We start from the raw sequence: 276,820 nt of genomic DNA on the forward strand, positions 1-276,820 counted from the left end.
TCAAACAGCAAGGCATCTTTAATAATCAGAATAATTGAACTCAAGAAAAAGAAGAAAGAAAACCAGAAAACTATGGCCTCAGCCCCCTCCTACTGTTTCCTTGCGCTGAAATCAGTCATTCATGGTAGACAGATCATTTGCTTAAAACGAGCTCATGTCACACTTCCAGGTTTCTCCAATTGTCTTCAGAGTCAGGGCAGAAGTACTAACTTGACAGGAAGAGAAAAGCCAAACGTTGAGCCAGGACCTAAAATATAATTCCTCTCTAAAAAAGGAAAGAAGAGTTCCTGTCATGGCACAGCGGAAATGAATCCAGCTAGGAACCATGAGGCTACGGGTTAGATCCCTGGCCTTGCTCAGTGAATTAAGGATCTGGCGTGGCTGTGGCTGTGGTGTAGGCCAGCAGCTACAGCTCCAATTCATCACCTAGCCTGGGAACCTCCATATGCTGTGGATGTGGCCCTAAAAAAGCAAAATATAAATAAATAATAAATAAATAAATAAAACAGAAAAGAAAATAACAATTATGTAATACTGAGAATCCATAAGAACATTTTGTTAAAAACACAATATTAATTGTAAAAAGTGTAAAACTCTATTAATGCCCCCAAACAGAGACATAGATCCTCAAGTCTTTCCAGAGACATCTTCATGATCTAGAATAGGAAATAAGATTTGGAAGCAACTAGAGAGGTGTATTAAAAACTGATTTGTTTGTTTGTTTCCTTTTTGTTGTTTTTGGCCCGGGGCGGCAGGGGGCTGCACCTGCAGCATATAGAAGTTCCCAGGCTAGGTGTCAAGTCAGAGCTACAGCTTCTGGCCTACACCACAGCCACAGCAACACAGGGTCCAAGCCACATCTGTGACCTACACCACAGCTCAAGACAATGCCTGATCCTGGACCCACTGAGCAAGGCCAGGGACCGAACCCACATTCTCATGATTACTAGTCAGATTCGTTTCCACCGCCACAATGGGAAATCTTCAAAACCGATTTGTAAGTGGAGTTTAAGACTTCAGAAATTTGAAGGTTCTAAATTCAAATATGCCTCCATTATGGTCATGACACGGCATTCCAGAAAATGACAGAGTGGCAGACCTGCCACAGCAGAGTCACTGTGCTAGTGAGTGAAATTGAAAGAGCAACGGGCCATCCAAAGACATCAGGTGAGCAATGGCCTGAGAAACCTGAGTCAAGGGGTGGGGAGAGAAAGGGTTTCTTCGAATCGCTAGTACCAGAATTCTACAGTCACCAGAGCTTGAGGCCTTGCAGTCATCTTTTACTCTTTCCCTGGTTTCTTTGAGCTAATCACTCACTGATGTCTGCTTCGCTGTCCTTTCATTTATTCACAATTTTTTTTATTCCTTCTGAATAACAGATAGATATTGTCCCTCCCCCATAGAATATTCTTCCCTAGATTATTCCAGAGGCCTCCTAAACTAATCTCCTTTCCTCTGGCTTGTCTTACATCCCTGTCTCATCTTGCACACCACTCCCAGCATCAATGCTATAGGTGAGAGTAATACCAGTAAAAGTAACTATCAGCTTTCTATGTGCCAGGGACTGTGATGAGAATGTTACAAATGACAGGCCATCTAACTCTCAGAAAATAAAAGACAATAATACCTATGAGGAAGGTAGCATTTTTGCAAATTTTAGTTAAGAAAGTGAGGCAGAGAGGTTAAGTAACTTGTCCAAGGTCACACAGCCCCATGTGGCTGAACCATTAGTAACACCCTGGCATCCATCTGACTCCAGAGACTATAACTCTTCTGTTCCAATGACTCTTAAAAAAGGCTAATGTTCTTCTGTATAAAGTCCTTTCATGATCTCCAACATGTTGAGAATAGAACCTAATCTCTTTAGCAGGACACCCAAGGCTCTGATAACTTCTCAAACCTGAGGGCCCTTCACTCACCCTGTGATGCAGGTTCATCAAGCTACCAGCAGGTCTCTGAGGCCTGAGACCCTCTATTCTGATGCATCTTTGCTTCCTCTTCTACCTGCCCCCCAGTGACTTCCTTATGATTTTTCCAGGCAGGGTTCAAGTAGCACCATCTCTGCCATAATAGATTAGAGACCCCTACTCAGTGTGCCCTTAAAACGTGGCACACATGTTTCTGCTTGGTCTCCTATTAAATTCCACTTGGTTTCCTTCCTTCTTTGCTTTCTCCAGGAGAATAAAATTTCCTTCTCTGAATCTTCAATTCTTTGCACAACGTCCAGTATGTAAGTAGTAAAAAGACTCAATGAGTATTTGTTGGAAGTTAAGGAAGACAGGGAGGGAGAAAGAAAGAAAAGGGGAAGGATGGAGGGAAGTAGAGAAGGAGGGGAAAGAAAAGGAAAGGAAAGGATCCTTGGGTAAGATAAACACTTATGCAAGTACTCACAAAAGAGAGCAAAATCCTCTAGTATGAAAAGAGCATGGAGCACAAAGGATGGCAGCTTTCTGTCTATTGCCTCAGTCCCCTTCATTCCACTCATTGTTTCCTGAATGTTGGATTTTTTTGCCAACCTCCAAAACCGGTTTTCCTGCCTACAGCCGCTCTTCCTCCCATCCTTACGGCACACTGCCACACATTAATCTTCTTAAATCACTCTCCTGCACAATACCCTTCAACAGATATTCATTGCTTGGAAGATATGGCTTGGAATCCAAGACTAAGGAATTTGTAGTTGATCCAGTCTTTATTAGATGCACCCTTTCAACATCCTCCTTCCATTACCATCTTACACTCACCCTCCCACTCAGCCAAATAGGTTTACTGTTTCTCCAGTAGGTCTGGTCCATTCCTACCTCTGATCTTGACTCCTTGGCCATTCTTTTGCTTGGTATCCCCCACACCACCATCCCTATTCCCACCCCCGCCCCAACAGACTCCTATCTGCATTTTGAGGCCTAGGTAATAATCCCATACTGGAGTTCCCGTCATGGAGTAGCGGAAACGAATCCGACTAGGATCCGACTAGGATCCCTGGCCTCGCTCAGTGGGTTAAGTATGCAGTGCTGCCATGAGCTGTGGTGTAGGTCGAAGACAAGGCTTGGATCTGGCTTGCTGTGGCTGTGCCATAGGCTGGCAGCTATAGCTCTGATTAAAGCCCTAGCCTGCAAAATGCAGACTACATATCCAATTTCAAAAAACGTTGCCACCCACATACCTAAAACTATGGTTCTGTGAGCACACAGAAACAGTTACATTGCATGGAAAAACATCCTTTAAAAATCCCTTTTAAACTCCTCTGTTTCTCTGCAGAAATTCTCTCCATATGACTACTATTCTACCCATCATTTCTTCATCTTCAAATTCTCCACCTTTACTCTGCTCCCCATTTCTCCTGGTCCCTTCATTTGCATATTCCTTTCAGGAAATTTTCCATTTAAATTTCATATGAACTCACGAGTTCCCCTTGTCTCTCAGCAGTAATGAACCCAAATAGTACCCATGAGTATTCAGGCTGAATCCTGGGGCTCACTTGGCGGGTTAAGGATCCAGCAGTGCTGTGAGCTGTAGATCCTGCCTTGCTGTTGCTGTAGTGTATGCCGGCAGCTGCAGCTCCAATTGACTCCTAACCTGGGAACTTCTATATGTTGCACATGAGGCCCTCTAAAGCAAAAAAAAATTAAAAGTAAAACAAATTCCATATGAAGTCAGCAGCCCCAGTAGATCAATTAAGTATGTTTCAGTTTTATATTTTGTGTTGAGATTTGGTGTCAAAATATTCCAAAACACAAAAATGGGTTATAAAATTTTAAATGATAGGATAATATTACAGAACACTAGAATGCTTTTGTTCATAGCAATCACACCCTAGCCCCATGGACGGGTGGAAGTGTCTCTTTCCTGCTGTTGCCTTCAGTACAGAAGGGCCTCTAAAAAGTCTGGGAGTAGGTCTATATAACAGCTTCATTAGTAAAGAGATTTTGTGTGTGTGTGTGTGTGTGTGTGTGTGTGTGTACACGCACACCCACACTGCAATTTCTCTGTTAATGTGATAGGTTGGAACATAGACAGAAGTCTATCTTAGATAGGCATGTGGAAAAAAGGAAACAGAAAAAAAGAAGTGACACCTAAACTGAGACTTGAAGGAAGAATATGCTGCCCAAGTGAAAAAGGAAGTGAAAAATAGGAAGCGTCCAGATAGAGGGAAAGTGGGTTTAAAGACCCAGAGGCAACTGATGGATCCAGTGGGAGAAGTGATGTGTTCTTAGAACTGAAGGCCAACCTCACTTGATGTTTCCAGGAGTTCTTATCCAGGTACAAAGCAGACTCAACTCTGCTTAACCTCTCACATCAGACAAGAGAGGATTCAGGCTGAGAGATGAGCAGATGGCCAAGGGAGACTTGCTGGGGCTTAGGTTTTTACCTTTTGTTCCTCTGGCCTTTGACACAAAGCATAGCTGAGCAGGCATCCACATTCACAAACTCGTCCTGGCCCAGTTGCTTCTCAAACTTTAATGTGCTTGTGAACCACCTGGGGATTATGTAAAAATGTAAATTCTGATTTTGCAGATCTGGGTGAGGCCTGGGAGTCTGCATTGCAGAAGAGGTCCCTGCAGGGCATGCCCACGCTGCTGATTTGTACTATAGCTTGTGTAGCCGAATTTAGCGACAAAGCCCAGCTTGCTTTTCTGAGTGGAACACCAGCAGATGCTCAGCTGACAATCACTGGCCTTTGAAAATAATGTTTTGGTCTAATTTCTTAGAATTTTTATTCTGAAAGAGATTTTGAAGACCATTTATTCCAATTACTTCATTTTAGAATGAAGGAAAACAACTCAGAAATGAGAAGTGACATCCTTCAGGTCCCCGAGCTATTATTGAGGATAAAGACAGGAATACCCAGCCAGGAGGATCCTTCCTCTCCTCTATAAGAAGTGCAGTCAGGGAGTACCTGTTGTAGCTCAGTGGACTAAGAACCTGACATTGTCTCCATGAGGGTGCAGGTTTGATCCCTGGCCTCACGCCGTGGGTCAAGGATCTGGCATTACTGTGAACTGTGCTGTAGGCTGGCAGCTGCAGCTCCAATTCCACCTCTGTCCTGGGAACTTCCATATGCCACAGGTGTGGTCCTAAAAAGAAAAGAAGGAGGAGAAGAAAAAGAAGAAGAGGAATTAGAAGAAGAAGATTTAGAAGAAGTCATCCAGCCAAAATCAGATTCCATACAGTCTGTGGTTATCACAGTTGAGAGAAGAGGACTCGGGGAGTAGAAGATGAAAAAGACCAAGGATCAACTTGATGTGACCCTATCCAATATCCCAGAACAGGGCTATGTTAGATTCGGGGAGGACTCCAATCTCATTTTCAGTCTAGACCACTTATTTTGTGTTCTTCTAATTACAATCAATGCCCACGAATCATGTAAGCTAACCCACATGCTTCCTCTCCTACGATAAATCTCAGTAGTAATGTTGTTAGCATTCTTAATATTTTTAGTATTGACAAAATTCCAATGTTATCTTTAAAATCCCAACCCAAGGAGGAAAAAGAATATGACCATATGTTGAATCGGCATTCTCCAATTAAAACAGATTATAATAGGTTTATTTCTGTTAGTCATTAACAACAGTAACAAATTACTGGTTCTTACTTGTATATAGATGATTTTATATAAAAATGAAAAATTACTAAACTTCCCAGATTTAGAATTTTCCAATGTCTATGCCAAGTAATTGGGCAGAGATTCAAAAATTTCCTGTTCAGCTAGGCCATTTTCTTGTGTCGATAAATAAGTCATATATTTGGCATTCTTTATTTTGATATTGAACTATCTCTAAGTAACCCCATTTAAGCTTCCACTGTTCACATTAATGGTTACTGTCTAATAGCTCTCATGTTGTTTTTTTGTTGTTTTTGTTTTTGCTGTCTCATGGCATATGGAGTTCTTGGGCCTGGGATCAGATCTAAGCTGCTGTTGGACCTATGCTGTAGCTCTGCGGCAACGCCAGATCTTTAACACACTGTGCTGGGCCAGGGATCGAACCTGCGTCCTGGAGCTGCAGAGACACCACTGATCTCATTGCACCACAGCAGAAACTCCTGTTCTCACGTTTTTAAGCATTTCTCTTCATTTGTTCCTTGATTTAAAAGAACAATAAATCCTATTAACTTCACAAATTCCTAGTATTTAAACTCAAGGTTAAAGAAATATTTTGGTTGACCTGTGATAAACACCTCTAGTAAATTTTCAAAATAATGAGCATTTTAATACCTAAGTTCATAATAATGATGTTTAGCAATATTTATTTATTTATTTATTTATTTATTTATTTATTTATTTATCTTTTTTGTTGTTGTTGCTGTTGTTGTTGCTATTTCTTGGGCCGCTCCCGTGGCATATGGAGGTTCCCAGGCTAGGGGTTGAATCAGAGCTGTAGCCACCAGCCTACGCCAGAGCCACAGCAACTCAGGATCCAAGCCGCGTCTGCAACCTACACCACAGCTCACAGCAACGCTGGATCGTTAACCCACTGAGCAAGGGCAGGGACCGAACCCGCAACCTCATGGTTCCTAGTCAGATTCGTTAACCACTGCGCCACGGCAGGAACTCCCTGTTTAGCAATATTTATATTGCAAATCTCTTGCTAAAGCTTATGTTGTATATAGGGGTATATGGCACAGCAATTTACAGAGTTGTACTTGGTGTAATTGTTTTCTTTGAAAAACTGTCAATCATTTTGGAAATGTGACCGAATCTCTGAGGATTGCTATCCCTTGGAGAATCATCAAAGGAAATATGTTCAATATATAATAAAAGCCTACTAGAAGGTGGTTTGCACTTCCTCAGTTGAAGTTTAACAAGTCACATCTTGATTCCAGTGTACAGAGTGATATATATGCATTTGTTTCACATTAGAAAAAACAAACAAACTATAATCCACGCGATATGCTCATGTTCAGAAAGGAGTATTCATTACGGTATGGTTGACTGTATACATTTTTATATCTCCTCAGTTAAAAGAAATTTAAGAATATCAAACCTTAGAAGAATACATATGAATAGAGTCACAAATCCATTCTACAAACCTAGCCCCAGATGTATAGATGTGATAAACCTTGCTCTTACCACTTTTCAATTCAGCCTCCAACAGGGGGTCTGTCTCCAGCCTTTGGAGGTCATCTGCTAAAGCTCCATTGCCCAGTTAGTGTCTGATGCAATTGGAATTTTGTTCAATTCCCAAAACACTCATTTGCTAGTCTATTAGAAGTAATTGTGTGCAACACTCGTGCTTTAGAAGATTAAACCATATGTTACTAATGGACCAGTTGAAGGAAGCACACTCTAGTGACTGCTAGAAAACAGTAGCCTGTCTATGGACAATTATTTATTTCGCAGGTCCTCAGGGGTTACCTCCTTTGCTTCAGTGAGTCCACAAATATTTACTGAGCTACTCTCTTGTGCCAGGCACCAGGCTAGTGCTTGGAGATATAAAATTAAGTAAAACAAGTATAACCTGTCCTGTTTCAGGACATTATTATAGACTAAAAATGTGACCAGATCAATACTGTCAGTACAAAGGGATCTACAGATCTAAATAAGGTATAAATTTGTTTGGAAGTGATGTCTCCCTCTTTGACTTTCATGAGATTTTCTCTTCTTTTGTAATTTACTAGGTATCAAGCATGGCACTTGCTCTTGAAATATAGACATAAAAAGAGATACAGCCCATATCCCATATAGAATTTATAAACTAGTGGAGGAGACAGCATTATACAAATAGTTATAGAAATAATTAATCATCACTTGCTGGAGTTCCCGTCGTGGCGCAGTGGTTAACGAATCCGACTAGGAACCATGAGGTTGCGGTTCGGTCCCTGCCCTTGCTCAGTGGGTTAACGATCCGGTGTTGCCCTGAGCTGTGGTGTAGGTTGCAGACGCGGCTCGGATCCCACGTTGCTGTGGCTCTGGCATAGGCCGGTGGCTACAGCTCCGATTCAATCCCTAGCCTGGGAACCTCCATATGCCGCGGGAGCGGCCCAAGAAATAGTAACAACAACAACAACAACAACAACAAAAGATTAAAAAAAAAAAAATCATCACTTGCTAAGAACTATGAATGAGATGTATCAAGTGCTATAAGAAGACTAACGTACTCTATTATACATGAGTCTTTAGATAATATACTTGTTTCATCTTTGTGTCATCCACAGAGCTTGGGAAAAAATTAGATTGAAAAAGTCGACATTTAAATGAATATTTGTTGACAAATTGAGCCCTTTATTTGACAACTGGGTCAGAAAACATCACTCCTTAAAAATGAAAATATTAATCAAAATAGCTGGATGTGGTACTTATTATTGCTGTTCAAGAACATTTCTAGTTTTCCTGTTCCGGGCACATGGTAGAATTGTACTTTCCTATCCCATTTTGAAGATAAGCACAATGCTATGACTTGCTTTGACTTGTTTAGAACTGGCGTATATCACTTCCAAGTAGAAGCCTTTACGAGGAAGTGTGCAATTAACAGCACTTCTTTCCCTACCATGATGACAATGTTCCAGATGAAAGATGATCTATTACCCTGCATCCCTGGCTGAGCAAGATGCAGAGCAGAGTCTCCTACATATAAACCTAGTGGAGAAATACCTTGGTTGTTTCAGGCCTCAGAGGTTTTAAGGACTGTTTCACGTAGAGTTTAACCTAACCCTAACTGACTGATAAGGTAGACATCTGTGGAAAGTGGGAGGAGGTTTTGGGGGGAAGGTTGAGCAATGGGGAAACATCTATAAGAATATCAAATAAATTGCTGGTAAGATCAGAGTGATTCCCAAATCTCAGCAAGAAACTTAGGGTCCTCCTGAAAAAAAGCAAGTATCCCTTTGAAATAGATCCACGTAAATGTAAGATGTTGTCATGAGAAAATGTGTTACATAATTATCAGTCTGGGGATGCGACTGATAAGAAGAAAGAGGAGAAGAGGCAAAAAGAATATATCACTATGTCTTTACCGTATGTACCCTGCTTTTAGTTACCATTTATCATTACAGAATTGTGGTAAGAATGAGAAAGGCTCCCACTCTGGGACACTCTAGAGTCAAGTTCTCACCTGCTTCATAACACTCAATTTCCTTTTCCAAATTCTGTGTTCACGCCAGGCAATTTTCTCTGTTTGGGACTCCTGAATGGACCTTTCTAGTTCCACCAAGCATACTTGTTATTAGAAATGAATAAGTTTATGAATAAATTTGATAAATCATTCCCTGTGAATTTGATTAACTATAATATATTTTATAAATTTCATCCTTTGGGATAATTTGAGTTTTTAAAAGTTTCTAAATATGTATTATTGAGGACCAGGCCCTGCGTTAGCATGGATTCTCCAAAGGTACCGATGCTCCAGACACTCAGTCTGAAGTTGCTGTCAGCCTTAGGTGACACCACATTTGGTGATGGGAGACAGCATTGTCAGTGTCTTAACTAAAATAGCAGCTGTGGCTGGTCAGAGTCATATAGTTGGAGTTTTGAGAAATGAGAGAAACATTTACAATAATAACTTTGGTCTGAAAGTTAGACATGATATAGAAGTTCAACTGTTAAATGTGAAACTGTTAAAGTGACTGCTCCCTGCCCACTATCACAACACATGAGGCAGAATTTTTTTTCAGAATTTTTAAAAATAATTTTCCTGAACTGGACTATCCTTAAACATTTAATGTATTTATTTTTTTGCCATTTGTAAAATGCTGCATTTATGTGTATTTTGAAAATATGCCCCAAATCCCACTTTATTTTGGTTAAATACATTTTTAATTTTATGCAGAAGAAAAGAAGAATAGGGCAAGAATTTATGTAACAGAAATTTGATGCAATGATCTTCACCAGAAAAATTTTCATTCTCTTAATATTAAGCAGTGGGTTACAATAGTTATTCTTTTTTTTTTCTTTTTTTCTTTTTTAAGGCCACACCCATGGCATATGGAAGTTCCCAGGGCTAAGAGTCTACTTGGAGCTGCAGCTGCCAGCATACACTATAGCCACAGCAAAGTGGAATCTGAGCCACGTCTGCAACCTACATCATAGCTCATGGCAACACTAGATCCTTAACCCACTGAGCAAGGCCAGGGATCTAACCTGTGTCTTCATGAATACTAGTCAGATTAGTTACCACTGAGCCACAACGGGAACTCCTACAACAGTTACTCTTAAGTAATGACAAATGTCCCTCATATACTGGACAAATTTCAATGACCAAGAAAATCAGAGTCAATGATTTAGAAAATCTTAACTGGAAACAAAGAGATGTATTAAACTTAACAGGAAACAAAATGCATCAATAAAATAACAATAAAAAATAAATTTAGCAGAAATCGCTGTTGAAAACTTTGAATAACAAAACACTAAATTTATTAAAGATGAAAGGAGAAGTGGCAAATAACTGATCATTATTTTAAAATTGTTCCAGGAAGACATTACAGTCCATGGCTTATTTTCCTTTGTGCATAATATCATGTAGGAAACAATTTTTCAATTCATGCAATAATATTTATACTGCACTTTTCCATTTAAATGTGTTCATAAATATTAATCAATTCCCACAACAACACTGTGAGATAGCTAAGAATTATCCAGAGTTGACAGACTGAGAGCTTAAAATGATGTTTGGCTCTGATGCCAAGGACTGCTGAGGGAATTAATAACAGAGCTGACAACAAAGTCCAAAATCCTGGCTTCTGGCTGCTGCTAAGGCGAAGGAAGCTGTCAGAGAGCTTTATAGTCCTGTCCTCACTCCTGTTCTCCACAGTGACACAGAGGTCAAAGGGACCCGCTCTTACAGTACCCCTGTGTGATCAGCGAAGCTATCACAGATGTTTCTAGGCCAGTTCTTGATGTTTCACAGAGTTCAATATTTCACATCTCCCTAGAAAATATTAAGAAAAATTTGAATCCACAATTTAGAGACCTGTTGAAGATTCAAGAAGACCTCAATGAGTCCGAATGAGAAAAATCTACTTAGAGCTTAAGAAGGAATATCATTACAATCTGCAAAGCTAAAACAAGTCACACCCAGACCAACTTACCTGAATTTGGGTAGATGCGGTTTGTGCTGCTAGTGACCAACTCTCCCAGTTTATTGAGGACTGAGAATGTCTTGGTACAAAGACTTTCTGTGTTAATATACAATGGAGAAAATAAAGCCTGTTCAATAAATGGTTCTGGGAAAACTGAACAGCAACATGGAAAAGAATGAAATGAGAACACTCCCTAGCACCATACACAAAAATAAATTCAAAATGGAGTAAAGACTTAGATATAAGACCAGACACTATAAAATTCTTAGAGGAAAACATAGGCCAAACACTCTCTGACATAAACGACAGCAATGCCTTCTCAGATCCACCTCTTAGAGTAGTGACAGTAAAAACAAAAATAAACAAATGGGACTTAACTAAACTTAAAAGTTTATGCACAGCAAGGGAAACCCTAAATAAATCAAAATGACAACCCACAGAATGGGAGAAAATCTTTGCAAATGAATCAACTGACAAGGAATTAATCTCCAAAATTTATAAACACCTCCTATAGCTCAATACCAAAAAAAACAAACAAATCAAAAAATGGGCAGAAAATCTAAACAGACAATTCTCCAAAGAAGACATATGGATGGCCCCAAAACACATGAAAAGATGTTCAACATCACTCATCATTAGAGAAATGCAAATCAAAACCACTATGAGGTATCACCTTACACCAGCCAGAATGGCCATCATCAAAAAGTCTACAAACAGTAAGTACTGGAGAGGGTGTGGAGAGAAAGGAACCCTAGTACACTGTTGGTGGGATTGTAAATTGGTGCAACCCACTGTGGAAAACAGTATGGAAATTCCTCAGAAAACTAAAAATAGGACTACCATTTTGATCCAGCAATCCCACTCCTGGGCATCTATCCAGAGAAAACCATGACTTGCAAAGACACATGTACTCCAATTTCATTGCAGCACTATTTGCAATAGCCAAGACATGGAAACAGCCTCAATGTCCATCCACAGAAGAGTGGATCAAGAAGATGTGGTACATATACACAATGGAATATTACTCAGCCATTAAAAGGAACAAAATTACGGCATTTGCACAACGTGGGTGGACCTAGAAATTATTATGCTAAGTGAAGTCAGTTAGACCATGAGACCCCAACATCAAATGCTATCACTGACATGTGGAATCTGAAAAAAGGACACAATGAACTTCTTTGCAGAACAGATTCTGACTCACAGACTTTGAAAACTTATGGTTTCCAAAGGAGACAGTTTGGGGGGTGGAGGGATGCACTGGGGGTATGGGATGGAAATCCTATAAAATTGGATTGTGACAATCATTGTACAACCATAAATGTAATAAACTCATTGAGTAATAAAAAAAATAAAGGAAAAAAAAAAGACTTTCTGTGTTAAAACTGGGGAGGTCCCAGGCAAATTCATACAGTTGATGACCTTACTTCTGGGTAATGATATATGCTAGTGCTTCTTTGTTCATTTTGTCATGAAATGAATTTAAATAGTTGTCTTACTTCTGCAGGTAATCAGATACATATGAAGTAAAGAAGTTAAATTTGAGGAAAAATTTTAAAGTGTTATTTTAAAACATATCTTTTATTGAATTATGGTCTAATTTTCATAGATAGCAAAACTTCATATACAGTTTTCAACTTGCCATGGAGATGGAAACATCAGTATGCATAAAAATCCATACTAAAAATATATCCTAAGATTCTTTCCTTGGAATTCCCATTGTGGCTTAGCCCAACTAGTATCCATGAGGATGAGGCTTCAATCCCTGGCCTCTCAGTGAGTTAAGGATCTGGTGTTGCCATGAACTGTGGTGTAGGTCACAGATGTGGATTGGATCTGGCATTGCTGTAGCTGTGGTGTAGGCTCACAGCTGAAGCTCCAATCTGACCCCTAGCCTGGGAATTTCTACATGCTACAGGTTTGGCCTTAAAAAAAATAAAAAAATAAAAATAAATTTTAAAAATCTTGTGTACAACCACTATGGAGAACAGTATAGAAGTACCTTAGAAATCTATACATATAACTATCATATGACCCAGCAATCCCACTCTTGGGCATATATCCAGACAAAACTTTCCTTAAAAAAGACACATGCACCCACATGTTCACTCTAGCACTATTCACAATAGCCAAGACATGGAAACAACATAAATATCCATCTACAGATGATTGGATTAGGAAGATGTGGTGTATATATATATACAATGGAATACTACTCAGCTATGAAAAAGAACAAAATAATGCCATTTGCAGCAACATGGATGGAACTAGAGACCCTCATACTGAGTGAAGTAAGTGAGAAAGAGAAAGACAAATACCATATGATATCACTTATATCTGGAATCTAATATATGTCACAAATGAACATTTCCACTGAAAGAAAATCATTTACTTGGAGAATAGACTTGTGGTTGCCAAGGGAGGGGGAGGGAGTGGGATGGATTTGGAGCTTGGGGTTAACAGATGCAAACTATTGCCTTTGGAAGGGATTAGCAATGAGATCCTGCTGTGTAGCACTGGGGACTATGTCTAGTCACTTATGATGGAGCATGATAATGTGTGAAAATAGAATGTGTACATGTATGTGTAACTGAATCACCATGCTGCACAGTAGAAAAAAAATTGTATTGGGGAAATAACAATTAATAAAAAGTAAATTAAATATATAAATAAATAATCTTGCTATGCCCAGTTTCTCATCTGAAAAAAAAAAATGATAACTATCTACACCATACAGATCATTGTGAAGGCTACATGAATTAATAAATGTAAAACACTTACCACAATTTTGACAAAAAGTAAGACCTCAATAAATGATAGCCAACAATATTATTTATCTTCCTGTGATTATTTAAATCCAAGCTTTGGAAGTACAAAACTAATAAGGACTCTTTTTTCTCACCTCTCACCACTTTCGAGTTTGTAACTCGATCCTTGTAGTAGGTTCACAGTGCTGATTCAATATGATCTTTCTATAAATTATGGCCTCCTCTCATCTAATATTTGTAATTACCCCTTAACTTCTTTCCTAATTATCATATTTATTTGTACCTTCCCTTACTCATTGAACAAACATTTTGACTACTTCCTATATTCCAGAGACTGTGCCAGGTACTGGAGGAAGCCTGTGTGTCTTTCAGAAAAGACGGAAAATCTCCTTCACTCACAGGTCTTAACGGAAATAGTGCTGCCTTTGACCAGATTCCTTCATTTATTCTGACTCTACCAGATCAACTCATACTCTTACAGCAATTACAAGAAGCTGGACACTGACATGTCTTACAAAACAATGTACACTGGAGAATGAAAACTGTAGGAAATGGAATTTTGATCCAAGACTAGAGTGTCACATCTTTAGAATACCCTCCATATCTTCCAGCAGTTATGGACATGGTATCCCAGGATCTGTTAAACAGAGGTATTTAAACTTGTTAGAAAACATTATTGTTTATTCCCAAAATCAAAGACAACAAAACATTCCTAGAGGGATAGTCTTAGACACCTGCTTCTAATGATCCTTGACCAATCTGAGAAAATAAGTCTAACCCGCCTGGAGTTCAGTTATTGGACATGGGAGGAATCTAAAGAGTTAGATGGACACATGGACTCCTGATAACAAATGTTGGTTTTAGGATTTTTAAATGCCAGGCTTTGTGTCAGATATTTTAACCCTCACAACACCCCCCCAAAGTAAATACCTTATTTTGTTAAACTTCCAAAATTGTGATACCGAGCAAACATACAGAAAAGTGCACAAGACTTAAGAGTTAATACATTGTAAAATGAACACTCATGTAACCTCTACTCAGATGAGGGAATGGACTACTACCAGAACCCTGCCAGGACTTCTGCAGGACCCTTCCAGATCACAGTGCCATCCGAACACTTCCCTGATGTTTACGGAATTCAACTTCCTTCCATTTCTTTACAGTTTCATAACCTAATTAACCATTCCTAGAAGTGTCATAACCTAACTAACCATCCCTAAAAGTATCATTTAATTTTGTCTGTATGGGGGGGGGGGGGGGGGCAGGGAACAATACAGTAACAACTCTATTGTGCCTGGCCTCTTACACTTATGTCCTTAAGAAACATTCATTTTGTAACATACCTCAAAAGTCCATTCATTTCCATTGCTGCATGAAACTCTGTGTGGATATACCATAGCTGTGTATTGCAGTGTGATGGAACTTTTGGGTTGTTCCAGTTCAGAGCCATTTTGAACAATACCGTGAACCTATATGCATGTGTCCCCTGATAGACAGGTGTACTCATTTCTCTGTCTAGTAGTAAAGTTCCTGGGTTGTAAATTATGGGTATCTTCACCTTCAATAGACATTACCAAAGAGGTTGTACCAACCTGAATTCCTACCAGCAATTTATGAGTGAAATGTAGTACCTCACAGAGGTTTTCATGTTCATTTTTTTTCTGGTTTCCAATGATACTGGACACTTTTATTTATATTCCGTTTATAGGCTCTCATTTAAGAAATGTGTACTTAGGTCTTTTGTCCAATGAGGAAGGAATAAGGGTTCCTATAAACTAAGTAAACAAAGTGTTTACCTAAGGAGGGAGTGATCAACAGCGTCAAATGATACTTGTGGGTAAAATAAAACAAGGACTGAAGAGTGCCCATTGGATTTAGCAAACGGATATCACTGGTGAGGTTAGCCATAGTTTTGTTGGAGTGTTGGAGGGAAAAGTTCATCTTTGTGTACTTAAATTGAATGAGAGAGGAGGGATTGCAGAGGGAGGCAGACAGTTCATTTCAATCAATTTTCATTAAAGAGGAGCAGCAAGTTGGTGGCTGGAAAAAAGATAATTTTTGTTCTAAGATGAGAAAAATAAGAGCATATTTATATGATTTTGAAAAGGACTTACTAGAAATGAAAAAAAGTTACAGGAAAGGGGCGAAAGCACTGTTTTTGAGAGGATGAGATACAGTGCACAAGTAGAGGGCTGACCATACATACGAGTACAGATAATCTGTAGCAGTGAGTCTCAAACATTAGCATGCATCAGAATCAGAGGTTTTTTTACAATACTGATTACTGGGGCCTACCTTTGGACTTTTTGATTCAGTAACTCTGATCCAAGAATTTCTATTTCTAACAAGTTAGAATGTATAGCTTATAGTCTGGGGACCCCAATATAAGAACAACTGCCCAATAGGAACGGGAGTAAATATGGATGCTAGCTGGTAATGGGTATTTTTCAGAAAAACAGAAGCTTGGTCAATACTAGAATAAATAAGGATGGAGGTATCAGTTCGACAAGAAGAAAAATACAAAATAATCATCTAAGATAGCACTAGAGTGAATGCATCAAGGCAATAAAGTATGATTGCCCAATATCATCAAACACTTATTAAAATACACATATAATGGTTTTGTATATTTCCTTTAGACAGGATCAGCCAGGATACAGAGAACAAAAAAAGTTGAATTTAACCTGTGTATCTGTTAGTTATTGCTACATAACAAATAACTCCTCAACTCAGTGGCTTACAGCAGTATTGTTCAGGTAGTCTTGTTGATCTAGACATGGCTTGGCTGATTATGGCTAGGATCACACATGACCTGAAGTCAGCTCATAAGTCACCAGGGACTGACTGGTTTTGGTTGGGTCTTGCTCGCATGCCTTGTAGTTCCTGACCATAGGCTGGGATGGCTAGAGTGACTAAGCTGTCTCATCATCCAGCAGGGTATCCCAGCCTTTTTAAAATGGTAGTAGCAGTGTTCCCAAAGAGTATGGAATCCCTCAAGACTTTTTGTGACTCAGGCTCAGAACTGGAAAAATGTCTTCCACTGTGTGCTGTGGGCCAAAGCAAGTTACAAGGCTAAGACCAAAGTCATGGAGTAGAGAAGTGTACCTTGTTCTTTATGGGTGGGTTTTCAGAGTCATATTGCAAGGGATATAAATACAAGGAAAGAGGGAATTGTGGTTGTTTTTAAAATCTACCATGGCTAGGATTTTAATTTTTTTGGTAAGGGTTTAAAGAAGTGAAGAAAAGAATAGAGGAATTCAGGGTATATCAACTACATGATTTTAATGATCCTCTACAAATATTTGGCTGGACAAGAAGTGAGAAAACCATGGCAGTGAAGGACTGTGAAGAGGAGGTGGGAATCATTGCATTGTAGGTATCAGTGGACTCAAGGATTGTTGGAGTTGGACACTTGAAGACATGAGTTGGAAAAATAGAAGTAGGTAGTAAAAGAGTGGGATTCTTGCTTTTGAGATTATGGAGAAGGTGGGAGTGGGCAGCTGAAGTAGTGTGAGTGACAAGATCATTGTAGAAGAGAGATTAAAGGAATTGGGGAACCAGGGTATTGGAGTAATTAAAAATTAAGAGAGGAAGTTCCTGTCGTGGCTTAGGGGAAACGTATCTGACTAGCGTCCATGAGGATGAAAGTTCAATCCCTGGCCTTGCTTAGTGGGTTAAGGATCCGCTGTTGCTGTGAGTTATGGTGTAGGTCACAGACATGGCTCAGATCCCATGTTTCTGTGGCTATGGTGTAGTCCAGCGGCTATAGCTCTGATTCCACCCCTAGCCTGAGAACTTCCATATGCCACAGGTGTGGCCCTAAAAAGACAAAAAAAAAAAATTAAGAGAGAAGTACAGATGGAAATAATTACAATGAGCTACGAGCTAAAATCTTCAACGAATGGGAATTATAAAGGCAGAGACTGAGGTAGGTGGGTAAATCCCCATAAATGATGTTTAAATATTAAAGTAGATATGATAATTACAGGTCTGTAAGGACATTTATTCAACTTACAGCAGTTATCTCCAGGAAGATAAATTATAATTTGTTGAGCAATGGTGAAAGGGAATTTTCACTTTCATTTTATTTGCTTTTTTTTTGTTTACAATACACATGTATTATGCATAAATAACTAGTGAAGTAGAGCTTTAAAAAGAAGCAGAAGTGGCTAACTTCTCGTCACACAGATCTGGATTTGAATTCCATCTGTAAAATGTGCATGCTCTCACCTACTTCTATGTTGTGATGATTAAGTGAAATCATTACTTAACGTTCATAACACAATACGTGGCACATGGAAGAAATTCAATCACATGTGCCATTTCTTCACTCACTAGCAAGCCCCCCCCACAACATTCATTCATTCATTCATTGCGTGAGTGTGTATACACATGCACACCATGCGGGGGGGGGGGGGGGGGGGGCACAGAAGGGTGAGAGTATACCCAGAGACTCTATAGCACTTTTGAATTCTCCTTGGAGTACTGTTTTATTTGGGGGGTGAGGAGAAAGAAAGAGACACAGAGAAGAGAGAGAAAGGAAGGAAGGAAGAAAAATAAAGGGAGAAAGAAAGAAAGAAAAGGAAAGAAAGGGAGGAAGGAAGGAAATGCTGTTGTTTATATTGCTTACCTGGCTAATTTCCAAAAGAAACTAATAATAACAGATTATGCACATATTGGCACTTCTGCTGTAAGCCAAAACCAGAATGTATTCAGCCATTTTCATTAGGAACTATGTGCATGTCCAAAGGACATTTTTCAAATATAGCTTTAGCAACAAGAATAAATTATGGTTTGTAAAAAATAATACTTTCCAAGAGTCAACAGTCCTAATGAAGAGTTTAACAGGCAGCATCAAATGCAACATAGGCAGACTCTATTAACAGAAACTAGGAGTGTTCTATGAACTTCACAATAAAATACATAATCAAGGTTTCTAAAAAGAGTATTTTTCTCCGTGGTGTATTGTTCACAAGTATGACTGAGCAAGTTAATTCTTAGGTCCCCAAAATGTTGGCATAGGCTATTTTTACCCTGTGAGAATTTATACAGCCTGCACGAGAGCTCTTGGTGTGGACAGTGAAGTCTACTGAAGGTCAAATGAAAATTAGTGCCTGATATACTAGTATTTGACAGAACTAAAAATCAATGATTATCGGAACACTGCCTGAAATTGTGGCTCCAAGAAATTAAAATCTTTATTATAAATCTGTGAAATGTGAATCCTGATTTATTGATTACTAAACTTGGAATTAGTGTCAGTGAAATACAGTCCCTCCTGCCTCCAAGTAAAAGCTCCCTTGCTCCCACTCACAAGTGCACAATGGAAGAAGATGGAAATTCATTCATTCATTCAGTGGGCATTACATGCCAGGCTGTGTGCAATGGACTGACTTACAAAGGTGAACAAAACACAGTTCCCAGTATGAAATAACATAGAGAAGCCTGGCAAAAAAAAATGGTAATAATAAAAACAATCTGGAAGCCCAGATTGCTAGTAAAACATTATTTCTGCATGTGTCATGAGGGTATTCCTGGAAGAGTTTAACATTTGAATCAGGAGACTGAGTAAAGAAGCCCCCCTTCACCAGCTTAAGCAGGCATTTTCCAATTCATTGAGGGCCTGAATGGAAAAGAAAAGTGGAGGAAGGGCAAATTTTCTATTTCTGCCAAAGCTGTGACATCTGTCTCTCCTGCTCTCAGACATGAGTGCTCCTTGTTTTCGAGCTTTTGGACTCAGACTGACTTATCCCATTGACTTTGCTGGCTTTTCAGCTTGTATATGGCAGATCATGGAACTTCTCGGCCTCCTCCTACATCTATCTACCTATCTATCCATCCATCTATCTATCTACTTACCTACCTACCTAATCTATCTTATTGGTTTTATTTCTACAGAGAACCCTAATAAAGGAAGAAAGAATACTTTTTCTTTTTTTTCTTTCTTTTTTTTGGCTGTGTGTGCAGCAAAAAATTAACACTTTGACCAGAGTGACAGTATGAGTTCAAGAAACCATGCCAGACTAGCTTCTCCTTCTATTTCATGTACAGAGTTATATTGTTTTTATTGGATATGTTAACTCTCCTTGGGCGTAAACTCATCACATTGGTACTCATCCTATATGTGGAACTCTGCGCTAAACATACTGGGGAATCTATACCTCATAGAAGTGGGAGGATTTCCTATTACTCAAGTCCATTTCTAACCAGTGCTTCTAATATGAGGCAGAATTAACAAATGTGGTCAAAATCAATACAGCATTTCTTTATGCTAATGAAAATGGTAAAAGGGTTAAGCAGCAGCAACCACAGAATAACCAGAGGATTGCTCATTCTACTCCCCCCGCCCCACCCCGCCCCGCCCCCCGCCTCATCCTGACATGCTCAGGCATGCTGTTAAAGGACTGCAAGCTACTTGTGAGCAGGGACTGTGGTGATGAAGATGGGAACAGGTATGGCCTGGGTAGTGACCACCTATCCTGTGGAATCCCACCTTGGCTAATCAGATGTGTTTGTGAGTACTTCTTTCCACAAATCTCAATACAAGTTTTTGTGGGTAGGTATGTGTGAAGAAGAAAAAAGAAAGGAGGAGTTCCCTTCGTGGCGCAGTGGGTAACGAATCTGACTAGGAACCATGAGGTTGCGGATTCGGTCCCTGCCCTTGCTCAGTGGGTTAACGATCTGGCGTTGCCTCGAGCTGTGGTGTAGGTTGCAGATGCGGCTCGGACCCCGCCTTGCTGTGGCCCTGGTATAGGCTGGCAGCTACAGCTCCGATTAGACCCCTAGCCTGGGAAACTCCATATGCCGCAGGAGCGGCCCAAGAAATGGCAAAAAGACAAAAAAAAAAAGAAAGGAAGTTAAAAAGAAACTCAAAAACAAAGATGGGAGAGATAATACATGATTTTCTCTTTGCTTTCTAACAAGTCTTTTGACTACTAAACTGATTTTGCTTTAAGATCCAGAAACTTAAAAATCTAAGCAGTAGTCTTTTATTTTTGTTTCTAACAAGTCAATTTAAATAGAAATAATCTTAGAGAAAATTAATACATTGGAACACTATGTTAAAGATTCTTGTGATGGCAGATACTTCATGGTGCATCTCAAATTTTTTCAAATGGTATTTATAGCTCCATGCCTAAAGTAGGTTTCTTTAGATAGCATGTCCAGATCTAGCTTTTTTTTTTTTGGTCTTTTTATGCCACACCTATGGCATATGGAGGTTCCCAAGCTAGGGGTTGAATCGGAGCTGTAGTCACTGGCCTATGCCACAGCCAAAGCAATGCGGGATCTGAGCTGTGTCTGCGACCTACACCACAGCTCACAGCAAAGCCAGATCCTTAACCCACTGGGGGAGGCAGGGATCAAATTAGCGTCCTCAGAGATGCTAGTCAGATTCATTTCTTCTGAGCCATGAGGGAACTCCAGATCTTGCTTTTTGAATAAATCTGACAATCTCTGACTTTTAGTTCAAGACTTTAGATCATTTACATTTAATATAATTATTATATGCTTGTGTTTAGCTCTACAATATTGTTACTTGCTTTCTATTGCTCCCAACTTTTTGGCATTCTTTTTATTTTTCTTTTCTGTTTCTGCCTTCTTTTGCATTAATTGAACTTTTCAAGAATCCATTTTAGAGGAATGGAAGTTGGAGTGTTTAGCTAGAAGAGGAGTGGGGCAAGTTATGCAAAGGTATTAGTACTGCTTCTGAATACACAAAGAGATTTCTCACAGGATCATAACATGTTCCATTTCTTCACATTTTGCTTTGAGATAGAATGTTTAGTCTTATAGTAAGTATACACTATGTGGTAGGTATATCAATAATGTATTAATCCTTTTACTTTGACAATAAGAGAAAGTAGTGTTATATAATCAATGTCCAGGAGTTACCCTGTTACATGAAGGTTTTCTGGGATAGAAATCTTAGGATGGGGGTGTCTAGAATTGGATTAAATATGTCAACACATGTAAATCATTTATAAGACTCTTGATACTCATTTGCACATTGCCTTCCAAAAAAGTTGATGTAGGATATTTATGTTAAGAGGAATATATGAGAAAACTTCAGTAGAGAAGGTAGGATGTTAATACTCAGTTTTGAATGTCTTCTTTAAAATAATAAATAGATATCATTATCACAGAGAAAACTTTCAAATATCTGATTCTACATACAGGACAAAGTAAAGAATCAAACTATATTAAGTCATGAGATGTATAGTTATTCATTCAATGAAACTCTTTGTACATCATAGAAAATGCATAATTGAAGGGATAAAAGATCTAAGATGAAAATAGACAGGTGAGATGCATTCAGTCATTTAAGTCATAAAAGTAAACATGCTGCTCCAGAGGTTTGGAGACAAAGTTATGGATTCATACCTGAGCCATGAGGAACTCCACACTGATTGGATCACACTTTATTAGGGGTTTCTGAGATATGTTCATATTCAGATACCTCTGAAGACTCAAAAGTTTTACTCACTTAAGTACTTGAAAGGCACTCTGTATTTTATCTGCCAATGTTAGTCCTGGGGAAACAGGATGGAGAACATAAGAGTTAGTCCTTTGTGTGGGTCCCTGAGAAAGGGACGCTACACCCTGTCCCACTGCAAGGTCAAATCCCCTTTATAGGTAACAACAGAACCCTCCACATGAGCCTGAGGATCCAAAAGCAGAAGGAATTGAATCTTAGTTCTCATTTGAAATTCTGACAAAAGAAAGCTTTGCAGAGTGTCCAATGACAATACAGGGCAATCAATCAAAGAGGAACTATGGGTCACAACTAGACAGAAAGAGGATCTGAGGTAGACTTCCCCTCCCCCCACTGCCTTCCCCCACCGTAACACATACCTTCCTTTTCTGTGACTCTGAAGCAAAATGTCTCCTATGAAAGTTTCCAACTATTCAAGAGAGGTGCAGAGGTTGGCTGCGTGTGCAATAGTTTCATGGTTTGGGTCAAACTAAACCTTTTCCTGATGACACTGTAAGTAGAGGTGTTTCAGAGTTTATGTAGCAGGGATGGTTGCTGGCTATGTGGCCAATGTAGCCAGTGAGGCCAGAGGCAACCAAAGACCGACAGGGATGGTCTAGCGGAGGAAAAGCAGTGGTATGGATGCCATTAACCAAGGATTTGATGTCTCTGCTCAGACTTGACAACATGTTAGCCCTTCTGCAGTTTAGAACCTTCAGACCCCAAAAGGACAACCCAGTCAAAGGGAAGTATCAGGAAGTGACAGTCAATTAAAGAGAAACTGAGTTCACATTGGAATTGGCTGAGTTCACTTTGAGTTTATCACTATTTTAATTCCAGTTTAACTTGTGGCAAATCAAGATACTCCATAATATACTGTTAATGTTGATTACTTGATCCTAATCCAAAACTTAACATTTGTCCTAATTCAATTTCAATCCATTGCTACATCATTTGAGATCTTTTTGAAACACGATTCTGCCACTTAGTGTTTTGCTCATTCTCCAAGAGGAACTCATTTTACATTTTAAACTTTAGGTTTTTTATTCAGACACAACTTAATAAGAAGTTTCCTACCAAAGGATTTCATCCCATCGCATTCTCCTTTTCCATCTTCAAAAATAAATACACACCAGGTAGTTCCACTATGGCTCAGTGGGTAAGAACCCAACATAGTGTCCATGAGGATGTGGGTTTAATCACTGGCCTTGCTCAGTGGGTTAAAGATCCAGCATTGCCGTAAGCTGCAGTGTAGGTCACAGATGCAGCTTGGATTTGGTGTTGCTGTGGCTGTGGTATAGGTCTTAGCTGTAGCTCTGATTTAACCCCTAGCCCAGAAACCTCCATATGCCCCAGCTATAAAAAGAAAAAAATGAAAAAAAAAAAAAAACCCACACTAAAATCTCTAAGTGGACTTCTTTCCTTGTGGCAAGAGCAGAAATGAAGAGTAGAAAATAATGTATTTTTTAATTAAGAAATTTAAGGATTTTGGAGTTCCCGTCGTGGCGCAGTGGTGATCGAATCCGACTAGGAACCATGAGGTTGCGGGTTCGGTCCCTGCCCTCGCTCAGTGGGTTAACGATCCGGCGTTGCTGTGAGCTGTGGTGTAGGTTGCAGACGCGGCTCGGATCCCGTGTTGCTGTGGCTCTGGCATAGGCTGGTGGCTACAGCTCCAATTAGACCCCTAGCCTGGGAACCTCCGTATGCCGCAGAAGCGGCCCAAGAAATAGCAAAATAGACCAAAAAAAAAAAAAAAGAAATTTAAGGATTTTGAGATTAATTTAAAAAATGAAAAATATTTCTAGTGTAGAACTACTGCCATCTTAAGGCCGCAGCCCACTATTATAAATCAGCTTTGGATTCTATTTATCTAAACAGCTTATAGTGATTAATATTTAGGTATTTGTACATTTTATCATTTTTTTCAAATTACTAAATAATGTTTATTATTCCCACTTAAACAAATTATATGATCCAGAGAAGATGTGTAGATTGGCTTAGGTTATATAAATGGTGGAACATTATAATGTTTACTTTGGGGTATTTAGAAAAGCACGTTTGAAACTAATAAAAGATTAAATAATCAGGCCATCTCCCCCCCCAAATAAGTTTAGTAAATAACATTTATAATGTAGATGTTAAAATATAGCATTATAAATCCACAAAATATCACTTAGTGAGTTATTTTAGCATCTAAAACTTAAGCTAGTTAATCACAAAATTATTATTTAGGTAAATAGCAAAAGACAAATTAAATAAAAGGTATGATTAAGGTTAAAGTTCCTAAATTATACTACTATATTTATTAAAGTGTAGGTCAGATATAATGAAATTAAATTCTAGAAAATCAGCACTAAAAATCACAACTTCTTATTTCTGAGCATTTCAAAATTATAACTTCCTAATTCTAAGAAAAAAATTCCATACATAGAATACTAAAGAAACCCTAAAATTCCACAGTTTGATATTAACATTACACACACATAAAAGCACCATTTTAAAAACCAACAGGAGTTCCCATTGTGGCGCAGTGGTTAACGAATCTGATTAGGAACCATGAGGTTGCGGGTTCGGTCCATGGCCTTGCTCAGTGGGTTGACGATCCGGCGTTGCCGTGAACTGTGGTGTAGGTTGCAGACGCGGCTCGGATCACGCGTTGCTGTGGCTCTGGCGTAGGCCGGTGGCTACAGCTCCGATTAGACCCCTAGCCTGGGAACCTCCACATGCCGTGGAAGCAGCCCAGGGAAACAGCAAAAAGACAAAAAAAAAAAAAAAAAAAACCCAACAAATAGTGTAAACAAAAAACAAGCAAAGTTAATGTCATTTAAGGATCTTTCAAATGACACATATTATTTGCTACATTTGACACAGAGCAACATCTTCTAAAGTCAAATCCTCTTACTTTGTTAGTTTACTGAGGCTGCCTTGACAGAATCAATAGACTGAGTGGCTTAAGTAACCGGAAATTATTTTCTCACAGTTCTGGAGGCTGAAAGTCCAAGATCAAAGTGCAGGTAGGGATGCTTGCTGCTGAAACCTCTCCTCTTGGTTTGTAGGCTGAACCTTCTCCCTGTGTCCTCAGGTGGACTTTCCTCTGTGCATGGGTATCCCTTGTGTCTCCTCCTCCTCTTATAAAGACACCAGGCTTCTTATAAAGACATCAGCCATATTGAATTAGGGCCCCCACTCTCAAGATCTTATTTAACCATACTTACCTCCTAGAAGTCCCTATACCCAAATATAGTCGCATTGGGCTTAAGCCTTCAGCATATGGAAGGGGGACACTATGCAGTCCCTAACACTGCCATATTTAATATATCAAGCAAAAAAATAGAAATTAATTGAAATCTGAGTAGAACGTTGAGCTTTTAGTTGATAACAGAAGAGCTGTAGTATTTTACCACAGTTTATAAAAAAAAAATATGTACAGAAAAAAAGGAACTATTTTCATTTGAAAATAAACCTACGAAACAAAGTGAATATTTGTATTTAAGTTCAGGATTATGTAGGGAGTGGAGGAAAAAAGGGAAACCATCCCACATGTTCTTAGAGGATTTAGACTGAAATTTGAGTTATTGGCCAGGAGAGATAAGTGGTGCTCTAGGAGGAGTAAAATCTTTCAGGATGATGGGATTGGATTATTTTCTTTTTCTTTTTTTGCTTTTTTTTTTTTACTTTTTAGGGCTGCACCCATGGCATATGGAAGTTCCCAGGCTAGGAGATGAATCAGAGCTACAGCTACCAGCCTACACCACAGCCACAGCAATGTGGGATCCGAGCCACGTCTGTGAACTACTCCACAGCTCATGGCAATGCCGGATCCCTGACCCACTGAGCAAGACCAGGGATCGAACCTGCATCCTCATGGACACTAGTCAGATTCATTTCTGCTGCGCCACAATGCGAACTATGGGATTAGATTATTTTCTAAGTCCTCTTACAAAGTGTAAACATTGTAGACTCTCTAGAACAAGGGCATGAGGAATATAAGACATACAAAGGTTGCTATACATTATTGCTCAGCAAGTAGAGATGACTGTTGCTAAGCATGTCTAGGTCTAAGGGCCAATCCAGTCCCAGGGCATCTTAGGTTATGAAAAAACAACCCTTTTGTACTCTTCCTTCTAGCAATGAGTGCACTTGAATCTTTACATTACTAAGGGAAGTCCCTCAAGTGCCCAGTTCCATAATCAAACAAGATATCCTCCAAGAAGATCTATGGCTTTCGAGGTACAGTCTACTTGGAAGTTTGATCTTGGCAGGCATTCTGCTGCAGGGGCCAAAGAGGAAGGCTAAGGTCAATTCTATAGCTAACAGACTCTGGGTGAAAGGGAAACAGTCACAAGCTATGTAACAATCCAGCTTTTTCTTTTTTGATTTACAGATATTCAAGACATCGTTGTTGTTGAGCTCTTATCATGAATAGCTCAACCTTCTGGAGGATTCTTTCCTATTCCAGAGATTTGCTTGGGGCTTTTAAGAGTCAAAACGGAACAAGTTACCAATTGATTCAAATGGTTCCACTAGGTATAATAAGTGTCCTACCAGACAACTATTTCTTATACTAAATTATTTCTTTGGTATATTAGCTCATAAGGGTTACTATTTGCAAGGGTTAAAAGTAATTCTTAATTTTATTTTCATTATGTTATGACTTGATTTTTTTTCCACTGGGCAAATTATTCCTTTAAATTTAAAACCAAAGCAGTACAGAGATAATACATTTATATTATATCTCTTTTTAATGTCAAGATTTGTATTTTCCTGTGTAAATAATTTGTATATCCTCTTTTAAATGATTTTATTTATTTATGTATGTATGTATTTATTTATTTATTTTTATAGCCACACCTGTGGCATATGGAAGTTCCCAGGCTAGAGGTTGAATCTGAGCTGCAGCTGCAGGAGTACACCATAGCCACAGCAACACCAGATTTGAGGTGCATCTGTGACCTATGCAGCAGCTTGAGGCAACTCCAGATCCTTAACCCACTGAGCAAGGCCAGGGATGGAACTCACACCCTTGGGGACATGATGTCTGCCTGCTGAGCCAGGAGACTCCCTTAAATGATTTTAAAGATCTCAAAGTCTTAGTCCTTCATATCCAGGGATTCTCAGAATTAAATGCTCTGAGCATCCATTGTATGTAATGAATTAACTTTTCTCCTATACATCCAAAACGATACTGGCTATATACAGTCTTTGAGAGAATTGAGAACATTGTCACTCAAATCACTGTGTGTTCTATAAATTTTAAAACCTGTTTGCATAAAATTCTTTTATGGTATGTTCTATGAAGTTTCCAACGTCCTTTCATAGAAACATTCATTACAATTAAAAAAAATAGGATAATCAAATAACAACCAATATTGGTTTCCTTAATCATTGTCATTTTGCAAAATGGTCCTTCACGATTTCTAACTTTATTTTCTAACGTGCTCCAGGGGATGAAATGTTGAAAGCCCTCCCACTATTTACTATGGAATATAAGACTTTTATTTATTTATTTATTTGTCTTTTTTCCATTTCTAGGGCCGCTCCTTTGGCATATGGAGGTTCCCAGGCTAGAGGTCGAATCGGAGCTGTAGCCACCGGCCTACGCCAGAGCCACAGCAACACGGGATCCGAGCCACATGTGCGGCTTACACCACAGCTCACGGCAACGCCGGATCCTTAACCCACTGAGCAAGGCCATGGAACGAACCAGCAACCTCATTGTTCCTAGTCGGATTTGTAAACCACTGTGCCACGATGGAAACTCCTGGAATATTAGACTTTTAAAAATTTAATCCATAGTTAGAGATCTCGTGGGGAAAAAATCTTCCAAATTATAGGCTAATTGGGTCAGAGGGATATTAGTGGATAAAATTTTCTCCATAATCTTACATTATTTCGCATATAAGAATAAAAGGGTCAGGTGTAACTTGATAGTCCCTTGGTTTCCCAGGCGCCTGGAAAACGAAGGGGAGCCGGGGTTAATTTTGTGTCTAAGGCTACCTTCCAACAGGGTCTTAGTTGCGCCCCAAATCCTGCAGTAGTGGCACGGCTCCAGGTCACATCCTGCGTTCGGCCTTCACGGAGGGAGTGACGGTGGTAACGGTGCGGCAGGAGCCTGCATGTGGGTGCCAGCAGATCTCCCAGCTGCGAAGCTGCGGGCGGAGAGCCAGGCAGGCCAGCCGCGAGGGGCGGGCAGAAGCGTGGCCGGGGGCGGGGCTGGCGGGCGCGGGAAGAGCTAGAGGCCTCCGCGCCGCGTCCACGGGGCGGCCGCAGCCCCGCCCCGTCCCGCCCAGCCGCGTCGTGCCGGGCTGTCCCGCAGCGTCCTCTCTGCGCACTCCTCGCCGGGTACACGCGTGTAGGCGCCAGCCGGTGCACCCCGCGCACTATGGCTCAGCACTTCTCCCTGGCCGCCTGCGACGTGGTCGGCTTCGACCTGGACCACACTCTGTGTCGCTACAACCTGCCCGAGAGCGCCCGGGTGAGTGGCGCGGGCTGCCGGGGCGCACGGCGTGCAGCCTCCATGGCGGCTGGGGCTCGAGTTTCCTCCCGGCTTCCGCGGCGGCGACGGCGGCGAGCGTCGCCGGGGCCCTGCAGCCGCCGCGCCTTTGCGCAGGAGTCGGCCTCCCACCGCGAGGCGGGGAGGAAATGTGCATCCCCTCTGTCCCTGCTGATCCTGGGGGCGCCCGCTTATTTAGCTCAGCCCATAGCCAAGTTTGAGAGATGAGTAGGGAAGAAAAGGGGCGAAGGAGAGGGTTAAATCGTGCAAGGTCGGGCTGGGGAAGCGGTTCCTGGGGCAGAGGAAGGGCGGGATTAGGGGACCTGGGGGTGTCCTTTGCAGATCCCTGGCCTTGGAACTTCTCTGCTAATCATTCTGACCACCAGCAGAGCATCGATACAGCCACCTGGTTAGCAACATATATTTTCCTTGGCTGTATTTTTTTTCTTTTGCACATCCATGCGACCACCTGTCAGTTTTTAAACCCTGCAGTCTGGGAAGGATTGTGTGGTATATAGGAAGAAAGACTAACCGACAAGTTCTTAAGATCTTAGCTCTGATTTCGCCTTTTACCAGGAGAAGGAAATAAATATTGCTCACCTACTGCGTGCTCCATGTACCTCGAGTGAGTTCTGTCCCTGACAACAGCCTGGGTCCTCAGTGCACTTTAGGAGGAAGGGAGAAGTGGAGGATGTATGATTCTACACTTATGACCTTAAATGAATTGTTCTCCTTCTCCCATTCCTTTGGTTTCGCAAGGAAACTTACTGTGAAAAAATAACAGAAAAAAAAAATTTTAAGTCAAAGGTCTAAGTATCCAAGTCAAAAAAGCTGGTTATGGTAGTCAAAGGGAGGACTCTGCAGTCAAAGTGCCTTTCAGGCAAAGGCCTTCTGTTACTACTCCGTGACCTTGGGCTAGTTACTTAACTTGTGCCTATTAGTTTCCCCATCTGTAAAGTGGGGCTGATAGTTGGATTTACCCGGAAAGGTTGTTGCAAGGATTAAAAGGGAAAAGGGTAGAGTCCCCACTGTGGCACAGCGGTATCTTCCATCTCTAGAGTGCTGGGGTGCAAGTTCAACCCCTGGCCCTGGTGGCAAAATGGATTGAGGATCCGGTGTTGCCGCATGGGTTGCAGCTGCTGTGGCTTGGATCTAGTCCCTGGCCTGAGAACTCCATATTAGGTGGGGCAGCCAAAAGAGGAAGAAAGAAAAAAAAATAAAGGGTGAAGGATATATAAATGCTTAGAGCTGAGTGTGACACATACACGTGTTTGCTTTATAGTCACCACCCAAACCATTTCCAAGCTTCATCACTTATAGATAGAGCTCTTGACCATGGTACAGACACCGGCCAGGGCTGCTGCTCATTATGTGGGATCATTGCCCCAATTAGCAGTTCAAGTGCCCATCAAGGGTCAGAACAATGTTTGAATTACTCATGTTTGCTGTGCACAGATGCTGTTAAAAAAAAAAAAAAAAAAAGGTGTACTGTTCCTGCTACTGTGCTTTTCTTTCCCACTGTACAGGTGTTTCCTTAGTCATGTTGAGAGTTAAGGAGACTTCTTGATCATTTGGCTACCACTTCCTCTTTGTCTTTGATTCATATTTTCCTTCCCTTTGCCTCTCAAATCTTCTCCTGATTGTTTTCTTGCACACCCTCTCTAGTCACCTTCATTTGAAGGAAATATTGTTTTGTTTGTTTGTTTGTTTTGTTTTTTTGTCTTTTTGCCATTTCTGGGGCCGCTTCCGCGGCATATGGAGTTTCCCAGGCTAGGGGTTGAATCGGAGCTGTAAATGCCGGCCTACACCACAGCCACAGCAACACAAGATCCGAGCCACATCTGCAACCTACACCACAGTTCACGGCAACACCCGATCCTTAACCCACTGAGCAAGGCTAGGGATTGAACCCGCAACCTCATGGTTCCTAGTCAGATTCGTTAACCACTGAGCCATGACGGGAACTCCTTGAAGGAAATATTGTTAAAACCACTGCCATGTTAAAGCCAATTTTGTGCATGTGTGAGCATAAAATTTCAGGATACAAAATCCTCAAAAGACAATAATTCTTTACCACAAGATTCAAATGTAAGTGATGTTTAAAGGTTGAAAATAGTAACCTAGTGTGTTTTGGATCCTCTTCAGTTCCAAAATCTTATTACATACCGGTAGGGTGCTGAGCAACATAATAGAGCTGGGGATACAGAGAACACACAGGTATTCAGATGGCCTTGTCATGGGTAGAAATGCTGAAAAGTGAGTTTGGGTCCCCTGTGGTGAAAGCAGCTTTGCCTGGACCTTGCTGCAGGCTGTTTGTTACCTGTGCCTGGAGCCCTCCTCTTTTCAGCACACAAACTCATCATCTGGCAGGTCTCATCCTAAGCAGCCCAGCCCCTCACGTTTACCCTTCGGCCCCTATCCCACCTCCACTTTTCTCTTAATTGGGAGTACCACTCCCACACTGCATTAAACTGTCCTGTGCAATTGTTGAAATCTTTTCCTAGAGTCCAGAGCCATGATCCCTTGACAGAAGTACCTGAGGCTGTTATATTTAGTGTTCTGTGTGCCAGGCCAACCACTTGGCACATACAGAGTTCAGTCAATAATTGTGGAACGATCGAACAAATAGGGTGTTTGTTTTGTTTTGTTTTGCCTTTTTTTAGGCACACCCATGTCATATGGAAATTCCCGGCTGGTCCTATCGGAGCTACAGCTGCCAGCCTATACAAGAGCCACAGCAATGCAGGATCCTAGCCTCCTCTGTGACCTACACCACAGCTTATGGCAACGCCGATCCTTAACCCACTGAGTGAGGCCAGGGATCAAACCTGCAACCTCATGGTTCCTAGTAGGATTCATTTCCACTGCGCCATGACAGGAATTCCAAATAGGTATTTTAATAAATGAATATGGCACTTACAGCCACTATCCTAATAAGCATTCTGCTTATATAAACTGGTTTGATCCTACAGCAGCCCCGTGAGGTAGATGTTATTATCATCATTGAGAGATTAGGACACTGAGTCACAAAAATGGTAACTTGCTTATTGAGGGCCACCCAGAAAGGGAGTCTGGGGGGCAGGTTTCTGCTGCCCGCAGCCATGCTTTATGTGCCCTTCAGAGCCCAGAGGAGAGGCCTTGGAGTGAGTGATGCTTGAGCTGGATCCCAGCACAGGAGCGACAGATGGCAGGTGAGGAGGCAGAGAGGAGCATTTGGGGCAGAGGAAGTATGGCCAGGGCAAGGACGTAGAGGCGAGCAACAGTGCCTGGATCTGCAGGAGGTGGGGAGCTGCAGGGGAAGATACTGGAGACAGCATTGGCATTGGCTACATCATGGATAGCTGTGAGTGCCTCTCATGTCAGTCTCAAAGGCATCACCAGTGCTGTCCTGGGTTCACAGACTCCAAAGTGTCAGAAGCCAGGTCCTTAACCTATCTGTGTGGCTGGGAGAGTAAGGCCTGGGGCAGCCAGGAGATAGTGCACATGCCCTGTCCTCAGGCGCAGCCAGACTCCTGCCTACATGCCGAGGAGGAAAGAGGCTTGGTCTTGCCAGAACTAATTCTTCCAAGATTGGTTAGAAATCTAAGCTTGTGTGTGATGTCTCTCATTTCTCAATGCCTGCTCATTTTCTAACACAGCGGGATTGTAGGGTGGCCAGATTTAGCGAAGGAAAATACAGGACACCCAGTTTGATTTGAATTTCAAGTAACAAAAACATTTTTGGCATATGTGAGTTCCAACTATTGTATGGGATATGCTTGTATTAAAAAACTATCTGGGAGTTCCCGTCGTGGCGCAGTGGTTAACGAATCCGACTAGGAACCATGAGGTTGCGGGTTCGGTCCCTGCCCTTGCTCAGTGGGTTAACGATCCGGCGTTGCCGTGAGCTGTGGTGTAGGTTGCAGACTCGGCTCGGATCCCACGTTGCTGTGGCTCTGGCGTAGGCCGGTGGCTACAGCTCCAATTCAACCCCTAGCCTGGGAACCTCCATATGCCGCGGGAGCGGCCCAAGAAATAGCAACAACAACAAAAAGACAAAAAGACAAAAAAAAAAGCAAAAACTATCTGTTGTTTAGCTGAAAATCTGATTGCACTAGGTGTTTCCTATTCTATCTGGCAGTTCTAGGTGGGAACCAAATATAATTTGTGGGCTGCAGAGGACCCACAGGGCACCAATTTGCAGCCAATATGGAAAGTGCATGTTTATGAGTTGGGTGAGACTGTTGAGAGGGTAAGTGGCAGCTAAGGCCAGAAGAGGAAGGAGGCTGGTAGTAGAGGCCCTGTGCTATGAAGACTTCTGGGGTGACTCAGTATCATTTTAGGAAGAACTCCAAGAACCCAGGCCTTGGGACTAGAATAGGGCTTTCAAAGGCACAGACTTCCCACTTTTCTCAGCACCGCTGTTCTCTTATACATTTGAAACTGACAACACTTGTGATTTGAATCCAGCAAAACCCAGATTGGGACTTGAACCCAGCCTAAACCCAGATTGGGACTTGAACCCATGTGCCGGGACTTGAACCCAGCCTAAACCCAGATTGGGATTTGAACCTGTGTGCCGGGACTCGAACCAGCCAAAAGCTAGGTTGGGACTTGAACCCGTTTTTTAATTTAGAATTACTCACCCATTGTCTGGACATACTGACATTCAGGTTCTTTGTGCCTCAGCACAGAAGAAATTCAGTGAGAGACCAAGTGATAGGCAAGAAATAGACTTATTAAGATAAGACATTTGTGAGAGATGCAGGCAAGCAGGTGAGGAGGCTCTGCCCAGAGAATTAGATGGGGAGCAGGAAAAGACTGCCTCTTCCTTTCCAGTAGACAGCAGACTTACAACATTAGCTCCTCCTTTGTAACTGGTAAGAATATTTGACCCTATGAGGTCAAACTAGGACTGTCATGGTGCTTGTTCAAATTGCAGAAGAGCAGCAACATGTGCTAAAATATGTTGAATCATCTCAGGTTTCTGTATAATGAGGGTTTTCTACCTTGGAAGTTCATCTTTCCCTTAAACTCCTGCCCTTGGTCCTAAGGATCCTTATCTTGCTCAATTTGAATGCAGGCCATGTTTTATCTTTCACTTAATGACCTGAGGCATATCTCATACTTTTACTTGTGGTTTTATAGTTAAGCAATCCTGCTTCATTCTGATGGCTTTCTTGAGTGATTATTAACTTATAGTGGTCTCCCAAAGTTCCCTAGATTTCCTTCTCTATCTGTGGTCTCCTATTGAGACTTCTACAACTACCTGTGTAACTATCCTACTCCATTTCTATCACATTGACCCCAGTTGCTCCTGTTACATAACCAACTCCTCTGAGAGGTAAGGGGCGTAGCTGTGGACACCTTTGTTGGCAGCCCTACTGGCAAGAACTTCTTTCATCTTGGGAAGGAATGTGACTCACTGGAATCATGTGCCCTTATGTTAATCGGTATTGCCAAGGGGTGAGGAGTTCCAGTTGTCCAAGGTTCAATAAAGAGCCTTGACCAGAGGCAAGTCTAATGTTGTGCAGTAACCATTGATGGTTTGAAATTGGCCCTCGGAGTATTTACAGCATAGAAACAAGCAAGACGCTATAAGTCAGGCTCCCCCCCCCCTTTTTTTTCCCCAAAACCAGCACATGACTGATAATAATAGCAGTACTTAAATTCAATTTACTTGCATGCCTGACACCGCTCTAAGTGCCTGGGGATTTGTATTACACATGGGATTTACATCTGTTAATCCCAGGGCACTGGTTCCTTGCAGACAGGATGCAGTGTGTATTTTATTATTTTATTGTCTGTGGTACTTTGTACCTCAGGGTGACTCAAGACATTTTTGACTGGGTCTTTTTATGACTGAATGAAAATCCATATAACATATAAGTCAATAGTTTTCAGTCATCTCTGGGTTTCGGGAATCCTGTGGGGGCCCCACCCTGTCCTGTAGGCTTGGAATTTCTGGGTGGTTTTAAGAACCATGGTTCACCTGTGGTTCTGACTCACCACCAGGTTGAAAGCTTTTGACACGCAGTGTTGACTTAATGTGAGTCTGTTGACCTTTGTCAAGGGCACATTGACCTTTGTCAAGGGCACATTGCATTGTCTGGAGGCACAGTATCGTCATTTTCATTAGCTCTGTGACAGAGAACATGTTTGACATATTTTCCTTTTGACAAGGAGCCTTTGCTTCTCCACATTCATCTTGTGACACTTATAACCCCACCCCCAGCCTCAGCCATGTGCCCTCTGGACTTGGGTGGCCCTCTCCACTCTGGATTCATCCAGCTAACTGGCCCCATCTTGCAGGTGTCACTGTGAACATCACCTCTCCAGGGAGGCCTTCTCTCATTCCTCTTGCTGTTTCTATTCTCGCTTCCCAATTTGTGCCATTCCACGCTCCCAAAGCCTGGCATGAGTTAGCATCTCTAGAAGAAGGGACAGGCTGCTCCGTGTGTGCTCTTGGGACACTGGTCAGTCTCCGAACACCTGGCATTTGGTGGTTGTTGAGGATCAGAAGATCCACCAACAATCAGCAGAGCATTTATCTTTGGTTTGCTTCCAGAGGCTTCCTGTTTCCAGCTGCCCCAGCTTTTCCCATGGAGGAAAAGAAGATACTCCCTGTATCTGATGGAGGCTGCATGATTCCTCCTGTAGATCATCTGCCTGGTCCCCATGTGTATTTCTCTTTGAGACTCCCCTGGGTCAAATAACAAAACTAAAACAAGTCAGCAAGGACTTCAGTGTCCTTTATTCAGAAAAAAAAAACAAATACGAAAAAAACAGTCCTTGGATTGGGGGGAGTACAGTGGCCCCACATGCAGTGAGGCGCTCTTCTCCAGGGATTTTGGTGAAGATTGTGTTTGTAGAGTGTTAGAAGAGGCAGATGGAAACGGGGAATGATTGGCTAGGAGGGAGGTGATTTTCTGACAGGACAGTAGGTCCTATTTTCCAGGGTAAGGTTAAGTGAGCTAAAGCTGATGTGGGGAGTTGTGATTGGTGTATGTTAGGTTCCCTTGTTAGGGGCTTTCTATAAGTACACGATGACTTAGGTTTAGATTTGTGACAAGGGCTGGGCCGACAGGGCGGCCTCCCCTGTATATGAATTAACATCATCAGCTGAGATGGGGCCTTGCTAGCAAGAATGGGCGGAGGAGGGATGTAATGATAGAGTGGTCATTGTGTTTATCCTCTGGCAAAGAGTTTACAAAGATTTGTCAAGACTTAATGATCTCCAACCCATTAGACTTTGGCAGGAAGATTAATAATTGTCCTTGGTTGTATAATTCTAGACTGATGGTATAAAAAAGACTTAGCAGCTACCTAAGGCTCACAAAGGTAGACAGATTGCTTGTGAAAGTGTGTTAGTCTGCAGAGCTTCACAGTTACTGAGATTACAGATTCCCTCCCAGCTGTCTCGTGAATGATTCCATTAGGTATTCAAGTCTGTGAAGTTAAAAATGAATAGTGGTTTTTATATTTAATCTCTCTTTTTTCCTTCCCTTTTTTACAGCTCATTTATAACAGCTTTGCTCAGTTTCTGGTCAGGGAGAAAGGATATGACAAGGAATTGCTCACTGTGACTCCAGAGGACTGGGATTTCTGGTAAGCACTTTTTTTTTAAGGTCTGCATATTCCCCCTGATTTTTAATTGTCATGCATAAAATTTTAATGCTCCCTCTTCTATGGAAGCAGAAAGTGAAATGTGAAATTGCATCAAAGGACAAAATGCCTTCTGTATAAAACTTTCATGTTTGATGAGTTGAAGTCCTTTCTACTTGAAGCTTAGACTTGCTTAATTAAATATGAAAATAAAGCTAAGAGCATAAGTGACTAATTTGGGTGTTTTTCCATGGTTTAAGTCTGCCATTATTGAGTTTCAGAGGTTATAAAGAACTGTCTCTAAAATTGACATCTTTGGAGTTCCCATTGTGGCGCAGCAGAAATGAATCCAACTAGGAAACTATGAGCTTGCAGGTTTGATCCCTGGCCTCGCTCAGCGTTGCCGTGAGCTGTGGTGTAGGTCGCAGACGCAGCTCAGATCTGGCATTGCTGTGGCTGTGGCGTAGGCCAGCAGCTGTAGCTCCAGTTAGACCCTTAGCCTGCAAACCTCCATAGGCTGCTGGTACAGCCCTAAAAAGACAAATAAATAAATAAAATAAAATAAAATAAAATTGACATCTTTTATAAAAGATTTTCTTTTATTGCCTCTCAAATATAGAACTATAGGAAGAGAGGAGGAAAGCATATTTTTAGTAAGTGTAAGTTAGGACATTTGTTTTTCTGGAATTTGGATAAGATATTCCTATATCAGACGCTCTGCTCACTCATCCCCTGGCTTAGGAGTCTCAACTTGCCAAGACTTCCTTTGTCTTTCTTCCTTATTTAAATAAAAATAAACAACTGTCCTGTTAAACCACTTGAAAGTGTTCAGTTGAAAATTAATAGTAGTCCTAAAACATGAAAAATACATACAGAAATCATCTAAAAGCGATAGTGTTTCATTTATTATACATTCTCTCAATGTTTGGTTAGTCCTTTTTGATTTATCCATTTCAGGAAAGGAAGAAACAGAAACCTTTTACTATATGAAACCGATGACTCTGGATATTTTACTGTGGATCAAAGTAAATAATGCTTCTAAAATACCCCCCCCCCCTTTTTAATCCTCTTGGTCTTTGGTAGCTGTTACACCTTCTTGCTTTTATTATTCATAATAATGATTCTGTATCCACTTATCTCCCCAAATCCCATAAGTCTTTTACAATCAAGAACGTAAAACTTAGTGTTCACCTTTCTGTTAGCAGTTTTCAATAAGATGCCTAACCCAGAGGGCTAGTTCTTATAACCTGACCTAAACTGAGGCAGATTCTACAAAATACAGAAAAGATTCTGGCTAAGATCTTAACTTGTAGACTATGAATGCATGTGTATGTGTGTTTCATTTAATGGAAAACATTTGTACATTTTAACAGACATGCAATGATGTTCTTTTTTGTTTTCTGTGAGTTTTATTCCTTCTGAAAGTGCAAAGATTTTAGATACTTCATGTGTTGTCCTTGGTTTGCCCACCTGACAGTTTTCCTTATATACTTGGTTCTGCAGAAAATGTTTAATTTTAGAATTCTTGGATAGTCTCACTTGTTTGATTAACATATCATTCACCTGGGTGGGAGAATCCCTTTTAGCATTGTGACTTTTTGAAAATATAGGTTATTGTTTCTTGACTTCGGTAAATAGGTGAATCGATTGGCAATCAGACTTTTCTATTTCAGTTGCAAGGGCCTGGCATTGGATCTGGAAGATGGGAACTTCATTAAACTTGCAGATAATGGCACCGTGCTCAGGTAATAACTAGTCATGAAGTCAAAACGTTACCCTTTCCACTGTTCTGTTTCTTAACGTATGGGTTAAACAAGATTATTACTTGAGTCAGTCAGGTGTCAGATTATCTGGGTGCTGTGTCTTTGTTTAAATCATTTGAGCCATTTAAATATAAATCTGGGAGCATTCGATTGAAAGATCTAGTTCTTTAAGTTTCGCTCATTAGAAATATTTGCAGGAAACAGAGAAACCTGAGTGACTTGCTTTCTCTTGTTGATCACTCCTGCAGGAGATCTTGGGAATTATGTTGTGTTAACCTGGAATAAAATGTAAACTTTTTATTAAGGAAAGAGGAGAGACTGGATGTTGGGTAGAGGTTGGAGGTCTATGCAAACCTCTGTTTCTCCCTCCATTTATCCAAATTGGCCCCCATTCTATAGGACCCACGTTTTGTCTCACCTCCTTCCGAAAGTGTTTCTAAATTGCTCCAACCTTCATCAGTGTCTCCTCCCTCCTGCCCTTAGTGCTGACTGACTCCCTTTCCTGCCCTCCTTTCAGGGTGGGTCCAATGCTTTGAGTGTTAAGAGTAAGGCCAGCAATTGAGAAGCAGCTGGTAGCGCTGCTCTGAGTCTTACAGAGGGTACCACAGAGTGAGCATATATTTTTCATCCAATACTGACAGTACAGCCAAGTTAACATGGCAGCCTTGCAGTCATGGGGCTGTGCAATTTATTATTTATGCTGACAGGATTGGAGGTCAAGGTGAGGATGCTCAGCACAGGTTCTTTGGTATATACTGTCCCTTTGTCACATCATTCTTTTTGCAGAGTACAAACTCACACTCTCCTCCAGACAGGCCCCTAGCTAGGGCAGGTGTGGTTCTGCTTCTAATTGTTTTGTAATTCTTTTGCATGTTTTCACCTCAGGCAACTAGAGATAGTGTGTGTGTGTGTGTGTGTGTGTGTGTGTGTGTGTGTATTCATTTGTGTGTGTGTATATGTATACACAGACACACACAATGTGGCTTTGACCATGACCTTTAATGCTACTTTTCAGATTCTTACACACAGTGTACTTGGCTATCTTCAACCATGGTTAAAAGAATAGAAAGCTTTTTCATAGTTTGGCTTCTTTGTTTCAGTGTTGTCTTTGTCTGTCCCAAGCTTTGACCCTCTCCACTGGAGTTGTGGTTAACCTGCAGCTTCTCCAGAATTTACACGCTTATGTCCTTGAAGCCTGCTTTCAAACAATATAGTAGATTCTTTGTCTGATCATATTTCCCACTGCAGATTTCCCCAGCTTTCCATTCAGCTTTTTTAAAATGCTAACCTCTTTATAAAAAGGACCCATTTGTGAGTTTCCTCCATTTGTCCCTCTTATTTTGTTTCCTCTTCCTTCATTTTGCTTTGCTACCACAGTATAACACCAAGAGAAGAATAATGATATTCCCTAGCATTATAATTTCTCATAGTAAATGGCATAAAATACCAACTGTTTTTTCTACAGAGTAAGATTCTCTTAACCAGACCCAACTGATGCAAAAGCAGTATTTTGAGCACAAAAAATAATGAGTTTCTTGTCCTGCTGTTCCAAGTTTTGCCACATTCGTCTTGCTGTTTCCCATTGTGTTTTTAGCTGTGCTTTGCCCTTGATTGGCACGTTGCTCCCTGGTCTGTCTTTGCAGTCTCCTGTGCTCAGAGCCATGGCCCTGGGCTCCAGGCACCTCCAGCTCCTGCAGGACTGCAGCTCTTTCTCTTCTGCCACCAAACCAGCTTCCCACCCAGTCTGTGCAGTTGTTTTCTCATTGTTCCAGTTAGGCTAATCTTATCCACCTAGTTAATTGACAACTTCCTAGGCAAGAGTCGTGTGTCCTGTTTCTCCCAGAGAAGCTGTAGTTTATAGTTTGTGTTTATAGTTTATCCATCTGGAGCAACCACCACAGTGTTGACGTCAGTGGTGAGCTGCTCCTGATCACCTGCTGGTTGATGGGTGAAATGGACAGAAGAGCTAGAGCTGGCAAGAGAAGTGCCTTATTGAATTCTAAATGGAGAGGTTATCCAGTTGAAAACATTAAAAAAAACTTTAAAGGTTTTAGGGTGAATTGATAGGAGAGCTGGAGGAGGAGATATTCAAGCAAGCCACTATCGAGCAATGTGCTTTATCTCTCCACATCTAGGGCAAGCCATGGCACCAAGATGCTCACCCCAGAGGCACTGGAGGAGGAGTACGGCCAGAAGGAGTGGAAGCACTTCCTGTCGGACACTGGCACTGCCTGCCGCTCAGGTACCGTCCTGTGTGGGCAGTGCCGTCACTTTTTTCGGACCCTGAACTTGTGACATCAGCACATGAAGAAGACCGCCCCCCTCCCCCTGCCTGGCAGGATGCCCTCGGGGCAGCTGTGGTCTCCTAGGAATAGAGTGTATTTTTTCCCACGTGCCACAAATTTTTCTCTTTGCAATTGGTTCTGCTTTATTTAACGTTTTGTTGATTTTCCTTTGACTTACACTTGTTCTGGAGTAAAGAAGACTAGCACCTGGGAATAATACGTTCCTTATTCCATATTTTTATCAGTTTGTTACATGCTCAATCCTCATTTTTAAATCTCTGTCCCCATGTCTCCCCACGTTTATATTACTCATCTTTCTTCTTTTCTAGAATTTTTTACTACCAGTTCTAGTACCTTTGGACTTTGTCGATTTTTTTTTCTTTATTTCAAGAGATTTTTACACTTTTTTTTCCCACTCTCTCTAAAGGACATTACCATGAGTAAATATGCAAAGTTTTTCAAAAATTATTTATAGATAGTGATGTGCATAAATTAATAAAGGATAAAAACAGTATTATGAACAGACCATATTGAAAGTATCCCCCACTACAGTTTTGAAATGCACCTATTTTCCTTTAGAAAATGTAGTAACTGAAAAGTTGGAGCTATTCCTTATCACTGTTTCTTTTCTTTTCTTTTTTTTTTTTTTTTTAGGTCCGTACCCGAGCCATATAGAAGTTCCCCGGCTAGGGTCGTATTGGAGCTGTAGCCACTGACCTACACCACAACCACAGCAACACCAGATCATTAACCCACTGAGTGGGGCCAGGAATCAGACCTGTGTCCTCATGGACGCTAGTCAAATTCATTTCCACTGAGCCATGATGGGAACTCCATAGTCCTTGTTACTTTTGTGTTTTTGTTTGTTACATTTGCTATCTTTTGGGAGTCTTGTCCCCACACCCAGTGGCCTGTTTTATACCTTTAATTTGCATATTCAAAGCTTTTTGAAATTAAAATATCATTTTTTATTTGTATCCCTAAAATCTAAAGAGTACGATTTATATATATGGTAATAATACTCTTTTTTTGGTCTTTTTGTCTTTTTCTAGGGCCGCACCTGCGGCATATGGCGGTTCCTAAGATAGGGATCTAATCAAAGCTGTGGCTGCCAGCCTATGCCACAGCCACAGCAACGTGGGATCCGAAAAGCGTCTGTGACCTACACCACAGCTCACAGCCACGCCGGATCCCCAATCCACTGAGCAAGGCCAGGAATCAAAACTGCAACCTCATGGTTCCTAGTTGGGTTCGTTAACCACTGAGCCACGACAGGAACTCTAATAATACTCTTTTTTAAATTACTTATATCAATTGGGATGTTTCTGTTGCAAGAAATTGTCTCATTCCAACTGAGTTACACAAAAGGGGATTCTATTGTATCATAAAACTTGAAAGTCCAAAGAAAATTTTGTTCTCATTTTTTTAAAATAAATTTTGTTAGGCTATAGTTGACTTAGAAAGTTGTATTAGTTTTAGGTGTATAGCAAAGTGAATGAGTTAGACATATACATATATCCATTCCTCTTTAGATTCTTTTCCCACATAGGTTATTACAGTGTATTGAGTAGATTACCCTGTGTTAAACAGTATGTCGTTGTTACCTATTTCTTTTTTTTTTTTTTTTTGTCTTCTTTGGGCTGCACCCACGGCACATGGAAGTTCCCAGGCTAGGGGTAGAATTGGAGCTGTAGCTGCTGGCCTACACCACAGCTACAGCAATGTGGGATCTGAGCCACGTCTGAGACCTACACTGCAGCTCACCACAATGCCATATCCCCATTGAGCGAGGCCAGGGATCAAACCCACATCCTCATGGATATTGGTCAGGTTCGTTAACCACTGAATCACAACGGGAACTCCTGTTTCATATATATATTAGTGTGTGTGTGTCAATCCCAACTCCCTAATTTATCCCTCCTGCCCCACATTTCCCCTTTGGTAACCATGAATTTGGCTTCAAAATCTTTGGGTCTGTTTCTGTTTTGTAAGTTCTTTTGTATCTTTTTTTTTTTGTAATGAGACAAAAATGTCAAGAAATGAGTTACCTTGATAAAGTTAGTTGATTAGGAAAAACTGAGATTTCATCTCAGCCTTAGGTCTAGAATGCTTTCATACATCTCAACTCAGAATAGGTAGTGGAAGTTCAGTGCGTGGATTGCCTTTTCCTCAGGCAATAGGGAACTTCTGGTGTCTGTCTAGAGATAGGCAGTTTCAAGTCCAGATGACCCTTGAATAACATGGGTTTGAATTGCAAGTCCACTTCTATGTGGATTTTTTCCCAGAGTAAATACTACAGTGCTCACCATCCACATCTCTGGATGCAGAATGGGGGAGAAAGAGGGATTTGGGGCTACATGGAGGGTCGGAGCCCCTAACTCCCAGCATTGTTCACTGGTCAACTGTAAGCTCCTCCCTTCTTTCAGAAAAGCTAGACACACAGCCAGGTGTTTTATTTCATCATCCATTTAGAAATTGGGATTTTTTTTTTTTTTTTTTGTCTTTTTGCCATTTCTTGGGCCGCTCCCACGGCATATGGAGGTTCCCAGGCTAGGGGTCTAATCGGAGCTGTAGCTGCCAGCCTACTCCATAGCCACAACAACGTGGGACGAGCCGAGTCTGCAACCTACACCACAGCTCACAGCAACGCCAACGCCAGATCGTTAACCCACTGAGCAAGGGCAGGGATTGAACCCGCAACTTCATGGTTCCTAGTCGGATTCGTTAACCACTGCACCATGACGGGAACTCCGAGAAATTGGGGATCTTTTTAAAAAGTAATGTATTTCTGAGCTACGAAGAGCGTTTACCCAACATGACCTGCGTGTTTACTCACTGCATTGCCCGCTAGAAAAGCTGCCTATCGTTGTCAGTAGTTTCCCTCTGATAATTTACCCAGGAGTGCTCTGAGGATGGTCTTGGAGTTGATTTACTCCTAATTGGGCTGGTTAGGGATGTGTTTCCCATCCAGGTGTCCAGTGGTTGGGCCATGACACATAATAGAAGCATACCCTTTCTGCAAAATAAAGAAAGCTAATGCCTTTGGAAAATAACACTTAATTTTTTTTAATATAGAAGCATGAAAGAAGGAAGAAATTGCTTATGAGTCTAGTTAAACTTTGCTTACACTAAAAAAATAATAATAATAGTGTGAGCATATGATCGGGAAATTTAAATATTGTAGAAGGAAATAGCATGAAGAGTAATTATCTCCAACTCCTATCTCCCAAAATTCCTACTCCCCAAAACTTATTTTTTCAGGTTTACAAAAGAGATGGTACTTTTTCTGTACTTAGCTCTTTTTCATTTGTATCTTAAAGATCCTGTCACATTCACTCACACACACAGATGTACTTTCTATACATTCTCTTAAATGAAGGCATGCTCTGACGTTCTGTGTCTGCATCGTTTATTTCGTCAATGCCCTCACATCGGACATGTATGTTGTCTGGTGTTTGACTGTTACAAGCCTGCAGTGATGTTTTCATACATGTATATTTTGCCTTTTTGTCAATATATCCAAAGTGAATTCCTAGAAGTACAGTTACCCTGAGGCTGTGCAGCTTTAAAATATTGCCAAATGAGGCCTGGATTTTCAGGAACGCCAGTGGATTTTTTTACATGCTGCTTTCTTCTCCTGTGAGTGTGTTCATCCTCAGAGTTGAGTAGAGAGTTGTAAAGTAGAATTCCCCACCAGTGCACTTAGGGAATCTGAAGCATTGATGGATGCAAACATTTTAATGACAGTTTATTTGATAGTTGCTTTTCAGTTCGTTGCCCTGGCATGAGTATGGTTTTTTCTTACCAGCCTCTTTCCAGAGAGCAGGTCCTTTTGATTTGTTTTCTCCCCACACTGGTGGATGGGCAGAAACAGCTTGGTCCAGTGGAAAGCACAAGGGGCTTGGAGCCAGACAGCTTGGGATCATTGTGACCCTGTTACTTGCCAAATAAGGTAACAGTTTTTTGCTGGGTCAATTACTAAGCCACTCTTTGCATGTTTCCTCATTTTAAGTGGAGGTGATATCACTGCAGCAGAGGAGAGAACTTACACTAACACGAATTGTTCTCTTCCCCTCAGTCGTTCACATGCCTTTGTTTCCTCATCACTTAGAGTATGTGGTTTGCAGGGGTGGGGTGTTGGCAGTGAGTTTGGGGGAACGGTTTTTCTGTGCGTAAAGCTTAATGATTATAGGACTTGGTCTTGAATCAGAAGCTCATTCTTTTGAATGGAACTCACTAATCATCTCATTCGCAGTGAGCTGTCTACCCTGGAAGGAGGTGGAGGGTTGAAGCTTTCATGAGCACAGTCTCTGTTTTGGTGTTGGCAGAGGGACTGAGAGCAGCCTGGGCCTGTTGAACGTGTCAAGGCGGAACAAGCCCGGCTGCGTCCACAGAGTGGTCATTCAGCCCATGTTTGACAGTCGAATGACATCAGCCCCTTGCCTTGAGGTTGGAAGTCAGTGCGTCCTTCTCCTCAAACCCCTGAGTAATTTGAATAGACCCCCAACCAAGGCTCATAATCCAAATTTTGACTCATAAACTGAATTTCTTCTATTAATGCTCACAAAGGAAGGGTAGGGGGAGGGGAAAGCAAGGGGACAAGGATGACATACTTCCTGCTCCCACAGTGCCCAGGATAGCTTGCCGTCTGGTCCAGGCGGGTCACTCTGGTGTCACAAGCCAAGAGATTACATACAGAGCAGGTTAGTGAGCCTTGGAAGCTGTGCCCACTGTCCTGAGTCCCCAGAGAGCCCTGGACTATCGTGTGGTCTTCCAGCATAGAGGGTAGGCTGAAGTGTGTATGGGGCGGTTTCTCTCCTCCAAATTCCTGGTTCTTCACACTGACAGGACATCCTAACCTTTCTTTGGAATGAAAATAGTCTAAGATGCCCCCCAGCAGTTTCAGCTGTGAAGAGTAAAAAACAGAACACTATGCCAACCAAAATATTTTTAACTGACATGCAATCCTAGCCACCATTTTGTGAATTAATAGAGCTCCGAATTTATTTCTTACTACATTCTTCATAATTTGACATGAAGACATTGGAGGGCATTAAATAACATTAAAAGGGATAGATATCTGGCCCCTGCAGAGTTTTTTCCTAATTTATTTCTGATACTTCCTCATTCCAGTGTTAAATCTATGGGTTTAAGAGTCATTGACGTTGGGGAATTCCTGCTGTAGCTTAGCAGGTTAAGGACTTGACATCTCTGAGAGGATGTGGGTTCAGTCCCTGGCCTGGCTCAGTGGGTTAAGGATCTGGTGTTGCTGCAAGCTTCCATGTAGATTGCAGACATGGCTCAGATCTGGTGTTGCCATGGCTGTGGTGTAGGCCTGCAGCTGCAGCTCCAATTCGAACCCCTAGCCTGAGAACTTCCATATGCCTCAGGTGTGGCTGTAAAAAGAAAAGAAAAAATTCAGTGACATTGGTAATATAAATTGTGGCTTTCTCTTAATCCATTTTATTTGTAAGATATAATAGTCTAGTTTTTACATTTTAAAAAATAAATATTTTTAATAAAATGCTTAACTTATGGATATCATATTTTAACTTTCCTGTAGTACCCTTGTAGCTCAAACCTTTTAAAGACAGTGATCTACTGTAGTGGAACCATTCTGAATTGAAATAGAAGCCCCTTTCAGTAACTAAACCAAAATCTAGTGTCTCTTCAGCCAAGTTTCTGCATATGTCATATAAACGAGGCATTAATTTGTTTTCAGTTTAAATTTTTGTTCTTTTCAGGAAAATACTATTTTTATGATAACTACTTTGACCTGCCCGGAGCTCTTCTATGTGCCAGAGTGGTGGACTCCTTAACAAAGGTGAGTAGGGACTCATTTTTTAGAAACTGTGATATGGATTTAGCCATAAACCAGAGGACTTAATTATATATGTCTTTTGATTTGAGATTTTACTCAATCTCCTCTTTGTGGTTTCAGAGGTGACCAAGAAGGAAATACATAGAGAATTTTAGTCAAGATGTTTTTGGAAAATTAAAACGTGACCATTTTTTCCTCCATGGATAATAAACCTGTTTTCCAGTAGGGGGTGCAAAAGTCTGGGAAAAAGAAAATACCAGACTTGCATAGGGAAAAAATATTTTCTTGGTTTCATTAGCTGAATTTTAAAAAATAATGAAATTTGAGGAAATTCTCTGTGTCTTTTTAAGCATTCTAAACATAAGACCAAAAAAATGAAATGAAATTTGAAAACTCATCATTTGGGGCACAGTTTAATTTAATGCATGTAGACTTTTTTGTCCTGTATATCAGGATTAAACAGATCTCTGGTTTTATCAGTTTATGCTTAGAGCTTAAGACTATAACATAAAGTGGTTTTATGCCAGAATCACTTTCCTTTTGCATACATTGTCTTCGAAAAACACGATGATAATGTTTCTAATGGAACCTAGATAATGGTTTATTTTTGAGTCAGAATTATAGTCGTGTGTTTGTGAAACTTTCTGTTGAAAATAGTTCTGGTTTGTGGAAGTTGTTATTATGCAATAGAGTCACTTTCTCATTTTATAGTGACTGTAAACAGATGCACCAGTCTTTATAAATATTTTGAACTTTGTATAATTAGATATAAATATCTATGTGGTTGATCTTCGTTTAGATAGAAGGACACTGGTTAATGTTTTCAAGGAAGCACAGGGTTATAATGTTATATGTTTTCATGTGTACTGACTTTCTGGTTAAAAAAAAAAATTCTCAATAAAAAATGATTGGAATTTTGGATTAGCAGCCTCCTTCGTTTCTCCTGTAGAGACTTGCTGCTCTTTTATATTGAAATTCAGGTGAATGTGCACAGAATTCCAAAGTAACCAGCTTTTGAGGTTTTAAGGCTTTCGTCTCTTAGCCCCTTTGATGCCAAGGTACATGAGGTGACCTGGTAATCTCAGAAGCCATAACATTGTAGATTTGCTCATGCATTAAAAATATTCCATAATGGCTAGACTTAATGAGTAGACATTTTTGTTTTCTCTGAGTTATATGAGTTATATTAATATTCAGTCTCATATATCTATCTGTAGCAGTGATTTTCATGGAAGATTTCTCTTTCCAAAATCACATTTAGAAGAAAGAGAAATTTATTAATCTGTTACGTTTTCTAAAACATGAATCCCTATTTTAGAATACAGTAATATTATATTTGTTTACCAAGTGTTTTCCACTATGCTTAAAACCAGAATTGTTACATATGTGACGTTTGGATTTTTTTTTTTTTTTTCTTTAGCAAAACAGTGGTCAAAAACCATTTGATTTTTGGAAGGATATAGTTGCTGGTATACAACATAACTATAAAATGTCAGCTTTTAAGGGTGAGTAATGTGAAGAGAGACTTGAGATGTTTGTGAAATGCTGTGTCTAATGAACTACTTAAAAGTTAACCTATTTTTCTATGTTCCTTCATTAGGATTTAATTTAATCTTAAATATTGCTATATAAAGTTGATACTGGTTCTGTTTTAAGAGGTTCTTTTATTCATGTCTGTTTCATGGCCATAATTGCCAGTATTCTAAGATATGCTATCTTGTACATGCCTTCCTCGGGTCATTTTAGCGTGTAGGTTCCTTCAGAATGGGCTATTTCTTGGCCTGGGAGTGAGGGTTGGTGACACTTATAACCATTAGTGTAACAATTATAGGGACAGTGAGAATTCTATTCTTGTTGCCTAAACAGGACTGGCTCACCCAGAATGGAGCCAGAGATGTCACCGACCCAAGCCTGGGGTGCTACGGTTCCATCCACAGGCTTGCTGGGATTACTCAGAGAGATTGCATCTGAGGTATAGAGAGATAACTACTTTATAGTATGTTACCTGGGTGACTTGAACCAGACTGTCCTAATTTAACCAATGGACTAATGCTCCCAGCAGTGTTTTTCAGCTGAGAAAAATGTTGCCTTGTGATTGACATAAAAATTGCTAGCCTTCCTTTTAATGTAATATAAGGCATCAAAATAATCCTAAATATTATGACTAAAAACATGTCAAGGCAATAAATAATAACGGCAGAATATTTATTCCAACTACATATTTCTCTGCTGCCTGCCTCTTGCTTTCCCAGAAAAACATCACTATTTTTGGATGATTGTCTTACTTTTCCCTTCCCAGCCACTAACCCTTCACCCTGGCTTGTGGATCACCTGTGGTTCTGTTTGATGGCTTTTCACAGTCCACCCTGGCTGTGGCTGGATCTGTGGAAATGCCCATCCCCAGTAGAGGGGTGTAGCCATGACGCCTGTAAAGCTACCCACCACTGTATCATTTTACTTTTTATTAACTTCGTAAAATGAAAAGCCTCAAAAGAACAACTGAGAAGATCAAATGGCTGATGTCAAAGAAATTCAGCATAATAATCAATTGATGTCATTTTATTGCACTGTAAATAAGGGGTAGGTAAAACATTTTGTTGAGGCACAGCTACAGCAACATAAAAATACAGTACAGAGCATAAATAAATAGTATCTTTTCACTTCTAGTCAGGCTTTGAAACCCTTAACATTGATTACAACTTCACTGCAATGGGAGGCCCAAGGTACATATGCTCATGCTCTGTAAATCCACAAAATCATATTACTTGAGACTCAGTAAGGAATTTAAGTAAATTAATCACCCTTGTGTCTAGTAAATAAATAGGTCAGGCACCCATTCCAAGTAGTGAAGGGTATATTGAAGGCTTTTCTCCAATCACAGAAAAGTTTGAGAAAGTTCATGACTGAAGCACCTTGCCTTTCAGATTATTTTTAACATAATATTTTGGGGTTTTTTATGAGAGCTGTAGAAAGTCTTCTATGCACCTGTATCCTTGAATAGATGTTGATGAAGGGGGCCATTTTAAGCCTTTGAATAATGCACCATCAGAAAGATCTTAAGGTGTACAGTGTCTTTTAAATCTGAATATTCAAGTATTTGAGTCCCACAAAGAAACATGGTACTTCCTGAATGTTTCCTAGAAATTCTCCATTGAATTTTTAGAAACAGGCTCATTTTAAAAGGAAATACTGAATTTCCGAAATCAAATTTAGCATAATTTAGCATCATGTTTCAGGGTCTTTTGCAGTCATTTTATTTTTTTTCGCTGAGCAAGGCTTTCATGGTGACATTTTTAAATACTGAAGGAGTTCACAGAACACTTTAAAGAGACTCAGGACTGCTGACTAGAAACTCAAGAGGAACTTCACATACTTCACTGTGTCTGAAAGCTCAGGTCTGTATTTTGGAGAACTACAAGGAGTCAGCATTTTTTTCAACCTACCTCCTTATGCATTGTGTGGGGCGGGGTGGAGCTGGGGAACACCTTTTCATGCAGATTTATATTAGCTGGGCGGGAATGGGCTCACATTGGAGCCACTAGGAATCCTGAGAAAGAGGAGTGGACGTACTCAGAGGAGTACAGCCCGTTTGACCCGGCGTTGGGCAGTTGGAGCCATACCTGGTCGTTATCTGTGAGATCAAGGATGGCACTCCCTGAAGCCTGATCCAGGTAGCCTTTGACATATTCATCGTAGGTGTACATGACAGGGGTGCCATTTTTATACAGGCCCACCCAAGCATGGGTCCCCTTCACGTGTATGTGGTAGGAGAAGTAATAGATTCCTGGTATCCTGCAGGTAAAGATTCCAGTTTTTGGGTCATAGTGCTGTTGCCCGTTATATAAAATCTTATCAAAGGGGATGGGAGCACCTATAGCTGGGTAAGCTTTGGAGAGAATCACAGTGAAGGCAGACACAGGCATTCCTGTTACTCCCTGGTTGGCACTAACAAAAGCCCTCTGTCCTTCCTTTACAAAGCCTTCAGGTGGGACCGCTTGGCCTGGGGGGCCTGGGGGCCCTGGGGGCCCTGGGAGGCCAGGCTCTCCAGCGTGGCCTTTTGGTCCTGGAGGCCCTGGTGGCCCAGTGGGCCCATTGAGGCCCTTAGTTGCTATGCCAGCTGGACCAGGAGGACCTGGATTTCCTGGATCTCCTTTAGAGCCGGGGAATCCTGGAATGCCTGGTGGCCCAATGGGACCTCTGGTACCTGGTATTCCAGGGGCACCTCTTGGCCCAGCCTCACCATTGTGTCCAGGCACTCCCTTAGCTCCTGCTGGGCCCACAGGGCCTGGGAGACCAGGAGGTCCTCCAATTCCAGGGTCACCTTTTGGGCCAGGTAACCCTGGGTTACCCTTGGGACCATTGAGACCTGGTTCTCCTGGGTACCCTGGTTTTCCATCTAACCCGGAGGGGCCCCTTTCTCCCTTAGCCCCAGGGAATCCTGCAGGCCCAGCCAGCCCTGTCTCACCTTTAGGGCCTGGGACCCCGTTATTGCCTGGGATGCCTTTTGGTCCTTGGGGTCCCCTACTTCCAGGGGGTCCAGTCAGGCCTGGTTCCCCAGGATGACCTGCCGGGCCTTGTTCCCCTTTGGCACCTGGAGCCCCTGGAAGGCCTATAGGACCTCTTTGTCCCTTCAGGCCTGGCAAGCCTGGTTTCCCAAAGCCAGGAGCCCCTGGAGGGCCAGCCATTCCCGGAGCCCCGGGGTGACCTTTTGTCCCTGGAAGCCCTGGCTGGCCTGCGGCTCCAGGAGCTCCTGGCTTTCCAATGCCTTCTCGTCCTTGTTCCCCAGGAGGACCTTGGGGGCCTGGTGGACCAGCCGGTCCACTTTCTCCTGGAAAGCCCCGATCACCTTTGATGCCTGGCTGTCCGGGAAACCCATTTTCCCCTCTCTTTCCCACTCCAGGAGGGCCAGGTGGTCCCATGGGGCCCTGGGGGCCTGGAAGGCCCCTGTCACCTGTGCGGCCAGGAGCACCATATCCCGTTTCCCCTTTCTGTCCATTGATACCAGGGACTCCTGGTGCACCCTTTTCTCCAGGAAAGCCCCTGGGTCCTGGGGCTCCTGCAGGTCCCTGTTGTCCAGGTTTTCCTGTAACAGAAATTCCAGCTGGGCCGGGGATACCAGGCGGCCCTGGTGGGCCCCGTGGTCCTGGTAAACCAGCCGGTCCCATATCTCCTTTTGGTCCATATGGTCCTCTCTCCCCTGGTTTTCCTGGGGGTCCTGGCAAACCTGGCTTCCCAGTGGCTGATGGTCCTGGTGGTCCTGGCAGCCCTGGCTGTCCTTGGGGTCCAGGGCTTCCGAAGCCTGGTTTTCCTGGGGGTCCAGATGGACCTGGGTGCCCTCGTGGTCCAGCGGGTCCTGGTGGACCGGGAATACCTTGCTCTCCTCTTAGTGATATACCTAAAAGACATGCCCAATACACACATGGGGCAGTTAGTAATGTTAAGGAATCATAGAATCATTGCTTCTCAAAATGTAAATGAGGACAGGACATTGCAGTGTCAATCAGACCTTTCTGGCAGACTAGTCTTAACTGGTTTCAGATGATACATTTTATATTGTTTTTGAAAACACTGCTGGAGAAGATGGTTTCACAAGACCTTGGCAACCATAATACTTTCATTCCATCCTAATGATCCATGAAAATAAGCTGGGATTGAAGAATTCGTTTAGAATAAGAGTGCACTGGAGGTAAATTTATCACATTTATTTTAGGAAAATCATCTACCTAGAAAGCTCTGAAAGGGGGAAAAAAGTATTTGACAGAAAAAGAAGAAAAAGGCAAATGTGGAATAAATGGAAACAAGTTTAAAACTGTAGCAGTTTTCCCTCACTACCCAATGGGATAAAGGAGAAATGCAGTCTATTCTGATTTACATCTGCCATGACCCTGATGAATACAGTTTAAATTTAGTTTGATTTTTTTTTTTTTAAAACCTCAATACTCACTGTGAGCTCTTACATTCTCGGTTATTGACTTAAAATTGAAACAAGGAATTAGAGAGTTCCTTGAATTAAAGTTTTCATTGATTAATGGAAATTAGTATTGTTGATTTCATAGATCTGTGGGTTCATTTGAGCTAAAAACTTCTGATAAAATTTAAACTTAAAAAAAATTTGCTTTTTCAGTGCCTGTGATATGAAACGTGCTATTGAGGCACATGTACAGGAAAAGGCTGAACAGGTCCTATAAGAGCTTCATTTTGCTGCCATTAGACTATACCACTAGGTATTGGAGCCTGACAGTATTACCATGTCAAAGAAGCTTTACACAGCGGTCACAATAAGCATCTAGATGGTCTTTCTTTGATGGCTAACAAAGGAAGTAATGAAATTACTTATGTTTCCAAGTATCTACTTGTAGGATTTGTATTAAAATTCATTTTCTGTTTAATAAATTTTCAGAAATATAGTTAGAATGCCAGCATATAGTAGATTCTTGTGCTGTCGGAGAATGGTTCATAGTAATGGTAAATGTAATAGATGTCACCATAGTTGAATAGTTTGGTCGAAACCCTGAAAATGGCTTAGAGGTTTGACTTCTGAGCTACGTCTTTTTTGGTGCAAAAAGTATACATATGCTTAAACTCCATTGAACTAAATCTTTAAGGGCTTTAGAAAACTGGAGACTAAAATGGAATTCATATTAAATGAATAACTTGTACATTGCCTTTGAAGATGTATTTTTACAGGTATAATTCCTTTTAACTATTAGTTGTTGATACATTACTGTATTTTAAAAATTTTTTCACCTTAAGCATGTTAAGAAGTAGTCAGCCAACAGTAGTTGCTAATATATGCTCCTGATATTTGAAAAATACTTGATGACAAATAAATATAAAATATAGAGCAGAATCATTAAAGTAAATTTACTGAAATAGGAAAATCATTCCAGTCTGGGTAGCTTTATATTTTGTAGTAATTAGAAGTTATATTCATTTTTGCAGACAGTTGAATGTGTGTAGTTTTATTTATCCATACATTTTTTAGAAAATGACATCAGGAAAAAGACTATGAGAAAAATTAATTTATGGAAACTATTTCCATATATTAACACATAATCTTGTTGATTGGCTTTAGTGTACATATAAGTCTTGATGTATAAATGGATGTTGACATATTGCCAATAGAATAAACAAATAAGTATTTCTTAATGGTTTGCAACAAAATAGAACATTTTTAAAAATGCAAACTATATTAAATTGGGGTTTGCGTTAGAATCTTACTGTAAAGATCATGTCTGGATGAAACGTAATCATCTTGGTCTGATTGGTGTTTTAACTGTTAAAGTAAATAGAAGAAGCAAGTCTTAACTGAGAATGACTGCGCTGAGCATCATTTGAGACTAGAACTTGAAGACAGTGATCTTTATCACTTGGAATGTTACCCTAATGGGTCCTCCACCTCTCAGTCCTTGAAAGAATGTGACTTGTATTGTACCCCTGTTTGAAGCTTGATAGGTGGCACTATCCTCAAAGAATAACTGTTACCCAGTAGAACAGTTTCTTAAATGCCAGTGAAGTGGTTGATTGTGTCAGAATGTGGCAGCTACATATCTACCAGTTATGGAAAACTCTGTAGTTATCTTTTAACCTGGCTGAATACAGTAGGAATTCTTTGTATACTTGCTGTCAGCTCCGTGTTTCACTTCTATGTGTCATGGGGTTTGTCTTTCATTTGACTGCCAGTGGATAATAATGTCTTTGAATTTCCACTTTGTATTCTCAAGTAGACTAAACTGGATTTAACGGTTAAAATACAGCTGCTGCACTTTTCATTTGTTAAAAGGTACATATTTTCATTCTTTTTTTTTCTTCAAGAATAACCAAAATGATGCAGTACATTAAGGTGAAAAGACAAAAAAACATTTTAACCTTCTAAAAGTGGTACATTTTACTTTTAATTCTCAACTGTTTGTTACGATCTTGGTAAGCTATAGAAAGTCTGAGTTTGTGATCATAAAGAACATAACCCAGTGCTGTTTGTCATAGCATTTCAAGTTGCATTTGTTGCTTCAAGTAAAGTAGCAGGGTTTCATATCTTTTATTCTTTTTTCCTAACTTTTTTCTCTCTCATATTTTATTGTATTTTGAGGCATTCCAGAGTATCTGTTGAGCACTCATGCATTTATTTTTGATCACTAAGCTACCTTTCATGAAGCATTTTAAATTTCCTCTTCCTTCTTAAAAAGACCATCCTATAAATTTAATTTGCTAAAGATGGTAGTCTCCAAAAGCATAATTTTTATAGTTTATGGCAGATATTCTTAGCTTTACTTATAGAATAAAATATGTAAGCATAATGAAAAATACTATAAAAATTTGAGTCCTAAAGTCATTTCAGATTGTTCAGTGTAATTGTTCAGCGGTGTTACAGGCAGTTTGTGTTAGATGCTGTTAAATGGAATTAGTGAATATGAAATAGTTGCCTTCTTTCAGGATCTGTTAGTACTTTATATACATTATATCTGAATTCTTCATGGTAGCCAAGAAAGCTGAGCAGATGAAGAATAGATGCAAGAAAAAAATTAAACTTTATCTAAAGCCACACCACTAGCAGTGCTGTAGTAATAATAGGAGAGAAGTAATGGTAGTAGTATGAGAAGTAGAGGTAGTAGTAATAGCAACAGTAGTAGTAGTCATAGCTAACATGTAAGCACTTTATGTGTTTAAGCTTCAGAACAGCCCTTTGAAATAGGTGCTCCTTGTTTTACAAACAATGAGGAAACAAAAGCCCAGAGAGGATAAAGAACTTAATCAAGGTTGCATCACTAGTATGCAGCAGGTAAGTCTATGAACTTAACTACTACTAAAGGAAGCAAAACTGAATTAAAAATTATGAGAATTGCTACTCCCTTTGCCTGTTAAATTACTTCGAAGGGCTTCTCATTTGATAAGTAAGGCTCAATTTTGTATGTATTTGTAAGCTACAGAATAAGTTTAAAGGCAAATGTGCCTAAGCATTTGGATAAATAAACCTGCAACTCTTTTTTGTGTGCAATTGGCAGTTTTTAGTTAAAACATTTGAAACATGATTGATTTGACTGGCTTAATATTTCTAGAGTAAGGGGAGTTATTTGTGGAAAAGCCTCTTTTGGGAGGAAAAAAAAAAATCCTACATATAAAAATTCTTAATATTCTTCAAGCGTATCTTTCTGCTTTACTAAGTTGTGTAAAGGACATGAAAGTTCTTGAATAGACCTAACTTCTTCGATAAATCATTTTGCGCTAATTGAGGAGTTTGAAGATAATTTAACACCAAACAAAATTAAGGACATTTTGTTAAAGAGATCCTTAAGATGGTAGAAAGTAACAACACACTAGTTAATGGAACAGAATATATAGTTCAGTTTACCTTTACTCTTTATGGCATAAGGGATGAAGAACTGTGCCTTGGTGTTGGATGGTGGGCCTTTTATGCCTGTAGGTGTTTGGTATTGCTCAGTATAAAACACTCCATGAACCAAGTTCAAGGACAATAGCAGCAGCAAAAGGGCTGTTTGTGGCAGCATGTTTGCAGATGGATTCTGAAAAACAAAAGAATAATTTCATATAGCTACCTGTTTTATTTTTCTAATGTCACACAGATGATTTCTTTTTACATGGTTCATCTCCTTTTTTAAACCTTATTCTGTATATCCTGAATATATTCAATGAACTTTTAAAAACTAAAAAAATTTTATTAAAGTATAGTCAATATACAGTGTTGTGCCAATTTCTACTCTACAGCAATGGATATATACAATAAAATAGTGAGAATTATAATTTTGTTAATCACATGAACATATGTCTTAGTTATTTTTGGAAATGACATTTAGGTAATCAAGTAAAAATAAAGTGATTAAAATAAAAGAAACACACAAACTGTCATTGGATGTCTATATTAAATAATCACATCTTTGGTGTAGACAAATTACCAATAGATTCAATCAAATACACTGAAATTCAGGTTAGGACATGTTTTTCCACAAAGAATTTTATTAGGACTATTTTTTAATAGGCTGATACAAATTAACCTTCCAAGTGCATTTTAGTGGAAAGCTCTTTTTTGAGGTCACAAAAAAACCCCAAATAATTAACTAATTGAAGCTTGTTTCCAAATAACAATAACATGGAAGTCCACCAGTGAGCATAGACTTACCTGGATATTGGGAGCTCCTGGAGTTGGTGTCCTACCAGCTCACTGTGTCCTCCTCTGTGCCCAGGGGAGCAATGCAGAAGGTGGCTTCTCCAGAGCTGTCCTGCAGTATTTATACTGTTTGTCCCTTCCTGCACGAGGTTACCCTAAGTTTAGGCTCCTCCCCGGCAGAGGTTGAAAGCACTAATTATGGTGGAAAGTTCTATTGGGCAGGCATACAAGATCAGCTTGGCCTCTCTTTTTCCCTGTTTTCTTATTGAAAAATAAACTCTTTGTCTTACATATATATTAATAGTTTAGCCGGGCACCATCTTTTTCTGCGATTTTATTTTAGCAGTTATTACTCAAATGTTTCGGTTAGCTCACAATGGGAAGATTCTCCCCTCTTTATATTTTTAGAAAGCACATTCTTGTGCTTTTTGGTTGAAAATATTTGGTAGTATATAAAAATAGGAGAAAAAGGCTTTTGGGGGAGTGTGGATTTAAACCATCATCTAAACTCTTAAGTTGTTACATAAAGCCATCAATGTGCCTATTAATGTTTCTAAATTTTTATGAAAATAGTTTACCCCAATTCTTAGTTTGAGAGGAACACAATGGTGAAAATGTAGGTGTTTCTGTTCTGTGTTTCAGCATACGTTCTCAGACATTAATAAGGGAAGTTTTAAATATGTTAACATATAAGTATTTCAAATTTTCGTGCATTGAATATTAACATTTTTTCAGACAGAGGCAAGCTGTCCATAAGTTTGATAGTAGAGTTGGCAGTAGAATTACTCTGAAGGCTTTAAGTTAATTGTTCATTAATAATTAACACTATAAAATGAAATATTTGTTAATTGATAATTAATACTCTGCTGTGTTCAGTAAATGGCCTCAGATTTTATTGCTTAATTTTGGGTATTTAGTTTTGCTATGGAGAGTGTAAAAACGCTTATCTTTATAGTGTCATATAATGCCCATTTAAATAAGGTTGCAGTATTCATTTCAGAAGAAAAACAATCTTCAAACTTTACTTACAGCTTTTTAAAAATATTATTGTCTTGCCTTGCAGTTTCCTTTAGGAATCTTGAATCAGCCCAATTAGAAACTCTTTTTCTCCCCCCCCCCCAAGGATTAAAGTAAATGTTGTCACTGTCATTCTCAATGATTAGTATTCTCTTTAACAATATTAGGAGACTCTTAAAATCAGTTTGGAGGATCCTAAACAATCTGATAAAAACAAAAAGTTGAACGGGCGAACTTTGATTTTTATTTAATTTCATCGTTTTGGAGCTAAATCACATGAACTGTGCAAGTGAAGTAAGTGAGAAGGAAAAGTCTATCATAAGCATAGCTGCATCGTTTTTTAAAAATCTCTGCAGAATTAAAGTAGTATGGATTTGGGATTGATCAGTAATTGAAATAATTGAATGTTGGACCAGTGGATGAAATAAGGATTTGTTCTTTTTCTTTTCCCTTCCTCTTCCCCTGCTTATAATTGTCTGTATGTATTTTGAACTCAATCTTGTGTAACACCTTGTAGAAATGTAAATGGATAATTCATTTCACTGCCTCCCTTTCTCTCACTTTTAAAACTTTAAATGTTTTTAAAATGTATAATGTCCTATATGTCTTTATAATACCCACAGATACACGTGAAATATGGCTCTTATGTCAGTTCAGTTTAACAGGAGAACTGGAAAGTTTATATTTTTTAATCCTTCTTTCATCATTTGGACATTATCTGTGGAATATCTTCTGTAATTATACTATGTATACTTTACTATATCTGTAAGAGACTACATCGATAAGTGAGAGAGATGGCTGCTTTCCATCTGCTTATGGATTCTTTGGGGTTTGTTTGTTTATTTGTTCATTTGTTTGTACTTTGTCTTTTTAGGGCCACACCAGAGGCATATGGAAGTTCGCAGGCTAGGGATTGAATTGGAAGTGCAGCTGCCAGCCTTCACCACAGCCACAGCAACATGGGATCCAAGCTGTGTCTGCGACCTACATCATAGCTCACAGCAGTGCCGGATCCTTAACCTGCTGAGCCAGGCCAGGGATCAAACCTGCATCCTCATGGACACTAGTCGAGTTTGTTACCATTGAGCCACAACAGACACTCCTACTTTTCTTTGGAAAAGATCTGGAAAAAGTAGACAAGGTGATAATACAGATGCCCTTAAAGGCTGGCTGTAGAATTTGGTTTAAAAGGAGTTATTAGAAGTGCATATTCTAGTGTTTTTGTGTATATGTATATGGTTCCACACACATTTAATTGTTTGTAATCAAAACTGATACCCTGTTAGATATCATTCACTTCAGAATTGAAGATGAATTCTCAGCCCTTCATTCTGTGCACCTGTGTAAACGATGTGTTCATCTCTGGCCGCTCCAACTATTTCTGTAACTTTTCACCTTAACTTCTCTAGGTGTCTGTGTTTTCATCAACACAATGAAAAGGTTGGACTAGGCTTCTCAGCTCCTCCCAGCTTTAAAATTAGATTATTCTTTTGCTTGAGCTATTTTGTTGTTTCCCGTGGTGAGACAGTGGGCTTGGCTTCATCGAGCAATTATTAGAGACAAAATCCATACCAGGTGGTCATATGCCTTCTTTGGGGGATATGTAAATATATGTGGGTATTTGTCATTCTATATTCCCATTTAACTTTGGAAAATGTGGTGACTTTAATTGAATAAGCTTTAGACATTCAACCCTTTTTGCAAATAGTGTACTTATTTCAGCCCAAGGAATCTGACTACTATTTGCTTTGTTAGTCACATAGAAAGCTCTGTATAGTCCAAAACAGATTGTATAATCAGAATATTTGCTAGCCTCACCCCACCCAATTGTGTATTTAAAACTATTTTTATTCTGGGAGTTTACTTGTAGCTGTTAGAAGTGACCAGTCTGTGGCTTTATGATGAAAACCTATTCTACTTAAAAAACAGAAAGTCATGCTCTTTAAACTCAGAAACCTAAGTGATTTTTTAATTGGTTTTTGCACATCTAGCATTTAGCTGCTATTTAGCTCACTTAGTCAATTTCACTTCCCAGAGTCATTCATTAATTCACCAGATATTTCTTGAGTACTTCCTACATGTCAGGCATGGAGATCAAAACTGGAAGATTAACACACAGCCCCCACCTTTACGATGTTTAAAAGGTGATTCTGAACCCTCGTTCTACACTTCCGTTGTCCTGAGGGGACCTGACCCAGTTCCTTCAATATGAGGTTCATCAAGATAGTGGTGGTTCAGAGACTGTATTTTGATAAAGTTCCTCAGTTGATCACAATGGACTTTTAAGTTGGAATGTCTTAGTCTGATCTTACCAGCTTATTAATATTAGATACATAATTTTTGTTATTTTTGTTCATATGGTTTTTAATTTTACTATAGAAAATTTTCCTCTTATCCATAGAAGTAGAGAGCGTGGTTGCAGTAATGCATTTGTAACCATTACCCAACTTAAACTAATCTCAAGTCACTGTCATTCAATCTTTCTTCCATTTATCACCCCCAGTATTTTTAACAAATTCCATCCATATGTTGTACCAATTTACCTGTGAATATTTCAGTATATTTCTCCAGAAGATAAGGTGTTCTTTTTTCTTTAAAATGGTATTTTCATCATATGTAAAAAGTTAACTATTTCTTAATGTTAGCAAATGCTTTCGTTCATGTTCGGGTTTCCCTAGCTATCTTATGTGTTTGTAACTCCTACACACATATATAGAGATACATAAGCACATATGTAGTACACATATATACACATACATGCATATTTATACATTTTAATTGATGGTTTATTGTTTGTTGAACTTAGATTCATGAATCTCCCCTAACTGATATGTCCCTGTTAATGTGGGTTTTTTTTCTCCTTCATCTAAGTTATAGTTCTCTGTCTTTTCATTTTTATAGGTTTTTGGTGTGGTGACCTTTTTACAGATAATAGAGTTGTAGCCTCTCTTACTTCTGGTGTCTGCCCCCCTTGTGGCTGAAGTTGGTACAGGGAACTTGCTGTAGGCTTCCTGATGGGCAGTACTGATGCCTGCCCACTGGTAGGTGGAGCTGATTCCTATCCCTCTGGTGGGTGGGGCTTAGTCTCTGGATGGGATTAGAGGCAGCTGTGTGCCTGAGGGGGCTTTAGGCAGCCTGTTTGCTGATGGGTGAGGCTGTGATCCCACCTGGATTGTTGTTTGGCCTGGGGCTTCTCAGCTCTGATGGGTGGGGCCAGATTTTCCCCAAATGGCCACCTCCTGAGAAAGGCACGCTGACGAAGATTCCCAAGAGGTTTGCTTCCAATGTCCTTTCCCCACAACAAGCCACATTCACCCCTGTTTTCCTAGGAGGTTCTCCAAGAACTGCAGTCAGGTTTGACCCAGATTCCTATGGAGGCTTTGCTTTGCCCTGGGACCCAGTGCCCATGAAAGTCTCTGTGTGCCTTTTAAGAATAGGGTTTCCATTTCCCCCAGTCCCATGGAGCTCCTATGCACAAACCCTACTGGCTTTCAATGCCAGATGCTCCAGGGGCTCTTTCTCCCAGTGCCAGATCCCCACCCGCGGGAGTTTGATATGGGGCTCAGAACTCTCACTCAGTGTAGGTAAGTCTCTGTGAACCAGTTACTTTCCAGTCTGTGGGGCTTCTCACCCAGGAGGTATGGGGTTGCTTATATCTTGTAATCGCCCCTCCTATCTCTTGATGTGGCCTCCTCTTTTTCTTCTGGAGTAGGACATCTTTTTGAAAGTTTCCGGTCTATTTGGTTGAAGATTGCTCAGTATTTGGTTGTAAATTTTGTTGTTTTTAGGAGAGAAGTTGAGCTCCAGTCCTTCTATTCCGCCATCTAAATCCCATCTCTGGATTTTTTAATCCTTGTCTCGTTTTTTCCTTTGCAGTTTATTTGTTGAGAAACTGACTCATCTCTCCTGTACAATCTCCAACAATTTGGATTTCATTGTCATTTAGTGTGTTTCTCTCTACCCCATATTTCCTCTAAATTTGTAGTTAGATCTATAGGTTGATCTGATTCAGGTTTCACACACACATACTTTTTAAGCAAGAATAGTTTATAGACAGGGCATGCTGTATTTCAGTCAGGAGATCTTTCGTTGCTGGTTGTTTCTCTCTGTGATGTTACTAGGAATGATTATTACCAGACACCCTAATTTTCTCATTGCTTGTTAGCTAAAATACTTCTATTAAAAATATATTCCATCAACTAGTTATCTTGGAGTACAGTTCATATAGAAAAAGTAGGATAGATACCTTTACCAGTGTTTAAAACAATGAGCTCAGAGTTCCCATTGTGGCTCAGTGGGTTACTAACCCAACTAGGGCAGGTTTTATCCCTGGCCTCAATCCAGTGTGTGGGGGATCTGGTGTTGCCCTGAGCTGTGGTGTAAGTGGCAGACACAGCTCTCAGATCCCGCCTTGCTGTGGCTGTGGTGTAGACCAGTGGCTGCAGCTCCTATTCGACCCCTAGTCTGGGAATTTCCATATGCCCTGAAAAGCAATAAATAAATAATAAATAAATAAAATAAAATACAAAAATAAAACAATCTTGTTTACTAGCATCCTCTGGAGGTAGCACAGTGAGGTGTTTGAGTATTATTATAAACTCATGAATGTAAATGTATTTTGTGTGTTTCAGTCCATGGCAGTTGTTATTTTTTTTTTTTTTTGTCTTTTTGCCTTTCCCAGGGCCGCACCGCGGCATATGGAGGTTCCCAGGCTAGGAGTCTAATCAGACCTGTAGCCTCTGGCCTACGCCAGAGCCACAGCAACGTAGGATCCGAGCCGCATCTGCGATCTACACCACAGCTCACGGCAATGCCGGATCCTTAACCCACGGAGCAAGGCCAGGGATCGAACCCTTAACCTCATGGTTCCTAGTCAGATTCGTTAACCATTGAGCCACGACGGGAACTCTGGCAGTTGTTATTCTTATTGTTGCTTAGATTTTTTCCCCCCGTCTTTGGTCAGCAGACACCTTTCATGTTGGTTCCTGAATCCTTTTGATATGATCCCAGTAGTCTTTAATAGCTTATTCCTTATAGTATTTTATAGTTTCTCTGACCCAGATATGTAATCAGGAAGCCTTGATTCCTTTTCTGGGAAATAGAAGTTGGGAAACAGCAATCTGGGTGTCTGAGTCCTAGGGGTTTGCATTGTTCTTGGTTTGGTCATTGTTTCCAGGCTTTTTCAGTGTAGAGAGCTAGGGAATTCATTCATGAAGTGCTAATTAGATACAAAACATCGTAACTTCATACTACTGCATCTGCTTCACATTCAGGACCACAGTGTGTTTTCTTAATGACCTCCGACTTGTATCTCTAGCTCAGTCCTGTGCTAAAAATCCCATTCTCATGACAGCAATGTAGTTATTCATTTGCTTTATTCCATAACACACACAATTTCTCATAATGACAATACCTACATTCACACCATAATATTGAAAGACGTTTAGGATTATTTTTGCAGTTCTTTTGGTATTTCTACTAGAACTGTATAGTCAAATTGCTGTGCCTTTTAGTCCTTTGAAATGGCTCATTTCAATGTAATAGTGCTACCTGCTCAATGCCCAGAATGTTTCATTTTGCTCTCAACTTATAGAAATGTTCTTTTTATTTTGTTGTATTTATTTTATTTTTTTCTTTTTACAGCTGCACCTGTGGCATATGCACATTCCTGGGCTAGGGGTCATATTGGAGCCACAGCTGCAGGCCTACACCATAGCCACAGCAATGGCAACACTGGATTCCAGCAGCACCTGTGACCTATGCTGCAGCTTGTGGCAATGCCAGATCCTTAACCCACTGAGCAAGACCAGGGATCAAACTTATATCCTCATGGAGACAGCGCTGGGTCCTTAACCCACTGAGCTACAATGGGAACTCTAAGATGCATAAGTTTTTGATTCACATTAGTAATTTTATTTTATAGACCCAGAGCCTCAAGAGACATTAAAGGTTGTCTAGATCAGTCATTTCATTCTTCAGATGAAGAAACTAGTTCCTCTGTTATAAATGTCTCATTCCCAGATGTTTAATAAAGTTAAATTTCTGAAGTAAGGAGCTGTCAGTTAGAAAGCCTGTTGAGGGAAGATGTCACAGACTACTCATGGAGTCATCTCCTTACCAGAGCAGGATACTAACTTTCCTCTTCCTCTAATCTTTCAGTCTTTTAGCAGTGGAAATGAAGAAAGTGCCCAGAAGTTTAGTTGGGCACTTGGAGACCCACAGCTTCCACCACCACCTAGCTGTACTTCATTTCTCTTGAAAAGGTTTTAAAAGAACTTTCTTAGCTGTATTACAGAACCCAAGAGCTAAAAATGATCTATTTGTGTAAATAGTCTAATGTGGTTTAGTGGTTAGATACCTGCTGAGGGCTTGAGAGGAGAAATTCTTGCATAAAAACAGGTGTTGATGAAAACCCCTGAAACTTTAGGCCAGGTCAAGAAAACCTGAGAGTCATTTTAGAAAGTTTGAACAAGGGTTTTCTATTCTGTTTTCTGTTACACATAAACTGCCACCTAAAGAACTCACAGTTTTATGCTTAGTGACATCATTGTCTTTCCATAGTAACCTGCCGAGTTACTATGAGCCTTTTGGCTCCTTGACCTAAGATCTTTAAGGATCTTGGCCACCTATCAGGTTCTGGGCCATTCCGACACGTTCTTTATTTAAGTATTTACAAGTTCAGTTTTCACGTGCAGTAAGTATCTGCTAAGTTGGAAGGAGACATTAGAGAGTTAAAGTGTTAATTGGGCAAGTCACAGGGTGATACTTTTTATTTAAATCTACTTGCCCCCGCCCCCCACTTATTATCATATGTGGAACAACTCCACAATTGCTCCCTGTCTGGGGGGTTCAAAGTACCTAAGGTACAAAGTGCAGTTTCTGTGGGTGGTAACACAGACCGCCAAGAAACTTGCCTTCAAGGGTGATACTCGGGCAGCTATTTAGCTTACTCATGTTAACAATTAAAATACATCCCTGAGTTCTCATGGAAGTAATGCTTGGCCCTAGTCCACTTAGCCTTTGATCAAATAACTTTGTTACCTGGCCAACAGACCTCTTCCCCACCTGTGGACTGACGCTAAAGGACTGATCTTCGTGCCATCTCTTCTGACTCCTTTTGCTCGTCACAGGTCACCTGGTGTTCTTGCCCCTTAGTTTCCTCATTGGTAAAATCGCTGAAGTCTGTTTACTTGCTTTCCAATTTTAAAGGGAATTACCCTTTAAAGAAAATAAATAAAATCGAAAATAAAATAAAATAGTTCATAGTGTGGGTCCCCTCCCCATGACCTTTTTAGTGCTAAGCGTCCAGTTATCTTTCATCACATATGTCAGAATAAATCTTGCCACTTCTGGGGCTAATAAGGCTGAAAGGTAGACATGCTATGGTCCTACTCTGTTTTCTCTTATCTTTTTATTTGTTAGGAACCTCTGAAGGTGAAAGATAGGTAAAGTGGCAGAACAGTGGCTGGGGATGCTCATTAAGTATGAATGATGATGACCACACTGACACAAACAGCCCTGATGTTATACTTGAACCTCACTAGTGCCAGTCTTCTCAAATGTTTGTCAGACTTTGAGTGTCTCCTGTGTGCCAGTTGCTGGGTTAGATGCTGCTAACTGACTGCTGATGATTTTAGATTCACAGAAGAGACAGATAGCAAACACAGGCTCTCGCCACCTTTGCTCTGGCTTCTTTAGAATCCAGAACTTGCCGATTCTGGCACAAAACCATCTTTTAAATCATCAGGTGATGTCCTCTCATCACACTTTATACTCATTCCTGAATGTCACTCAAGAACCACAGGTTATTTATCACTGAAACTTTACTCTGCATAGATAGTACCTGGAACAAAGCATGGGCCTCATAAATATTTGCTGGATGAAGGAATGAAGAGCCTTGGGAGACCAGATTTCAATATTTATTGAGTGTTTTTGCCACACACTTGAGGGTACGGAGGCGTGGGTCCTTTTGCGCAGTGTTGGTTTGAATCTAGGTCTTTTCAGTCTGTGTCTTACCTTAAAATAACTCTGAATTCTTGTGGAAATCAACAACTGTTTCCCAAAGCCATTTTCACAAAAGAGGCCCACTGTAGCTCCTGTTCTTGTGACTGTGTGCCTTCAGCTGTGCTCTTGGCAATCAAATTAGAATTTCAGCGTTAGAGTTTCCAAAGTCAGTGTTTCTGAAGGTAGCTGTGGTCAGGGGTGTAGAGCTAAGGGCGTGAGTGCAGGAGAGGGGCTGAGTAGAGTGAGAAGCAAAGAGGACAAGAGCCCAGACTATTGGGCATTTAAAGGGCTTTCTTTTAAATGTTTCAGAAACCTGAACTGACAGTTCTAGAACAACAGATAACTTTGTAGACAAGCCTGTGCTTCATTTTCCAAATTTCTTCCCTTATCCATACATACCTCACTTGTTAATAGATCACTTTATGCAAATCTTCAATGTGTTAAACACATATGCCAGGAAATAAAAATGGGCTCATAGACTACTGGCCACCCAAACTACCTGTTAGCATCATCTCTTCTAAATGGAAATATGACCTCTAAAGGGAAAAATGTTACTATTTGGAAAGTGAGTACAGAAGAGATAGTTTAGAACATTAGAGTTTGTAAGATGAAAAACTTGAGAATCATATTATCACACACAAGAAAACAAATATTAGAGCTGCAAGAAACACTAACCTTACTAAGTACCAGAAACTGATATATAAATTTTGTTGGAAGCCACAGAGAACAGGCTTGTGGTTGCGAAGGGGAGGGGGGGATGGACTGGGAGTTTGGGGTCGATAGATGCGAACTATTAAACTCAGAATGGATAAGCAGTGAGGTCCTGCTTTACAGCACAGGGAACTCTATCCAGTCACTTGTGATAGACCATGATGGAAAACAGCATAAGAAAAAGAAGATATATCTGAGACTGGGTCACTTTACAGCAGAAATTGGCACAACATTGTATCATCTATACTTTAATTTTTAAAAAATTAGAGGCAGAAAGGGAAGAAAATTCAGTGTTTCTCTTTTAGGAAAAAAATTTTATCAGAAGCAGACATAAACCCATTTTATGACTCTGATTTTAGTCTTGTAGATAACAACATACACACACGTGCGTGCACACACCTGTATCTAGCTAAGGTATGTTTGGGCAGAATTAACGTCTTCCTGTTAAAACCATAGGTAATGTACCATTCCATTACTTAATAAACATATGACAGAATTCAGTAATATGGCTTATACTACCAAAACAATTTTTGCATAAATTATACTGAATATTTACTCTAGCCTCATTATTCTTTAATTCAGTTGAAAGATATTTTAGCCTGTGAGTCTGTGAATCAACATATTCATCCCTGGTCATGTTTTTACAAATACTTTTATTTACTGCACCTACAAATGTGTATGGAAAACCAGATTATCTTTTATATTTTTGAAATCTATTAGAAAATGTCCACCTGAATAGCTAATATATTTAAGCCTTTATCATGTGCTAGATAAGGTTCTAAGAACTTTGTATTATTAGCTCATTTATTCCTTGAAGCTGCCCAGTGAAGTAGGTGCTATTATTATCTCCATCTTTAGACATGAAGAATTGAGGGCCAGAGAGGTTAAGCATCCTAGCCAAGATCACACAGTAAGTGATGGTTAAAGTTACTGTTTTCTGTGGATATGGTTCTTGAGGATTTATTTACAGGGGACCCACCTTAATTCCGAGTACAACGCTAATTTGGGACTATGTTGGCTGTTCTTTGTTAAGAGTTTGTATGAAAGTACAATCGCACTATGCTCATTTTCCAGATCATCTTCTCAAACTGAAGGAAACTGTTTTCATTCTTTGAAATTGAAAGAGCCATGTTCTGTCAGTTCCAGAATGGGTGAATTTAGAATTTGCTATTTAAAAAAGAAGGTAATTGAGAAGTAAAAGTGCTCATGTTGATAATGTCTTTATCCTGAAGAAGTGTCAATATTCTTTTAGCCCATCATGATCTTTCATAATGGTTAAGGCAGGGTGGCATGGCTAAAAACTTCTCAGTGTTTTGGGAGATTTTTGAATTATTACTAATATTTTAATCCTGACAATGGATAAACTATAGTAGAAGCTGTGAGGGCTATTTGTTCTGAAAAAAAAAGAGATCCTTAATTGGGAAAATCTTAATGTGGGATTCTTAACCTCAGAGTTTGATGGTTTTCAAAAGAAAAGGCAGAGGCTTTTTATGAATTGGTTTATAATTTAAATTCTCTTGCTAATATGTCCTGGATGACCTTTGACCTACTTCAAATCCTATTATCTCTAGATTTAACATGCTTAAAATAACTCAACTCTGAGGTAATGATTTATCTAACCATTATCTTTCATTCACCCCTGCCCTTCAAATGGAAAAATCATTTTTTGAGTTTTCAAATATAACATAAAGAAGTTACCGTGTGAAACCTTAAGATACATTTTAAATTTAGTATTATCCTGTTTTGAACTGGAACTAGTATGATGATCAAAGAATCCTTTTTTCTCCAAATGTAAGTACAGTATTGTGTGTGTGATATATAAAGTTTTGTTCTAGTATACAGTTACATTGATGTAATACCACTTCTTAATTATGAATGCATAGTAGTTTCATTATTTGTGTTAAGTATTTAGATATGATTTCTTAATGGAGCCGATAGAGTGGCATTAGAATCTATGTTTGATTATGCCAAGAGCAGCACTAATTTACATATATTAATGGGATGCTTAGAATTTCATTTTGAATCTTCATATTTGTGTAGAATTTTATGTTTAACATGTGTTAAAAATGACAGGGGAGGGAGTTCCTGCCATGGCTCAGCGGTAACAAACCCAGTTTGTTACAGGATGCAGGTTCGATCCTTGGCCTTGCTCAATGGGTTAAGGATCTGGCATCTTTGTGAGCTGTGATGGAGGTTGTGGACTCAGCTCAGATCCCATGTGGCTATTGGCTGTGGCTATGGCGTAGGCTGGCAGCTACAGCTCCGATTCAACCCCTGGCCTGGGAACTTCCAAATGCCACCCTAAAAAACAAAAGAATGACAGGGGATTACCCAACTATGATGTTAAGTGAGTAAGAGCAGATATTGGGGTATTTTCCATTTTGCTTCCAGTCCTGCTTTTGGTTTGATTTCTCCATAAACCTTTATTTCTCTCACTTGCAAATTTAGTTTATAATTGCTTTTCATCTCTGCAACCATTAGGATCTGCAAATTGTAGCCAAGAAAAGTTTCTAAAGATTAATTTAGTAAAAGGCATGTTGATCATATATGGCAGATGGAATAGCACAGTTGAAAAAATAGATGTTTGCTTATACAACTTATAAAAACTATAAAAATACAGATATAATGAGAAAATAACTATTTGACAGATATTCTTGGAGAATTTATGTGGGAAACGTTAAGAGCTTTGTGGCCCATGGGAAACCACTGACCTGACCAAATGTGTTTTTTGGTGGGGCAAGGGGGTGCTCGCGGTTTACAAGTAACTATGGGTGATTAGCTTAAAACCTTAAAATTCTCTTATTTGGTACAAATGTTACTTAAACTTGTATAGATTTTGGGGTAATACACTTACTGTGTTTTGGATAATACCCTTTAAAAGATGACCTCACAATACTATGGAAAAATAATTGTATTCAAAAACTATTCTTAGACCTTATTTTACTTGCAGCACTGATACATCAAAATTCTTGTACGTTTACATGTATATTTTATGCTGCAATACAGCAATGTTAAACTGCTTTTAAAATGTACCTGCAGTGTTAATAAATTTATCAGAATGTTTAAAAACATTTCATATGACAGTAAAGACCTCTTCTGTCTTTTTAAATTTAACCTCATAGCACTTTAATCTAGGATCTGATTTTTCAGTTGAAAAGTACATTTGTAGGGCATTTCTAGGACGCATGGTTCTTTAGATAGTTCTTGTGTTGAAAGGAAAGCAAGAAATAGGAATTTAGCTTAGTTTTTGTTAAGAGCCATTATAAATATTAAGTCGTCTTCTTCAAGGTAAGGGCCATTTGTATAATAGAAGTTGTCTGTAAGGCCCTTGAGTTTCTGTTGGTCGTAAGAGCATCCTGTGGTTATCACTCTAATTAGCTCTGATCCAACTTTGTCTTCAGATTGGACTTGCATGTATTTGAGTATCTTCTGTGCGTCAGGTACTTTGTTTTTCTCATTTGACTCACAGAACCTCACATGACAGACATTGTCACTCTTCATGTGTAAGGAAATTGAAGGCCAGTCAGTTAAGGAATTGCACAGGTTCAATAAACCAGTAGGTGGCAGAGCAGAGTGTGGATGCCAGGTTCAAGTGCTCCATTAGCATTTTCCACCAGAGCATGTATTTTTATTTTTTTAAGCTTTTATTGAAGTATAGTTGATTTACAGCATAGTGGTAATTTTTGTCGTACAGCAAAGTGATTCAGCTATACATGAACACACATCCATTCTTTTTCAGGTTCTTTTTTCCTATATAGATTATTACAGAATATTGGGTAGAATTCCCTGTGCTATACAGCAGGTCTCCATACTCCTTTTTTTGTTTAATTTCCTCTGTTACTTAAATCAATCAACTTATGCTCAAGTTCTATCCCTTATAAACTGGCTGAAGTGTTCATGCAGCAGTTTTACATCATTTGACTGCTGTACTTTCTCAGGGCAGAAGAAACTCTGGACACATCGTGCCTATCTCCTTTTCTTCCTTTCATTCCTTTCCACAATTTTCAAGAACAGGGACCCTTTTTTAAATTTAAAATTGAGAAAACTTTTTTTTTTTTGTCTTTTTAAGGCCATACCCACGGCATATAGAAGTCCCCAGGCTAGGGGTCTGATCAGAGCTGCAGCTGCTGGACTACACCACAGCCGCAGCAACACCAGATCTCAGCTGCATCTGTGACCTACACTGCAACTCACAGCAAAGCTGGACTCTTAACCCACTGATCGAGGCCAGGGATTGAACCTGCATCCTCATGGATACTAGTCGAGTTCATTACCACTGAGGCACAGCAGGAACTCCTAAAATTGAGAAGACTAATGCATATATAGTATGTATAATCCTTCTATAAGAAAACCAGAGAATACTAACAGTGAACAGATAGGTATCTTCCATCCAGCCAAAGAAACCTTCATTACTGCTACTTTTGAAGGCAGTGTGCACACCTCCTGACTCAGTCCCTGGATTCCCCATGTAGATAATTCTGCTGAATTATGTGTCTATTATTCCTGTGTCTTCATAGAAAGTGTAGCCTCTCACATCCCACCCCTAAAACATATATACACATTCCCCAGTAACTTTTTTGGTTACATGTTTTTGGTTTTTTTTGTTTTGTTTTTTGTAATTCTGTTTAAAAGGAACTATACTCTCTGTGAGCCTCAGCAACCTGCTTTTCCGATGCAACATTATGTTTTTGAGATCTGTCCACATTATGTGTGTGGCCATCATTTGTTCATGTTCTGCTGCTTATATAGTTTTTTCTGGTGTGTCAGAAGCTACTCGTTCGTCTGCTGATAGATTATTTTTATTTGCTTGCTGATAGGTATTTAGCTTATTTTCGTTTGTTGCTTTAAATATTCTTTTACATGTTTCCTGACTACCCACCAAAGAATTTTTCTAGGGAGTACACCTAGGAGTAGAGTACTGAGTATACATATTTTCTGTCTTGCTGGATAAGACCAGATTGTTTGCTAAAGCCATTCTGTGTTTTACCAGCAGAGCATAAGAATTACATTCACGTGGTATCATCTAGATTTTGAGGTTTATCGATCAGTGGTTGTAAAATGCTGTCTCACTAAATTGTTATTTGCATGTTTCTGATTTTAATGAGTGTGAGCATATTTTCATATGTTTACTGTCCATTTGTGCTTATTCATCTCTCAAATGCCTATTTATATTTTTGGCCATATTTTTTTGAGTTGTCTTTTGTTGTTGTTGTTTTTAGCAATCCTTACATATTTTGAATATTGACTTAAATTAGTTCTGTGTTTTGCAAATATATGGCATCTGATGTGTTGTCTGGAGCTATCATCTAGCCAAGAAAGACTCTTATTTTTAAAAATAACTCATTGAGACTCAATAAGTTATTGTTAATCTTTCCCCAACTTTCCAGCAGGACTCTAAGCCATTGTATATTCAAAAAAAGACCTGGCACTTCCTTGAATGTTTCACTGAATTTTTCTTTTGATGACTTTTTTTCTGTAATAGAGATAGGTGATTAATCTTTTTATAGAATTTGTAATTCTAGGTTTACTTGCAAAGGCTCTACATAAATCATTAACAGAAGTTTTTATTTGACATTTGAATTTTTTGCAGCTCAGCTTAAAAAAATACTTGTTATCTTATTTTTATTTCATAGCTGATTTGAAATGCATGATATACATGGAATTGTTGCTGGATTATTCCCCTCATTACTTTGATGTATATACAACTTTGTGAGGGAGACTAAATGAATTACCATTCTAAAATATGAAACTAATGTTAGTATAGTTCACAGGTATTCCATTTTATTTTTTAGAATTTTGAGGACCAGTTTTAAATGGCAAGCGTACAACAAACTGTTTTATTAAACATCATTTTTGCTTTTGTTTTAACCTTAAAAAAAAAGTCATTGCCGGAGTTCCCGTCGTGGCTCAGTGGTTAACGAATCTGACTAGGAACCATGTATAATCTTAGGAAAAGGTAGTAGAGGTTACACTGAGCTGCAAAACAAATTTTAATAACAAAAGTCAAAACCACATAGAATCTAATTTGTCTACTAAAAAAGTATCTTCTGCTTAGTTTTAGGTTTCATATATCATCGATACCAGTTACACTCTTAAATTCATTTTTTTCTTACTTTTAAAACATATTAAATGAGCTTGTAACTTGTTTTTGATAGTTTTGTTGAAATCTGGTGTAATTCACACCAGACTTTGGGACACAATCTTTAGAGGAATCTGAAAATAGACATGTAACAGGAAAATTAGATGGAACCTCATGGTTCCTAGTCGGATTCGTTAACCACTGCGCCACGACGGGAACTCCCTGATTTTTTTTTTTTTTTTTTTAATAATGAGGCACTCCAGAGCTAATTTATTATTGGTATTGGTCATTCTGCATTTGGCTATTTGATTTCTATGAATTTATATAATTGGAGTCGTTTTTCTAACAGAAAATAGGAAAATGAACATTTATTCTTGTTATAACATTACGAGGTTCCATTCATATACACTGAGAGGCTAAATATATTCATTGAACTTGTCTTCTCTAGTTTTCCGTGTTACTTTAAATAAAAGTTCTATGTTTAGAACTCAAATATTTGGGTATTAATGTTGATTTCCACTAAGCTAGTGATAGACTCTTGTTAGAGTTTATTTGTAATTCATACCAGACTTTGTGACACAATCTTTAGAGGGAGTGGGTTTGATAGCAGGAAGTAAACCAACAGTGAGCCAGTGGCATTTGTTTCTGACACTTGAGCTAGCTCACCATATCCCAGCCACAAATATGCATGATAGACAATAAGAGTTCTGTTTGGCATGTGGTTCAGAATGAGACTTTTTAAACCAAGGGATCTTAGACTGACAGCATTGACTGTTGTCTGCACAACTCTGTTGAAAGTTATTGGATTTATTTTAAAATGTACTAGTTGCCAGCAGTGGGGACGTGATCTGAGCAGGGAAAAAGGATTCAGCTAGAGTATGATGTTGGCATATTCTCAGAGTGAATGAACAAACCAATCTTAAGTTTGATTCTTACATCAGATTGACACATGAGAAATGGAATGCCTTTTAAATCTAATATGTGAGCAAAATAATAAGGCATAAAAACTTCTAATGGGTTTGAAGCTTTATAATAGACTGAAGCTTCTTTAGGATCTTCCCCTTCCTCTGCAGAGTCTGTTAGGATGGAGGATACTGATAACTGCTTATCAGTTATAAATGTCTCCAAATGAATTTGTTTTGAAAGATGAGATATGAGGAAATGAGTCTGCAACCAAGTATTTGGATTATCTACGTAAGATCCAAGTTAAGTAACAAGTAACGCTCCATTGTGAAATTCTGAAGAAAATTAAACAATTATATTAAATTGATGATTAAAAAGGAATGCTGATTTTCAAAATGCAGAGTTTTCTCTGTTCTTTTATCATTTCTTAGTAAGGAGATTGGTTACATCATTCTTGAGGATAAATCCACAAGCTTTACATTCATTTAAGATATTAAAATGGATATTTTGTTATTTTATTGCAAGTTCTGTCATTGTCATCTTACTGTTTTCTCTTCATTTCTTACCCAATATTTACTTAGTTACCATGTTATGTGTTCTTTTAATATTTCAGAGCTTTCTCTTAGGTATTGCCAGAGATCTAAAAATCAAATTGTGTCTTCCATCCAATAAAATAGGGAGATGGTTTGTTTCATTTTTTCTCATTTTATATTTTAATTTTAATTTTCAGGTTTTGGCAGTTTATTCTGTTATTTCGAATGTGACTTCATTTTTGCCAGTGGTTGTTATATGTGGCTGAGTTGAAAATTCCGTTTGTAACTAATAGAGTTTTTGATATCTTCTCACCTTCTTTTAACGTTTATTCACCATTATTTAAGAGCAGAACACACTTGACCAGAATTTTGTGTTCGGTAATTATCTTTTTTTTTTTTTTTTTAGGGCCACCCCTGTGGCATATGGAAGTTTCCAGGCTAGAGGTCTAGGTAGAGCTGTAGCTGCTGGCCTACACCACAGCCACAGCAACTCAGGATCTGAGCCATGTCTGTGACCTGCACCGCAGCTCACAGCAATGCCGGGTGCTTAACCCACTGAGCAAGGCTCGGGATCAAATCTCCATGGATACTATCTGGGTTTGTCACTGCTGAGCCATGACCAGAACTCCAGTAAATATCTTAATTTAGTATGCAGTCTAGCTTTTCACAGGGCACTATACCAGGCAGAAGTCTTCCCTTACTTATTTCTGGAGAGCAGCACAGAAGAGAGAAGCCCTCCTCTGTGTCCTCCCTCTGCTTGGGTACTAGCCCCATGACACACAGCACAACGTGTTAATTACAGTTATAATTAGTGCTAATTAGAAAAAACTTGTACTTTGTGGTGGACAGAAGTTGAGGTGGATGTGGTTGGATAGAATTTGGGGCAGAGAGAGTCCCTGGGGTTTATGAGAAAGGAATGTAGACATCCTGAGATTCTAATCATTGTATGAATAAAAAAGAATCAAGCGAATAGTTATCCAGACTGTAGAAAAACATTGGCTATATACATTTTGATTATGTGTCATCATCCTGTGAGTCTGATAGCTTTTTAAATGGACTTGATTGTGGAGTTCCCGTTGTGGCGCAGTGGTTAACGAATCCGACTAGGAACCATGAGATTGAGGGTTCGGTCCCTGCCCTTGCTCAGTGGGTTAACAATCTGGCATTGCCTAGAGCTGTGGTGTAGGTCGCAGACGCAGCTCGGATCCTGCATTGCTGTGGCTCTGGCGTAGGCCGGTGGCTACAGCTCCGATTCAACCCCTAGCCTGGGAACCTCCATATGCCGCGGGAGTGGCCCAAAGAAATAGCAAAAAGACAAAATAAATAAATAAATAAATGGACTTGATTATGCTTTGACCTTTCAAGTTCAGATAAAAGGAGGAAGAGGAATTTCTTGGCAGCTGCATGGCATAAGTAAATTATTGGAGTTGCTTCGCTCAAGTTGGGGAAGAGAAATCCCTTTGGGTTAAAAAAGCCAGGAAAATTCCAAATGGCCACTTGGAAATTTTCTCCTTAAAGAAAGAAAGAATGTGCCAGGGAGGGGAAAGGTAAATGAATCAACAAGCAAGAATTAACGCTAGGAGGAATATTTATATTATTTGTGTCTTATGGTTTCCTGTAATTGTCATACGACATAGCATTTTTCTTAAGCTTCAATGTACTCTAAATTCTTCCTGATCTACATCATTTAATAGTAGTATTAAAACTGAATAAAAAGTCCAGAAATAGACCCAGAAGAACTGGGAAATTTTGTATATAATAAAAGTAGCAATTCACATCAATGGAAAATGGATTACTCCATAAATGGTGTTTGACCCTGGATGGTTATCTGAAAAAATTGTTATGCCCTATCTTATGCCTAACACCAAAAGAAATTCCACAGATATCAAGGGTCTGGTCATTAAAAATAAAATTAATGAAATTGCCAGTGGAAAATGTAAGACAATATGTATCTTTTTAATCCTGGAGTCAGAAAGCCTAAGTATGACCTCAAACCCAGAAACCGTAAAAGAAAAGATGAATGAATCTAACAATTAAAAACACATTCTACATATAAAGAAAAATATAAGCAAAATTAAAGACAAATGACAAACTGGGAAGAAAATTTCCAACTTGTGTAATGAACAAGGTGCTAATGGTCTCAAAATATAAAAGTTTCTTCAAAAGCATGTTTTTAAAAAACAACCTAGTTGAATAATAGACAAAGACTATAGAGTTAACAGAAAAGGAAGTGTAAATGACTTTAAACTTACATAAAAATATTCAATCTCATTCGTAATAAATTGAAAGTAAAAACTGCTGCAGAAAGTATAAATTGATATAGACTTAAACATTTTCAAATGCACATGACCTTTCCTCAAGAATTTCGTCTCTAAGAATTTATCCTATAGATAGAATTGCATGTGTGTAGAGTACATATAACACAGGGTTGCTCGTTAAACCATTGTTTGTAACAGCAAAAGAAGGAAACTGCCCAAACATTCATTAATAAAGATTAGGTACATTTTCATACATCTGAAATTAGGTAGTCATTAAAAAGTGGAACATTAAGTAGTCATTAAAAAGTTGGGGCCACCTTGTTATGCACTAATATGGAAGGACCTCCAGAATATATTAAGTGGAAAAAATGTACATGGAATAGAGTATATGGTAAATAGCCCATGTGTAAAACACACGTAATTATCACATATGTAACAGACTATTCTCACACTTTTTGTAAGATGGACAAGAAACTAGTAAGAATCGTTGCTTTTTAGGAGGAGAATTGGGTGGGGTGGAAGGGAGATGGACTTTTCATTGTATGACTATCTTTACCTTTTGAATGTTGTAACATGTACAAGTATAATCTGTTCCAAAATGTATCTTATAAAAAGACAAAAAGCAAAAACGGAATGTAGCATTTGTTTTCATTGAATTTACTATACATGCTAAGCAAAAATTGCCAGCTTTCCTGAGCATTTGAGTATGGTAGTAGATAAATATAATCCCAAAGTTTAAGGGTTTTTTTTGTTTGTTTTTTGGGGTTTGTTTTTTTTTTTTTTTGCTAATACTCCTGAATCTTACATTGACTTAGGACTATCATTTCTATTGTCCGTTGTCATTGTACTCTCAAGATATAGACATATTAATTAATAGAAGTATAAATAACAAGAATTTATTACATGTATTTTTTCCATGTATCAATTTTTTAAAGAAAAAATGGTTAAAAGTCAGATGGTTCATATAATAAACTCATTATTAACTAAAATTTGAGATTTTTTTTTCCTGTGAGAAAACTGAGCAAAATGATTAGCAAAATAATGTTTAATATTAACATACACTTAAATGTACTGACTTTTTAAGGTCATTTTTTCAGTGGTTACTGTTAGAAGTAATCATTTCTACAAGTAAATCATACTGAAAGCATAACAGAGAAAATAAGGATCTAACCAAAGAAATATTTTCAGTAAGTATGTTACAGGACACTGTTATGTAAGTTAAAACTTTTTCTAAGGAGCCAATCCTTTGTTTTTATCACTAGAACATACTGAAAATTTAAGTGATGGAAACTGACCATTCTTCTCAAAGTTTCCTAGATATTTGGATTTTTAGCCTATTTCATGAATTTCTTAAATTTTCTTTCTTTATTATAAGACAGGTACATAGTCCATGGATAAATACAGGTGGACAGCAGACCAACAAAGTTCTCAAAATATATTTTTCCTGGCAGGCCATTTTGGGGTAATTACACATTTGGGTCAGAGTTTGAAGGTGTAGATGATATTATTAGCAAATTCAACACAATTTAAATTACTCAGCGACTTCTAAAACATTAAATTAAGGACTGTTTCATAATTAATAGCATAAATAGCTGTTTCTGTCACTGTAAAATTTCAGAGCATTGTAAGTCATTTCTATATACTACTAACTTGCGCATCTTCCCACTATGTATGACAGGAAATTGAATAGACGGTGTGGTTCTTTACTGGACTTTGCATTTTTAGGATTATAATCTCCTAAATTATTTCCTTGCCAATATTAACAGAACACTGACCTATCCCAAGGCTACTCTAGTAGTATAAATAAGTTGAGTCTGACATGGAGCTCTCCAAACAGAGAACTATTTGAATAGTGAAGTGTATAGCACTGTTGCTTTTAACAAAGGTGAACCAAAGGACAGCTGTCAGAAAGGGGAGCTAGACTTGAAATTGGAGAGAGAAAGCTCTTCTCCAGAAGGGCCCCATTGCTTCGTACAATGACTGAATTAAAAAGGAAATAGTTAGACTTGATCTCCATGTACCAAGTCAGTCTGGAGATTGAGGTTGGGGTAGAACCTTTCAGTCTGCAGTCTCTCTGTCAAATAAGCAGTAAAAGTTATAGAATTGGAGAGCTTGAAGATGCTTAGCGATCCTTTTGATCAGTCTCCTTTCTTCAGTAATGAACTTGAAAAGGAATTTGATTTATATAAAGACCCAGGATTAGGACTCAGCTTTTTATCTAAAGTCTGGCATCCCGTCTCCCCCTCACAGTCAGGTAGGAGTGAATGTGTTGGTATGATAGTTCTACTTTATTTCCTAGCTCCCTTTGAGAATTGCCCCTGAACTACTGTTGAGGACCTGAAATAAGGCTGGTGGGCTATGAACAATGAAACAAAAAAGCATAGGAGGTAGATGATGTAGTCGTGTAGGTCCAAGGACTCTGGTCTTTGACAAAGGCTGTGAGAGGCCAAGACTTGGTTTTTTATAGAATATGTGTTTTTAAGAGGTTACTCTGGCTGCAGTATGCAGCACTTTGGGGAGTCACTGGTCACTGTGAGGTCATTAGGAAAGTGGTGTCTGGAACTAGAATGGTGTGGTGTGAATGGAGGGGAGAAGCTGGGTAAGAGTGGTGATTAAATAAATTTTTAGAGATTGGGGAATTCTTCTTGCGATATTTGATAAGCTTATTTTTATTTCATGTTACTTGCTATTGTAGCTCTCTGTTGTATATTCTTGCCCCTTAATATCTGTAGGAAACTGAAGCGTCTTGGAATATTATATACAGTAAACATCAAATGTGAGTGTGGAAATATCACTTAAAATTTTATGTAATGTAATAGTTTGCATCTACCAACCCCAAACTCCCAGTCCATCCCCCTTTCTCCCCTCTCCCTCCTGGCAACCACAAGTCTGCTCTCCATGTCCATGATCTGTTTCTGTTTTGTACATAGGATCATCTGTGCTACTTTTTAGATTCCACATAAAAGCGATATCGTATGGTATTTGTCTTTCTCTTTCTTTACTTCACTTAGAGAATCTCTAGTTGTACCCATGTTGCCGCAGATGGCATTATTTTGTTCTTTTTATAATTGAGTAGTATTTGGTGGAATATGATGGAAGATAGTATGAAAAAAAATGCGTATGTATGTGTGACTGGCTCGCTATGCTGTACAGCAGAAATTGACACAACACTATAAATCAGCTATACTCTAATAAAAAATAAAGACCCATGAGAAATTCAGGCTCAAAAGTTGTGTGTGGAGTTCCTGTTGTGGCTCAGCAAAAACAAATCTGACTAGTATCTAGGAGGATGCAGGTTCAATCCCTGGCCTAGCTCAGTGGGTTAAGGATCCGGCATTGCTGTGAGCTGTGGTGTAGGTCGCAGACATGCCTCGGATCCTGCATTGCTGTGGCTACATTGCTGTGGTGTAGGTCGCAGACATGGCTCGGATCCAGCAGCTACAGGTACAATTTGACCCCTAGCCTGGGAACCTCCATCTGTAGAGGGTATAACCGTAAAAAGAAAAAAATATATATATGTAGTGTATACAGAGTCCACATTTAAATTTTAAACAAATTTATTTAGGTACCATGATTGGCACTTAAATTTTATGAAGAAACAATTTCAGATTATAAGTGACTTTAGGATTTTTGGTAGGTAAGATGACATTTGACAACTTTTTATAGCATTTAGAAACATGATCTTTTATCAGTTGTGGATTTGCCTATCCTTCTGAATTTGGTGAGGGATTGGAATTTGCAGCTCCAAATTGCAATTTGTATCACTTGCTCATCCTTTTTTTTTTTTCCTTCCATATGGTCTCTGCCCTCAGTGCCTGTACCATCCCTCTTCTTGTCCCTTCTCCCAGCAAGGTTAAGATCTCTCACGACAGAATTTGTGTACCTGGGAATGAGTGAATCTGCCCTCTTAAATTCCATTCACACATGCAAACACACTTTTACCAGGAGTGTTTTTCTCAGCTAATTTTTCCTCAAACTAAATTGTCCAAGAAGGAAAATCATAAATATTTTCAACGTACATTGTTTTGGGCTTTGGCCCTCCAAAATTATCATATCATTAAAAGCCATTTGTGGAACAGACTTTTATTCCATTCATTCATTTGTTTATTCCCTTGAAATATTTTGAGCACTTGCATGCTGTTTGTTATTTAGGTTTGTTCATATAGGGCTATGAAATGTAACTAATTCATATGTGGTCTCTTGGTATACTTTTGGAATTCGCAACATTATCCAGAAAGCAATGCTTATAAATATTGAAAAATGTGACATTAGGTTGTTAAATTTAGGGTTGGGTGTATAGGTAGTATGTTATAAAACATTACTTTTTATTCCTACTTCCTATTTATAATAGGAATAAAACCTGTCCATTTTAGCTTTTTTTTTTTAAACTGAGGTATAGTTAATTTACAGTGTTGTACTAGCTTTAGTTTTACATCAAAGTGAATCAGTTACATATATACATAAATCTATTCTTTCTTCCCATATAGATTATGGTAGAATGTTGAGTAGACCTCCCTGTGCTATATAATAGGTCTCTGTTAGTTATCTCCTCTTTATATGGTACTGTCATGTGCCATCCTCATCCTCTCAATTTATCCCCTCCCCCCAGTTTTCCCTTTGGTAACCCTAGGTTTGACCTCAAAATCTTTGAGTCTGTTCCTATCCTACAAACAAGTTCTTTTGTATCCTTTTTAAGTTAGATTCCATATATATAAGGGATAGCATATGATGTTTATCTTTCTCTGCCTGGCTTACTTAATATGATAATCTCTAGGTCCATCCATGTTGCTGCAAATGGAATTATTTCATTCTTTTTTTATGGACAAATAATATTCCATTGTATACATATACCATATTTTCTTTATCCAGCCCTCTGTCAGTAGACATTTAGGTTGTTCCCATGTCTTGGCTATTGTAAATAGTGCTTCAGTGAATATTGGGATGCACGTATCTTTTTGAATTATGCTTTTCTCTGAATATACACCCAAGAATGGGATTCCTAGATCATATGGTAGTTCTATATTTAGTTTTTTTAAGGAATCCACATGTTGTCTTCCATAGTGGTTGCACCAGTTTACATTCCCACTAACAATGTAGGAGGGTCCCTTTTCTCCACATGCTCCCCAGCATTTATTTTTTTTATAGACTTTTTGATGATGGCCATTCAGACTGCTATGAGGTGATAACCTCATTGTAGCTTTTCTTTAATAAATACTCTTTTGGTTTGGCACAACAAATAAAACTTGAAATAATATATTTTTTAGAGCAGCAACAAAATACTTCACTGAATCCTATGAATAATAACAGCTCTTTTCTTGAGTATTGAAATATTCATAATCTGATCATTTTTGTCTCATCACATATTCTTTTGTTTCTGAAGCACCAAGGCGTTTATTTTGGCTTCTGAAGCTTTATAAGGACGTGTTATTTGGGGAGTAATTGATGCCAGCTTTATTGAAAACACTTATTTTATTAAGCTACTTCTTTGACTAAGTGCAGGATTATAGTGACCTAGTTGATTCTGCTTCAGCACTCCTTTCAAAGGAGAAGGAGAAATGGAAATTTTGGAGGAGATGGAGTTTATGAGGGGTGTGTTTCATAGTCTTTTTTAAAAGGAAGCACTGTCTTCATTTTCACTATACTTGCAATTCAGTTAACTTTTGAAATGCAAATATTACAAGTAGTTTGAAGATCCAGAATTTGAAATGGGCGCATATAATTGGTAAATAGAGGAACTGTTTGATTCTTTTCTATCTATTAACAATTAGAGTTTTATCCCCTTAAAGTTACACTCGGTAGTTGACTCTTCATCTTCTTTTACTACTTAACCTCCATCCTGTTCATCCTGCCCCCTGCATCTTCACCATAAGCTAGAGCCCTTTGCCTTTTGTCTCAAAAAATAAGAGAAAACATTAGATAAAACTTTTTCACCTCCTCTCTCCTCTACCTTTAATTTATTCTATTATGGTAATTATCCGTACTACCATATCAGAGAATGAGGTGCTTGGCTTTTTCTTTCCACAGCAGTCCAACTGCTGCATACTATGTTCATCCCTCTCTATCTCACCTGGGGCTTTTATTCTGCCATTTCTTCCTTGTCCTGTCTTCACTTTTTTTTTCTTTTTTTTTTTTTCTTTGTCTTCTTAGGGCTGCACCCTTGGCATATGGAAGTTCCCAGGCTAGGGGTCAAATAGAAACTGTAGCCACAGCAACACAGGATCTGAGCCTTGTCTGCGACCTACACCTCAGGTCACGGCAACACCAGATCCTTAACCCACTGGGCAAGGCCAGGAATCAAACCTACAACCTCATGGTTTCTAGTCAGATTTGTTTCTGCTGAGCCATGACGGAAATCCATTGCCATATTTTTATGTTAGCACATTAACATTTTCAGACTTTGAATGCTATGAAATTAAAAGAGAAACCTTCCTACTGCCTATAGTTCCTTCTCTTCCCCTTCCTTCTCTCCCTTCACAGCCATATTTCTTGGATAATTGTTCCATAATTTTCTCTTTCTTTCCTTTGACAACTCATACTATTCTTAGAACCTTTCCATTGTTCTTGATAAGGCCGCAGCTCCCACTTGCTGAGTCCAGTGATCTATTTTCAGTAGTCATATTACCATTCTAAACATCTAATTTTTTTTAAATCACTCTTTCTTGAAATCCTCTTCTGCCTTTCTTACTCCCTCTCTCCTCTGTTCCCCCATCAACTCTGATTTTCTTCTTTGTTTTATTCCTTTACTTCTTTCTTCTATCTTGCCCTTCCCATGAATTTTTGGGATTCTACAGATTCTGTGTTTAGTCCGCTTCTTTTATACTGGATGACCACTCTCATTGTCATAACGTCACCATTTTTTTTGCATGCTTATTTCTCCCTTTTCTGGTCTCTACCTAAAATCACTGGCCTCTTCTCCAGACTAATTTCCAACATCCTATTGGAAACTCATAAGATACAAGGAGTTAGGAATCAGGAAACTTTATAATCATCCTGATGAAAGATGTTGTGAAACAAAACTCAGGAGTCTCGGAGGAGGTACAGACGTGAGGTGTTTACAGAATATAGTAACAAGGTGGAATCTTTAGGCTCTTGTATCCCATAATTGGGATAGTGGGTGCGAAGGAATGACTTGGGAAGTTTTAGACTTGGTCACTTAAAATCTGTGGCTCCATTCATTCAGATTTGGAGTACGAGAAAATGAGCAGGATTTTCAAAGATGATAGTTGTATCTTTAAACATGTAGAGTTGGAAGTATGTTGGACTTGAGTTATTTGTTTGACCTGTGTGAATATGGAGTTCCACAGGTAGATCTGACACTTGGGGGGAGCCCATCTATCGGTGGACTTTGAAGACGTGAGGGGGACACAGCACAGAAGGTGAAGAGAAGGGCTAATGTCATAGCTTGTCGTAAACACCACTTGAATTCCCACCTCTTCCCCAGCTGCTTCTCCACATGTCAACATTGAAACCATAGCACATTACTTAACCTTTTCTTAAGGTGCTGTGTAATCTTTAATACACATTGATCAATGTCTGAATCCCCCCCCTCGCATCAACTGAATTCTCTTTTTTATTTATTTATTATTTATTTTTTTAATCTTTTGTCTTTTTAGGGCCACACACTTGGTATATGGAGGTTCCCAGGCTAGGGGTCTAATTGGAGCTACAGCTGCCAGCCTCTGCCACAGCCACAGCAACACAGGATCTGAGCCATGTCTGTGACCTACACCACAGCTCACTGCAACGCCAGATTCTTAACCCACTGAGCAAGGCCAGGGATCGAACCCGTAACCTCATGGTTCCTAGTCAGATTTGTTTCCGCTGCACCATGACGGGAACTCCTGAATTCTCTTTTTCAATCTTCAAAATTTAGCTCAAGTAGTACCTCCCCATAGAAACTATAGTGGGGATATAAAAGCATTTCTCTTTCTTTGCTCCCACAGATAGAGCCTTATGATAGCACTTACTACATTTTTCTATAACTTGCAAGTATAGCCCCATTCCCATTAGACTGTAACCTTGAAGCATGTCAGCAAGTTTAGGGCCAAACCTGCTTATTTGTCAAGGTACTATAATTTTTGGTAAAATTTTTAATAATTATATGACCATTAAAGTACAATAAAAACAAAAATTAATGCTTTACCATGTTAATATTTGAACATAACACTTAAAGTTCTATTAAAAAAAGTACTTCTGGGAGCTCCTGTTGTGGCTCTTTGGGTTAAGAACCAACACAGTATCCGAGAGCATGTGAGTTCAATCCCTGGCCTCGCTTAGTAGCATTTCTGTGGCTGTGGTGTAGGCTGGCAGCTGCAGCTCCAATTCAATCCCTAGCCTGAGAACCTCCATATGCCACAGGTGGGCTGCCATAAAAAGGAAAAAAAAGAAAAAACTAAACAAAGAAAGTGCCTCTGACTTCTTGATTACACTATGTGGCCTCACCAGAGGAAATAAACAGCAAACTTAAATAACCTATAATCTGCCTCCATACTGCTGGTCTTATTTTCATCTCATAATAAAATACAGAGGCATGATTGCTTTATACTTTACCACTAGATGGCTGAATTACATTGGGTTTAGAAAAAGAGTAAAGTCTTCCTTGAAGTAGCCTGATATGTAACATTAACGAAAATGTATCTGGTATATAAATATATATATGCACTTATACATATGCACACATACACACACACACATAAATAATTTAATCTTGAATAGTTGAACTAACTAGAATTGAGTTGTTTCTTAAAAACTTGTAAAATTTATTCTTTGTATGATTTTAGCTTTAATTTATGAAATAGGCTACATTTTGATAAGACATATAAAAGGCCAGTGTATTTTAAAATCATATTCTTGCACAGAATATCCACAAACATTGGCTCTCAAAGTTTCACACATACCTTGAGGGTGAATTTAACTCTGTTGGAGAAATAACACCTGTACTATCAGATGAATACATTCACTTTATATTTAAACACAGTGTTTTGTAGCATCTGTGTTCGACTACAGTTCAAAATAAAACAAAAAGATAGTACTCCATGTCTTCATTTAAATGTTAAGCTGTAAAACACTTTTTTTTTCATCCCAGGTTTTAAGTCTCTTTGAATCAAGTCTTGGTCATGAGCATCTTTCTTTTTGGTCAAGGTTTAGAAATATATTAACTCTGAACCACATGAAATTGCCATTTTTGTATGTCAGAACAGTAAACTGCCAGCAGTTTCATGTAGTTTAACCTAATAATTTCTTATTATTTTAGCAATTTTTATTTCTTACATTTCGTGCAGTGACCCGAACAGTTCCTATCATTTGAGGCTTAGCCTTGGTCAGCTAAAGGCTTGACCTTGACACATTACTGTCTTCACCTTCTCTCTGGGATTTTGTGGATGATAACATGCTCAGAAGTGCAGTTTGGCAAAGTAACCTTCCAGGGTGACAGTAGTTCTTACTTAAAGCCAAAAAGATTGTCCGAGGACTGTTGTAGTGTAAAGTTAGATGTACTACACTCAGGAAGTGCAGGCTGCATCTTTGAAATTAGGATGTACAATCTGTGTCTAACGGAATATTTCTGAGTTTAATTTGATAATGTGCTAGTTCAAGTGAATGAGCAAAAACATGTTAAAACGTGGGTCTCAAATCAACATTGATTTGCAATGTATTTTCTTCTGTGGAGTAGCATTAATGTAATACTCTAATGATTTTATTTTTGGTACCCAGTGGTAGTGTTAACGTTTAAAAATCTAGGAAGTTTTAAAATAATGGATGAATACATTTACCATTTTAACAAAACAGCAAACTATCTGAAGGGCTGTTTTTGGCTAACTAAAGTGACTGTCACTGAGACCTTGAAGCTCTTTCCACACCTGTATCCTAACACCGTCCATAGTAAGCCCATTCCCTCTCAGGACAGGCACGCTTCTGACTTGTTTTCTTCCCGGAACTCTGACAACAGAGTCACCCAAACACGTACTCCTTGCTACAGGTGAACTGACCAGTGTTTTGGAATTTTTATGTCAACCTTATTGCAAGTCTTCCAGCAAAAATGTTGATTAAAAAAATACACAGAACTTTGTATTTACTTTTTTAAAAAATGCTAGGACACTGAGGTAGTGTTATAACCATTTGAAAGTACCCTGTTCATGGTGTTTTACTTGGTAAACTTGCAGGTTAATTTAATTATGAAAGGGAGCCATCCTCCCTGAGAAGTATTTGGATGTTTTTGATGACGGAATTAAATAATTCCTTATTTGTTCTGTTCTAGTTCACCCATCAAACTGAAAAAGCAGTGTTTGAATGTTTATGCCTCAGGGTTAATAATTAAGAGATACCTCTTAGCAAAGGCATTTTATTACATTTCTGACTGACCTATAATGTCCTGTTACATGAGGAAAAGTAATGAATTGTTTTGAGAATAAAAATATAATATTTGTTAATGAGATAAAAATAGAAAATATCATTCAGGATTTTTTTTAAAACTTAGAGTCATATTGCTTTTTATCTGTTTTATAGTTACTCCCTGTGCAGATCTGAAATGAGGCGGTTATGATAGAATAGAGCCTCATGTGGATAGGGAGTATATAGATATTATATGGGGCCAGCTGAATGCAGTATGGCATTGAAATATTATTCTGTTTGGATTAGTTAAGGGTACAGATATTTAACATACAAACGATTAGTGTTATAGGAAACATACAGTCATGATGGTTATATATTATGTAGTTTCCTCACTTCTCTAAACTACTCTGTGCAGACTGGGACCATCTGAGAAAGATCACAATTTTTCTTAATAATGGATTCATTTAGCTCTTTATAGTAGTAGTTTCCACTTTACAGTTCTTGTCGCTTAGCAGCACAGACATCTCTTCTGGAAATGAGTGCCACTTGCTAGGTCACCTAAAAGACTATTGTAAATCAACCTTCGCCCAAGATCATATTTGGCTAATAATTAATCTAATACATTAAATCCAGCTTAAGAAGTTTGAATATGTCCTTTACAAAGCTTAAGTAAACAATTTAAAATGATTTCAAATCAATCAAAAATTACAGGAGTTCCTGTCATGGCTCAGTGGTAATGAACCCAACTTATATCCATAAAGATGCAGGTTCGCTCCCTGGCCTCATTCACTGGGTTAAGGATCTGGTGTTGCCGTAGCTGTAGTATAAGTTGCAGACGCAGCTCAGATCCCACATTGCTATGGCTGTGGTGTAAGCCAGCCTCAGCTCTGACTCAACCCCTAGCCTGGGACTTCTCCATGCCACAGGTGCAGCCTCAAAGACACCAAAAAAAAAAAAAACAATTTACAAACATATTTACCTGTCAGTATTCTACACATCGGTGAAACGAATGAGGCTTATGGATGAGGTTATCCATTTCAGCATTGGTCATAAAAGCAAAAGGTTGGAAGCAAGCATAGGTCCATCTAAAAGGGACTGCTTAAATAAGCTTAAATCTTTGTGGGTTTTTTTGGTTTTTGTTTGTTTGTTTGTTTTGTCTTTTTGCCTTTTCTAGGGCCACTCCCGCAGCATATGGAGGTTCCCAGGCTAGGGGTCTAATCGGAGCTGTAGCCGCTGGCCTACACCACAGCCACAGCAATGCAGGATCTGAGCCATGTCTGTGACCTAGACCACAGCTCACGCCAACACCGGATTCTTAATCCACTGAACAAGGCCACGGATCGAACCCACGTCCTCACAGATACTAGTCGGGTTCTTTAACCACTGACTGAGCCATGACGGGAGCTCCCAGTTTCTGACAAAATTATGTGAGCTCTAATTGGGGGTTTGGAAAGAAGTACCTTGTAGTCTCTGCTTTTTTAATTCCAAAGTATTAAAAATTAGCTTATTATACTATAGTCAGTTTATCATGGATATCATGATTATCATACTTGCTATAATACAGAGCAGAAAGGAACCTGTCATAAAGAAGATGTGGGTAAAGTAAAGGAGGTGAAGATTACTGTTTCCTAATTGGAGATGGATGAGGAGGCCATAAGGAAGCCGTTCTGGAGGACATGGTAATTTAAAGTTGCCTTGGGAGATGAATTTGATCAAGTAAAGATGGAAGTGGGGGGAATGGGGTGGGATGACAGAAAGTCTCATGACCCTTTCATTATATTTACTTTTGATATTTAGTATATCTTGTGTCAAAATTACATTTGAAAATGTTATCAAAGATTAACTATGGGTATAGAGTTCTTGCTGTGATGCAGTGGGATCTACAGCATCTCTGCAGTGCGGGAAGTAGGCTCAATCCCTGACTGCACAGTGGGTTAAAGATCTGGCATTGCCACAGTTGTGGCATACATTGCAACTGCAGCTCAGGTCTGATTCCTGGCCTGGGAACTCTGTATGCCACAGGGCAGCCAAAAATGGGAGGGAAAAAAAAATAACTATGGGTATGAATATAATAAAGCTTACGTGACAGTGGCTTTGTGCTTCTAGGCTCTCCTCACCTCACCCTTTTCCCATCACAACCCAGTCCCTTGTCCTCAGAGCCACAGTCTGTAGTCGCTCCTGGTCCATGGAGGAGCCCTTTACTCACTGGGAAGAAGGGTTGCTAGATCTTTTCCTCATTATACCGTGTTCCTTGTGCATTGTTCTGTTTTGTTTTCCCTTTGCCTAAATACACTCACTCTGTAACACCACTTGCCCTGTAACCAGATAGACAGGAAAGGGAGGAGATTAACCTTGGGCTGCAGTTACCTAGATTATCAGGGGTGGGGATGGGAGAAACAAAATGAACCTTCATTTATTTGTATCCCAGGTATTTTACCCCCTTCCCTTTGTCTCATGTTTTCTTGATTATTTTGGCCTAAGAATGAGGATCCCCCCCCCCCAGCCCTTGAATTAATTACAGTGCTCTAAGGTTCTGCAAAAACAACCAATTGTGTGGGACCATTTGGTCATCAGTGCAACTTGTGTAGGGGCACCTAGACAAATAACTTTCATGGGCATCCACACTGATTGCCATCTTTTGTCTGCTGCTATCTTGGAAGCCCAGACAGTGGAAATGAACTAGGGGGACAGATTCAAAGAATTAAAACTATGTTGAAAGGCTGTCTGCCAAAAACCAGTGTTGAAGTCTTAAATAGTTTTTCACATTTGAAAAAACATTGACATGGATTGTGGAAGAGATTTGACTCCAAAGGGAGATCAAGTGTATGTGAAATTGCAGCTTTTTTTTAAAGTTACTCTTTCTCCATAGACTACAACAAAAATACTGTATGGAACCGCAAGAGAGCTATCTCCTTAACTTTTCCATATGGGAACCTTTTTTGTTGTTGTTGTTAACAAAACAGTCAAACTGAATTAGAATGTTGAAGTAAAAATTGGTGGAGAGACACGAAAAGCCTTCTTAAAGTACAAAAGCAGAATGCCTAACAGATATTATAAGAACCTTGAGAAAAATGAAAACCTTGTATTCAATTAAATCTTTTTGGACTTCTTAGTCTTCCCACCTTCTCTTTGACACTTTCCCTTTTCAGAGAGAAAAAAACACATGTTGGCAGCTTGAGCTCAAAACAAGGCAGTTCCTCTGAACTCCCAAGAGCTCTAGTTTTGATTGCTGTGATAAGTGCAAATTGCCCTACTACAGTTTTTATTGCATAACAAACTCTGTAATTAACAATACTGACTGTCTCTCATAGTTGAGAGATGCTTACTTTTATAAAAGTGAGTACAAAAGATTACAAACGATCTGGAAGTACCTTCAAGTTGCCTCATTTGAAAATAACATGAAATTTCAAACACTAGCTTTCCTGTTAGTTCAGTGCATCTGCATAGATGCTTTCCCCCTGTTTAAATCGTCTCTTCTGACATCTCTTCAAATACAGAAAAAAAATAATGAATTTGTAAATGACTTGCTTTTTATTTAACCATTGCTTAGTGAAGAGAAAAAGTTACGAACCCCAATCTTATGAGACTCACAAAAAAAGTATTATATTTTCTGAAAATAAATTTTATTTTCTCTTCTGAGAAACTTTAGTCACAGTCAGTGTTCATAACCTGTTTTTCATTTAATCAGATTATTGGCCATATAAACCTATTATCGTATATTTGCATTTCTCCTACCTGTATTTGCTGAAAGGGTCCCTAAGTATTTGTTGTTGGCTGCTCATTAAAAGCCACTACTTTGTCATCCTGGTGTGGTCTTTACTTACACACAGTTCATAGATGCTGTCAACAGTGATTCCAGGAAGAGTAAAAACAGTCCACTACTTGCAGGTCCTTTTTGGGTTGTTTTGAACTTTATACTTTTTATACAAAGCTCTGCTCAACCATATACTGGCTACGGAATGATGGTCTGCCTTCTGATTCATTTCCAGGAGAGAATAAATTTCTGTTGTTTTTCAGCAGTTGGTGACTTTTTGAGATGCGGATGGGGATTGGAGAATTCCATTTATTTGATCCCTTGTGTTAATGCAAGAATGGAATGACATCTTGGCATGAACACTTGCATTGGGATGGCTCAAAAAACAAATCTTTCAGTATCTTAAATTGATAAATCTAAGGGATGTGTGCATTTTGGAAGGAAAATGATTTTATATGTACTTACTAACCAGCAACATCAGGGATTTATGCAGAAGACTAGCTTCTTATGCCATTCTTTTGGGATCAGCAATATTTTTTAAAATACACAGTTATATGTGACATTTTTTTTAGCTTTGTTGACTTTTATTGTCTTACTCCTTTTTAGAATTGACTCAGTTGTGTGTTTATTCTTATCAAAAGCCAGAGAAACATAACCTTCTTTTTCTATAAAGAAAAAAAGACAACTTACCAGATCACCAATCCTATCCTTTTTTTCTCACACTTTTTCCTCATTATTCAGATTTGACAATTTACATATATATGATATAATGTAATATATACGATTGATTGATCATTTTCCTGCCCATTCCTTTTTCTTTATTTCCCCCAAGTCAAAATGCACTGTGAATTATAGAAGGTCTTAACTCTTGGAGACTCTTTCTCACCATAATAACTGTCACATTTTCTTGACATCATACAAATAATTAATTTAGCAGTTTCCTGAGCCTCTGTTGTAGCTAGGGCTTCTATTTTCTTTATGCTTCCTGGAACACACACAACACTAGGGTGCTGATGAAGGCAAAACATTGTTAAAGGCAGGTCAGTAATATATTTGGAGAGTAGTTCAGTTATAATCTAAATCTATGAAAAACTTAGTCTGAATTTTCAGAGGAACTTTTTCATCTTATGTCTAGGTTTACTTTAAATATATATAAAAGATGAAAATGATTCCTCCAAGTCATCACAGTGGTTTCTATTTAAAGATAAAAGGGCTGTAGTTCTCAAGTATGACAGTTCTAGCCTAGAAATGAGAATAATTTTTTTTCTCATTCAGAATTGAGCTGGTACAGTATCTTGCCTTCCTCCTCTCTGTTTTGTTTTTGTTTTATTTTGTTTTGTTTTTTGGTCTTTCTAGGGCTGCACCCATGGCATATGAAAGTTCCCAAGCTAAGGGTCGAATCTGAGCTACAGTTGCTGACCTACACCACAGCAACAGCAATACCATATCTAAGCCACATTTGTGACCTACACCACAGCTCACAGCAACGCTGGATCCTTAACCCACTGAACGGGGCCAAGGATTGAACCCATGTCCTCATGGATACTAGTTGGGTTTGTTACCACTGAGCCACAAAGGGAACTCTTGCCTTCTTTGTCTTTCTGAATTTTATTATGTAGTTTATTCGGGACGCCTACTATGTGCAAAGTTGTGTCCTAGGCATGCTATCAGAATTATAAAGATAGTTAATGAATGTGTCCCTGCCCTCAAGAAAAGCACATCCAGAGTTCCCATTGTGGCTCAGTCAATTAAGGATTTGGCATTGCCACAAGCTGTGGCATAGGTCACAGATGCAGCCCAGATCCAGTGTTGCTGTGGCTGTGTTGTAGGCCTCAGCTGCAGCTCTGATTGGACTCCTAGCCTGGGATCGTCCATATGCCACAGGTGCAGCCATAAAAAAAAAAAGAGAGAGAGAGAGAATCAAATTACACTCAAGATTATTCAGAATATTGGGCTGCTTTAGAACCATCTTTTATAGGCTTTTATCATGGATGATTTGTATATATGTAATGAAATGCATCAGATGTAAAAATGATAAACTCTACTTGAAAAACATTTATAAAATTAGTTCAAATAAAACCTTTCTAAGGCAATGAAAATAAATAATTTTGGCACTGATTAATTGTACTGATTTCATTTGATAAAATTGACATATTTTATAAGCTGAGGAGTATAATTCTTTCCTCCTCCTTTTAGCTCTTGACCCTCACATCTGTTTCTGAATTGATTTGAATTGTTTATAAGCAATGTTTGTCTTCAGTATCTTGAAAGTAGAACTTTTTTTAAGAAAAGACTATACCTGCGACTATAGCCTTTAAGTTGTGATGAATAGATATGACTTATTTATTAAAGTATAGGTGATTTACAGTATTCTGCCAATTTCTGCTGTACAGCAAAGTGACATGCACACAAACACACATTCTTTTTTTATATTATTTTCTGTCAAGATCTATCCCAGGAGATTGTTTCCCTGTGCTGTAGAGTAGAATCTCATTGCTTATCCATTCTAAATGGGATAATTTGCAACTACTAACCCCAAACTCCCAGTCCATCCCACTCTCTCCCCATCCCCCATGGCAACCACAAGTCTGTTCTCTATGTCTGTGAGTCAATTTCTGATTCTTTAACTCAACTGAAATGTATTAAAAAAAATAAATTACTCTATGTATTTGGTGTTTGTCCTCTGAAAACGTTTTTATTTTTCCTTCTTTTTGAAGGATATTTTCTCTAGGAGTAGAAGTCTAGGTTAGTGGTTATTTTCTGGACTTTCTTCTAGTTTCTGTTGTTTATGTTGAATTGCTCTAATCTAGTTGTTCTTTAAAGGGTTGTCTGTTTTGCTTAGACTTAGACTACTACTATGAAATATTTCTGGCTTTGGTTTTTAACTTTTTATTGTGGTGTACCTTTGTATCATTTTCTTTTTCTTTATCCCTCTTGGGTCTTGCAGACTTTCTCAAATGTATGCTTAACACCATCGATTGATTTTTTTGAAAATTCTGAGCCATCATTTGTAGAAATATTGCTTCTGCCCTTTTTTCTTTTCTTATCTCTTTCTGAAGTTTCAGTTACATATATTTTAGATGTTTTTACTGATTTTTTTTTTGTTTCTTACCTACTTTTTAGTATTTTCTGTTACCTGTTTTCTTCTGACCTGTCTTGTTCTCTCTTCAGTTGTGTCTAATCTGCTTTTAAATTTATCCATTGAACTCTGAGTTTGGGTTATATTTGGTCATATTTCTCATATCTAGAATTCCATTTAGTTCCTTCTGTGTTTTCCAGTTCTCTGACAGAATCTTAATGTTTATCTTGTAGCTCCTTGAATTTATATGTCTAGTGGTTTTTTGTTTGTTTGTTTGTTTGTTTGTTTGTTTTTTGGCTGTTGGGGGGCGGGGTGCTGTGTCTGCTGACTCTAGAAGTTCCTGGGCCAGGGATCACACCTGTGCCACAGCAGCAACCCAAGCCACAGCAGTAACAACACTCCATATACCTAGTTTTGTTTTTTTTTAATGTCTGCCTTATCATACTGTCAGAGCTCCTATGGATCTGGTTCTGTAATCTGTTTTTCCCTCTTGGTTTTTTATTTCTGTTTCATGTTATATTGTCTCTTTGTGTATCTGATAACTTTTAATTGATACCAGCTTTTGTATTTTTTAAGAGTTAAAAAAAAATTTGAGGCCTAGGGTGATGATGTTAACTTTAGAGAGAACTTACTGTTGCCTCTGGAAGGCAGCAAGGGCACTAGCGATCCTAGAGCACCTTTAGTTCATTTTTCAAAGATTGAGATGATTTAAAGTTGTGCTTCAGGCCATTGGAAACTGTATTATGTCTGGTTCACACTTAGTCCACTGGTGTAGCCTATTGGGTCACCACGCAAATCGTGGAGTGCTGATTACCCTCCACTCTACCTTGATAGGCACTAGACTCAATTTTTTGTGTCCCACAAGCTTCTGGAGGCTTCTTAGGTTTTCTTTTACTTCTTTTGGAATTGGTGTTGCCATTGCCCCTAGTTTTGGAAAAGAGTTCCCAGATTTCAGGCTCCCGTCTTTGGTCTTCTTCATCTTGTCCTTTGACATCATTGTGGACTTTTTGACTCTCCAGTGCCTTTCACTATTTAGTTTTTAAACTGTGCACTATTTTTCTAGTTACCCTCTTGATTCCAATTGCAGTCCTCCATCAGCAGCAGCAGGAGACCAATTTTCTTTCTCAACATTTTAAAAAAGAAAACATGCTACAGTTTCCAATTTAAGGTTATTTATATTTACATGTAGCGGTTGCATATTAAATGTCCACTTTGGTAAGTATAGTAAGCAAAGTGATTACCCAGAATATCATGAAAGGCACCCTAAGTTCTATATAACAGAATATATAATAGGAGTATGCATATATATCTAAACAGGGCTTTGGGGGGTGGGGGTTGTCTTTTCACATTGCATGCTGCTGGAACCCACGCAGCATTGCGTGACCTCTGTAGCCATGGGGAAGCCAAAAGTATCTCTGTGTGCTAAGCTATATTGTTTCCATTGGGAAAGTTTTTTAAGTAGATAAAACTTCAGAAGTAAAGAGTTCTTTTAAGTTTTGTTACCTTTGAGATAGCCATTTGATGTCCTAGAGGTGATGTTGAATGGACAGTTGGGCAGATAGTCACAGCTCAGAATGAAAGATAAAAATGCATTGATTATATCAGCATGTAGATGGTATTTAACATCGTGAAAGGAAAACAACCCCGGGCTGAGCAAGGAACAGACAGTCCAACATTTAGAGTTCCTGAAGGCAAAAGAGGAGCTGAGAAGAAGGGCAGACAAGGTAAGGAGAATAGGAAAACAACAAAAATAGGGAAGAATGTATCCTGGAGCTAAGAGAAGAAGAATAATCGCCTGCTCAGCTGCTGGCTAATTTGGCCATTGAGCTAGCATTACAGAGGCTGAAGCTGACATTCTCCAGACCAAGTTCCTGTGTTCTTCAGCAGGAAGATTGCTTTGAAAGGAGAATGGAAATTGAGCAAGTGGATAGGACCATGTACACAACTCTTTACTGGTTTGCTGTGTAGTAGGAAAAGGGAGTCAGAGCTAGGGGAGGATGTGGAATCCAAGGAGATTCTCTCACTCTCCCATCCCATGATTGGGAGTGTGATCTGAATAAGAAGAAAATAGTGGTGTAGATATAGGTACTTTTTAAAATTGTTATTCAAAGAGAGGGTCCCAAGAACACAGGCTTAGGTTAAACTGAGATTGAAGTCCATCTTGTCACTTAATTTGTGTGCTTGGGGACAAATTACCTCATCATCATTATCTGATAGAAATAATTCCCATTCTTATGGTTGTTGTGAATATAAAATTAAATAACAATGTATTTAAAGTACCTAATCCCTACCTAGCAAATAATACACTGTAGCTATTAGTTCTGTTGTTATTACCTTTAAATTCTGAAAAGGGTCTATGTTCAGAAACAATTACATCATTCCTGTTCCTAAGAGTGTTGAAAATATAATATTAAATGAGAATTGTATGTAAAACATCTGACTCATAGTAAATGTTAAATCCACTTTAGACATTGAATTTTGATGTTATTGTTGTTATTGAAGTTATCTAGGATTCTGAAGAGATCTGAGTTCAGAAGCAATTTAGAACAATTTATGAATAGAGTGGTATTTCTTAGCAAGTGCTAAGCCTTGGGTGTTGCTGGACGTCACTCCCTCAAAATCCAGCCTTAGAAGCTGCTTGCTGTTTTCCATGGTACTTCATGGAATTGTGTATCATACTTCAGTTGATCAGCTTGGAAGTTCATCTTCCTACCCACTCCCCACATGTGTCCAATCTTCATTGTCTACCAGCGCCAAACTATCCTTCAGAATTCAGCTCCAGGGTCACCCCTTCCCTGAGTTTTTTCCCAACCCTTATCCTGTCCCACTTAATTGTTTGATTAACCCCCACCCTTTTTCTTCTATGACCTAATTTTACCCACTTCATACCTACCACTCTTCTTTGAATTTGTTGGTTCTCAGATCTCTCTCTCTCTTTGCTGCCCTACAAGATCCTTAAAAGCAGTGAACATTCATCTTTTTTCTTTGTGTGTCTAGCACAAAACTAGACCCATAGTAAGTGGTCAGTAAATGATTATTGAATAAGTTAGTAAGTGTGTGAATGAACTGTTGAAATAGAATTGTCACCACTGTGAGGTTTTACATATCTTCATGTTTTCATCATCTATTTGTTAATTACTTGCCAAGATTCTTATTTAACAAAGAATACAAGTCATTAAAATCAAACAAATATGTGTTTTTTTGATCTGACTTAGAAGAACATTTTGTGAAAGGGAATTACAAATAGACACTCTTCCAAAAGGCCATTTATGCTCTATCAGAAATTTGGAATATACTTTGAAAAACAAGTCATGCTGTGCAAGTGTAAGTGGTGGTGGAGAAGATGTTTATCGTAATAATAATGAGGTTTCAGACCTGTGCTTATAACATACTTGTTTGAATCATAATGTCACAGAACTCGAGAATTAGCTTCAGGTCAGGACCTGGAATGGGGCAGTGACAGTGACATGGAAGGGGGGCAAAGCAGGAAGACAGCTTATTCCACATTTGATTTGGCTGAATATTTCCCTTAGAGATCCTCTGTTCCCCTCTGCTTTTCTCTGCTAGTTTTATTCTGCTTCTGACTTTACTTTCCTCCCATGGTAGGAATAGTGAGGCTGGCTGTGCTGGGCAGTTGGGGTTCAGCGAGGAGTCTTGGGGTAACCACATATATGAGAATATAATTACTAAACCTCATGTTTTGATGTTGACGAGGTACTTCAAGAGTTGCCTTCATTTTTATTTTAAGTTTTTAATTGAAGTATGGTTGATTTACAGTGTTCTGTCAATTTCTGCTCTGCAGTAAAGTGATCCAGTTATACATATATATACATTCTTCTTCTCCTATTACCTTCCATCATGTTCTATCCCAAGTGATTGGATAGAGTCCCCTGTGCTGTACAGCAGGACCTCATTGCTCATCCATTCTAAATGGAATAGTGTACATCCACTAAACCCAAACTCCCAGTCCATCCCACTCCCTCCCCATCCCCCTTGGCAACCACAAATCGGTGCTCCATGTCCATGAGTCTGTTTCTGTTACCTTTAAATCCAGTTCCTACACACACAGAAGCCCAAGGATCAGTAAGCTCTCTGACTCACTTTGCTTAGCGGTGAGGATCTTGTTGATGGAGAGCAGCCAGATGAAGGCTGCAGTATCTAAAAGGAGAAGTTATTTGTGGAAAGATCTTGAAGAACAAAGAGAAATTGGTTCTTGCTCTAAGACTGTCACTTTCTTCCAAACTGTACAGGAATTTAAACAAATGTTGGATGTTAATTTTTGTCCATCTGTAAATCAAGATAATTGAACTTGTTGAACATTTCCTAACTTTTTGTGTATTTGTGAACTCTTTCCTAAGTAATATGATGCTAGGATTCCCCCAGAGACATTTTAAAAGTCATTTTGTCATATTTTCAAGGTCTAGGATATGATTTTAAGTTAAAAATTAAATCAGTACATGATGAAAGATTATATTGTAAAGTTCATTTTGGATAATAATCCTTGGCAATATTTGTATTATAAGAAAAAAATTGTTGGTTGAGAATTTTTAAAGTGCTTATTATGTTACTGGATGTGTTAAGGCATCAAAAACACTCCAAAACTGTTTTCATGTCTCGATGTTTAGAATTCCTGAATTTTGACCTTTAAGAAAATCTCTTTGTTCCTGTTCGGTTTCTAAATGGTGAGATAGAATGTTTCAGGATTCTGTTTGCAGGCCCTTTCCTACAGTTTCTCACTGTAGGTGTGGATAACCAATTGGGATAAAATCATCTTTATATTTATCTTTTAACATTTTGTACTGAAATACCAGAGACATTTGGAGTTATCTTTATTTGGTAGGAAACCTTTATGCAGAATGCGGAGTAGCTGATAGATAGATAACTCATCTGCAGATTATGTGGGTTCTTGGAAAATACCTACTCAGTGTTTATGATGCAACATAAAATTAGTTTTATTAACATTGAATAGGAGCTCTGTAATCAATAAGCATCGTAAGATTTATTGTGTTTTGATAAAGAGCAAGAATTTTACAGATGAAAGCACAGTAGGATTAGTGAAACAAGAGGATTTCCTTCCTCTCATCTGTGCTGTTTTTTATAACTTCTCTGTAGTTTCTGCCTCCATATTTTATTGATCATCAGTATCTATCAGATATGTCATGAGGAAAATTAATTTATCATACTGTATTATTCTAAAATGTTTTATTATGTTTAGTTTTTGCTTACTTTTTATCAACTAAAGTAATATGCAAGAGGTAGCTTTTTTTAAGGCAGATCCTTTTTTTCTGGTCGTTTTTATTTGTAATCTTTTGACATTAACAGAATCATTGTTTTATTTTACTTATTTCTTGGATATTTTCTTCAGGACTACATATTATAGGAAAATTATGCATATTAGAATCTCCTTAGATCTAAACTAAACATTATTATATCATAGCTCTAAGAGGGGACTTCCAGCATGAAGTTCTCTCACCATGTAATATAAGAAAGCATATCTTTTGCTAACAGGTTTTCCCATAGTCTTAGTGACTTTCTCATTTAATAATATTTTTATACATAGTAGTATCATTCCTGGGATTTCTTTTTGGAAATATTTATGTAATTACAAGGGAAGAAACATGATATCTCTTTTGGAAGAAGAATTTGTTATAACAAAGAAATCATAAACATAATTTAATTCACATAACCAAGTTAAGAAATGTGGTGTGCTTTAAACAGAACACATTCTAAACTAGTTATTTTGATTCCAAATTTGATTTCTTGAAATAAATACATAATCAGCACAGAACTGAAATTATTAAAGATTTAAAGTAGTTATTTAAAATAGAATTATACCTTTGAGGCTGTTTTGACTTTTTATTGTTCCTTTTAATTTTTTTTATATTGAACTATACAGTTGGCATACATTATTAGCTTTAGGTATAGAACATAATGATTCAACGTTTATGTGCATTATGAACTGATTACCACAATAAGCCTCGTAATGATCCTTCTTTTGACTTTCTCAATAAGGACATTTATCTAAGAAATGATGTCTTTATGTTTTAGTGATGTATTTGGCTCTATGTAGATACCTGAAAATCCTTTTGGGGGCTTGTGATTAACTAAGAAATCTTGTAGCATTTAGTACATATGCTTTGAAAATGGTAGTATCGGAAATAGTTACAGTAACAAATATATCTTACCTCTCACATATAGTAAACTTTTCAGAAAGGAAATTTAAGGAAATTGAAATACAGATGAGATTGCCGCAGTTGATTTAGAACATGAGAGTGATCTTGTCTTTTTGTAAGTAGAGGGTGATCTTGACTTTTTATATCATTCACCTGTTACAAATCCTGACACCATCTTTGGAGACACTCATATGTAATATGTATCATCATCACTGATGTGATACATGAAGTCAGGTGTTGTACAGAAGAACAATCTACACAATGATGTTTCAGCCCACAAGGGCTTAAAATATAAAGACGATGTAATTGGCCACCATCTGAGTACATGATTTCCATACAACCAAAGAAAAAACAAGTACACACTTTCTGGGAAACGGGAAATTATATGTCTTGCTGGATGTACTGGAAAGAACTATCTAGGTTTTGGTAAAATAAGGTAATATATTTTCTTAGTTGGGAAAGTCTGGGGTTAGAATATCAGATGCTGCTCTTTACTAGCCCATCCTTAGAATTTATATTCTGACAAGAACTAATTGAGACTATGCCTATCTACTGTTGGATGCATTTTTATTCTGTCCATTTTAACTGGGAGGCCCCCCCGCCCCAGCCTTTCTGTCTTTAAACGTCCATCTTTCACCAGCTGCTTTACCCAGAATGGAAATACCAAAATGTCAATTCTTGAAGATGGTAATTTAGTACGTGTGTGTGTGTGTTGTATGAAAAAGATTTTTTTTAAGCACATTACAAGATACATGTTTAAAAATGTGTTTGCATAAGAGAGTATACATATTCTAAGAATGAATCCTTTCTCCATTAATTGTTCTCACCTTGTTAAGGATCACAGCTGGTGGGCATCATAGAAGTTCATGAGCCATTCTCATCGCTTGAGAAAACTAAGAAATCCCAGTCAGGCATTCCCTTGTGACTCATTGCTTTAAAAACCCAACATAGTGTCCATGAGGATGCAGGTTTATTCCCTGGCCTTGCTTAGTGGGTTAAGGATCTGGCATTGCCACAGTCTTTGGCTATAGGTCACAGGTGCAGCTCGGATTCGACCCCTAGCCTGAGAACTTCTGTATGTCACAAGTGTGGTTATTAAAAGAAGAAGAAAAGAAAGAAAAGAAATCCCAATCAGCCTTCATTGGCTACCTTTCTGGTTTGCTTCAGTGGTTCTGTTACTTTTTTCTTCTTCCCTTTTAACCCTAAATTGTGTAAAATTACAAAAATGCTTTTTCAGGGCTTCTCACTTTCAGTAATAACATAAAAAAAAAAAACCCAAACAGAATATTGAAACCATTTTATTTAATATACAGATTTCCTTCAAAGCCTCTTTAGTTTTTACCTTAACCAGCTTTTTCCTTCATATTTGTTTTCTGCTTTGTTTCAAAATAGTAATATATTAAAAAGAAAATTTATGAACACAGATTTTTTGCTAAAGACTTACTTGTAAAATCACTAACTTTTCTGTACCAATTGGGTAATAAACTGATGTACAGCAGTACGAACTGCTTTTTTACCACTCTACACTTTTCATATTTCCCCCTTTTAAACACCTTTCTCTTCCCCCCCCATAATGTTAGAAAGTTGATGAGAACTTTAGGTATCATTTTAATACGGTTTCTTATGGAATTGAATACTAAGACGTGTGCTTAGGAAGTCTATAGTACTCTACAACTAAAATCTGAAGTTCCAGTCTGTAGTGCAGTTCTTTATAATATAAAATGTAGTTTTGATATAGATAGTAGTGTGTCATAAAATGAGTTCATGCACAGGACTATAAAAATTAAGTTTTCATTACATGAGCTTTTCATTTCCAACAAAGTCTCAATACAAATAATTAAGTTAGCCTCAGATTATGTTCCTTTTCTGTTTCCCTAACTGTTTATAACATTCATGTCATATTTTTCAATTAACTGTGCTTTTCATTCATGGATGTTGTAGACTTTAAGGGAGATACTGAATAGAATATATCCAAAGAGGCGCCACTCTAAGATCTAGACTTCATTATTTCTGTGACTGAAACTCACTACTGTCTAAATATTATAAATGGCTTCTATCTGTTTTATTGAAAGTGAGTTAAAAATATTCCTAAGCTCTCTTCTCTTTCATAATATAAATTTTACAGTTAAAGGTGAACTTTATTGGTAAATTTAAAATGTTGTATAAGTAAGTAGAAGATAAAATGTATTTAGAAGTATTAGTCTTTTAAACTCTTTGTGACTTCTTTAAATTGTCATGTCAAGAATGTTCGTTATCTTTTTACTAGATACACTTTTAGGATTAAAATAAGTATATATATACATAACAATAAAGAAGCAGACTCAGAGAACAAAATAGTGATTACCAGTGGGGAGGAGGAAGGGGAGAGGAGCAAGATAGGGGCAGAGGATTAAGAGGTACAAACTTTTATGTATAAAATAAGCTACAAGGATATATTGTACAACACAGGGAATATAGCCAATATTTTATAATAACTGTAAATGGAGTATAACCTTTAAAAATTGTTAATCACTGTATTATGTACATGAAACATATAAATAACATTGAACATCAAGTGTACTTCAAATTGAAAATTTTTAATTTAAATATATAACACAAATATAAATAAATACATATTTATTTATATACACACACTATTATATATGCTGTCATGCTACATCTCACAGTATCTCATACAGATACAGCTTTTGTAGAGAACATAAAATCTATTGTCTTTGAAACTACCTTAAGGTTTCATTTGCATAAAAAACCTTATTGTCTTTTCAAAATACTGTAAATTAAATTCAAGCCCTGCGCTTTCTAGCACCTTTAGACTAAAAGTTAAAAATAATTTTAAAAATTTATCAGGAGTTCCTGTTGTGGCTCAGTGGAAACGAACCCAACTGGTATCCATGAGGATGTAAGTTCAATCCCTAGCCTCACTTCACTGGGTTAAGGATCTAGCATTGCCATGAACTGTGGTGTAGGTCACAGACACAGCTCAGATCCCACATTGCTGTGGCTGTGATGAGACTGGCAGCTACAGCTCCACTTGGACCCCTAACCTGGGAACTTCCATATGCTGCACGTACAGCCCTAAAAAAATTAAAATTAAAAAAAAAAAGAATTTATCAAAAAACTATGGAAATAGAGATGTAATATATCCAAACATAGCTCTTGAAGCTTTGTTATAAGTAATCTAAATAATTAAGTAATAATGTTCTAAATGTGCTAAAAACAACCATGTGAAAGGGCATTAAAATATTCTAGCTGTGTATTTTCTACTAAAATACTTTGTATTTTTTCTCTGAATCTGTCCCTGGTGGTAAGGCAGGAATGTGAGAAAGGAGATGGGCTTTCTACTGTGTTTTGCTAGAACTGACTAAACTTCTTAGAGATTAGAGAATGGCTTTATAGTTGATTTTTTAAAAATTACGACATTTTCACTACAGTATCATTGAGTTTATTTAGTGGAATTTTTTTATCCTAAATATCTAGTTTACATAGTGTTTTATAGATACTAAAAAAGAGAGAGAGAGAGAGTTAACTCTGCTTGAAACTCATTTTATAACAAGCTGAGCAGAGACCCAGGAAACCTTCCTAAACTCCTTAACTTAAAGTCTATCTTTCTTGATTCATGGAAGGGGTAGAAAGAATTCATAGACATCTGTGATTTATGTCCAGGCATAAAAATCCAGAAACTAGATGATCAAAGCACAGATTGTTGATTGTCAGAGGTCAGGTTGGGGAGCGGACAGGTGCAAAAAAATGGGTGAAGGGGTACAAATGATACAAATGTTCAGTTACAAAATAAATAAGCCATGGGGGTGTAATGTACAGCTATATAGTTAACAATACTGTGCTGTGTATTTGAAAGTTGCTAAGAGAGTTGGTCTTCAAAGTTCTCATCACAAAAAAAAAAAATTTTGTAACTATGTATGGTGACAATCAAATCATGTATTATATACCTGAAACTAACATTATATGTCAGTTACATTTTGGTTAAAAACAAAACAAAGACAAGCTGAAAGATTGTAAAATAAAATATGTTAAATCTTTTATTTAGCATAACCAGGAATACTTAACTTGAGGTATTATGAGCATAGGGATAGGAAATTATTTCAGAAATAATATATAATAGGTTTTCTTCTACTGTGTTTCACTATCAAAATACTCCTCATCTTAAAACTAAAATGGAGAATTCTGAAAATCACATCATAACAGGAGGATTTACATTCTTTTTCTGATCAGGCAATAATATGCATTCAGAGAATTGTGGTTTTTAGCAGTCACTCTTTTTCTTTGAATATTAGCAACCACAAAGACTAAAAAAAAAATACTTGAATCGTTTTAGTTATCTATGAGACTATTAAAAAGCATAACAGATTTTTAACAAACATTTGTCAGTGTGATGATTAGAATCTAAAGCAGCTTCAGAATAATTCACTAAGTATTGTAAGATTCAGTTTGATTGAGAAGCGCCTATCTTGGCCCTGGTTTGTTTTATTATTACATGGAGTGATTTTTTTTTTTTTCTCACTTGGAAACATGTAAGAAGTACACAATACTAGCAAGGTTCTTTATATGATACAAAAATCCTTTATCCTGAAGGGTTTGTTAACCACTTTAATCACTGAATTGCTCTGAAACAAGTTCACATTTATTAGAACTTTAGAAAAGTGTCAGTAGCATGGACATAAAATAGCAAGAAGCCCATTATCACAATAAAATCTTGGGTTTTTTAAAATTGGAGAATACCATCAAGTTTTATATAAAATCGAGAGGAATTTAATCCAAAGTGATAAATTTGTTTCTACTTCTTCGTTTCAAATGATTATTTTATTATTTTAATATGTGTTATTTTAACTACATAGTCTGAAAAAGATGTATTATACTCAAAGAAATAGAATGTCTCTTTTGTACAAATTCTTTTTTTTTTTGTCTTTTGTCTTTTTGGGGCTACACCTGCGACATATGAAGGTTCCCAGGCTAGGGGTCTAATCAGAGCTGTTGCTGCCGGCCTACACCAGAGCCACGGCAATGCCAGATCCGAGCCATGTCTGTGACCTACACCACAGCTCATGGCAATGCTGGATCCTTAACCCACTGAGCGAGGCCAGGGTCGAACCCGCAATTTCATGGTTCCTAGTCGGATTCTTTTCCACTGCACCATGATGGGGACTCTTCTTTTGTACCAGTTCTAATGCAGAGTAACCAAATAGTTGATTCAGCAAAGTGTTTCTTTATAGAAGACTTCCAGCTTATTAAAAAAATTAAAAAGGGAAAAGGAATGATAGAATTGATACCACATTTTGCAATTCCTGATTAAATCATGGATCTCGGCAGCATTCATCAGTAGCTACTAACACTCTTACATGACAGAGAAGGCCTTGACACCAGAACCTACTGATCAGTCTTAACTCACAAAGAAACAACCAGGTATTAATGTGCCTTTCGATTTGATGCGATAGGAAATACGGATATCACCTGTAACATTTTCTTGGCAAAATAGCAAACCCAGATTGTGTCTAACCTATTGGATCACTAGTTGATAGGAAGCGTAAGGTTTAAAGTGACATGTTACCTGACATTCTGGATATGCAATAAGAATAGTTCAGAATGGGGGAAATTCTTTGGTAACAATGACCCAGTTTTATCTGTAAATAAATGGCAAAAAAAAAGCTATAAGGGTAAGGGAAAACTATAGATTAAAGGAAATTCAGGAAATGTATCAACCAAATGCAATTTATGAATCTTATTTGTGTCTCGATTCAAACAAACCACCTGTAAAAATGAACTATTTATGAAACACTGGTGACATTTTCAACACTAGTATGTGATGATATCAAAGAATTATTAAGATTTTCAGGTGTCATATTGGTTAGATAAGAGTTCTTTTACATAAAAATACTGAATTATTTATGGATGAAATTACATAGTGCATTGAATTTACTTTAGGATAATCCAAAAGCGGTATAAAAGAGATCCAAAGATTAATAATTGTAAAAGTTTGAGTGATGGATGTAAACAGTTTACACTACTATCCTCTCGACTTCTATATATGTCTGAAAATTTCCATAATAGTTTAAAATAGTAATAAATTTAGGACTATCAGATAAATATAGTATTAGATATTTAAATTACCATTAAATGAGTAGTGTATTATAGATAAAGTATATTATAAATACAAAAGAATCATAAAAACTGTATTGAACTCAGAATATGTAAAAAGTTATTACCTCCACAAAGTTCAACATTGAGTTCTCATTGGAATATCAATTTAATTCATGACATTAGCAAATTAAAGGAATCATGATTATTTCAGTACATTAAAAAAAAATCCAGTTGATTTAAAAAAAAAAAAAAGACTAATTTTTAAGTCTTAAGAAACTAGGAATAGAAAAAACTTCCTTAATCTGATTACAGATCATCTCCCAAACTTCATGTTCTTGGTGAAAGTGTTCCCTTTGAGACCGGGCATAAGACAGGAAAGCTTGTCTTTTAATTTCTTGAAAGAGTTGTGTATAACTTCTGACTTAAGGGCATAAGGCTCCTTTAAAAGCTAATACCTTGTTTCTCACTTTGTTCAGTTTTTATTTGTTTAAAATTAAATGTTTTCATCATTTTTAAAGTATGGAGTCTAAGTTTGTCATTCCAGTGGAAAAAAATAAAACATTAACATTGATTCACACATTAGAATGTTATATTTAAGACAGACCTTATAAATCCTAGAAGTTTTAGCCTTGCATATTCTCAACTTATGGCAAAGTTGAGATTGCCTTTCAACTGAGAGCAGAATTGGGCAGGTGAACATGTCAATTTACTGATCATTACAATTGATTTTTCCATAGAGTAATTGAATCTGATTGAAATAGGATGTTTGGAAATATCTTTTTCTACTTAAGTTTTGCTCTCTTTTTTAGAGAAATTTCTTTTAGGTGTAAATTGTGGTAAAAGGTTTATCTCAATTAACTAGAAACCTTTTGTCTTGTAGACAGTTGGAATTGTGTGATTGGTTAGAATTGTGTGACTGATTGTGTATATATATTTTTCCCCATTTTGAGGGCCAGTAAGCTTAGAGTCCCATATGCATATAGTCCCAGTATTGCTGTATGTGTGCATTTTATTTTTTTGTCTTCCAGTATTGATATTTTACTCTGATTTTTTCTGGTTACAATGTTTATTCCTTATCTACCTCTATCTTACTCCTAAGCATTTTGTGCAGGTTATTCAGATCCTTTTTACATTAAGGAAGACACATGAATATACATACAAACAAATTGAGCTCATGTTGGGTGACACTGAGTTGTCCATATGAGAATGCTGGCTTTCTATAGTTCTTATGGATAAAATAAAGTTCAAAAGTTTAAACCAGCTATGCAGACTGTTTTTCTCTCCTTTTAAAAGTCTCTTGCTTGTTGAGTAAGTAAATATTTGTAGTTGGCTATGGTAAAATGTTTCAAGAGTGAATAAAATGATTTTAATAGAGCTGTATCCTTAAGGAAATGGATGCAGAAATCCAGTCACATGCAAAAGGTAAGGAAAATAAAGTAATGGTAGGCAGAGGATATACTTAGTTAAATGCTGAGTACTTATTAGCACCCCTTCAAAGGAAGCACGGAATTATTTTACTGTGTACTCTGCTATATGCATGGATATGCCTTTCAAGAAGATTTTTTTAAGGAAGTTCCCCATTGTGGCTCAGAGGTAATGGGCCCAACTAGTGCCCCTGAGGATGCGGATTCGATCCCTGGCCTCACTCAGTGGGTTAATGATTCAGCGTTGCTGTGAAGCTATGGTATGGGTCGCAGATGTGTCTCAGATCTCGCATTGTTGTGGCTGTGGTGTAGGCTGGCAGCTGTAGCTCCGAATCGACCCCTAGCCTGGGAACTTCCATATGCCACAGGTATGGCCCTAAAAAGCAAAAAAAAAGAAAAAGAAAAAAGATTCTTTTTAAACTGAGTTCAAGGGAGAAATGAAATATATGTTTTTCTTCTAATGGTTTTCAGAGTGTCAGTAATAAGAGCTGACTGCTATAATGGAAAACTGGATGGTCTTTGTTTAAATGTGGGCAGATTATTTCATCCCACTGAATCAACCTCAGGGCTTTTTTGACTGTGACAAGGGTATAACAATATCTATCACAGAGGCTGTAGTGGATGTTAAATGAGATGAGGTATATACAGTGCCTGGCATGTTGCAGATAGTATGTGTTTATTTTCTTTTCCCATCACCACATTTTCAATGAGGGAAAGCCAGCATTCCCTGAGCCAAACAGTATTTTTAAAAATTATCTTTCTATTTTGTTCTATTATTATGTGAAATACTGGGACATTTTTTTCCTTGAAAAGCGAAGTTATCACCACAAGATAAAAGGAAGTAATTTCTGATGGTCCTTACGTTGGTAGATGTAGAAAGAGGGAAATCAGGGTAGTTAGCTTAGATGAAGGATGAGGTCAGGGAGACAGAAGTAGGATAAAGGAGGTAGTAACTTTGAGAAAACAAAGCAAACCACTCTCCCCATCCCATTAGTTACTCTTTTTACACAGCTAAATATAAGTCAAGAGCAATAAAAGTGACAGTGGTTGTGGGGCCAAACACTGAGTGCAAAAATCTTCTACTTTTGCACAACTCTTTGCTTTCTCAGTCTTGAATAAAAAATCAAACAGGAAAGATTTTAGTCCTGTGAACCTGCCAGAAATGTGGTGGTCTCTGGATTCATGACAGCTGAACTGCCAGAATCATGTGGTATGGAAAGTATCATTCTGCTGAGGAGCAGGTGACAGGCTGTCTGGATTTTAGTAATTGGAGAAGGTGCCAGAGATGGCATTCTTAGTTTCAGTGTGTTGGATTCTGTGTGGGGCTTCTTCGTGGTCCTCATGAGTATTTGACCCCTGTTTATAAAAGACCATTACAAGGAAGTCCTAGAAATTACAGAGCTGGAATGGAGTTGAGAAATTTTCCAACTCCATTTTTTTCTTGTTTTAAATGAGGAAACTGAAATTGAGAGGCCTAAGGTGACCTACCCCAAGTTGCATAACAAGTAGGTGTTAGAACTAGAGCCTGGACCTGAGGCTCCCCACTCCTGGGCTAAATGCTAATAATAGGAGAAAGCATTCTTTTAAAAAATGGTAATGGGTGACATCTCGCTGTCTGACTGACGTCACTTAGCATAATTTCTAGGTCTATCCATGTTGCTGCAAATGCTGTTATTTCTTTCCTTTTAATGGCTGAGTAATATTCCATTTTGTATATGTACCACCTCTTCTTTAACCATTCCTCTGTCGATGGACATTTAGGTTGTTCCTTTGTCTTGGCTGTTTAGTATATAGTGCTGCAATGAACATTGGAGTACGTGTATCTTTTCGAGTGATGATTGTTATACAACTATAAATGTAATAAAATTCATTGAGTAATAAAAAATTTTTTAAATGGTTATGGGTGCTTCTACCCATTTAATGTTATTCAGCCCTGCTTTAAAGATGAAAGCCTAGACATTTCTTTTTGCTCACATTGAATTCTATGCTGCTGTTAATATTTAAGTTGGTCCTTGATTTAAGAAACTTTTTTTTTCTGAACTATTTCCTTTTGGTGTAAAGTCAAAAATCAAATCTTAAAAAACATGAAAGAATATTTGTGTTGTTTCATTATAGGTAAAGGTAAACATGAAATTCAAAATTCTGAAATTGAATTTGCAGGTTTTGCCTTATACCTGTGTTGAGAGTCTAATGCTTCAACTAACCGAATCCACCTGGTCCAAAAGCCAGCATTTGGTCTGTTTCCTGAGGGCACATTTCCTCTGTTGGAAATTCCTCATGTTAAACTGAAACCTACTTCTTTGTCTCAGAGGACTCTTACAGGAGCCTACTTCCCTTTGCTCAACCTCCCCTGATTCCTTCTATTTCATCCTTTCCAGAGAGACCCCAGTTCTCCTCCTTGGTTACTGTTGACCTTTCAGAGCCGATATCTAGAGTTATCTAAGAAACTCTTTGTGTGTGATATACTTGGGATCATCGTTCCCTTCTATAGCAAAGCTGTATTGCTGGAGTAGTAACTCCAGTGCCTTACAGACACTCATTTATTACTTGAGAAAGCTGGTATTTATGAATCTTTGGCCTTCTTTGACTATTCATTTGTTATTGTAGCATCTCTTTCTGCAGTGGACTCTTCGTTTATTTGCATTTTTCTCCTAGTTCTGCCATTCTTTTCCATTGTTTATTTACAAAAATCCTGTCCCCCAAATCTAATAATAAATCAGGCATGGAAGTACTGTGTTGCTTTCCATGGGTGTGCTGTGATTGATAACAAAACTCCTAAATCAAAAAATCCGATGTTTTATTTCTAAACATAGGTCAGAAAGAGCCCTATGTTAGGCAGCTATGGTAGAAGCAAAGAACATTGGCCTTTGGCAAAAAGAAAACTTGGTTTCAGATTTGGAACTTGAAACTTCCTGCCTGATCTTAGCTAAATGTCTCAGTATCTGGGATTGTAAATTGCTCTATCTGTAAAATAGAGAAGATAGCACCTCCTTCCTGAGTTGAGAGCATAAAATAATATATGCAAGGAGTGTTTTGTAAACTGAAAGTACCAAATAAATGGAGCTCATTAATGTACATGAAATACATCTCATCTCCATGTTAAAGGACACGTAGGCAAAAGGTTATCTTTAAATATTTAAAAAAATAAAATAGTGTTTGTAAAAGTTTATTTTTAAGTATGCCATAATAAATTTTGAAGTTTTCATCTTTGTGTGTTGGACCGAAACACAATTTTGCTGTAAAAATGTGATGATTTGGTGGACAGTAGAAAAGTGAAGGCATTTAGAATCTCCAGATAAAAAGTTATACAGTAATGTCAATGTCCAGCCGCAACACAACAAAAAACATGTCATAACTTTGAGCAATTATGAAAACTAAGAAAAAGAAATTCTCTTGACCTTTATTCTAGTAGCATGTTCTTTTGAATGACAGTTCATAAAAAATGGTCCCCTGGAGTTACCATCATGGCTCAGTGGTTAACGAATCCAACTAGGAACCATGAGGTTTGCAGGTTCGATCCCTGGCCTGGCTCAGTGGGTTAAGGATCTGGCGTTGTCATGAGCTGTGGTGTAGGTTGCAGACGAGGCTCGGATCCCGAGTTGCTGTGGCTCTGGCGTAGGCCGGTGCTATAGCTCTGATTAGACCCCTAGCCTGATTAGACCCCTATGCCGCAGGAGCGGCCCAAGAAATGGCAAAAAGACAAAAAAAAAAAAAAGGTCCTCTGGAAATAGAAATGTAATTGTTAAACGATACTTGTTTCTGCTATGAATATTTATAGATCACAATACAGCAAACAGATTATTTAATTTTTAGAAACGACTTGTAACATAGGTTTATAAAACTTATAAAAAGGTTCCTTGATAATTTGAAAATAATGTGATGGTCAGAAGTTAGGATGTAGAAGGAGATGAAAAAGTTGGTGGGAAGGAGAGTCATGAATAGCCTATTCCAAGTTGTGAGGACTTAAATTTTCTTGGAACAACAAATAGAGCTTGAAGTGCATTATTTAAAAAGTAGGAGTTCCCATCATGGCTTGGCGGAAACAAATCTGACTAGCATCCATGAGGACGCAGGTTCAATCCCTGGCTTCACTCAGTGGGTTAAGGATCTGGCATTGCTGTGAGCTGTGGTATAGGTCACAGACACAGCTCGGGTCTGGAATTGTTGTGGCTGTGGTATAGGCCAGCAGCTGTAGCTCCGATTGGACCCCTAGCCTGAGAACCTCCATATGCTGTGGGTATGGCCCTAAAAAGACAAATTAAATAAATAGTGACTAGCAAAAGAATAAAACTAAATACAACTGTAAATATTGTAAAGAGGAAGAGAAAGACAATAATGGCTGATATGAGTTAGGTAAATCGACATTTATTAGTATAAAGTCAGTGGCTATATCTAAAGTTTATGAACTAAGAACTTAAGTACATTACTGATAGTTGTGAATGTGAATTATCAAAAGAATTAAGAACAAATGACTAAAGATGGTGACCTCTGAGCATAGTACTGAAGAGGGGCCAGTATGGGGCCAGAACTCTTTGTGGTGGTTTTCTTACAGTTTTATTGAGATACAGTTGACATACAGCACTGTATAAGCATAATGATTTGACTTACATTATTATGAAGTGATTATCACAAGTGAGTTTAGTGAATATGCTTCATCTCCTATAGATATAAAATAAAAGGAGTTCCCGCTGTGGTGCAGTGGAAATAAATCCGACTAGTAACCATGAGGTTGTGGGTTCGATCCCTGGCCTCTCTCAGTGGATTAAGGATCGGACGTTGCCATGAGCTGCGGTGTGGGTCTTCAGATCCTGTGTTGCTGTGGCTGTGGTGTAGGCTGATGCCTGTAGCTCTGATTCAACCCCTGGCCTGGGAACCTCCATTAGCCATGGGTGCAGACCTAAAAAGGAAAAAAAAAAAAAAAACATAAGATAAATAGAAAAAAAGCTTTTTTCCTTGTGATAAAGACTCTTAGAATTTACTCTCTTTAACACCTTTCATATATAACATACAGCAGTGTTAGTTGCCTCGCCCAGCGCTGCAGGACAATAGGGAATCCTGAAAGAGGGACGGTGCGGTGTAGCAAAATACAGAAGACTCTTTTACATCTAGAAAGTGGGGGACCAGGAGGCACTCTGTTCCACAGAACCAAGGTGCCTAGGCTTTAGCCCTCATGACTTTTATTAAGGAAAGTGACATAGGTTAATGAGCAAAATCAGGTGCAGGTAATGATAAAGCTCTCTCTTGGTGGTTGTGCTTTTGCATGTGCACCAAATTTGTTTACTGCAGGATTTTGCAGTTTCAGTGGTCTCCAACAGTTAGTTATATTTATCATGTTATACATTGCCTCTCTAGTATTTATTTATCTTATAACTGTAAGTTTGTACCTTTTGGCTGCCTTTATCCTATTCATCTCTCCCCCCCCCACCTCTATTAACCACAAATCTGATCCTTTTTCTATGAGTGTGTTTGCTTATTTGTTTGTTTTGAAGTATAATTGACCTACAGCATTGTGTTAGTTCTTGGTGCACAACATAGTGATTCGGTATTTCTATACATTTCAAAATGATCACCGCATTAAGTCTAGTTATGATATGTCACCATACAATGATGTTGCATAATTATTGGCTAGATTCCCCACAGTGTACATTTCATGCCCATGACTCATTTATTTCACAGCTGGAAGTTTGTACCTCTTACTCTCCCTCACCTATTTCTGTCCTCTCCCTTCCTCCCTTTCCTCTGGCAACCACCTGTTTATTCTCTGTTTCTGTTATCTATAACTCTACTTCTGTTGCATTATATTGTTCATTTGTTTTGTGTTTTAGATTCCATGTACAAGTGAAATCATGCAGTTTTTGTCTTTCACTAGCTGATTTCACTGAGCATAATACCTTCTAGGTCTATCAGTGTTATCACAAATGACAAGATTTCATTCTTTTTTTTTGGAGTTCCTGTTGTGGCTCAGTGGTAACGAACCTGACTAGTACCCATGAGGACATGGGTTTGATCCCTGCCCCCACTCAATGGGTTAAGGATCCAGCATCACTATGAGCTGTGTGCAGGTCGCAGATGGGGCTCAGATCCCATGTTTCTGTGTCTGTGATGTAGGCCAACAGCTACAGCTCTGATTCAAGCCCTAGCCTGGGAACAGCCATATACTTGTGATGCAGCCCTAAAAAGACCCCCCCAAAAAAAGATTTTCATTCTATTTTATGGCTGAGTAATATTCCATTAGATTGATCAGTAGAGATATGCCACATCTTCATTACCCATTCATCTATTGATGGGCACTTAGTTTGCTTCCATATCTTGGCTAATGTAGATAACACTACAATAAACATAGAGGTGTGTATATCTTTTCTAATTAGTGTTTTCAACCATATATACATAAAATTTTGATTTGAGCTTTTTTTAAAATATAGTGATAGCAAAAAGACGTGGATGGGTACTGTGGTGTATCTCACCTTCACCTCCAAATATGTAAACTATAATGCTTCAAGCCTGAAGTGATCTCACCTCCCTGTTATTCCTGCTTACCACTCCCTCTAAACTTTCTGTGTCCTGCTCTTATCCCTTTGTCGCATGGAGTGTTTTTCTTCCCAACTTAGAGTTAGCCTTTGTCATACTGTTATATCATCAGTGGAAATCCTTAGCTGTCCTGTTCCCTGAAACGCCAAGGTAGTAAATTTCTATGAAACAGAACAGACTCATGCACAATGCAGGTATATGTTAGTAAGTGGAATTTTATACCAAGATTTCACTATAAAAATCTTACACAAAAGTAGTATATTGATCGTCCAAAACATTAGCACTTTTTTTTCCTTTTTTTTTTAGGGCTATATCTGCGGCATATGGGAGTTCCCTGGCTAGGGGTTGAATCCAAGCTACAGCTGCCTGCCTACGCCGCAGCCACAGCAACATGGGATCCGAGCCTTGTCTGTGACCTATATCACAGCTCATGGCAACACCAGATCCCTGACCCACTGAGCGAACCTAGGGATCAAATCCACATCCCCATGGATACTAGTTGGATGAGTTTACGCTATGCCACAAGGGGAACTCCAAAACATTAGCACTTTCAAAAAATTGTTAAAACAGAGGCACTTTTTTAAAGTTTCTGGTATATTTCTACTAAGTTTACCTTAAATTTCCATTAAATCCACATTTTTTTCTGTTTAAAGGGTAGTATTAGTGTACTAGATTAGCTTGAACGTGGCCAGATTGTGACCACATCATTCCAGAAATATGTCTTTAAGAACAGTTTATAAAGGATACCAGTCATAATCCAGATATTCTGCCTGTAGATATGTGCACATGTGAAATTACTACTAAGATTTTTTTCCCTGCCACCCCTACCAAGTAATCACACGTTAGAGAGGTGGCTACCAAAGGTATCTTCCAAATTTCTGGTTGAAGAAGGCACATCTTTAGCCAACCACAGACGCTGTTGATAAACAGCCAGAGGTATTCATTGAAAGTGTAGGTAGATTTAGATCAATAGTGGCAAATGATGGTGGTTAAGCACATTTGATGTGCACAAAGCAGACTCTGACCTCATGGATGAAGACTAAAGAGAAGTTCTTCTCTGGTACTGACTTCCGGAGAGAGTGGAAAGAGTTGTTTTGAACCATAATTTGAGAAGGGAGAGGATGAGATGGGGAGAGAGTCCTGACTCTATAACCATATTTGATCACAAGCTTTTTGCACACTTATTCATTCCTCCTTCCATCTACCCGCCCAAAGTAGTTTGAGCACCTACTTTAAGACTGTGGTTGGTGGTGTGGGATGTTAAGGAGCTAAACTTGACATTCATTTATCCCTGGGATCTCCTGACCTCATGTCACCTCCAGGTGTCAGATTGTATCATGAAGGAACAGTTTTCTATTCCCTACCAATCATATATTCCACAAGCATCTGACTTCCTTGTGGCTTAGATAATAGAGATAATGGTACTTGTCTCATAGGCTAGTTATGATTCAGTGAGATAAAGTGTAAAGTAACTGACACTTAGAAAACACTAAGTAAACATTTTGGGTTTTTTTGTTGTTGCTGCTGTTGACAAGCAAGTCCTATATCCCAGACATTATGGTACATTGAGTATTTTAACATATTCATGACTGCATTGTCAGGATCTCCCCAAGTAGGATCCCCCCTAAATTATTCTGTATGTATAAGCTCTCTTTATTTTTTCATAGAGGGCAATAGCAATTTATGGTTCCAGGGCGTGTCTAGCTTTGCTCGGAACATGTCCTTCATCTCCTTGATAGGACCAAGAATGAGCAGCCTTTTCTAAAGCTTCCAAAAGAGGTCCTGGTACACAGACGTGTTCTTTCTTCTGTCAGACTGCTGGGTGGTCACCAACTGCATCAACAAACAGGGGCTCAGTCACTTCCTTCCTCTTCAAATTGAGGTCACTGAGCAATGAACAGCAGTTTCTGGGTAGCAGCCATTGAGTTAGTAAGGTTGAGCCATTCACTGGCAGATTTTCCAAGCCACCTCACTGGTCTGCACAACTTGTTCCCGAACCGGAAGACAGCAGACAGCATGGCCAGCAGATGACTCCATGAACGGTGATTTGCTTTCCTTTTGTTGGCTGATTACAGGTAACTGTGCTTATCCTTGGGGAAGTGATTGCTCTGCTCACGCCCTGCCTAACTCAGGCAGCCAACTTTTAAAGAACACCCCTTCTTCCATTTGGCCCACACATAAGAACCCTAAGAGTCTCTTTTATCTGATTGTGGACCACATTTTTTTAACGAAAATGAGGGGCTTTTTCTTCTAATAGACTAACTCATGAGGTCACAGATTGACCCCATGATGGTCTGGCATAGGCACAAATGGGAAAATAATTCAGTGAGAGTAGAAACAGCACAAAAGTGGATAAAGTTATTTAACAGTCTCTGACCGGTTGGGTCTCTCAGCATGATCACTGTTGTCATTTTGAACTGGATGATTCTTTGTTGTAGGAGCTCTTCTGTGCATTACAGGATGTTTGGCAACATCCTTGGCCTTTATCCACAAGGTGCCCGTTGCAGCACACCCTCTGCCCAACACAGTGTGTCCAGACATTGCCAAATGTCTCGGGGTAGGGGGCGGAGGATGGCAGAGCAAAATCACCCCCAACTTGCGAACCACTGCTATAATATAATCAGAGACCTCTTTCTATAGAAGACAGACTCTCCAGTTTTTCTTCTAAATGGATAGGAGAGTCTGTCACATACCTGTTGCATTTTCTCCCCTGGAAGGACTATGTTCTAGAAATGTGTTTCATTTTCCTTTTTTCCTGCAAGTTGTGAATCTGGTGTTTGACGCTTGGTCCTCATCCAGAGCCCACCAGATAATGGGAAAGACAATAAACTGTCATAAGAAGACTGAATTTTATCCCAGCACTGCCATTATTAGTCTTGATCTTGAGCAAAATCTCTCAACTACCCTGAAGTTTAGGTTACCCATCTGCTGGAGAGGCTGTATGAGAGAAGTAACACCTTTAAAAACTAAAAAGACACCCAGATCATTCTCCAGTAAACTGAACCAGAGCTCTTTGGAGAAATGTATGACACTAGAATTAGGGCAGACAGTACACAAGGTGAGCCTGGAGCATCTTATAGTGCCAGAAAGTAGGGAAGTGATCAAAAAGGAAAAAAAAATAATAATTATGGGGTATGTCAGAGGGAAACAAGATATATAATATATAAAAAATAATAGCGCTCCCAGTGGCCAAAGCTGGAATAATTTAAGAACAAAATAAAGTAGTGTTTATTGGATTATAACCCAAAGTATAAAATAAGTATCAGTGAGTCATTATCAATACAAATAAATGATTGAACAGATACATGGAGGAAGAGAAACTAGTTCCCTATGCAAAACAATTCCAAGTGATTCTCAAGGAGATGTGGCGCATAACTCCCCCTACTAAATTGAGGGGTGTGCAAAGTGACTTCCTTTCAAAGAGCTCAGTATGGAAAGGGGGGTGGCAGGGAGTAACTTCACAGAGGAGAAACCTGACAAGCACTGCCTCAGCCAGGGGATCAAGGTCAGCATCAACAGTGAGAAGTCACGTTGATAGTACATACCCTTGACGTGCTTTTTTTTTTTTTTTCTTTTTTTCTTTTTTAGTGCCTCACCCATGGCATATGGATGTTCCCAGGCTATGTGTCACATCGGAGCTACAGCTGTTGGCCTATGCCACAGCTGCACCACAGCTCATGGCAACAACGTCTGACCCCCCTCTCTCCCCAACCCACTGAGCAAGGCCAGGGCTCGAACTCACATCCTTATGGATACTGGTCAGATTTGTTTCTGCTGCGCCACGACGGGAACTCCTAGATAGTATGTACCCTTGAGATGATGTGATGAGAATGGCACCTGTCCCCTGGGTTCTTTCTCCTGAAAACCCGTAACCCCATTCTCACCAGACAAATCTCAATTGATGGACATTCTACAGAATGCCTCAAAGTTGTCGCAGTCATTAGAAACAAAACAAGTCTAAGAAGCTGTTACAGACAAGAGGAGCCTAAGGAAACATGACCACTAAATATAATATGGTGGCGTGACTGGGGTCCTACAATAGAAAAAGGACATCAAATCAAAACAAGGAAATAGGAGTTCCCGTCGTGGCGCAGTGGTTAACGAATCCGACTAGGAACCATGAGGTTGCGGGTTCGGCGGTCCCTGCCCTTGCTCAGTGGGTTAACGATCCGGCGTTGCCGTAAGCTGTGGTGTAGGTTGCAGAGGTGGCTCGGATCCCGCGTTGCTGTGGCTCTGGCGTAGGCCGGTGGCTACAGCTCCGATTCAACCCCTAGCCTGGGAACCTCCATATGCCGCGGGAGCGGCCCAAGAAATAGCAACAACAACAACAAAAAGACAAAAGACAAAAAAAACAAGGAAATAGAAATAAATGTGGCTATTGTTGATAATAATTAGCATTATTGGTTCATTAATTGGAAAAATGTTTCATAATATGTAAAGTGTTACTAATAGAAACTGATTCTCTGTACTATCTTTGCAAGTTCTCTATAGATCCAAATTTTTTCTAAAGTTTATTTTTAAAGGTTTAGCTAAATAAAGTTAAGACACAATTATAAATAATGGTTATTTTATCCAGAAGGCTATTATCAAGCTCTAGTATACAATTTCCTTAATTCTAAAAGTCTGTTCATGGCGTCTCTCCCCAATGTCAGTCTCACAGTGATGTTTAATGTCCTTATCAGTCATGCTTATGTTATCAAATAATGGTCCTCACCTTGTTGGCATAAATCCCATGGCAGACCAGGTTCACTTTCTCTTGTAAGGAAATTCACATGCGCTCCCTTCTTCTCCCACCTAGTCGGAGGTGCAGCTGCCTTTGCAGCTTACAGGTTCTTTCTTCTAACCATGATCTAGAAGTTTCCCTGTTTGGTTTGTTTTCTGAGAGGAATGGAAAAAGTAAGGAGGTACTCTAGCAGCACCCGTTTACAGCTGTGGGTGAAGCACAGATCTCTGCAGCGGTTCATACACCTGTATGTGTACAGAATAGGAGTTGAAGACAGGGAGAGCCTTCATAGTGGTGAAACCTTGGAGGAACATTATATTCAAGGATGAAAAGTCTGATGTAGATGCCTAGTTTCTCTGTAAAACTCTCACCTTTCTGGCTTTAGCCATGGTACTTAACTGTTTAATTGGAAGTTATTCCGCCATCTTTATTTCAGTGACAGTATTGTTTGTTCTGGGCAGGTAGCACTGTATTAGAGGTATGTATTTGAATATGGTTCATTATAAATACTGAGTTCACAATCACTCCAGGAGTTCCCGTCGTGGCGCAGTGGTTAACGAATCTGACTAGGAACCATGAGGTTGCGGCTTCGATCCCTGGCCTTGCTCAGTGGGTTAACGATCCGGCGTTGCCGTGAGCTGTGGTGTAGGTTGCAGACGCGGCTCAGATCCCGCGTTGCTGTGGCTCTGGCATAGGCCGGCGGCTACAGCTCCGATTCAACCCCTAGCCTGGGAACCTCCATATGCCGTGGGAGCGGCCCTAGAAAAAGGCAAAAAGACAAAAACAAAACAAAACAATCACTCCATTATACACATAGCAGTGTTCTGTTATCTTAGTGGTAAAGAATTAATTGACCAGCCAAGTTTCCCTGATATGACCAACTGACTTAGGAAATCATCCCAGTAAGGCCTTCCAGTTTTGAGCACCTCAGTGAGCTAAACATTTACCATAGTCAGGTTTATAGCTGATACAAAAAGTACCATTTAACATAAAAATAACAGCATAAACAACAAGTAGCTTACCACTCTCCAAAGCACTCTCACCGTGTAGGTTTGTTTGTCAGTTCATCCCACCCATGGAGTAGGGAAGGTCACATGGGGCTGCCCTCTGACAGGTGAGGTACAAGGACACACAGCTGAAAGGCAGGTGTAAAGCCTGAACCACCTGATTCTGAGCAGAGTGTTTCCCCTACGAGCCCACACTGCAGCCTTGGCATGGTTTCATGACTATAATTATTAGCTTGACTTTTTTAAATGCCCTATTTCTGGACCACATCATGTTTGCTTGCTATTTTGATCCAGATGCCACACCGTAGCTTTATGCAGCCACGGGCTGATAATTTTAGGCATCGTGCACCGAAGTTAACCTTGAAGAGTGCTGACCGGTGTGGACCTTCCTCAGTGACGAAATGTTCTATATCTGCTGTCCATTGTGGCATCCACTAGCCACATGCTGCTGCCACGCCCTTGAAATACAGCTAAGGTGTTGCAGGAATTGATTTTTTTTTTTTTTGGACTTTTAAATTTTATGTAATTTTAGTTCATTTAACTTTAAATAGCCACATGGCTAATGACCATGTTAGACAGCATGGGTCTGGACAATGTAGGAATCCTCCAGGATGATGAGTTCCTCTGTGTTTGAGTCTCAGCGCTCCTTGTGCCATTTGGCCATTCTCTTGGAGAAAAACTACTTCTTGAGAAGCCTTTTTTCTGGTGCTTAGACTATTTGGAATATGTAACTACTGGCAGAACAAAGTTCCTTCTAAATGTTGACGCATTTAAATTTAAAGTTGTGAGATCTTAACCCTAAAAAATCAAAGTCACTGAGTTTTAGTTCACCATTCTTTTTTTGGGGGGGATGAGAGAATGATCACATATGTCCTTGATTCTACCTTTAAGAGTCTGAGCCTTTAGAAGATTTTTATTGGCAAGAGGTTTACTTCTTTAATTCTAAAAACAAAGGGCTGTTTTCTTTTACAAATACAAATCTGTTATTTGATGCCTGCAAAGTTCAGTGACACTTAAATCAGGATTGAGTGATATTTACAAAGCCAGACAAAAATCCAGTGACATGATGTTTCCATTAAGCTAAGAATGGAATTCTGAGATTATAGTCTGGGAAAGGAGGAACTGTGGTTTATAAATGCAAAATGCATTGCAGATAAACATTAAAATATTGAAACAATGACAGCTGTTTTCATTACTACTATTGTTGAACAAGTAAATTCAGAAGCTCTGTAGAAAAAATTAGAAAGAATTACAATTCTTGATTACCTAACAGGTCCTGGACTGGAAATTCTCAAGGAATGAGGAAAGTACAAAGGTAACAGATATTATTAGGAGTAATATAAAATGCCCCCCCCCAAAGTGGGGTGCTGTCTCATTAGAAAATGTTTTCCTAGCATGGATTTTGACTTCTTAATACAATGCTTTTTATTTATTTATTTATTTATTTTGCTTTTTAGGGCCCCACCCGAAGCATATGGAAGTTCCCAGGCTAGGGGTCCAATCGGATCTACAGCTGATGGCTTATGCCACAGCCACAGCAGCTTGGGATCCGAGCCGGGTCTATGACCTACACCACAGCTCACAGCAATGCCAGATCCTTAACCCACTTAGTGAAGCCAGGAATCAAACCCTCATCCTCATGGATCCTAATTGGTTTCATTAACCTCTGAGCCACGACAGGAACTCCCTACAATGCTTTTTAATTAAGTTTAATCGATAACTATTAGAAATGTTAGAAAAACATTTCTTATGCTGAAAGAAAGGAAATAGTAAAGTTAATCTAAAATGTTATTTAATGAACATTTAAATAAGCTAATTTACCAAATGTTCACTTTTCTATACTGAACTGACTTACAATGTTAGGTTACATAGATTCTTGTTTGATGTGACTCTTCAATTTTTTTTTTTTCTTTTTAGGGCCACACCCACAGCATATAAAAGTTCCCAGGCTAGGGGTCTAATCAGAGATGTACCTGCCAACCTGCATCTCAGCCACAGCCTTGCAGGATCCAAGCCGCATCTGCAACCTACATCTTAGCTCACAGCAAGGCTAGATCCTTAACCCACTGGTTCAGGCCAGGAATCAAACCCATATCCTCACAGATACTAGTCCGGGTTCGTTACTGCTGAGCCACCACAGGAACTCCTGACTCTTTAATTTCTAATGCAGCGCTTAACTTTTACTCAATTTCTTAGATTAATTTTTATGGTCATGAAAATATCATGGCAGTTCTTCATAATTACTGTCATTAAAACTGTTAAATGTGAACATATTTTCAGCTAATAGAACTATTTCCATTCCCTGGAAGCCCTTCTCATTCTCTCTTCCAGCCTGGAGGGATGTTTAACACCATAGATTAATTTTGCCTGACTTTAGTTTTCTATACATAGAATTAAGCTGTATGTGTGTTCTTGTTTCTGGCTTCTTTTCCTCAACATTATTCTTCTGTAATTAATCCCTGTTGTCGAAGGTAACAGCAATTCATTCCTTTTCATTACTGTACAGCATGTAATAATATGGCTCTACCACAATATATTTATCTATTCTACACAATTGATAGGCATTTGGGTAAATTTAAATTGGGGACTATTACAAATAATGTTTCATGAACATCATGAGTTTTGTGTACCTATGTACATGGTCCTGTTAGACCTCTCCCGAGAGAGGTCTGTATTATAGGGTAAGTAGGTACGTATTCAGTTTTGGTAGGTCTACCAAAGATTTTTCCAGAGTAGTTGCACAGTGTAGGAGAGGTCCAGATCCGTTATATTCTCAGTATCCTTGCCAGTACTTGATATTGTCAGGATTTGGGATGGGACCACATAGTATCTGTAATGATAATGATAGTTTAGCTTTTGAAAGAAGCCAGTAGAGACTACCTAGCTTAACAGGTTTAGGTCACAGATACCCCTAGATACACACACGTACGTACGCACGCACGCACGCATCATCATCATTATCATCATCTTCATCAAATGTATCCACTTCCAACTTTCCATAAACTCATCTAGAAAACACCTTGAAGACAGTGGCCATTAACCCAGTTTACTTGTACCAGTGCATTTTGCAGTTTGGTGCTGCAGAGAAACAGTTGGGCAGGAGAGACTGATGCACTGCTCTGGGCCTACAGGCTTTTGGTGGGGTTGGAAATATTTGAGGAGTTAATAATACTCAAATATGCCAGGTGCCCTCCAAGTGGATTTGGTGAATTTTGTAATTAAGTAATTTAACATAAATAGCCCTCAGTTCACCCAGTTGCATTCAGCAAACATTGTGTGTGTGTGTGTGTGTGTGTGTGTGTGTGTGTGTGTGTGAGTGCTTCATTCCCAACCGTGTTTATTATAGAAATACGAAAGAAATGAAAGATGGTGACTAACAAATATACCCAAAAAACGCTCTCCTTTATTAGTGGACAGGGAAATGTAAGGTATAGTGACATCATTGTGTGGTGAGAGGCAGGTCAGCCTCTCCAGGCCTCCTTTTCATACCTGCACAGTGAGGCGAGAGGGTTTTGTGGCCCTCAGGGTTCTCTGCCCATTGCTATGAGAAATGATAAATAATGGTACAGTGAGCTGTCCACCCCTGCCTTTTGCCCTGGAAGTGGCAAAAAGAGAGACTGCCCTGCCTCCCAGTCAGTAGAACTTTTGGTGTTTTTTCCAAATATGGGTTTTGAAGGTAAGTGCCATTTTTTTCTTCTCCTTTATTGGCTGCACCCACAGCATATGGAAGTTCCTGAGCCAGGGATCAAATCCCAGCCACATTTGCCATGCTGCATCCTTAAATCTGTGGGGGCTGGGGATTGAACCAAATGGCAATACCACAGAGACAAGCCCGATCATTAACCCCCTGTGCCACAGCAGAAGTGCCATTGTGATAAGTGAAACTTTGCATCTTGACCCTATCAGGGAAGTTTCATGATGCAGTGTGTCCCATAGGATGATGTCCCAGTTGACTGCCTATATTTTTGTGTTTTGTGTGTGTGTGTTTGTTTGTCTTTTTAGGGCTGCACCTGCAGCATATGGAGGTTCCCAGGCTAGGAGTCTAATCAGAGCTATAGCTGCCAGCCTACGCCAGAGTCACAGCGGTGCCAAATCCAAGCCGCATCTGCAACCTACACCACGGCTCACGGCAATGCCAGATCCTTAACCCACTGAGCAAGGCCAGGGATTGAACCCATGTCCCCATGGATGCTAGTCAGATTCAGTTCCACTGAACCGTGGTGGGAACTCCCTTGACTGCCTATATATAAGCAAGGGTGGCTCACACAGAGTGTTTACTATGAGCCAACCACTGTGCAGGTGTTTCACTTACATTATTGTGTTTAATCCACACAACAGTCTTATCAGGTGGGTTCTATTTATCATCATCATTCCACAGATAAGCCAGCAAAGCGTCTGAATGGCTAAGACACTTAACCAAGTAAATTGCACAACAGACTTCAGTCAGGACTGTCTAATTCGGATCTGGGCTCCTCAGGATCACCCAGGACCACATGCTGTAATGGGCTTATATATGAGTGCCTGCTCCATGTAGAAATGTTCTGTCCTTTGGAGATCTTTCAGGGGGAATGGAATAGCCCCTCTCCTCCCATCCGTGGCAGCAGCCATTACCTAACAAAGTCATCTGCAGATCATGAATTCCTTCTTCCCTTCCCTCCTATTTTGCTCTATAATGATTTTATTTGCTGGCCTAAGCATTTAGATTAAACTCTTTTTAAAGTTTTACATGGAGTTCTTATCTGGAAGGAAAAGCATTTTCTTTGTCGTAGTTCTCAGGTAAATGGAACTGTTATTGGGCATCTATGAGGCTGAGCGCAATTTCCTTTTCATTCACATTTTTCTTCATTGAGTACACATAGCTCATTTAGTATTTATTACTAACATTTGCCAAACACCATAAAACATTTGCCTCATTTACATTGAATTTGAATGTTTCCTTCTTGGTCATTGAGTAATTCCAGATTTAAGCTTCTCTGGATTTATATTGGTAAGTCCTTTCCTTTCAGAAAGAAGGTCTGATCACTTAGGTCATGTGCTTTCTTAACAAAAGTTTTCTTAGGTCCCAAGAAAGTCAGAACATAATTTTTCATAATGAATAGTTTGATTATGCCCATGTTGTTTTATTCAAGTCTGCTGGGAATGTGTAGGATTCCTGCCTTGATAACTATAGCAGGTTTATTGTGCTTTATTCTGAAAGACCAAAAGTACCCACTAAATATACAGTCAAATCTGTACTACTGCTCCTAAGAACTTTAGCCTTGAGATTTGGTTTAATTAGAATTTATAAATAGGCCTCATTTAGATTGAGCAGAAATAAAGTTAACCTTTGACTATAAAAGAAATGGTTTATTAAACCATACAATACTTTATACTCACCAAGATTTCAAGCAAGTATATTTAACATCCTCAAGAGAAAGTTTGATTACATTACCTTTATTGAATGTGTTCCAGGCCCAGAATCTAATCATTATAATGCAGATCACTATAAAGGCACACAAAAAATTGATTTCTAGAGCTTAAATAGAAGATAAAGAGAAAATCAGAAAAAGCGGAAATTAAGCTGACCACAAAAAGCAGGGTGGAATTTAGAAAAACAAAAGAGGTCAGTTTTGAGGTAATGGTTTTTAAGATTGATAGTGGGATGGAGGAAGCAGAAAAATACCTTTCTTCCAAAATCTTTAATTATATATAACATATATATATTTACTATATATATAAAATCTGAATTTTTAACATTTTTTTTAAGATTTTTCATTTTAACCCAGCAGAGTTCTCTTTTGATTTGGGGTTTTAAAAGTCTTTCATATCCAAAGATTTTAAAAATATGTACAATGGTCATCTTAATATGACTATATGTTTTGTTACTTCAGAAAAATACTCAAGATACACAAACTTATTTTATTAGTCAAATTAGGAGGCAGGAGTGTTCCCACTGTGGTGCAATGGAAACTAATCCGACTAGTATCCATGAAGATGTGGGTTCGATCCCTGGCCTCACTTAGTGGGTTAAGGATCTGGTGTTGCCGTGAGCTGTGGTGAGGGTCACAGACGCATCGCAGATCCCACGTTGCTGTGGCTGTGGCATAGGCCAGCAGCTACAGCTCTGATTGGACCCCTAGCCTGAAACTTCCATGTGGCGCAGGTACGGCCCTAAAAAGCAAAAAAAAAAAAAAAAAAAAAAGTTAGGCAGAGTGAAAGAGTTGAAAGGAATCAGGCCAAAGAAGAGAAAAGAGAGACTGTGAGAAGGTTAAAAGCCCTGAATCCTCTCCAGAAGCCAGTTGTATCCAGCCTTATTCACCTGGGAGCCCTTCCTGGCCATTCCCACTGTTTTCTATCTGAGACTCTCCCACTGTACAGAGGCTACAAGCTGCTTTAGGTTCTCAGGCTGGGACAGCTGTGCCCCCAGGCTTTTTCCACTTTGAGCATAGGGTATACATGCTAAAACGCTGCCGTGGCCCTGTGTTCAACTCCATATTCCAGAATAAAAACCAGTGAGAGTTCTACCCCAGGTTTTTTTTTTTTTTTAAGACTTGTTAAGTAACTGAGCATTTGCGTCCTCAGGGGGAGGCAGGTTTCCTTAAGACACGTACAGTAAATGAACCCTAATGTCTGGCATATGGCTGCTTTGTTCCTGTTACCGTTTCTGGTCTCTGTGTGCCTCAAAGCTAGAGAAGTCAACTGTAACTTTCTTTTAAAGGAAGAAGCATTGGCACCGCTCTGAGCCTCCTTTGCCCCAGGCTACCCTATTTTAGTTCTTCAAATTTTTTCCAGCATCTTTCTCCTGGAGGAGGTGGACGGTTTCAAGATGGAATAATATGAGGGCCTACTTCCTCTAGCGAAAACAAAACCTTGCAACATAGTTTTGTGCCTGGCAGACACATTTTTAAAACTCTTTGAGGAGTTCCCGTCGTGGCTCAGTGGTTAATGAACCCGATCGGGAACCATGAGGTTAAGGGTTCGATCCCTGGCCTTGCTCAGTAGGTTAAGGATCTGGCATTTCTGTGAGCTGTGGTGTAGGTCGCAGACGCTGCTCAGATCCCGTGTTGCTGTGGCTCTGGCATAGCCTAGCAGCCACAGCTCTAATTAGACCCCTAGCCTGGGAAACTGCATATGCCACCACTGCAGCCCTAGAAAAAGACCAAAAAAAAAAAAAAACTGTCTGAGAAGAAACTTAACAGTGCATGTCTTTGAAGCTAGGGCCTCAAACTTGACCCAGGTTTTACCTGGAGGCATCTTTCATTTGCTCTACCAAAGAAAACATTCCTGTTTCTTGTCCACTGATTTGTAAGACTGTGTTTAGGCAATGGTGCCTCCTTAGGTCCTTCCGATGATGTCATCATGTCATCATGTGCATTTCTTGGCTCTTCCTGCTTCCTCTGACCTTAACAAGGGAAAATATTACCAGCTGTTAGCTTTCAGCCCTGGTCTTGTGGTGTCTTCCTGTGGCCCCTTCTGTTACCTCTCTATTAGCAAGCTTGAAAACGTTTTATTCAGAGACTTAAGTGTATCGGGATCCTAAAGGGAAAGGCAGGTTTAGGTTTAACAAGATGGCAAAGTGAAAAGAACCATCTTCTGGCTCAGTAAAATAAACTGTTAGAAGGCCCAAGCCAGAGAATAATTGAGGGCCAAGTATGCCATGGCTGTGATGAAAAAGTACATGTTTATGCTTGTCTTTCAGAAAACAGTTTTATCACAAATGATTTTCTAATATTCACTCTGCTGAGAGGCTGTGTAACCTTTCAACAATGCCTCTCAAACCAACAATTTCATGAATCTTATAGTTAAAACTGAGTTATAACTTGCTTATTGTTACTGTGCTATAATCATGAAATACTATATTTATATCAGAAATCCACAAACTTGTAGACTTTATGTAGATAAGTATATTACCATTTTAAGATATAAAAACCTTTCTTAACTTGCAGGCTTTCCTAGCTTGCAGTTTGCCAGCCTGTGGTCTTTATGGTCACCTGTTACATCTTGTTTGGTAGCTTTCCCCTCACACATACTTTTTTCTACAATTATTAATCCTCTGCTCTTTGCCAGCCATCAACAAGCATGTAAATATGAATGTAAAGAGAGTTCTTTTCCTAAATGATCTCAGTCTCAGGAGAAAGAAATATACATAAAACGCACTTATTACAAGTGTTTATTATTGCATAGTTTGATAAATAATGTCCAGAGGTGGTGTGACTGGGTGACAGTGTCAGGAAGGGCTCCACAGATAAACTGCAAACATTTCTAAGCAGCAAGTAACTTAGGGCCAAGTATATCATAGCTGGGGACCCATTGTGATGAAAAAAATACATATTTATGCTTGTTTTTCAGAAGGCAGTGCATTCCAGGAAGGAAGGTAATATTTATTCCTTAATGTAAAACATTTCTTTTGGTTTTTTGCCCATCTCAATATAAAATTTCAGTTCCCAGATTATAGCATAGATAACATCAGCTCAGTGACTACAAAAACCTTCTATAGGTATTCTTAGGAAAAGGACATCATTCAGTAATTACAAAGCAAAATAGGTGTACCATTTAAAGTGTTTGACTTCTGCTTTGGAACACATTATTTTTCTTTAACAGACACTGATTACCGGATGAGTTTGATTTAAAACACAAAGATTTAGGCAGGTAGGCAGTGAGATTACCTACCTGTGCCAAGTGCTAAGGTTACACATGAGGTTACATAAAATTTAGTGGACTAGAATTCTTAAGCATTCTATTCCAATCCCAAGTTTATTACTAATTTTACAATATCGAGCAAAATCTGTGGTCTCTCTGAATTCATTTTTTAGTAGGACGGCCTTGAAATCGATGATTTCTAAAGTGTCTTCCAGTCCTAAATGCTGTGACTATGTAGACAGAAGGCACATCGATAAATACGCCTTTTTCTCTACAGAAATCTAAATTTTTTGTCGAAATTTCAAACTCTCACTTATTCAAATTCCAGTCAACCCCAGTGCCTCTGACCTGTGATATGTAGCAGTTTACTCTATGCAAAAAAAAAAAAAAAAAAGAAAGAAAAAAAGTAAGGATTTATGGTATCCTTGAAGTTATTCTACAGTTCCTAAATGCTGTATCACTGGAGAGGCAGTATTGCACAGTCTCTGAAAGCAGACTGATTGCATTCAAATCCCAACTCTGCTACATTCTAGCTCTCTGACTTTAGGCAAATTCCTCAGCCTCTTTGTATCTCAGTTTCCTCAACTGCAACATGGGGATAATATAACACCTGTCTCATATGGTTGTTATCAAAGATTATATACATGAATAGTTATATAGGTCTTAGAATTGTGTTTGACAAAAATATATATCAAAGTGTGATATTAAAATATGTCAGTATCAAAGTATGTCAGTTATCATTATAAGATAGTTGTTATAAAAAAGCCTTTCATAAAATTTGATACTAAATCAAAATCATCAAAATGTTTTAAAATGACTATTAGTGTCATAGGAAATTGCTCAAATATGATGCTGAACAAAAAAAAACAGGTAAAAAATATATATATAATAGTATGCTTCAATCTCCCATATGGTTACATATGAGTAGCAAGTCTAAAAAGATAGCTAGTCTAAAAAGATAGCTCCTAATGAAGAATACCGCCTAGAATTGACATCCTTCTGTTATCTTTTTCCTTTTTTTTTTTTTGAAAATGAAATGGCCCCGTATGATCAGTAAAATGCAGCAGAAGTGACTCTGTAAGACTTCTAAGACAAGGTCTTAAGAACCCTTGCAACTTTTGCCTTAGTGTCTTGGAACACTTGCTTTGGAGGGAAACCCACTGCCATGTAAGAAATCCAGCTACTCTGAGACCGTCAAGCCATGGGGAAACCCAAGCTAACAAAGTGGAGAGGTGTTTCACCAGGCCCTACTATGCCAGCCATGCCAGCCCTGCTATGTCAGCCATCCCAGCCCCAGGGAGAACCACCCAGCTAAACTTAGTCAAGTGTCAGAATTTGGGGATATGGTAATATACTGTAGTTTTAAGCCTCTCTGTTTGAGGTGGCTAATTATTACAGAAGTAGAAGATCCAATACAATGAATTTTCTATAGCTAGAATGTATCATATTTAATAAGAAAAGCAATAATTTAGTCTCTTTAATGTTATTTTCAATGTAGTTTCTTTCAGTGTTAAGATTGTTTATGATGTTTTATATCTGTTTCTTAAGTTTTATATTTGGTTATTTTCAATCAGCCTATAAGTTAAGGAGTTCCCATTGTGGCTGAGGATGTAGGTTCGATCCCTAGCCTCACTCAGGGGGTTAAGGATCCGGCATTGCCGTGAGCTATGGTGTAGGCTGCAGATGTGGCTCGGATCCTGAGTTACTGTAGCTGTGGTATAGGCCAGCAGCTAGAGCTCCAATTAGACCCTTAGCCTGAGAACTTCCATATGCCACAAGTTTGGCCCTAAAAACTAAAAACAAAACAAAACCTACAAGTTAAATGACAGGAGCAACCATTTTTTAGCCATCCTAAATAAATGTAAATCTATTAGTCTTAGGAGGTATAGTTGTACAAAATTACAGAGTGGTCCAGGAATTATTTGTGTAAAAAATTTATATCACCTATGATAGAGAATTTCTTTTTTTCTAAGACATAGCTCTAAGATATTTTTTTGAAAGTGACAAAGGAGGCATATTGGAAAGTGTTTTTGATTGAATGGTCCTAACCTGGAAAATCTAAATCTATGGTTCTTAACCTCTTGGGAGTCACATGACCCCAAACCCAGGAATCTGATGGAAATTAGAGGTTGTGAACCTGCTCCCACAGACACACACGAATACATTGATGAAAGAAAATGTTGTAAGCAGTGTTGGGGTTCCAGTCACCCACTGTGGCCCAGGCAACGGTTTAGGAGCAGTGTTGCAAGACATTTACACATAGATCCTAAATATCTATGTCTGTTACAGCAAAGAGAAATGAACAGTTTTGTTTTATCAAGTCCATTATTTCAAATTTGATATTACAAAACTAAAACCTCTGCCAGAAGTTACCTGAATCAAAATCTCACTAATTTAAAAATTAAGTGTTTTTTTTTTTATGTTAAATTGGGGTAACTGACCAAGTGGTGTTTTACAAAAGCATGTACAGGATGCAACCGATGAAATACAGATTTGGGTGGAAAAGTGTGGTGAAGAACAGTATTGCCTCATTAAAACAACTGTTTCACTAAATTCTGTGTGTCCTAAGTGTGGATGTGACACAGACCTAATAGCTATATAGAACTTTCCTGTTTATGTAATACACTGTGAGACCAGGTATTGGCTAAGTAAGTCTTTGTGACTATATTCTTTGTGTGTGTTCCAAAGTTAATTTCCTCTAAGTTAGTCCTAGTTCTATATACTTTGGTTTTATTCGTTAAGAAAAGATATTCCTGAAGACACTGGAGACATTTCAACTAAAGTAATTAAGGAAACAGTGCACTCCTGTGATTAAATACAATCTTTAAAATGCATGTTTCTTTAAAGACCAATCTAATTTTTGATACTAACTCAAAGTTTTGTGTTGAGGTTAATGGGAGATAAACAACTCAGAAGATTCATTTTTTTTCTGTTGTAATTGCTATGTATTTCAGCAACTGGTTTATTATTGTCTCAGTTTCAAAGTAACCCACATTTGAAGTGAGAAGTCAGATTTGCCTTCAGCACTTGTTAATTTTGGTTCTCTTTAAACTGTTCAAAAGATTTATGTTGACATAAGCTATATAGGTATTTATGTTCTGTAAATGTATATACAATAGAAGCCTTGGAGTTCTTCTCTGAAAGGGAACAAGAACGATTTAGAGCATTTTTATTTTTATTCCGTGTGTTTCCAGAAGCTTTTGCAATGTTTTCTTAATTTAGTTTGAATTGCATAGAGATAATAATTGGAATCGTGACTCCATTCCAAAGCATCTTGTTTCAATTATCTATTGCTCATTAAGAAAGGACCACAAAACTTGGTAGCTTAACGCAATTTATTGTTGTCACCTGTATTCTGGACTCACTGGGTGCTTCTCATGTGATCTCCCATTGCAGTCAGTTGTCAGTGGGGGTGCAGTCATCTGAAAACTTGCCTGGGCTAGATGTCTAAGGGGGCTCACTCTTGGGTTTTGCATTTGAAGCTGTCAGCTCAGCATTCAGCTGGAGCTGGCATTTGGAGCATCTGCACACAAGTTCTTCATCTGACTTGCTCCTCACAGCATGGCGGTCTCAGATTGGTTGTACTTTTTACTTGGGATCAGCTTCCAAGAGACAGGAAGCTGAAGTTTCCTGGCTAGTTAAGGGCTACGTCTGGAACTAATACCAGCTGACACTTGCACCACACTCTGTTGATGAAAGCAATAGAAGGGTCTGCTAAGATTCAAAGGAATGGAACAATAGATTCTGACTCCAGATGCTGCAGACATAGTGCTGTAACCATCTTGGTAACTCACCATACATTTTTTCCTATACTGTAACATGCATAGTAAATTGAGCATGTGTTTTATATACAGATCACATGCAAAAGAACATGAAAGTATACCTCCAATTATAATGAGCGTTACTCAAAATTAACTCTGCTTCTAGACTTCCTTAAAAAATCATATGACCAGTATATTAAGTGGCAGACCTGGATTTCAAAGTTAGACCAGTCCAGCTCCAAAACCTGAGCTTTTTCTGCTTTACCTACAAAATTGTTGCTCTCAAGATTGATAAATTGGAGTTCCCATTGCGGGCTCAGCAGAAACAAACCTGACTAGCAGCCATAAGGACACAGGTTCGATCCCTGGCCTCACTTAGTGGGTTAAGGATCCCAGCATTGCCATGAGCTGTGGTGCAGGTTGCAGACACGGTTTGGATCTGGCATTGCTGTGCCTGTGGTTTAGGCCAGTGGCTGTAGCTCTGATTCCACCCCTAGCCTGGGAACCTCCATATGCCCTGGGTGTGGCCCTAAAAAGACAAAAAACAAAAAAAACAAAAAAAAGGAAAAATAATACTGTGAAAAATATTCCACCACATCTTCACCCTTGCATATATTCTTCAAAAAGTTACTTATAAAGAAAGTAAAAATAATGTTTCAGAACTTAAAACCTTGTTGATTTAGATCCATTGTAACATAAGACATAGGTTTGAGAGTTTTCATCAGGTAGCATTAAACATGCTTAATCCAGTTTTGTGTTTCCAGCCAAAATAGGATTAAGTTCTTTTGGAGAAAAAAAGGTTTTCAAAAAGCTGTCTGTTTTTATAAGGGTATCCTATAGCGGTCCTTGGAGTAATCCGCTGACCTGGTAAATCATTAGAAATGCATTTCTAATTCACTTATTCATTCATATTCCACCCAAACCTATTTGAATCCGAAACTAGGAGTGTTTTAACAACCACTACTCTACAGAAATTCTGTTTTTGGAAGACTGCATACACACATACCTAAAGAGATATCGTGGATTCAGTTCCAGACCACAGCAGCAAAACAAATATCACTGTAAACCAAGTCACATGAATTTTTTTTATTTTCCAGTGCATATGAAAGTTATTCTATACAATTCTGTGGTCTACTAAGCATGTAATAGCATTATGCCTAAAAAAACACGACACATACCTTAATTTAAAGATACTTTACTGCTAAAAAATGATAACCATCATTTGAGCCTTACAGTGATTCTGAGTCTTTTTGCAGTAGTAACTTCAAAGATCACTGATCAGAGCTCCTGCTGTGGCACAGTGGGTTAAAAAATCCAACAACAGCAGCTCAGGTCACCATGGAGGCATGGGTTTGATCCCCAGCCAGGCACAGCAGTGTAGGTGGCAGCAGCTAGGGCTCAGATTCAGTCTCTGGCCTAGGAACTTTCATATGCTGCAGGTGCAGCCATAAAAAGGAAAAAAAAAAATCACAGATCACCATAACAAGTATAGTAATAATGGAAGAGTTTGCAATATTGTGAGAATTAGTAGAATGTGACACAGAGACACAAAGTGAGAAAATGCTGTAGGAAAAAAAAAGGGTGCCAGTACTTGCTAAACACAGGATTGCCACAGATCTTCAATTTGTAAAAAAAACATGATATCTGTGGCAATAAAGCAAAACAATAAAACTAGATATGCTTATACTTAAGAGCACAGATACATGTTAGAAAAGTAGAAACACTAGAAATGGGTATTGATTGTGAATAGTTACCTGTCTATGACATCACCATCGAAGATTATAAAATGGTCCATCTAAGCCACCTGTTCCACAGGTTTGCAGATAACTTCTTGGCCAAGTGTGACCCACTGGAGCCCTAGAGCCCCACCAGAGATCTAAGGGTAGGTAGGGTATAGGAACTGATATTTTTAAGTGCTGCAGCAGATTCATATTGCTCTCAGCTTGGGAATCACAGATTCAGGCATGAAAACTTACTTCCTCCCTAGTTCCTATCAGGTCCTATGGACCAGTCCAGTCTCCTAGCTGTCAGTGCTCCTATATTTGGATGTTCCAACTTTCTTATCCTTTCCTTCTCTCTATTCTCGTTTCCAGCACAAGCCTTCTGTTGTTTATCAGACAAGGTTCTTTCTTCAGTGTTCATGCCCATATGTGACCTCACACATCAGCATAGTTAATATGTATTGGTTGCCTCTTATGTACAAGGTTAGATCTTAGGTAATAAGATATTGTAAAAGTAAGAAATCTCTCTCTCTCTCTCTCTCTCTCTCTCTCTCTCTCTTTCTTTTGGCTGCCCTGTGGCATATGGAGTTCCCAGGCCAGGGACTGGGCCAAGGGTCACATCCGAGTTCACTTGCAACCTCTGCCACAGCTGGGGCAACAGCAGATCCTTTAACCCACTGAGCTAGGCTGGGGAGCAAACTTGTATTCTGGTGCTGCAGAGACACCATCAATCACATTGCGCCACAGTGGGAACTCCAAGAAATCCCTGCTCTCTGAGAGCTCATGATATACAATTAGGCAGGCAGGACATACAAACAATAATAGCAAAAATTTTAGTTCTTTTATCTTAGAGCCAAAATTCTTTTCTTTCTATCTTTTTTTTTTTTTGTCTTTTTAGGGCCACACCGCAGCATATGGAGGTTCCCAGGGTAAGGGTCTAATAGGAGCTATAGCTGTCGGACTACCCCAGAGCCACAGCAACGCCAGATCTGAGCCGTGTCTTCAACCTACACCATAGCTCACGGCACTGCTAGATCCTTAACCCACTGAGCGAGGCCAGGGATCGAACCCGCAATTTCATGGTTCCTAGTCAGATCCTTTTCCACTTTGCCACGACAGGAACTCCCAGAATTCTTAATCCTAGCTGTGCATTGACATTATTTGCAAAGCTTTAAGAAAGCATCAGTGTCATCACCCCAGTCCAGACCAATTAAATCAGAATCTTTGGGATAGGACACAAATTCAGAGATAGAAATCAAATACTGTTAAAATGTAAATTTTATTATGTTTTTCAGTACATTTTTATACTTCATTTCTCAATTCTTATTTGTTGCCCTTTTCCAAGCATATTTAGCATATAGATAATCACTTTACTCAATCTAGGTATTCTAGATTTCTTTATCTACAAATGTATTAGATAGATTCAAACCATTTAGGGACCATAAACAGGAAATCTGCTTTAATATTAAATTTCAATTTCATCTTCTATAAATAAACTTAGAACATATTCAATCTCTTGTTTATCTCTTTCCTCCTTCGAAAACTATTTCAGTATCTCTTGGCAAAAAAAAAATTATATTGTATATGTTTAGTTGAGAAAATTAATTATATCGTCTTGTAGAGTAAGAACATTTAAACAGTTGATAGCTAAACACTGTAGCTCTTCATTAGCATGCTTTTCCATAACCGTAAAGGTTGTAAATGTTTCAGTCTGTCCTAAATTATGTCATGCAATGAATACGACAGACCTTAATTGGAGGCTGGTAGTGGAAGTGTTAGCATCCAGGCATTTCTATTCCCCTTGCACGACAGTCTTGAGAATTCTGGCCCCAAGTCACACAAACTGTAGTGACACAGTTAACAAGGAAAATTGCTTATTACTTAATCCATGATGATAGAAATCGCAATGTGGCATGATAGTCTATTAAAGTAAAGAGATATTTTTAATACTCAAGTGGTACTTTTTCTCTTTACCACCAGAGGTCCCTAAATCCTGATTCTTGTTTGATACATGCAGACTGTTTTCTATGCATATTAGACGGTCACAACACTTTGCTGTTATTTCCATGACTCTGTGTTAACCAAATTTTTAAATATAAGAGAGCTTAACTTTTGTTCTTTAGAATTAGCTTTTTTAAAAGTTTTTCTTTAACTCCCACAGAAAATACCAGCATCTAAGGATATAAGAGGGGTGGAAAAGGCAGGAAAATATTACATAAAATGGCAGTGAAGTAGAATTCTTTTGAGGTTAAGTGAAAACACAGGCTACTTTGTGAGTTCAGAACAAACAAGACCATTCCTTTCTTTTGACCTTAGGTCTCAGTTCCCTTGTCTGTCAGTGTTAACCTCTCAGTATAAAAATGTAATTAACGATTTTTTTTTCAACAGGGATTAAAAAAAAGGAAGGAATTTTAGATAGACTGACATTGATAGAGCATGAATGAGACAGTTTTTTGTCACAGATAGGTTATGTTACAAATCATATTATTGCTTTGACTTTAAATGAATATAGGTGTTCCTTTGTTTGCCCCAGCACTAATTTAAGTATTCGTACATTGAATGATTGCTCAGTGCCAAGAAGGCAGACTCCCTACATTTAGGAAAGTAATTTAATAGGCAGTTAGTATCCACAATAGTGTGTTTAACAACAGCAGGATGAAAATATTTTCCTCAACAATGGTTAGTGATCTTTTATAGCAAGAGTAGCTCTTCTGCCACGGGGTATCTATTTGTACAGGACTTGTCTCTCTTAGTTTGTTCATTTTACTCTGGCTTGTGAACAAAACAAGGACATCCTGTTACTAATTTTCTATTATGTTTGTACTCTTTTAGATTAGGCTTATTAAGGGAAACTAATGTGAATTAATCTGGGCAAGAATTTTTAAATACAGTATTTAAATGTATATGCTTTTTTAGAAGTTCATTTGGAAATGAAATAGTAGCTTTTTAACAGTAATTCATATTTTGATCACTAGGCGGCACTAAGCACGTAGAGCTGAGGAAAAAAACACATTTTTCTTAGTTTCTGAGTACATATGCTTAAGTATATAAATGTTTTCAGCATTATGTATTGCATATCTTTTGTTATAAAGCTCATAATATTACTGTTGCTATAAAAGCTTTGTTTTTTCTGGGTAAGATAATCCTACACATGACTCCTTTAGATAAATTCTAGGTGAGAAACAGCTTCTGCCATTACTTTGATAGTTGCTTACTCATCAAACTTCCATTTTTAGTCATTTAATTTTATTATTTTCTTTTTCTGAAATTAGTCTTTTACTATTATTACCTTCTTTTTCCTGAAAAACAGAAGATATATTTTACCATTTTTCAGCCACGCCAGGGATCAAACCCACACCGCAGCTGCTACCAGAGCCACAACAGTGACAATGCCAGATCCTTAACCCTCTGAGCCACCAGAGAATTCTATTTTAATTTTTTTAAGGGCCATTACATAGCTTCTGGGATATTAAAATGTCCTAGAGATTTATATACATGTTCTCTATAGGGCAGAATACAACAGCACAAACTTTGTTTTTGTTCCTGGTATAATGATGTCTGAGTATTATTCTCATTATGTAACATATTCTTTCTTTTGTTATGTAATTTGTTTCATCTGGTTATGATTGCTTTTTATAATGTGTTATTTTCTGAATAGAGATACTGTAGGCTGCAAATAATAGATATCCTTGGAGTTCCTCTTGTGTCTCAGTGGGTTAAGAACCTGACATAGTGTCTGAAGATGCAGGTTCAATCCCCAGCCTCGTTCAGTGGGTTAAAGATCAGCATTGCTGCAAGCTTTGGGGTAGGTTGAAGATGTGGCTTGGATCGGGTGTTACTGTTGCTGTTCTGTAGGCTCCAGCTTAGAATCTGGTTTGACCTCTAGCCTGGAAACTTCCATATGCTGCAGGTGCAGCCATAAAAATATAAAAAAAAATTTTAAATAAATATCCTTAATGTTTAAGCTGTTAGTAAATTGTGTTGTTTTACCTGACCAGGATGTGGGAAGGAATTACTGTGTTAGGTTAGCCTGGTAGAGACCTGCCCTCCCCGAGTACTCAGCTCCTGGGAGGAGGATGAAACCTCAGACAAATTCAGAACACTTTCCAGCGAAGAAGATGGGGAGTGGATTTGGGTGTTTGGCAATAGTGTTCGCTACCACTTCTGTTTGTGTTTGTTTACTTTGTTTTTCTTAGAGACTCTTCTTTCCTGGCCTTATGTTTTTGAAATATAACTTTCATTTCACTTATTTCAAGTGCATGACACTGTACAGAATTACATCTATTGCAGAGTTTATTATTCAGTGCAAGCTGCAAGCTCTTTTATCTGTTGTTTTCTTTATGCATGTGTACTTTTCCTAGCAGTTAAGGAAAATAAGAACTCGGGTTCCTTTTATTCGCTTGCCAGGATTATCCTGTCCAAAGAACGGCATCTCTGAAGTGCTTTATGAATCTAGTAGCCATTCAACCTAATCTGCATTTGTCTAGGTGCCTAACTTTTAAGGCACTGTGTCGAGCATTGTGGCTGCCTCTGACCAGGATTTCTGGAGATATCGGCACTGTTGCCTCAGAGCTCAGGCTGACCCCTGGACTCTCTAAAGACCCAAAGGGACAGAGCCAGCAGGCCCAGCTCAGGGGACTCATGTCCTTCAGCTTTTCACTGTTAACTGCACTTTTCTGGCTTGTATTTCCATATGACATCAGAGCGCCCCCCAGAGGCTGTAAAAGATGGTAGAGGCTTCCAATCTGAGTTGCATCTGAAACAACATTTTGGCTAAGGAACCAGCTCCCTTCTCAGCTGTGACATATCAAAGATGTGTTCATTATCTGAATATGTATTTGTTATCTGAATGTTTGTTGACTTGAAAGAATATTTATTAATTGACATTTCAAATGCAATAAGGCTTTCTCTCATTTGAAAATGCTGACGTATTGTGTTATCTGTTTTAAGATCTTACCGGTTCTTATCAGATAGCCAAAAAATATTTTCAACTAGTGTTTTCAATCATGTTTTAAAGAACTGGAAGTATTCTTAAGAAGTGGTTTGTAATGCTATCATTGCTAGATTGTTCAAACCTGTTTGTTTGTTTGTTTGTTTTTCTTTTAATTTTATTTATAGCTTTGAGAGAGTGGAACTTGTTTGAGAATACACAGGGTCAAAAATTTTTAAAAAGAAAAATCTCCTTGACATTTTTGCTTTCCAGAGAACTGTGGAATCTATTTTCCAGAAATAAAAAGAGATCCAGGCAGATATTTACACACTTGCCCTGAATCTGTAAAAAAGTGGCTTCGACAGTTGAAGAATGCTGGGAAAATTCTTATGTTAATTACCAGCTCTCACAGCGATTACTGTAGACTCCTCTGCAGATATATCCTTGGGTGAGTGATGCATCATTTTGTTTTCATGGTCTTATAAAATAATGATAAAAAATTAGACCAGGGCTTTTTTCAAAGTGCTGGACTGTGGCCATGTCATTATATTAAACAATACTGAGTGACAAGTGGTTGTTTTTCAGAACAGTTCTCAACATCTGCTGACAGCAACACACCCCAAGTACGTTTTATCAAAATGGTACTGCCGGGCTCACAGCCCACTGATTTTCTGAAAGGTGGCTGGACCGCATGTCCTTCAGGCGGTCCTCCATGAATTTGCTTTCTCAGCTTCAGCTGATTACTGAGGGATGTTGATTTCTACTCCCCGATACATACCTGGAGTGCAATTCCTCTGTAGCCATGGCCTTTTGGAGCCAGATACTTGGCCATTTAGCCCAGCTAGAGGCGGAATTGACATCCATGAACATCGAGGCTATCAATGCATCCATGAACATTGAGACCAAGACTTAGCATAAGACCAGATATGGGTCAAGCCCTGCCTTGCAACTTATCCTGTGACCTGGGGTAGGTTCTATAACCTTCTTTAAGCCTCAATTTCATCATCTTAAAAATGCGACAGTGGGGGGCACGTGAGGGGGAGTCAGTTGCCATGACACTAAAGAAACCAAATTCCAGTACCTCTGAACAATGAAAAAAAAAAAAAAAACAAAACAAAAAGGAAGAAAAAAATAAAAGTACACTAATACCTCCTAGGTGTAAAGTTTAAATAAGTGTTTAAATAGCACAATACATGTGAGGTATTACACAGAGTAGTTGGTAAGTTTCAATAAGTCTTAATACTTATTTACGGCATTTTTGCAGGCGGTACCAAGGAATATCTTTGTTAGAACTAGATTCTAAAATAGGCAATTAGATCTTCCCTAATATTTCCTCAAATTTTAGCAGATACTGTACTGAGTTGCCATAAAGCAAAATTTTAGCCTCAAAACTGCTCTCCGGCCAACTTGTTTAGCTTCCTCATTTCCATGTTCCTCAGCGCATGTGGGTTTAGAGTGGTCTGTGGTAATACTTGTAGTCTGTCAGTTGTTTCCTGCTTTTTGATTAATGTGTAGGTTTGGGATCCTTGAAGTGAATTAAGTCTGCAGTCCCCAAAGCCTAGATAGTTCCTTTTATAGAGACATTTGCTGCCCTAGTGGTGGGACCATGCTTCAGAATAAATACTTGGGAGTCTTAATTTCTTTTTCATTAGCATGAGTAACCAAAATTTTTCTTCATATCTTATTAATTCCTCTCTAGTATAGTTTTGCTGTGTAAAAAGTATTCTGGAATGTTGAGTAAATATTATTTCCCCAATGTAGTCTGTTGGGAACAGGACTATCTTTCCTTTGCTGTTCCAAATAATCCTTAATATAGCATTAAATACAGACTAAAAAACAATTATTGTTAGTTAAAAATTACCATATTATAAGACTATCCTGATTTTCAAAATAAAGTATCTTTACATTTTGAACACTCTCTGAAAGATGTCACCTGACTGGATATAATGCTAACTTTCTGTAGGACCTATATAACACAAAAAATTATCATTATTTTTTTGGCTTTTTAATGCCACACCCACAGCATTTGGAAGTTCCTAGGCTAGGAGTCAAATCGGAGCTGCAGCTGCTGGCCTACATCACAGCCACAGCAATGCCAGATCCGAGTCACATCTTTGATGTACACCACAGCTCACGGCAACGCCAGATCCCTGACCCACTGAATGAGGCCAGGGATCGAACCTGCATCCTCATGGATCCTAGTTGGATTCGTTTCCACTGTGCCACAACAGGAACTCCCAAAAAATTATTAATAACTCTTGATGCTAATAAATCCAAACAAATTTCAGGCCACAAATTTAAAAACAGAGCTCATAAATATCTGAGATGTTTGAAACTGTTGAATTTACCCACTCTAGCTATTGCCGTGGTGAGAAAGCCAGCTTTGCACCTAGAGTTAATGGGTTCATGTGCTTTTTCTCCCCCTTATGTCTATACTTCAAGATGTTGTTAGGATGCCTAGTGCTTCACATCTTCCACCTTCTATTTCCAGTGTAAGGGTCACCTTAAAATGTATGGAAAGCATGTAAAACTTAAAAGATAAGAAATGATGGTTGGCCACATAGGCAAAGATTCAGTTCCGTTTAATAGGAATTGTTTCTAATACCTTAAGATAAATTTATGAAAAATATCATCGCTTTTTAGGAATGATTTTGAAGATCTTTTTGACATTGTGATTACAAATGCCTTGAAGCCTGGTTTCTTCTCCCATTTACCAAGTCAGAGGCCCTTTCGGACACTTGGTAAGTTAACATTTTGTTTCTTGTCTTTCCTATTTAAGATGTGTTCATTCACTTACTTAGTAAATCCCTGTTGGTTAACAGCCATGTGCCATGTTCTGTGTTAGATGCAGCCAGGGGAATAAAGGAGATAGCAAGTCTTCTTTCCCCTCATTAGGCTGCAAAAATTAACACATAGACAAATTGGCAAACCTGGGATGATTATAGGCTGTGTTACCTGTCATGAAGGAAGTGACTGCCTGGTGAGGCCATCTGAGAGTGCCTGGCCAGGGGAGGGCCCTGAAAAGGGAAGGGTGACTTGCTAGGCAGGACCAAGGGATGGGTAATGAGAAGAGCAGAGGACATGCATCCCTGACATCGGAGCAGACAGATGCACAGGTCCAGCATGAGAGGCCAGTCGGCCAGTTTCAGTGACAGAAAGGGGGCCTGTGATTCTGGCTTATGGCCATGGGCAGGGAGGGGTGAAATTAGGGTGGCAGGCAGCTTCATATGCTGTGGAAGTGGTTTTGAAGCTATTCAGTTGAGGGATAAGAGGAACATAAAGATCTCTTTGGCTGCTGTGTGGGAAATGAATCGGATGTGGGGAAAGATAGAGAGAAAGAAGCAATTGAACGTCCCAAGTGAGAAGTTGAGTTGCTCTGGTCTGAGGTGAACAGTACTGGAGATAGAAACAGGTAGATATATTTAAGATACACTGTGAAGATGGTAAGCCCAAGACTTGGTGATGTTTTAGAAGCAGCAGATGAAAGGGGAGTAATCAAAAATGACTTCCAGATTGCTGAGTTTTCTTTTTCTGAATGAATCCCCTGGGTTAATGATAGGACCATTTGCAGCCATGAGGAAAAATACACAGGGAAAGTTTGTGTGGGGTAGGGCTTTTATCTATGAAGAACTCAATTTTCAACCTATTCATTTTGAAATGCCTGTGAGTTATCTAACTGGAGCTATCAGGAAATTATATAAATAAGCCTGGAGTCCAAGAGAACAGGTATAGCTTTAGGATATAAATTGGGGGATCACCAGCTCATAGAGGGGAGAGGTATTTAAAGCCATGGGCTTACATAAGATCATGAAGAGAGAGAGAGAATGCAGATAGGCTGGTCCAGACCAGCCTCTGACACACTCTAACATTAAGGAGAGAAGAAAGAGTGCACTGTGGGAACAGACAGATTATATTGGGGTAACAAGAGAGTACATTGTTCAGAAACTAGTGAGGAGAGAAGAAAGTGGTCCCTTAGGGTAAATGGTACTAAAAACTCAGCTTAGTAAATGCTAACTTTCCCTTGAAAAAAGAAAGAGAAGTGTTCATTGGAGTGGACAAGACAGAGGTCACTGGGGTACGGAGCAGTGGTAGAGATAGAACCTCATGGCCATGTCCTGAAGAGTTCACTGGAGGCAGTGGACTCAACTCTAGAGTGTAAACAACTCTTTCTAGAATTTTAGCTAAGAAGATAGTCAGATAATTGAGGTTTTGGCTGGAAGACAATGTCCAATCAAGGGCATAAAGATGATTCCCGATGAACAAAGTTTCAACCTAGATTCTTCAGCTTTATGATGGTGCGAAATCAATACGCATTCAGTAGAAACTATACTTAAATTTAGAATTTTAACCTTTTCCCAGGTTGGCGATATGCCATTTGACACTCATGATGCTGGGCATGGGCAGCACACCACAGCTTCCAGTCACCACACCATCATATGGAGCAACAACCAGCACACTTTTAACCATCCTGCATCTGTACAAAATGCAGGACACTGTCCCTGTCAGGACAGTACTCAGTAAATTGCATGAGATATTTAACACTGTTATAAAACAGGCTTTGTGGTAGAGGCCTGTGCCCAGCTGTGGGCTAATGAACGTGTTCTGAGCATGTTTAAGCTGGGCCAGGCTAAGTTGTGATGTTCAGAAGGTTAGGTATATTAAATGCATTTTTGACTTAAGATGTTTTCTGCTTTGCTGGATTTCTCGTAACTTCATCATAAATCAAGGAAGATCTGTAGTTTTGTTTTGTTTTAACTGAAGATACCAGAATAGGCATATGTGCTGATGAGAATGGTCTAGATAGTTGTTTTCAGCTGTGGCCGTTTTGCTCCTCAGACAAATTTGGCAACGTCTGGAGACATATTTAAGAGGAGGGATGCTACTGATATCTAGTGGGTAGAGGCCAGAGACGCTGCTGACCACCTACAACGCACAGGACAGCACCCCCCACTGTCACTAACAAAAAATTAACTGGCCCCAAATCTCAGTAGTGCCAAGGTTAAGAAACCCTGGTCTAGTAGAAAGGGAGGGATTGATAGTGTTTTTTATATATTGGTTTAATATCTCATATAAATTCTTGACGTTAAAAAAATCAGATTTAAATAATACTCTTTACATTGAACCAGAAAAAAAATTCAGTGTTTTTCCCCTCTTTAAAAACTTATATTTAAATACATTAAGTACTTATAAATTTTTATTCTTACTTTTATCTGCAGGGTTTTGGTATTTTGTTCCCCAAAAAATCTGTTTTTGTTCTATACCTATAGTAGTACTTAGGCCGTTTTACAAAGATATTTACTGAAATTTCACACAGACACACATACACACACCAGTAGTGGGAAAGAGTGCATATTAAAAATATACCAAATTTTGTTAACATATTGAAGACCACAAACTCATTAACTTATGCCAACAAATTACCACATCTTATGTAATATTTATATTTAATTGAAGAGTATCCAGAGATAAAAGGGTATACTTTTAAAAGACTTTAACCACATGGAGGTACCTGTCTTATAACTTCTGTGCAATATTTTCTTCTGGTTTTATAGTTATCAAAATGGATTTGAGGACTGACATAATAATGATAGTTATTCAAACCATGTTTTCAAATATTATATTCATTAAAAGACTTGATAGTCATCTTGGCTAGTATGAACATGTTAAGATTAAACCTTAACTTTTAAGAGATGAAAAGCATGAATGGCTGAAGAAGGACCCAAAGTCCTATCACCATTATTATAATGTTTAGAATAAAATGCCTGCACAACTCAGAATATACAGGATCTCATGCTCTTTTATATAGATGTGTAGAAAAGCTTCTCTCAGTTTTTTCACATCCAGAAGGGATTAGACTGGAAGATCGCTTAAGTTCTTTCTAGCTTTAGTTTTCTGGGCCTCTAATTAAAGATATTTTGATAAAAGACACAATGAATCTTAGAGTTGTGGGAGCTAACACAGAATAGTCTACTTGCATTTAGAGAGCAAAAAGATTGCCAGAACTGTTATTAATAAGAGGATCATATGCTCATATTAAAGAATGTATATTGTGTTCTGTTATAATGTTTATTTTGCTGCTGATCCCGATTCTTCTACCTCTAACTGCTCTATCTTGGTTTCCACTGCTAGTTTTCCTTCACCTTTCTCTTCAAATGTCATTGTCCTCTAGCATTTCTGCATTGGCCCTCTTTTCTACTGTTGTCAGCTCTCTGCCACTCTCTGGTTTTAACTGTCGCCTATACACTAACGACCCCTAATTCCTTAATTCTTGGCTTCACTCTTCCATGATTTACAGAGGCCTGTTTCTGTCTTCTCAGCTCTCCATGCCCCTCAGCGCCATATTATATTCATCACATGAAACTTGGCAAACCTATAACAAATCATTAATTTCCTGTATTTCATAGTTCTAATTTTCCAACTACAGATTTTGCCCAAGCTAGGAAAAGCTGTCATCCTAGGCTCCTCTCTCCCTCCCCTTCGCATCAAACCTATCCTCCAGTTTTCCCAGGTTTGTCATTTGCCACTCCCTTATCCCTTGTGTGAATTGGTACCTCAGGTCTGGATAATTACAGTACTTAACTGATTTCTCAGCCTTGTAACTTGGAAACCATCCCACATAACGGCAGTCATGTTATTGTACAATACATGTCACATCAGTCTGCCCTCATGTGACAGTCCAGCGTCACGAAAATCAAATCACTCCCCCCAGTGGTTAAAATAAAATTAAGGCAAAGGACCTTGCGGGCTGGAAGGCTCCACGAACCAGTCAGAGCCCATAGCACAGCAGCTGCATCCTCTGCACAGTTGCACAGGAGCGATGTCAGCCGTTGTCTTGGAGACATAGGAGGCAGTGATTAGGTGGGTAGGGGGCTAAACTCCTATCTCCAGCTTGATATCTACTGGGCTTAAGGACTGACTGGGGGCAAGGAACCTCTTCTAAGCAAAATCTGTCTCCCTGTTCCTGTCACACTCACTGCGTGACTCAAATCCTCAGCAGAGCTAAGACTTGGCGGGGGTGGGAGGAAGGAGTTGGAGAGGGACCCCAGAGGTCTTGTGCTACCACCTACCCCTCCCCCTTGCTGCCCAATTTGGGAATCATGACCCAGCTTGCTGGCTTTAGTCTCTTGGCCTCAGCTGTCATCAGTACCCTGATGTTCAAATCTGTACTCAGCTGAGACGTCTTTTCCAGAACCTCATGCCATATTTTGTGTTGTACATGAGATAGCTCCGCCCAGTATTCTGAAATCAAACTTGATTCTCCTTCCACAAGCAAACAGCCAAATAGTCTGGTCACTTTCTATGCCTTATCTTCATTACTTGACCTTCCAGCTGAATAACCCCAGCTAGAAATCACCAATAACTTCACGCTTCGAGTCCAGTATGTTATACATCAAATCCTGGTACGTTTTGTTTTCTTTTTTTTTTTCTTTTTCATAAAGTTCTGTTTAATCTACCTCAGAAATATCTCTGCTGTCCCCACCCTTCCCTTTAAGCCTGTATCATTCCTCCCCACGAGGCTTCTAACTCCTCCTTCTGCCCTCACTTTATGCCTCTGTTTCCATCTTTTGCCCACTGCCCTCAATACTTTTCATTGGCACAGATTTCTATTTATCACTTGCTTTTAATTTTTTTATTATTTTATTACTGTTAGGCTCACAATATATTTAATCGCAGACACACAGAATCTTTGGCTCCCCACTCCATATAGCATTCTAAGGCCTATTTCAGATCTGGTTGCTAAATTACCTTTTGTCTCCATTCTGACCACTCTCTCCAGAAGCCTGTTACCCTGTCCTTGGTGAAATGAATGCCTTTTATTTTTCCAGCAGGTTTTTATTTTCCATGCTATTCTCTCTACATCATTGTTTCTCAGACTTTACAATATACTAAGATCACCTAGGGATCATGTTAAAAATGGAGATTCTGATTCAGTGGGACTGGGCAAAGCTTAGATTTGCATTTCTAAACAAAATTTCTGTTGAAACAGATGTGACTGGTCAGAAGATCACCAGTGACAGATTTTAGTAAGCCCAAGAGAATATCTTAGTGAGTATATTTATTTGAAGGTTATTATTCTGAAAAGAGATACACTTCCTACCATATTAGGTATGGAAATGAACTAGGTTAAGCGTATTTAAACCAAAGGAAACAAACTGAAGGAATTAACTGCTATTAGTTATTAAAAAATTATAAAGTAAAACTAAGTGACCAAAAGTCAAAGTAAATAGGGTAAGAGTTTTGCTTTCTGTACTATTAAATTTGCCCTAGCTCACTGGTATTTATTTCCTTTAATAGTATAATTTCCCTTTTATAGTCTCCAACATAGGCAAACATTTTAGCAGATATTTTACTGGAAAAATATCATACGCTCATGCCAAAAACAATGAAGAAAATGTATATGAAAATCTACAAATGGGGGGGGGATTTTTCTAGCTCAAAATTGAGGAAGAAATGTATAAAAGTAAATATGAACTGTTCAGTCAAGTTCATATAAGGAGCCCTAGAAACCAAAACAGTTGTAAATATGTGCTTTTTGTGATTTTTTTGCTTTTTAGGGCCACACCTGCAGCATATGGAGGTTCCCAGGCTAGGGGTCGAATCAGAGCTACAGGTCCCGGCACCACCAGATCCTTAACCCACTGAGCAAGGCCAGGGATTGAACCCACAACCTCATGGTTCCTAGTCGTATTCATTTCCGCTGTGCCACAACAGGAACTCTAGTAAATATATGTTAATCATGAATCATCCTTTAGTAAACCCCTAGCAAGTCAGAGATTGCTACACAAAAAATAAGCATCCTGAGCTCCGGGACTCAGACCACCTAGTTCACTGCCATATCCCTCATGCTTTAATTGGCCTGTGAAAGAGTGTTGAAATAAAGAATGAAAGAAGAAAAGAAAATGAGTGGTTTCAGTTAAGATTCTGTTTGATCCCACAAGCTGTGCAAATTCCTTCACGTTTGTAACTTTTTCCTTGTAAAAACATTTCACCTGAATGTTAGAGAACTATTAAATAAATCATGGAATTACAAAAAAAGCAGATCACAATGTGTTATCTATGAAATAAAGTTTTAAAAAAATCAGGTCACAGAACAGTGTGCGGAATATGCTGATATTTGTATTAGAGAGAGAGGAGGGAGTTTGCTAGGGCTGCTATGACTGAATACCACAGACTTGGTGGCTTAAACAAGAGAAGTTTATTTTTTGACAATTCTAGAGGCTAGAAGTCTGAGATTATGGTGTCAGCAAGATTAGTTTCTTCCTGGATTGGAGATGGCCATCTTTTCACTGTAGCATCACATGGCCTTTCTTCTGTGTCCTAATCTCTTCTTATGGGGACACCAGTCATACTGGATTAGGGCCCACCCTGTGGCCTCATTTTAGCTTAATCACCTTTTTAAAGTCCCTGTTTCCAAATACAGCCACATTCAGGGATCCTGGAGGTTAAGGCTTCAGTATATGAATTTGAGGTGAACACAGTTCATCTCATAATAAATATTTACCTGTGCCAAAACTTAACAAATTGTGTGCTTTAAGTGTGCACAGTTTATTGTATGTCAGTCGTACCTCAATAAATGTATTTAAAAAGTGGAGCAAAAAAATACATATCTATATTTGCTTTTATGTGCATAAAAAAGTGATTACCTTTGGCAGAAGAGATGAGCACATAGATAGAGTTCAAAAATGAGTTTTTTGGGGGAGTTCCCATTGTGGCTCAATGTAAATGAATCTGTCTAGTATCCATGAGGACACAAGTTTGATCCCTGGTCTCACTCACTGAGTTAAGGATCCAGCATTGCCATGAGCTGTGGTGTAGGTTGCAGACGCAACTCAGATCTGGCGTGGCTGTGGCTGTGATGTAGACCAGTGGCTACAGCTCCAATTTGACCCCTAGCCTGGGAACCTCCATATGCCATGGATGTGGCCCTAAAAAGACAAAAAAAATTTTTTTTAAAGCGTATTTTGTCATTCCCTGGTGGTGCAGTGAGTTAAGGATGTTATCACTGCTGTGGCTTGGATTCAGACCCTAATTCAGGAACTTCTGCATGCCACAGGTATGCCCCCCCCCCCAAAAAAAAATCTTTTAAAAATATTTAAATGTATTATTGATTGAAAAAAATGACATAAATACATATTTTTAAAACATTGGTAAGATAGTAACACCCAAGGCTTTGGGAGTTGAGCTGAGCCACATTCATGACACTGTAGGCTGAGGTTACAATGGCCAGACACAGGCCCTCATTCTGCTGCTCTCTGTCTCATCTGAGGTAAGACATGGAATTTATCTTCCTTCAAGGCTGTCAGCCACAACCTTGCTGTATCATTTCCCCACATTAATTTTGTAAATGTTATGCTGACTAAAAATATACTGATTTTTTTTCTACTTTTCTTGTCTATGTGCTCTTACAATAAAAAAAAAAAATGAGATTTACTTTGTTATTATAAAACACAGCTGTATCCAGGATCAAATTGTAGTTTTCAAAAGAGTTTCACTTTGATTTACCGTTTGCTTTAATTTGTTGTCTTACCCCCTGTCTTCTAGCCCCAATTTGAGGTCCTTTGTGACGTGATTATAGCAGTTAGGTACTTTGGGCAGATTCTTTAACTGCTCCATCTATTGGTTTCTGTGCCTGTAAATTGAAAGGATGGCAGCTAAGATGTCTTCATAGCCCCATTTTATTTTATTGGCCCTATTTTATTTTATTTTATTTTATTTTATTTATTTATTTGTCTTTTTGCCTTTTCTACGGCCGCTCCCATGGCACATGGAGGTTCCCAGGCTAGGGGTCGAATCGGAGCTGTAGCCGCCTGCCTACACCACAGTCACAGCAACGCAGGATCCGGGCTGAGTCTGCGACCTACACCACAGCTCACAGCAACACTGGATCCTTAACCCACTGAGCAAGGCCAGGGACTGAACCCACAACCTCGTGGTTCCTAGTCAGATTCGTTAACCATTGTGCCACGACGGGAACTCCTTACTGGCCCCATTTAACTGAGAAAATAAATCACCGTCACTCTCTTATCCCCTTTGTCCTCCTCTATTTTTTTTCTATTATACTTTTAATATATTTTTTAACTAAACTTTTCGAATCAGTGTCATCATTGTACTCCTTGCAGGACACATTTAGTACGTGACAGTAAAAGTTCACATAACTGTTGCCCATAGACCGTGAAAGGAAGTCTGGAAGTGTTTGGGTTTATAAAGATTGTGCTTCCTTGGAGTTCCCATCGTGGCTCAGTGGTTAACGAACCCAACTAGCATCCATGAGGACAAGGGTTTGATCCCTGGCCTCGCTCAGTGGGTTAAGGATCCCGAGTTGCTGTGGCTGTGATGTAGGCTGGCAGCTACAGCTCCTATTCGACCCCTAGCCTGGGAACCTCGATATGCCACCAGTGAGGCCCTAAAAGACAAAAAGACTAAATAAATAAGTTGTGCTTCCTTGAGTTTGTTCCTTTGAATTGTACAGCTTCCACTTCAGCTCTGATGCTTTCACAGTCCATTTTGGCTCTCTGCTGATGGAATAATAGTTTTCTGAGTCCCACAGTTTCCCAGTTCTGGAGGTTCTCCCAGGGCCTTCAGCACTGTCCTGCATGGATCAGTACCTGCACAACAGTTTTCAGAGTAGGGCTGGAAATAGGAAGCGGGAAGAAGATGTTTGTGTAAAGTGAGTTTTTTGTTTTGGTCTTTGTATAAAGAAGGGTTTTTCCCTTTTGTTAATTACTGACTCCCAATATTTGAGAAATTATAATTTTACACATTTGTTTTGTTTTTAAAAAGCAATAGAAAGATTCCCTTCCCACTCTCCCTGCAAAGCTGGCCTCTATGTATCAAATGTAAATTTGCCTTCTAAAATATTTATGTAAATTACTTATTTTCCAATTACCTCTAAACCCACATTATTTGCATGGTAAGACATTCTGTGCTAAGTAAATACAACCAGACAGATATGAGAAATAATCAGGTTTCATCATGTTTCTCCAGGAATGTGCTGAATCTTTCGGCTCTTAATGTTAGGCTAATATATGGTTAGTCTGTGACCTACTCTTTAGAGAATAGTAGGTCAGAAGAATTAAATAGTTGTGCAGAAGAATTAAAAGTATATAGGCATAAATGTTTCTTGAGCATAAGCTGCCAGTTGCTGGGATGTGACTTTAATTATCTTTAAATGTATTTCTAGAATTCTTTGATCAGGAGCACCAGAGGTGCAATGGCTAACACATCTGACTACAGTTAACGAGTCTAGAATTCCTTGTTCAAAATACCTGAGGTTATGCAGAAATTCACCTCATATTATTGTGATATATTGGATTTGTTCACTCTCAGCAGTAATGGGGGAGGCTATGCCTTTGTGAAGATTGGGGGTATGTGGAACACCTCTGCATTTCCTTTCAGTTTGCCCATGAACTTAAAACCAAAAACGCTCTTTAAAAGTTCTTAAAAAAATACGGAGTTCCCATCACGGCTCAGTGGAAACGAATCTGACTAGGATCCATGAGGATGCAGGTTGGATCCCTGGCCTTGCTCAGTGGGTTAAGGATCCGGTGTGGCCGTGAGCTATGGTGTAGGTCACAGACGCAGCTCGGATCTGGTATGGCTGTGGCTGTGGTGTAGGCTGGCGGCTACAGCTCTTGATTCAACCCCTAGCCTGGGAACCTCCGCAGGTGCAGCCCTAAAAAGACAAAAAATAATAGAAAAGAAAAATACAGATAATATGTCCATGAAGGGCTTGTGATAGACAAGTGATGACTGAATGCCAGCCCCACCCCACATGGTTCCTTCTTGTACATGTCCTGCAGCCACGTCAGGGTGCAGTCTGTCCACTGGGTGCTGTCAACTAGGTTAAAAAGTATGTCATTGTCAAACTATTTTCAGAGAATGATGAGGAGCAGGAGGCTCTGCCATCTCTGGATAAGCCTGGCTGGTACTCCCAGGGGAATGCTGTCCACCTTTATGAACTTCTGAAGAAAATGACTGGCCAACCTGAACCCAAGGTATTTTCCACTTGAAGCAGAGTCCTTGAGGCCCACTTGCAGATAGAAACCTTTGTAAATGAAAACCACAGTTCCAGATGTGCTCAGTATACTTACCTGTGAGGGAACCATCTTCCTCTGCCTTTCTACCAACCTCCTCACCTCCCTCTTTTGCTTTAATAAGCCTTTCCCTTATTGAGGTACTGCGTCTTTATCTGTAACAGAAAAAAGCAGAGATTCCAAGTAGGAAGCCACAGACCTAGGGAATACCTGCATTAGTGTGGGAGGTACCTGAGGAGTATCATCCTGATAATTGGTCATCAAAAACATGTTTATATGTAAAATAAGCAAGAAGTGATCATATTGCAGACTAAAGACACATTAGCTTTCAACAACCTGGTCACATTGCCGATGTTGACATTGGTATGTTTTTAACAGCAGGATCCTTTCTTCTAAAAAATGTTTGCCAGGAGCCCTATGAGGAGGAGGAGTCAGTAGGTCACTGAGCTTAGCTCCACTGGCTCCCACACTGTCACAGCCCTGGGCACTCCCGATGCGGAGGCTCTAGCTCATATTCCATTACCTTGTTTTCTTATCTCTAAATTGAGAGCAGTGGACTAGAGCAGCAGGGCTTTCCTCAGAGTATCTGGGGAGTTTCCCAGTCACTTGTCCACTCCCACCCACACTTACCAGCCGATTCTCTTTCTGTTGGTCTGGTTGGGGCCCAGAAACTTTGGAAAATGGGTTGTGTTGTGCATTCCTGCTAATCTAACCGTTAGTGACAAGTTGTCTCTAGTATCCTATCAGCTCTTCAATTCCAGGGGCAGGTTTAACTATAAACATACAAGCTTCTTCCCTTCTTCAGAAAATTGAATAAATCCACTTATCGTCTGCCTTTTTTCTACCTGCAAATGAGTTGTGTAACTTCTTAAACCTGACAGCCTGTGAATCAAATAGGACAAGTTGATGGTCACCTGGGAAGTTTTCAAGGGCGTTGAAGATGTTTATGCAACTTTTACATGACTTATTCGGATGCCTGTCAAGGAGTTTTCTTCTGCCTTCTTAAGAGTGAAACACCACTCTCTTTCACAGTTCTCACCTCTCAAACAGAACTTGCTGTCTGACTTACAGGTTGTTTACTTTGGTGACAGTATGCATTCAGATATTTTCCCAGCCTCTCATTATAGTAATTGGGAGACAGTCCTCATCTTGGAAGAGCTCAGAGGAGACAGAGACGGGAAGCCTGAGGATGCAGAGCCTCTAGAGAAAAAAGGAAAATATGAGGTAAGGGTTCCCTTCAGTTCTTTCCTTCAAAGAAAACCCTTTATGTTTGACATATATTGGAAAGTGCCTGTTTGTGCCAAGAGTGATGAAATCTCTTGGCACTTATTTTGATCTTCATGCCATCTCAGCTCTATGTTGATCTCGTTGATAGTTTTTAGATAATGCCGAGAGAATGCTGTGGACCTAGCCCTCTGCTTTCATCCAGTGCTGTGGTACCACGGGTGTGTTTGGCTGTGATGAGGCGGCCAGATCCTGACTGGCTGTAGTTATACTCTCTCTTTTGCTTGGCCATGAAAGCCCTGTGCTCTCTCTTCATGGGCCTAACAGAATTAAATTGGTAGCTCCTTTAAACTTACTCCTGAGGCACCCAGAATGAACTCAGGTAAAGACTTGGGAAAAAAAGTAAAATATATTATAAATCTCAAAAGAGAAAATAGTGTATAAAAGCAAAAAGAAGAAAGGTCAGAAAATAAATTACACTTTTAAAAATTCATTCCAGGAGTTACCATCATGGCACAAAAACGAATCCGACTAGGAACCATGAGGTTACAGGTTTGATCCCTGGCCCGCTCAGTGGGTTAAGGATCCAGTGTTGCCATGAGCTGTGTGGTGTAGGTCGCAGATGTGGCTCAGATCTGGCATTGCTGTGGCTCTGGCATAGGCTGGTGGCAGCAGCTCTGATTAGACCCCTAGCCTGGGAACCTCCAAATGCTGTGGGTACAGCCCTAAAAAGACAAAAGACAAAAAATAAAATACAGATTCATTCTAGTGGAGCAGTCTAAAAGGAAGGGAAAACACAAGTCAAAAACAAATCAAAAAATAACAAAAAGAAATAAACTCTCAAGCCATGAAAAAACATTGGAGGAAACTTAAGTGCATATTACTAAGTGAAAGAAGCCAATCTGAAAAGGCTGTATACTGTATAATTCCCATATGACATTTTGGAAAAGACAGAGCTATAGGGACAGACCAGCGGGTGCCCAGGGTTCAAGGGGAAGGGGGAAAATCAGTGGAGCACAAATGTACACGCACTCGTAGTTCCTGTTGTGGTGCAATGGAAATGAATCTGACTAGTATCCATGAGGACACAGGCTCGATCCCTGGCCTCGCTCAGTGGGTCAAGGGTCCAGCATTTCCGGGAGCTGTGGTGCACGTAGCAGATGCAGCTTGGATCTGGCATTGTGTGGTTGTGGCATAGGCCAACAGCTACAGCTCCGATTCAACCTCTAGCCTGGGAACTTCCATATGCTGCACCTGCGGCCCTAAAAAGCAAATACAAACAAAGAAAAAAAACCCACAAGTGTACCACACTCATGAATACAAAATATTGATAATAAAGACAGTGTCTGGGGTGAGGTGGAGCAGGGCCAACATACCATCTGCTCTATTTATCTGTAAACGTAAAACTGCTCTAAGAAATAAAGTCTGTTTTTAAAACAGCTGCAAGTAAAGACAACAGAATGTTAGAATAAGGGAGTTGGTGTCTACACGTTTTCCACTGAATAGCATGTAGTCTTCGGTGTGACCGTGGAAGTTCTGTGGACTGAGTGAAGAAGAGGTATAAATAACCCTGCAGAAGGTGGGCCTTCTAGCTTGAGTGATTTTGGAGGAGGTTTCCACTAAAGTGAAATTTGGTTTTTCTTCGCAATGATTTGAGGATGCAGATAGAGCAATAAGCAAATGAAGAATCAGTGGGAATGTTTCCTTCAGCCTTACATTATCAGTAGCTTCGTCCTTCCCCCACAGATGCCTTTTCTCGTCATTTAGTTGTAGACCCATCATGAACAAAGAATTAGTAATTGGCTCTTAGGAAATAGTGAGTCAACAGCTTGAAGATCTTATTGCCCAAGATAGAATTGAAATAATGTTCCTTTATCATCAGACTCCTCCTCCCCACCCCACCGTTGCTCCATTGAACATGTATGTAACGTCCTTATCAGTCCCACCCACCATGGTTGAGGGACAGGATTGGGTGCATACACATACACATATTTCAGAACACTACTCAAAAACTGCATCACAACTATCAGACATAAGTAAGCACTTATTGGATTGCCAGAGATATCTTAATAAAGCCACTTATTGTTAAACAACCAGTCTGACACCATTGTCTTGTTCAGCATATACTAAGTCTTTAATTTGTGCAAGCCTCCCTATTATGAATATTAGGGACTTATAATTGAATCTTACATAGCTCCTTTTTACAGAACATATTAGTCTGCAGATAAAGGGGGTGAGGAGCTTGAATACACAGATAAAGCTTAGTTGCCTCAGGAGGGTACAAGTTAGAAAAAAAGAGTTACAAACAGGACAGGGTGGATACTTTATTGAGAAGAATTGGGGAAAATTTTTATAAAAAATGTAGAATTCAAGGTCAGCATTGAAGGGCAGGTACATTTTCAACTGATGGACATGCTAACATTCTTGGTTCAGGAAACAACGTGAATAAGTGTACAGAGATTGTAATGTACGGGCTACAGTACAGAGTGTTGACCATAAAATAGCAGATGTGTAGGTCTGTCAGCCAAAGGAACCACTCACAGTTGAATATGGAAGTAACAGGATTGATGCTTTTGCTTAGCAGCTGTGTGAAGGGTAGGTTGAGCTGAAGGGCAGGGGCTCTGTGGGAGGCTGCTTGAGCAGCCCGTACTATAGGTACTACAAACCTGAACAAGTGGTGGACCAGTGAGAAATGGGAAGAGAATGTGGCTGACGTTCTGGAGGCGCATCAGATAAGCTTGGTGCCAGTGGTAGGAACTGGGACTCAAAAAACAGGTTGTTTTAGGCGCAGCCAACAAGGAAATGTTGGGTTTTGTTCAAAGAAATATGGAGGTTACCAGAAAGAGCTGGTTTTGTGAGGAGAGAGTTGTGATTGGTTTAATGCTGAAACCCATTTCTTTGAAAATTGCTGGAGGCTGAGATTAAAGTGGTATCTGGAAGATAGGATAAGTGAGTACAATTGGAATGCCACTGTCTAAGGGAGAGAGACTAGCAAAAAAGAGAAGATAGAAACTTGGTGAGAACACTTACTCTTACAGAATGATAGCTATAAGATATAAAGGCTTAATGGAGATAAGTGCTCCTTGTGGATATATTCAAGAAATGACATGATTGTTTTAGTTAGTATTTATGTATTTTATATTTGAGAAAAAATGAATCATTAAAAACTTCAACCGCAGAATGAACGAAAATGAGCATCTGTCCATTCTGGCTGCTTTTACAAAATACCATAGATTGGCTAGCTTATAAACAGTAAACATGTATTTCTCCCAGTTCTAGAGGCTGGGAAGTCCAGGATCATGGTGGTAGCTGATCGAGAGTCTGGTGAGGCTAACTTCTTCATAGACCATCATCTTCTCCCTGAACCCTCACAAGACAGAAGGAAAAAGCTCTCTCTCCAGGGTCTTTTTTATAAGGACACTAATCCCATTCACGAGGGTTCCAGCCTCATGACCTAAGCACCTTTTAAAGCCCTCACCTCATAATTCTATCCTCTTGGGGGTTAGGATTTGAACGTATGAATTTTGGAAGGATACAAATATTTAGACAGACATCCACATTACATTGAACCAGAAACAGTAAATAGGTCTGTTTTCCTCTTTTCAAAGGAATAATATGCTGCCTAGATTCTACCACTCTGTTTGCAGAACCATTATCTGCATATAGTGTGTGCGAGATGAGTCATTTCTTCTCAGACTCATTATTTTAGAAAAAACAGTGAACTAAATAAAGTTACCCTATAGATTTCTCTTTAAACCTTGAGAAATTATATTTATATTCACCCTAAATATATACACAGAAGCATAGATATTCATAGTCCACACTGTTCTGAAATACCTTTTGGTGAAATCCAAATAGATTTTTGCTAAATAATTTCCAGACACCATCGTCTCAAAAACTTATTTTCATCTTGCTTCACAGAATGAGTTCCAGCACAAAGAGTCATGAATCTAAAGGCATATGGAACTCTTTGTTTCTCCAAAATGTCCAGGGCAAACAGTAAATAGTATAACTGCAAGACGGCATGAGAAGTACTGCATTAGGGATAAACTCAAGAGCGTGAGAAAATGGAGGGAGAGAGCTGATCCAGCCTAAGTGTGAAGAGTCAAGGAAAACATCCTGGGTGGCCTCCACATTAGGGCCCGAAGGATGAAAAAGGGGGAGTGTTTTGAAGGACTACTAAGATTTGTTTTACTTTTGATATAGTGTACCATCTGGTTCAAGTTGAAATGAAGTGCATATATTGTTTCTCTGTTTTGGTTTACTTAGTTGGGGGGGGAACTTACAGTGAAGTTGAACCCTAATTAATCAGTTTCATTATTCTGTTTCTTATTTCAGGGACCGAAGGCAAAGCCTCTGAATGCATTATCTAAAAAATGGGGCTCTTTTTTTATCGATTCAGTTTCTGGACTGGAAAATACAAAAGATTCCTTGGTTTATACATGGTCTTGTAAGAGAATCAGTGCTTACAGCACTATTGCAATCCCAAGTATTGAAACAATAGCAGGTAAGGGGGAAAATACTTAAAAAGCTTTATCTGTTACTGGATGGTAATGACCTGAAGTACTAGAATTCTTTAAAAGAAGAAAATTTTCCCATGACATGTATAGATTTGGGGGTGGGGATCACCTAGGTATGGCAGTATAGGTAATTAGGACCTACCTGTTTGCTGGAGCTGACTACCGATGCTAGACAAGTTTGTTGTAAGTCCTCCTGGATTCACAGGATAGAGAGATAGGGGACCATGATCAGGACAGCATATTAAGGAGGCCAAGTAAGGTGAACCTGACTTTGGGGGCTTCTTTTCCCCTGTTTGCTAACTCAAAAGAGGGCACCCATGGCCAAAAAACACATGAAAGGATGCTCAAATTATTAGTGAAATGTAAGTCAAAGCTATGGTGGGGTATCACCTCACACCAGTCAGAATGGCCATCATCAAAAATCTACAAACAATAAATGCTGAAGAGGGTATGGAAAAAAGGGAACCCTCCTACCCTGTTGGTGAGAATGTAAATTGATACAGCCACTATGGGGAACACCATGGAGGTTCCTTAAAAGGCTAAATAGATGATCCAGCAAACCCATTCTTGGGCATATATCCAGAGAAAACCATAATTAGAAAATGCCCCCCCCCGCCAAGTTCACCGCAGCACTATTTACAATCGCCAAGACATGAAAGCAACCTAAATGTCCATCAACAGATGAATGGATAAAGAAGATGTGGTACACATATACAATGGGATATTACTCAGCCATAAAAAAAGAAAACTGAAATAACACCACTTGCAACAAATGGATGAACCTAGAGATTATCATACAGAGTGAAGTCAGTCAGACAAAGACAAATATCCTATGATACCACTTACATGTGGAATCTAATTTAAAAAAAAAAACAATACTAAAGAACTTAAGACAACAGAAACAAACTCACAGATTTCAAAATCAATCTCAGGGTTACCATAGGGGAAACTGTGGGAGGTAGGGAGGAATTGGGAGGGTGGGAATACTATAAATGGACTACTGTATAAAATAATCAATAAGAACCTACTGTATAGCACAGGGAAATTTACTCAATAGTTTATAATAGCCTATATGGGGGAAAAAATGGATATATATATATATATATGTAACATATATAAGTGTAACTGATTCACTTTGCTGTGCACCTGAAACTAATGTGTCATTGTAAGTCAAATATACTCCAATAATTTAAAAAAAAAAAGAAGTAAAATAATAGCTAAAAAATTAAAGAAGATGTTGGAGGGGGAAGTACCCAAAGAAGTGAATGGACCTTTTCTGTAGTTTCATGAATCTACAGGGATAGAAAATGGAGGGTAGGGCCGGCCAAAGGAGGGGTGGGCCTGGTGAATTCTTCAATCTGTGTTGAGTCCCTGAAGGAAGTCACTTTAAAGTAAGGATGAATTAGAAATAGGCATTCACAGGAAATGAAGCTCAGCTTTAAATCAGCTGAATCCCAGAGGTCCCATTGTGGCTTAGCAGAAACGAATCTGACTAGTATCCATGAGGACGCAGATTCAATCCCTGCTCTCGCTCAGTGGGTTAAGGATCCGGCGTTGCCATGAGCAGTGGTGTAGGTCGCAGATGCGGCTCGGATCTGGCATTGCTGTGGCTGTGGTATAAGGCCAGCAGCTGTAGTCCAATTTGACCCCTAGCCTGGGAACCTCCATATGCTGCAGATGCAGCCCTAGAAAGACAAAGTAATAGTAATAATAATCAGCTGAATCCCTAAAGTTTGATTGAGAAGATTTTAGATTGTTAATGCCCTAAGGTACCTGGTAAAAATCAATGACGATTCTCTTTTGAGGAAAATAACATAATTCTAGGACTCAAATTATTTCTTTCTTTTTTTTTGTCTTTTTGCCTTTTCTAGGGCTGCTCCTGCGGCATATGGAGGTTCCCAGGCTAGGGATCAAATCAGAGCTGTAGCTGCTGGCCTATGCCAGAGCCACAGCAACGCGGGATCCAAGCCGAGTCTGTGACCTACACCACAGCTCACGGCAATGCCGGATCCTTAACCCACTGAACAAGGCCAGGGATCGAACCTGCAACCTCATGGTTCCTAGTCGGATTCATTAACCACTGCTCAAATTATTTCTTTTTTTTTTTTTTTTGGCCGCACCCATGGCATGTGAAGTTCCCAGACTAGAGATTGAACCCATGCCATGATTTTGGCCCGTGCCGTAGCTGCAGCAATGCCCAATCCTTAACCCACTGCACTCTACGAGAACTTCCCCAACTTATTTCAAAAAACAATTAATAGAAGGTTTTAGCACTTAATGAAAAATAACCAGGCACCCAAGAATAAGAGACTACACTAACAAAAATAACCAAGTACAGAAACAAAAGGAATGAAAAATTTGGTAGACATACAAAAACTATTTAAAAAATAGAAAATCTAAAACTGAAACATTAAAAAGATCAAAATTAAGAAGTTAATGGTTGGCTAGGCACAGGAAAAGTGAATTAATGTACTGGGAACTAGGCCAAAAGAGAATATCCAGAATGAAGCCCAAAGAGAAAAAAGCATGGAAAATACCGAAGAGGAACTAAGAGTCACAGGAGATATAATGAGAAGGAATAAGATTCTATATAATTACTAGAATCTTAGAAGATGAGAGAATAAGCCAAAAGCAGTAGCTGCCAACTTTGCAAAAACAATGAAAGGAAACAAGCCAAAGGTTTAAGAAGCCTAAAGAACTGAAACAAAATAAAAGGAAATCACAAAGTTAAATGATAAAAACAAGATAATTAAGAAATATTAAAGCAATCAGAGATTAAAGACAGCTTGATTTCAAAGGAATAAATATGGCATAGGAATGAGAGATTGACATCTGACTTCTCCCAGAAACAAAAGCAGCCAAAGACAGTGCAATGTTGTCTATAAATTGCTGGGGAAAAAATGGCTGTTGGTCTTGATGGAATTCTATACCCAGTAAAGAAATCATTAAAGGATAAAATAATAAAAGGAGTTCCCGTTGTGGCTCAGTGGTTAACGAATCTGACTAGGAACCATGAGGTTGTGAGTTCGATCCCTGGCCTCATTCAGTGGGTTAGGGATCCAGCATTGCTGTGACTGTGGTATGGGCCTCAGCTGCAGCTCCGATTGGAACCCTAGGCTGGGAACTTCCATATGCCACAGTTGTGGCCCTAAAAAGAAAGAAAAAGAAAAAAATATTATCGCTGAGAGTCAGAGGTATTCATCCTCTCTTCTCTCAAGTCAGAGCTTAATCCCAGATCCACTGTGCTTTACAGAGAAGTAGGTTTCTGCTTACTTCTTAGTTTCCTGAAGTTCCCTTCAGCATTTGGTGAAGGGCTTGGGTCCATAGTCCAGTCCTCCACCCTTCCTTTATTGCACATTCTAGCCCCTCAATTTTTGTCTCAGTAGCCTCTCAAGACTGCCAAAATCTCTTCCAGTTTTTCTGCTGCTAGTAACTGTCCCTGCCCCACCCCCAGCCAAAATTCAGGTGCCTAAAGGATAAAGCTGTGACAGAACCTTGGCTCACTTCACAGCTGCTTGTTCAGTTGTATGTCCTCGGGCCTTAGTTGCCTCTTTAGCTCTCTCTCTCTGGTGACTTCACTCTGATGTTTTTATTATACTCAGCTTTTATGGTTGTGTCAGCTCTAATTCAGAAGTGGAGGTCTACTTTTTTTGAACCTCAGATTCTACTTCCTTAAACTGGGTATATTTCCCTCAAAAGACAGATGTGAGAGGAAGTAAAGCAAGATATTTACCTGAGTTATTGGTAGGATGATGATGATGACCCTAAGATACGTATCCTTCTAAAAGGTTCATCCTCTGTGCCGGTGTCCAAATCCAGTATGTCAGTAAATGCAATAACTCACTAGTTTCCAAAAAACATTCTCATTTTATTCCATACTTTACACATAAAATTAAAGAACATATTTCCTCCTTTTAGGTACAATTTTCCTATTAAAGAAATGAACCTTGTAACTAGGAGATACCAGCTCAGAATTAAACTTTTTTTCAATTTTTATATGTCACTCTTTTTTTTCCTTTCAAAGTGACTCATTTGTAGTGAGAGTAGGGTTGTGTGATAATGGAAGTCACTGAATTACTCTAAAGTACCTAGATAAAAACTGCTCAATGGGATGCGGTTGTGAAATGGTAAGAGTCCAAAAAAGAGAATCTCCATTATTCCAGGATTTAAATATTTCTCCAGGAGTTCCTGCTATTGTGCAGCACAGGTTAAGGATCAGCGTTGTCTCTGTGGTGGCACAGTGGGGTAAGGATCCAGTGTTGCCACAGCCACTGGCATTTAATATAAAGTGTAATTTTATGTTGGTACCATTTTCAAAATACTCAGTACTACCAAATGATGTTTTACTTGTGAAATTTGTGAAGAATTACTGCCCAGTATTTGTGTGTGAAATGAATATCAGTATATGACCCAGTCTCAGCTGTGCCTCGGATTCAGTCTCTGGCTGAACTTCCATATGCTGCAGGTACAACCAAAAATGATTAAATAAATAAATAAGATAGCTAAACAGATGAAGTAGTTAATTAATTCTCCAAAACAAATGGAAAATAAGCCCCAGTCTATATTCTGGGATAATAACTCCTCCTTAAAGAAGCAGTAATGACATCAGTGTGTCCCATTTTCATCCTCCAGTTTTCTTCCTCAGCACCCTGGGAAAAAACTTGGCAGAGCCTTTGTCTTGTAACTTTTCTCAGGAGAAAATACTTAGTCGGACTCACCAGTAGTCAAACAAGCCAAACGAGTAGATTTTTTTTTTTGCAGGGAAGGAATGAGAGAGTTGGTATGACATATTTAGTTTTGATTTTATTTGAAAAATAGTGTGGTGGTCATGGCTTTAGACGTGTTGACATACTGAAGATAGAATCTTTACATAAATATTATCCTGTCAGTATCTTTTTAAAAAGTCCCAAGAGTTCTTCTCTGTGTTATTTTACATTGAACTTAACTGTTTTAAGAATGTTTGTTTCATTTTGGTTCACTTCATTTAGTCATTAGATGATATGGTTGATATTATGGTGTATTGGGTACCCAGAGATTAATAGAACACTATTGTGGTAAATAAGAATTTGGTTCTTTGTCTATCTTTCTCCTTTCTTCCAAATAGCACCCAGCAATGACTTTTCAAAAACAGATGCAGATGTCTCCCCCTTGCAGAGTCCCCAATCAATCTGGAGATCCTTGTTTCAATGGAACAGTCATCTGATGTCAGTTCGGCTATTCCAAACACAGAGTTCTTAACTATAGTAGATTTTTTCTGCTAGCCAGGAGAAAGAATAAATTTTTGTTTTAAATGAGATAGGAAATGAAAAACAAACCTGTTACTCTCCCTTTGTCTCTTAAAATCTTTTTGTATTTGTGTAATGTGTCTTTATTCATGGGTATTTCCTAGACTTGGTTCTCTATTTATATGCTAGAGGCTATTTATATAGGTATAGCTATATTTACCTTAGAAAGTACATGGAGTTCCCATCGTGGCTTAGTGGTTAATGAATCCAACTAGGAACCATGAGGTTGCAGGTTCGATCCCTGGCCTTGCTCAGCGGGTTAAGGATCTAGCACTGCCATGAGCTGTGGTGTAGGTCGCAGACTCACTCGGATCTTGTGTTGCTGTGGCTCTGGCGTCGGCCGGTGGCTACAGCTCCAATTAGACCACCTCTCCTGGGAACCTCCATATCCTAGCAAAGGCAAAAAGACAAAAGAAAGTACATAAGAAAGATAGAGACAGAGGTGGCTGGGTCAACTCTTAGCCTGTATCATTTTGGTGCCTCTGTTTTTGAAATTCGGCTTTATCAATTTGCTTTCCAATACCTTTTAATGCATAGCTCAAAATATGCTCCAGCCGATTTGAAGCAGTAAAGCAGTGAAGACCAGTGAAATTTCCTGATACTGAATTTTTTTCTTTTTATAGCATCTTAGCTTTCTCTGGCTTTGGAAAGGCAGTGTTCTTTCACCTCAGTCTTTAGCATTAGTTTTTTTCTCATAAGGATTATGTCTGGGTCTTAATGACTTTCACTGACATTTAATATAAAGTATAATTTTTATGTTAGTATCATTTTCAGAATACTCAGTACTACCAAATGATGTTTTACTTGTGAAATTTGTGAAATAAGGATTACTGCCCAGTATTTGTGTATGGAATGAATATCATTACATGACATATTATCATAATGTTTCGCTTGTAATATTTCTGGTAATGGTTCCTTGAAGAAATTTGGGAAGAAAATATCTGAAGGCTAGCTTTTGAGATATATATATATGAAGATGTCACAGTGTCCCATCATCAATAAAGTATGAGTTGTATGTTCTCCCCCCATTCCCCGTGTGTGTTTGTGTGTGTGTGTGTGTAATGCTTCTCATATGGAGAAAGTTGCCATATTGTGCATATTAGAATTCTTATTTAGCAAAGCATTCAAAGATTATTCTTACTAACTCTTATTACTAAGGGCTATGAAGATTATTAGTTTTCCTTTACCAGTTACATAATCTCGGTAAAGCCTGAGAAATATTTAGTTTTTTTTAAAATCAGATGAGTGTTCCTATTTTATGTGCTAACTTTTATGTAGAGTTATTAAAAGAATTTATTCACCAATTAGAGCTCTGAAAATAATTTGCAGTATCTCTAAATGTAATTTGAAAATATTACTGTCAATTGTATAGGGAAAGACATCTATACTCATTCTAGGTGCAACCTATCTGGGGACAAAATTATTATGAAACTCTAAAAACATTTTATTATTAATGAGTATCAAATTTTGATTTGTTTCTTTATGAAAGACCTTTTAAGATCTGCAGAGTAATCTTTTTTTTTTTTTCCAGAATTACCCCTGGACTACAAGTTTACAAGGTTCTCTTCAAACAATTCAAAAACGGCTGGTTATTATCCAAACCCTCCATTGGTATTATTAAATGATGGGATGCTGACAGCTAAATAAAGTATCTTAACTAAAAACTGAAGAACTATATATGCAGCAAATATACTGTAAAAATGTTAATTTTCAAAAAATACTGTAAAATGCTTTATAGGGACAAATTGTAAAGTGACCAAGAAATTGATGTTTTTCAATGGGTCTCCTTTCAATAGAGATCATCTTGATACCCAACAACTCCCATTAATTAAAATCTCATTATCTTAGAACCAAAAAGAATCTTATTAATATTTCCTATACCAGTAATTCTGAGATGAGAATTACTTGGGAATATATAGAGAGATATATATATACACATACATATTTACACATTTGCCTAGACCAGTGGTTCTCAGTGTGGTCCCCAAACCCCTAGCACAGCAACACCTGCAAAGTTGATGGAAACGCAGACTTGTGGGAATGGACACAGCACCCTGTGTTTTAATAATAGTGTAATTCACACTGAAGGTTAAGAACCACTGGCTAGACCATAACCTCCAGACATTGGGGATACAGATGAGCAATGAGTATTTATATTTATCCCAGGAAAATGCAGCCAGAATTAAGAATAACTCATCTACACCTGCTGTTTCAATCTATAGTCAAGAACACCAAGTCTAGTGAGATTATTTTTCCAGATTATCAAGTTTTATGCTATTTTTGTGGTTTCCAAAACAAGGAAATAGGATGTCTTCTAGACCATACAGCTGTACGGGACAGGGATGAATGAATATGCCAACAGGTTCAGCCTCCAGTGTTACCCATTAGGGTTTTTTCCTCCCTGTTAATGTTAAGTCTGTTTACTTCATTTTCATTCACCTTAAGGACAAAAATTGGTTCTTGGGGTGAAAAAAAATCTTAATGCAGCGGGTTGTGGTCCTCCATATTTTCAACCCTACTCAGTAAAACCTTATTCCTTAGTATTAACTTCTTTCATTAGGGAGAAATATAATTTACAGTTACATTTATTAATTAAATTTAATTTTTCTCATAGGGCAAGGGGGTGATAATGAAAAAAAAAGTTGAGAAAAACTGCTTTTGTGTTCTTAGTGCTATATGTAGTTATTAGTAGCTGTTTGTTAAGATGTTTGGACCTAGGTAATGTTTACAACATAAATTCCTGGCTACTCCTTATGCTGTAATTTTACTTTGTCCATTATGGACAGTATCAGAAAACATACTGGTCACTACCATTTTACTTGGATTGTAGCAGAGAATTTAGCCTATTAATGGATGCAATGGAAAGAAAAATATTTTGTTAAATTTTTAAATGCTCAGTTCTCAAATATATTGTGGGGATGAGTATCTCAGGGTAGGTAAACAGTTACTGAATTTTTTTTTTCCTTAAGTCAGTAACTTTTTTGATATCTACTAATAAATGTTAATATCTTTGAAATTGAATTCCAAAATCTCATTGGAGTATGATAAAGAGCATACTATCAAGCTTAAGGCTTAAATGAAAGATGCTGTTTCATGTATACTTTCAATAGACATTTGATTTCTTTTAAAAATAAAGTTATTTTTCCTTACACATGTTTATTTTATCAATGACACAGAATAATACATCTTTAAATGCTTATAAACTGCTGTTGTTAATATTGAAAAAAAATGAGAACTCCACAATAAGAAGTTATTGTGTATTTTTTTGGCCACTGAGGAGTGAAAAAAAGTTGTTAGAGTTTAGAAGTTCTAGTTCTGCTTTTACATGTACCTACCTAAGAAATCTGAACAAGTTACCACACCTTTGTTCATCTCGTCAAAAGAGAAGGTTAGAGTTTATATCCAAGTTTCTGCCCATTTTTCTAGCAGAGTCAGTCAGTGCTTCTGATGAATGTTTTTCTGTTGGACTGTAATTAGACTTTTTAAATTTTTGGTTACTAAAATTGCCAGTGTTTCTAATTGTAATATGAAGAGTAAATAATAATCATCAGAAAATGGTATATTAAAAATTTTTAAAAAGATATTAGAGAAGAAAACTGTGTATTAACAAAATTCATGAAATAAGAAAGCAGGAAAATTGTGTTAATGGACAGAGGACTTAAGCTTAATATTAGCATACAGGCAAACATCATCTGAAGGATACTTATAAATAAATTCAGGGGTGGCTATTGTTGGTCTCATCAGCAAAGGAAAGATATGAATGGCCCAGTGGTCAAACAAATGGTTTGTCAGAACAGTCTTTGGAATATTGAGGTAGCAGAAACTTCAACTCAACCATGAATTGGAATCTTAAGTCAATTAGTTCTGAGTGTATTCAGCTGTAAATTGAAATCAAGTATTATTTCCCCTCTAACGTTTATCTCCAACAGTAATTTTATATATATTTAAAGCATATACAGTTGAGCCTTGAACAACTCAGGTTTAACTCATGTGGGGCCCACTTACACTCGGATTTTTTTCAATAGTAAATGCTGCAGTTGCAGTACTACACTATCCACAATGAATTGAATCCATGGATGCTGAACCACAGATACAGAAGGCCACCTCTAAGTTATACTTGGATTTTCAACTGCACTGGCACCCCCTAATCCCTGCATTGCTCAGGGGTCAATTACATATATACATATATGTACATATATATGTCTACACATATATCTACACACACAGTTTTAGTGAAATGGTTTGAATAAAAATTGAATAAATTTATATGATTTATATCACAAACTAGTACAAAAGGGAATATCCAACTATCTCTTTGTATATAACAACCCTGACTATGTTAGAATTACATGGATAGCTTTTTTATTTTTAATGTGTGATGTTGCAGTAACATTCTCTTACTTCTTCTCAGGCTCTCATCATAAGAGCTGGCTTCTAGATTAGTGCCTGACTGGAATATATTTGAGAGTTAATTCACTCGGTGTGGTCCTGTACCTGTCCTTGAAAATCCTTGGGTATTGTCTAGCCCACATAAGGTGTATTCAAAAAGATGCCTCTTATTAGTCTCTAGCACCATCTTCAGAAATAGTCTAAAAAAATTAATGATAAGGCGCGCTGACGCTTCACCAGGCTAATTCATGTGCCTTATTTACTCCCTAAGGGAGCAACCATATGAGGTATGTGTAATTACTAAACATTTACAGACAAGGAAATTGAAATTCACAGAGGTTAAATAATAGGCTTGCTCCAAGTTGCATTGTTTCTAAGGAATAGCATTAATACATAAGCACAAGTTTGACCCCCAAAATCACGCTCTCAGTGGACTGACATAAAAGTCTTACAGTATTGGATCTAGACTGGGATGAATTCTCAGTATAAGACAACACTTTTAGATTGTTCCTTTGGGGGAAAGCTGGTTAATGTAGTTTGGGCTCCTCTCCTTTCCTCCTCCCCTTTGTAGCTGGCTTTACCCCCTTCCTATCACTCCCCCATTGGAGTACACTAGTCTTTAGAGGGTGGCCACAGAGGATGTCCTCTTTTCACCAGAGGCACAGCACTAAGGGTAAACTTCAACACTGGAAGGAACAAGAATAAATACCCACCTGTGGGAGAACTTCTGTGACACAATTGTTTCTCCAGTTTGTGTGCTGCCCATTTTGGGGTGTGGAATTTGTGCACAATCTTAAAAGCACACCAAAAATCACAACTGCTGAACCACCACTGAGTAAACAAAAAACTGGAACCAACTGAAAAAAGACATCCAAAGACATAAAGAGGAAACCCAACCAGATGATAGGAGGGGCATACTCATGATGTAATAAAATTCCATACCCCAAAATGGGCAGCACACAAACTGGAGAACAATTATGTCGCAGAAATCCTGAGCCCCATGTTGGGATCTCCAGCCTCAAGGTCTGACATTGGGAGGAGGTGTCCTCAGAGCATATAGCTCTGAAGGCCAACAGGGCTTGGGTGCAGGAACTCCAGAGAAATGGGAAAAACAGAGAATCCCTTCTTAGCACACAAAAGGTCCCATGTGTACTGAGACACAGATAAAAAGTAGTGGCTGCATAGGAGCCAGGGCCAAACCTTACCCACTGGTTTTGGAGGATCTCCTGGAGAGAGGGGTGTCTGTGGCAAATTCCTAGAAACATACAATCTTCCAAGAGTGGACCCGAAAGAATCATAACATGAACAGACCAAATTGTGTGTACAAATTAAACTGTGATTTAAAAACTTATAACAAAAGCCTAGGACCAGATGGCTTCACAGGCAATTTCTACCATTTTATTTATTTATTTATTTTTGTCTTTTTGCCATTTCTTGGGCCACTCCTGTGGCATATGGAGGTTCCCAGGCTAGGGGTCTAATCGGAGCTGTAGCTGCCAGCCTACACCACAGCCACAGCAACGTGGGATCCGAGCCGCGTCTGCGACCCACACCACACACAGCTCACGGGCAATGCCAGATCCTTAACCCACTGAGCAAGGCCAGGGATTGAACCCGCAACCTCATGGTTCCTATTCAGATTCGTTAACCACTGAGCCACGACAGGAATTCCTGCAATTTCTACTATTTAAAGAAGAGTTAACACCTGTCATTCTCAAGCTATTCCAAAAAACTGCAGAAGAAGGAACACTTCCAAACTCATTCAATGAGGCTACCAGCACCCTAATACCAAAACCAGAAAAAGATACCACAGAAAAAATTACATAAAAATTACAGAAAGAAATAATACTGATGAGCATATACTAATCTCCCACAAAATACTTGCAAACTGAATCCAGTAATACAAAGGATCATACAGCATGATCAAGTGGTATTTATTCCAGGGATGTAAGGATTTACAGTATCTGCAAATCAATCAGTGTGATACACCACATTAACAAACTGAAGAATAAAACTATATGATCATCTCAATAGATATAGAAAAAGTTTTTGACAAATTCAACACCCAGTTATGATAAAAACTCCCCAGAAAGTGGGCATAGACAGAACTTACCTCAACATAATAAAGGCCATATATAACTAACCCACAGCTAACATCATACTCAATGGTGAAAAGCTGAAAACATTTCCTCTAAGATCAAAAACGAGACAAGTATGCCAACTCTCACCACTTTTGTTCAGCACAGTTTTGGAAGACCTAGCCACAGCAATCAAAAGAAAAAGAATCCAAACTGGAAAGGAAGTTAAAACTCACTGCAGATGACATGATACTTCTCATAGAAAATCCTAAAGATGCTATACCAGAAAATTACTAGAGCTCAACAATGAATTTGGTAAAGTCACAAGATACAAAATTAATACACAGAAATCTGTTGCATTTCTATACACTAAAAATGAAAGATCAGAAAGAGAAATTAAGGAAACAATTTTATTTACTACTGCATCAAAAAGAATAAAATACCTAGGAATAAACCTATCTAGAGGCAAAAGACCCATTCTCCAAAAGGTAAAAGACACTGATGAAAGAAATCGAAGATGACACAAACAGATGGAAAGGTATTACCATGCTCTTGGATTCGAAGAATACTGTCAAAATGACTATACTACCCAAGGCAATCTTCAGATTCAACGCAATCTCTACCAAATTACCAACAGCATTTTTCAGAGAACTAGAATGAAAAAAAATTAATTTGGAGTTCCCGTCGTGGCGCAGTGGTTAACGAATCCGACTAGGAACCATGAGGTTGCAGGTTCGGTCCCTGCCCTTGTTCAGTGGGTTAACGATCCGGCGTTGCCGTGAGCTGTGGTGTAGGTTGCAGACGCGGCTCGGATCCCGCGTTGCTGTGGCTCTGGCGTAGGCCGGTGGCTACAGCTCCGATTCAACCCCTAGCCTGGGAACCTCCATATGCCGTGGGAGCGGCCCAAGAAATAGCAACAACAACAACAACAACAACAGACAAAAGACAAAAGACAAAAAAAAAATTAATTTATATGGAAACACTAAAGAGCTCAAATAGCCAAGGATGCTCAATCTTACTAATTATTAAAGAAAAGCAAATCAAAACTACAATGAGGTATCACCTCATACTAGTCAGAATGACCATCATCAAAAAGTGATAAATCCTGGAGAGGATGTGGAGAAAAGGGAACCCTCCTACACTGTTGGTGGGAATGTAAATTAGTACAACCACTATGGAGGACAGTATGGAGTTTCCTTAAAAAATTAAAAATAGAGCTACCAGGAGTTCCTGTGTGGCTCAGAAGATTAAGAACATAACATAGCATCCATGCGGATGCATATTCGAATCCCTGGCCTAGCTCAGTGAGTTAATTATCCAGTAATAGCTGCAAGCTGTGGTGTAGGTTGCAGATGCAGCTTGGATCTGGTTTTGCAGTGGCTGGGGCGTAGCCCTCAACCACAGCTCCTATTTGACCCCTAGCCCAGGAACTTCCATGTACTGCAGGTGCAGCCCTAAAAAGAAAAAAAAAAAAATACAACTACCATATTTTCCAGCAATCCGACTCCTGGGCTATATCCAGAGAAAACCATAATTCAAAAAAAACATATGCACCACAATGTTCATTGCAGTACTATTCACAAGTACTGCCAATACATGGCAATAACCTGTGTCCACTGACACATAAATGGATAAAGATATGAGATATACAAATATATATATATACATGAATACTACTCAGTCATAAGAAAGAATGAAATAATGCCATTTGAAGCAACATGGGTGGATCTAGAGATTGTCAAACTAAGTGAAGTAGGTCAGAAAAACAAATACCATGTGATATGACTTACATGTGGAATCTAAAATAAAACACAAATGAACATCTACAAAACAGAAACAGATTCACAGATGTAGAGAACAAACCTGTGGTTGCCAAGAGGGATGGAGTGGGAGTTTGGGGTTTGTGGATGGATACAGAACGGACAGACAAGGTTCTACTGTATAGCACAGGGAACTATATTCAATATCCTGTGACAAACCCTAATGGAAAAGAATACTAAAATAGAATGTGTGTGTGTGTGTGTGTGTGTGTGTGTGTATACACACACATATATATAGCAGAAATTAACATAACATTGTAAATGAACTATACTTCAACAAAATAATTTTTTTTAAATACAATCCTTTTGGTACATTTACACTCTTTGATGAAGGAAACTGCTAATTTCATTCATTTATGCATCAAACATCATGATTACATATGTAAGTTCAGAAGTGTTTAGATTAAAACATTTCTGAAATTATGGAATCCTGTATTAATTTAAATAACTGATTTTTTGAAAAATCCCTTTCAAAGACCATCATAAATGGGTTAAGAATAACTTTCAACTGAATACTCACATAGGATTTTTGTTTTGTTTTCTGCCAAATTTACTGGAGACGATTGATATAGTGGAAGTTACCCTAACTTGAGATAAAAATATTTTAACTCTGTGCCTTGCATCCTAGGCAATTTAGTTCAACTTTCTCAGCCTGTTCACTCAACCATTTAAAAGGGGAGGAGCTCCCCAGTGGCCTAGCAGTTAGGGACTTGGCATTATCACTGTTGTAGCTTGGGTTACTGCTGTGGCTCAGGCTTGACTTCTAGCCTAGCAACTTCCGCATGCCGCAGGCATGGCCGAAAAAAAAAATAAATAAATAAATAAAAGGGGATATTAAAACTGCTAGAATTATGAAGGTAACATAAGAACACACATGGACGTGCGTGATGTTATCTCAGATCTCTTCAGATTGTCAAGCCAGGGAATGCATATCTGACGCAGAATCAGATACTAAAGGTTCGAATTGACTCTATGAGACAGGGAACTCAATAATTAGGCATATCGGTAATTTTGTTTTTTTGTTTTTTTGGGTTTTTTTGTCTTTTTGCCATTTCTTGGGCTGCTCCCACAGCACATGGAGGTTTCCAGGCTAGGGGTCTAATCGGAGCTGTAGCCGCTGGCCTACACCAGAGCCACAGCAACACGGGATCCGAGCCGCATCTGCGACCTACACCACAGCTCACGGCAACTCCAGATCCTTAACCCACTGAGCAAGGCCAGGGATCAAACCCACAACCTCCTGGTTCCTAGTCAGATTCGTTAACCACTGAGCCATGACAGGAGCTTCGCATATTGGTAATTTTGTCTTTAGTGGTGAGAACTGATTTAAGAAAACTTGAGTCAACTGGAGATAAAGCAGAAGCAAAAGCAGCATCAAGTTTGATGTGCAGGAGTAGGGAACCTGAGTAAGGAAGAAACAGAGTTAAAATATTTTTATCTCAAGCTAGGGTAACTTCCACTATATCACAATCATCTCCAGTAAATTTGGCAGAAAACAAAAACCCTACGTGAGCATTCAGTTGAAGGTTATTCTAATGACTTTGGGTGTCTGTCCTGAGCTGAATATCCAGAAATAGAAATGGATGTGCGATGATATTGTTAATATAGGGATCAGAGAAACAATGAAATATGTCACTACTACTCACAGGACAATATGGCCCTGGATACCAAAATGGTAATACTTCTTTGGTGAATATAGGATGAAATTCTTAAACTGGTTTGAAGGTATGATTTAAGAATAATTTGGCTCTAGAATTGAGAAAGAAAAACAAAAAGGCAATGCAAAGAAATGGAGCATGACTATAAGAGTCTACAATTGCATTGTAAGTAAATCCTTGAGAGTGCTAAGTCTAATTTTATTAGACTAAACAGAAGAGAAAACATGTTAATCTATAACAAATGAGTGACACCAGCCTACTAGAAAAATGAGTATTAAGAGTTCCTATTGTGGCTTGGAGGGTTAAGGACCTGACCTAGTTTCTGTGAGGATGCAGACTTGATCCCTGGCCTTGCTCAGTGGGTTAAGGATCCCACTGGCCACAAACTGCAGCATACACAGGTCACAGATATGGCTCAGATCCAGATTCAGTGTTGCTGTGGCTATGGTGTAGGTCTCAGCTGCAACTGTGATTCAACTCCTAGCCTTCCATATGCTGCAGGTACAGCTGTAAAAAGAAAAAAAAAAAAAGTACTATTGGTTAGACTAAAGCTGATAATAAACCAACAAAAATGATATTTTCTAATTATATCCAGAAAGGGATAAAAGAAATAATGCTTCAAACAGATGGTTGACAATGCAGAAATTAATCACTGAATTGAAAATGTAAAATGAACAGTGTTTGGGGAATTTAGGATTAAGATGGGTATAAAACTTGCAGAAGAAAACTTAGCCCTCTAATACTTAAAAGTTCTCCAAGCCTATAAAAATTATACTTCAAATAGAGCTTGCAAATAAGAATTGTGCTAAGAGTCAACAAATTGTTAATTGTATGTTTAACAATTTCTACCTCAAATCAGTAATTTTGGGACATTTATGTCAAATTTTTTTTAGATGGCTAAAAATATTCAGTGATTCATTTATGCAGATCTTGCATCATCCATTGTTCTCTCTACTACAGAGAATGCAGAAGTATTCATCTCCCAAACCTTCATATAATAGCTACTGAACAGCAAAACATTACTGGTAATTTACACTGTGATGTCTGATATCATTTGTTTCTAGACATTATATTTCAGTCATAATTTTGTGATTCTTTCTTTTTAGAGCATCACATTGTTATAGGAAAAGAATTTAAGTAGTGCTTAGAGAATATCCAATGATTAATTCTTCAAAAGTGTACCTTAAACTCTTTAAGAATGCTCTAAAAAGACAAAAAAAAAAAAAAGAAAAGAAAAAGAAAAGAATGAGCCTAAAGTAGGGACATAGTTTAAAAATAAGTAAACAATGACGGTGCCTGAACAGTTTTCCACTGAAAATAATATTTTAAGTAGGTAATAAAAATCAATTTATGGTGCTTCAATTACCACCAAAAACTACACTGCCTGTATAGGAAATATGTTTATGAATATTCCTTTGGGCTTCTCATTTACCATTTTTCAAGCAGAAAATCTTGGATGATGCATTACTGCCTTTTTTTTTTTAAGATTCAGGACGATGCTTATTTACCATGATGATGTGGTAACTTTAATGATTTTCCAACCATTTATTAGCCTAGACAAAAGAGACAGAACTTTATTTATTTTTATTTTTTGGTGAAAACAACTACAGCAGAAGAGTAACATACTTATTTTTCCTTCAAGCACATGGGAGAATACTAAAGTACTAACTATCTTTGTTTAGTTTGACAGAGCAATTCTATAAATACTTACACTGGTTAGGAACATAGATGTCAAGTACAACAGTTCCAGGGTAAGAAATATCAAAACAACAGAGTTATGTTTTTCCGTTTGAGAATACCTTCACAAGACAGCAACAATTTGGAAAATTCCAAAGATCACATTCAAATTATATTTCTAAGAATAGAGCTATATAAGAAGAGAGACCAGAACAAGCTGATATATTAATAAATATTCACAGATGTCTTCATACTACACAGGAAACAAGCTTGATATTTTTGCACACATTCTGAATTACAAGCACAAAGCAGGCCTGTAAATGTTAATTTTGCCAGCAAGCAAAAATGGAGAAAGGATTAATAGGACTTTACTCAAACACAGTAAAATAAGGAGCATGTATCATTAATCATTCACGTATGTTCTAGAGTAATAGAAAACACTCAGACTTGCACTTGTGTGTACAAAAATCTACCGGTGATTTCAAGGCTTTAGGAAAAACTGGAGAAAACCTAACCCATCCAACATCCTCTTTAAAACATCAATCACTCATTCTCCCACTGCTCTTGGGAAAAACCTCAGGGGCCTCCCCTCCCAGCCCTGACCCTGCAGGGTGCCAATCTTTGCTGTCTGCCTTCCCCAGCCCAATGCACAGCAAGCTCATCTGTTCGCTGGGCTTTCAGTTTCCACAGCCTAGGACACCCTCCCCACTGCTCTCTGTCCCCACATCCCAATCCCCTTACACCGCAGCAAGGAGGCTTGGCAGCCCCGCAATGCAGACTGCAGCCTACTCCGTCATGTTAGGTCAGAAGCAGGGAAGGAAATGCAGAAGTTGGTGACTGAGAGCCAAGAAGGCCCGGCAGTAGGATGGAGGCCCAGGGGACATCAGGGTGGTAACAGAGGACAGGAGTGACCCTCAAAATGCTGCCCTGGGGTTACTTCTAAGTGGTCCAAGTCCCCAGAATGAATTTCCATGCTTAGAAAAGTCGAGTGAACTAAATTTTGATTGCCTTGGATCACGACATGCTCTGCATCTGTCTTGAAGCCACTGCGAGGCCCTTCTGTCTCTCTTCTCAGTTTCCCAGACTAAAGTTCAAGAAACACACGGAAGGTCTTTGTGAATGGATATGGAAGAGGATGGGGTTGTCAAGAGTAGGCCCCAAAGAACAATGCCCATAAGTAGGCAATTCACCTGCAGGTTACCCTCTGAAATGTTTATAAATTTGGCTAAAGGAAGCAGGGTGAAGGTAAAGGGCAGAAGAGGGCGTAAGAGACCTGGAGTCCTGTGAACAGTACCCTTCTCCTTCTGGACACAACAAAGGGCGAGCAAATTAAACAAAAAGCCTGCTTTGCCAGTTTTCTGTTTCTGAGCTGTAACTGCTTCGGAAAGGAGGAAGAGGAAAGGAGGGAAGGAGGGAGGGCGACAAAGACAGATGTAACAGACCCCACAGACCTGAAATACCTCCTCCTTGGTGCCCCTACCCTGGTAACTTTGTCATATTCAGAAAGGATGCAGGAGGGGTTGGGAGGGGGACGCCTAATTAAGTTACCTGGATTAAGGGTGGCTTGTTGGCTAAGGCTCAAAGGGCTGTCAGAAGGGACACCGGATCCCCCAAGCTTGGCTTTGGGCACTGTGGCATTATGACTGCCCAACCTGCCTGAGAGCCAACTGGGTTTAGGGGTAGCTATTCGATGGGTAGGGAAGGGACTGGTTCCTGTGAACCGCCCAGCAGCTTAACTCTACAGATAGTTCCTGAAGAGGCAGACACTAGTGCCTGTACAAAGCTCATCCAGAAGTCTAAGAGCAGATTAGGGTGAGCCGTATCACAGACCTTCATACTCACCAGCACCTGGTCACAACGCAGAGTGACCAAAGGCATTCAGAAGACCAACATGATAACACAGAACACGTTTCATCTGTTACCTCACTCATGCCTAGGAGCCATCCCCCAGCCAAATGCTTATTCTGCAACATAACTGGCAGGGTGGATGGCATGGGCCCAGGAGGACAGTTGAAAACCGGTTACTGGTAGCCTAGAATGTTCAGTTTTGAGTTGATGGCTGGCATCAACTATATCAGCTTCATCTTGCAGCAGTGAAACTCAACAATCTTGCCACAGAGTACGTGGGTATCAGGAGGATAGCCAGCATAAAGTATGAAGCCCAGTTAAGTATTTGCAAAGGTATATCAAGCTTCTTTGCGGTAGATAACCACTTTAACAACTGGGAGAAGGACACAGTCATAGACAGGGCCCAGGACATGCAAGAGAAGGCAGTGCATATCTACAGTGTTGTGTGCTTGGCACAGAAGCAGTAGAAGGCCGTGCACTTGGAACATGTAACACGATGCTGAACAGCAGGAAGGCCCAGAGGAAGAAGAGCATAGGCATATAAGCAACTATCTTGCCACTGACTGTTGAGTATTTAGAAGGACCAGAGGGCAAAATAATCCAGTGTGAAGAGAAAGTAAATGGAAGACTGCATGCTGTTGGCTAAGCACAGGTCCAAGAGGAGGTGGTAAGGAAACTTGTGCAGGAGCTTCTCCCAAGGGCAGGAGTTAGCCGGACTGGAACCTGAAGGTCCTGGGGCTCTCCACTGGCTGCCTGACTGGGTCTCGAAATCCCCTGCGGGGGCCATCACCCATCAGGTAGTACTGGAGGGGGTTGGGCCACAGTTCTGCTTTGATAATCTCTGCAATCCTGTCGAATTCCAGGAGGCTGTGGTCTGAGAACCAGTTGAAGAAACTGGGGATAGTGTTGCCTTCCCGGTTCCTGTGGATATGGGACTGGGGGTCTTGGCCCCGGTGCCAGCGGATTGGAGTGGAAAGAGAGACCACCCGGCCAGAGGATCTGCGCTCATATTCTTTGACGAGCCCCTCATTTCGGAAGTAGGGGTTGCTCTGAAAGATGAACTTGAACTTGCAGCCTGCTCTGGGGTGTTTAAGCTCCTCCACTTCCAAATTGATCATGTACCTCATCATGTCTTCATCTTGGCCACTGATCATAGGTGACAGCTGGGGGTGGTTGCGAAACGCAGTGACCCAGAAACCTGGGATATTCTGGATAATGAAACTTCTGCGCTGCATATGGAGCCTTCGCATACGGCCAAACTTGCGCTCCAGCTGAAGGAAGGCCCTGTCAGCCTGGGCATTTACATTTGACAGCTCCTGATCGATGGCCTCCAAAGAATCCATGCAGTTATTTATCTTCGGGGCCCTGGCCCGGGTCTCCTCTTTCGCTCCTCCTACCACTTTTTTATCCTTCAGCATCACCTTCTTTTCCTCTACCACCTCCTCTGCTACTCCCTCCTTTTCAGCCGCCGCTGAAACAGTGCCCTTTTTCATCATCATTTCCTTGGCCTTGGCCCCAGGTATCATCTGAGACCCCAAACGCTCTGCGCCACAGGCTTCTAGAGCCTTCTCCACAGCAGGGATGCGCAGCTCTCTACGCTGACAGCCATTTTCCTGGCTACTGTCAGCTGCTATGGAGGCGGAGGCACAGGCTGCTTCCAGACCCTCCGTAGAAGCAGGAGCCTCTTTCTGGCCGGCTTTGGTCGCTACACGGCTGCGATTCCCAGCAACTCGAACGCGGAGCGCAAGGCCACAGCCCGCGGGGTCCCGGGGTTCACCTCCCTCTGCAGCGCTCTGCAAGCCGCTCTCACCTGAGTCCGCCATCACCAGGGTCGCCTCGCTTTCCTCGCCCTGACACTGCTTTGGGTCCGGATGTCCCGGGGCATGGTCGGGAGTAGCGGGGCCGCAGGTTTCAGCGACAGGGAGATTGTCGCCCTCATCCAGGCCGCTCATTTTGGTAGAAGTCAGACCTGCTGCAGGAGACCGTCCGTTGTCCTCCGCAGAAGCCCCGCTCCGCCCCTCGCACCACCCCTCTTTTCCACTCGGAGGGATGCTGCTATGGCAACCTGCGACGTCAGGGCTGTAGCGTTTTAACATCGCGCGACAATTCGCTGCGCCTTCTTATTATGCTGCACTGTCAAGGGTATTCCTTTGTCTGTTAAAAAATACTACGCATTTCATCAGTCTGTAAAAGATCTGACTTACATAAAAGGATGCAGACCAAACTCAAGCAAGTGAGAACTGTGTTACTGTGGATTTCTAAGGCTCTGAATGAATGTCTAGCATCTAAGCTATTGTCTTTTAAAATACCGAAGACCTAAGAAAGGTTAACTTTAGTCTTCTCAGGTCAGTTCACAGGGGTTTCTCTTGCATAGTGTATTTGGCAATTCACAGGCCTTCTTTAACATACGGATTCATTGCTATTACCAAGGAATTGAGATGAGCAGATTTTGACTTTTGCTGTGTTGTGATGATTTTTAAAAATTAGGAGCAGTGAAAAGGGAACTGTCTTTCCTCCTAACAAGACATAATAAAAGATTATTTCAATTTGCGTTGAGATCTTAAAGTTTATGTACTTTGGCAAACACCTACGAAGCAATTGGACAATATTTACTCTTCACCTTTAATTTAAGTAGCAAAATATATTTTCCTTTTTTAGAGGTGACCCACCAATGTGCAGGGGGACGAATGCAGCCTTTAAGCATTACTTGGAAGAAACTTAATCTCGGGGGATTTTGATTTCTAAAAGTAAACATACTTTATATTGCTTATCTTCAGGTTATCATCTTAAACTGAAGAGAGTTCCTGCTTCATAATGATGGTGGGCATGAAGCCAGTAAATATTTGCCAAGATGTTCTTCTGTGATAATTCACTGCAGGGCAGAAACCATAATCAACTGTTTACAAGCACCGAAGCTGTTGTCTCAATTAAAATATTTTAAATAACATTTAAAATATTAATGCTAATATATTTATTTAAGAAAAAAAATGTTTATTCAGGTTAGTTCACATGATTCATTTGATAGTGATGTCACTACTATCTGTTTTGTTCGTTGAAGTGTGAAAATACTGGTGTTAATGCTTAGGAAAATGCAAGAAAGAAGGAAAACTTAAATTTTGCCTATTTTTAACATCTTAAATTCATATTAGAAAAAATGATCATATTTCTTTGTAATAGAGACTCCACTACAAAGCACCCCAGATTATGATCACTTTCAAATAAGAACTCAGAAGAGAGTCCAGTGAGAAGTAAGGATTTAGGGGAAATGGGTTTCAAGAAAATCAGCAGTTACATTGAGACTTCTGGTGAGGGCAGTAGTGCAGAACTGGTCCAGCCCAGAACAAGGTACTGATGGAAAGACACAGGCAGGCATTACAGAGAAACAGCCTGTCATGCAGCTTCATAGTTTATCTAGCTCACAAAGATTTTCCAAAGATTTCATAAACAAGATATTTTTTGTACCCTTAGTCAGTCTTCTCAACTACACTGTCCAGATTGACTGCTGCCAGCTAGTCAATTATCTCATTTTTTTAGATGTGCAAACAAGTCTCTCTTCCCAAGACTATAATTATCTTTCTCTCCCTTCTTTCCTCTTTCAATAAAGCCTTTGTGAGGTGAAATCAATCTACTGTTTTACCTCTTTATGAACAAGGAAACGGTGTGCTACAATTTTGTGACTTTTGAGTTATTCTTTGACACTACTATGAATCTTTCCTAAAGAATCTTTGCACTGTTGAAGGATTGTCTTGGGTTATGAGCTAAGGGGCAGAGAAGGAAATGCTAAATGAAAGTTAACTTTGCCATATAGGAAAGAGTTTGTTATTTGCAACAAAAAATTAGAAACATAAGGCTACTACCTGTGAATTTTTCTCTTGTTGTAGATACCAATTTTTTTACTGTGTAATACAAGTTTTAAAGGTTATACCACATTTAGTTATAACAAAATATTGGCCATATTCCCTGTGTTGCACACTACATCCTTGTAGCCTGTCTTACACCTCATAGGTTGTACCTCCCACTCCTCCACCCCATGTTGTCCCTCCTCCCACTAGTTTGTTCTCTACATCTGTGAGTCTGCTTTTTTGTTATATCCATTAGTTTGTTGTACTTTTATATTCCACATATAAGTGATATCACACAGTATTTGTCTTTCTCTGTTTGGCTTATTTCACTTAGCATAATGCCCTCCAAGTCCATCCATGTTGCTGCAAATGGCAAAATTTTCTTTTTACAGCTGAGTAATATTCCATTTTATATATGTACCACATCTCTATCCACTCATCTGTTAATGGACACTTAGGTTGCTTCCATATCTTGACAATTGTGAGTAATGCTGCTGTGAACACTGAGATACATGGTATATGCCAAATTTTAAAAAATATTTATATCTTCACTACTTGAAACATTCCTGTCCCTAGCTTTAATTATTCTTGTCAATGGAATCATTTTCCACTATTACAGTGTGCCCATTCTTTTAAAGCTCCATTCAAGCTTACCTCATATAGTTTGTGCTAGGCATTTTACATGAATTAATTCTACCCAGGAAGCACAGAGAAGTTAACTCACCCATGGTTGGACATACATTATTTGGCAAATTACCTACTCCTCTCTCCTAGATATTACCTTCCTTAACCACCTTACCATTCTATAGCTCTTGTTACCTTTGTCATGCAGTTTGTACTTGTTTATCTATCTTTAACTTTCTTGGTTATTACATGCAGATCAGTCTCTTCATCCCAGCTAGACAAAAATGGCTGCATAGTGGCTTCTTCTTTAGCATCAATTTATATATACTGTGTGTGTGTGTGTGTACGGTATATATAGCATATACACAGTAGCCCAGTGACAGTCTTGTAGATTTTGATGAAACTTGATGATTTGACTTAAATGATTTTAAAAGATTTTACTAAAATGAATAATAATGTAACTATGCTGGTATTTCATTTTGAGGAAGGTAGATACAAATATTTTAGCTATGAATCATATTTTACATTTTTGCATATTAGAATACAGAAATTTTTGTATAGAACAGAGCTTCTTCTCTTGGCAATTGTCAATAAAACTCACTGCACGGGAAAAGATGCATTAGTAACTTATGATTCTATGGAAAATAGCCACAGAAAATGCTATGAGACTCTAAGAGCTAATTTTGATTTGCTGTGGGATAAGGAGTTTAACAGAAGTTCAAATATAAATTGATGCAGTCAAATAGGAATGACTTTACTAAAGAGTACAGTAAACTCTGAAATATCCCTTATTGTTGCTCTTGTGAACAGTAAGGTTTTTTTTTTCTGAGTTATATGGTTTCTGATTACAGGTAACCTTGTTTTATTGCATTTTGATTTATTGCACTTCACAGATATTGTAGTTTTTACAAATTGAAGGTTTATGGCAACCCTGCATCAAGCAAGTCCATAGGTGCCATTTTTCCAACAAATATTTGCTCACTTCTTGTCTATCATATATTGGTAATTCTTGTAATATTTCATATTTTTTCATTATTATATTTGTTATAAATATAAAACTTTCATAGATGAGGAGGTGCTTCTCATGAATGAGCAAAGAAAGTGGTTTCTTGAGATGCAACTAATCCTGGTGAAGATGCTATGAAGACTGTTGAAATGACAACAAAGGATTTAGAATATCACATAAACTTATTTGATAAAACAGTGGCAGAGTCTGTGACGGTTGACTCCAATTTTGAAAACCACTCTACTATAAGTAAAATCCTATATAGTACCCTATATAGTACAGGGAAATTGTTCATGAAAGAAGGGTCAATCTTCATGGCAAACTTCATTATTGTCTCATTTTGAGAAATTGCCATGGCCACCCCAGCCTTCAGCAGCTATTAATCCTGATCAGTCAGCAGCTATTAACATCAAGGGAAGACCCTCTTCCAGCAAAAAAAATTACAGCTCCTTGAAGGCTCAGATGACAGGTAACATTTTTTTTAACAACAAAGTATTTTTAAAATGAGGTATGTGCATTTTTTAGACCTAATGCTATTGCATACTTAATAGACCACAGTTTAGTGTAAACATAATTTTATGTGCACTGGGAAGCAAAAAATATAATATGACTTGCTTTATTGAGATACTCATTGTAGTGGTCTGAAAATGAATGCATATTATCTCCAAGGAATCCCCATATATATATTCATCATAGCTTACATTTATTTTGTGTCTTCTATATACTTGACACCTAAACTTAATGTGTTATCTCATTTAATCCTCACAACATCCCTGTGAGATGGTAATGTTATATCTCCATTTGATTTTATCTCAGAAGGTACTGAAGCAAAGAGGAATTCAGTCGTTTATCCAAAGTCACACAGCCACAATCTGAAGTCAGGTAATCTGACTCTTGAACCTGTATACTCATTCATCATATTATTCTGCAACCCTATACAACATATATAATGAGATGGCACTTTCTTAGAAATAAGACCATCCAAATTGAATGTTAAATCTTCCCCCATCTTCCTGTTCCCCTTCCCACACCCACAAAGTAGTGACTTATTGGGGAAGTGCCCTGTTACTAAGGGAAAAACAAGAATTCATGATCCTCACCTCATGCCTTAGATTAGCATCAGGTTAAAAGTCCTTTTTTGTTGTTAATTTTGTTACTGGTGTTTATATACCCAGTCTTATTACAGGAGGGCACAAGGCATAGGCTGCAGTTCCACCTGTCTTTCAGGAGTTACAGAAATCTGGGCAAGTAAAAGAAAATAATTCTTAAAATGTTTTAATTTTTAAATTCTTGGGAATGCATATATTAAATTGCATGATGTAGTTAGATCGATATACCTGACCTATAGAATAAATAGTTCCTTACATTTTTTGTAGGTTAACTTTGTTTAAGGTACATGGTTTACAGGTATTTTATTCCATTCCATTGGTTGCCTTTCCAAACTGTTGATTACTGATAAAATAAAAATTCTAAGTATTTAAAAGCTTTGCATCAGTTTAATTGGCAATTATTTTCACTCAGTGTTAGGTAATGATGTAATGATGTATCTTACAGTCAATGTTTTAAAGTACGTGAAATATGAAGTTGCTCTCAAAAATGTATTGTATAAACTGCAAAAAATGTTTGTTTTCATATGTTAGATAGTGGTAGCTTCTAGGCTTAAATAATAGTAAGTTTTTCATCTGTATGAACATTCAGCAATGGATAATTATTTTATATGAGCCGCCCTCCCTCACGGTGCAGCATGTTCTTAATGCTCCTGATGAATGTCAGTATTCATTATAATAATCAAAATAAATGGTCAAATTTGCTAAGCATCCTCTAGGGGGAGGTACACAAACACAGTGAGAACCAGTTGTATAAATGTTTGTGGATGTGGATGTTCCCATTCCTGATCACTAGAGGGAGGAAGTAGTCTTTAAAATAATCTGGGATTTCTCACTGTGGCTCAGCAAATTAAGGACCAGACATTGTCTCTGTGAGGATGTGGGTTCAATCCCTGACCTGGCTCAGTGGGTTAAGAATCTGGCATTGCCATAAACTGCGGCATAGGCCATAGATGCGGCTCAGATCCAGTGTTACAATGGTTGTGGCATAGCCCCAGCTACAGCTCTGATTCGATTCCTGGCCCAGTAACTTCCATGTGTCTGCATGCAGTCATAAAAAGATAAAAATATATCATCATCATCATCATCTGAATAGTTTGCCTTTGGTGTTAAAGTTTTAATTACTCTGAAGATAATAGTTAGGACAATTTTATAAAACACAGTCACTGAAAGAATTATGGCATGAGTTTTCAACATATGTTTAATACTCTGTATGTTATTAACTCACAGGATCATGTTTTCAGTAGCTGTTGCTGATTTTGCAGTGGCAACCTTTGCTCCATGGTGGACCTCTGCCTCAAGAAATGTATACAGAAGTCCTCAATAAGAAGATCCATTTTTCTAAAACTTTGTAAAGGAATACATGAATCCCAAAATAAGTTTCTAGATATATGGTCAATCTGGGGCAATGCTGGGTCTTATCTAAAGCTATATGAAACAACTCACTCCATCGCTGATAACTCTTCATGATAATATGTACTTCCTACTTACTTACAGTCTCCAATTATAGAACAATATTTTAAGTAGTTTACTTTGATGGAAAGTGCTCAAGTCTATCAATTAGGCCTTTGTGCATGTTTGTAGTTTAAATCTCTCTTTAATGATATTAAAAATTAGCTGTATATATAGAAAACTCTAAAGACTCTACACAAAAACTACTAGAACTGATAAACGAATTCACCAAGGTGGCAAGATAGAAGATTAAAACACAGAAATCAGTTGTATTTCTATACACTAACAATGAAATATCAGAAAGGGAATGTAAGCAAACAATACATTTAAAAATTTTTTAATTACATAAAAAAAATACTTAGGAATAAACCTGACCAAGGAGGTAAAAGATTTATATGCTAAGAACTACAGAACATTACTAAAGGAAACCGAAGATGATTCAAAGAAATGGAAAGATATTTCATGCTCTTGGATTGGAAGAACACTGTTAAAATGGTCTTAATACCCAAAGCAATCTACAGATTTAATGCAATCCCTATCAAAACACCCATAACATTTTTCACAGCACTAGAAAAAATAATCCTAAAATTTATATGGAACCATAAAAGACCCAGAATTGCCAAAGCAATTCTGAGGAAAAAGAACTAAGCAGGAAGCATAACCCTTCCAGACTTCAGACAATACTACAAAGCTACAGTATCCAAAAGAGTGTGGTATTGGCACAAAAATAGACATCTGGATCAACGGAATAGAATAGAGAGCCCAGAAGGAAAACCCACACACCTACGGGCAGTTAATCTTTGACAAAAAGAATATACTATCGGAAAAAGAGTCTCTTCAATAAGTAGTTTGGGGAAAATTAGACTGCTGCATACAAATCAATGAAACTAGAACACACCCTCACACCATGCACAAAAAAAAAACTCAAAATGGCTTAAAGATTTAAACATAAGATAAGACACCATAAAACTAGAAGAGAACATAGGCAAAACATTCTCTGACATCAACCATACCAATGTTTTCTAGGTCTGTCTCCCAAGGAAACAGAAATAAAAGCAAAAATAAACAAAATAAACAAAAATAATCAAACCTATAAGCTTCAGCAGAGCAAAGAAAACCATAAACAAAGACAACCTATGAAATAGGAGAAAATATTTGCAAATTATGAGACTGACAAGAACTTAATTCCCAAAATATACTATCAGCTCCTATAATTCAATAAAAACAATAACAACAAAAAACAACCCAATCAAAAAATGGGTAGGACTTCCCATCGTGGCTCAGCAGTTAATGAATCTGACTAGCATCCATAAGGATGTAGGTTCAATCCCTGGATCAATCAGTGGGTTAAGGATCCAGTCTGCCATGAGCTGTGGTGTAGGTCACATACATGGCTTGGATCCTGCGTTGCTGTGGCTGTGGCATAGGCTAGCAGCTGTAGCTCCAATTTGACTCTAACCTGGGAACCTCCATATGCTGTGGGTGCAGCCCTAAAAAGCAAAAAAAAAAAAAGTAGAACTAAATAGACATTTCTCCAAAGACATATGTATGGCCAACAGGCACCTGAAAAGATGCCCAACATTGCTATTAGAGCAACGCAAATCAAAACTACAGTGAGGTACCACCTCATACCAGCAAGAATGGCCATCATTAAAGAGCCTATAATAAATGCTAGAGAGGGTGTGGAGAAAAGGTAACCCTCCCACACTATTGATGGGAATATAAAGTGGTGTAACCACTATGGAGAACAGTATAGCAGTTCCTCAAAAAACTAAAAATACAGGTACCATGTGGTCCAACAATCCCACTTCTGGGCATATAACCAAGACAAAACTATAATTTGAAAAGAAAAATGTACCCCTGTGTTCACAGCAGTACTATTTACAACAGCCAAGACATGGAAGCAAGCAACCTAAATGTCCATTGACAGATGAATGAATCAAGATGTGGTATATATCAACAATGGAATGTTAACCATTAAAAAGAATAAAATAATACTATTTCCAGCAACATGGATGGACCGAGTGATTATCAAACTATGTGAAGTCAGAAAGAGAAAGACAAATACCATATGAGGTCACTTCATGTGGAATCTAAAATATGGCACAAAATGAACCTATCTACAAAACAGAAACAGACTCACTGATATGGAGAACAGACTTGTGGCTGCCAAGGCAGAGGGGGAATGAGGGAGGGAGCGGGATGAACTAGAAGTTTGGGGTAATAGATGCAAACTATTACAGTTAGAATGGATAAGCAAAGAGGTCCTACCATATAGCAGGAGGAACTATATCCAATCTCTTGGGATAGACCATGATGGAAAAGAATAAGAAAAAGGATATATATATAACTGAGTCACTTTGCTGCATAGCAGAAATTAAACATAACATTATAAATCAATTATATACCAATACCATTTTAAAAAACAAGATATATATCTCTTTTTTTTGTCTTTTGTCTTTTGTTGTTGTTGTTGTTGTTGTTGTTGTTGTTGTTGTTGCTATTTCTTGGGTCGCTCCCGCAGCATATGGAGGTTCCCAGGCTAGGGGTTGAATCGGAGGCTGTAGCCACCAGCCTACGCCAGAGCCACAGCAACGCGGGATCCGAGCCGCATCTGCAACCTACACCACAGCTCACGGCAACGCCGGATCATTAACCCACTGAGCAAGGGCAGGGACCGAACCCGCAACCTCATGGTTCCTAGTTGGATTCGTTAACCACTGCGCAACGACGGGAACTCCAAGATATATATCATTTTCAATATTTCTCCAACTTTTAATTTTTTTAATTTCAAAGATTAAGTAGTAAGAAAATATTAATACTGCCTTTCCCCCGACAAAAAAAAGAATGATCAAAAGAGGTAAATAAAGACAACTAACAAGTCATTTTCTTTTTTGACAAGGAAATTTGAAAGACAAAGCTCTCTGCTATTATGGACTGCATCTCAAAGGAATTGGCACACTTTTTTAATTCCTCAGCTTGGAGAGGGTAACTTTCCCTAGTTCCTTAAGAGGTGTCAAATATGCTTGCTGATGCCCTAGATCAAAATTAAACCACACACACACACACACACACACACACACACACACACACTATAATAGGTGGATCCACAGTTAATGGAAAGATCATGTCTTAAAGATGCTTATGTCATTCTGATGTCCTCGGAGGCAAAATCTCAAAAACGACCTGGCTACAGACTAGATTTGCAAATGACATAAAATAGAATTACACATTAGAAATAATCCTCCAAATGCAAATAGGGTAGGAGAATTAGCTTAATTTAACAGAATAAAATTTAATATAGATACAGGTTAAGTGTTGGATACAAACTTCAGTAAAGTGTAGTAAGATGGTGAAGCCTAACTCAGCAACACTTGAATACTTTAAGACTTCATGGTTTAGTAAAATGGCAATATTGCTGCCCTCAAAACTAATGCTTTCCCAGGATCCATTTGAAGAAATATACTATTTATAAGAAAGGCAGAATCTCCTGTTATTTGGATGTAATTTTGTTCAGTCTTGGGCACCAGACTTTAGGAAGAGCACTGGCATAATAAATCTTATTTAATTAGTGTACAGAACAGATGAAGAACATTGAAAGAATTGATGTATAACCAGGTTAGTGAGGGGGAATTCAGAAGTATATAATGATAATCTTTAAGCACTTAGAGCTCTTTCGTGGAATAAGGCTAATTCCATTCTGCAAGACAAGACTTCAGGGGACAAAATATGGAGCAAAAACACTGAGAGGCATCATATATATATTGCTAGGTCCTTTGCAACAGCTGAATGCTATAAGGAAATATATTTTTGAGTAAATTTAACAAAACAAGGAGTATTCCCTCACCTGAGGAGACCAAGGAGAGGTTATCCAAGATTCTCAGACCTGTCTGCACCTTAAAATCTAATTTAATTGGTTTAAGGTAGAGCCTAAGCATCAGGATTTTTTTCAAAGCTCCCCAGCCATTTACAATGAGCAGTTAAGTTTGAGATATATTAAGCTGGGTAACTACTTGCCTAGATGTAAATTAAATGAGAAAAGTGACAAGTTCCCATTGTGGCTCAGCAGTAACAAACCCAAGTAGTATCCATGAGGATGTGGGTTTGATCCCTGGCCTCCCTCATTGGGTTAAGGATCCAGCATTGCCATGAGATGTGGCTTGGATTCCACATTGCTGTGACTGTGGTGAGGCCAGCAGCTGTAGCTCCAATTTGATCCCTAGCTTGGGAACTTTCATATGCTGCAAGCACAGCCCTAAAAAAGAAAAAAAAAAAAGCGAGAGGTAGGTAAATGGAAATTAACATTTATTGGTTACCAGTTATATGCCAGGCATTGTGCTTGGCACTCTTCACACTTTATTTAAACTGTTAATACTTGGAATCTTTTAACACAGTGCCTAGCACATAGTAAGCTCCCAAATGTTTGCTGCTGTTGTTACCTCTTTACAACCATATAATCCATTCTCCAAATACATTGTGGGAGGATATAAACTTATAATAAAGATATTACAATCCTTGCCTTATGGACAAGGAAACTGAGGCTCAGAGAAGGTATTTATTTTGGCTAATACAGTAGGTGGTATATTGTAAAACTGAGTTAATCCCAATTTAAAGTCTCTTCAAGCTACTGATAAGACATCTCGTTATATATAAAAATTCGAAGCTTACCTGAGTGATCCTTTATGTTTTTAATAGAACATCACTCATGGCCTGTTCTCAAGAAAATTACAGTAATTGCAAATCCTGAAAAAGTGAAGTCAAAAAATAGACATTCAGTTTTCCTACTGTAGCCCTGTGGAAATTCTGTAGGTATTGAGAACCTCTGGGGTCAGAGGAAACAGATCAAGGTGACCCTTCAAAGCTCAAACAATTCACTTCAAACAAACATGGAGAAAGTACTGTTCACAAGTGAATCATTTCTCATACTGATGAATGGATAGAGTGTGTGTGTCACTTCTATATAGTCTACGACTTCAATTAGACAGTAGCATTGAGGGAAAGGAAGTGGGCTCTGAGGGTATGGTCCTCATCATCTCTGACATCTCCTGGCCACATTAATTCACTGAGTTTCTTATGCACATGACTAGTTTTGAGTATGTGAATTTGCTGAAAGGGAAACATCCAAAGAATGGTACCCCCTCAACAAGATAGCTCAAGGGCAAGGACAACCTTTACTTCACTATCCCATATAATCCCTCGTAGAGCCAATATAAAATAATAATTACTACAAATGATATTTTTTCCTAAATTCCTACAATTTAGATTACATTAATTTTCAAAAAATAAATATGCTTTACAGGAAGGTACAGAGAACATAAAAATATAAATATTAAAGAATAAAATGATAAAATATGCTTCAAGTAGTGAGCATTGAACTGACTTGGTTCAATTCTGAATTTAGTTCTTTTTTTTCTGTTTCTGGGCAACTCTTAAAATTTGAAGCCCATGTAACATATACAAAATGATGTGTTTAATGATTGAAGTTATTTTCTGAGCTTCAGGTACATGCATAAAGAAAAAAATACAGAATATTTTATTCTAGAAAAATAGGATGATATAGGTCCTAAATGTTCTTTGGGACTACTTTAAATAACCAATATAACTATCAATGCAAACTTGGCACCCAGATCTACTCTACTTACACCCCAAATCATAGTTTTACACAGTATGTTTCACAAAGTACTGGGAATATCTTAGGCACTCAAGAACAAACTGGTGGAGGGAGTGGGATGGGCTGGGAGTTTGGGGTTTGTAGATGCTAAATATTGCATTTGGAGAGGATAAGCAACTAGCTCCTGCTGTACAGCACAGGGAATTATATCTAGTCACTGTGATGGAACATGTAATGAGAGAAAAAGAATGTATATATATATATATATTTATATATGTATGACTGGGTCACTCTGCTGTATAGCAGAAATTGAGAGAACATTGTAAATCAACTATAATAAAAAACCTTAAAAAAAAAAAGAACAAATTGATTAAAGACATTTCAGTTTTATCTTTTACCCATTGGCTTCTAGCTATACTTTACATACCCTGAATTTTTGCTAGATAAGCCTTTTCCTCAAGTCACAAAAAATTTCATGGGGAGAAAGCAATAAGGTTTAATTTTTATGGATATTTTATATGCTTTGAGGTATTCATCAAGAAGTCTAGAACTACAATGTCTTACGTAATTTAAAATTTATCAGCAGCCATATTAAACAATGGATAAATAGGGAAATTAATTTATTTAACCCCAAATATCAAAAATACTTCAACATGCATGTAAAAAACTGAGATACTTTATTTTTCCATACTAAATCTTTGAAGTATGCAGAGCTGTTTGTACAAACCACATTTCAAGTGCTCAATAGCCATTGGTGGCAAGTACCTACTGTATTAGAACATGGCTATAGTCTAAGCCCTTTCTATCTCCAGTGTAATAGTCATCTTAAAATGTACAAAAACAAAGCACATAAAAGTGAATCCAAAGTAATAATACCCTGTTAAAATAGCAAGTGAAAGGTTAAATGTTAGTGTTTCGATTTTTTCTAATTATTTAAACAAGAAATTTTCTTTTGAGAGGCTTTGCTAGTTTCTTGACATCAGTTTTACAAATGGCCTTGAAAACTTTTCATTATCCCATCAAAAGCCTTTTCTGGGTACTAGGTTATCTTTCCATTTGAATTACTCATCATTCAATAAATATCTGGTGACAACCATCTGCAAAACATTATGCTAAGTGCACTAAAGAAAAGTAAAAGACATCCCATCTCTGCTTTCACAAAGCTTTCAAACTAGAAAGAAAGGGAGAGTGAAAAACATGTGAGAGTTTCTCTCTGTATTTTATTTTACTGTATCACTGTGTCTTTTTCTCCAATTTTTTAACAACAAAGGGAATGGACTTCTGGTCCTTATCTTCCCAGGGCCTGATGAAATGTCTTAATATCTGAGAAATTCACCATAATGAATTATTGTATGTTATTTTCTAGATCAGAGGTCCCTACCAAGTACATAAAGAAATATTTCATCTTCCCTAAGAACAGGAAAACTGTAAGGCAGAAAAGTTATCTATGACAGGCCTTAAAGGATCTGACACAGAAAGAAGATGGTGAGGTTTGAAGAAAACAAGTTTCTACCATTGAGAAAGTATGAAGATAGAAAAGTTTATCACGTATAAGAACTGTTTGCTTATTAAATGCACAAAGTGAATTAAAAAAAGAGCCTAAATGACCTGAGAATATGATTTATAGAAATAAAAATGGAGCCTTTAAGGAAGTAAAGGGGGGAGGATGATGCTGCATGAGCTGTTTATTTGGGGGGAAAGTGGAGGGGAGTGACATTATGTGTAATCAGTTGCAGTTGTCAACACTTTAAAGCAAAACAACAGCAGCAATAACCCTCCCCACCTCGGAGGGTACAGTAGCAGTGTTCCTCATTTTCTTACCTTTGGGATAACACCTACTACATCCATTTAAGAACTTTAATAATTGCACAATCTGCTGTCACCTAGAATAATTTTTATGCGCAGGGTGAGGAATAAGAAATCTAGTAGAGTAACATGCTTTTTATTTTACCATCATGCATATAAGGAAAGACAAATATACCAACGATGTACTTTCAACTTGACAGAGCCATCTCACAAGTATTTAGACTATTTAGGAAAAGGGACACATCAATTACTAAGTTGCTAACAGGGCAAAGTATCAGGTAAGACAATTAAGCCACACATTTTTAGTGAGTTATTTTTCCATGACAACAGTTTCCAAAGTCCTAAAAATACGACAAGTTTTTCAAATTATATTTCTAAGGATACACTTTTTAACAGAAATAAGTTGAAAATCATTAGGCATATTCAGTTAAAGTCTCTATACTGTACAGGAAAATAAGACTGTTATTTTTCCAAATGTTTCCAACTGAAAGCAAAAGGAAGCCTATATAGCTCAATTTTCTCAGCAGAAATCAGGGAAAATAGCAGGATTTTACCATACACAAGTGAAATAAGAGACAAATTATTAATCTTCCTTATAAATTAAGTCAAATGAAAACAAGAGAGGAGAGTACCCAAAGTTATTTTGTGTTTGTTTAAAGAACTCTTCTCTACGCAATTTAACATTCGGGCCCTTCAATTCTCCCATGTTAATCCTGAGAAAAAGATTTCTCCTCCCAATACCAGTGACAAAATTCCCTTGATGGCTCTCAGTCAGTCAGTCTTAATTTTTGGCCCAATTTTTTACCTGGCTCATTTTTACTTGTGTTCTTTGGTTTTCCCTCCTTTGGTACCCATCACAGTCTCCTTAGTTCTTCTATCCATTATGACCTAGATATCACTTTCACTCCATCTGTCTACCTTTAAATATTCTAGGTGTTGTTAAAAGGGGTGGAGGACAGGGAAGAGAGCAGAGGGAAAGGAGAGTTCTGGCAGTCTATACTACAGACAACCTGTTCCTCGAAATAATGGAAAGAACCAAATTAAACTAAAATACTTCATTTTACAGATTTTTATGAGCTATCACTTCTTTTAAGAGACAGAAGAGCATGGATAAAGTGTACTGCTATCCTGGCACTTAATCATGTTCTGGATGAAAAAGGAGGCACAAAGAGGTACCTAGGTTTTGTGTGAATTCACTAGTTGGGGCTGAGAATGCCTGGTACTTTGAACAGATACCACCCTTACTTCTGCCATAAGGACAGGTCTAGCTTGTCATCACAACCCCTTGCCCAACAACAGTAGGGTCCTGGATAATGGGAATAAAGGGAAGAGAGGAGGTGAGGAATAGAGGTCTTTTGGGGAGAAGAATGGAAGGGTCTTTTGTGTGCTGGCAATAAACCTGGGTTCATCATCAGTTCTGGAGATTGTTTACCAGAGATGAGAGAGGGGTTGACAATGGTCCAGAAGAGGTTCATCCAGTACGTGGCAGCCCAGGGCAGAGCCAGTAGCAAGAAGCAATAGGTGGCCAGAGGTGCAAGAGCAATGGAGTCACATAAATCACACAAGCCAAGAGGCCCACTGCTGTTCTCAGTTGATGTCACTAATGCTCAGCAACTGTCCACAGGCTATACATATGCCTGTACTGCAAAGCAAAGTGGGTAGAACAGGCTCCTACCCAAAGCTAGAATTCCAGGTGTAAAAGCCAGATTGGAAGCTGGAGGAACAAACAGGGTCCAAACAGTGCGGATAAAGACAGTGCATTTTACAGCTTCACTTGCTTGGCTTATGAGTGGTGTAAATCATGTCCACGCAGAATGTGATATCAATGCAAAACTGCATCAAGGCCATGTGGAAGTGGAGAAAGATGGCCATGATGGTCTCAATCTTGAGGTTGAAAGAAAAGACTGTTCAGAAGAAAAAGGCTGCAGAATTGTCAGAGGGGAAAAAAAAGTGGAAGGCATACCCATTTCTGTTGCCCAAGCACAGGTCCAGCAAGACGCAAAAGGGGACGCTGTGCAGGAGCATTCCCAAAGGCAAAGTTTAACCAGACTGGAATCCAAAAGGCCTAGGGATCTCCACTGGCTCCCTTATTGGGCGACGTCTGACTCTGCGGACTCCTTCACGCAGCAGGTAGTACTGCAGTGGATTTGGCCACAGGTCCTCTTTAATGATCTCAGCAATTCTGTCAGACTCTGGAAGGCTGTGGTCTGAAAACCAGGTGAAGAAATTGCAGACCACCTCTTGGTTCCTGCGAATGAAGGACTGAGGTTCATGACCCCGGCGCCATATGATTGGAGTGGAGAGAGACACCACTCGGCCAGAGGCTCTGACCTCATATTCCTTGACGATCAGCTTGTTTCGAAAGTAGGGGTTTCTTCTAAAGAAGAACTTGAACTTGCAGCCTGTTCGAGGGTGTCTGAGCTCCTTCACCTCCAAGTTGGTTATGTATCGTAACATCTCTGCATCCTGGCCCCTAATCATGGGGGCCAGCTGGGGGTGGTTCCGAAAGGCAGTGACCCAGAAGCCCGGGATGTTCTGAATAATGTAGTTTCTCCGCTCCAGGTAGTGTCGACGCATTCGCCCGAACTTATGCTCTAGTTGCTGAAAAGCCCGGTCAGCCTGAGCGTTCACAGTGTCCAGTTCCAGCTGGATGGCCTCCAGCGGGTTCATGCGGAGATCCAGACGAAGGGGCCGGTAACCGGCTCGCGCCCTCTCCTCCTCTACCACCACCCTATTCTCCACCATTTCTATTTCTTCACCCACTGGCTGTTCCTCCACCTCCATCTGCTGGTCCATTGCCTCCACCGCCTGGGCTCCTTCCTTCCCCGCCACCTCCTCCAGCACTGGGACTGAGGAGGCGGGGCCCTCTTCGGTCTTCACGTCCTCAGCCTTCGCCTCTGCCATCGCCTCGGACCCCAACTTCTCCGCGCCTCCTGCTTCCATGGCTTTCTTCCCCCCAGGACCGTGCAGCTCTCCCCGGCGACCGCCATTTCCCAGGCTGCCGCCCGTTGCCAGGGCCTTGGACGCGGTTTCCAAGCCCTCCGCGGGGGGCGGAGCTTGCTCCTGCCCTGCTCCGCAGTCCTCACCGTCTCGGGGCTGGGTAGCACGGGCACAGCTCGGATCTGGGGGAGCAGCCTGGGGTGCGCCCCGCTCCTCTGGAAGCTGGAGCTGTGGCTGCGTGACGGGCGCCAAGCTCTCCTCGCCCGTCTCCGCCATCACCTGTGACGCCTCGGTTTCCTCACGGAACTTCGGGCAGTGGGAAGGGTCCGGGTCTCCGGGGGCACGGGCAGGGGTAGTAAGTCTGTGGGTTGGGGAGCGAGGGGTCTCCTCGACTCCCTCCGAGCCGCTCGTCCCCAACAACCAGACCAACGGTAGCTTAAAGTCTGTTTTCCTCACAGAAGCTGCATTCGGCGACAACCAGCCGTTGGTGCCGCCCACTCTCTAGTCTCGCGAGCGTCTCCGTGAGGATGACGTCAGGGCCGTGGATCTCACCGTGACGTGAGAATTCGTTCCTGCTGTAGCTTGTTTGGTATCCTGCTGTGCAGGTGTGTTTGCTTAGCTTTAGTCCCATGTTTTTAAATCAGGTGAACTGGTAATTTGACCTAGGTAAATAATTGCACCTTGGACTCAGAGAAGCAATGAGGACCTTCCCTGCGATGCATCTGTAAACTACCTCTAGCTTGTATACTAGGGTAGTGAATGGTAGGGGTCCCCAGGGCTACATTGCCTGCTGTCGTCTGAAAACATGTTTTTCTGGTTTTCAGTATTTTCTAGGCAAGAAGGTAAATCTATCCCCTGTTACTCCATTATGGCCGGTAGCAAAATCTTCTCATTATTTTTTAACTAAGATGAATAGTTAATTGTTTCCCTTTTCTCAGGTAGAAGTGACATGAAAACATTAATTCTGGCCTCTAATATCACTGGGAGAAAAAGCTCCTGAGCGACTTTTTTACCACGAAAGTGATGCAGATTATTCCTTGCTAGTCCTAACTTTATAATCTGCATCAAAGAAGGGTTTGTCCTACATAATTTCTGCAAGAATTAAGTCAGGATCGTTTTGCTAAATCTTGCTCCATGGCTCCTCACTGGAATAAATAGAAAAGCAATTTCCAGACCCCTAAACTATTAATCACTTAACGAATTTAGTTCTGCAAAGAGATAGGAAAGGTTGGCTCTGATAAAGTATATATTCATGCAATTATTTCATAGAGTTTCTTTAAGAGGGATATCAGTGCCTTTGGTTTCTTTAGTTTGTTACTTGTGAGGAAAATGGGTGTTAGAGGATTCCAAGGCCTCAAAGAAATGCCCATAGAGTGTCCAACCTCCATCATTTTTTATGACTAAAGGACAATTAAAATTGGTAAACAGAAAGGTCATAAGTATAAAATAAACTGCAGAATAACAAGTTTCAGTAAGTTGATTCAAGGTGCAACCAAGTCAAGTGTTTTTTGTTCTATTTGCTTTGCCCTGTATAGTAGGCTGCCCAAGATGTCCATGTCTAAACCTTTAGAATCTATGAATGTATTATCCTACCTGGAAAAAGGGACTTTATGGGAATTCCTGGGTGGTTTAGTGGTTAGGATTTGGCACTTTGGCTTGAGTTCAGTCCCTTTTCTGGGAACTGAGATCCCACATCAAGCTGCTGCACACTGCAGCTAAAAAAGGGGGGTGTAGACTTTGCAGATATGACTAGGTTAAGGAACAGGAGATTGGAAGATTATCTTGGATTTTTCAGGTGGCCCCTGCGTAATTACAATGATCATTATAAGAAGAAAGCATATCAGTGTCAGTGTGAAATGTGACAACCAGTGCAAGAAGTGAGGAGAGAAAAAGAGGATGAGATTTGAAGATTGATGAAGGAACAAGGATCCAAGAAATAAAGGAGGCCTCTAGAAGCTGGAAAGGTAAGGAAATAGTTTCCCATAGAGCCTCCAAAGGAATGCAGCTCTGTCAACACCTTGGTTTTATCTAACCTCCAAAACTGGAAGATAATCAATTTGGTTAGTTTTAAACTGTTTATGGTAGTTTGGATTGAGGGTTTTTATTTTTGGGGTTTTTTTTTTTTTTTTTTTTTTGCTTTTTAGGGCTATACCCACAGCATATGGAAGTTCCCAGGCTATGGGTAGAATCAGAGCTACAGCTGCCTGTCTACACCACAGCCACAGCAACACGGGATCTGAGCTACATCTATGATCTACACCACAGCTCACAGCAATGCCAAATCCTTAGCCCACTGATCAAGGCCAGGGATGGAACCCACATCCGTGGATACTAGTTGGGTTCGTTATCACTGAGCCATGATGGGAACTCCCTGAGTTGAGGTTTGGTTGCATCTTTGTGTGGCTCAGGTTTTTCCTGGCAGCAGCCCCTTCAGCCTTGCCATTGCTTCCTCTGAGGTCCTGCTCAGCAACTGTGATGTGTCATATTTAGGCTCTCTTTTTGGCTATCAAGTCCAGAAATATACTCAGGCAACACACAGAAAGACAAAGTCAAACCAAAACCTGTGATAAAATATGTTTGAGAAGACTGTGAACTCTAGGAGGCCAGGGTCATGGTTTTGTTTACCACTGTCTACCTAGTACCTAGTAAACCGATGTGTACTGTGTTGCCTAGATGATTAGAATGTTAAATAAAGGAACAGATGCACAGAGTACATTTCTTCTGCCTGCAGCTGGGCTCTTGCAGAAGTAAGGGGCACTCCGCTTGTCATCCTGCTCTCCTCCCCATCTGCCACCAGCAAACCAGAGCACTGCTCTACTGTGTGCAGTAACGAAGTCCACGTCAGAATGAATTTGTATGTATTTATCAAAGCCTCAGAAAGCATAGATAAACTACAGGGAAAGCAGTTTTGTTTTATAAATAATTTACATTTGTGTGGTAACTGACAAACACTGGAAGGACTGTCATATTTAGGAGAGTTTACATAGCAAAGCCTCAGACTACCAGCACTGCGTCTCCAGTTCTTCTCTCCTTTCTGAGCCAGCCAAGGTAATGATTTCAAGCCTTACTTCATTTCTCTCTGCAAGAAATGTATATAGCTACTGTAATGCATGGCTGCAATTACTTTTTTATAGACAGGAATGAATGATGGGATTTTCCACAAGGCCCACTTTATGTCTTTTTAAAAATTTTTTGAATTGATTTACAATGTTGTGTTAATTTCTGCTTACAGCAAAGTGACTCAATTATACATCTATATATATAATTATCATTATTGTCTTTATAGGGCCATACCCATGGCATGTGGAGGCTCCCAGACTAGGGATAGAATCAGAGTTACAGCTGCTGGCCTAAACCACAGCCACAGCAACATGGGATCTAAGCCATGTCTGCAGCCTACACCGCAGCTCACCGCAATGCCAGATCCTTAACCCACTGAGCGAGGCCAGGAATTGAACCCACATCCTTATGGATATTAGTCGGATTTGTTTCCACTGCACCACAACGGGAATTCCAAATCGATGATTCTTCGAGAAAGATTTCTCAGGTGGCAAAGATTTTAGCAGAAGTTCAGACATTTTTGTTTTGCAGAAAGATATATTTTATGTTTGTAATTAATGAAGCTTTCATGCATTTACTGCTTCTAATGTATCAGTTGCTGTTGTAATCACCATCCCAGTGTACCTTTAGTTCTTGTAAGAACTTTATGCGCTAATGTTGTTAGGACCTTCAATTTACTCACTAGGGAAATGAGGCAAAGAGAGACTAAGTCACTCTAAATGAGATACAAAATGATAGACTCATGATTTGAATCCAGGTAGTTTGACTCAAGAGATCATGCTTTTTGAACAAAATGCAAAGTCACTTCATAAAAGCATAAAACTATCCTCTTAAGTGTTAAATCAATATGCAGTTTTATACCTTCTTCCCTATTTGCCTATCCATAGACATATTAATATGTATTAGGCAGGTGTCCAAGAAGTTGATTTCTGTTTAAAGTAACAGCAGTTACTCATGATCCCTAAATTCAGTATTTTGTAAATCCTATTAGACCTGATGTCACCTTTTATAACAGATATTTCCTTTCTTTCTTTCTTTCTTTCTTTCTTTCTTTCTTTCTTTCTTTCTTTCTTTCTTTCTTTCTTTCTTTCTTTCTTTCTTTCTTTCTTTTTCTTTTCTTTCTACTTTCTCTCTTTTTGGTCTTTTAGGACCACACCTGCAGCATATGGAAGTTCCCAGGCTAGGGGTTGAGTCTGAGCTGCAGATGCCAGTCTACGCCACAGCAACATGGAATCCGAGCTGCATCCAAGACCTCTGTCACAGCTTGCAGCAACATAGAATCCTTGACCCACTGAGCGAGGCCAGGGATAGAGCCCACATCCTCATGGATGCTAGTCAGGTTTATAACCCACTGAGCTACAACGGGAACTCCAATAGCACGTATTTTCTTAATCAGTGTTTACTTTCTTGAGAAGAAATTCGTAGATAATACAATCCACCTACACATATAAATAGAAAAACATAAATATAATGATTCTGATATTAAAAAGATATAAAAGTAATTTAAGAGTGTCTGTTTCAATGTGTAAAGGCATTAACATGCCTAAGCGATAAGAAATGGCAAAGTAGTTAGAAAGTTACACCTATTACTGTAATCACCATGGCTGGAGACTAATACAGGTAGGTTTCACTTTGGCTGGGATATACCAAGGGTAGAATTAGCCTTGGTGAGGAGATTTTCCAAAATGGTGACCACATCTTGATTAAGTTCTGGAAAAGTTTTCCTTGCTTGCCCCAGCTCTGTATTTCTTTCATTGTAAAAAATAGGTTTTTCACATTTCTGAAATCAGGGTATGTCAGCCGGGTGTCAGTAATGGTCATTGTTCTTGTCCTTGCCTGAGTGTGTGCAAACCTGGTTATAGTTAGCAATTTCATTTCTAGATAAACTTTTTGAAGACCATCTGAAGGATGTTAAAACCACTGGTTGTTGTCTGAAAACTTTCCATCAATATCTTTGGAAGGCTCAAAAAAGTGCTAACATCAAAACATACATAATTGGTATCAGTGGTTTTGAAGAAAACCTAGATACAGGAGTTGAGCACTTTTATAAGAAATACAGCATCATCAAAATACTTGAGAAGTAAAGAGAAAGATTTTGTTTTAAAAAACATGGATGTTAAAAAATAAAAATAAAAAACATGGATGTTGACAACACTGGGTCAAAAACAATTTCGGAAAATTTTCTGAATGTGAAGAAGTTTTAGAATATCTTTTTTTTTTGTCTTTTGTCTTTTGTCTTTTTTGTTGTTGCTGTTGTTGTTGTTGTTGCTATTTCTTGGGCCACTCCCGCGGCATATGGAGGTTCCCAGGCTAGGGGTCGAATCGGAGCTGTAGCCACCAGCCTACGCCAGAGCCACAGCAACGCGGGATTCGAGCCGCGTCTGCAACCTACACCACAGCTCACGGCAACGCCGGATCCTTAACCCACTGAGCAAGGGCAGGGATAAAACCCGCAACCTCATGGTTCCTTGTCGGATTCGTTAACCACTGCGCCACGACGGGAACTCCATAGAATATCTTAATTTATTCTGCTTTTCCCCCTTTATATGTGCCCAAGTGTGATATTTGAGTTATGTCTAACTATATCTAAAGGAGCCCTTTAAATAGAGATAAAATTAAAATTATGTATAAGAATGCATTGTCATATTAATTGGCAGTGTTTTTCTATCCTCTTTTCTGTCTTTCATTCTTGGTGATATTTAAATAATACTATGTTTTACATTAGATGAAATACTGTAGTAGGTTCCTTCCTAGAAAATCCATTGCATAGTAAAACAGTGTAAGCATGTATTTTTTTTTTTTTTTCTGAAACCTTAACCCACTGCACCTGCCTGGGGAATCAAACCTGCACCACTGTAGAGACAATGCTGGATCCTTAACCTGCTGCACCGTAGCGGGAACTCCCATATTTTGTTTTTATATGTAAAATGATGCTAAATTCTAGGCTCAGGTAAATAAATATAAGTCGGCTATCCCTCACAGAACTAGAGCAATGTTTTGTTGATGAAGACTTCCTGGATGATATCTTTCAACCCTGGCCCCACTTAAGGAAAGCCAGTAACAACCTCTGTTCTTTGTAATATCCAGAACTTTCCTGCATGCCTTTAGGGGAGAGCCCTTAGAAGGGTACTACTTCTGCTGAGATTCTCTCTGTTGTGTTGAATACTTGGGAGTATGGTATTCCCATCATTTTCACTAGAGGGAGCAACTCGTCTTTAAGAAAGTGGTATATCTAGACTATGATGGAAGAACTTGGGAATGGTCTGTCACTGTAAATGAAATACTCCTGTAATTTAAATTGGATCATAATCTTTCATTCCCTGTAAGCTGTGATTGTTACAAAATAGTTTTCTCACACAGGCTTATGTGTGGTATGAGGGCTTCTCATAATCAAATTAGGCCAGAGTATTTCATATGATGACCCTGCCTACTCTGACAAGGTCCCTACTCTGTGTAGGGTGGAATCATGGACCTGTTTTCAAGTTCCAGCTCTGCCACTCACTAGCTGTTTGACCTTCATTAGTCCCTTTATCTTTCTGAGTCTCAATTTCCTCATAGGTAAAATAGAGATTATAATACGTGTTTTCGAGACCTGTTAAAAAGATGAAATAAGATATGTGTAAAATATGTAACATAAGCTTTCTATGAATAGAAGCTGATCCTGTTATTTGTATTGTTTCATATTAAAACTTATGTACTTAAAAGTTAAACTGTTTTCCATAGTATAATAATCAAGCACTAAATTCCTTTATTAAACAGGTTTAAGTGTTTAGGAATTTGAAAAAGAAAGACATCCACATGGATTAGGGTGGTCAGTGAAAGCTTCATGGAGGAAACAAGATTTGATTTGTATCCAACTACAGGTAAGAGTTGAATAGCGTGAGAAGGAGGTGGGACATGAGGCCGTAGTCATCATACTTGTCAGCTGCGTTTCAACATACATTCTGGACCTGCACTGTCCAGTATAGTGTCAATACCCACATGTAGATATTTAAATTTAAATTAATTAAAATTAAAAACTGAGTTCATAAGTCACATCACATTTTAAGTGCTCAGTAGCAATATCTGACTAGTGGCTATTCTGTTGGACAGCGTGTAACATTCCATTGTGGCAGAAAGTGCTATTGGACAGCGCTGTTCCAGACATACAGTGTCTCCAGGTAGTTGAAAAAAAGAGGCTTACTAGAACTGAAATATACCACAGCGATAGCAGCCCTATGCCTTAAAAGGGTCTTAAGAAAAAAATTATTAAAATTCATGCTTTCAGTTAATGTTTTTTGAGCAAAAGTTGTGTGTGTTTGTTTTGGGAATAAGTATTCTCACCAGAAGTACTTATTTCTTGGTTCACTTAATATCAAAAAGATAATCCAAATATTATGTAATCCAACTCCTTCACTATAAAACTTATAGATTTAAAATAATTTAAATAGGAGTTCCCGTCGTGGCTCAGTGGTTAACGAATCCAACTAGGAACCATGAGGTTGCAGGTTCGATCCCTGCCCTTGCTCAGTGGGTTAAGGATCCAGCATTGCCATGAGCTGTGTAGGTTGAAGACCCCTAGCCAGGGAATCTCCATATGCCAAGGGTTCGGCCCTAGAAAATACAAAAAAAAAAAAAAAAGATAAAGATAAAATAATTTAAATAATTAGCGGAAAGTGAGCCAATACCCTTCAGAGAGGAACGAAGTTCAATGAATGAAATTCAGAAAGTCAGTTGAAAATTCTTTGTAATTACATGAGCCATTTAAATAACTAGTAAAATGTGTACTTAGTGAATAAAATCCTAATGTATTTTTATAAAGTGAAAAATTTTAAAGACAATGTGTGTGAAACAGTTAATGAACATAATTACATAGATTTTATTTATTTATTATTATTATTATTTTGTCTTTTTGCTATTTCTTGGGCCGCTCCCGCGGCATATGGAGGTTCCCAGGCTAGGGGTCGAATCGGAGATGTAGCCACTGGCCTACGCCAGAGCCACAGCAACACGGGATCCGAGCCGCGTCTGCAACCTACACCACAGCTCACGGCAACGCCGGATCCTTAACCCACTGAGCAAGGGCAGGGACCGAACCTGCAACCTCATGGTTCCTAGTCGGATTCGTTAACCACTGCGCCACGACGGGAGCTCCCCGATTTTTTTTTTTTTAAGTTGCTATAAATCATAGTGATTTCTTTGGTACAGTACTAAAAATTGACAGGCCATTAATTTAATGACATGACTTTTATGTTGGAAAATATCTCAAACTCCTAAGGTTAAAACATTTCATACAAAGCAAAGTATTTCTTTGCATTTTCTAGATACAGTTTTTAAACATTTTTCTTATAAATTTGTGTTGTGGCTGTTCATGAAAAGTCCAGAGCCCATATATAACTTAAAAAAAAAAATCAGTAATTTTTTTTCAGTACATTCCTAAGGTCTAAGAAGCTGATTAGAACAACTAGACTGTCAAAAATAAATACATTGTCCATTCTTCTCAGAGGTTTTCTGTTCTGTTGGAAAATGAATTAAAAAGTATTTTTTAAACCTTGTCATTGGGTGTTCTCAGTAAACATTCAGAGTTGCTTATGTTGAGTGTGTTTTAGCCTTCCAGCTGTGTTTATTTGTCTGGGCATGTTTGCTTTATCTGCCTCTTTTGTGGCTCTATATTTTAGTCCATGAGCTCCTGGCTGTGCCTGTTTAAGCTGCCTGGTAGCCATGCGTTGTGTATTAAGTCAGTGTGTCACTGTTGACTTCAAGGATCAGACTGCCCATGATAAGGCCCTGCTGCACGTTGTCAGCCCAGACTGTCTCGGCCACTGCCATTCACAGCAAGCTGGGGGCTTCCTGGGATTCCACGCTCCACCTTCCCCGGGTGGGGCACCAGGAGTAAATCACAAGCTGGATCTGATCTCTCATTTTTTGTTTGTTTGGTTTTTTAACATTTTTATTGAAGTATAGTTGATGGACAATATTATAGAAATTATAGGTGTACAGTATAATGATTCAGAATATTTAAAGGTTATGCTCCATTTTTAGTTATTATAAAATAGGCTATATTCCCTATGTTGTACAATATATCCTTGTTGCTTATTTTATATGTAATAGTTTATACCTGTTAAACCTCATCCCCCTTTTTGCCCCTCCCCTCTTCCCCCTCTCCACTGTTAATCACTAATTTCTTTTCTCTACGAGTCTGTTTCTTTTTGTTATATTCACTAGTTTGTTGTACTTTTTATGTTTTTAATTTTTTATTTTTTTGGCTGCAGTCATGGCATGTGGAAGTTCCTGGGCCAGGGATTGAACTCGAGCCACTGCAGTGACAATGCTGGATCCTTAACCCACTGCACCACAGGAGAACTGCTGTTGTGTTTTTTAGATTCCACGTATAAGTGATGATGTACATTATTTGTCTTCCTCTGTGTGACTTATTTCATTAAATTGATACCCTCCAAATCTATTCATGTTGTTGCAAATAGCAAAATTTTATTTTTTTTCTTTGGCTCAGTAATATTACACTATATATATATGTGCACTATACACATACACACGCTATATATATACGTATATACATACATACATACACACACAATATATATATATATATCATGTCTTCTTTAGCCATTCATCTACTGATGGATGTTTAAGTTGCTTCTATATCTTGGCAATTGTAAACAAAGCTGCTATGAACGTTGGAATGCATGTATCTTTTCAAATTAGTGTTTTAATTTTTTTTGAATATATACCCAGGAGTGGAATTGCTGGGTCATATGGTAGTTCTGTGTTTTCCACAGCTGCTGCAGCAATTTACATTCCCACCAACAGTGTGCCAAGGGCTCCCTTTCTCCACATCCTTGCCAACATCTGTTACTTGTGTTCTTGTTGATAATAGCCATTCTGACAGATGAGGTGATATCTCATTGTGGTTTTAATTTGCATTTCCCTAATGCTTAGTGATGTTTAGCATCTTTTCATGTGCCTGGTACAGCCCTCTTATGGTTTTTTATTTTATTTTATTTTTGTCTGCATCCATAGCATGCAGAAGTCCTGGGCCAGGGACCAAACCGGTGCCACAGTGACCTGAGCCACAGCAGGGACAACGCTAGATCCTTTACCTGCTAAGCCACCAGGGAACTTTATACAGCCCTCTTAGGGATTTTTATTTTTTGTCTTTTTTGGGGGGCTGTACCCGCAGCATATGGAGGTTCCCAAGCCAGGGGTCAAATTGGAGCTACAGCTACTGGCATACACCACAGCCACAGCAATCTGAGCCACGTCTGTGAACTATACCACAGCTCACGGCAAAGCCAGATCCTTAACCCACTGAGCAAGGCCAGGGATCAAACCTGCATCCCCATGGTTTCTAGTCAGATTTGTTTCCACTGAGCCACTATGGGAACTCCCTCAGCCCTCTTGTTTTAAGGTTTCATCAAAGTCATTTTCTATTTTTCATATAAAACTGAAACGAAAAGTTCATATTGTGGTATATAGCTTGATAATTTGATTTTCACAACACGTCATCTGTTAGCTAAGAACTCTGCCTCATGAATTCTTTGGCACTAAGACGATATTACAACTTCCTTTGGTTTGTAATCAAGCCATTCTACACACATCTGGTTTAAAAATGTGAAAGGTTGATTTGGAAAGAGACCGTCACTCATTCATTTGATCGTTAGCAGAAATTATCTCAGCTCCTGTATGACATAGATAGAATTCATCTTACTGGAAAGATTAGGAAATCTCAAACAAGTCAAGCAACTTGCCTAAAGTTACATAGCTAGTAAGTATATAAACCCAGTTTGATTATTTCAGAGCTCTTTCTACTATGCCATGTTGCTTTTCTGATTTTTTGAAATCTTTGACAGTAGCCAGAGAACTCAAGGACTGCTTCCTCTTTCCTGATAACTGCTTTTTCCAGGTTTTATCTTTTGAGTGCCTTGGACCCAGACAATCCCCCTGCAGTGTTGACTGCAGTGAGTGAATGATTCCTCATTGAAATCTAGCTTAAACAGCATGAAAAGTGTGCTATACTGTATTTATCTAAACAGAGCATATGCTTTTAGGAGATAAATGCCCTCAACGGAATCATTTATTATATGTGGGACAGATTTAAGAAACGGTAGTTTCTGCTACTGCTGATATTTCTAACTTAACAGCATTTCCAGATTCTCAGACTTGGGGTTCAAAGAGTTCAATTGCTGATGAATGAACTCAAGGATAAAAGAGCTCTAGCCAATAAATATTTCATTAGTTTTTATTGTTCTGTGCTCAGGAGGAAAATTTGAAAATATAGGTTTGTTATCAGGAAATAGTGAAAGTCAGAATTCCTGCTGTGGCACAACGGGATTGGTAGCATCTCTGGAGCACTGGGATACAGGTTTGATCCCCAGCCTGGCACGCCGGGTTAAGGATCCAACATTGCCAGCTGCAGCGTAGGTCACAATTATGGCTCGGAACTGGTCCCTGGCCTTGGAGCTCCGTATGTCTCTGGGCAACCAAAAAGGGAAATACATGAAGGCTAATTCGGAAATAATTCTGATTCATCCTGAGAAGAGGGAGGCAATATGCATCCTTCCCACTTAGCATTTCATCTATTCATACGTAATCTGTTATTATTGGAAACATTTCCCTGAGTCCAGAAAATGAACAGGATTATCTTAACTGCTTTCTTCTCTCCCAAAGAGAGAAAGTTTCCCAGGTTAATCCTCAGTGAAACTACTGATCCTAGAGTTGTGTGACTAATACAAAAAAGTAAACAGATCACTCAGTCTAAATTTTCTAAGTTTTCCAGCCACCGTTGTGCTCTTCAGTGCCCTTGGAGCACAGGAGATTGACAGGAGGCACAAACTGGAGACCCCACCACTCTATTTGGTTTTTTCAAACTGTGAACTCAAAACCTTTTGTTGGTGTTGCCCACATGCAAGACACAGAGCTGTGTGATGGGTTACAAAGACCTGAACGATTTGAACTTTGTTCATTAGGTATCTATGATATTGTGAAGAAGAGAAACAAATAATATAATACCAGGTGGCCAGTGCAACAAGTTAGATGTGAACAGAGGGCTGTGGATGCTCAGAACAGGAAGTTTTTATTCCTGTTATTGACAAGAGAGCTGGGTAAGAATTCACAGAGGAGATAGTTTTTGGTGTGGTTTTTTTGGTTGGTTTGTTTTGTTTTTCTTTTTAGGGCCATAACTGTGACATTTCAAAGATCCTGGGCTAGTGGTCTCATCTGAGCTGCAACTGCAGGCCTTTGCCACAGCCACAGCAATGTGCGATCTGAGCCACATCTTCGACGTATGCCACATTTGTGGCAATGCTGGATCCTTAACCCACTAAGTGAGGGCAGAGATTGAACCTGCGTCTACATAGACCCTATGTCGTGTTCTTTTTTTTCTTCTTTTTTTTAGGGCTGCACATGAGGCATATGGAAGTTCCTGGGCTGAGGGTCAAATCAGAGCTGTAGCTGCCAGCCTACATCATGCCCACAGCAACGCCAGATCTGAGTAGCAGCTACGACCTACACCACAGCTTGTGGCAACGCTGGATCTTTAACCCACTGAGCGAGGCCAGGGATTGAACTTGCAACCTCATGGATACCAGTTGCATTCTTAGCCCACCAAGACATAACAGGAATTCCACTATCAGCTTGTTAACCTGGGTGAGCCACAATGGGAACTCCAAGAGAAGACTGTTTTGAGATGAGTTCTAATAGAAAAATTGTATTATAACAAGAAGAGGAAAAGAGGGAGAATTTCAGGCTAATGAAATACCCTGGACAAAGACCTGGGCTCAAGTAGGAGCCCAGGCAGCTTGAGAAATGGCTGAAAGAGAAGGCAATTAGTGTGGGTTATTGTTCAGTAAAGTGGAGTCTAATGACTAGGAACCTTTTATATACCTTGTGTGTGTGTTTATGTGTACTATGCATTGTTACATGGATGTAGTGTATTGTATATAATTATACAGGGTTTTTTGTTTGTTTGTTTGTTTTTGGGGGGCAGCACCCACTGCCTATGGAAGTTCCCAGGCTAGCAGTCAGATTGGAGCTACAGCTACCAGCCTCCACCACAGCCACAGCAATGCCAGATCCAAGCCACCTCTGTGACCTACACCATAGCTCATAGCAACGCCAGATCCTTAACTCACTGAGGGAGGCCAGGGATCAAACCCACATCCTCATGGATACTAGTCAGGTTCCTTACTGCTGGGTCACAACGGGACCTCCCTATATATGCATTTTTAAATCCTGTGACTATTAGAGAATATTTGAGGATTTTAAACAGGGGCCTAACATACGTTATAACAGATAATAACTTAATTGTCATATAGAAAATGGCTTGAAGGTCATATAATTAAAGGCTGGGAGATCAGCTGTGAAGTGTTGTAATTATTCTGGCAAGGATTGATGAATATATCTTTATAAATATGGTAGTAACAGGACAGACGACTTTAGAGAAGTAATAAAAAGATTAAAAAGCTAGATCAGAGAACTTCAATATGCCATGTGTGCAGTCAAACCCCCCCCCCCCCAAAAAAAAACTAGATATGAAGGTGGGTAAGGAGTTGAGGAAAATTGATTTGTTTTAGTTTGGACCACAGGAATGCGTGGAAATATAAGTTATGAGGCAGAGTACTGGGTTTTGACCAGAGGGGAGAGATTTTGAGTTCACCTATAGACAAAGGAGAGTTTTGTTGTTGTTAATCTGAGGCTGCTCATTGGAGATACTGGAAAATAGACTTGGGCATTTGTAGGTCAGGAGAAGAATGGGGCCTACAGGTAGATTTGAAAGTCCTTGGTATCTAGGTGATAGTTGAAACTATCAGAGAGGATGAGAACACCAGAAAGGGATATAAAAGGAGAAGAAAGGAAAGCCAATAATAGAACTCTGGAATAAAGGCAAGAGAGAGACAGGTAAGGTGGGACAAGCAGAGAAAATTGAGAAGTAGCTATTTGAGGTAGGAGCAGAGCCAGAAGAGAGTCTTGTCACTGAAGGCAAGAGAGGACTCAACTTCAGGAAACCAGGATTAAGAGGATGCAGCCATGGGAGTTCCTGTCATGGCACAGTGGTTAACAAATCTGACTAGGAACCATGAGGTTGCAGGTTTGATCCCTGGCCTTGCTCAGTGGGTTAAGGATCCGGCATTGCCGTGAGCTGTGGTATAGGTCACAGGTGCGGCTCGGATCCCAGCGTTGCTGTGGCTCTGGTGTAGGATGGTGGCTATAGCTCCAATTAGACCCCTAGCCTGGGAACCTCCATATGCCAAGGGAGCAGCCCTAGAAAAGGCAAAAAAAAAAAAAAGAGGATGCAGCCATATTGAGTAAGGTGAAGCCTGGGAAGAAAATTTCTGAACGGGGCAGCTGTGTGGGCATGGGTGTGTTCAGTGAGAACAGATTCAGAAGAGTGGATGGCAGGATGGTTACAGGGTTGAGGCATGAATGAGAACTGAAGAAAGCATAGCTAGCACATGAGGCCAGTTCTTTTTATAATTGTCAGTTCATACAAGGAGAAAGACTAGGTTGATTCAGGGAGAGGTTGGGTTGAAGGAAGAAAGTTTGTAAGGAAGAGTAGAATTAAGGGAAGTCCTGATCATGTATCTTTACTGAAGTAAGGATAGACCAGATATCTTAAACATTTAGGCTTCTCTAGCAAAGTATCATATGCTAGGTGGCTTGGAAACAACAGAGATTTATTTTGTACAGTTCTAGGTGCTGAAAGTCTGAGATCAGGGAGCTAGCATGGTTGAGCCCCACTTGCAGACTACCAACTTCTCATTGTATCCTCATATGATAGAAGGAAGGCAGGAGCTCTCTGGAGGCCCTTTTATAAGAGATGAATCCTTTTCATGAGATCTCACCCTCATGACCTAATTACCCTCCAGAGACCCCCCTCCTAATACCATCAACTTTGGGGGTTAGGACTTAAACATATTAATTTTGGGGAACACAAACATTCAGTCCATTGCATCAGCCACCTCCCCCCCCATGGATACAAACTGAAAGTCAGTAGAAGAAACATTGGATAAATTATGGCATGTTAAAATCACTGAAAATTACATAACCTTTTAAAAAGAATGAAATGAGAGTTCCCAGTGGGGTGCAGCAAGTTAAGGATCCGGTGTTGTCACTGCAGTGGCTTGGATAGCTACTGTGGCATGGGTTCAGTCCCTGGCCCAGGAATTTCCACGTGCTGCAGGTATGGCCAAAAATGAAAGAATGGATCAAAAGTAGTGACTTGGAAAAGTATCCAAATTACATTAGAAAGATATAATAAAACCCATTGTAGATCAATAAATATATCATAATTCTATTTTTAAGAATAGTATAATTTGACACCTATATATCTATATAAATGTGGAAAGTATTTGGAAAGGATGTGTACTCAGCTGCCAACAGTGGTGGTCCCCAGGGAAATGGGGATGAGAAAAGGACAGTGATCTTTAACTTCTTGCTTCCCATAATTTTAAAGAGGGATGGTGACATTAGAATGACATTCACACTTTTTTTTTTGTCTTTTGTCTTTTTGAGGGCTGCACCTGTGGCATATGGAGGTTTCCCAGGCTAGGGATCTAATCAGAGCTGCAGCTGCCAGCATACACTACAGCCAAAGCAAAGTGGGATCCAAGTCACATCTGCAGCCTACACCACAGCTCATGGCAACGCCGGATCCTTAACCCACTGAGTGAGGCCAGGAATCGAACCCAAAACCTCATGGTTCCTAGTCAGATTCGTTTCTGCTGCGCCATAACGGGGACTCCACATTCACACTTTTAATTTAAAATAACTTTCAAACAACATTAAAGAAAAGCCTCTCATAAAGAAATAAAATAATGTAACTTTATATAATCAAATGCAGTTTAGTATTCATTCAAAAGAAGAAAACAACATAAACTAACATATTTGCTATGGTAACTTTTTGGACTGATATTTAAAGGTTGAAGCAAAAACAGTTGCTCAAAATGTGATATTGAGTTCAAGGTAAATAAAGGATTTTTTTGTTTGTTTGTTTAAATTTGGAAGATGGGGCCAATAAAAGGTTAATGAGTAATTTAGAACAGCTGGAACTCAGTCAGAAACTTAATTTATTGAGGTAAACCTCTGTATTATGGAGCCTTGATTGCTTTAACCAATGAGCTAGAAGTGACCTTGGTGATTTATTTGGTAGCATTTTTATTTTAAATGATTTTTATTTTTTACATTATAGCTGGTTTACAGTGTTGTGTCAATTTTCTACTGTACAGCAAAGTGACCCAGTCACATACATATATACATTCTTTTTCTCATATTATCCTCCATCATGCTCATCATAAGTGACTAGATATAATTCCCAGTGCTATACAGCCCAATCTCATTGGCATTTTTTTTAAAGGGCTGCAGTCATGGCATATATAAATTCCTATCCCACAGGCACAGCAATGAGAGATCCAAACCACGTCTGCGACCTACACCACAACTCCCGGCAATTCCAGATCCTTAACCCCCTGAGTGGGGCCATGTCCTCATGGATACTATTAAACCCATGTCCTCATGGATACTATTCAGGTTCATTACCGCTGAGCCACAACCTGAGAACCCCAGAAGCATTTTTTTATTTAGAGTACTGTATATCTTTAAAACTATGTCCATATTAGTCAATGTTCTCCAGAGAAACAGAAACACCGGGAGGTAAATATGGATATATTTATTTTGAGGAATTGGCTCATATGATTATAAAGGCTGAGAAGTCCCATAACCTGCCATTTGCAAGCTGGAGACCCAGGAAAGCCAGTGGTGTACTTCAGTCTGAGTCCAAAGCCTTGAGGACCAAAGGAGCAGATGGTATAAATCCAAGTCCAAGGGCAGGAGAAGATGAGATGTCCCAGATCAAGGAAGAGGCAGGAAAAAAAGAGCAAATTCCTCCCTTTGTTCTATTCAGACCCTCCAAGGACTGAACAGTGTCCACACACATTAGGGAGGGCAGTCTGTTTGACTGAGTTCATTGATTCAAGTGCTAATCTCTTTCAGAAACACCCTTCACAGACACACCTAAGAAATAATGTTTAGGAGTTCCCATCGTGGCGCAGTGGTTAACGAATCCGACTAGGAACCATGAGGTTGCGGGTTCGGTCCCTGCCCTTGCTCAGTGGGTTAACGATCCGGCGTTGCCGTGAGCTGTGGTGTAGGTTGCAGACGCGGCTCGGATCCTGCGTTGCTGTGGCTCTGGCGTAGGCCGGTGGCTACAGCTCCGATTCGACCCCTAGCCTGGGAACCTCCATATGCCGAGAGAGCTGCCCAAAGAAATAGCAAAAAAATAGAAAAAAAGACAAAAAAAAAGAAATAATGTTTAATCTGGGCAGTGCCGTCAAATGGCATAGAATAAACTACCATAATATGCAAGTTAGTAATTGTGAATATTTATTATTAATAAATATGTATTTTTTAATAAAAAGTTACTTTATATGGAAGGCTTGGAAGCAGGGTGCTGGGATTAGCAAAAAACACAGCTAGCTTCTAAGTTAAAAACAGTTTATTTGAATTTCATTGGATATAAACCGAGTCCTTTTAAAATAGAAAGACTCCTATATTCATACATCAGTTTGAGTAACTTAACCTATAAACTCACCTTCTTAGACTGAACTTTGAGGTCTACATGTATCAATAGAAGTGGCAAGGAAGAGGAAAGCCCTAAACAGGGGACTTGAAGAGCTGTAGGGTACAAGAGCCCTTGAGGACTAGAGACTAGTTGGGAGAAGTAAATGGAGGAAAGAAGATGGCAATGAAAAGACCTGCAAGCTGACACCTTCCTCAGGGGGCTGGAGGTAGTTGAACATGTCGGAAGCTCAGTCTAGTCTCTTCGCTAGACTCTGGCTCCATCTTGAGGCCAGAGGAAGGACATAAGGAAAAGAGGCGCATAATGAGTACCACCCACCCCATCTTTATTAACAATTACCAGTACTAGGGAGTTCCTGTTGTGGCTCAGCAGTAACAAACCTGACGAGTATCATGAGAACCTGGGTTCAATCCCTGGCCTCACTCAGTGGATTAAGAAGCCAGTGTTGCTGTGAACTGTGGTGTAGGTCGCAGATGCAGCTCAGGTCCCGCATTGCTGTGGTTGTGGCATAGGCCGCCAGCTGTAGTTCTGATTCCGCCTAGCCTGGAAACCTCTCTATGCTGTGGCTGCAGCCCTAAAAAGATTTTTTAAAAATTACCAAGGCAGAATAAAATTGTATATGCAGAACATACCCTCTCCGAACCCTGAGGTATGTTGAAATGAATAGCATACGAGCTACTTAGCACTTCCCAGTAAGCAGGTTTAAGTGTGCAGGATTCCAGGATAAAGACACTGTTCCTACCTGAGAGATTATCCAGTGGGATGGAGGACATTACACGGTAGTGTAATTTGAAAAGGGGAATATTTTATCAAATATAATCTGAGCACTGAGCACACAAAAAACGTTTAGAGGGTGTTTGGGGGGGTTGGAGTTTGAGTTGGGGAATTGAAGGACAAAGAAAAGCGTTAGAGGAGAGGACGGGAGATAGGCAAGTATAGACAAAGTCTTGGTGGCATGAGCAGGGGAAGAAGGGGGAGGGAGGGAGGCTGGAATGTGGGTTGAGCTGTATTTGAGGCTCATGATGGAAAACTGTGTTCTGCCATCAGCGTCCTATTGAACTCTGACAGCATGCATTTATTTTCCCCTATTTAAAATTTGCTGACTTCACCCAAAACCTTTTTAAATTTCAGGGTCTTTATATGAGATGTGATTCAACAACTAAATTAGGTAGTATGTAGAAAGGGAAGGCAGGAAACATCACATGGAAAATAAAATATAACCACCTTAATTTAAATATTTAAACAAGAAAAGCTGTTTAGGTTTTCAGAAAGCAATAATTTACCTCCTAGAAATTGGTATGCTTTTTGATACCATTAGTTTCAGTTATTTTTCAACACATGACTAAACCACTGGAATAGAGTAATTTTAACTCTAAGCTACAAATGGATTTACTTAAGGGGAAAAAGAAAATTGGAAGTTGTCATTTAATTTTCCTTCTAAAAATAGCTAAAACATTATCATTGGAAACCTTTTCAGAAGTAGAACTCTCTTAATTGGGACTCTACTGATGAAAAAATCTCCATAATCCCATCAGTTTTGCTTTTTCTTAGCAAACTAGCTCTTTTTGTTTGTTTGTTTGTTTGTTTGTTTGCTATTTCTTGGGCCGCTCCCACGGCACATGGAGGTTCCCAGGCTAGGGGTCTAATCGGAGCTGTAGCTGCCAGCCTACGCCAGAGCCACAGCAACGTGGGATCCGAGCTGCGTCTGCAACCTACACCACAGCTCACAGCACCACAGCTCACGGCAACGCTGAATCCTTAACCCACTGAGCAAGGGCAGGGACCGAACCCGCAACCTCATGGTTCCTAGTCGGATTTGCTAACCACTGCGCCACGACGGGAACTCCCCAAACTATCTCTTCATGATTGTTGTAAACCAACACTGAGCAAGGTATATTGCAGTTATGTTTACAATATGTAAGACAGATAAGCCCTTTCATTCAGCCTCATCAATCTTGGAAACATTTTTTCAGGAAAGAAATATTTCTGAAATCCCTAGTATGTGCTAGGAACCATTCTAGGTACTGGGAATATAGCTTTAAGTAAGGCATGTCAAATCCCTGACTATTAGGAGTTTACTTCTGGTGTGCAGAGAGACAATAAATATGAAAACATGAACATTATAATTGACATAATTGGGAGGGGACTGATAAATGCTCTAAAGAAAGTCAGTTAAAAGAGTGGTTAGGGCTAAGGTAGTAAGAGGAGGCCTTTGTGTGGAGGTGATGTTAGGGTTAGACCCAAATGGTGAGAAGATGATCCACTGGGAAGAACATTATTAACAGAAGGAACAAAAGAGCAAAGATCCAGACAAGTCTAATCAACAAAAAGAAGAGCAGGTGGCTGAGTAAAGAACAAACTTTACTGAGGTGCTGAGGTCAAAGAGAAGAGGTCATCAGATCATGTAAGGATTTGAAGACTGTAAGGGAGCTGGTCTGTTCAGAGGTAAAGAGAACCTCTGAGTTGTTGGTAGAGTAAGGATGACATAACTGGATTTATGCTTTGGAAAAATCATTTGGGCTTTTTGGTGGGCGTTTTGTACAAATTAGGAGTGGAGATGAAGAAGCCAATGGGGAAGCCGTTGTGGTGGTTCAAGGGAGAGTTGACCTTGCCTTGTGCTAGGGTTGTCACTAGAAATTATGAGGAGTGGTAAGACTCAGGATGTTATGTGTATAGGTCACTTATAGCAGAACTGTTGGTGCTCTGTCCATATCCCCGGGGCATGTACTGTTTCAGTGAATGCTGAGGACTTCCTACTGCCAGGCTAGAGAACTGGAGGATCAACATCCCAGCTTCCTTGCCTTTGTGGTAGAGAGCAACTCTGATGCATATTCTATACCATTTCTCAAAGGTCTTAGTGGGAACCAGTCCTAGCTACTTTCAGCAATAACCTGCTCTTCATCACACCTATGTTGGTTTCCTTCCTTCCGTCCTCTTTCCCTAGTCCCTCACTAGAGCCTCATGGGATCACCCTCTAAATAAACTACTTGTTCCCCCAAGGTAAGCTACTGGGGGAACTTGGATTAAGACACTAACTTTAGTAAATTCTAAATAATTATTTAATGGAAACTATAATAGATAATACTTTTAGGATTATTTGATTTGCTCCACACACTTCAAGTTGACAAAACTGCATTTCTACCTCAAGTGTGTTCTCCTATCTACTTTCAAGATGCTGCTATGAATCATCTTAGAGCAAATTATCTGGACAATTTTCAGCATTTTTTTTTCTTTTTTCTTTTTTTTGGTCAAACCAGGGAAAAGGTAACTTCGAGGAAGAGGTAGAGACTTTCTCGGCAATCTTTGTCTCCTAAGGCACTGTCTACCACCACAATGCAGTTCTCTGGAATTTAGTTGTGATCTGTGAGCATCAGTCCCTTAATAAATTCTTGCTAAACTGTGGTCATTGGGCTTTGGGTTAAGGGTCTGGACATGGTGATTTACCAGCCTAGTTTGCCCAAGGGGTTTTCCTGGCCTGGGAAATTCATTGTTAAACTAGTTAGTCCCATTAAAACCTGGACTAGTGGTCACTTTAAAAAAGTTTAGGCACCAGAGTAAGAAATATAATTGTCGGAGTTCGTGTCGTGGTGCAGTGGTTAACGAATCCGACTAGGAACCATGAGGTTGCAGGTTCGATCCCTGCCCTTGCTCAGTGGGTTAACGATCCGGCATTGCCATGAACTGTGGTGTAGGTTGCAGACTCGGCTCGGATCCTGCGTTGCTGTGGCTCTGGCGTAGGCTGGCAGCTACAGCTCCTATTAGACCCCTAGCTTGGGAAGCTCCATATGCCGCGGGAGCGGCCCAAGAAATGGCAAAAAGACAAAAAAAAAAAAGAAAGAAAAAGAAATATAATTGTCTTCTGTAACTACAGTTTCTGCATCTATGGATTCCACCAACCTTGGGTTGAAAATATTCTGGAAAAAAAAAATCCCAGAAAGTTCCAGAAAGCAAAACTTGAATTTGCTATATTCCAGCAACTGATTACATAGTATTTACATTTTTATGTAGATAGCAGTTATATTGTATTAGGTATTCTAAGTAATCTAGAGATGATTTAAAGTATATTGGAAGATATGCATAGGTTATATGCAAATATTACACCATTAAGCAAAGGAAGATTTTGGTATCTGCAGGGGTCCTGGATAGCCCTGTGAACACCAAGTTCTAATTGCTGATTCGCCATTTATTGGCTTAATGATCTGGAGAAATTGCTTTCTATTTCTTCATTTCTTATCTGTAGAGTTAACAGTAGCACCAAGTTCATAAATCTGTTGTGAAGATTAAATGAGGTTATACATAGGTGATAGGCAGAATATTAGCCCCACAAAAATAATCCACTCCTAATCCTTGGAATCTGCAAACATAGGTGATAGGCGGAATATTAGCCCCACAAAAATAATCCACTCCTAATCCTTGGAATCTGCAAACATAGGTGATAGGCAGAATATTAGCCCCACAAAAATAATCCACTCCTAATCCTTGGAATCTGCAAACATATTGTGTTACATGGCAAAATGGAATTAAAGCTGCTAATCAGATAACCTCGAGATGAGAGATTTTCTGGGATTATCTGTGTGGGCCCAGTGTAATCACAAAGGTCCTTTAAAGTGAAAAAGGGGGTAACAAGGGGAGGTCAGAGTGAAGCAGTGTAAGAACTCCACCAGCGTTGCTGTCTTTTCAGATGGAGGAAGGAGCCACAATGAATGTGAGCAACCTCTAAAAGCTCAGAACAAGGAAATGGGTTCTCCCACAGAGACTCTAGAAGAGAATATGCAGACGGAGTTTAACCCAGTGAAACCCATTTTGGACTTCTGCTTTCCGGAACTGTAAGATATTAAATTTGTGTTAAAAACTGCTGAGTGTGGTGGTTTATTATAGCAGCTGTAGAGAGCTAGCCATGTAAAGCATTTAACACAGTTCCTGACAAGAAGCGATCATGTAGTACCTTTAGCTCAGTTCCAGTGTCAGGATTCACAGAGAGCCTTTGACTTTTCTGCATTGTGAGAGGTGGGCCAGGGAAAGAGGAGCCATCCTTTCCTACACTGCCTATTCATTAAACACCCTTCTCAGTCACTAACTCCTGTATAATATAACTTCGGATACTTTAGGTTAGATGTGATATCTTTTTACTTTGAATCCTTTGGTATTGTTCATACCTCTATTATGATTACTTGTTTTGTTTTACCATGTTTTGAGTCATTTGTGAATTTATTTTGCTTATCTTATTTGGAAACAAGTTGAACATGAGAACAATTTTTACTACCCTTTCTTTCCTCAGGGTGAAGTCAATTTGTAAATTATTAAGTACTATTAAATAATAAATATGGGAAAAGAGGAAGTGAAGGCAAACAGTTTTCTAATGTGACCTAAAAATTCCATAGTCATATCCACTCACATGCCAGTGGCAAAACTTGGTTTGCAAGGAAGGCAGAAAGAAATTAGTCTCTAGCCAAAAGGGAAACTTCTACGTTGTTGGTGGGAGTATAAGTTGATGCAGCCACTATGGAAGACAGTGTGGAGTTTCCGCAAACAGCTAAAAGTAGAGTTGCCGTGTGATCCAGCAGTCCCACTCCTGGCATATAGCCAGACAAAATTATACTTCAAAAAGATATATGCACCCCTATGTTCATAGCGGCACTACTCACAATAGCCAAGACATGGAATTAAACTAAATGTCCATCCACAGATAAATAAAGAACACCTGGTGCATATATACAATAGACTACTACTCAACCATTAAAGAGAATGAAATAATGCCATTTGCAGCAACAATGGATGGAACTAGAGATTTTCATACAAAGTAAGGTAAGTCAAAAAGAGAAAGACAAATACCATATGATATCACTTATATGTGGAACCTAAAATATGACACAAATGAACTTATGTATGAAACAGAAAGACTCACAGACATAGAGATCAGACCTGTGGTTGCCAAGGGGGAGAGGGGGAGGAAAGGATGGACTGGGAGTTTGGGGTTAGCAGATGCAAACTATTGGGTATACCATGGATAACAACAAAGTCCTACTGAAGAGCACAGGGAACTGTATTCAATATCCTGTAATAAACCATAATGAAAAAGAATGTTTTAAAAAAGAGCATCTATATAAGAGAATCACTTTGCTATACAGCAGAAATTAATACAACATTGTAATTGAGAAAAGAAATTAAAAAAAAAATTAGCTAATGTGGTTTTGTGCTCACCTAAAATTCTGGGGGAAGAAGGGAAGACTGAATAATGAGAAACAATTAGCAATTTCTCCCTCTACTGGTTTTAAGGATAATTTGAACCAATTAAAAGTTATCTCTAATTATGGGTTTAGAAAGCTATTAGGGAAGAAAATGCCCCAAGATATGGTAAACCAGGAAAGTAGGCAAACTCTCTCATCCTGAAAGTCTGGCTAAATTTAAAAAACTATTCCTTGATTTTAAGTTTTATAGAATTTGAGCTCATAAGTCTTCCTATGATTTGAATTTATTTGGCTATTTTGGGCCAAAATTTTTAACAGTATAAGCCAGGTTAAATCAGTTTTGTAGAGTCTACCCTTTCGCATTTCCTCCTTTTCAAATTCCTAACTTTAATGGCAGGGTAAGGTAGAAAAAAAGCAAAAGGAAAAAGAAATGTGTGCCACATTTGTGGGTAGCGGAGTGGTAGGTAGAGGTAAACACAGAGCTCTGAATATAGTTACAAATATATATTTCCTCCAGATCTGGGTGGATTTTTGATGTGTGACTCTTTGAGTCATTGAGGATTTTTAGGAAGAAGAAGCAAATATAATCCCAAACTGATTTAATTTTATGGGGCTATTACTATTTTTACTTGGAGCTTTTCTTTGGTGTTGTTATTAAGTCTTTTAGCTAATGCAGCTGCTACAGCAGCGTGTGTTTAAGGTATTTTAGGTTGAGAGTGAGTTGCTTCCTTTTTCCTTTTTTTTTTTTTTAATGATTTTTATTTTTTTCCTTTATAGTTGGTCTACAGTGTTCTGTCACTTTCTTACTGTATGGCAGATTGACCCAGTCGCACATATATATACATTCTTTTTCTCACATTATCCTCCATCATGTTCCATCATAAGTGACTAGATATAGTTCCCTGTGCTATACAGCAGGATCTCATTGCTTATCCACTCCAAATGCAATAGTGTGCGTCTATTAACCCCAGATTCCAGTCCATCCACTCTCTCCCCCTCCCTCTTTGCTTCCTTTTTCCTAAACGAGTCAGAAGACATAAGCAGAGAGGAGATAATGCAAAAAGATATAGCTCTAGATAGATACAGATTAGGTATAGGATAGGGATAGAGAAAGAGAGAGAGACAGAGATACAGGAGGTTCTTCTCAACTTGTACTGAATAAGATCCCCAAAATTTGTACTGAAGAAGATCCCCAAAACCAGTCACCGCTTTTTTTTCCTCTCACCTAAGAGGTCCAAGATAATCTTTCAGCGGAGATCTTTAACAGTTATTAAAGTTGAAATAATTCTACAGTATACTGTGAATTGAAGCTGAGAAAGTGAGATTAACATGGTCTAAAGGAAAGTTACTTAGCACCTTTTGATGTTTTCTGAGATTACTAGTGTTTTCGCAGTGGTTGGCTGTGGGCAAAGGATAATGTGGAACATTGGATGGAAACATAGTTGTGGAATTTTAATAAACTGCTGGTCTGCTCATAATTTGCTTTTGTTCAAACAATTTTTAAAAATTTGGCAGTTATTTTGTAAGTCCAGGGAAAAAAGTGTAAATTTTTCTTAGGAAGATGTGTGCAGTATTAAGAAAGCAAAGTGAAGACACACCTTTGTATCTTCCAGCAAGACACTTTGTTCAGAACTAAACTACTAAATTTATCCTTTCAGAGATTCCTGTAGTTCTTTGGGACCCAAAGTCACAATTGTAGGAACAGTTGGAAGTAATAGAGTCATATTTGAATGGTAAGTTTCAAGTTTCAACATTTTAAGTGGCTGTTACTATTTTGGGAGTACTAAGTATTTCTTAGTAGTACAGTACTCATTTCCTTCCATATTTGAATATTATTTTCATACAAATGCAAAAATGAAAGCAAAAAATTCTAACTGCAAATATACAAGTTCCTTTAACTTCTGAATATATCCTTTTATCACTCTTTCTGGTAAAATTCCACACTAATGAGGAGCTGGAAAATTTTAGAATTCAGAGGGACCAGATACAGCATTTGCAGTTGCTTAATAAGCTTCATTAGATATATATATCTTATCTTTCCCCTCTTGCTAAAGATCTGCTTGGCAAAATTTTTTTCCTGACTATTCTGCCTCAGGCTGTCAAGTCTAATAAAGGGATTTTTGGTTTTCTCCTAACTTGCTAGTGTCAAAGAACTATTGTCCTTCTCCCATTCCTCCCACCCTTTGAATTTAAGTCCAAAATAAATGAATGGTAATAAGTTTTCTTCACTGCTTTTTAGTGTAGAGCTGCAGTTCAGAAAAAGTTCTGTTCAAGAATGAATTCCAGCAGTGTTCCTATTGCCAGCAGACAGCATGAAAGTCTTGGAATATGGAGGTAAGCCAGAGTAAATTCTGCTGTACTTGAGTGTAATAGTTTATATATGATAACATATGATTATGATTCTTAATGCAAATTTCATGGCCATCTTTCCTTTTAAAATGAAAGTGAGTTTAAATGATGAACATTTATGAACAGCAAACTTAAAGATGAAATCATCCCAAGTATGATTTTTATTCAGATACTATGCAAACGCAAAATATAGAGCAAGGTCCTAAGAGAGCACTCTTTGACTGCAGAGTGGTAGTTAGATCACTGAAGTGGTCAGGCTGAAAGTTTTGGGAATGGGTATAGGTGCTAACATAAAGAGAGAGCTAGAGCAGGCCAGCTGTTCAGAGCAGGCTCCTTCCTTGGAGGTCAAGAGCAGACCTGAGCACCCACCTGGAGAGGGAGTCTTATTCCTCTTCCTCCCTGAGATGGCCAGGCCTTCCTGGAATCCCTGGCCTTACCCATGTGGAGCTAGGTTATGTGACCCACTGTTTCAGGAACAGGAGGTCCAGTCCTGCTCAGGCTCATGCTCATCCAGTGTGTGTGTGTGTGTGTGTGTGTGTGTGTCCTCTTCTATTAAATGTCTGTGTGTCTCAGGAGGGAAGAACTGTATTATTATTCGGTCCTTCATCCATTCGCTTTTGATGTTCCAATCTCTTATCTACCTACAGCCAGAAAGACCTGATAAGTAGCAGCTGGTTAGTTTACATCCTTACTTAACACCCTGCCCCTCCACCCCCACCCCAGGCGCACACGCTGTGGCTGATTATCTCTTAGGATAAAGACTTCACCCCAGGCCCTCTCTCCTTCTCACTTGTGGCCACAGTTCAGGCTTTCACTTCCATGTTTAGGGGAAGTTCTTTCCTGCCTTGGGTCCTTGTTATGCAGTGTGCTTTGCCTGGAATTCTCCCTCTCTCCTCCTCTCTGCCCTCCTTATCCTTTTCACCTGGCTACCTCCTACTCACCACCTCATCTCAACTCATAGGTCACTTCCCCTGGGAAGACTTCCTTGAGTTTGTATACCTAGCCTGTGCACCCTCCCCCTCCTTAGACACTCTCACTGCACTCTGCTTCCCCATTTGTAGCACTAACTACAGTTGTGGTTAATTATTTAATACGTCAATTATTTATGCATTGCATTATAAATGCAATGATGACATCAAATATGTCTGTTAGTTGCTGTACTTTAAGAACCTAGTATGCCATCTGGTACATTGTAGATATTTAATATATGTTTCTTAGAGAAATTAATACATGATGAGCCAACAAATGACCACCTAGATGGTCTGATTCCTTTTAACACGCTTCCTTCCAACTCCCCCCACCCCCATCCCAACGCCTCCCCTGCCCAACCAGGGTTCAGGACAGGACAGCAGGAGACAAGTGTAGGTGACAGGTTCTATGAAGCATAGAACAGTGAGGGTGGAGGAGGGCTGATGGGGGAGGGGCCGGTAAGCACTTTTCTTTTTAGAGGCACTTACAGTTCAGGAGGGCTAGAGATCAAATAGCAAATATCCTGAAGAAGAGGAAGGGCTGTAGATCAGAGGATGAGCCAGGCCTATAAGGGTTGCTGAGGGACAGGATCAAGCAAAAATCCAGAATGCTAAAATGAAGAGAAATGAGTCAAAACAGGTGAAACCAAGGCCCTCTCAGTAGTTCCCAGGCTGCCAAAGCCTGGGGCGCCTTCTGTGAGCTCCACTCACGTGTTCATGGGTGGAATGTTCATTTAAAGGCGTCAGTCTAGATTGCAAAGTATTCACCCTTTCTTTTTAAATACACTTCCACATGTCCTCATCTGAAACCTTTCCAGTCCCACTTGTAAAGTTTGATATTCAGAATTTTTTGGATTTTGGAAAGGAGATAGGGTAGATATACTATGAATTGAGTACTATCTTCAGTGAGCTCTGAGGCAGCACTTGTTAATTATCAAATACGTTAATAGTCTTGCAATGAAATGTATGAATTCACAGCAAGTGGGATAAACACTATCAAGAGCCTCAGGATCACTTCAGGTCCTGGTTTGCTGCCAGATGAGATACAAAAATATTTTTGGAGTTTTTTGGATTTGGAAATTCTGGCTGGAGGACTGCGACCCTGGTACAAAAGCGTTAATTCCTGTTTGACTGATTCTCAGCAGCAGGGGAGGCTGCCCTGTAGGCTCAGGGGTTCCTCAGTGCTGCCGGGAAATCCCCAGAGTCCTCCCATTGGTCACTCATCCCTCTGGAAGAAAACTTGGCCACCCCCTTGCCTTTTCCTTAGGCTGCTGTGACATGGTTGTCAGTCTAGAATCTTATTAAGTGTCTGCTGTGTCCATGGTTCCGATGGGAGGTAGAAAGCTAAGCAGAAAATGGACTAGCTGGGTTTGTTCTTCTTTGGGTAATCTTTCTGTATGCAGATGTCTCACCTGAGCTCCCAACTTATTCCCAGCTGCATGATACACACATCCACTTTGCACTCAAAAGCAAAACTGGTTCTCCTCCTTCAACGTAGAATCAAACAGAAGACAAGCTGAGTAGTCACTTCTGCAGTACCCTCCGCTACAACCCTGGGCCAATTTAACGCATCTCTCCTATTATGGACTGAATGTTTGTGTTCCCTAAAATTCATTTATTGAAATTAACCCCCAATGTGAAGGCATTTGACAGTGGGGACTTTGGTGGTAAATAGGGTAAGATGAGGTATGAGGATGGGCCCTCGTGATGGGATAACTGCCCTTCCAAGGAGACACCAGAGAGCTTGTTTCTCTTTCTCCATGAGAGGACACTGCAAGAAGGTGGCCCTCTGCAAGCCAGTCTTCTGGGACCTTGATCTTGGCTTTTCCAGGCTTCAGAATTGTGAAAAAAAATTAATTTCTGTTTATTAAGCCATGCAGCCTGTCATGGCAGCCCAGGCAGACTAATGTACTTCCTCTGTATACATAGCACTTTGCAGAGAGGTAAAGTATAGCAGTTAGGACTCTGTCATATTGAGTTGCTGATCGGTCTTTCTCACTGGGGAGTGAATCCTGAGGGCAGCAGCCTGTGTGCCTTATCTTTCTGTTCCCAACGCAGTACCTGATCCACTGGAATCCAGGCTTGCTGAATGCATGAAACCAAATAGAACCTGACTAGTTCAGTTATTCCTTAACTCTACCCTTTGAGTGTGGATTCATTGCCACTTGGCTTGAATCTGTGGCAAGCTGATTTTTGCATTTGAAAGAGAGAACCAGAGTTTCTAATGAAGCAGAGGCATTGAGTATAGCCCTGCCTGCCTGTACCTGTATCATTAGTGGTGGATTTTAATAGTCTTAAGAAAATTCTTAGTAAAGAATATTTTAATTGAAAATTTATTCTGAAAAGAAATAAACTTTCCTTTATACACTTTATATGGACATAAGTTAGATAATATAGCATGCTTATACTAATGAAGAAATGTTTTAAAAAATGAGGCAATGTTATTAATAAATTATTAATAATTCTTTTTCTTAAGGTAGTACAAAGTTTAACAAGGATAGGACTATTAGTCTCTTTGTTACCTTTACTCCAGCTCATTTTTTAAATTAAAAACCTTGTTCCTATATAGTCTCCTTTCCACCCTCTCACTCAGCAGATATTTTACTCAAAACAAAACTGTAGGAGTTCCTGTCTTGGCTCAGCGGTTAGTGAGCCCCACTAGAGTCCATGAGGATGTAGGTTTAATCCCCGGCCTTGCTTAGTGGGTTAAGGATCCAGCGTTGCCGTGAGCTTTGGTGTAGGTCGAAGATGTGGCTCGGATCCCGAATTGCTGTGGCATAGGCCAGCGGTTTCAGCTCCAATTGGACCTCTAGCCAAGGAACCTCCATATGCCGTGGGTGCAGCCCTAAAAGAAGACAAAAAAACCCCAAAAAAAAAACTGTGCAGCCTACGATGTGCAATGGAGGAAATGTACACAAAACCATTCTAAAGGAAAAGTACATATTTCCAGTTGAAAATTGGAGAAAAATCCTATGAATATGAACTGTTTAGTCAAATTCAAGCATAATTAAGAGGAAGTATTGAAAATGCCTGAAAAAAATGAATGTATTATTTATTTCTAAGAAAACGGTAGTAATTCCTATCAACTCAGAGATCACTTTTGCTTGATTTCCTTTGTTTTAATTTCATTCTGTACAGAGCCATGAATATTCAGTGAGATCCACAATAATTGTAAAATCCATCAGTACATTCTTATGTTCTTTGGAGGAACAGCTAGACTAATTTTGAATGTCTTCAGTCACTTATTACTAGCTCTATCAACTGTGTTATGGAGTGTGTCTTAGTCAGCTTGGGCTACTGTAACAAATACCATAGCCTGGGAAGGTTTTAATAATAGGTATTGATTTAACATAGTTATCCAATCTAAGAAGTCTAAAATCAAGGTGCCAGAAGATTCAGTTCTTGGTAAAGGCCTTCTTCCTGCCCTATAAACAGCCACTTTCTCCTGTGTGCTCACATGGTCTCTCCTTGATGTGTGTGTCTGGAGGGAACAAGATTTCCCTCTCCCTCCTTTTTTAATTTTTTTAATTAAAAAATTTCTTTTGTCTTTTTAGTGCCGCACTCACAGTATATGGAAGTTCCCAGGCTAGGAGTTGAATCAGAGCTACAGCTGCCAGCCTATACCACAGCCACAGCAGCGTGGGATCCAAGCCCCACATCTGTGACCTACACCACAGCTCATGGTAATGCTGGATCCTTCACCCACTAAACGAGGCCAGGGATCAACCCGCATCCTCATACTGGTCAGGTTTGTTACCACTGAGCCATAATGGGAACTCCTCCATTTTTTAATACCAGCACTAAGCCACCATGAGTACACCACCCTTACAACCCCACCTAAATCTAATCATCTCTAAAAGCCCCCTGTGTCTGATACTCTCACAGTGGGAGTTAGGGCTTCATCATGTGAACTTTACTGGGGACACAGACATCCAGTCCCCCACAGGGGAGATTCATTTCCTTTGTTGGCTGTCATACAGCCTGGTTGTCTCTGCACACTGTGTATTTGGCTGGCAGTCCCTGTCCCCATATTGTGCATTGATTGCATTAGAAACATGTTGTTCCCTGGTAAGCATTAGACTCAGAAATTCTGGGTTTGTTTGTTTTGTCTTGTTTTGAAGCTTGGCTTAAATCTTACAAGAGATTTGTAAGTCTTGTAAACATATAAGGTAACATAGAACTGGTTGTGTCTTCCTTGCCCTAATATATTTTGAAATAAACTGTTTAAGTAGAAAATATTTATTTATAAATATAAATGAAAACATTAGGAATGTTGAACATGAAGACTAAATGTTAAAATAGTATGATAATAGCCTGGTATAGTGGCTGGAATGAGGGATTTTTAATGGAAAGAATAGAGTCCACATTCTTATTGTGTGCCTTACTAGCTATACTTTTTAAATAATTAACATAAACCCTTTGGGCCTCAAGTATGTCTTCTATAGAATGGTGATAATAATACCTATTTTTCCATGGTGTTATTTTGAAAATTAAAAAAAATGTAAATTATGAGCTCTAGTGCCTTGAGCATAGTAGATACTCAATAAATAGTAGCTTTTATGATTAATTTTTTTGGGGCCATGCCCATGGTATGTGGGAATTCCTGGGCCAAGGGTCAAACCACAGCTGTGACCCAATCCATGGCAGTGACAACACCAGATCCTTAACCAGCTGCACCAGCATGGAATCCAATATTTTTTTTTTTTTTTAGGGTCACACCTGTGGCATATGGAGGTTCCTAGGCTAGGGGTCAAATCAGAGATGTAGCCACCAGCCTATGCCACAGCCATAGCAATGTGGGATCCAAGCCATGTCTGTGACCGACACCACAGCTCACAGCAACACCAGATCCTTAATCCACTGAGTGAGGCCAGGGATCAAACCCACAACCTCATGGTTACTAGTCAGACTCATTTCTGCTGCACCACAATGGAAGCTCCCAGAATCCAATAATTTTTAATTTAAGAGGACAAAATAAGAAACTGATAGGTAGTTAAAATCTCTGAGTGATTATTGCTTTTACTAAAGTTTTTAATTTCATTTAACACAGCTGTTAGTAAATTGCACATACTCATATTATCTAATAATGTTTTCTGAAGTTTTATATCTAAGTAAGTAAATTTGAATCATCTGTTGTAGTACAAGATACATAGTAAACACTCAATAAATACTCATTTTACTCTCTTCTCCCCAACGTTCATGCATACAACTCTCTTTTTAGGAAGGTTTCTTTTAAGAAGGTCTAGAAAATAACTTTTTAATGTGCTTAGGCATTACATATGTCTTTTCATTTTGTTTAGGGTTTCCTTTGCTGTGCAGAAACTTTTAAGTTTAATTAGGTCCCATTTGTTCATTTTTGTTTTTACTGTCGTTACTCTAAGAAGTGGATCTGAGATGTTGCTGTTGTTTATGTCAGAGAGGGATTGGCCTATGTTTTCCTCTAAGAGATTGATAGTATCTGATTTTATATCTAGGTCTTTAATCCATTTTGAGTTTATTTTTGTGTATGGTGTTAGGGAGTGTTCTCATTTCATTCTTTTCCATGTGGCTGTCCAGTTTTCCCAGCACCATTTATTGAACAGGCTGTCTTTTCTCCATTGTATATTCTTGCCTCTTTTGTCATAGATTAGTTGGCTGTAGGTGCGTGGGCTTAGTTCTGGGCTTTCTATCCTATTCCACTGATCGATATTTCTGTCTCTCTGCCAGTACCATACGGTTTTGATGATTGTTTCTTTGTGGTATAGTCTGAAGTCAGGGGGCCTGATTCCTCCAGCTCTATTTTTCTTTTTCAGGATATCTTTGGCTATTCTGGGTCTTTTATGCTTCCAAACAAACTTTAAAATATTTTGTTCGAGTTCTGTGAAAAATGTCCTTGGTAATTTGATAGGGATTGCATTGAATCTGTAGATTGCCTTGGGTAGTATAGTCATTTTGATCATATTGACTCTTCCAATCCAAGAGCATGGTATGTCTTTCCATCTGTTTGTGTCATCTTTGATTTCTTTCATCAGCATCTTATAGTTTTCAGAGTACAGGTCTTTTGTCTCTTTGGGTAGATTTACTCCTAGGTATTTTATTCTTTGGATGTGATGGTGAATGGGATTGCTTCCCTAATTTCTCTTTCTGATCTTTCATTGTTAGTATATAGAAATGCTATCAATTTCTGTGTATTAATTTTGGATCCTGCGACTTTGCCAAATTCACTGATGAGCTCTAACAGTTTTCTGGTAGAGTCTTTAGGATTTTCTAGGTGTAGTACCATGTCATCTGCAAGTAGTGATAGTTTTACTTCTTCCTTTCCAATTTGGATTCCTTTTATCTCTTTTACTTCTCTGATTGCTGTGGCTAGGACTTCCAAAACTATGTTGAAGAGTAGTAGCAAGAACAGACATCCTTGTCTTGTCCCTGATCTTGGTGGGAATTCTTTCACCTTTTCACCATTGAGAATGATGTTAGTTGTGAGTTTGTCACATACGGCCTTAATTATGTTGAAGTAGGTTCCCTCTATGCCCACTTCATGAAGGGTTTTTATCAGAAACGGGTGTTTGATAATGTCAAAGGCTTTTTCCACGTCTATTGAGAGGATCATATGGTTTTTATTCTTCAGTTTGTTAATGTGGTGTATCACACTGTTTGACTTACAGATATTGAAGAACCCTTGCATTCCTGGGATAAATCTCACTTGATCATGATGTATAATCCTTTGAATGTATTGTTGGATGTGGTTTGCTAGTATTCTGTTGAGGATTTTTGCATCTATGTTCCTTAGTGAAATTGGCCTGTAGGTTTCTTTTTTCGTGGACTCTTTGTCTGGTTTTGGTATCAGGGTGATGGTGGCCTCATAGAATGAGTTTGGGAGTATCCTTTCCTCTGCAATTTTTTGGAATAGTTTCAGAACGATAGGTATTATCTCTTCTCTAAATGTTTGGTAGAATTTGCCTGTGAAGCCATCTGGTCCTGGACTTTTGTTTGTTGGGAGTTTTTTAATCACAGTTTCAATTTCAGTTCTTGTGATTGGTCTGTTCATCTTTTCTATTTTATCTTGGTTTAGTCTTGGAAGATTGTACCTTTCTAAGAATGTGTCCATTTCTTCTAGGTTTTCCATTTTATTGGTGTATAGTTACATATAGTAGTCTCTTCTGATCCTTTGTAATTCTGTGATGTCCGTGTTACTTCTCCTTTTTCATTTCTCATTTTATTGATGTGTCTTCTCTCTTTTTTTCTTGATAAGTCTGGCTAAGGGTTTATCAATTTTGTTGATCTTTTCAAAGAACCAGCTTTCGTTTCACTCATCTTTTCTATGGTTTTCTTCATTTCTATTTCATTGATTTCTGCTCTGATCTTTGTGATTTCTTTCCTTCTGCTAACTTTAGGTCTTGTCTGTTCTTCTCTCTGTAGCTGCTTTAGATGTAAAGTTAGCTTGTTTATTTGAGCTCTTTCTTGTTTCCTGAGGTGGGCTCATATTGCTATAAACTTTCTTCTTAGAATGGCTTTTGCTTCATCCCATAGGTTTTGGAGAGTTGTATCTTTATTGTCCTTTGCTTCTAGGTATTTTTTAACTTCATCTTTGATTTTTTCAGTGATCCATTGGTTGTTTAGTAGCATGTTGTTGAGTCTCCACGTGTTTGTGTTTTTTGCAGTTTTCTTCTTGTTGATTTCTAGTTGTATAGCATTGTGGTTGGAAAAGATGCTTGATATGATTTCAGTTTTCTTAAAGTTACGAGGTTTGATTTGTATCCCAGGATATGATCAATCTTAGAGAATATTCCATGTGCACTTGAGCAGAATGTGTATTCCGTTGCTTTTGGATGGAATGCCCTATAAATATCTATAAAGTCCATCTGGTCTGATGCTTCATTCAGGGCCTGTCTTTCCTTATTGATTTTCTGTCTGGATGATCTGTCCGTTGCTGTAAGTGGGGTGTTAAAGTCCCCCACTATGATTGTGTTATTGTCAATTTGTCCTTTTAAGGTTGTTAGCAGTTGCCTTATATATTGGGGTGAACCTATGTTGGGTGCGTAGATATTTAAAATTGTTATATCTTCTTCTTGGATTGATCCTTTGATCATTATGTAGTGACCTTCCTTGTCACTTAAAATGTTCTTCATTTTAAAATCTATTTTGTCTGTTATGAGTATTGCTACTCCAGCTTTCTTTTGATCCCTGTTTGCATGGAATATTTTTTTTCCATCCTCTCACTCTCAATTTGTATGTGTCCCTAGAAGTGAAGTGGGTCTCTTGAGGACTGCATATATATGGATCTTGTTTTTGTATCCATTCAGCCAGTGTATGTCTTTTGGTTGCGGCATTTAGTCCATTAACATTTAAGGTAATTATTGATATGTATGTTCTTATTTCCATTTTATTAATTGCTTTGGATTTGTTTTTGTTGCTCTTTTTTTCTTCCCTTCTTCTCTTGTTCTCTCCTCTTGTGGTTTGATGACTATCTTTAGTGTTGTATTTGAGTTGGTTTTTCTCATTTGTTTGTATATCAATTATCGATTTTTGGTTTGCAGTTATTCTGAAGGTTTGGTATAAGGGTCTCTCTCTCTATATGAGATTGTTTTAAATTGTTGGTCTCTTAATTGCAAGTGCATCTCCAGTGTCCTGCATTTGTACCCACCTATTCTCGTGATTTCTGATTTTGGTGACATAATTGTGCGTAGATGATTTTGTATCTTTACCGTATATATGCCTTTACTGGTGAGCCTTGTCATTTGTAGTATTTTTGTTTCCTGTTGCAGCATTTTCTGCCTAGAGAAGTTCCCTTAGTATTTGTTGTAAAGTTGGTTTAGTGTTGCTGAATTCTCTTAGCTTTTGCTCATCTGTGAAGCTTTTGATTTCTCCTTCAAATCCGAATGAGAGCCTTGCTGGGTAGAGTAATTTTGGTTGGAGGTTTTTTACTTTCTTCGCATTGAGTATATCATGCCACTCCCTTCTGGCCTGTAGAGTTCCTGTTGAAAAATATGCCAATAACCATATCGGGGTTCCATTGTATGTTATTTGTTTCTTTTCCCTAGCTGCTTTCAAGATTTTCTCTTTGTCTTTATTTTGGTCAGTTTGGTTAATATGTGTCTCGGAGTGTTCCTCCTTGGGTTTATTTTATATGGTACTCATTGCACTTCCTGGATTTGAGTGAGTGTTCCTTCCCATGTTAGGGAAGTTTTTGGCTATTATCTCTTCAAATATTTTTTTTGTCGCTTTCTCTCTCTCTTCTCCTTCTGGCACCCCTATAATATGGATGTTGGTGCATTTATCATTGTCCCAAAGTTCTCTGAGACTCTCTTCATTTGTTTTCAATCTTTTTTCTCTTTTCTGTTCTGCATCCATAATTTCCACTAGTCTGTCCTCCACCTCACTTATTTGTTCTTTTGCCTCTTGTATTCTGCTGTTAGCTGCTTCTAGTGAATTATTTCCATTATTGTATTTTGTATGTCTTATTTAAGTTTTATATCTTGTATCTCTTTGGTCAGTGTTTCCTGTAAGTTATCCATCTTTGCCTCCAGTTTATTTCCAATGTCTTGCATCATCTTCAGCATTAGCAGTCTAATGTCTTTTTCCTGGAGGCTGAGACTCTCCTGATCACTTAACTGTTTTTCTGGGGTTTTTTTCTTTCTCTCTCATCTGCACTACAGTTCTCTGTCTTTTCATATTTATAGGTTTTTGGTGTGGTGACCTTTTTACAGATAATAGAGTTGTAGCCTCTCTTAATTCTGGTGTCTGTCTACCTCGTGGATGAAGTTGGTAATGGGGGGCTTGCTGTAGTTTTCCTGATGGGAGGGACTGATGCCTGCCCACTGGTAGGTGGAGCTGATTCCTATCCCTCTGGTGGGTGTGGCTTTGTCTCTGAGTGAGATTAGAGGCAGCTGTGTGCCTGGGGGTGTCTTGAGGCAGTCTTTTTATTGATGGGTGGGGCTGTGATCCCACCTGGATTGTTGTTTGGCCTGCGGCTTCTCAGCTTTGGTGGGTGGGGCCAGATTTTCCCCAAATGGCCACCTCCAGAGAAAGGCACGCTGATGAATATTCCCAAGGGCTTTGCTTCCAGTGTCCTTACCCCACAACAAGCCACATTCACCTCTCTTTTCCCAGGAGGTCCTCCAAGAACTGCAGTCAGGTTTGACTCAGATTCCCATGGAGACTTTGCTTTGCCCTGGGACCTGGTGCACATGAAAGTCTGTGTGTGCCTTTTAAGAATGGGGTCTCCTTTTCCCCCGGTCCTCTGGAGCTCCTGTGCACAAGCCCCACTGGCCTTCAATGCCAGATGCTCCAGGGGCTCTTTCTCCCAGTGCCAGATCCCCATATGTGAGGGTTTGATGTGGGGCTCAGAACTCTCACTCGTGTAGGTGAGTCTCTGTGAACCAGTTACTTTCCAGTCTGTGGGGCTTCCCGCCTGGGAGGTATGGGGTTGCTTATATCACATAATCATCCCTCCTACCTCTTGATGTAGCCTCCTCTTTTTCTTCTGCAGTAGGATATCTTTTTGAATGTTTCTGGTCCATTTGGTTTAAGATTGCTCAGCATTTGGTTGTAAATTTTGTTGTTTTTAGGAGAGAGGTTGAGCTCCAGTCCTTCTATTCTGCCATCTTAATCCCATCTCTCCAGTCATTACATATGTCATTTGAGTACACACACAATACACTAAAATGAAATTACCTATTGATTATTGTTCTATGTGAATCCTACTATTGCATTTTGTGGCTTCAGATAATATTTATTATGTATGAACACATTCATCTTTGCTTATCTTAACTCTAATAGGAAAATAGCCCAATAGTAGTGCATATAAACAACATTCTAAATTTTGCCAACTACTAGAGTCTATTGAATTTTTTTTTATATAATGATTTTTTACTTTTTCCATTATAGCTGGTTTACAGTGTTCTGTCAATTTTCTTCTGTACATCATGGTGACCCAGCTACACATATATGTATACATGTTTATTATAGATAGGATTTTCAATAGGAACTTTACATATATAAGTGTAGTCAATCCCTGAAAATTCTTACAGCTAAGTACTTTTTTTAACAGATAAGGAAGCCAAGACTCAAAAATCTGTGTCCTGTAACTTTTAGGTGGCTTCAGGATACTACATTCTCCAGTTGTCCCTCTTATTTTATAGGTAGTTATTTCTTATCTTTTTTGTATAGTCCTTCTTTTCTTCCTAGCTTCTAAATATGGAAAGGTTCCACACTTGGCCTTGGCCCTCTTCTCTCCTGTGTATATGCTCCCTCCCTTCCCTAGGTTGCTTCAGCCACTCAAGTGGCTTTAAATGCACTGATGAATCATCTGTAGGCTGAAGAATCCTTTTACTTATTTTTTGGTCACTGTTGAGTCCTCTTTCTCTATCCAGCCATTTCCCCAAATCTTCATCTAGTGCCTAGTAGGTTTCTAACTCTTAACTATGTTCTTCTTGGTATCCCCACCCATATCCTCCAACTGGGCTGCTCCCCTAATTTTCCTGATCTCCATTTATGGCTCCTCCATTCACCCAATTGCTTGTAACAAAACCTAGGAGTCATTCTTCATTTCCCTCTTTTATGTGTTAGTGACACTTGGTCTATTAACAACTTGTTTTGGTCCCAGATCTGCACACTTCTCACTGTATTTAAAAAGCTCACTCTATTTACAGATGAAGATAGATAGACAGACAGACAGACAATCAACAACTCTTGCCTAGACTTCAGTGAGACTCATGTCCCAGTTCTAGTCATCCCCCTCACTGTCTCCTTTCCAGACACTGCCAGAGTGAGCTTTCCAAAACATGAATCAGAACGTGTAATTCTTTTTTACATTCCCCTCCCCATGACTTCCCATTACACTTATTACAAATGAAAAAGTCCTTTATGGCCACAGGGCCTTTGGCCCCACCCTGCCTGTGCCTCCAGCCTCAGCTCCAGTTTCCTTCCTTCTGACTGTATGTGCACCATCCATTCTGTCTCCTGGCTGTTCCTCCAGTGTGCCAAGCCTTTCTTGCCTCAGGTCTTTACATGTGCTGCTCCTGCTGCTCCTCTGTCTGGAATGCTTTTCCCCAGACTTGTTAATGTCTGGACTGTCACATGGTTCATGTCTTGCTCAAATACCACCTCCTCAAATGCTGTCCTAACCAACATATATGAAAGGGAACCCACAGCCTTGCCATTTACTGTTTTCTTGTCCTGCTTTATTTTCTTTACATCATTTGTCACAATTCAAAACCATTTCTTTTTTGTGTGTATGTTCATTTTCATAATGTCTCTCTCCCATCAGAATGTAAGTATCCTAACGGCAGGGAACCTGGACCTCTAATTCACTGCTCTATTACTAGTGCCTAAAAGAGTCAGTAAAATGTAGTGGAAATAGAGAGACAAGAAAAGAAAGAGAAAGACAGAGCTATATTTCCAGCTCAGAGTCTATTAAATTCCAGCAGCCTGTGCTGACAATTTCATGTTTGTAATTTTTTGCTTGTAATGACAAAGGATTGGCAGCAACCCAAATGCTTATCAATAAAGGACTATTAAAAAAAACAAGGAACATGCATATAATAGAATAAAAGCCAGTATAAAAAGTTGAAAATATCACAATGTTCTCTATCTAAAATAAAGTGAGGAGTTCCTGTCGTGGCACAGTGGAAACAAATCTGACTAGCAACCGTGAGGTTGTGGGTTCCATCCTTGGCCTCGCTCAGTGGGTTAAGAATCTGGCGTTGCCTTGAGCTGTGGTGTAGGTCGCAGACATAGCTCAAATCTGGTGTTGCTGTGGCTGTGGTGTAGGCTGGCAGCTACAGGTCCACTTAGACCCCTTGCCTGGGAGCTTCCACATGCCACGGGTGCGGCCCGAAAAAGACAAAAAGACCAATAAAATAAAATAAAATAAATAAATAAAATAAAGTGAAAAAGGTAAGTTGCAGTCCTTTGGTCTGACCATCTTCTTTCTTGCCTCGTGCTGCTTCTTCTTTCTGGAATATGCTTATCCAGAACATTTCACTCTCTCTCTCAAACAGCACTTCCCAGAGATGTACCCCAACACACTGATTAAGACATCTTTTAGACACCCCCTCACTCATTAATCTGCTTTACTTTACTTTTCTGCATGATAGTTTTTTTGTTTTGTTTTGTTTTGTTTTGTTTTGTTTTTGTCTTTCTAGGGCCACACTACCAGCATATGGAGGTTTCCAGGCTAGGTGTCAAATCAGAGCTGTAGCTGCTGGCCTGCACCACAGCTCATGGCAACGCCGGATCCTTAACCCACTGAGCAAGGCCAGGTATCAAACGTGCATCCTCATTGACGCTAGTTAGATATGTTTCCATTGAGCCACTAGGGGAACTCCTCTGCATGATAGTTATCACCATTCAAAAGCATATTATTTACTCATATGTTGATATATATTTTAAAATTGTTTGTCTCTCCTACAAGAATGGGCTAACCATAAGGACAGGGATCTTTACAGTCTTTTTTGGTGCTGCACTCCCAGGGTTGAGAACCGTGGCTGAAATAAGGTAGAAATAAGAAATGAGATAAAAAGAGATAAAATTGAGTTTTCAAAGCAGGTTCTAGAGTATTTCAACCACCACAACATGCTGCCCCTCATTCTGAAAGTCTTCTGTGTTAGGACTTTAGCATTTTCAGGCCAAAAGGGAAGTTGTAAGTCATCTAGTCCAAGCCTTGATTTTTCAGGAGAGGTGACTGAGCTGAGGGTTAGGTGCTATGTGGGGATCCAGAGAATGCAGGGTTCAGGGATTAGGGCACACTTAAAAAAATTTTTTTTTTAATTTTCAGCTTTGAAGTATGCGGTGTGTGTTTTTTTAACTACATAAATACATTTTGAAAAATATCAGTAAGATGGTAACCAGTTTGATAATTCAGACACAAGCACTGTGTGGGTTTGGAGGAACTTAAGTCATTGGGGGCTCAGTGACTGGTCAGACCAGCATTCCTGAAGGGGATATATGCTGGTCCTTCAAGGGCAGAGGGGATTTTATGGAGAACTGAAGAAGGAATATTTCAGAAAAGTACTGCAGGAGTGATTAGTGGTTGGTGGGAGGATCCAGGTATAGGAGGGAGACTCTGAGAAGAGAAACCTATAAGGACTTAACAGGGAATCAGTTGCCATCCATAAGAGTGTTTACTCTGGAAAAGGGAACTGGAATACCAGTCTATAAATCCTTAGAGCCTGTAGTGGAGAAACTTACTCCCTTACATTTTTCTGGTTTATGTACATTAACCTTTTGTTTTCTTTTCTGTAGACAGATGATGTAAGCCAAACAGCAGTCCAAATTATTATGGATTGAATTGTGTTTTTTTTTTTTTTTAAAAAAAAACAAAACACAGATATGTTGATGTCTAAACCCTAGCACCTCCAAAATGTGACCTTAGAGGGAGGTGGAGTGTTGCAGATACAATTAACTAAGATGAGGTCATGCTGGAGTAGTGTAGACCTCTAAGCCAGTATGACTCGTGTCTTCCTGGAGAGACGACCATGTGAAGACAGAGGCAGAAATTGGAGTTGTCTGCCAGGGAACATCTGGGGCTACCAGGGGCTGGAAGCGGTAAGAATAGATCCTCCCTGGAGGCTGTGGAGGGAGCAGAGCCCTGCCAATACTTTGATTTTGAACTTTAAGCCTCCAGAATTGTGAGACAATACATTTTATTGTATTAAGCCACCCAGTTAATGGTACTTTGTATGTCAGCCCCAGAAAAAATAGTATATAGTTTGTACTTCTACAGCCCAAACTGTCTAAACCATCTCATTGCCTTCTAAATGTGTTTATGGAACACTTGGTAAATTTGATTAGAGCTCTCTCTATATCTTTTTGTTGTTTAGTAATAATGATTGCTTACACAACACCCATAAATGTATGAACATCTTTAAATGCCCTTTGCACATAAATCCTTTATAAATTAATTGCAAGCAGAGTTTGAGCAATTCAAGCCACAAACAGTAAATCACCAACAGATTCAGAGTTTTCACTTTCTGGTTTAAAACCTCAGTCTTCAATAGGCTTCCTTCTCCTTCTCTCTTAGTTAAACATTAATTTCTGTATATATTGATCAAATTATTTAGTTATCACTTTCTTATATAGTATAACTTCTCTTTTGGATTTAACTTCATGAACATGCCTATCATATAGTCATTTATTATCTCTTGACTATGATAACAGGTTTAGGACTCATTATCCCAATAATTTTGCTAACTCATATCCTGAATCAGAGGGAAAATTCATAAAGAAATTAATCACACATAAACTTTAACCCTTCTAGGCACAGACAATTTCCTACTGTTTACATTGTCTCACTTTATCTTTGTTTTCAAGGCTCTCGGCCACTGCTGTGATGATTTCCTTGCCCTATGTTTTTTCTGCCAGTGTAATCTCTTATACTAAAGCAAGATTGATCATTTTGTTTTTTTCTTTTCCAGCTCATGTGCTTTCACGATAAGGATAAAAGAAAATTTTTGCTGCGTTATCATAAGACAGACATCTAACAGAACAAATTAGTTTTTTCAAAATAGATTCTAGTATGGATTGCAACGTGTTTAAATTGATCGCTCCTCCCTATTTTACTCAACCTCAAATTTAATTCCTAATTAAATTTGAATTCAATTTTTTTAAAGACTGGAGGATTATGTGAACAAGTTTGAGCCTAGTCACATCATATGGATTTCAATCTTTGTAGTTATCTTGTAACTCAAACAAATATTAGTCATTCTAATAAAGGGTTAGAAGAAAAATGTGAAATTTCCTATGAGTTTGGCTCAGATAAGTTACTCCAATAATAGATTTTCTCAAGGAAACGTCTTCAATCATTGCTTTCCTGACTTCTGGTCTCCTGTAAATTTTCTAAGTTCCATCTAACTCTTTTTTTTTTTTTTTGTCCTTCTTTCCTTTTCACTTCCTTTTTTGACCATACCTGCTGCATATGAAAGTTTCCAGACCAGGGATCTAATCTGAGTGGCAGCCGTGACCTCCACCATAGCTGTAGCAACACCGGATCCTTAACCCACTGCACTGGACCAGAGAGAGAACCCACCCCACTACAAAGACAAGCCCAATCATTAAATCACTGCACCACAGTGGGAACTCCTCCATCTAACTCTTACAATGCTCTAGCATAAATGTATTTGGGGAGGGCGTTCCCTGGTGGTCTAGCGGTTAGGACTAGGCACTTTCACCACTGTGGCTGGGATTCAGCCCATGGTCTGGAAACTGAGCTCCCACATCAAGCTCCTGCATGCCAGGGCCAAAAGAAAAATATATAAATACATACATACATACATACATACATACATACATACATACATTTGGGAACATAATCAGATTTGCTTTATTCACAAGATAGTGCTGTTTTATTTGAGGGAGATATTATTACTGTTATATTAAATTGTATCAAAAATATATTTTATAATTTCCTTTTACATTTTTCCTTAGCCAATTCTTTACCAATTCATGATATAAATGGAAAACAGTAGATAGCCTCTTATATGGCTGTTATAATATAAAGATGGTTAAAGAATTGGCTGGAGCTATGAGCAAGGTGAGTTCCTTTAGCTCTTTACCTTATCCATGTCTTCAGGGATGCCAAATAAAAGTTGCCTTTAGCAATATTTGCTTCTGATGTATGGCACCAGCAAGAACTCCCATTAGGCACAGGAATCTCTGTCAAGAGGCAGGCTGTGGCCCCACTGTTTTAGCATCTGTCTTTCAGCCCCAGCCTGAAATTCTTCTAGGAGTGAGTTGAGCGAAGTGCGGAGGGGAGAGTAGACTGGAGTGTGATTTGCCTCCTCTCTTAGTTACTTGGGCAGATTCTGTCACCTCTCTGGATATCAGTTTCCTCAGGGATAGACTAAGGAAATGGCAGGTAGCATTGATTGAATATTTGGGGCCAGGCACTGTTCCATGCACCTTACATATAAAATCTGTTTAATCTTCACATAGTCTCTCAATTCCTCTCTTCTGTCAAAGTGACCTTGTATACATCACAGGGTGGGGATTTCTGTCTGTTTTGTTCACTGGCATACCTCTAGAACAGAGCCTGACACTCAAGAGATATACATTGGATATTGAATAAATGAGGTACAGAGACATTCAGTAATGTATTGATGCTCAAGAAACTGGTAAAGGGACTGAGTTAGGAATTAATCCCAGGCTGTTATCTCTAAAACCCATACCCTAAAGCACTATGTTATACTGCATAAAATTAGATAATTGATAACTTCCAAAGCCGTATCTCATTATGCTGGTTTCATATCACACTTACATATGGTGCTTTAAAAAATACTGATGCCTGCTGCTCCTCACTACTCCCTATTAAATACTCTCATTCTCTTCTAGTGGGTCTGGAGTCACTACTTTGTGTCCTAAAATTCCAGATGGACTTAATTACATCTGAAGTTGAGAATCAATGCTTAAAGTTCATCCCAGTAAATCTCTTAATTTTATAAATCTTTGTAATTTATTCTGAAAGGAGTTCAATTTGAAAGGAGTCTGGAAAACAGAAGGTCAAAGGAAAGATAGTAGGACCAAAGCCTGCTGCTGAGTTAGGTTCATTATCTGGCTCATAGTTGGGTTCATGGTTAAGTTCATGGATCTTTCTATAAAGACTTTCCAACTAGGCCTAAACTAGTTGAATTGACCTTTTTTGCTTGTTTGTTTGTTTGTTTTTGGGGTCGCACTCATGGCATATAGAAGTTCCCAGGCTAGGGGTAGAATCGGAGCTATAGTTGCTAGCCTAGGCCAGAGCCACAGCAATGTAGGATCTGAGCCTGAGTCTGTGGCCTACACCGCAGCTGATGGCAATACCAGATCCCCGACCCACTGAGCTAGGTCAGGGATTGAACCCATATCCTCATGAATACTAGTCAGATTCTTTTCCACTGTGGCACAATGAGAACTCCTATAGGCTTATAATTAACTGATAATGATCTATCTGATTTAAAATCAGTGTAGATTTTATATCAATGATTTAACCCTCTTCCTAAATGCCTTATTATATAGAATATATGTCTTGTCTACAAGGAATTCAATAAGCTTTCACCAGCAAAGAAATGAAATTACTACTCTAATGTCCCAATAAGAAAAATAACAATGATAAGGAATGTTCTGGTAGAAAATGTTGTCTTTTTTTATTAAATAGTAATTAATAATTTGAGAATTATACTTCCATTTCAGATATCTGTGTCTAACAATAAGTGGACAGTATAATTCTCCTCTGAAGCTAGACTTAAGAAATTGTTTCTTGCACAACTTTTAATTAATGAACCACACAGAACTTTTAAAAAGTACTTTTTTGATGAAACATTATCCCTTCAAGGTGTCATATAATCTTTACCACAACAGTGCAATAGAATACAATGCTGAATGACCTGGAATAACATCTAGCTCAGGAAGATTGGTATTTGGTTGTGCTGTAGGTAACTTCCTAATCCTAAAACTAATTACAGTGTGTTTAACAGATGCCTGTGAAATTGATGGAGCTTCTTTAAAAATAAAAAAGTACTATGTAGATATTTTAACTCATTTACTTCTAAAAATTCTGTGAGTTCATTTTAGTATGAATTATACAAAAAGCAGAGGCCAATTCAGGATTAAATGTGCAAGGAATTTATTAGGGTAAGTGCCCCTGACAGCAAATGGAGGAAAATGGAGAATGTGAATTGTGAACCTGATCATATCCTGGTCTTACTTAAAATCCTACAATGCCTTCTTGTGGCCCTTAGAGTATATGCAGTACCTCAAACTTAGCCTGTAAGGCTCTGTCTTATTTGCTTACTCATCTTCTCAGCCTCAACTTTTGATTCTTTCTCCTTCACCCTCTTTAATCCAAACATGTTGGTAAACGCCTAGCTTTTTTCAAAAATTTTTTTTTTTTTCTTTTTAGGGCAGCACTTGTAACATATGGAAGTTCCCAGGCTAGGAGTTGAATCGGAGCTGCAGCCACAGGCCTATGTCACAGCCACAACAACACTAGATCCAAGCCACATCTTCAACCTACATTGCAGCTTGCAGCCAGACTGTATCCTTAACCCACTGAGTGAGGACAAGGATCAAACCTGCATCCTCACTGACCCTATGTCAAGTTCTTAATTCGCTGAGCCACACAGGAACTCCAACCCCTAGCTTCTTGAAAATGTCCTTCTCTCTTCTGTTCACAGGCCTTTTTACTTGATGGTTAGTCCCCACCTTTCCATATAGTAGCTAAATCCTACTCCATCTTCATGTCTCAGTTTAATACTGACTTTTTCTCTGTCTCTGACTCTCCAGAAAACATTCCCCTATATAGAAACTTTCGGTCAGTAGATCCTCCTCTCACTCCTCACCTCCAACTCTCAAAGGGGTTTCCTTTATGCTTAGACACAGGAAACACAGGTCCCAAAGCCATGTTTGCTACTGACCTTTCCTACTAATTCTATCATCACTTTGATGTAACTTTATTTATATATTATTAACCATCTTGCCAATGGCAAGTGGGAAGGTTTTCCTTAGTTTTTGGCCTGCCTTCAAGGTAACATGCAAAAGTAGGCATGATTCAGTAAATAAAGATATTTTGTCTATTTTCTATAGTCTCCTTTTAGAGTTGGAAGCAGGTAACTTGCTGGGAGTTGGTGTTGCAAGAATATGAATTTGGGAGTCAAATGCAGGCTGTAATCCCAGCTCCACCCCTGAGAGATGTTTGAATTGACTCTGTGAATCTCAGGTCTTTGTTAGCCAAAAGGGCAGGGAAATCATGGCAGACTTGGAAGAAGAGGGTAGTTTCAGGCTATGTAGCTTTGGAAACTTCACAAGATTGTTCTGAAGTTTGAAGATTGTGTGCAATGATATACATATATAAAGCACAGAGAGAGCCTGGCTTTACTGGACTCCAGTGGTAGACAAACCCAATTGCCTCTCCCCTCACCAATTTTAGCTGAGTTAGCCTGAGTCAGCCCAAGGAAAGAATAGGCTGATAATTTAACTGTGTCCTTCCAGTGCATAGATGTGTAGTGCCCCTACCTCAGCCCATCCCAATCAATGGGTGTAGTATTACTGGGGCAGGATATCATCCTTCTGAAGGTACACGTTGTCCTTGTCTGCTTGGCCTAAATTATGAGTAATGAAGGCTCAGGTGATTATGTGTACTCTCCTACTGGTCTGCTTTAAACTTTCTCTTTAATTTATCCCATTTCATATTTGCACCATGAGGCACTGGCAATGAGTGCTCATGACCCCTTTGCATGACAATTGGTGACTAAGAAGGGACACACTATACCTATTCCTGTGTTAAATGGTTTTGGAAGCAGCAGAGTTTAAGTGGTCTTTCCAGGATGGGGAAAAAACCCTCCTAGAGGTGGTCGGTCACCTGAAAGTCTAGGATTAGGTGTTTACTATCCCAGGATCATGTTTGGTGGCATCCGGAGGGGTCTTTTAGATACCAAGGTGCACAAACCCACAAGTCACTGCAACGAGGTGGGTTTCCTGCAAAAGGAAAACCCAAAAGAGTGAGGCTACTAGTTGACTGAATTTTGCGAAGTCCCAAGGCCTCACTTTTATTTATTTATTTACTTTGCTTTTTACGGCTGCACTCATGGCATTTGGAAGTTCACAGGCTAGGGGTCGAATTAGAGTTGTAGGCAGCCAGCCTACACCACAGCCACAGCAATGCAAGATCAGAGCTGCATCTGTGACCTACACCACAGCTCATGGCAATGTCAGATCCTTAACCCTCTGAGCAAAGCCAGGGATTGAACCTGCATCCTCATGGATGCTAGTCAGATTCATTAACCGCTGAGCCATGATGGGAACTCCCCAAGGCCTTACTTTTACATGTTGTTTCAGCAGGTTTGGAGTGGGGCCAGGCTTGTTTTTAAAAATGTCCATCACAAGTTTGATGTGCACTTCTGGATAAAGACTGCTATAATAAGTTACCTCCAAAGTCCCATCAGCTCTTTGGTTCAAGAGGCAGGCTTAATTGTAAACATATGGGGGCTCTCTTGTTTTATTAGAGAAATTATATTAAATAATTTGTACTTTCTACCTTGCCTTATTCCTCAAATTTCTTGCCCCTTTCATCATTTTTCATGAAACCTAATGCCCTGTGTTGAAATGGGGAGGTAGGTAGGCTCTTGCAAGTTAAGGTGTTTATACAACTTCTGTTTTATCACACTGTGATGCTCAGTGTGTGTTGTATAATTTTCCTCTGCCTTGATGTAAAGACCACTGCTCTGTATTTTACAATTCTTCCTTCTTAAATCCCCAACCCATTTATAATATGTTGTCTCACTTACAGCATGCATTCAGATATTTTCCTGGCCCATTCTGTAATAACTGAGGGAGAGTCTTCATCCTGGAGGAGCTCAGAGGAGAGAGGAGCATAAGCTTAGGGAGCAAGAGAGGAAAGGAAAATCTGAGACAGAGGTGCCCTTCAGCTCTTTCTTAGAAAGAAAACCCTTTATGTTCAAAATATCTTAGGAGCTACTTGTGCCAAGAGTGATGAAATATTTTGGAACTTATTGTGATAATCATACCTCTTTAGATCTTGTTGATAATATTTAAATGATGCCAACGTAACACCGTTTGACCACCTGTCCCACTCACTGCTGTGTACTTTCATCCAGTGCTGTGGCAGCCTGGCTCTCTATTGGCTGATGCTAAGGTAGCCAAATCCTGACTCACCACAGTTATACTCTGTAATATACTCTTTCTTGCTTGGCCAAGGAAAATGTTGCATTCTTTCTTCACTTGTTAAATATAAAGATAGTGGGTGCTCCATAAAATTTACTGCTGAGCTATAGAGTATGAATTAGGATGAATACTTCATGGAAAGAAAAGTAAAAAATATCTAAATCTAAATGGGGGAAGTAGTGAGTAAGAGCAAAAATTAATGAGATTATTTCCTAGTAGAAAATTAAATGTTTCATGGATTTCTCCCCTTCTTCCATTACAAGATGAAACAAATAAGAAAGAGGCTTCCAAATGTGACCTGGGGAGATCATAACTGACCCTGAATTATCTTGTATGTTGTTGGAGTTCCAGAAAAGGTAGAATTGGAGGAGGATGGATTTTTATCATCAGATGTTTTTCTGGAAGAACCATAGCTTGTGCCCAAAGGATAGTATCATTGATATTACAGGGTATTTAGAACTTTAAAGCATTCTCATAATACCTGATTCCAAAATCTTCCCAGTAAATATTTCTGTTTATTATTGATGGGCCCATTATTGGTGTATGTTTCCTACTTCATTGGCCATTTTACACACTTTTTAGAAAATGCTTTATTGTGTATTTTATCTGTCTAATTTTGAAGACAGTTTAAACCATTATGTGTGTTACTAAGAAATTGTTCTTCAGACTTGTGGTTGCCAAAGGGGAAGGGGAACGAGCGAGTGGGATGGGCCAGGAGTTTGGGATTAGTAGATGCAAACTATTACGTTTAGAGTGGATAAGCAATGAGATCCTGCTATACAGCACAGGGAACTATATCCAATCACTTGTGAAGAACATGATAGAAGATAATATGAGAAAAAGAATGCATATATATATGACTGGGTATATATATGACTGGGTCACTTTGTTCTACAGCAGGAATTGACAGAACTTTGTAAATTAACTTAAAAAATGTTTTAAATAAAATAATATCAAGATATTTCCACTTTGAAAGTGAAACATTCTTAATTGTGATTTGTTAAATGCACATGCCAGTGTTAATTTAAAAAGCCAAATAACAATTAAAAAAAAAATATGTTCTTATACAAGAAGCTTAGAGACAAAACTGCTGAAGTCAGACTCTTGATTGGCATTTTTGCTGTTTTTAATAGAAGCTCAGGTCTGTTCCTCCTCCACAGAGGCCAGAGTAGCACATCAAAGCCAGAAGTACAGCAAGTCATCAGAGTTCAGATTCTTTCCTGCTTCCCTGTGGAGGGGTCAAGAATACAAACATCCTCAATTGCTACAGCAGGAGGGAACATTTGTCCATTAACAGAACCAAACAGGAAGCACGAAATGGGCATTTCTTCTATTTATTTTGTGACTATGAAGAAAGACATAGTTTAGTTCTATCAAGAAAATTTGTCAGTAAAACATGGACAGTATGAAAAATGTAGTCATTTTGGTTAAACTCTGATTACAAAATGATTAATGCAGTTTTTCCAGTCATTTTACTTACTGTAATTTATGCAATAGTACATTCTTAGGATGTTGGTATTTCACCATATCTTAAGTTATTTTTTTTCTTCTTTGAACCATGAACTAGCAACTTAATGTTTGTTGCAGCCTACTGAGTTTCACATTATGATTCTCTTGTCTTTAATTAAATATTCTGGATCCAAGAGGATGTGCATATATTGAGCAGAATAATGCTACCTCCCTTCAGTTTGTAATAGGATGCTAAAAGTGGCAGATAAGGCCCGGAAATACCTCAAATGTACTTTAGAAGTTTGTTTGCCGTACCAGAATTTTTATTCTTGGTGTATCAGTTGGTTATCCACCCCATTATATCAGAGTAAGTTTTGTTACTCCCTTGTCAGTGACAGCAGATAAGAACTTGTGGCACAATATAATGATTTAAACAAGCCTAATGGAAAGTCCCCTTGTGGCGCAGAAGGTTAAGGATCTGGCATTGACACAGCTGCGGCATAGGCTGCAACTGTGGTGTGGGTCTGATCCCTGGCCCAGGAACTTCCACATGCCATGGATGCAGCCAATAAATAAATAAATAAATAAATAAAGCCTAATGAGGGAACAAATGTAACTTGTATTTTTTGAATATTTCCAAAATAAGTCAACAGGCCACTCTATTATTCTCATAATTACTTGGAACCTCTTAATTCTAAAAAGATATTTGACCTGCTAGTTAAAAGAAAATGAATGTTTCTTGTCAGTTTTCCTCATTATTTTTCTCATCCAGCCTGTGGTGTATCAAGGATGGGAAAGTAGGAGTGCTCTGTCCCTAATATAGGTAATAAAGGAGTGCTTTGTATGTAGAAAATTTTAAAGGGATAAAATAAAATTGATAATAATAAGGTAGTCTTTTTATTACCACTATGCACTGACAGTTCTAAGCAATGCCAATGATACTGTTCCTCTCTGAGAAAAATAATTGTTGGTCAAAGTTCTAAGTAACATTTGCCATTACTGAAATTTAATAATATATATCTAAGCCAAAAATGACTATTTTTTGGTTACTTGTTCTTTAACAAACACTGTATTCTCCTCTGGACATGAACTCAGCTGTCCATGTTTATTTCAAGAATAAGCAGTCAAGTGCTGCTTTTTTCATTTTCATAATCACTGTGCTATAACTGTTTATTTTGAATCTATGTTTAAGCACAGGATTACATAGTACCACAGGGGTTAGAGACATAAACTGATCCTGAAGCACATTCAAATAATTCATAACCATTATAAGATTTGGAGAATTTTACTGAATATAACAGACATTTATGATGAATTCTCTGGTTAAGGTATTTTAATGAAAATTGTTTCCCTGCAGAAACATTTGAAAGGTGCTAGAGCTGATCCAAAAAAACCAAGACATGGACACAATTGCAATTTCTGGAATTTACTATGAAATGGGGTTTTTATGAATCTCTGATAAACTTATCTTTACTTTAAAACTTTCCAAACCACTTATGTATCTATTTCTTCATGGGAAAGAAACATTGGAAATTAAAATAATGTCCTTCAATCGACTGTGAGTGAGGCCATACCACTTCTATTGACCATGAATATGTGACGATCACTTTGACAAAGCCATTGACAAATCTGCAGAAGTGAAGGCTCTAAACCAGAAACTGCAGTGGGGTTATTCATCACCATGGGGACCAATATGTAAGTATAAATATTTTTCTCCTTTTTCTAAAAAGCACATGAATATACTTAAAAAGTATTAAAACTTTGCATTTATTAGTTTTTTTACTAGCATTATTATTTATATAAAATGTACTAAATGAAAATGGTCAGTCTGCATTTCTTTTCTGGACATAATAATTTTTATTTGTTTTTTAATATGACTGAAAACATTTTTACATAGGATGAGGGATATTAAAATGGTCTCTTTACGGTGTCAAATAAATACACTAGGTGTGCCAGTGCATCTATCTTTTAATTTTAACTCAAAACAGATAAAGCACATTCTCAGTCTTTTTAGTACCACAGCTATACTTTTGAAAATTTTACCACAGAGTTCCCGTTGTGGCTCAGTGGGTTAAGAACCCAACCAGTATCCATGAGGATGCAGGTTTGATCCCTGGCCTCACTCAGTGGGTTAAGAATCTGGCATTGCTGCAAGGTACCATGTAGGTTGCATATGTGGCTCAAATCTGGCATTGCTGTGGCTGTGGCATAGACCAGCAGCTACAGCTCCATTTCGGCCCCTAGCATGGGAACTTCCATATGCTGCAGGTGCAGCCTTAAAAAGAGAAAAAAAGAAAAGAAAATTATAGCAAAAAGCAGTTCATTTTAATAAGGCAAACTTTTAATGACCAAGAAATAGAAGGAACTACCCTTAGGTACAGCTCTCATGCACTATAGATTTTGGTAATAATTATATTATATTTTTAACAACTGTATGCTTCATGTCTTAACTAGTTTGTATAAGCTTAGTAGGATGAAAAAAACACCAAAAATATAGCCTATTGAAATTTTGACATGAAGAAATAGAAATTAGGAATATTGCATAACAAGTAAAAACTAAATATCTAATTTAAAACCTTCCAGTATAGGTCCAGTATATATATATATATATATATATATATATATATATATATATATATATATATACTATATATATATAATTTTTTAGGGCCACAACCTCAGCATATGGAAGTTCCCAGGCTAGGGGTAGAATTAAAGCTATAGCTGCTGACCTACACGACAGCCAAAGCAGCACAGGATCCGAGCTGCATCTGCAACCTACACAACAGCTCACCACAATGCCGGATCCCCAAAGCACGGAGAGAAACCAGGAATCTAACCTGCATCCTCATGGATACTAGTCAGATTTGTTTCTGCTGTGCCACAATGGGATATTTAAGAAATGAAAATCTTTATGCTTTTTCAGAGAATAGAAAAAACAAACAGGAAACAATTTAATTTTTAATTTTTAAAAACTTGATAGCTTCATCTTTTAATTTTTTTCCCTTTGACTGCGCCTGCAGCATACAGAAATTCTGGGGCCAGGGACTGACCTGCGCCACAGCAGTGACAGCACCGGGTCCTTAATCCACTGTGTCACCAGGGAACTCCTCCAACTTAATTTATAACCTTGATATCAGAACATGAACAGGAAATTATGAAGAAAAAATTTCTGGGGACCTCAATCATAAACATATTCACCAAAATTCTTAATATCATCTAACCAAACATGTACAAACAATAATATGTCACAAATAAGTTGAGTTTGTTGTAATTATACAATGTTAAGTTTTACATTAGAAAACTAATCAGTAAAATTTACCACATTAACAGAATAAAGGGAGAAAAGTAGAATATAGGGGAAAAAAACCCTATGTGATCATCTTATTAGAATAGCAGTTGATTAAAGTCAGCATTTGTTTATGATTAAAATATACCTTCTGGCAAATGAAGAATAGAATTTCTTTAATCTAATAGAGGATATCTATAAAACACCAGTAGCAGACCCCATAGAAATGTTGAAAACCTTCCTTCTGAGACCAGAAATAAGACAAGTATGAGAATTATCACCACTTCTACTTAACCTTGTACTGGGGGTCCTAATCATGGTAGAAAGGAAAACAATTAACAATATATGATTGTGTATATGTACAAAATCCCCAAAGGAAGAATATTACAGTTCTATGGCAGGTAACAATAGAAACCAAAAAAAAAAGTATAATAGTATCAAAACCTATTTAAGATCTAGGAATAAATATTTAAATGTGAAAAAAAGCATTCCTGAGAGACATAAAAAACAAATAAATGCAAGTCTATGCAGCATTCACATATTGGAAGACACAGCATAGTAAAATGTTAAGGTACTTGAAACTGAGCTTTGGGTTCAATGAAGTCATAATAAAAATCCAAGTAGGCTTATACGTATACTTCAGTGTGTGGGTGTTTGGATGTGTGTGTTTATATGAGAGGGAGAGAGAAAAAGGAACTTAAAAATATTCTAAAAAATATATATCAAAATTCAGAGGACCAGGTACAGGCAAGATACTGTTGAATAGGAGAATAAAAGTAGGAGGATTTGTTCTACTAGATATTAATACTTATTGTATGTCTGTAATAATTAAAAGAGTATAGTATTGGGATGAGAATAGACAGAAAGATAAGTGGAACAAATCAGAGTTCAGAAATAAATCAATTGTCTCTATATTAAACTCGACACAAAAGGTGCCAATAAAAGGAAAAGACTGTTCATTGGACCAGCATCTAAACTGGTCCTGATAACTAGACTGATAATTGGAAGAGCCAGCATCTAAACCCAGTCCTTTCAACTCTCAGCTTCATGTTCTTTTCACTGTAACTATAAAAACATCCTTTTAAAACGCTATTCCCTCCTTTTTTTCAAAATAAATATATAAATTTCTCTTTTTAAAAATTAAAAAATACCGCTTTTTAGATAACTTCATGCACTATGCCCCTTACCCAGAGGTAAAACAATACAGTTTAGAAAAATATTGTGATCTGTGAAAGTTCATTTCTCCACTATTTTGATCTCTCTCCTAACTGCCTTATTTTAATGTATTGTGTTTTACTTAGTGAACATTATCGTACTAATCTGTTTTCACGTTTATCTCCCACTATTAGATTCTAATATTTTTGAGGGAAAGTTCATATCTTTGTGTCTTTATATTCCCAGCATATCACATAAATATCTGTTGAATGAATGGATGAAATTTTATTCTTGACACCTTGACTCAGAATGGTCAAATTCCTATTTTAACTCTTTTGGAAAAAATACTGAAATCACTCTTCTATCTGAAAGATAAAAGATTGCACTTTTTCCATTTGAAATGATTCTTAAACAGTTCCATTTTTTGTTACTCTGTTCATTCACTATCAAGTTTCACAAACTGTAGCCAGAAAATAAGGCACTATTGGCTGAAAGTTTTGTTTTCTTCTCTTCTATGTGCACTTAATCATAAACATCCCCCTCAGAATTATGTTCAGCATATATCCCTGCTATGCATTTGTATTCAAATGTCAACTCCTTTGGAATCCAGGAAGAATTTTATTTTGGCTATACTTAATAAAATAATAATGATAACATGTTTAATAGAAAAGATCTAAAAAAATATATCTCATATTAACAGAAAACACTCTCCTGTTGAAAAGGTTCATGACGACCTAGACATCTGAACAGTCGAACAGGAGATTATATACAAGCTACAAGATGCTAAATGATCTGATAGACTTAATTTTAGCCAAAGTCTTGCTCATCTGGATGTAATAGTTATAATTTCTAAAAGTTGCATTAAACACTATTTTAAAACTAATATTATAATGCCACCTGAGTGACATGTAGTCTGCTGTATTTGCCTATATATTTTAAAGAAAAAAATAACATCAAATTCTGTTAGTATAATTATGTTGTGCTCAAAATATCTGACTGTGTATTTTAGGGTAAGTTCATAGTCTTTGTTGCAAAAATTATTAATGACTATGCGATATATATAAACATTTATGGCTATAAGGAGAATAGCTAATAATAGTGATATACTGATAATGTTGAAGTTTAGATTTTATCTTTTTCAATGCAATAGCCTATGAGCTGTAAATACTATCATTATCTCTGTTTTACAGATAAGAAAACTGAGGCACACAGTAAATATTTGCTCAGTGTCACACAGCCGATAAGCAGTAGAGCTGGTACATAAATTTAAATAATCTGACTCCAGAACCCCTGCTCCCTACTGCCATACTACAGTGCCTCATATATGTGAGGAAAACATATGTAAGAAAAGTTGCTTTGTGCAGGATTTACTTAGCTAAATTGTGCAATATTATCATTATCTATCATTTAAAATCAGAAATGCTCTAATTGTAGCGTTAATCTGAAAAAAATGAAAAGCATTGGTATTACTGATTATTAGAGAGTCTTGAGGTCAAATGCTAAAGATTTAGAAAATTTATGCCTTGATGAAGGCTGAGATTTCAGATATATCATAGTAAAATGGTTTTACATACTTCCTAATGACTATTTGTAAGCAAAAATATCCCATGTGATTTGGTCTTTTAGAAATGGCCCTGAAGACATCAAATATGTTAAGTCTTCTCTGATTTATATAAATTTTTCACCCCTGCATTCAATAACACCCTTGGCAATTTGGGGGGACATGATAAAATTTAGTGTAACTATGGAGATTTTCTTCAGCAACAGCAGCAGAAATTTTGCAATTGCATTGATTCTGTCAGGTAAGAGAAGGGACAATAACCACAGAGAATAAACTTCAGCAGTTCCTTCCTATAACAAAAGCTTTGTTTTTTCTTCACAGCTCTGTTTCATGTCCTAACCTTACTTCTTTTGGCTCTATTTATCTTTAATTAATATGTATCCTTTCATAGTGAACCATTTTAAATTTGGACCCTACAAATCCAGAATTTATTATAATTTGTAAACTGAACCTAAAATTACCTTTGGCATAAGTACAGAGAAAAGTGGAAAGTTTAGCTAAACAATTTGACCCAAACCCAACCAAAGTCTGCAGTTTTTGTTACCTAATTTGCAAAATCCATGTAGTTTATTCCATTCACAAAGCTGTAGAGTGACAGAAAGCTTTTTCCATTTTCCAGCAAAGTACTGTACAGGCAGCAGTATGTTTATAAAACAAAGCAGCTTCAAGCTAGGTAATCAAGACTCCCCTTTTCCCCTTGTCAAGGGTGTCTGGACCTCTAAGGGTGGCTCAGACATCCTTGCCCAGGTCCATCTGGAACTGTGTTCCTCTGTGGTTCCAAACAAGCAAAACTGAGTATTCCAGAAATGTTTGCTCTAATCTTTGTTTTATTTGTCTCACGTGCCTTGTGCTAGAATCTCTGTTCATCTGTATCCATTTACTAGTAGTTTGCTCCTGTTCAGTAGATAAATTAGTTTGTCTTCTTGTCTATAACTGGCTGAAAAAAATCTAGAGTGGTATCCTCCATCCCAACCCTGTCCATCTGTTCACCATACCCCATGGCCACGTGTCCTGAACTTTTCATCTCCCATAGCTGATGTGGCCACTCTCTGCTTCCAAGAACTTACATAATGTTAAAACTTAGAACATTTACAAGTTGTCAGGGAACATGTACCCACCCACAAATAAAGTCTTTTTTCATGTTTTTTTTTTAAATAAACTTTCCTTTTACATTTTTAAACTTCATGATTTATTTCAGTTGAACTGAATGAAAAAGTTCTTCAAACTTTTTTTTTTACAACTGGAATTTGAGGTTGGCGAAGGGAAGGGCAAATACAGTTTAGAAAGGACTGTTCTGCTAACAAACTCAGATATTATTTTTTGAGCCATGGGAAACTATCATTCTGTTGTGGTTTTAACATGAGGTGAAATGATCAGAGCTATGGTTTAGAAATATTCCTCTGGGAGTTCCCGTGGTGGCGCAGTGGTTAACGAATCCGACTAGGAACCATGAGGTTGTGGGTTCGATCCCTGGCCTTGCTCAGTGGGTTAACGATCCGGCATAGCCGTGAGCTGTGGTGTAGGTCACAGACGCGGCTCGGATCCTTCGCTGCTGTGGCTCTGGCGTAGGCTGGCGGCTACAGCTCCGATTCGACCCCTAGCCTGGGAACCTCCATATGCTGCAGGAGCGGCCCAAGAAATGGCAAAAAGACCAAAACAAAAAACAAAACAAAAAAACAAACAAAACAAAACAAAAAAGAAATATTCCTCTGACTACAGTATTTTAGATGGATTAAAAAGGAGAACAGAGTCATCAAAGCTGGTATTGTAAGATTAGTCTGGGCGGGGGTGAGTAATGACATCCTAACTGGGAAAGTAGTAGCAGGAATGAATAAGGGGACAGTTATCAGTAGAATTGGCAGAATTTAACAACTAAATTGGGGGAGAAGGAAAGTCCAAGGTAACTTAGTTTTCAGGTTGCCTGCTGCCCACTTTTAATGCTAATGCTGTTATAGAAATATGGAACAACAGAAGAAGAATATTCATTCTGCAGTTAGGGAGATAGTGAAATACCCAAGAAAAAGTGTTCAACCAAGCAGTGAAGATAGAGAAGTCATAAGATTTAAAAATCTGTTCACTGATAATTTATATTAATGGATGGAATTTCTGTGTGAGAATGTGTAATATAGTGTGTTGCATGGGATTTTAAAAAACATTGACTAAGGGGAAAAAAGGATTGACAAAAGTCTGAAAAGGAGGGGTAGTCACGAAGGTGTAAGGCGATAAATGAGTGCACACAATCACAAAAAAACGGGGAGGAGAGCTTCTTGTAGAAGGTTTATCTCCCTGGGGTTGATTGAACCTCTTGGATATGCAGGTAGTTTTTAATCAAATTAGTTATGTTTTCAAATATTTTTTGAGTATTTTTTTTCAAATATTTTTTTCTGCTCTCTTTACTTTCTTCTCCTCCCATTACTTGGATATTGGTACACTTGAACTTGTCCCACAGGTCTCTGTTCTTCAGTTGGGATAGTTTCTACTAATCTGTCTTCAAGTTGGTTGATCCTTTCTTCTGCCATCTTGAATCTGCTGTTGAGCCCATCTAGCGAATTTTTTATTTCACTTTTCAAATCCAGAATATGCCTTTGATTCTTTTTTCTAATTTCTGTCACTCTACTGAGAATTTCTATTTGTTGATTCATTGTTGTTATAATTTACCTTTTTTTTTTTTTTTTTGTCTTTTTGCCATTTCTTGGGCCGCTCTTGCGGCATATGGAGGTTCCCAGGCTAGGGGGTCTAATCAGAGCTGTAGCTGCCAGCCTACCCCAGAGCCACAGCAACACTGGATCTGAGCCACATCTGCAACCTACACCACAGTTCATGGCAATACCAGATCGTTAACCCACTGAGCAAGGCCAGGGATCGAACCCGCAACCTCATGGTTCCTAGTCGGATTTGTTAACCACTGAGCCATGACAGGAACTCCTCATTGTTGTTATAATTAACTTTAACTGTTAATGATAATTTACTTTAGTTCTTTGAACTAAATAGCTGCTTTTCAAAGTAAGTATTTTGTAACTTTTTTGTCTGCAAAATACAACATTTGGGGACAATCAGAGAATGTGTTTTAGACTGCTTTGTTTCCGAATGTAGGTTGCACATTCTTGTTTCTTTGCACATTTCATAGTCATTATATTAAAAACTGGACATATTAGTCAATATATCATAATGAATCTCAATTCTGATTATTTTTTTTACTTCCAGAGGCTAGTTTTGCTGCTGATATTTGTTTGCTTGTTTGTAACGTGCCTGGGCGATATTTGTGAAAATTTCCCCTGCCATTTGCATGTGCTAATGTCTCTGCTTAGTTTAGAAAATATATAGATGTTTGGGAGTTGCTGTTGTGCCTCAGTGGTAACAAACCCAACTAGTATCCATGAGGACACGGGTTAGATCCCTGGCCTTGCTCAGTGGGTTAAGGATCCAACATTGCTTTGAGCTGTGGTGTAGGTTGCAGACGTGGCTCAGATCCCATGTTGCTGTGGCTGTGGTATAAGTTGGCAGCTGTAACTCTAATTTGACCCCTAGCCTGGGAACTTCCATATGCTGCAGGTACGGCTCTAAAAAGACAAAAAAAAAAGAAAAAAAGAAAAGATGTGTATATACGAATGTATGTGCATATTTGTGTGTATATATATATTTTATGTATATCATATATTTCTATATATGTATATCTATGTGTATTTTAACTGAACAGAGTTATATGTGTGTGTGTGTGTGTGTATATATATATATATGAGTACACTCATATACAAGACACAAAGTTACTTTTTCCTGAGGATTTCCTTTTGTCTGCATGGCTTAGTGATTGGGCAGAGGTTGTATTCAACACCTTAAGCCAGTGAGACTCCTGTCCACTGTCAGTGAATCGCTGTGTGGATAGGGGAGCCCATTCAGAGTTCAGGCTGTTTTCAAGTCTGCTTTAGCTCCAGCTTTTCCTCTACATTAGGCCTTATTTTTATATCCTCTGTGCATACATTCAACTCCAGGGTTGGCTAGAAATGGGTGACTCTCATTGGCCCTCTCTAGTCTCCACAGTTAGAAATATGCCTCAAACTATGGCCACAACCTCAGTAGGAGGTTGTAAAGCTCTTAGCTTTCTTCACCCACCTAAGAGATCATCACTTTCACTAAAAATGCTGCTGGAAGTGGTTGTCTTCCACCACTCCAGTGACTTAGCTCATATTTACCATGACAGTGAAGCTGCCAGCTAGTCCTCATAGCCTGCCCTGCCTCTACATAAGGTCTGTCCTGAGCAGAGAGTGGCAGGCAGGTGGGGGAGTAGGGGAGTGAGGGGAGGGTGAGAGCAGCTCCAGGTCAGAATGGCACAGTTTCTAATTATTCTTACTCAAAGTTCAACAGTCTTTGAAGCCTAAACACTTTGTAGATTGTTGTATGTGTTTGGTTGATTTTCGGAGTGCTGCGGAAATGATTGTTTTTGTTAATTTTATCTAGCTCTGTGGTTGCTTTTTGGAGAGAGGATTTGTCAGTCTCCTCACTTGTCCATAATTAGAAGTTCCACACCTATTTATTATCTTAAGAAGAATGGATTGTATGTTTAGTTTCATGTTTTACATGAATACAGTTTTTAAAAGATTACTCTGAGCTTGTAAATATTATGACATTAAGTAGCTCAAATCGAAGTTTTACTTCAAAATTTCTGTATTTCAGAGTATTTTGTGTGTCATAAAGAAATAGGCTAATAAGAAAACGGAAAAGTGATTAGGCCTTTTCAAATGGCTTTGTAAAAACTCTTCAAGAGGATGAGCTGAGGAATAGTATGAAGAGCAATGTAATATCAGATCTACTTACTTCCTCACAGAGATGAAACCTTCTACTTTAACTTCTGTGGCAATAAACTTCTTTTAAAGAAGCACAGTTATATCAGAACCCATTCCTCAGAGAAAGGAACTTGGATCTTCATTTTCCCATCATAAAAGCTTACTTCAGAGAACACTGGATAAGCCAATTTGAAAATCACTTTTAGAACTTGCAGGACCTTGAACTTCTACCCAGATTTTCTCAGGGAAAAATGTTAAACAGGACCATCATTACCCATTCTTCATGCAAAAGTCCTTTGACACAATTGTCTCTTCTTTGAGAGCAAAGAACCCAGTCAGGCATTGAACTGTATTTAACTGGTGATTATGATATTTAAGACTCTCCTTAAACAGCTAAGTATATGGCTCTCTAAACATTAGGCAAGTCCTCACTGTTGTCATGATATTCTCAAAGAAGACTTATGTTCCACGCATGTATTTTCAATACACGAATTAGCTAATATTACTGATTATAGTTTGTTTTTACATAGTGATTAGTAAAATATTTGTTGCAATTGAGCATGAATTTGTTTTTTTTAATCTGCTTTTCTTTTTTCTTCCAAATAGTCAACACCATTAATAACTTTCCTATAACAGGGATTTGAATGTTTTCTTCTTGCTGAATCCCCAGTCTCATGTATTCATAGTCTCAGAACATTTTAACAGAATAGTCATCTGATCTCAGTTTGGCTGTTCCATACTCCAATCTCCTGGCAGCAACAGCGTAACCCTTTCTGGTACTTTGAGAGAAAACAGTCTGTTTTGAGTATGGTAGAAGATAAAAATAAGTTTGTGACTTCTTATCACATCTTGAAACTTTTTAGATTTAAGAAGCATGTTAATGAGTTTGTAACTTTATTAACATTTATATTTCTAGAAAGCATTTTATAATTTTATGCTGATTTAAATATATTCTTATTAGCTAAATGTGTGGTAATTATATTCTACTATATTTTATTATAGTAATGTTTGTCCTTTATTAATAACATCACTATTTTTACCTCCTTACAAAATAGCTACATATATACTGAAATTTTAATAATGTTCCACAGAAAAAGAGTAAGTGTTACTAATCACTTGGATTATTTTTTTCATGAACTTTCTAAAATTATGTACTTTTTATTATCAAGTACATAATTTTAGAAAGTCGGGCTTATCAATTTAATTCAAATTGATCAGTCTTTGCTGATTAGAATAGCCCTCTCTGTCATCTGGTTGTACTCCAATTCTAATCTCAGGGCTTTAGGAATTCGAGGTTGGAATTAGAAAGCTCCCTGGTAAGTTATGCATGAGACAAAGGTCTGGAATGTTACTCTCAACTCTGGTAGGAGCTGGAGGGTTGTCTCTTATGTCTTATCTCACACCTTTCTAGTGACTGCAGTTCTTCTATCCCAGAGTGCTGCTTTTCTGTTTATGAGAACTTTAAGTTCCATCATTAAACCTTTACTAATTGTGTGTAGCCTCCTTGGTTACAATTAGTTTCCACTGGACTACAACCAAAGCTCACTCCAGTCTCTGCCCATCATCTGGGAAAAGTTAGTTAGAATGTCCAGACCTGAATGCTGTCTGTAAATATGTAAAATAAAAGGGTCAGACTAGATGTCTAGCTATAACATTTCATCATTTTAGATATTTATATATTCTTGAAATCAGTATCAATATACAGTGGTGCCTCGCTGAATGTTACTTTGTGCGATCGACTAGTATCTATCTGTAGATTATCTATCTACATGTAACTTCCTAGACACAACCAATTTTTTTCAGGTCTTAGCTTATCCTGTTACTATGCCCAAGGATCAGTTCAACTAAAATAGCCAGTTAGATTATTTCTCTCAATTGTAGAGGTTGCTTAAACACAGGGCTGCCTCAAATGATAAAGTACCTGTGCTTGAAAAAACACTCAATATTTACTAAATTGGCATGGATCACTGGTCCTGATTCTGGACTCTGAATGGAGGTAGCTGGGTCAGAAATGGTGATTCTGGAAGGCAAAAGAACTTAGAAATCTACAGGATTAGTGCTAGATAGGGTATAAGAAATTGAGAGAAAAAGCAAGAATTTTGGGATTCTTTAAGGAGCATACTTCAAACCACTACAGCCCAGATGTTTGTGCTAAAGAAGTAAGAGGGCCAAGAAGAAAATATTAGTCAGGTCTGGGACTCCACTCATTCCAATAATATGCCTGGCAGAGAAATCACTACCCGTTTTGCAACATAACCTTAAGGCAAGTCTGGGCAAGCTTTGGGTGGGCAAAAATGTCAGCTTCCCCAAACTGACCTGGCTTGCCAAGCCAACCCACACACATGCCCCACACATGGAATCTTCCTTTCTTTCCTCCTTCCTCTCTTCTTTTCTTTCTTTCTTCCTTCCCCCCTCCCACCCTGTATGCTCTTTCTCCTCTTCCATTCTCCCTGCTTCCCCACTTCCCCCTCCTCCCCCTCCTTCTTCTCCCTTTCCTCTTCTCTCTCTCCCTCTCCTTCTCCCCCCCTCCCCTCCAGAACACTTTCTGGGATTGTGGAATGCGTTTGTCAGACAAGTTCATCAGGGATAATTAAGAATAAGACAGAGGCAGGAGCCTTGTGGTCATCAAGCTCTAGGGTTTCCCCATCATCTTATTCATTTATGTTATTTAAGTACTAAAATCAAGATCTTTACTAGTTTATAGTTCAAATATACATATCAATGAATGTGTTCATGTGTATGTGTATACATGGAAGTGTATATGGGAAGGTCTGTATTTGTTTAAACACTGATAGATATTTGAATTTTTTTTCCAAATGAACTGATGATGACCTTTACTTTGTGTGTAAGCAGAAGGAACTTTATGTTCTTCCACTTTTCCTCTGGAGAAATGGAAAGACTATTAAGTGTGGGGGTGGGGCAGAATTTCGTGTGTGTGTGTGTGTGTGTGTGTGTGTGTGTGTGTGTGTGGGAGAGAGAGAGAGAGAGAGAGAGAGAGTGTTAGGTAATATTTGATGGAAAATTTTGGGATATTTTCTTTTGTAGCATTCCAAATAAATATGTTTATGTCATGGATAATTACTGGGAATAAATATCTTACTTCCTGAGGGCCTTATTAATTTTCAGAAAATCTGTGTTTATCAGTAAAAGTCCTGAAATTGACTTTGTTTCATTAATAATAATAGCTGCCTTTGGGCATTTACTCTGGCATTGTGTATAACACTTTACATTTCATCCTTATAACTTTGCAAGATCACATTAATGTCCCTTGAGATTAGGGGGTGCTAAGCAATTTGCCTGAGGGTATAAAGTGAATATATTGCACTGCTGTTACTAAACACAGACCATACTTTCTATCCACAGACACTTTTCATTGTGACATAAAGGGACTAGATAGATGTAGGGCTTATTTTATAATTTTTTTCTTTTGATGAGAGCTTTGTCTATCAAGATGTTTGCTTTTTGTGAACTCTAATTGCTAACATAAAATAAATGGACAATTATTAGGTTTAAAAAATCTTAGAGTCAATCTAACCATAGTCATATGCTTTCTTAGGTGCTTAGAAAAGGTTTTAAATTATATGTAAGTAACCTTCAGATTCTTAATCATGATGGTTATCTGCTTTTAAAAACTAATATAGCATCATTTTCTAGAATTTAGATTGAACCTGAGCTTCAGAAGTGATGTCAAGTCCGTAACCACTAAGCCACTGGGGAACTCCCAGATAGCTTTGAAATATACACCTCTATTTGCAGCAATATGTAGAGGTAATGTTCTTTGATATATAGTCCTCTTAAAAAGTGTGAAGATAATAAGTATTTAATTTACTCTACACAGGAGCAGAGTCTTCCTTACATTTGTCTTTGAGAAGTGAAGCAAGGATTGGGGATTTAGTAAATAAATGTTGACCTAGACTATATAATTTAATTATAAAAAATCCTTTTAAAAAATTAAGGATATTGGAAAACATTTTTATTTCCAACCAATAAGTACATTTTTATTCATTGATAGAAAAGCTTTTGTATACTGTGTGCTGCCTGGGTCTCTAAACAGCATAATCTCATGTAGACCTTACAGCTGCTCTGAAGATCAGCCTTTTTTCTCAAGTTAGGCTCTTTTGGTTGTAAGAAACAGAGTTACCACTCTCAGTGGTATCTCAAAAGGGATGAGTTATTTTGAGACAGCAAATGGAAGGTTTGTACAATAAGGGAACCAGGAAGCTTATGGAATTGCTGTACAATAGAACTCTCCCAAAACGGGAAGCTCAAAAACTCACTTTTTCCACCCCAGGAAGGACAATGTTTTTTCTGGCATTAATTCTTTAAATGTTTGGTATCATTCACCAGTGAAACCAGGTGATCCAGGGCTTTTCTTTGCTGGGAGGTTTCTGATTCATTCGAACTCCTTACTCATTATTAATTTGTTGAGATTTCTATATCCTCATGATTCAGTCTTGGTTGGCCATATGTTCCTAGGAATTTACCCATTTCTTCTAGATTATGTAATTGTGGGGCATGTAATTGTTCACAGTATTTTCTTATGATCCTTTATATTTCTGTGGCATCATTTGTCTCCTATTTTGTTTCTGATTCTATTCCTCTAAGCCTTACCCTCTCTCTCTTTCTCTCCCTCTCTCTCTCTTTCTCTCTTTCTCTCTCTCCCTGTTCCCACCTCTCTTTGCACATCATTGACAACTATATGGTGCTTGGCAGGTACTGCAGGGGGTCCACAAGGGCTATTGGAGGCCTAGGTGGAACCTCTAGGTCCAGTGGCTAAGGACCAGGGCAGGCAGTGGTGGCTGGAGCCAGTGGTGTGCACACACTGAACTGTGGGTGCCTGTGTAGTGACAGGGGCTGGCTGCAAACACACACTTAGGACCCAATGATAGGGTCACTGGAATCTTCAGGGGCCCTGGTTTTTGGCATGCTCTCCTGTGGCTCCCCCATCTCTCCTGTATATGCACACTTTAGGAGGTTTGTGATGGGCATCAGGCCAGTGGGTGAAGGTGCACAGCTGGAGGGCTAGACTTCATTGTGCACATGGCAATGGGAAGAGCTCTGCGGCCTATTCTGGAGTCTTGTACTCATGCAGTTGCAGAAACCTAGGCTTCTTGCTGGTGTGGTTCTGGACTTTGGTGCAGGTGGGGAAGGGGAGGTCATGGGGCGGGGGGAAACTCAGGTGGCTGGCTTCAGCGAATGAGAATATGTTTCACCCATTGGGTGAAGCTAGTTAGGTCTGCAGGGGTCTGTTGAGACTGCTGACCACTAGTTTCTTCAATGGCAAAATCTGCTGGGTTTGTCTGCAGTTTCTGCTGCTGCATAGCTGCTGTTGGTAACCTCTGGTTTTTTTCCCTTGTTCCTTTCTATCTCTGTGTGTCCTAACTTTGCCCATCTGGGTAGGGCAGAAGCCAATGTGGAACCTTTGTGTAGTGTCCCAAAAGGCTGGGTTAGCAAGTTCCCTTCCCAAAAAGGGAACTCCTTCTAGCTGGGAAGTTCCCTCTTGGTGCTGAGCAGTGCCAGCTGGGGAGTGGGATGATGCAGGCAAAATCAAGCTGTCTTCATTCTCTTCTGGTGCTGTCATTCTCTGGTGCTTCCTTCCACTGTGCTGCAAAGTTTTCCTAAGTGGACTCCTGAGCTCTCCCAGAGCTATTTTTGTTTGTGGATAGCTGTCCAATTGTTGGCCTTTTTGATGGCATGTAGGCGGTATTCTCCTACGTCACCATTTTAGTCTCATTATTATTTTTTGGCTTATACTTTAAACTCTACTCCAATTTAGGCCACAGATACCCTCATCTACACTTGAGACTCCTTTGATTTCTCTTTGGACTACATTGGCTAGGGCTTATTCAACCTAATTTCAATTTACATGTTTTCTGAAAATTCCCATTTGTCCATGCTTAGGTGATTTTGGAGGTCTAGAAGGGAAACTTCTCATATAGATAGGAGAAGAGCCATTTTTTTCTTGTCAGTAAAATAAAAGGATTATGGGACTCTTTGATAAGTTCTCTCCACTCTGTTACCACTCAACTGAAGACATCTGAAGATGAGAATGTCTTAGATTGAGGGCAACCCGTCCACAAACACATGTTAAACAGGCTCAAAAATAGGTCTATAACTATAGCTGCATCTCCATCAAATAACCAGCTGGACACATCCTAGCAGAGTAGAGTCTGGCCTCCTTTGTTTTGCCACATCAGCTCTTTTTTTAACTTGAGAAAGTTAAATCACCCTCAGTAACTGAACGTACCCTATGCTGTCAGGATTAGTGTTGAAATTGTCCAGCTCACATAGTAGACAGAAGCTGGTCCTCGTGATTACTCTGTGGAGGGTTTCTGGAGAGGATGCTAAGTACGTGACCACTGTTTCCCCATGCCATCCATCTCTGAACAGCACAGAGCCTCCATTAGGTCGGTGAAGAGGCTTTAAAAACTGCCCTGCAGACTTGGAATGAACTGGCTGCACCTCAGATTTATCCAGTGAGATTTTTAAAGGTATGACCCATGGCCAAGGAATGGGATGGGCTCAGAGATGTTTTTCTTAAATTCCTCCAGTAATCTTGGTGAATAGCCACGCTTTAAAATCATATCTCAGAGCATCAAAGAGAAACGTAGCTCCTGCTCCTATTCTGTGAACTTGACCGTTTACATCTGTGCTGTCCAGCATAGCATTTGGTAGCCACTGCCAATTTTTGGCTGTTGAGCCCTTGAAGTTTCATGGCTATTTGAGATTTCAAAGGCATGGGGGAAATGATACTATTTTGAACACATTGGGTTAAGTAAAAATTTTATACAACCTTGTTTCATCTGTTTCTGTCTCTATGTTTTAATGTAGGTACTAAGCATTTAAAATTACCTATGTGGCTTGCATTATACTTCTGGACTGTCCTGATCTAGAAGGCATCGGGTACCACAGCTCAGGAATTCTGACTCATAAAATTTGAAAGTTCAGGGAACCTTGTTGATAATACAACCCTCTCATTTCATGAATGAGGATACTGCCAGCCAGGTGGGTGAAGTGGTTATTCAGGTTCCTGAATTGGTGGTAGAGCCAGGATATTCCTGGATCACACATGCCTGGATCCCCATCAAGTGCTGGCTTTTCCCTCCCATGCTGCCTGCATTTGGTTGCAGCAGCCACACTGAGTGCTTAGAGTTACTACAAGTGTGGGTCACAGAGAGGCTTACTGCCCTCAGCCCTGGCTGCAGTAAACCTCTCTGTGACCCAGACAGTCTCTGCTCACCAGATCTAGTCGGCATAACTAGTGCTTCTAAATTCATTACTAAAAAGCCGTATTTGGGTCTTCAGTCGATGACTCCCCCTTTCATCATCTCACATTAATTACTAGTTTTGACTCCACAGGGAGCTGTGGTTTTAGTTAGGTCTTGGTATCTTTCCAAAGCCAGGCTCAAAAAAAAACAAAAACAAAAACAAAAACAAAAACAAAAAACCCAACCAACTGCAGGAAAACAAAACCAAAACAAACCTCATTTAGCTAATTGAGAAGTGTGAACCTTTGAAATTCATTAGTAATTAGCTGACATCTTGATTTTCTCTGGCATCCACAAAGCAATGTTCCTTCTCCAGTACTAGTTCACTCTTCAGAAGGATCAAGTGCTGGTGGATGATGAACCACTCCCTGGCTCCTGCCCTTTAGTCAGAAAAACAAGTTATTTTTTACATGGCATCAACCTAGCCTTGCTAATATAAGACCCTTTTTTTTTTTAAGCTGAAAAATATTTCTTCCGTTCTCATCTCAATAAACTACTTGAGAATTTTAAGTAAATAGTGTTATTGATAGCACCTAAAATATTTCTGGAATCCACCACCCAACAATGGGAATATTTGCTGCCATGAATGGTACATTCCAGGGAACCACTTTTCTGAATGAGTCCAAGCCTGCTGAGATCCATGTATGTACATGTCCCAAAATGTATGAAAACTCATGTTGATGTGTATGTGTGTGTCAGAGTCTGAAGATGCAGAGAAATACCTGGCTGATGTCTTTGCATTTGGTTGTGTATTCTTCTGGATTCCTTAGGTAAGCTGAGCTGTCAAGTGTAGCATTTATAGAGTAATTAACCCAAGTCATGGATAAATTAAAAGCCCCAGGCAAATAAGACTAGGTACATAAATCAGATTTTAAAATTGCTTAGAACTAGGTTATAAACGGCATTCTGAGTTTAGTCCATTACTGCCTGGTGGAATCCTTGCTGCTGGCAGAAGGCCAGCAAGTTCTTCCCCAGCTCCAAAGCCCTGTATCCAGTGCCACAAAAATTTCTTATGATGGCCCTATTTTCTTCATAACTTGTAGAGGTGTCTTTCACTGTTGCTGATTCTTTCTGACAAGAGATATTCACTCTGTGAAAAGAAATGAATGTAATACTCAATAGATGATGTGTGTTTAGAGATTACAGTATCAAAACCATCTGCAACAGCAGACTGTAGCGTATGCTGGTATGAATCCCAGTTAATTACAATTATTTATAACTAGAGTAGGTAGAGTTTTTTAAAGTCTATAGCTTTGTTGAGAGGAAGAGCTATTCTTTTGTTTGTTTTTGTCTTTTAAGGGCAGCACTGGAAGCATATGGAAGCTTCCAGGCTAGGGGGCAAAATGGAGCTGCAGCTGCTGGCCTACACCATAGCACAGCAATGCAGAATAACCTCATCCATTACCTACACCACAGCTCACAGCAATGCTGGCTCCTTAACCCACTGAGTGAGGCCTGGGATCGAACCTGCATCCTCATGGATGCTAGCCAGGTTTGTTACCCCTGGGCCACAATGGAAACTCCCAAAAGAGCTATTCTTTAGTTATTGAAAACTTGGGGTGAGGCAATGAGGGAATATGGTGGGTGTGGTCAGGGCTGTGCAGCTCCTTGGAATCGTTCTTCCCAGTGGCAGGAACTAATGACTCCAGGAGGACTGTCTCCTTGATAAGCTGATGACTTCTCAGTTGTGGGAAATGCCTGGTGCCTCACACCTCTGACAATGACAGAATTTCTTGGTGTACCTCAAAAACAATCATCTTCCTATTAAAAGATCTATGTGGCCCTTGGGAAGATATTAAAGATAATATATTGATTTAAACTTTATTTTACTACTGTTTGCTTCTCCTCCCACATGAACAGGTTTCTTAGGGCCACGAGATATCTGCTTTTAAGTGAATTGTCTCTACGTCTCTTTTGGCTAAAGCATCAAGGCATCTTCTTACATGTTTAACAGTCAGATTTATGTAGATTAGAAAGAATGCAGAAGCCACTGTTTCAGTGTGCTATTTCTAGGAGATCTATACCCTTAAACTTTGAAAGTAAACATGAACAGTGTCTCTCTACATATACACAATAACCTCATTGCGCATTTTTTTTTTTTTTTTTTAGGGCCCCACTGGTAGCATATGGAAGTTCCCAGGCTAGGGGTCGAATCAGAGCTGCAGCTATCTGTCTACACCACAACCACAGCAATGCAGGATCCATGCTCTGTCTGTGACCTACATCACAGCTCACGGCAACCCTAGATCCTTAACCCACTGATTGAGGTCAGGGATCAAACCCACATCCTCAGGGGTACTAGTCAAGTTCGTTAGCGATGAGCCACGATGGGGACTCCCTCAGTGCAACCTTTTTAAGCTACAATTTGCAGTTGATTATTGGGTCTTGATATCTATTTAGTCAATCAAAATTTGTCTTTATTTTTTAATGAAATGGACTAAAATACAAACTAGGAGTTCCCACTGTGGCACAGTGGATTAAGAATCTGACCGCAGTGACTCAGGTCTCTGTGGACGTGTGGGTTCAATCCCTAGTCCGGCACAGTGGGTTAAAGGATCTAGCGTTGCTGCAGCTGTGGCATAGGTCCCAGCTGCAGTTCAGATGCAGTCCCTGGTTGGAGAACTTCCATATGCCATGAGTGCATCCATAAAAAAAATTTATATATTTATATATATTTACACACACACACACACATTGGTTTCTGAAACTTGTCTTATACATATCTATATCTTAATTATCTATCTACTATTATTTCTCAGTTATTGTCTATCATCTCTCTGTCCATATTAGTTTTTAGTTTAAAAAATTTGAAGTAAACCTGCCTTAAGGGAACTGTCAGAAATAGATTATTAGACTTTGTAACAATTCTTATGAGTGCTTATAGACTAAATAAAATAGGAAACACATTTTATAAGTTTGCATATGTGATGATATATTTCTTTTTATAACATCTTATTCCCAGAACTCCATGTTGGGGTTTTTTTTGGGGGGGCAGGATTGGAGAATTTTTGTTTTTGCCTTTTAAAACTGTGTGTAGAGAGACATTAAAAATAAGTAATACTAAGTCTTAAAGACATCTAGATAAATTGTTAGAGGCCTTTGGATCCTGGATCCAAGCTCTCTGGGGCAGATCCAACTCATGTTCCTCCTCACTGATGCCATCCGGGAGAGAGGAGTGTAGAATGTGAGCTCCTCAAAGCCCTAGCCTTGGTGGTCACAGGCTGTCAATAGTGCATTAAAGGAAGGCGGTTGTGAAAGAATCAGGCACCTGTTCAAACACTGTCTTTCATGTGTCATTCTGCAAGCATGTACTTGGAGGTCATCTGCCAAGGAGACTCATTTATACTTCTGAGCAGTAGGAACACCAAAGCAGGAACAGAAATTTAAAGTGAAAACTTGACATTGATGAAAAGCAGAGCATAAGTTCGAAAGGAGTAGATAGCATAAGAAATATTCTTCCCTATGCAAGTCTTATACTTTAGTCACCCACTCAGGATACTCAATCTGGCACTTCTTTGATTGTCAGTCCAGAATAATCGAACTGTCCTTTGTCATCTCAATGTCTAAGCAACAAAAGTCACTTACAGAAATAGAGGCCAGGAGCTCCCATCGTGGCTCAGTGGTAATGAACTTGATTAGTATCCATGAGGATGCGGATTCAATCCCTGGCCTCACTCATTAGGTTAAGGATCCAGCGTTGCAGTGGGCTGGATGTGTAGGTGGCAGACACAGCTTGGATCTGGCATTGCTGTGGCTGTGATGTAGGCTTGTAGGCTGGCAGCTGTAACTGATTTAACCCCTAGCCTGGGAACTTCCATATGCTGCAGGTGTGGCCCTAAAAAGCAAAAAATAAAAGGGAGGGGGCGAAAATCACTTATATTTTCTAGTTTATACTTCATGAGAACTGTTCTGCTTATTGAGGAAAGAAAGACATGGACATCTTCTGCTGTCAGTTCCAGGTAAAGCTGGAAAATAAGCCTTTCTTGTGTATTTCTGAACTAAGAAAAAAACATACAGTTCTAATTAACAATGCTTCTTTCAATAAAACAAAAAATTTTATGTTGAGATTGGTGTTTTAGTAATTTCCTAACTAAAAGTGTACAGTGGATTTTACCCAGCTTCCTAGTAATAAAATGCAATTTAACAATAACCATTATTTCCAGATTTTATGGACTTCAGTAGTCATTGTCAACCATCATGATCAAATTTAAATACACCTTTACCCCTAATTTATAATTTTGGTTAAGCTATTTTATTACTATATTTTGTTTCCTATATATAGAAAATCAAGAACGGCCTTATCAGAACAATATTAAGCCAAATGATCAAATACTATTCTTAATAATTCTCCTTTTAAACCCCAGTATTATTAGGAAGATTGCTAGTATTGCCTCATTAGCAACTTGTTCCTCTCTGATGAATCTGAAATTTTTAAATAGTTCACATGCCTAGAGAGGAATAAAAAACTATCAGGGGATTGTGTTTTTTTCTATTATCTGCTAACTTTTGTGTTGACAGTATTATAATTAAGTTCACTGGTCAGAGCTCTGGTGATTTGAGATTTGAGATATACACACACACATACACACACACATATGTATTAAAATATGGTTGATTTACAATATTGACGTGCCAATTTCTGTTCTGTAGATAGGTTCATTGGTGCCATATTTTAGATTCCACATATAAGTGATATATTGTCCTTCTCTTTCAGACTTAATGCTACTAAGTATGATAATCTCTAGTTGCATCCATCTTACCACAAATGGCATTATTTCCTTCTTTTTTATGGATGAGTAGTATTCCATTGTAAATATGTACCCCATCTTCTTAATCCATTCATCTGTCAGTGGACATTTAGGTTGTTTCTATGTCGTGGCTATTGTGAATAGTGCTTCTATGAACATAGGAGTGCATGTAACTTTTTAAATTATAGTTTTATATATACCCAGGAATGGGATTGCTGGATCATATAGTAGTTCTATATTTAGTTTTCTGAGGAAGGTCCATATGGTTTTCCATAGTGGTTATACCAATTTAAATTCCCACCAAAAGAAGTGTTCCCTTTTATCCACACCTTGTCCAGCATTTATTATTTGCAGGCTTATTAATGATGGCCACTCTCCCTGGTGTGAGGAAGATATTTTTTTCTGATCTTAAGAAACAGATTAAGTGACTCCCACTGGAGAAGTGGAACGGAAAATATGCTTAGACAAATAGGAAATTTATTCTATACTTTATCCCAATTTAATGGCTTTCATCTTTACTATTTAGTATTATCTATTACATTTCAATTTTTCTTTAAAAATTAGCATTATATTAAATTGTTATATTATGCAACTAAAATTTATAAAGAAGAAAGCCTTATATACCATTAAATATTTTATATAGCATAGTAAAAAGAATAACTTAACTGTTAAGCATAACAAAAATAATACACCCTCTGAAAATAAGTAAAATATAAAATGCATAAGTTGGTTAAAAAACAGTGTAGCTATATAAATATGTCCTCACAATTTGTTCCATCTCATTGATTCTTCAATAAAGGCATTACACCATTCTAGGTGATGTGATAAACAAGACATTATAGACTTTACATTGTGCCATGGAGAGAAATGGTTATTAATAATACAATATATAACTGTATTATTTAATTATACAGTGGCATTATTTAATTATAATTATCATAAGTTCTTTGATGGAGAGGAAATCAGAATCAGATCTAAGAAGACTTCAGCATTCCAAGAATGATGTCAAATGACCCCCTTCATGGTGGATTATGCACCTATTTACTATGAGATATATTTCTTCTCCAGAGATTCCTTGTTTGTGTATCAATTGTAGATTTTTGGTTTGGAGTTATTCTGAAGTTTTGATGTAAGAGTCTATATGTATATGAGATTGTTTTAAGTTGTTTTTCTCTTAATTGCAAGTTCATCTCCGGTGTCCCGCATTTGTATCCACCTCTTCTCATGATTTCTGATTTTGATGGTATAATTGTGCATGGATGATTTCGTATCTTTACTGTATATATACCTTTGCTGGTGAGCCTTGTCATTTGTGGAATTTTTGTTTCCTGTTGCTCTCTTTTCTTTCCTGCCTAGAGAAGTTCCTTTAGTATTTGTTGTAAGGCTGGTTTAGTGTTGCTGAATTCTCTCAGCTTTTGCTTATCTGAGGTTTTTATTTCTCCTTCAAATCTGAATGAGAACCTTGCTGGGTAGAGTAAGCTTGGTTGGAGGTTTTTTCCTTTCATCACGTTAAGTATATGGTGCCAGTCCCTTCTGGGCTGCAGAGTTGCTGCTGAAAAATCTGCCGATAACTTTATTGGGGTTCCCTTGTATGTTACTTGTTTCTTTTCCATAGCTGCTTTCAAGATTTTCTCTTTGTCTTTAATTTTGGTCAGTTTGATTATTATGTGTCTCAGTGTATTCCTCCTTGGGTTTATTTTATATGGTACTTGTTGTGCCTCCTGGATTTGAGTGAGTGGTTCCTTTCCCATGTTAGGGAAATTTTCAGCTATTATCTCTTGGAATATTTTTTCTGTCCCCTTCTCTCTCTCTTCTCCTTCTGGGACCCCTGTAATAAGGATGTTGGTGTGTTTGACATTGTCCCAGAGTTCCCTGAGACTCTCTTCATTTTTTTTCAATCTTTTTTCTCTTTTCTGTTCTGCATCTGTAATTTCTTCTAATCTGTCCTCCACCTCGCTTATTCGTTCTTCTGCCTCCTGTATTCTGCTGTTAGCTGCTTCTAGTGAGTTTTTTATTTCAGTTATTGTATTTTGCATCTCTTCTTGTTTAAGTTTTATATCTTGTATCTCTTTGGTCAGTATTTCCTGTAAGTTATCCATCTTTGCCTCCAGTTTATTTCCAATGTCTTGCATCATCTTCAGCATCGACAGTCTAAAGTCTTTTTCCTGGAGGCTGAGAATCTCCTCATGGCTTAGCTGATTTTCTGGGGTTTTTCCTTTCTCCCTCATCTGAGTTATAGTTCTCTGTCTTTTCATTTTTATAGGCTTTTGGTGTGGTGACCTTTTTATAGATAATAGGGTTGTAGCCTCTCTTACTTCTGGTGTCTGCCCCCCTTGTGGGGGAGATATTTTTAAATGTCACTTTTCTGCAACTATTATTATGAATTTTAGGGAGAAGTAGCATCTACATTTTTTATCCTAGAGCCATTTGTATCCTTTTATCAAAAAGAGATTTTAAAATTATAGAACTCTAGAGTTCCTATTGTGGCTTAGTGGTAACAAACCCGACTAGTATGCATGTGGATGTGGGTTTGATCCTTGGCCTTGCTTAGTGGGTTAAGGATCCAGCATTGCCATAGCTCAGATCTGGCATTGCTGTGGCTGTGGTGTAGGCCAGCAGCTGCAGCTCCAGTTTGACTCTAGCCTGGAAACTTCAATGTGCCATGGATGCAGCCCTAAAAAGACTAAATAAATAAATAAAACTATGTGACTCTTGAGTATATATTTTAATACGAAGAAATACCCATATTTCCTTTATTTATATGGTTGAATAAACTTTTTTGAGATTTACAAAATAATCACGTTTGTTTGTTTTTTAGAACTACTCCTGGATTCTAAATTTGTAAGATTCTTTTAAAATATCTCATAAGCATCTGGCTACTATCCAAACCCTCATTTAGTTTTCTATGGTGGAAAGACATACGACCATCTAATAGACTTTTGATTTGTATGAAGAACAAAGGATCATATATCTAGCAAATGTGCTGTCAAAGCAGCAATTCTCAAAAAAATTCCTGTTAAATCCATCATATAATGAAGCAATTATTGACTAACAAATGTGTTTGTATCTTGAGCAACAAACTATCTGATCACCCTTCTTTTGATGTACATTATCTAGATTATGTGTATATTACATGTTATATGTAATATATAAATATATGATATATATGTCTATATTAAAATCCACACCACTTTAGAACTGAAAAGACCCTTAGAGATCTTCTACACCAGAGACCCCCAGGTCACCTGCAGAGCTTTACAGCTTACTGAAAGTGAGCATCCTATAACAAATTGAAATCTCTAGGATTGGGCCGGAGGCATCAAAGATTTAAAAATTCCCCAGATGATTCAGTGTTCAGCGTAGTGGAAGGACAAGTGGCCAGTAATCCTCAAACTCATTCTGCATAAGAATTGCCTGTAGATTTTGTCAAAACACAGGTTCCTGGTCTTTACTCCCAGAATCTAGATTGAAGCTTACATTTTTCAAAAATCCAAAGTTCTGTATACCGAATTGGTAACCACCACCCCTATCCCTGCCCTTCCCATTTCAAACGTTGAAACCCTAACCCCTGATGTGACAGTATTTGGGGATAAGGCTTTTAGGAGGTAAAGTTACAGGAGTCAGTCTGATAGAACAGGTGACCTTAGAAGAAGAGGAAGGAAGATCTGTTTTTCTCTTTACATGTGCACACACCAGGGAATGCTGTGTGAGGTCACAGCAAGAAGACAGGAAGAGAGCTCTCACCAGAAACTGTATCAACTGGCATCTTGATCTTGGACTCTCCAGCCTTCATAACTGTGAGAAATAAATTTCTGTTGTTCAAGCCACCCAGTCTCTGGTATTTTATTGTGGCAGCCCAAGCTGACTAATACACCAAGTAATGCTGATGCTAGCAGTCCATGGACCACATTTGAGTACTGCTAGCCTAGGCACATCCTCTGGAAGTTGTTTTAATTTGTCTGAAGGTAATGTAGGGCATCATTTTTTTTTTTTTAACATTTCCGGGTGATTCTGGTGTATAGACAGGATTCAGAACCACAGATCAAAGCCAGTTTCTTCAACTTATATCTAAGGACACTGACTCAAAGAGGTTAAGTGATTTGCCCAAGTGATCATGTATGCCATTTCCAAATTTTCCAAATTTGTAGGAGAAAAAAAAAAAAGAAACAATTTCTTCTGGGGTCACACTACTGGTATGTGACAGACTTAGTCTTAGAACCCAGCGCTCTCAGTTTCCAGTATTAACCCATTCTTCTTTCCCCAAACAACATCAAAATTTGTTTAATTCAGACAGATGCACTTTAAATGCCTATTGTAGTTAACCCAAGAATGTTGTAGTCTGTGCTCTATGTCTGATTCATAACAGTTGCTATTTGTTGCAGCATATTTAAAGACTGATCAGAGAGTGAGATTTTATATATATGTATATACATAGATGGTTACATGAAGATATATGTGGCTGACCTTCACACCATTATATTAATTTGCTCACCATAAACAGAAATACTGCTATTTAGCATTATTCTTATTCTATGATAGCAGGAAACTTTGAAAATTGACTCATGCAATAAAGAGATGAAAATCTATGACTTTTGAATGCCTTGAAACTCCCAGGTAAAATCTAGATAAATTACCCAGATGAGTATGAAGATAGCACTTCAAGGACAGGAGCTTGGTTTGATAGCAATTGTAAGTATGTGATGCTGAGTTTGCCCAAATCTCAGTGGAAATTTGTATGGTAAATAACATACCATCAGGTTTAACAGTGATAAATGGAAATATTATCCAATTGAAATACCATGCTACACAGTTTTACACATAAAGTCTTTTATTATTTTTTAATTTTTAGACTGAGGTTAGTAGGTTTACAATGTTGTGTTAATTTCTGCTGTGCAGCCAAAATGACTCAGTTATACACATGTCCGTGTCCATTTTTGAGTAGGCCTCCTCCAAAATAAAGCTTATTTCTCATTACGCACTGACATATCGGTAATGCAAAGAATGCATCTTGGAGTTCCCATCGTGGCTCAGTGATTAGCGAACTCAACTAGTAACATGAGGTTGCAGGTTTGATCCCTGGCCTTGCTCAGTGGGTTAAGGATCTGGTGTTGCCATGAACTGTGGTGTAGGTCGCAAACACAGCTCAGATCTGGCGTTGCTGTGGCTGTTGTGTAGGCTGGTGGCTACAGCTCCGATTTGACCCCTAGTCTGGGAATCTCCATAACCCTTGGCTGCGGCCCTCAAAAGACAAAAAAAGAAAGAAAAAAGAAAAAGAATGCATCTTGACTTTTTTTGCATATTATTTTTTGCATCTTGACATTTTAAAATAAATTGCCACACTTCATGTAAGGTATGAGAACCTCAAAAGGAGAAGGTAGTCGTACTTTCTTGGCCAGTGATGCAGCATGAAGTGGGAGAAAGGAAACCTGGCTGTGAACCAGGAGGACTGGCTGCTCTTTCCACCTCTACCAGTAATTAGCAGCAGGAACTGTAACAATTACCACCTGCGGTAACCTTAGTTTCTTTGTAAACTGGTTGGTGTGATTCCAAGTTTCTTTTTACTTTTCTTACGTAGATCCTAAGTGCCTCAAAGGAATGCTGTTTTTCTGTTAGGCTGTAGTTGGGCTTTTAAATTTTGTTATTTAGCATTAAAAAAAAATACCAATGTTTTCCATTTGGCCACAAAGAGTGAAAATGGCCACTCAAAAATTGCACTACTTTTGGAGTTCCCACTGTGGTACAGTCGGTTTATGATCCAGCTTGTCTCTATGGAGTCTCTGGTTTGATCCCCGACCCAGTGCAATGGGTTAAGTATGAAGCATTGCTGCAGCTATGGTGTAGGTTGAAGCTCTAGCTCAGATGCCCAGGAACTTCCATATGCCATGGGAATAACCAAAAAAGAAAAAAAATTGGCACTATTTTAAAAAAATCATCAAAATTAAAACACAGAAGAAGAAACAGCCTGTATTCTTTGGAATGAGGTTAGAAAAAGATATTGAGGAGTATCACTGTGGCGTAATGGGATCAGCTGTGTCTCTGGAACGCTGGGACGCAAGTTGGATCCCCAGCCCCCCAAGGTGGGTTAAAGGATCTGGCGTTGCCACAGCTGTGGCATAGGTGGCAGTTGTGGCTTGGATCTGATCCCTGGCCTGGGAACTCCATATGCTTCATGGTGGCAAAAGAAAAAAGATACTGAAAAGTGTCATTGGATTACATTCTTAGGTTTAACATCATCAAGCTGTCCATTATATTCATCTAAAAGATACTATAAATGCAAAGCAGCCAAGATTTTCATTGCTTGATACAGCTAATCTCACTGGTAGAAGAAAAAGCCTGAAAAGCCTAGCTGTTAAATGTTTCATTGGAATTCATTGTTTATAGTACTTGGGCAGCAATAATCTGAAATGAAACATTATAATCTGAAAGCCACTTCACTATTTCAGTCAATAAAAAATTTACTGAAATACTTGAAAAATCAGGTATTACTTCCCCAAACTGCATATCAAGCATATTTAGAAATAAATATATTAGTGAACTAGTGTAAATGAAACCAATCTTCACAATATTTTATGTAATTATTAAACCAGTACAAACGTGGCAAATAAACCTGTGGTCTAAATCTAATACTTCATGTGGTTCAAATGTCTGCTTAGTAACGATCCTATAGAACGGTCCCCCGGCTTTCTCAATATTGGAATCACAAGGCATTAAACACCTCTGTTATTATGCTTCATTGGTACAGGCTATAGCCTGGACATCAAAAGTTCTAAAAGCTCCCCAGGTTGTTCTAAAGTAGAGCAAAGTTTGGGACCCACTGCCATGGAACCTTGGTTCTAACTTGGGCTGCATATTGTAACCATCTGGCATATTTCCTTTTTTTTTTTTTAAGTGATTTTTATTTTTTCCATCCTAACTAGTTTACAGTGTTCTGTCAATTTTCTACTGTACAGCAAGGTGACCCCCATCAGGCATCTTTCAAAGAATATGAGATGCCCGGACTTCATCCTAGAAAGAAAGAAAACAGAATTCCTGAGTCAGCCTGAGCATTGATATGGTTTAGGTACTTCCCCAGGGTCTGCTACTCTGCTGCCTTGGAGTTAGAGGTACTAGGACAAAGTGTTGCCTGAGCAACTCCTTATTGCCTCCTGAATACATTAACATAAAACCGAATAAGGTTTTGGCTTCCAAACAAGTGCAAATCTGGCATAATCATTGCTGCTTTCAGCAGGGCTGTGAGTGGAGTGCATGATGAGGGAAGCTGGGCTATTTCTTGAAATAATAGACTGTGACATTGGGCAATCAGACTTCTGGGCCATGTACCTGTTAGAACCTTCTTAAACATGATTCTTCCTTAACTGCACTTTTCTGGAAAAAGCCAGAATTCGATAAAAAGAGAAGAATGAAGTACTACCTACACATCTGAATCACTCAAACAAAGCCTCAATAAATATTTATTTTTTATACTCAGTGATGTCCATAATTTCTTTTTTTTTCATAATTTCTTTACAATTCTCAAAAGCCATGTTTAAGAAAAATACCAAACGCTTAAATTCCTTTTGAGCCATCCTGTAACTCTGAGAAAAAGAACGAACTTCTAATTTCATCCATTCACGTGGCAAAAACTAATAATCATTTTTGTAATTTTGGAGAATAGCGCTATAATGGGACACCTTGTGGTTGTATGGTTAGGCTGTTCAAGACGGCTTGCTCTCTGTACATCCTCTGCTCGACGAGTCCCTTCTTCTCTCAAATGACTCTCTGATTTCTTAATTACAGGGCTTAATTAAATTAGTCCCTGGTAAGTGATAAGCCCACCTGACATCAATTCCGTCTATAAATGGTGGCCTCTTTCTCCTGCGAGTAGTGAAGAGTGTCATCAGGTCTTGTTTGTTGTCTGCTGTAAACAGTAGGGTGTTGCCCGAGGACATTTTCCTTAAGATGCCTGGTCCAATAAACCATTGAGGTCTCTATTGCTGTTTCTGGACTCTTTCTCCAGTCTCAAGGCCGAGCAACTACAAGGCTTGCAAACTGGTGGGGTGCTGCCCAACAGTAGTTTAAATAAATCAGGGAGTATGTAAAAATCATTAATTTCAAGTTAATCGAGGATGAATAGGGGATAACTTTCATCTGAGACCAGAACACTCAAGCTTTAGATATGAGGCTTTAGATATGAAAAGTTATATGGGCCAAGTGGTTTAGTGGAAAGAGCCTGGATTTGATATCAGAGAATATAATCCTATGTGGTCTGAGCTATTACGTCTTGGAAAATTCAACTTTCTGAGCCTCTGTTTCTTCATCAGTCAAATGAACATAGTAATGCTGACATTAGCGCCCATGAGGATAAAATAAGACAGGGATGAAAGTGCCTGTCATATTTAATGATCTCTTAGGAGACTGTGAGGCCAGGAAGTATGTATTGGAAGAAGAATGATACATACATAAACACCTCAAACAGACTGAGGGTGAAGGGTTGAAACTCAATTGTAATTAAGAATGTAGGTGAATGTTTCCTTTTGTATTAATGATGAATGCTAAGTTCAGGAAGCTTGAATCATCTGGAGATGAAGGAGCAGCAGCAGCAAAGTCTAGGTAATGGAGAGGAGCAGGTCAAGGCTGGAAAAGTCAGGGAGGTGGCGGGCCTGAGAAAGGGAGGTTAGAGAAGCTGGTGGTGGATGTCTGGCCAGGGCTGACGGCTCGGAGATGGAAAGGGGAGCTGAAAGAGACTGTCACAGAGGAAGTAATTATAAGTATAGAGCAACAGGGCTTGAGCAAATTGAAATGATCATACCTCTTTGGTAATTCAAGGATGAATCTCTTAGGGATAGGGTAAGGCAGTTTCCTAGATAGACTAATTTGGGGTGGGGGAGAAAAAGAAAGAAACAAAAAAGCATTTCAAGGACTGAAGCAGTTGTATAGTCATGGACCAGTTGTTTATCATGAGTAAAACCTAAAGGGCAAATTTGAGTGTATTGAATTCAACTAAACAGGAGAACAGGAACCATGTACTTGTAACAGCCCTGTCAGATTGGTGTTCATTAAGCTAGAGCCAAGAATAGACTAGGGACAACAAAAACAAAGATGCATTCTGTTCTGTTTGGACAAAAAGGTCATAGGAGGGATGTCCCTACTTGAGGTAAATGGATGATATACTAGAATTAACTCTCTTTCTTCTCCTCTATCATGGGAAAAAAAAAAAAAACCTTCAACTGAAAGAAAAAAGCTATACTATGCCAGAGCTAATTGAAAAACTAAGATAGGTGAAGGAACTTGTAAGAAAATAACCTAGCTCTCTATGGCGCAACTTCTCTTGCCTAGAAAAATTACATTTCAGCAAGAAGAGTTTACAAATAAAGACTTTCATCTAGAATCAGGGCAGAGATGAACACTAAAAGATAGGGGATGGACAAGTGGAGTTTCAGTTTTCAAAAAAGAAGCATCTTGACTCCTGAAACCAACACATGGAGCTTGTCATAGATCTTGAGCAAAATGAATAAACTGGAGTTCCCATTGTGGTGCAACAGAAATGAATTACTGTAGCCAGTTCGATCCCTGGCCTTGCTCAGTGGGTTAAAGATCCGGGGTTGCCGTGAGCTGTGGTGTAGGTTGAAGATGAGGCTTGGATCTGGCGCTGCTGAGGCTGTGGTGCAGGTTGGCAGCTGTAGCTCTCATTCGACCCCTAGCCTGGGAAACTCTAAATGCCATGGCTGCAGCCCTAAAAAGCAAAAAAAAAAAAAAAAAAAGAGTAAACCTATGATTATGGTAATATTTGGGTACTTAGAAAAGGAAGAAATTCAGAAGTTAACAAGTAGTCACAAATAGTCATTTCCCTTTTTTGACAATGTGGTATAGCAAGGACATCTAATAGACAAAGCATATCTGCTCTTTGGGGCTGCATCTGGGGCAAAGGTCGATTTTCCCT

The 276,820-nt window shown here is 38.9% G+C and overlaps 4 protein-coding genes across 4 annotated transcripts; 1 reads left to right on the top strand and 3 right to left on the bottom strand.

Moving 5' to 3' along the window:
* The first annotated feature begins 28,447 nt into the window (after positions 1-28,447).
* On the top strand, positions 28,448-165,175 carry NT5DC1 (5'-nucleotidase domain containing 1). The gene is made up of 12 exons (XM_047763032.1): positions 28,448-28,723; positions 36,237-36,328; positions 37,999-38,070; positions 40,224-40,330; positions 46,118-46,197; positions 47,615-47,699; positions 138,237-138,411; positions 140,607-140,704; positions 150,840-150,958; positions 152,069-152,221; positions 156,560-156,728; positions 163,558-165,175. The coding sequence occupies exons 1-12, from the start codon at positions 28,631-28,633 to the stop codon at positions 163,671-163,673; spliced, it is 1,359 nt and encodes a 452-aa protein (XP_047618988.1). The 5' UTR covers positions 28,448-28,630; the 3' UTR covers positions 163,674-165,175.
* COL10A1 (collagen type X alpha 1 chain) lies at positions 49,365-55,715 on the bottom strand. The gene is made up of 2 exons (XM_047763039.1): positions 55,544-55,715; positions 49,365-51,589 (listed from the first exon to the last, which is right to left on the bottom strand). The coding sequence occupies exons 1-2, from the start codon at positions 55,698-55,700 to the stop codon at positions 49,719-49,721; spliced, it is 2,028 nt and encodes a 675-aa protein (XP_047618995.1). The 5' UTR covers positions 55,701-55,715; the 3' UTR covers positions 49,365-49,718.
* An 8,361-nt stretch (positions 165,176-173,536) lies between the features above and the next one.
* Positions 173,537-177,539, bottom strand: TSPYL4 (TSPY like 4). Its single transcript, XM_047763050.1, has one exon. The coding sequence runs from the start codon at positions 177,446-177,448 to the stop codon at positions 176,204-176,206; it is 1,245 nt and encodes a 414-aa protein (XP_047619006.1). The 5' UTR covers positions 177,449-177,539; the 3' UTR covers positions 173,537-176,203.
* A 12,254-nt stretch (positions 177,540-189,793) lies between these two features.
* On the bottom strand, positions 189,794-194,401 carry TSPYL1 (TSPY like 1). The gene has a single exon (XM_047763063.1). It carries the CDS (start codon positions 194,157-194,159, stop codon positions 192,984-192,986), a length of 1,176 nt encoding a protein of 391 aa, XP_047619019.1. The 5' UTR covers positions 194,160-194,401; the 3' UTR covers positions 189,794-192,983.
* Positions 194,402-276,820: the final 82,419 nt, after the last annotated feature.

This window comes from Phacochoerus africanus, chromosome 2 (assembly GCF_016906955.1).
Source record: "Phacochoerus africanus isolate WHEZ1 chromosome 2, ROS_Pafr_v1, whole genome shotgun sequence".
Classification (NCBI taxonomy): domain Eukaryota; kingdom Metazoa; phylum Chordata; class Mammalia; order Artiodactyla; family Suidae; genus Phacochoerus; species Phacochoerus africanus.

What these genes read in the sequence shown, in the direction of transcription:
- NT5DC1 (XM_047763032.1), top strand. Translation starts at nt 28,631, where the DNA reads ATGGCTCAGCACTTCTCCCTGGCCGCCTGCGACGTGGTCGGCTTCGAC. An exon ending in TGGTGGACTCCTTAACAAAG is followed by an intron (nt 46,198 to 47,614) that starts GTGAGTAGGGAC and finishes TTTTTTCTTTAG; the next exon opens with CAAAACAGTGGTCAAAAACC. An exon ending in CTCTGCAGATATATCCTTGG is followed by an intron (nt 138,412 to 140,606) that starts GTGAGTGATGCA and finishes ATCGCTTTTTAG; the next exon opens with GAATGATTTTGAAGATCTTT.
- COL10A1 (XM_047763039.1), bottom strand. Translation starts at nt 55,700, where the DNA reads ATGCTGCCACAAACAGCCCTTTTGCTGCTGCTATTGTCCTTGAACTTG. An exon ending in TTATGCCATAAAGAGTAAAG is followed by an intron (nt 51,590 to 55,543) that starts GTAAACTGAACT and finishes CATGTCTTTTAG; the next exon opens with GTATATCACTAAGAGGAGAG.
- TSPYL4 (XM_047763050.1), bottom strand. Translation starts at nt 177,448, where the DNA reads ATGAGCGGCCTGGATGAGGGCGACAATCTCCCTGTCGCTGAAACCTGC.
- TSPYL1 (XM_047763063.1), bottom strand. Translation starts at nt 194,159, where the DNA reads ATGGCGGAGACGGGCGAGGAGAGCTTGGCGCCCGTCACGCAGCCACAG.